This window comes from Watersipora subatra, chromosome 8, assembly GCF_963576615.1.
Source record: "Watersipora subatra chromosome 8, tzWatSuba1.1, whole genome shotgun sequence".
NCBI classification, from domain to species: Eukaryota; Metazoa; Bryozoa; class Gymnolaemata; order Cheilostomatida; family Watersiporidae; genus Watersipora; species Watersipora subatra.
The window spans coordinates 57,743,228-58,031,585 of record NC_088715.1 but is presented as its reverse complement, the minus strand read 5'-3'; the positions used below and the strand labels follow the sequence as shown (position 1 = coordinate 58,031,585).

The following is a 288,358-nucleotide window of genomic DNA, read 5'->3' as shown; positions in this document are numbered from 1 at the left end:
AGTATCTGCCCTTCTGATCAGCTTCTGCTATGCATCTGTGTTGAGTCGAAACCATTTGCCATGAAGACAATCGATCGGTTAGGTGGTTAATTTTAGTGATTTTATAAATCTCAAATTAATTAGTGTCATTGAGTAACATTTTTGTACACATGCTTTATTTGACAGATAGTTTATTTTTAAAAGGCAATGCATATGTTGTGACAAGAATTTTTATTGCTGTTTCCTGAACCTTAATGACTTCCAATGGCCAACCTCCAAAGTAAACAAACGACATTTTACAAATCACTGGTGTAAATAAGTGGGTCAATGTCAGCCATTTGTGCAAAAGTTTTGCCTAAAATATTAGCGTTTTTATATAAATCATTTAACGCTGTGAGTGAAATATCGTACTAGTGCTTTCCCTTGGTTTATCTCAGGTGATCATAGACCTATTAACTATACTATATATATTATCTATTAGTATAGTTGATAGTTAATAGGTCTATGGTTATGGTAAATCTTCAGTAGACAGTAGATGTTTCTTAGGCCTACAGTTTGACCAACTATTACAAACATGCCCAGACACGTGCCTGGAATTATCACTTGGTTTTTCACACCTGTGATAAACTTGCTCAATTCAATGTTATTTTCCATGGTTTTAAAATGATTCATTAAATATGCCTGATGCAAGGATTTTAATTGTCAATTTTCCAAATGCTTTCAGTTGTGACATTCGAAACAAGTTTGGTTGAGTTGATCGGAGTGGGCAAAAACCGAAGAATGCTTCACTTTCATGCCAATCCTTAAACTTGACTGGAACACATTTATTCCTTGTTATTATTTGTGATTAGTTGAAACTCCAAGCTGTTTTTACCTGTCAGAGTTCAAGTACTGTTCATAATAAATTATGTTTGTGTGATTTTGCATAGCTGATGAAATATTTATATATTTTTTGTAAAAGCAAGGATTATATTTTATTGCATGTCAGTGTTTGGTTCGTCTAATAACACAGAAAACTTTAATATACAAGAAATTCAACTGGTGTAACTTTTGATCAGTTTTGAAAAAATGTCAAGTTGAAAACTAAAAGTTAGATACATACCGTAAAACCTTTTGATTGAACGCCGCCTCCAACTGACCACCACTAAAGAGGAAAGGTTGAAAATAGAGCGCAATGGCGTTCAATTAGAGGTTTTACGGTACATTTGACTGGACAAAATGATATATTTGTCAGTATTCATCTGATTTAGGGAAAAGGCTTGCAGTTGATTTACAGCTACAAATATCGGATTAAAAATGAACATACACTAAACTTTAGTAAATATAATATATTAAATTCTAATATAATAAATTCTATCAGATTTTAATTATAGCATCATTTTGTACATATTTTCCTTCTGAGTGTTTTAACAGTGATCAAGTTTTGTTGATTTTAATCTTAAAACATCCTGGCAGTCAAATCACCTCAAACATAAAAAACAATCGCAAATAATAGAAAAATACTGATACTTTCTGATGAATCTACTACAATTTTGTGTAAGTTCAATTTCAAAAAATTTGGAATCACAACTTCAACGTTTTCATATAATCATTCAAAAACTCTTTGTCCCACTTGTAGAGCTGACTTCTACTAGAAATAACATTAAAATGGAAGTTTGCACAAGCTGATAGTGAATGCTCGTTTATACCTAGCTTCTTTAGTGTCTTATAGTAGAATCGAGCAGGTGAGGTCAAATTGTGTAGTTATGTCAGTTATGTTTTGATAACGATAGGAAACAGATTCTAACCAAAAGTTGTACTGCAGTATACAATAATGGGTTCATTTTTAAATCAACTAGCTCATTAGGGGTTGGGGTGGTAAACCTGACATCTTCGCAACACGATGTGTCTATTATAGTTTATGTTTTGGTTAGAGAACCAAACATCTGGTGAACCGTGTTGGAGGATATTGTCCAGTGGTGCTGACACCCTCTCAGTTTTATCTAGTTTTGGTGACTTTTTTCACACACTGACGAGAATGTATAAGATACAGCCGCCAGCGTGTGGTAAAGAAAAAGCCTTTACAGGACTCTTTCTAATTAACTGCGCTGACTTACTTTCGTGACAGACGAGAGGAACAAGCAATTACCTACAGCTAGAGGCTTGGCCTCCCTGTCAGTTAGTTATTTTTTAATTACTTGACTTTTAAAAGTTAATTAAGCAAACAATCTGTTGCTGCTTGACTCGGGGATGAACTGAAGTTTCTGTGAGGCTCACGGGTATCAGCGGCTTCACTCTCGCTGGGTATTTAGGTTGTCCTATTTGCTCAGTTAATTTGTTTGTCGACTCTGTATTGGGTGATTGAAATATCTCACTTCCAGTCTAATCAAAACCTCTTGTTTAATATTAGCTTATTGAGTACTCGGCGGCCATCTTTGTTTTTCTTACTCGTTGACCACCGAGAGGCAGTCTCTCGCATTTACCTGTTTAAACTGCTCAACTTTTCTTGTATTGAAAACTTTTGATGAAGGATATAATGCTTTTATTGTTGGCCTTTGTCAATACTTTTTATTTCCATTGAACCAATTCCTAGCACGCTCATAGCTTGTATGCTTCACATGGTCTTTCTGTTTGTTTGCTTCGGATTAAATATCAGGCATTCCACAGCCAGCTAGCTATATAGTCTTTTTTATACCGAATTCCTTTCATAATTGTTTCATTTCAACCTCATCGATTTCTGCAACCTCAAAGTATAGTCGAGCAATCGCCATGTTTATTTAACGCTCACCAAAATGGATTTATCTTGAAATTTCAATTGCGGTCTCATGGTTTTAAAACGATTTGTAATAATATCCATCTATAGAATGCAGCTTGTATCAGATTTATAGAAATTCAACCAGAGAAAGTATATTTTCTCTCAGAAAATGGTGTTATTCATTCAGAGTGAAATGATCGTGTGTTGACATAACTTCATTCATATTTTCCAATGCTAGTAGGGGATCAATATAGTGCATTAGACGAGTGCGGGAGCCTCGAAGGCTGCGTGCGACTGGCAGCCATTGTTGTGGCTCAAGCGCATCTCATCTCGTATATTGATTAGCGTACAGACTCTTTCATCTTAGTGTTTTTATAAAAAATACGTGTAAAAACTTTGCACAGGTGCTAATTGATTGCGCTGTTCTTACAAGTGGCGTGTGGTCCTATCTCATAGATGCTAATCCCCTTTTTTTCAATGCCAGGCGCTTTCTTTCCACTTGTTTATGAAAAATTTTCCTATGCATTGAGATCTTCAATGATGCAATGTCTAAATTTCTGATTAGTTTTTGATTTTTGAGGTAATCTGACTGCCAGAATGTTTCAAGATTAAAATAAAAATTAAGATAAAGTTAAAACTTGATTGCGGTTAAAATGCTCAGAAGAAAAATATATATGAAATGACATGACTAGTTGTTATCGATGCTATAGTTGATATCGGCTATTGCTTTCAAGTTGAAGCATTACGTATATCAATTCTGTCGGTCTCTTTGCAACTATAGATGTCATAATTGCACTTTCACTTGATCGAATCGTTTAAAGCACAATTAAGTTCTGTCGACTTCAATCTTAAGACATCCTGGCAATCTGATCACTTCAAACATAAAAAACCGCAAATGTTACAAAAATACTTTCTAATAAAATGTACTAAGATTTTGTGCAAGTTCATCATTAGTTAGTTAAGAGCATAGTTAAGAGCATAGTTAAGAGCATAGTTAAGAGCATAGTTAAGAGCATAGTTAAGAGCATAGTTAAGAGCATATTTCAAAAGGAATAACTCATCACTGTTTAAACAAGCAATACAAAGTAGAAATAGCTAGATACAGTTACTCAAGAAAAGAAACAATTGTTAACTCATTTAGTTAGCGATTTTAAACGCTTGCTTGCTGCAGGAGGTTCGTTCCTCGGCTAACAAATGCTTGGAATTTTTGAAGCACACAAAGATAATTTTTAGAAGTTTTCGGTTCGAGTTTATTCCGAAATTGAAACCATCCCACTTTCGCACCTCCTGCTTAGCTGCCGTCCCTCGTAATTTTCTTCGGTGCGCTCATAAATAGTTGCAGGTGTCAGCAAAAAGACAGCGCAACTCCCTAATGTCCCACCAGTCACCACTAACCTTTAATTCCATATCATTTTGATATGAAGATAGGAATTATTGGGATAAGCATTTCACATTGCTGTTTATCTCTGATATGTAGTTACATATGAATGTCAAATTTCGTTTATTTACTTGCCGCAACGTAATCTCTTCTGGATGGCTTCCCCTGCTGTAGCCAGCGTCTTATCAATCAAACAATACTAACCGCAGATCTGATATTTAATTAATAAAGCCACAGGCCTAGGGATACAATTGGTGAGTTGAGTTACTCTCTCTTGTATTCTTTCTTTTCATCTTGAGAAGTTTCGATAGTCGGCAGTCTAGTCCAGTAATTCTTGCTCTAACCATATGTCCTCAATCCCTGTTGATCTCTAGTGAACTTAACCGGGTTAATGCGGTTTATCTTTATAATGCTTCATACGGTGTCACTATTCACAGGATGTAGTTGAAAGCCTAATTGACAAATGTTGGCATTCATCAGGGATACACCTCTGACTGAACTGGCCGATCGCCCAGCCTGTCCTGTATATCTATTATTAAAGATACTCGTGCTCTGACTGTCTAGTGCAGAATCATCTGGTAGAATAAATACCTATATACTATTATTCTAAAGATTTGAAGATGGTAGATTGGCACAGGCGTTAAGGTGTTAGTAGACCAAGATAATTGTTGTGAGCGCAAACTCAGTACGATGGAATGTTTTTACCATCATCCAACAATGGCTTTGGACGGAAGAGCACAACTCTTATTATAGTAAAAATATGCTGTTGCTGCGCTGACTGTTTAGAAGCAAGTCAAATTTTGTGATTTATGTAGCATGCAGAAAATATATTCATGTTAGAAATAGTGACTCATTTTAGCTCGCCGCCATCTAGCTCACGGATACATGGGAAAATAATCATCGTTTTTGCTGTTGTCCTTTAGTCTGTAAGGCAAGCTTTTGATGACCAAGTACCGATTTTGTTCGTAATGTCGATAATCGAACTGGAGTTACAGAAACTACAAGAAATAGTAACTCAATGAAGAGAAAGTTCCAGCGAAGGTGTTTCACCTGGTAGCAAGTAATAACTACAGTAATAATATCTCTATTACATTCTCAGGGTTCTTTCAAAAATTAATAGTGTGCTGCACTGTCGCTGTGTTGCCATGGTAGAGTTAGTGTGCTGCACTGTCGCTGTGTTGCCATGGTAGAGTTAGTGTGCTGCACTGTCGCTATGTTGCCATGGTAGAGTTAGTGTGCTGCACTGTCGCTGTGTTGCCATGGTAGAGTTAGTGTGCTGCACTGTCGCAGTGTTGCCATGGTAGAGTTAGTGTGCTGCACTGTCGCTGTGTTGCCATGGTCGAGTTAGTGTGCTGCACTGTCGCTATGTTGCCATGGTAGAGTTAGTCTGTGTTCCCATGGTAGAGTTAGTCTGTGTTCCCATGGTAGAGTTAGTCTGTGAGTTTACATCAGCAAGATGGAAAAGGCAAAAATGGCAAGTCAACCGAGTTTTATTACTCCCAAATTTCTGTCAAACGGTTTACGCATGTTGCAGATGGAAACGGTACGTGCGAATGATGCGCCAGAAAATGCCACGAACGCTCTTCTATTTTAAACATTTTCCCATTTCAGTCATTCCCATTTCAAAAGTATGACAGGAGTGCGCCGCTATGACCTCTGGCACAGAATTCCTTATCTTTTTAACAAAGCGCCCGCATTAATCCATGAAATGGCGATTGTTCATTGAAACACTTATTGCACGGCAACTCTGCATGCGCACAACACCAAATCTACATCATTCGCAGAATGGAAACATAGCGTGTGTAAGATTTTTCTATATTAATGGTTCAGCAGTAGGTCTGGTAGTCGGGATGCCTCATAAAATTGATTGTACCAGCCTTATTTATAATCTAGATGCAGCCAGAGGACAAGCTGCTAGCGTCCTCCCCAGCCATGCGTATAATAATGCATACTATATTCTCTTATGAGTTTGTATAACTGCCAGTCAAGATTCTAGTAGGGCATACAATGCTGTTGGTTTGTTTAGCTTTGTGTAGAGAATTGGGGATTTGCTGACCTCTCACGGGATCTGGCATTAGTTTTGACTACTCAGTCAGAGGCAATCATGAGTCTATCGATTTCTCCTAGTCGTTGTAGCATTACATACTAGCTGGAATTATGAGAGGAGTTTAGTCTATCAGCCTCTGTGCTCACTGGGCATGTCACCTTTTATTTGCTTTGAAACTTTTCTGAATGGCCATGCGTGTGATTGGGATGGGCATGTAACTTACAAAGCAGTATGGGTGCCTTTTAGAAAGCACTAAAGGCCGTGTTAGCGTTATATAGCCATATTTCGACGTTGTCCTCTCGTCGATTATTCACCGACTATTTGGACAATAAACTGATGGCATCGTTAATGCGATGTGGAAAGCTGGAAACTGTCAAAATTTTCGGATAGTTCCTTAAGCATGACAGCTTGTACAGTCAGCACCGCTTGGGCAATAGTGCTTGGCCATCATGGAATGCTCCATCTGTATTTTCTTTCCTGACAGTTGTTGCGAGACTAATATGTCATAGGTTGCCGTGACCACATTGTATAATAAGAATGCGATACCACGGACAATTCGGTGATGTAACCGCAGATGGGTTTGTGATAGTATGAACAATGTTATTACAGACCATCACGGATGTATTGTGGGATTAACACCAGCGTATATTAGTATAGTGTGAACTAGCCTTCAAAGATGAACTTATGCAAAATTGTAGTAGATTTTATCAGAAATTCTTCTATCATTTGAGACTGTTTTTGATGTTTGAGGTGATCTGCCGGTCAGGATGTTTCAAGATTAAAATTGATAAAACCCGATTAAAATGCACACAAAAAATGTGTGAAATGACGTGACTAGTAGCTATTGTTGCTATTGTTGATATCGGCTATTGCGTTCAAGTTACAGGGTTACGCGTCCCCATTCTGCCAGTCTCTTTACAACTACAGACATCATAATTACTTTCACTTGATCTGAGTGTTCTAACCGTGATCAGGGTTTACCGTTTTTAATCTTGAAACATCCTGGCAATCAGATCATCTCGAATATGCAAAACAATCACAAATGATAGAAATAGACCAATATTTTCTGATAAAATTTATTAAGATTTTGAGCAGGTTCATCTTTCATGAGAAAGCGAATGTCCTTTATGGCAGCTAACAGATGTTTCTCTACCCAGACACCATAAAAGTAACCTAAATCTTTCCTCAGCTATTAGGAGAATTAATACACATTTGTCTCTCAGGTATCATACTGGCATATTTATGACATTTTCATCCGAATAGACAATAGTTTTAGGATGTGATTTTCTTGCTCATCTGGGCTTTATTAAGGCTCTAAAAAGATTTGTACGTATTCTCTCCCAGCCCTGTTATTCTGAGGGCAGTAATAGTTTAACTCCTTTCAGATATCCCTGACATGTTTCAATTCTCAAGTACCCAATATCCATGAAGTGATGATTTTATTTCGTACTTATCAAAAGATGCACTCAACAATTGTATTGCTAATTACTTTAATCTTTTGTCAAAAGAGATAAGACTTATACTTGAACTTTGTAGTGTCAAATTTTCTTAGTATAAATCTATTTGTTTTTTGTGTGTGTTCATGATACCACATGGCAATACCTTTCTTTTTATTTATTTCTGTGGCACCATATGTAAAACATTTTTTCTATAAAAATGATGACGGACTGCCAATAGAAGTATATATATAAAAGAAAGTCTTGATTTCACATCTAATCTTTCTTTCATTGGTTGCAATATATTTGATTGTTATAACCAATTGTGGCCTGTAAACACTATATATATACACCTAAAACTTCCGTTGAGAGACAGATCAGCTGCGGTAAACAGCTGTCAGCAATTTTTTGATGCATGTCCTATTATAGATGATGACAATATTGACAGGTTGCGTGAAATACTCACAATGTTTATTTTACTTTGTTTAGATTATACCAAAACAAAATGAAGTGACACGTTAGTTATGAAATGTTTTTATCACATAGTATATAACGTAAAAGGCGTAGGGTACAAGGAACGTGTCAGTCTTTCAATCAAATGCTCCGCGTGTGGTTCATCGCGGCTATGAGCGATAAACACTCTTGTCTCCAACATTCCAAACTAATAACCACAGAAGGAAGAGGCGCACCATAATCAAGGTATTTTTAAATATAGAGTATCACTCAGGTCTCTTGTGGTCGTGAGGCTGCGGAGGGCCACATGCAGGGCACCCAGTTTGAGGTTTCTTTGAACGCATCTATTAGAAGCTGTGCCTGTTGTTGAACACATCTATTGAATTTTAAGCATTGGCAGGAGTGAAGAGGGTGGCAAATCCTTTATAGATTGTGCCTGCTTTGTTTTTCACACCACTGTGTCAATATCATAAAGTTATAATGGCCTTTTGAATTTGACTACAGCCTGTCTTCGGCTTAGCTCTCAAGCCGTGCTAAACAGTAGGCTCATAGGAAAACTAGCGGGTTCAGGGCAGTTGCGTGTCTGTGACAAGCCTTGCAGGTGGCTTTGAATTTTATCGAGCCATGGGAGGTTGATTGCATAAGAACTTGACAAACGATTTGATTAACGATTGTCAAATATAGGGCAATATATCGAGACAAGATCAAACTTGTCATGTTATAAGCTTGAGTGTTAGTCATTTTATAAACTACACATAAAAATTGAACTGCATTTCACCAAAAAGTAAAAACACATGCTTTGTAATACTAGTCCAAATGAATTAATCTGTCATGGTTCAAAAGGAGTGAGAGTACATCAGGTCATACTATCTCCTCATGTCAGTAATGGCATGGCAGCTTTTCAGCTCACAAAATAGTCCTATCTCAATACTGTAGCTTTCAGTGTAGCCTAACTTTCTTTTCTTTTTGCCGAAATTTGAGCCATGACCTTTGATGTTAGATCTCCAACATGTTTCAAATATTTGCATTGAGAACACATGCAAGTTTGCATCAGATTCTTTAGCGATGTTATTTTACTATAGTACTAGCTGAATGCCCGGCGTTGCACGGGTAATGGAAAAGTTTTATATATATAGACTAGCATGGGTTGTCACACTACTAATCTGTTAACATGATATATTTAAGTTGTAACTTTGGCCAAATATAAAAATTATCACATTAAATAGTATGTATATTAAATAGTGAATTAATTAGCCAATAGTTTTGTCTTTTCATAGTTTTATTCTAAGCTTTATCATAGTATTCACAAATGAAAATGGATATACTAATACTCCAATATGTAAAAATTATATAACCTGTGCTGCTCATTGCAGATTAATTTGTTGTTACAAACATGATTAGTATGGCTCAGCACATACATTTAGAGCATCAGACTTTGTAAATCTTTACTATCGTGAGAGCCGTGTCTATCCATATATTCAAAGTAACGGTTGAAGGTTGGAAAAGGAGTTGCTATGTATGGGATTTGAACCATCAACGATTGGCTTCATCACTCAACACACTACCATCTGGCCCAATCATTTATCTTACATCTTTTAGAATTATTGTGCGCATACTTATTCTCTGCGCTTTATTGACACACATGATGATCTTTAACAGCCCACCGACTACATTGGTACTAGTAGCTATTATATTTCTCAAACGTGTCTAACGTAAACATTGTATGGCTAGAATTGAAAGATAGAAATAATTTTTTCACTATTGTACCACCTCCTGAATTTAGTTGTGCATAACCACACACCAATCTAATCCTGACAAACACCAAACTATTCACAAGTCCATCAAAACTCATATCTACACTACACAAAGGGATCTTTTCTCGCTTATACCGGAGACATCTTTCGTCATGCTGACAAGGGAGACAACGGTTCATATTTACCATCGAGGCAGTTGTTCAGTTTAACATATAGACTTGGTAACATTCAAAAATTATACTGGTTGAGCCGATTAAAGTAACCTTGTCTTGTTTACAAGAGCAACGGGCTACGACGGCTCAACAAAGCTGAGATCAATAACCAACATGACTCAAGGAAGCTTCCAATCCTGCGGCAGCCATTGACAACATGTAATCATAAATGTAGGCATTCAGTTGTCTTTGACTTTGATTAACAATGGTAACAATGTTCAAAGGTTATTTAGTTAGAGTCACTTTCGGCTGCATCTATAACAGAGTCATCCCAGGTTTAGGCCTATAACATATACAGTGCAACCTCGGTTCTCGAACACAATCCATTCCAGAAGGTTGGTCGAAAACCGAGTTGTTCGAGATCTGAAACAGGTTTTCCCATTAGAATTAATATATGTAAGTTTTAATCCGTTCCAACACCCTGAATGTTTACCTTTTTAGTATTTTATACATTATTTTATGCATGAAACTGCACATTAAAATGCTGACCAACACATAAAAAGCAATGTATATCTCAAAAAATGGTAAGCAAAATGGCAAAGACACAAATAACATAAACATAAATGTAACCCAGGCTAATCGTACGTTCGCGTTGTCATAATCTTCCATACGAAAGATTATGCTAACATGAACGTGTAAAAATAAAAAAAGGATAAAGAAAAGAAATATGAATAGGATTTTTTACTCGGCTACAGGATGTTCTTTTCTCTTAAAATATCTATCCAATGACACTTGCTTCTGCCTTCTTTTTAGCACTTTTCGGAAGTGGTTCATGATAGTGTCGTTATAAAGTCATTGATGACTCTGGTGGCTTCAGCTTTATCGGGGTGGTGGAGTTCGACGAAATTCTGTAACTCGGCCCATTTGCTACACATTTGTTTAATCTCGGACAATGCGACAACAGTTGGTCACGGAGATAGCGATCTACACTCGTACGCCGCTCAGCATCCCACCCTCACGTATACACTCACGCGTCGTACCGGCGTTCGAACTCCGATTTTTGTTTGAACTACGAAGCAAGAATTTCTCGAATTTTTTGTTCGGACTGCGAGTCGTTCGAAAACCGAGGTTCCACTGTACTACAATATCACTTGTCTATCACTTGCTATGAACTCTCACTGGCAATTAAGGCTATGAAGAAAAACCACAAATATTTCAGCGAGGCAGCAGTAGCCAGAGGCTGGTTTTCTAAATATAGTAGTTTTATTTTGGGTCAGTACAATTGTTAATTAAAAATGATATGATATTCAACTGATATTTTTATTTGAATCATAAGTTTTTTGCCATAACAAGTCAATGCTACTGTGATTAAAAAGTGTTCTAAATGGACTCGCTATAGCAGAATAAGCCAATGAAACGCAAGTAATTCAAAGTACTTAAAGTTAAAATTCGACCTAGGAGAATCAGTGGTGATGTCAGATAGTTAGCGTCATTGATGTCTACAGTTGCAGTCAGTATCAAGCCTTATCTCTCAGTAATGACCTCAAGTATTTTGGTTCTCCATATGGGGCTGGTGTTGGTTACCATTTCTGGGGAGATAGGTGTCAGCTAAAGGCAGCATTACGGTCAAAAGCTTTTTTGAGGTGAGGCTATTTTAGTGAATGGCCAGTGTTTGCTCTCCGTGTGCGCCATTTGTTTGCTATTCAATATTTCTCTTGCCAGTGAAATACTAGTATCTTGACTATTCAAACTTTGACAATAGACACAAAAGGAGGCTGAATGTCAAGCATGAAAGTTAGACAAACATGGCGTCCAACTGGTCTGAGTGTTTTCAACGGTTGCGTACCGACACATTACCCCTTCAAGTCTCTTAACTATTGTTTCCTGTTTCACTTTGAGATATGTTGTGAGATTACTATTTCCTACTTAATTTATGCTTTTGAATTTCAAGCTTCAGGTAGTTTTGAAGTTCGAGAAGTCTGACAACATACAATTTAGAATTGCTTAAAAGTTAAGGGTGTGAAACGTTTAGTGTTACGGCTCAACGATCCTGTTTCTAGAGAGGTATCTAATTTCTGACTGAAGCAATGAGATAGCTGGCACTGCGACATCAGACTACCAGGTGTTCATGTGTTGACTCTTTGGTGCAGGAGTCCCAGTTTATATTCCTTGTTTGCATATTTTATCACAAACCTGTCTGATAGAGCTTATCTTCCATGGCACCGCTTTAACTAAGCTATTAGTCAGCCACAAATAGTTGGACAGCTCAATGATCTCTTCACACTGAATGGCTATCTCTTCAGTGAACTATTTTATGATGGCGAGCAATGATCTCTTTATACTGAAAGTCTACCTCTTCAGTGAACTCTCACTGATAACTATGAAGCAAAACCACAAATATTTCACCAAGTTTGCAATAGCCAGAGTGCCATAGGATAGGATGATTTACTAGATGTAGTTTTATTTTGGGTCAGTACATTTGCTAGCTGAAAGTTAGGTAATTTTTAGTTGGAATCATATATTTACATGTAATTCATAGGTTCGTTGCAATAGCAGGGCTAAGTTTTTGCGATTAAAAAGTTGTTCTAAATGGACTCGCTACAGCAGAATAAGCCAATAAAACGCAAGTCATGCACAGTACTTCATATTACAAACCAGCCTATAAGAGTTAGTGGTGATGTCTGATTGTTAGTGTAATTGATGTCTGCAATTGCTGTCTGTATCCAGTCTGATGTCTCAGTAATGATCTCTTGCTCAGGAGCTGGGACATAGGCTTGTTTTATTGTTTGTCATTGGCTGAGGTATTCTACTAGCTCCAGTTTTTTAAGACTAACCAAAGCTTTCACAAAGCTTATTCTCAAGCCCACACAGTCTCAAGTGATTGATGAAAAATATTCTGGCAAGCAATAGCGCAGACTTCAGCTCAATTCAATACCCATGAATGATGGTCATTTTCTCAAAAAAAGACTTAAAGTTCTCGCAAGTTACTTAGCGCCTTGCGCTAGCGGTTAACAAAGACCAGAGATGGTATAATGAGAGATGAATTTGCTTATAATATATGGTAATGAGGGGAGGTGAGACGCAATGGATACATGTATTAGTCCTTTTTCAATGACAAGATACACTCGCTGAGGTACATCAAGATATTGAAGATATTATATTACTATCGCTATGAAAAAAAGGTAAACTTTTTCTACACACGAAAAATGAAGTAAATAAAAAAGCCAGAAAAAAAGATAGTTTTTTAATTTACTGATGAGTTTGATAAAAATAAAATATTTTAAGTGTCTTTGACGTCAATCTGAAGCTTAGCTCAGGATTAAATACTGAAATGCAATACCGCTACCACGTTTCTTGCTATATCATTCCTTAACGTAAGATTGGAGCGTGCCTGTAGACAAGAGCAGATGTGTATTTGTTTAACAAACTGGAGATGATGTTAAGCCAAGCGGAGTGTGCGTTTGTTGCCCTAGTATCAACTTATTCTTGTCTCCCGATATCCAGACCTCCACTTATACCCTTCATATTGCTCGGCATCATGCCTCGCCCCTCTACTACAGCCTTTGAGGTCTTCATTCCTGTCACACAGCAAACATCTTCTCACGTTTCATATGTGACGCACCGTAGTTCTGCACCTGTTCTCTTCTACATTTGAGTAGTATTAATGTTGCTGAAGGGGGAGGCGACAAAGGTTGATGCAGGTTGTATGTCACACTTCAGCTCTAACACAGATGGTTTTTTTTAACTGTTTTGCTTTTTAAAGATGAACTTCAAAAAAACTTTAATAAATTTTATCCGAAAGTTTTGTTATTTTTCTATCATTTGCGATTGTTTTTGATGTTTGAGGCGATCCGACTGCCAGGATGTTTCAAGATTAAAACGGACTGAACTTGATTGCGGTTAAAACGCTCAAATCAAGCAAAAGTGCAGTTATGATAGGTTATAGGTGCAAAGAGACAGATGGAATAGAGACGCGTAACGTAGCAACTTAAACGCAATAGCTTATATCAACTATCGCAACGATAGCAATTAGGTAGTGACATCATTTCATATATATTTTTGGTCTGACCGTTTTAAGTTTTGTTGTGTTTATCTGTAAACATCCTGGCAGAGCATCTCAAACATCAAACATAATCTCAAATGATAAAAAAATGCTAATACTTTCTGCTAAAATCTATTAAAGTTTTGTGTCAGCTCATCTTTAATACAGCCTGTGCGAAATCCCGCTCAAGTAAACATGGTTTTTGTAACAAACAACCATTTTTATATTTTCGGATGAGTCAATCTTCGCTAATATTACTAGTGATGTCAATGACCTTTTCGTAGCTAATCAAGGATCATTCTGTCTCTCTAGTCTTTTTATCCTCAGGTTATAAGCTGTTCTGTCAAGCGCAAATTAGTTAGTATTGGCTCAGCTGTAGCAGTCGATATTTGAAGAGTCTGTAACTGAATGATACACGTTATCATTCCATCGGCTGGATAGGCCAATTTATGTCCATTAATTTCATCTAGATTAGCTCCGATTGTCGTTAGGAAAGAATTGATTTCTGAACTTTTATCTGGTTTCAGACTGAGAAAGGAACTGTGCATTGACCTATATGATGGGCTTTAATTACTAGCTGCAATGAAGGTCTACAACAGAGGAATCCCTTGGCGTGCTACCAAGGTAGCATTACTCCTAATATATGTGCAGACCGTCGCAGCAGCCGATGATTGGTTATTTACATCTATGCAATACTCTGGAACCATCAGAGAATGCGATATATTTTGTGATAGGTTATATGTGACTAGTTCGGAACCGATGGGTATACACTTACCTGAACGACCTCGTGTAGCTGCTGTCACCTATAAAATTGCTAGAACTAGTTGGAACCAGTTTCAAGCAGAATCTTTGATCATCGGAGATTTCGCATTTTTATTTGTTCGTACGAAAACGGACGGCACAAGCAAGCTCAACAGAGAAAGGAGGCCCTACTATCAATTAGGCATAGAAGCTACTATAACTTTCCTTGATAATCGGAAGGTATTCACAGCCTCCACCAATGTTGACATCACTGTCTTAGATGTCAATGATGTGCCACCTCTTTTCGCCGAGTTAAGTTATACTATGGAAATAGCTAATACAGCTGACATTTTTTCCACCATCGGTTCTGTCAAGGCAACAGATGCAGACGAAGGGTTTAACGCTGAAATCTACTACTCGTTTGAACAATGGTTAGATGAACTCGCAATACATCCAACGAGTGGTGACATCTACATAACAAGGAATCTCACCCACTTTTCAGGTAGGGATTACGACTCTTCTATAAAACTCTAAACAGCTGTCTGTCAGTAAGATATTCTCTATGTTTCCATGAGGGGATTACTCCGCAAGTGGACGTCATTCTCAAAATGAAAAAAAATGAAAACAGCATTTGAGAATGATGCGCAAGTAAATGCCATTCTATTCCATTTCAAACATTTTCTACATCTCGGTTGCTCCTATTTCGATTTGACAAAACAGAAGTGCGCCGCTATGACCTCGGGGGTAAAAGTTCTTATCTTTTTCAACAAAGCGCCCTCATGAATCCGCAACATGCAAATATCCATTGAAACACTTATCTCGTGGTAACTCGATTGATTGCACAGTCTAATGCAGGTGTTTAAAGCAATTTCCTGAAGATATCAATGTAGGCCTAAATGTTATATTTTTTAATAACAGAACTTCTTCGTATACAAAGCTCGCAGTTTTTTTACATAAAGTAAATTCTTTCAGTTTTGACCAGACCTCAAATCATTCTTCTTGCTAATAGAACAGACAGATAATGAATTTGAGCACCACGGTAAACCTTAATCATGGTATTAAAAGTTGGTATTTTTGTAATCCTCCGTTATAACCACAGATCAAATTTTCAGTTTATCAAAAGGTTGGCTCAAGACAGCCTATCAATCATTTGTAAATATTTGAGATGCTTGGCAAAGCGCTAGGCTTGTCTGAATGATGAGGCGTACAACCATAGAACCGTACAATGGAGCTCGGAGGTTTGCAATACAAGTGTTACGTAGTCTGAAATAAGCTATGTTGTATGCTATGGCAAATTCTGTTGAACCCCAGTACAAGTGTAACTATCACTTTGTAGGAAGAAAACGGTTCACTAACAACGTCATAGCCGCCAATAGAGGTAGCGGGCGTGAATCTACAGTACCAATAACTTTCAACATAGTGCAGAGAAACAGTCATTCTCCAGAGTTTGACCTGATTGAGCGACCTCCAGTGAACGCTTATACTCCTGTCGGGGTGACCATCATGATTATTAAGGTTTGTCTATCTGTACCTTTTGTGGTGCCATGAAGTTAATATCACAGTCATAATTTAGTTCAAATTATGTATTCAAAGTCAATGGTTATAGTGATAGTAAATTGCTCATAATAATGTTGGTTTTATTGTCATTGGTCACTAGCAGCAGACGACTTATAGTTGGCATCTTTTATTTGGTCACTAGCAGCAGAAGACTTATAGTTGGGATCTTGTCGGTGCACAGTAGTGCGGCAGCGACACCGTAGCAAACTTATGTCATTACTGCTAAAATGTAAAGGTCGAATATGTAACGGTGCTGTCTAGAGTGTAATGGTGCTGTCTAGAGTGTAACGGTAAATAATATATCATCATTTCAAAAGATTGATGGATTGTTTATCTGTTGCTTCAATGTTTGTTTCGTCGGCTAACTTCAAAGAATCTTGATACTATTTAGATATCTTGAAATTGAAGGTCAGGTAACTTATCTACATCCTATCATTACAAGCTGCCAGCCATGTTGACCTATTTGATAACAGCTGAGTTATACTAAAATTCTTTAAATAGTTGTGTGTAAACAATATAAATGTCTTGGAGTATTCATGATTAACTCTGACTGACAAGAAAGGTCTGTAGGTAACTTCAGACAGTTACCTGTAGGTAACTTCAGACAGTTACCTGTAGGTAACTTCAGACAGTTACCTGTAGGTAATTTCAGACAGTTACCTGTAGGTAACTTCAGACAGTTACCTGTAGGCAACTTCAGACAGTTACCTGTAGGTAACTTCAGACAGTTACCTGTAGGCAACTTCAGACAGTTACCTGTAGGTAACTTCAGACAGTTACCTGTAGGTAATTTCAGACAGTTACCTGTAGGTAACTTCAGACAGTTACCTGTAGGTAACTTCAGACAGTTACCTGTAGGTAACTTCAGACAGTTACCTGTAGGTAACTTCATACAGTTACCTGTAGGTAACTTCAGACAGTTACCTGTAGGTAACTTCAGACAGTTACCGGTAGGTAATTTCAGACAGTTACCTGTAGGTAACTTCAGACAGTTACCTGTAGGTAATTTCAGACAGTTACCTGTAGGTAACTGTCTGAAGTTACCTACAGGTAACTTCAGACAGTTACCTGTAGGTAACTTCAGACAGTTACCTGTAGGTAATTTCAGACAGTTACCTGTAGGTAACTTCAGACAGTTACCTGTAGGCAACTTCAGACAGTTACCTGTAGGTAACTTCAGACAGTTACCTGTAGGTAATTTCAGACAGTTACCTGTAGGTAACTTCAGACAGTTACCTGTAGGTAACTTCAGACAGTTACCTGTAGGTAACTTCAGACAGTTACCTGTAGGTAACTTCAGACAGTTACCTGTAGGTAACTTCAGACAGTTACCTGTAGGTAACTTCAGACAGTTACCGGTAGGTAATTTCAGACAGTTACCTGTAGGTAACTTCAGACAGTTACCTGTAGGTAATTTCAGACAGTTACCTGTAGGTAACTGTCTGAAGTTACCTACAGGTAACTTCAGACAGTTACCTGTAGGTAACTTCAGACAGTTACCTGTAGGTAATTTCAGACAGTTACCTGTAGGTAACTGTCTGAAGTTACCTACAGGTAACTTCAGACAGTTACCTGTAGGCAACTTCAGACAGTTACCTGTAGGTAACTTCAGACAGTTACCTGTAGGTAACTTCAGACAGTTACCTGTAGGTAACTGTCTGAAGTTACCTACAGGTAACTTCAGACAGTTACCTGTAGGCAACTTCAGACAGTTACCTGTAGGTAACTTCAGACAGTTACCTGTAGGTAATTTCAGACAGTTACCTGTAGGTAACTGTCTGAAGTTACCTACAGGTAACTTCAGACAGTTACCTGTAGGCAACTTCAGACAGTTACCTGTAGGTAACTTCAGACAGTTACCTGTAGGTAACTTCAGACAGTTACCTGTAGGTAACTTCAGACAGTTACCTGTAGGTAACTTCAGACAGTTACCTGTAGGTAACTTCAGACAGTTACCTGTAGGTAACTTCAGACAGTTACCTGTAGGTAACTTCAGGCTTAACGATAAACTTAAACAAAATTTTAGTAGATTTTATCAAAAAGTGCCAGTATTTTTCTACCTTTTGATGTTTGGGGTGATCTGACTGCCAAGATGTTTCAAGATTAAAATCGACAAATCATGATCACGGTTAAAACGCTCAAAAGAAAAACACGCTCGAAGTGATGTGACTAGTCGCTATCATTATTAGTTGATAATCGGCTCTTGCATTCAAGTTGCAGTAATAAACATTTTTATTCTGTGGGTCTCTTTGCAACTATAGACATCATAATCACACTTTCGCTTGATCCGAGCGTTTTAACTGCAATCAAGGTTTATCGATTTTAATTTTGAAACATCTTGACAGTCGGATCACCTCAAATATCAAAAACAATCGTATATGATAGAGAAATAGGCCTACTGATACTTTCGGATAAAATTTCTGCAAGTCCATCCTTAAGGAATGTACTTATGTGAGAACAAGACAGGCAGTATTAGGATAGCTATAAGCTGTCTCATTCCTGCGGAATGTTAGGACTCAATGATATGAAAGATTCTTCTAACACATACCCTAACGCTTAGTGACATCTGTTTATCGGATCAATTCAATGCTGGCAGTTTTATGCAAATGTTCAGCCCAAAATCATCTTTTTTCTGTAAGTTTTATTTAGACATTTGTAAAGTCACCCATCTATTTGGAAATTTAAGTACTTTGTTCACTCATGGTGTAAAACAATTATTTTGTCGCCAAAAAGCAACATAAAAAGACAAAAAGATGTAATAAGTTTAAATTTACTAAGTTTATAATTAGATGGTTTTTATCTCCTCCAGGTGGCAGACAAGGATCCAGGAGAAAATGGTGAGGTCGACTCACTAAATATAATCTCAGCAGTCGGCTCAGAGAGGAGAGATGCGCGCAGCAGTTTTGCTCTTGTAGCCTCCCAAGGAGCTGCCAACCAACCTCGTCTGCTCGAGTATCAGCTGACTGTCGCTGACTCACTGGAGAATCTTGGAAGTCAGGTAGGACTTTTCTAGAGTTGATCAGATAATTGGCGAAGTAACGCTTTAAAAAAAGCTTATCTTCATTATGACAACTGATGTGTGTATTGAGTTGTTATGAGTTGAGTCGATTTAAGTTATGAGTTGATAACTCAACTTAAAATCATAACTTATAATTATACCTTAATAATAATATATAACTTATAATATAACTTTTAATAATACCTTGAGTTGTTGTAAATTGAGTTGATTTAATTTATGAGTTGAAAAAAGATCGTCATGGTCAAAAATCGTCATGTCATACAGTCATGGGAGGACCCCCATAACTGTATATATCTATAAGCATTTGTTTTGGTCTAATTGATTAACTAGAACTCATTGGTTGCGGCTAACTTAAATGAAATCTAAATGATACGATAGTTAGTTTAACGATGATCTATGAACGAATCCAGTAAAACTATTTTTACCATATACCAACCGCGTCTGTGATAAGCAAAAGATTCAGTTATTATAGCCTACAGACATTAAATTGTTTATGAAGATTCTGGGCTGCAACTTATAATGGTGGATTGACACACAGGCTCTTACTCCGTTGTCAATGGGCCTTATCTGACTCGATTATTGAGTACCCTTGCGTGCACCAATCGATTCTCCTTCGATTGTAATGGGTAAACGATTGAAATCGGAACGCCTTTAGAGTATCCCATCACAAAACAGCATACTCATAGAGGTATACAAAGACTATCCTTCACAGGGTAAGCTCTGAATGCCTCTATGAGTATCATAGAGGCACGAGTATGAACCACGTATCATGGCTAACCTTCACAGGGTAGCCATGATATGGTTATCTACTTTGTGGCAGCAGTCATCCACCATATAGTTAACATGTAATCACAGTGTACTACGTGGTAGCTGTTAACTGCATGATCTTTAGGTATCATGTAGTTAATAGTTCATTGAAATGTAGCTCAGTTATCTACAATGTAAGTTTACTCATGTCAAGAAAACAGACCAGAATATTCGTCACTGTCTGCCAAATGAACAATTTATCAGCTTGTATTATCTTTGACACGACTACAATATTATATTCTAGCTAGTAGCTAGGGAGAGAACACAAAGAGACCATTACTGCACCAACCAATCATGAAATGCATAGCCTATATGTGAGCTTTAGATATAAGGTTGGGCTTATGAAGTTGCACCCGCAGTAGCGCATTTTATTCTAAGGTAACGCTTTATTTCAAGCCCTCACATTTTCTTTCAAGTCATGAGCCTTTGTTGTGAGTTTGAGATTTTATTTTAGCTAGTGAGGACTTAAGTACAAAAATATATTATACTAAAGGCTACGTTTGTTAATTTTCTAACGAACAAACATGAACTAACATTGGCAGCCGTCTGGAAGATTAAGAAATTGAGTGTACGCTTCAGTAGAAAAATCGTCTTTCAAAGATGGACTTGCACAAAATGTTAGCCGATTTTGTCAGAATGTATCAGTCTTTTCTACTATTTGCGATTGTTTTTTATGTTTGAGGTGATCAGACTTCCAGGATGGTTGAAGATTAAACTCAACAAAACTTGATCGTAGTTAAGATGCTCAGCTCATGTTAAAATGCAATTAGGATGTCTATAGTTGCAAAATAGCTTGACAGAATACAGACACGTAACGCTGCAACTTGAAAGGAATAGCCGATATCAACTATAGCGGCAATAGCAACAAGTGGTGTCATTTCACACATTTTTCTTCCGATCGCTTTCACCGCGACCAAGTTTTGTTGATTTTAATCTAAAAACCTCCTGGCAGTCGGATCCCCTCCAACATTAAAAACAATCATGATACTTTTCTATCACAAATGATAGAAAAGTATCCATACTTTCTGATAAAATCTACTAAAATGTTGTGTAAGTTTATTTAGAAGCATCTAATAACAGTATTGCCGCTGTTCAGTCTGAATGAATTCTGCTTTGAACCGTGCTAAAGAACTAGTAATGACATCTGACCCTAAACAAGATGGCTGTAGTGATTAGACACATCCTAAGTCCCATATGACTAGCTGTAAGCAAGCATTCACATACTCAACAAGTATTTTAAACCTCAAAACCTATATTATAGCATTTAAAAAAGTTTGAAACTTCAAAAATGAAAACTAAGAAAAGTAATATTTAAAATACGTTTCAGAACTTGAAGAGGGAAAGCTGAATTAAATTAAACTATTATTTCATAATTTCAATTAAGTATTTTATCTGTAGGAATTATGAGTTCATCGCTTCCTGGTTCGTCGTGCGTAACCGTGATGTATTTGTCAGCTTTGTAGTTACACGATTGATAATTACACGGTTAGCTGGCTGCATTTTTATCGCTGTAATAGCCTTCTGATGCTCTGGTGTTGTGGCTCATTACTTTCCATATTGCCATAGCGTATAATAAATATGACTGCCTTATTCCCGGCAGTGGTCTATCAATATTCCATAATATTTCAATCACGAAGGGCTATATTTGTACAAGAGTATTATGTAAGGATACAACCAAACCTCTACACTTGAATTAACTTTTTTCCCTGCTTCTGCTCCACATGTTAAAGCCATGGATAGTAGAGCAAATGTTCGCATGCGAGTGCACTGTAATCTCCTTTACTATAATAAAAGCCGTGACTGTCCTTATGGCTGAAACCATCTTTGAAATAAATAAAAAAAATTTAATGGTACAGAATTTGAACTCACCACTTTCAGCATAATAGGCTGACACTCTAACAACTTCACAAACCAACTGCTCACTAGCATATGTGAATAATGGTACATATGTTTATTGCGCCTGACAATCTCTCACAATACACGAGACTGGCGAGCTATCACTTTATTCAATTTGTCCCGCAACTCACAAGTTCATAACTCCTTGATAAATGCATCATAGGGCAATGTAAGGAGAGATATAACAATTAAATTGCAAAGATAGTTATCAACAAAAGCATTTGTAATTTATCTTAGGGACCGATGTGAGGCGTATTGTTTCAAAAGTGTTGAAGATGTTGTTAGAGAACCTTAACGTAACTTCAGTTTAGAATAACTAAGGATTCCCATAACTTGTCTCATTTTTTTATTTTTCCGTTTTTTAGTTTTGTCGTTAGTCTCTTCTCCTTTACCTAAAGAAGTTTCGAAAAACTTATCTAAGTAAAGAAGAAACTTATCTAGGGGAAGATATAAGAAATCAACTATTAACTACCCGCTACCTTAGTACCATGCAGTTAACGGTTAACAGACTGTGTAGGTACATCGCAATTACTTGTTAACTATATAGTGAATGACCGCTGCCACTAAGTAGATAAGTGTATCATAGCTAAGGCTGCCTTTGGCAAATAAAAAAAGAGATAGTTAATACATTGTAAGTTTCAAGAAATGTACAATGTGTTATTTTGGAAACAACTTCAGGTTTATAGCCAATATTTAGACAAATTTTATGTCGTGTTAAAAAGTTCACATGCTAAATCTATCATGCATAGAGGTTTTACTGTATTATTGGTTTCGGTTTATGTACTTGTCTCCTTATTTTTAGCCTTGTCTAGTTAAATATATATGCAATTATAAATGAGACATTCAAATTTGTATCGCTGACAATTTTGGCTTCCAGGTTAACATAACCTTGCAAGCGCGTGATAAAGGCAACCCTCCTCGATTTGGTGAAGTAATCATACCTTTGAAGATCCGTTTGGAGAGACGTTCGGAAGAGCAAGATGTCGTTGAACTAGATATAGCTGAGGGCCTACCTGCCGGTGAGTGTCATAAACTGACAAGTGAGCTACTAATATCTTTACTGATGTCAAGTGTCACGTTTCCTTGACATCGTAATTTTTTGCCAATACGTTTATTCAACCTATCATTTTCTGTTAACCATATTTGCTTCGTTACATATTTTTACAAGTTTATTGATAAACATACAAGTGAAATTACTGTTCAATAAATTATATGAGTTTAGACATTTAACCAGATAGTTGTATTCCAGTCACAAAACTGTATCTTATTACATTGCTTCTGTAACAGGAACGCCGCTCTATTATGTTAAACCACCAAAGAATGCCAGAGATGTGACATACCGACTTCTTGGTGGAGATCTTCACACCTTCAGTGTTCAATCTTCAAGTGGAGTTCTCTTTCTCCGGAGAGAACTCGATGCAGAGGAGACTTTCCAAGCTATGGTAGAGGTGAGTCATATTTCTATATTTGTTATGTTCTAGGAAGCTAAGCAATGTATGTACGTATGTACATGTACATATGTATAACTTTATATTAGCATTGGTAATCATCAACAAAATTGTGTTTTTCGGCGGAAATCAGGAACTATTGAGTGAGTTGAACAGAGTGTTTTAAAAGTTGGTAATCTTATAGTATTACGGAAGAGTCTGGATAGCAAATTGAAGGTGGTAGTAACATAAAGTTCATAAACTGATACATATGATGGTGGATGTAGTATGTTGGTGTCACGGAATAGAAAACGATGTTTGTCATATGTGTGGAAGGGTAAATACAAATATTCTGGGCATAGTTTATAAAAGATTTTGAAACCTGTAACACAAATGCAAAAGTTGTCTTACGGCAAATTGAAAAGACAATGAGCAGCCTATAATGAAAATGTCCTTCCAGAGTAATCTTTACTCATATGACAATGTTTAGTTTGCTGCGTGACTGCATTTTGCACTTTTAATATAAAATGTACATTATATTATGTTATATTATGTATATAACATTATATAATATAAGCCTAATAGAGTATTTAATATGAATGTGGGCAGAGGTAGAGATTGCACAAAGAATAAGAGTTTGGCTATGAGCAGTTGGAGTGGTTTCACAGCTCCATAATCTTGTAAAATAATTTTATTTTAATATGTATTTAATGTGTAATTTTAATATGTTCAAATTAAAACAAAAATTTTTCAGGGCAGTGCGTTTTTTATAATGTTGATGGCATAGCCAAATATGGAACATAGCAACCGAAATATGTGAATATGTACAAAATGTCTAAAATAAAATGTTTTCAAGCTGTAGGAGAGTTTGCGGTTATCAAACAATTACTAAGTGTACATACAGTGATAGTGAAGGGGCACACCCCATTTGGTGCTGCAATACCATTGTGGAAACAGCTATGTCCCTCTCATTCTGTCGTGATTCAGTGTCGCCGTTTCAAAGCGAAACACCCTTGCGATGTGCCATCTGTGTGCCATGGAAACGGCCTTAGCAACTAACAGCGATTAACTAGTGCCATGTGCATAATGAATAACGCCACAAGTACCAGATTTTTTTTGATCATCCATGGTTGGTTTTGTCCTTGACCTCTTAAAGATACAACCATCACTCTGCAATAGCCCCCTATGGAAACCTGACCAGCTTGTCGCTCCAGTGTAGGGCTTTGGCACTGGTGCACTCAGGTGTCACTATACTATCTCTGTATGGAAACTTAATCTAGGCCTATAGGCCTTGACAGACTGTTGTGTTAGAAATGTCAGCTAATGATTACAAGCTTTCAACTCTCCGAGACTGTCTGTTGAGTATCAATACATGCCAATTTGCTCATTATTGCCAGGTTGGACTGCGATGCAAGATAATTGGCTTTGAAGACAGGTTTGAGTACAGTGTCAAGGTCACTTTTACTGTTAGAGATGAAAATGACAACTTTCCTGTCTTCCATACTTTAGTGCTAGAAAATCGGCTGCCAGAGGACAGTCCTATTGGTGAGTGGCAGGCACCCCATCTAACTAGAGTTTTAGTATAATTCTATTAGGCCATCAGGGTATTAAGACGCGTGAAATGTTTACCAAGTAGCTTGAACGACTCTCACCCGAGGCTCGCGTTTATCGTACAGATTGATTCTATTGTTTGTTAATAGAAGCTGTTTACAATTATGCTTAGAATATCGATTTTAATGCACAACTAATTATGGTATGTGATTAGCTAACTAATCTTTCATGCTAGCAGCTGAATGACTTTTAAATTATGGTACATGGATTTCTGGCTATAGCCAGTTGGATGAGTGGTTTGAGCAGCAAAAATGCCATATAATTAAGATTAACTAGTCCTAAAAATGCAATTTGGTTGACTCCCTACAAATGTGTAGCCATTAATTTGCAATAGTTTTTCATCAGTAATATTCACTGTTGGCAGCATGCTCATACTTTATGGCTCGAAATATGATTGGTTCTTATTTGCCAGAGTTTGTCTTGATTGGCTCTTACTGACTCAGGTTTTTCCTAGTACAACAATGAAATGACTAATAAAAAGTAGGGCTGCGAACTCTTACAAAAATAAAAGTGTATTATTAAATTGTATGAAATAATTAAATTTTTTAATATTTAGTTACATAATGTCTAAATAATTTATTTAAATTATGAGGCTATAACTGAAGCACCTTTAATTTATTTAGTTTAATACACTGAATGAAATAACATTTTGTAATTTTAATACACACTCGTATTTAAATAATTATGAATTCTATGTTTTTATAAACAGATTCTATACTGCTGCAAAACAGTCCATTCTCAAAACCTATATTCAGATAACACTGAAAATTTGTCCTTGAAATGTGGAGAATTATTTTCGCTTTTTATTATTCCCCATAAACCTTTCTATAAAATTAACTTCATTTATTTCTTGTAAAATAATTTTTTTCTGTAGACAGCAGTAGCTGTTGAAGTCTTGTAATATGATCACAAAGTGTCGTAAAAATATAATTCCTTTGTTTTGCGTAGGCCTACTGATATCATTGATATGTGGCTATCGCTAAGTGTCACTGTTAACCAAAAGACTCTTGACTATGAGTAGGCCAGTCACTACATCTTATCTTAGTGGCAAGCTCTCATAAAAACTTATCTGTAGATTATTTCATGTTAGAAGCTAAAGAAAACAATTAGTCATATAACCTTGACATTCACATGTGACTCCAATCAACTATGAAACACAGGAAGTAGAGGTATGTAATTGTAGGTAAATTGGTAACGATTGCCAGTGCCACAGATGAAGATGCGGATGAAAACAGTCATATCACATACTCGATTGCTGGTGACAGAGATGATAAGTTACCTTTCAACATCGACCCTAGGAGTGGCGAGGTAAAGGATATAGACCTTTTTTGATAGGGTGATACCACTGTAAGATCACCAATTTGAGAAAAAATATTGAGTACTTTAGTTTGTGAGACAAAGTCATATCCACCATTATTTTGACATCCGCATTTGCAGATGTTTACGTTAACACCTATATCTTAGTTTTTCTCACAGTCAGCAGTTAAGGGGAAAAGGTAGCCGCCCCACTCTTTAAGCTTAAGAACGGAAAGATCCGTTATGTGAGCTAAGAAGAATGATTGCAATCACTGTTCACCTACATTGCCTAACCTGTTTAGAATTGGTGGCCACTTGGCTAAAAGGCTACTAAAGTCTGAGTGTTTTGACTGATGTTATGACGGATATCAATTTAGCTGTCAGCTACACGTTGATTGGTTGAGGAGTGCACCGTAATCAGTTTTGCTAGATATATTAAGGATTAGCCATTTCTCCAGAAATGCACTCACAAGCTTTTACTTAGCTTTGATGGTTGAAATCTAATCGTTTCAAAGCGCTTCATTCAATATGCAGCTATTTTCTTTTTGAAAGACGGATGATCAACTGATTTTATCATTGAATAATTTCTCAGTTATGTTGCAACATTAGCAATACTTATGTTAAAAATGCCATTTACGGACATTAAAAGAACAATACTCGAGTAACCAACAAGTGGATCAATAAATTACAAGACTCCAGTTGGAGCGTTCAATCTTGAACAAGCACACGAGGTTCTTCCTCATATATTAATCACACGTTTAATATCCTGTAGCAGTTGTCTGATACCTTGTAGTGAAGTTCTTATGAATAGGTAGGTAGTCAGCATCTGCGGAGAGGATAGCTATCCACTCCGTTTCTACTCCACCAAATGCTAACAAACGTAACTCACATACTCGTGCAGATGTTTACCCATTATCCATGTACTACTTGTAGATTCGGCTGACAAGTTCTGTAGACTACGACAAAGGGCCTAGAGTATATCACATACCTGTGCGGGCATCTGACAGCGGTTCCCCATTTCGAAGGGAAACGGAGAAGATTTTCACTGTAGTAGTTGACAATGTGAATGACAACAAGCCGATGTTTGAGTACGACAAATGCGATGTCACTATTTCTCAAGTAAGTTGATACTTATTGCAGAGTTATAGCCTCAGCTGCTTTTAAAATGTCAAGACGTTAGGAATTGTGAAGCGCTTGATACCATCGGTGCCAAGACTAGAGAGATTGTGAAGCACTACTATATGCAGAGTACTGCAAGCAATAGTGAAGCGAGACCTTTTGTCCTTGACATTTTTATCTTTTATCTTAAAGGTCGCACACTTTGAGATCAAAACATTTTGTAGTCAAAATTTTTAAGACAATTCCAATTGACAATGGCTTCATGCTGTTTTAGATTATCATGGTTATTGATTTCAAGTTAGCTCTTGTCTTCTGCAGTGGTTTGAATTGCGTTTACTTAAAACATACTACCTCACAATAATTGAGCATCAAAGAAACTGGAAGATAAAATTATGTTAGAAGTATGTCTCAGTTTTGACGGCGGTGAATTCACAAACATGTATGGTCAATATTTCTTCAGCGCCCTTCAACCTCCCAGAGTTCTTCAAAAATCTTCCTTTTCCATCGCTTCTGCGGCTGATTAGCCTAGTAGAATAGGGTATGAAGGCATAGGAAGAATTGCTTTGTACGTAGGTGTGAAGCGAGGCATGAGGTGAGCAGCTGCTGCCAGAATACTAATTACTGGCTGCTGTCTTTTGAGTCGTTAAGAGTAGGAAATCTGTCTTACATGAGCCTCGCCCTAAACTCCATAGACGCCATCTCCTAATGCTGACATTTCATATTCTCATTTTAGTAAAGCAAGCTTTACAATTTGTTCAAACTTTAAAAGTGGTTATTTAAAATTTTATTTTAGTTTAAAATGAGAACTCTTCTAGGTAAGATGAAAGGTATGAATACATAAATCAATTTGAAATATGTTCGTACAACTTTCCTAAAGGGAACTTGCCAAATACATCATACAATATATTAATTTATAGTATAACTAGAATAGGTTTCATTAAAATCTTTACTATAATAAGAGCAGTGTCCTTCTGAAGCCTTCTTTTGGCGCTGTGAAAAAAGATAGCATCATGCTGGATTTAATCTCATGGAATTCAGCTTACTTGTGTGATGCGGTAACCTCTGTACCAGTCAGCCACCATCAGATATCATGGAATAATTGTGCAGATACTTATTCTCAATGTTTTATCTGCACTCCTTATGATCTCTCACAGTACATAAGACTACTAGGGTACTAGCAAATCATAAAAAGAGATCTATTATGAATGCAACTTTGATTTGTAAATTAAGGTACCACAAGTTTCTGAACCCCAAGGTAGTTCAAGGAGAGTCAGATAATGACTCTCTTTCTCTGGCTTGATATTACGAGTAAAACGTAACCCACTAGATTCATGAAATTATTTTATAGTATGTAATTTAATATACATGTAATTCATTGCAATATAATATGGTACAACTTAAATTAATATAACAAAATAAGCCCTTGGTTGGAATTTTTCGTAGGACATCACAAGAGGGAGTAGGGTTAGCAGAGTGACAGCGCTCGACGTTGATGGAGATTTAGGTGAGATATCATACAGTGTCCAGTGTCAGCAGGTGCCATGCGATTGCATGCTTCAAATAAATGATCGAGATGGCCTCATAACTACCACACGCAATTTGGGCATAGATGTGGGCAAGACAGTCACTTGTCTAATCAGAGGTGAGTTTTTTCAATTTCGATTTTCAATTAAATTAAGAAATATTTCATCAAAATCAGTTAATAATTCTAAGTAAAATTTCACAGCTGGTCATGTGATCGATGCAGTAAACTAGCTAATGTTTCCTATGGTTGCTAGTTTCCGTCACATGGTTGCTAGTTTCCGTCTTATGGTTGCTAGTCTCCGTCACATGATTGCTAGTCTCCGTCACAGGATTGCTTGTCTCCGTCACATGATTGCTAGTCTCCGTCACATGATTGCTAGTCTCCGTCACATGATTGCTAGTCTCCGTCACATGATTACTAGTCTCCGTCACATGATTAATCCGTGAGTTTGCATCATCAGCAAGATATAAACAGCAAAAACGTTCAAATCAAGTGAGTTTTGTTACTCGCATATTTTTGCCGAATGTTTCATGCTTGTGAAAGATGGAAACAATACAAAAAAGTGCTATAGTCCGCAACATGTGAATATCCATTCAAACACTCAATTCTCAATCCACATGATCCACACAATGGAAACACGGTGATCGAGGTCCTAGTTATTTTCTATAGCAGCTATGGCCAAATCTCTTAATCCGGATCAAGAGATCTTGATCCGGATGCCAATCTCTGTAGTTTTTTTGTGGATCTTCCAAGTTGGCTGTCAAAAAATATTTTTTTATTTTCTTAAAAAGTATTTTTTTAAATTTGGTTTAAAAAAGATTTTTGTAAACCTTTCTTAGAACGTTTGTAAATTCTTTGTTTTCAGCAATGAATATTGTGAAAAACAATCATAGTACACGACTCACAAATACTCCTCTTCATAAACTTTAAGAGTCGCTGTAAGTAGCAAGAAATCGCGTTTCGATAGTATAGTGAAGTCAAAGCCTACTCATCATTTTTCTCACTGATATCAGACATATTTATTACAGCACATTCATTCACTGATTTTTAGTCAAACGATGCATATAAACAAAGTTTTTTTAAATCGTATTTGATGCTTTGTTTTAAGGTGTACACAAATAATTGCATGTTTATGTATGGTAAAAAAAATGCCCATCTTTAGCTCGTTGTGGATCTTTAATTTGTCAGATATGGATGTAGCAGATCATGACCAAAAACATTTGGCCATCCCTGTTCTATAGCATACAATTCTTAGCGACTATCTGACAGTTACAGTATATGTCCTTTAAATTTTAGCGTTTGACGGAAGAAATGATGCAGAGCCTGTTGAACTCAGCGTAACCGTTGTTAGCCAGCGAACAGATAGAGTGAACCTCGACTGCACAGAGACTCAGGCTAGAAAAATTTACGAAGATGCTCAAAGGGTAAGGATATAATAATAAAATTTAACATTTTTTCAATAAACAGCCATTTTAATTCAGTCTTAAAATTTATAGGCCTTCTTAGCCTCAGTTTCTTAGATTTGCTGCACTTTGTAGGCTGCAGCTGCAAGCAACCCATCTTCTGAAGAAATCACACTTTTGCCATCTAGCCACTTATCTAATGACCACAGCCCAGTGTTTGACAGAGAATTCACCTCTCAGACCACTGAATACTACTTACCTGAGAGCCTTGCTGTCGGCAGCATTGTTACCCATTTGCTAGCAACGGATGAAGACACTGGCTATGCTGGGTTAATTCAGTATCACATCACCAGGGGCAACTCATTAGGTAATCTATGATTGTTTTAGTGCCAGAACAGTCTACAAACCACCACAAAATGTCGACCAATAGTATCAAGTATTACATATACTGTAGCAGAAGTGATTGTCCCAAATATTCCATACAGAGGCACCAACCATTTAAAATATGACATACACATGTGTCAATCATATGAAATACTAGTTAAATTCCAGCGTTGCACTAGTAATAAAATAATACCTGGTAAGCTAGTATTAATTTTTACTATTATAATAGCCGTGAAGCCAGCCTGACTTTACGCGTAATGACGTTAGGCATAACGTCAAGCTGACTTTGTAAGCGCTGCATAAATACAGTGACATTCTATTAAAGGTGGCATCCAAATAGAGGTTTTACAGTATGTGCCTTTTCTGCCATAGGATGGCAAGGACAGCTTAGTGTATTGGGTTAGATGTCCCGTCTGCAGACCTGGAGGTTCTGAGTTCAAATTCAGTGCAAAGTAGATTTTTCGTTTCTAACACTTTATCGCTATAACTGGACAGATAAACACTGAAACATTTATATATACCAATTGTATACAAATGTTGAGAGATTATTACCATTGTTACAGGAAATACTTGAGTACGCGGCAGCATAGCGCGCGCTACAAAGATGCCGGATGAGATGAAATATTTCTGTCCTTAAATTGGTAGAGATATCTAAAAACAAAATAGAAATAGTAAAAATATTACCAAAATTCTTTTTGGTCAAACAGATCGACCCATAATGGCTACCATTAGCGTTAGGAATAGCAGTCCACATAAGAATTTGTGTACTTAAAGTTTAAGTTATGTTTACGCCACATCAGATTTTTTTAACTTTCTTACTACCGTGAGCCGATGTATCGGCAATCGGGGTAATAGACGAACAGACTGTAAGCCGATGAATTGGCTAATCAATAGAGTTTCATTTTTCTTTTCATTATGAAGTCTATGCATTAGCTAGACCAATCAAATTTTGTTGATCAAATCGAAAATCTTTTTGCTAAGCAATTCCATTTCTAATTATTTTTCAAAACGCAAAAATCGGATCGCTATCATCATGGCAGTAAAAAATTCCCCGGTTCGTTTAATGCAAAGGAAACGTCAGAAATTTTGCGAGAATGGGATTCACTAAACAATTTTACACTTATCTTGTAGAGAATTTTGTTTTGAATAAGATGCATTTTACAATAAAACGATATCTGTTTTGATTCTCGAGATATTGCATAAATACTAGCGGCATATCGATTTTTTGAAAATTCATTTGAATTTATCTGGTCGGAATAGCGAATTTAGCGCAGTAATAGAAGAGTCAATAAGTGTGTCAGCTAGAGATTTGCTAATAAGTAGTCCATATAAAAACTGCTTACATTACAACAGGCATTCTTATTATACCACTGATTAAATTGTAAAGCTTTTCATGCTATCAAATAGTTTGCTAAGCCAATCAGTGTGAGCAGACAAATGGCACAATATCTTGTATGTGAAGAGAATACAGCCTGCAGCAGTTGATACTAGTTTCTGATAGAATACAAAAACAAGTCTTACCAAAAGCTGAACATATGAATCATAATGGGTTACCGACCCCTTGTAGAGGACAAATGGATGAACACAGGTGTCCGCTATCACTTATTGTTCCCACTGAGCATCACCTTCCCTTGTATTGTATTGCTCGACCCCTTTGAAAGCAACCATTACTAATCCCAATCATTACTACCTAGCGGATATAATTACTAGCTGCCTTGGCCTCACGCATGAAAGACAAGTGCCAGAGATTATAGCTGTATTGAAGGCTGTGGTCAGACTGAGAGGTCATATTTGTCCTTCCGGTGCGCTGGAGGCTGGTCAAGATACTACCTTATGATAACGATTGTTAATGTATATTTAATCCAGTATATGAATTGAGGAAATAATGAATTTGTTGGTGAGAGTGCACTTGTAAGCTGGTTAAGCAGATAGTTTTAGCCGTAAATGGTTATCAACTGTGTTCCTTGACAGTGGTGGAAAATGACAATTTTTCTTAACGATGGTAAAAAATTTTGGTTTTCCTTGACGATGCTTTCTTCTCTGCTCAGAAAACTCCATAAATGGATGTTATAAAAAGTATACCAGATTGTTTGCTATGCTGATCGTTACATTATTATTGTGCGATAAGGCTCATGAGCAAAATACCAAATGTGTCATGTAAGAAAAGATTTCCTGAGCTCCCTTCCTAGCAGACACACAACTAGTTGGCCTTTTCATGTAAAAACAGTACAGTGATGCAGGCTGCAGCTCTTTAGCTCTAAAGGCAGTTTTGTCTATTACCACGTTCATTCATCATCATCATTAATAGACTTCATTCTCACATGTCAAAAGAACTGGTGAAAACACGTCATTGTTATAGTGCCATCAAAAACAAACTAAAGTATATTTACTTGTGACATCGCACATATCCAGTCAGAATAGATTGATATCTTTCACCTGACGCGTGGCGTATTATATTTCTCTCTCAAGCCTTGTAAGATATTTTTAATTATTGGTTCGATCAGTGAATTGGTAGTTGCTACAACTTGGAGTGTGAACATTATAGTGATGGTTATGTTTACAGGTCAGTTCGTCATCGACAGCAGCACAGGCGCCCTCATCATCTTCGCTCCTCTCGACAGAGAGAAGGTCGATAGCTATAACCTGACAGTCACGGCTACCGACTGCGGCTCACCGACTCGTCGAAGCGCTTCAATCAATATGTTGTAAGTCGTCTCTTCTTTAATCTAGTGCAGCATCTTAGCCTTCCATCCAACAGCTCCTTCCTGTTTCAATACACTTTGAGTAAAGGAAACTGCAGGCTTGAGCTTTGTGATACGGTATGTGTCACAGTTGCTAGGTAATTATATACACTAGATAGGTTTTTTTTAAAATAATATAAAAGAATGAATTCTATGGGTAGCTAGTTTTATTTAAGGGTCTTGATGAAAAAAATATTAGAGCAGTGATGACTTTCATTAATCAACTTTTTGAAAATGAAAATGTTATCTGATAGCTATATTAGTAACTTATGATACATCTATGAAAAATATCAATTTTATAAGAAGCTACATGTTCTAAGGCTACAGTCAGTATGTAAGTTTAGATTCAGTACCCATGTTTTTCCACCATTATTTAGCAGTCCAATTGATTAATACTAGTACATAAATAAAAAAAATTTATTACTTTATTGGCTATAATTTTAATTCAAAGAGAGATGTTTTCCAAATTGTACCATAGAAGAATCATAAAAAGGTAACAGCTGGTCGATCAAATAATGTATTTAATAATATATCTCTTATTGATAAATTAAGAGAGTAAATAATCGATTTATATTGGAGGTACTATAATTAGACCATACGACAAAAGGAATGTTGAAGAGGAACGGCTGAAAAGGGTCCACATATAATTTATAAGTGCATTTCTAAAATGTCTTTATTTTAATAACATGCTAAAAACCATTGGGTTGTAAAATCTCAACTGAAGAATGAATTTCTATTCATTCATACTACAACTTTATGTCAAACGATTTGTTTAAATGGTGACACACAATATACTGGTTCTTTGCTTTACAGATTGACCGTACTAGACGCAAACGATAACACCCCATCGTTTCTTAGTGATCGATTTGAGGTTGATGTGAGTGAGGCAGCTGAACTGCAGTCACAAGTACTACAAGTCACTGCTCAGGACTTAGACATCGGCAGCAATGGATTAGTATGACTTACTCAAGATATTTCCGTTTTTCCATGGATAACTTATTATTTTATATTTTCATACCTGTTCTGTTTCCACTGATAACTGTTTAGACAGACGTGCGTTAGGAGGTCAGTAGTTGATAGTCACTAGTTGACTGTCTCTAGTCAACAGTTACTAGTTGACAGTTACTAGTTGGCAGTCACTAGTCGACAGTTACTAGTTGGCAGTCACTAGTCGACAGTCACTAGTCGACAGTCACTAGTCGACAGTCACTAGTCGACAGTCACTAGTCGACAGTCACTAGTCGACAGTCACTAGTCGACAGTCACTAGTCGACAGTCACTAGTCCATCGTTACTACCTACATGTAAATGTGTCTATCTGACAGTTACTAGCCTTCATTGTTACCTGCTGTGTAGGCCTACTATTATAGTAATCATTTCCTCAGTGATCAAAAATGGCAAGATTGCTCACAAAATCAACTTGTGGAAACAGCAATTTTAGATGCGGGTATTTAGTTAATAAGGAGAATAACGTAGTTGATCAGTTGAATTATTGGTTATAGATTAAGTTTACACTTGTCACGGACACACCGTACTTTGGAATCGACTCTCAGACTGGTCGCATCACTGTCACCAGTACTCTTGATCGAGAGAGCAAAGACAAGCACATTCTTGAGGTCAAAGCTTCAGATTCTCCAGGTTGGTTTGTTTTGCCTACATTTTATATAAAAAAATGAAATAAAAATTTCAATAAAATTTGTGGAGACCAAAATTTGGAATCTCATTTCTTGTGATAATATGGTTTATTATCAAACTTATCAACAAAAATTTAGTTGCTCAGCATGAAGTTCGAAGTTCAAAGTTCAAAGTATTTTCTCATATTGTTTGTTGTAGTGTCATGTTTAGTCTTAAGCCTAACAAAAAGTCAAATTTAAAGAGGTTTTGACATATATTTATACAATCTTTTTACGGTAAAACCTTCTTCATCTTTTGGTCTACGCAAAAACTAAATCTAGATGCATACTATTTGTATTTAGTATTGTCTGCAAAGTACTAAGAATCTGAAACAAGAAGGAAAAATTGGCTGTTTTGCGATTTTCAGTGCAGGTACAAAAGAGAGACTTTGCATGTGCCGTTTTCATAATAGTTAAACGCGTTTACAAATAAGTAAAATTAGAAATCCAGCAGTGATTACTTTTCTAACTATTGTAATAATGCTTACAATGACAGGCAGTAAGCACCCAATAGACTGGACTTCTTTAGTTCGGGTCCCTTAAAATGAGTTTTTCAGCTAGCTAAGCAAATAGCCGGCTACATAGTTGTAACAGCAATAATACATGCTTACCATTGACCTGTGAATGATTATAAATCATTTCGCAAGAAAGCTTCTACTAATTAAAAATGATTTTTTACTTGACTTGGCAGACAGATTGGAAAGATAGTCTAGCTTGGCTACTTTTACGCCTTCTGAATACCTGAATAAATTACTACGATATGCAACCCTCATTTCATCTGCTGTACTGCGAATCCCTGCCATGAAAGATATCTAGGTATTATAAACAGGATGGCTTATAGTACTATTCTATAACTGTGCGGCTCCATTCACAACGGCTCCGTGGCGCAATGGATAGCGCGTCGGACTTCTAAACGTTAGATGTAATTCGGAGGTTGTGGGTTCGAGTCCCACCGGAGTCGAAATTTTGTAACTGTTTTTTACTAAATAGATTTATAGATGCATGAACATAATGCTAATTAATGTATGTTATTAGTAAAATGTAGTATTTTATTATGGTATCTCTCTTATAGTTGGTGAAGAAGAGGTGAAATTTGCCACAACAACAGTATCCATCTTTATACTTGATGTTAACGACAATGACCCTGTGTTCATGAAACCAGAATTCAAAGTCAGGGTGAGAGAAGACATGCCCATTGGTGCTGTTATCACCAACTTGGTAGCCCACGACGCTGATTTGCCCGCTACTGGTGGAGCTGTTACTTATAAGATTGTCAATGGTTTGTCTTTACACTTATATTCTATTGTGTATGTAGCAATATGTCGTGCCATTTTCTTGTTTGACTCGCTTGATGTATGTACAATTGTGAGCACTTATGTTACGTTATGAGTTAATGCGAGCACAAAGAGAGGGCTTGCCATCAGCCAAGATGATCGGCTTATCCTATTGGAGGATTTAATGAAAATGTTCACCTTTAATGCTTTGTAATGGAATCTCTGATGTCTCACAAATGTGTTGGGTTTCCAGGGCGACGCCATAATAAAGGAGATGCAGGTAGGCTCGGTTTTTCACTGACATACTCATCATTCATGCTAGGTCGGGGTCTTCACATATGTTTGCCTTTCCTGTAGTCTTGTCTTAAGTTTTAAGTCCATCGATGTTTGACCTAACATCAAGGTCCTTTAATCTCCTGGATTGCTCTCCTGAATCTTATTCTATCCGTGTATACTTTAATGCTCACAGAAGCGTATGCCTTTGATGCTTATTTGTTGGGCTTGCATGGAGCTTTTGCTATGTGTCAGCCTGGGCTCTCTGGTGGGTGTAGTTGGTGCATGACTAGGACATATTCTAGCACCGAACGAAGTGGTTTGACTGGTGTCTGTATAACTCTTCACACTTGCATCAACACTGCAAGGCAACGAATACTAACAACATAACTTTCACATATAGTGTTAGGAAGTTAACACTCGGGTTTCAGGTGCAAACAACAGATGCGAGATATGCAAGAATGCTTATAATGAAAGTTGATATTTAGGAAGAGAATTCTAGGGACATGTCAACAAGCTTGCAACAGTTTTTGTTGCTTTATGCCAAAATATATAAATGGTTGCAGCCTTTCTTTGTCAAAAATGTAAAGTCTAAAGTCAGGGTTTAATTGCACTTTTTACTTTTCTGCTAATCATTGCTTTCTAATTTCAGATTTTATCCTGCTATTTTTTTTAATGTTCAGGATTTTATTGGTAATCTGTAACTTTATATATAAAGTAAAGTTATAGTATATGTTGTTTACACTGTAAAGTAAAATGCTCAATGATTGAGTCAACCAGAGCTGTGTATAGAGTTTATTATTATTATATTTATTATTATTTATTATTATTATAGTTTTAAAATCGTTACTATTGTAATGATTATTTATGTAAAATCATTACAGTAGTAATGATTTTAACCTTTAGTTTTTAATAAACTTTATATACATATATTTTGTATTAAATATGTGACTTATATATACATATATGTTATATTAAATATATAACTTAAATGTATGTAGGAATCTTTAAAATGCAGTTTATTTATCTTTTCTCGGCTTCTCAGCTCCAAACGATGAAGGTATATGAATTATGTATTTGAATTATTTAAGATGGCATCTAAACTTAACTTTATCAGTCCTGCCAGAGAAATTCTGTATTGTTGTCACAGTACATTTGTTTGAAAATTAACAAAGTCTTCAAATACAATTTTCATGGTTTGGAACCGCTTAAACAACGTTTCTGCTTCTCTTATCAAACATTTCATGTGCCCCTCAAAGCAGAGTAAATTTGAAGTATTGGGCTTAAAATATCTCAAAATATTCAGCTTTATCAGTTAGTTTAAGAGGTCAGTGAGGTACTAGAAGAGGTTGTGGTAGCTTTAGCTTCCCATCGAGCGGTTCTACTACTCAACAATAGATACCAAACTGTACGCTAAACATGCTAGCTGATACCATGCTGTATTTGGTCTTTTCCAGGAGTAGAGAACGTATTCTTTGTGGACAGGAACACAGGAGTAGTGAAGCTAAGGCAGGAACTTGACTTTGAACAGAAGAGTATATATCGAATGACAGTGAGAGCTAAAGACAATGGTACAGAACCTCGTCGGAGTTACTGCCAGCTTGTTGTAAGATACTAGACTGGTTTAGTATTGTTTCTCATTTTGTATTATTTATTTAAACATATAAATATATATATAAATATATATAACTATATAAATATACATATCAATATTCCGTAAAATCTCTAATTGAACCCCATCTCTATTTGATCGCACCTTTATTTGAACGCCATCTCTATTTGATAACCACTATAGGAGAAGAGTTGAAAAATAGAGCGCCGCTCTCTAATTGAACGTCCCCTTTATTTGACTGTCATTTTGACATTTTGTAATCTTTATGAACCAATAATAGCAAGTATCGATCAGTAAAAAAGTGTCCGCAAAATCGTACTAACAGTAACTCGGGCCACCAATAACAATTAATTCTTTCATTGTTTCTGTTCGTATTCAAGTCTATTTTTTAACTTCAAAGCTCTTACATTATTTCATTTAAACTTTGAAAGCAACAACATAGAAATAATTAAGACCTGTATCAGGCTACTAGTAGTTCCTTGTTTAACGCGTCTTTGGTACTTCGACATATGTGAAAAGCGGTTTGCAGTTATGATGATTTATAAACGACTAGTTTTAGGCTAAAAGTTGTGCTTAGCCGTACAGCTAAAAAATTTTTCTTATTTGTGCGAAATGCGACACGCAAAAGTTTTGCTCTGGCAAAAAATTGTTTGGATGCTAATATCAGCTAGTTCAGCAGTGCAGAAGAAGAGTTGAGGTCAAAAGACATTGTGGAAGATATTAAACAGCCAAAATAACCACAAACAAAAATCAGATATTTATAAATATATTATTTATATAAATTATTAATAAACATAAATTTATAAATATATATTGAAATTTATCATAAGTAGCATCAGCTGAGATCTAGAGCCTGTTGACTGGGCAAACACGAAACTGCCAGTAGCTAACCAAGATAAGTGCTCTAATTCCCTACTAATTTACAGTATATATATACATTAAAAGTTATATAAATAACTATATAAGAAGCTATATAAATATATCTTTATATGTTGATTTAGTTATATAGTTATTTGCATGTATATACATACTGATATATATTTATGTATTTAAATATATATGTGTATATATAACACGCTATGCAGGTCTATATATAGTTATGTATATAGATATTAGCACATATTTATGTATTTAAACATATACTGTATATGAAACACTCTGAAGGTTTAGTAGGGAATAAAAGCTCTGATTTTAATTATATAACCTTTTAGAAAGTTTATTTAGTAATTACGTTTGATGACTTATTTTGTACTTATTTGTCAGGTGGAGGTAATAGACGTGAATGAGAACCGTAACAGGCCAGTATTTGAAAAGTTAGCCTATGAGGGCTCAGTAAGTGAAGGAGTGCCCTTTGGCTCTATGGTCATGCAAGTGAAAGCATCTGACAGCGACACTGCTGTTGCTGATCATACCTTAAGCTACAGCATTCGTAAAGGCAGCGGTCTAGGCAGCTTCACGATTGACAGCGCTGGTACGTTAATCAATACCAAAGTAAGGATAGCATTACTGCTGTAATAGAAGTATGTTACTTACTTCTGTTACATGGAGCACTCGAGATGCCTAGATACCAGATGTTGGGTAAATCACAAACTACGGTACTTATGTTTGTGGTGGTACTTGGCATGGGCATGCTAAAGCCCATGCCATGCATTAGGACTGAGTCTGACAGTTTAGTCTGAGTCTCATGCAAATATCAAAATGCGTAGAATTTTCAACTTTTCATGACGAGTTTAACAGCGAAACTGCCAAGTGTTGATTAGGTATTACAAAGAAAGAATATTCACTTCATGTCTGGATGAATGAATTTCAGTAATTTATTTGATATTTCATCGCTACGTGTAGTTGTTTTAATTGGCCACTCAAACAGATTAGAATGTTTAACAATGTTTAACATTTTGTCCTCACAGTCTAACAGTGGAGCCTATGCTTAGTGCTATATGAATATTCTAAAAAGGAATGCGATTGTTTTTATTCTATGAGTCTGCGCGGCGTTACTTGACTTTTTATTACAAAATTTTATCAGCCAACACAATCGTTGTTGATGATAAGTTTTTATTGAAATTAGCTGTGCGGCATTGCCAAAAACCTGCATTTGTAGCTGCATAACATCAGCTATTGAAAAAATATATTTAGCTGTGCATTAATAAAAAAACACTTCCTTTTCTCAATCGGGACAAGTGAGTTTGCAGCTCGCTCATGTAGCGTTTCTGAAACAAATTCTTTCGTGCGGCCTTCATCTCTCTCTGTGGCATTAACTGTACAGTTTAACATGTGGTAAAACCTGGGCAACAACCAACATAGATCAGCTAAGGGTTTGTTCTTACTATATCTCGTTGTTGACCCTCACAATACTTCAATGGTCGTTGATGATAACAATGTTCACACTATCACAATTCCAAACGCTTTTGCATCAGCAAATACTCCGCGACTTTGTGTTCTCATTTTATTTTTTATTTTTTGTGAAGATACGTCTTTGTTTTCGTGTGCTCGAATCAAATACTAGTCTCACAGCAACTACCACAAACAAAAATAAATAAATCATTCTATTCGCGACTGCGAATTATTAGCGCCAAAATAGTTCACATTGTGCCGGCTGTCGTCAATGCTCGCTGAAATATCGAGAATGTTTGACAGCTGCAAACTTTCCCGATGTATTTGTTGTAGCTTTGTCGAAGCCATCTGTCTCCAGTGCCCATTGTCGATGATGAACGCCAAAAGGGCAACATCGATATACGGGAACGGTATATGGTGTGAACCAGGCTTTAGCAAATAACATCTGATGTTTTCATTAGTTTTCTTAACAATATTATATTAATATTGTATTATATTGCAATGTTACACTCTAGAGATTCTGTTATAAATCGTTTAACTCCATCAGTAAATCTTCAAATCTGCATTTCAGGTTACATAAGAACTGCAGCGACCTTGGACAGAGAGAGCAAATCTTCCTACTGGCTCACAGTCTATGTGCAGGACCACGGGACGGTACCATTGTATAGTTCAGTTGAAGTCTACATCAATGTGACCGATGTGAATGACAATGCACCAGAGGCTACTCAGCCAATCTTCTACTTTTCAGTGCAAGAGAACAGTATACCAGGCTTGCCTGTAGCCGCCATTACGGTATGATATTTAGCTACCCATTAAATGACCTACTTTTGGTGGACTCAATTTTACGTAATTTCTACACAAGATAAATGGTAGTAAAAACTAGATCGGTATTTCAAAAGCACAAATTTCTTTGCATTTGTTGGTAGTGTGGAAATAGTTTTGTTCTAGCCTGAGATATCTTGGGCTTGCTTCACTTTAGTAGTAGGAATTGCCGAAATGGCTGGAAATAATTTTAGTTTTGTTTCATAGAAATTCCAAAATATCTCATGCTTAGTCCAACATTTTAAAAACACGGCTACCAAAGTATGTCGGGTTAGTTAGATTTACTCCTATGCCCCTCAGTTAGTGCAGCTCTTGAGTACCAGATTTAAACTCAAACATTTTACGTCGAATTGTTGGTTCACATATGTTGTATCATTTGTAAAACAGTGAAATCGTTTTTCATTTTTAAAGACATTGTATATAAATGGCTACCCAAGCCTGTTGAATGGGGAGACATCTATGAACAAGAGTAGTGATAATAGCTGGTTGCTGTGTAATTACAAATGTCATGATAACACCAAATTCATAAAAACGGGGCGTCGTCACAGACTTATCAATGAAATTTTTGGAACCTATATTAGCATAATACGGAATGCTCGGCGTTGCACGGGAATTAAAAATCAGCTATTAAACAATTAGAGGTAATGAGAGTTGCCTGCCATTTGCCATTAGCCTGGCACATTGCCAATGGATAATTTGAGTAAGCTTACTAATAAGAGTTAACTACTCGCTCTCACAGTTGAGCACATATAAAATTACTCTACCGCTTTCCATGACGTTGCACAATCATAGAAGGCGGTAGTGTATTTTCACCCATATAGCGACATATACTGCACAAAGTTTCTATCAATATTGCGTAGGTGAATTGGTAAGGCATTTGCCTGGCAAACTGTAGGTTTCGAGATGAAATCTTGTGCAATAAGGACTATTGATTCCACAGTTTAAATAGCTAAAGCTGGACAAACTGAGCTACAAATGGACTTTAAGATTTATATAATTAAATAGATTTGATCAATGGCATTACTAAACAGAAATAATCTGCAATGAAATAAATGCTAGTGTACCATCAACTTAATGGATAAATAGAAACACTGTTTATGAACTTCTAAAGTTCATCAACCTTTCAAATATAAGATGTACTAATCTCATAGTTTCACGGAGCGCATAAATAGATAACTTCCAAAAGCAGATCAATTGTTATAGTGTAGGATATTGTCTAATGGTTGTCTAGTTTCGATGAGCATGTAATGTTTAATCCAAATCTAATGGCTCTTTCTACACCTCCTATTTACAGGCAATAGACAAAGACCTCACTTCTGAAATATCCTACAGTTTTGCCGCTGGAAATAGCCAGGGTTTATTTAACATCGCGTCAAAGTCAGGTAAGTCCAGCTGACCTCCCTCAACTTGTAATATAGCCGTGTTTATTCAGGAAATAGAAATGGACTCATTTTAGATATCATCAGACATATATATCTTGCCTATTGAATTATCATTGGTTAAAACCCCTTGAGGAATGTTGCGCTTGATTTGACACAGGATATCTGAATTAGAGTACCTCGAATAGAGTGAATGAATGGCTCTATTGATGAAATGGAATGGGAGGAAATAAGCTGAAGCCTAAATTGACACCGGTGTAAATATTTCGTAACCTCAATGTTAAACATTATATGATTTCAATAGCCCTTAAAGCTAAGCATTGTATGGTATTAATAACATTAGAAACAAACAGCTCCTAGCAATAGTTCTAGTCACCTGATTATAATAGTATCACTAGCCAGCAACTGCAGACTTTCTCAGTTGTTGTTAGTCTCAGTAACTCGTGACAGCCATTAGTCTCTTTTACTAACAACCTTCACGAGTAGCCCCAGTACCCTACCTTCAGTCATCTCAGTAACTTCAGCCTTTAAGGTGCGTTTACGCCAGCATGATTTCTCGGAGTTGCTCCCTCGCTAATAAAATCGGTTTCGTGAAAAACGAAATGTAGTAGTCAAACGGCTTTGTCCCAATCAATGGCACAAGATTAATAAAATCCTCGCGTTCGTTTGTTTTGGATGGCCGATTTAAAGTCAATCCTAATTAGTACTTACTAATTACTATAATTATTATGCGTACATGTACGTAGTATATAGCAACGGAGTGGCTCTCTTGTGCTTATGTTGTCTAAATGGAATGGATATCGACGTATTTCATTTGTTAAAAACAGTGACTCAGTTTTAGTGGTTTGGCATAAAGCTTCGCTAGTAGCAACTATTACTTCTAATATTTTGGTCTTAACTGAATACCTTTCAATAACAACTTGTCTAAATGTGAATGTATTTGTATTTACCTTTCAAAGTTTGAAATACTGTAGAGCAAGACATGAAAGTTATTATGCCACGTTTCAAGATAAAGACAAACTAGGCCAGCTCTCTCACCTTAATTAAACCATTTGCTTTTCAGGTGATCCTAATGGATACCTGTTTATTCTCTCATTTCGTTTCCTGCATTTCTATCAACTTCATTCATTCATCAATCTAACGCAGAAGTAATTGCCCATTGTTTATTATAAACATACGATTGTTTATTGCCGCTGAAGTTGTAAAGGGCAATCAGGCCCTAACGCTAGACAGGTGTCAACAAGTGCAAGATGATTTATACCGTCTCCATTTATTCCTTGTCATTAGCGGCTGGAGTACAAGGAACAACTTCTTAGATTCAGTGAATGTATATTATATTACATAACGCAGTAGTTTTCTCTTTTCAACGTTTAAGTTCCGTGAAATAATTGTCCTTCTGTGTCCCGGTAAGCCCTGTAATCAACTCTCTCAAGAACAGAGAGTTATGTAAGATTTTAATGTTGTGATTGTTGGTATTCCTGAATGAGCCGAACAGGCTTTACGTAAAGGTATTACCAAATGTCGGAGTTGTCCTCTTGTGCGATTAAGTTCACCGTAAACTGATGGCATCGTCAAGGCAACTTAGATAGATGAGAAAAGTTTGCAGCAGCTAAACCTTTTTGATAATTTGACAAGTATCCACTACGGCCTGCGCAGTGTGTACCACTTCGGCGATTGTGAACGGAGATTACTCCATCTATATTTTCTTTCATGGCAGTCGCTGTGAGCTAGTATTTCATCGTTTCAGCTACTGCAATGTATAATGAAAACACGATACTCCGGATCACTCGCAGATGTAAATGCAGATGGTTTGCGATAGTGTGAACATTGTTACCACAGACGATCACTGAAGTGTTATGTAATTAACACAGACATACGGCAATGTAGTATGAACCAGCCTTTAGCTGTGGAGGAGAGAATTGTAATCAATCAACATTGATGTCAGGGGTTGTTCAGCAGAATTGAGTAAAATAATGTTTGCGCGATTGTTGCTCTCATTTGGGTAATTTATATAACTTCTAATTCAACTGGACTAAACTGCAGCAAAACTCTCCCTAATGCCATAAAACAGGTTTCACTATTGACCAAGTTTGACTATTGAATATTGGGGAAAATACTATATGGGTATTAATATAGTGATAACAATATTTTACTAGCAATATATGAATAATTAGCATTGGCTGACTGCAGAAAACTTTCCTATTCTGATAGGTTGAGTCATTTTTTCCATTTTCAACATACTCGGTAATAGAAGGTAACCATATAAACCCCTTTTGGAAAGATACCGTAGTAGGGTAGGTCGGCAAAATACAAAAACTGAGAATGTCTCCCGTATGACATTTCAGTTGTAAATATTTTCCTTTTGATTTGCTGACGAAAAGGTTCAACATCATCAAAGCCTCTTCTTATTCCTGAGACATGTTTTCATAGCTCGCTTGATGTCTATATGATGAGATAGCAAAATGAATTCTAGATGACTTTCTCTCAGATAAACAAGGGATGATTAAATGAGTAGTTCTAGTATTTCAGCCATGTTATTTCTGTGATAATCATTTCTCCCAAACCATTTATTATAAATGAGTCAGTTTGGCATCCAAACTTGTCAATGATTGATTGTATCAGACTGACCTATTGGCCTCAGCTCTGTTTGACGCTGCCTCTACAAGTTAACAAGTTTGCAACTTGGTTCTTTGACCTTTACGCCTTATTTCTTTTAGAGAATAAACGTGTTTTATGCTATATTTCATCCAACAAAGAAAGTCACGTCATGTTGTCTGTATTTCCTGCCTTGTACACCTATCCACTATGTTTTCATTGTGCGTATGACGCAGATTTGGAGTTGTGCATACTTTGAGCCACTACGCGATAAGCGTTTCAATTTACATTCAAGTATTGTGGATTAACACGAGTGCTTTGTTAAAAAAAAATGTATTCTATGCCAGAGGTCATAGCGGCGCACTCCTAACTTTTCAAGTTGAAATAGGAATGACGGAAACACGGAAAATATTTAATTTGGATAGATGTCATAGCGTTTTCTTACATCTCCTTTGCAACTGGCGTTTCCAGCTTTCGCAAGTTTGAAACGTTCAATAAGTATTTGTGAGTAACAAGGTGCCGGGTTGCAAACTTGCTGATTGAATGCATCATGGGAAGGAAACGTAGTGATTTTAGGGAGGTTAGCAAAACAAATTCGGTCAAGCTGTTTATAAATAGGAGAGTTTGGTATCAGGTGCCCACTTGACTGCATATCAGGTCAATGTAACCTCTGCTCTAATTCATTACTTAAAAAGCTATTCTCCGTTGTTCAAGCTCATTACTGCAGAGCACTACCTCTCAGGTGTCACGGATTAGAGGAGATCTGTGCATGGCTCATTAGCAACCCGCAGTCTTTGCCAGAGTATGACGAAGTAGTCAGCTCACGAAGGGAATAAATATTCATATTTCCTGTCCTGGCTAGTCTAGACTCCATCATTAACGTTTGATCACGCCTGGCGAGCATTTTGCCCTTTCAACGTTTCTTTTCTGCATGTGCGGCATACTCAGCCATTAAAAGAGGTTTTCACATTTGCAGGTCATTAGCTAGAGCTTCACGGTTTTGAAAAATCGCCAGACAATTTGATATCAAAAGGGAATGTTTCGTGTAATATCGCGATATTATTAATTTGTAAAAAAACTGTAAAACATTGTTCATATTTTTGTATATTTTAACTTAAAAAGAAATTGTTTTGTTTTTATGACAATTAGAAATATTTATTTCATGAATGCCCATGTAGAGGGAAGGCCATGGAATGAGCTTATTATATGACTAACAGGCTCGTGTGTTTTGGTTCCAGTATCACTCACTCTGAAAATCGTCAGGTGTGAGATAAATCACCATTATCAATTCAATATTAGCAAAACCATACTGTCTCAGAGTCAAGAAAAAGAATGGCATCAAAGAACATGTTTGTCATAAATACTTTCATCTGGTGTTGTTTGTCTGGTCATTGTTTTTGATGTTTGAGGTGATCTGACTGCCAGGATGTTTCAATATTAAAATCAATAAAACTTGATTGCTGTTAAAACGCTCAGATCAAGTGAAAGTGTGATTATAACGTCTATAGTTGCAACGAGACCGACAGACCAACAACGTTTAATGCTGCGACGATAGCAATTAGGGATGCCATTTAGAACTTATTTTTCCCCTTAGTGTTTCAACGAAGTTTTTGTCGATTTTAATCTTAAAACATCCAGGCCACCAGATTACCTCAAACATCAAAAACAATCTCAAATGATATAAAAATATTGGTACTTTCTGGATCTACTAAAGTTTTTTGTGTAAGTTTATCTTTAAATATTTTCTGGCTGGTAAGACAACTCAATTTTTTGAAATAATTAGGCAAACATGTTCTCCAGAAACAACAGCCAATATTAAATATTAAAAACTACATTTAGTCTAGATAACAACATTGAAATAGCAGTAGTGGAAAAATACTTGGAGGATATTAATATATTGATAACAAAATCTTACTAGCAATATAAGAATAATTATTATATCTGGATAACATTTCACACCTGTCACTTTCCTGCATTGACTTTAAAGCATGACAGTTGTGCTAGTCTTGGCACTATGCCAGCTATTCTGACTAGCAATAGCAAACCGGTTTTATCTTTAAAAATCAACATGTCATACTTAGAAGACAGGACTTATCACTACAGTATTATTTGAGAATGTAATTAGCTTCACATTTCATTTTAGGAACGATACGCACCACACGGCGAACTCTTGACAGGGAGAGCGCTGAAAAGCACATGCTAGAGGTTTGTATTGATGTATTCTGTATATTTGTGTAATTGTGTAATTAGGCTTTTTGATAAGGGAATTAACTTGTCAATCATTATAACAAGTTGGCAGCTTTTGTGTTTGAAGGAATAATCTTCTTTTATTGTATATGTATTATATATGTAATATAATTTATATGTAATAAAATAATGCAGTAATAGTAGTAATTATAGTAATAATGCACACTGGCGTATTATATTATGAATGTAATATAATATCATGTATATATAATATTTATTTTATTTATATATGTACTGTATATACTTGTAGGATTTAATATAAAAATATTTAACATTTTACTTTTATTTCAACTTTAGAGAAGATGTGACAGAGTAAAAGTATGTATTTTGCTAAATCTATTGCAGGACAGGCAACCTTGTTTCTATTAGGAGTCATTTCCTCATGGAATGATTTCTAGTCATTCATCACACTTACCCAGGAATAGCAGCAAAAATCAATAACGAACACACATTATTATCATTATATTTATGTAGGAGACTATTTTCTCAGCTCACTAAAAATCTTATAAGTGATTTTACTGTATCATTTTATTTGAATTTACTTACGTCACTCTTGCGAATGAATAACTGTTTCTCTCTGCTAGTAGCCGCTGCCTATTTTCAGGTGATCATCAGCGACGGAGGGCAGCCTGTGAGCCTATCATCTTCAGTCAAAGTCTGTATTACCATCACAGATGAAAATGACAACACTCCTCTTTTTGAGGCCGGCAGCAGGGAAATAGTGCCGATTCCACGGTATATAAGACCTTTAAAGATAAACTTACCCAAAACTTCAGTAGATTTTATCAGAAAGTATCAGTATTTTTCTATCATTTGTGATTTTTTTGAGACGATCTGACTGCCAGGGTGTTTTAAGATTAAAATTAACAAAACTTGATCATGGTTAAAACACTCAGAAAATATGTGAAATGTCATCACTAATTGCTATCGTTGCGATAGTTGATATCGGCTATTGCGTTCAAGTTGATGCCTTACGTGTATTTATTCTGTCAGTCTCTTTGCAACTATAGATGTCATAATTACACAATCACACTTTTTATTGATCTGAGAGTTTTAACGGTGATGACGTTTTGTTGAGTTTAATATCGAGACACCCTGGCAGTCAGATCCCCTCAAACATAAAAAACAAAAATGATAGAAAAAGACCGATACTTTTTGATGAAATCAACTAAAATTATGTGTAGGTTTATTTTTAACTCTTTATTCTAGATACAAGAGTGTGTATTCTGGTGCCTTTAGATACCATTAGATATCATTTCAAGATCCTACTTTAAAGCAAAATGTGAAGTTTTTATTTGTTCGTTTGGTGACCAATTAGGGACGCATTTGTAGTTCTCACAATATTGAGAAACCACTTCATCGAGTAATAGCTTCCGACATCGACAAGGGTGAGAATGGCAGCATCACGTATAGACTGACGAATAACAGAGACAAGGAACTATGGAGAGTTGATGAGAGAACTGGCGAAATTTTTTTGAAATCTTCTTGGCCAAATAGGAACAAGGTCACAGTTCAGGTGAGTGACCTTGAGTTGACCTCAGTAATACCGTGTTGCTAGCAGGGAAATCTTTCTACAGTGTATCTGACATTTGGTAGCTGTTTTCAAATTTTTAACAGTTTACTGAAATTAATTTCATAAATTTGTGGTTTTACGATAATTAATCTGATATTGTTTAGATCTAAGTCTAGTCTTCATTTGAGTAATTTACAACTAGATTTTTACTACCTTTGATTGACTACATAAGTAACTTCTTAAGGCTATGCTATCTCCTAGAGAGATGTTTGCTGAAACACCCCTCAACCTGTAAATTTTCTTAGATCTAGTTTAACATTTTTAGATAAATGTTGTACCCTGTTGTGTGTAGCGATGGAAACTATTGATAAAGCCCTATCTTTGTTGATATTTGAACTCGGAGCTTCCCAATCACAGCAATCTACACTAGCTTGTAGAAACCACAACACTTTTCTCATAAAAGAAATGTTTTAGGTTGAAATTTTAAGCTTTACATTTTTAACTAAGTTGAAATTTTAAACTTGAAAAATAGCTGCTTAAATCCTCCAATACTCACCATTTTAACCATTAGGGATGTCTTACTCGTTGGTGTTACCAAGTCACCATTAATTTCCTTTTTCAATCGTATTAAATATTATTTGCTGTTCTTTATGTGATATAAAGTGGTGTGCAAAATTGTGGCAACCCCTGCGTTTGTCGTTGATTAATTTATCTTCTCATCTCAACTCTAAGTGCATAAATTTATACACCGTTCATCTTTTTAAAGCTTGAAGTTTTATCTTTTCATCAACTTGAATAAAAAAAGATTTTTACAACAAAGAGTCACAAGCTAAACTGAACTCTGATAACAAAACTCAGAATTAACTTGTCAATCATTACATATCTCAGAAAATTCTGGTCAGACTACAAAGAATGTAAAAATGCACAAATATCTCAAACCACTGCAAAGGTATTTTCAAAGTTTTACAATTTGACAAGCGTCAGGTTTTTGTTGAATGAAAACTATTGAGTTGAAATACATAAAGTTTTAATTGCATATTTGAGCTGCTCACAAATTCTAAATAAAAATGGTATATAGAGCTGTGTAGTTCTGGTGATGTTCAGCACAGCAACCTTAAATGAAACAACACATTAAATACTGTTTAGGGGATTGCCGTTAATTTTGCATACCATGTTATATTGTCGGAAACACATATTTGTCATGTTTCAATATCTAATATACCATAAAACCTCTATTTGAATGCCATGGCGCTCCATTTTTCAATCCTTCTCTTAGGGTGGCGGTCAATTGGAAGTGACGTTCAATTAAAGGTGGTGTTCGATTAGAGGTTTTACGGTAGTTTTATTGCTGTTGAAAAGATATGCAATCACTAAAGTAGTACCCAAGGAATGTTTTTCAAATATCCAAATTTTCAAGCTTCCAAATTTCTAGAAGTCTCCCAAATTATCAAAGATTTAGATCAGTGTGAGAATTTCATAGGAATATTATAAATGTTCACAACAAATTCCATGTTAGTTCCTGTTTTAACAATAATATATTTGAAGATTATGTATGCTGTTTATTGTTTCTATCTCAAAGAACATATGGGTATATATTTGGCTTTGTCGTTTACTAATCTATGGTTTGTCTGTGTGTTCTACAGTTCTCATCGCTATCTTCAGCGTTCTGCTCATAATACTGTTTAATATATACTCGACCTCTCTTCTCTTTGTGTCTTTACTCTAAGTTTTGTGCGATAACATTGCTGAGTATTGTATATGCCTTACTTGTGCGAAACTTTTAACTTCTGTGCATGCGCTCTAAAGACAATTCCTTAACAGCAAGTAAATGCTTAAAACTCATAAACTATTTTAATTAGTACCACAAGTTTTTAATGGTGCAATTATTTGCATCTGCTGTCACTTTGAGAAATTATTTAAATTGTTGTGCTACTATAGCGTAACGCCTATTGCCATATGTGACTTACCTGGGTCTGAGGTCCACCGCATGACCAGCATTCATTACGACATTCATCTGGAAATAGATTTATATCAATATGTATAATATTATGTATAGTATATTTATATTATATATAAACATATAATATTTATGACAAATATATGATAGCTTGTTTACTATTACCTGTATTCTTTTTTATGTAATTAGAAATTTAAAAACGTCATTTTAAAAATATGTATAAATTAAGTGTTCAATGCTTTAAAAATTGTATGAAATATGTTTTATTTATGAAAACAAATAATTTAGCAGTAGACCTCAGCCTATAGTACTAATGAAAGGTAGGTCTTACGCTATAGTATTGTAGACCTCACGCTGTAGTAGCACCAACATTTTTTTTAATTTACCTGCACCGAAATGTGATTTTAATTTGTTTTATGTGATATCTTGTAATAGGTAACAGCCTCGGATGGTGGACGGAACAGCTACAGCAACTCTATTGATGTGCAATTTGAATTTGAAGAGGCAGCCATCTGGTCATCACAGCCACCAGTTATTTCCCCCGCAGAGATATCATATGTTCGCGAATCTGCCGAAGTTTTTGAGCTTGTAAATGTCATGGAAGCGCAAGACCCAGACAGTGAAAAGCTTTGGTACAACATAGTTGGTGGGTCATACATCTTTTAATTGTGTACTTGTCTGGCCATATCCACTAGCATGCTTTTGTCTGGCCATATCCAATAGACATCGCATGCGTGTCCTCACCACAGCCTCATGGTACATTAAAACCATGTTCACTATACCTTACGGTACACTAGAGTCGTGCTGATTATAGTCATGGTATACTGTCAGTCACTTTTGGATTAATTTTCATTAGCATCAATTTCTCAAAGACTATTTAGCTGCTACTGAGTATGCTGTTTTATGTTAGCAAGTCAACCTTGATGTATTAGGAGTTGTCTTTTTCTTTTTCAAGCTTTTTTAATGCCATCTTATCAATCAGTCTCATAGAAAAAAGCTGTTCTTGCCAAGTCAATGAAGCAGCTAGGTTAAGGTCAGTATAACAGAGTCACTGGGTTCAACTTCCTTTTTTGGAGGGATGTTCATGTATCTAGCAATAATTGCTAGTGGGACACTCCAAACAAATATTCTGAAAGCTGTCAAAGGTAATTGATTGAAATAATCACCAGAGAAGTTGCTTTCTCATTGCTTTTCAGACCTGCATGCAAGGCATAAGCAACATGTATGGTGGAAGGCACATCATTATTCACAGCATATTATTGATTATAGATGCTTGTGGTACTCTTAGAATAGCATATGAATATTCTCCAGCACATCTCAAACTTTTAAATGTTTTAGATGGTGAGTACTGGGAAAGTTTTCCCATGTTCTCGATAGACAGATGGAATGGACAAGTAAAGGTTGCAGGCAAGCTAGACTTTGAAAGCAAGTCAGAATACAGGCTGAATGTCTCTGTCACTGATGGCTATAACACTGCATACGGCGAGGTATGTTGACAATAACTTACCAAGTGTAACTTTTTTAAATTGTGTAGAAATCATATTATGGTTAAAAGTTAAAAGCTTTAACATATTTTTTTAGTATTTAAAACTTTATTGTATTCTTGATTTTGATCTTTACGGTTTTTAGAAAGAGAATTTTTATTTTTATAGCAACTTAAATCAAATTTTTGCTGTTGTTTTTTTCGATTGAGGTAATCGAAATTGAAACCGAAGGAAGTCTAGTTTTGCAAATAGTATTTTGGCAAAATATGTCATATATCATATCATATTATGATAGGATGTTGTACATCTGCTGCTTTATATTACGAATTAACAAAAAACTAGCTTTTTCTTGGAAACACAAACATTTTTCGTAGGTTCAATCGTTTACCATGTTTATTTTAGAATTTTATTTGTAGCTGCGAGTGAACCTTATCAATGAAAATGAGTTCCAGCCTCAGTTCCAGCAAAGAAGACGTGAAGTGATCATCAGCGAAAACGTAGCAATCGGCAGTGAGATCGTCACACTGTCAGCGACCGATGGCGACATCACTGACTCGCTCATTTATTTGCTAGATCCCACAACTAATAACAATAGCTTCAATTTATTTGGCATCAATCACATCACGGGTACGTTTGTCAAGGACATAGCATTAGCAAAATTGGCAAAGTTAGCTAGGCTCGCATGAGACCTTTGAGATTTCCAAAAATCACCAGACAGTTCGATATAGCGAATTTGCAATATCGAATCGCAAATCGTTTATTTATAGACAATTCGCGATATATTGTGGTGTTATTATGTAAAAATGACTTGTAAATTGTTGTTGAGTGTTATTTGCCTAGTTCATATTGGTCGCCATGCAAACGTAAAAGATGAAATTGTTTCCAGATATATCAAGCATCCTTTACGGCTGAATGGCAATCATTGTGAACAAGGCTATATAAACGAGATGCTGGGATGTTACTTAACAACTAGAAAATTTAATTACTTAGTATAGTGTTGGTTGTTTTGTTTGGGTCCTATTAAAAATAAACAGTAATGTTAGAATTAATAAAGAGACCAGCCAAGAGATTGTCTTTCCATTTCATCTACAGCTATAGCTAGAATTGTTGGTGATAGATTTGTCAGCTAGAGTTATCTCAGCTCTGCTAAATGCTCTATTAGTAAGATGCTAGTTATAATATGCCGTTAAGCCTTTTTTGGCTCCATATCGCTGGATTTTTAACCCTTTCCCTATAACGAATTTCCTATCAGAGGTGTTCTATTAGAGGTGCCGCTCAAATAGAGGGTGACGCTTTATTTTTTGATTAGCTGGTCAGAATTTTGAGAAGTTTTTGGAGTTTAATCGTTTTACAGGCGGAGTGATGCTAATGTCACATAGATTTTGCACTCTTCCTCGAGCAGAGCAAAATTAATGCCATTGGCGTCAGTATTTTTACTAAACGGTTTTTCATATGCGTCAAAGTATCAGACCGAGTTAAACAAGCAACTATTTTGAGTGAAACTTATGAGACAAATACAATTATTTATTTCAATGGTGTTGCTTTCTAAGTTTTGAGAAAAAACCAAAAAACTAATATTTGTAAAGGTTGGCCAAGTATTTCCTATAGAGAAAATTGACGATCAATGCTGATTTGTTGCAGGTGTTATCTCCACAATGCGTGCATTAGACCATGAAAGAACCAGTCGCCACGAGCTCATTGTGACGGTCAATGACGCCATTCAAAATGGGTTCTCAGATTGTGCAAAAGTTGTGGTGCATGTCAAGGTAAGTCTGTTAATAAACACTTGTTAGTTTGTGTCATGGTATACCTGTCAGAGCATGTTAAGGTATGCCTGTTCGTGCATGTCAAAATACACTTGTTAGAGCATGTGAAGTTACACTTGTTACTGCTTGTCAAGGTACATTTATGTGTATTAATCTGCAATATTCTGGCCTTTGGGTTGCCAACATTAATTCTATATCCAATATAATGTAATTAATAAGTTTATTTCATCAAACTATTTACAGGTTATGCATCACTCACTCTCATAAAGTTCAAAGCATAGTTTTTCAAACATTTTTGGCAACTATCATGCCTTTTGCATATAGATGTGACGGGTTTTTGTTATCATAATCTGTATAGGAAAATCAAAATCCAAATAATAACAAATTTCCAACTGTTTTATGCTTGTGCAGGAAGTTGTTTCTTGATTTTTCATGAAGGCCTAGTAAAATCATTACCGTCTTTTAGGACTACAATGATCATCCTCCAGTGTTCATAACTACACTCATATTAGTGACAGTTTATGAGATGTCTGTGGTGGGTACAGCTGTCACTCAGGTACAGGCTACAGACAGAGATAATGGAGACAATGCGAGAATACAATACTCTCTTCAGTCTGGTGAGTTCTTTACACATAAAATACTTGGGACATGGAGTGGCTGCATATATATTCTTATTTATTAATTTATCATCGCTAGAAACGCGAGTTTTGTAAAAAATAAAGAAAAATCACTCAATACACTATGTGCAAAGTGGATTATAGTATTAGTATACTATATATTAGGTATATTATATGATATAATATAGAACTAATAGTTCTATATTATATTATACTAAATATAAATATATGTATGTAAAAAATATATTATATTATACATATACTATCAATTTTTATGTACGTTATGTACATATAAAAGTTTATGGATGTATGTTATTGTAGTTGGCAGTTCTATTTTTTTACTTGCAATAAGGTTTTTTTAATTTCTGTCAGAAAATTAATAAAAAATCCTGTTAGCATTAATTATTGCAGCAATAATGGTAAAATAATACTAATAGTGAAGACAAAATTTGCCAAGTAGCTTCAAAATTTTGTAAAATACTTGATGACCTGCTAGATTTGCTCAGTGCTTTATTGTTAACATGTCTAGACATCGAGTATTATTCTAAACATACTGACAATATACAAGTACTTTTTTTATCTCATCAGCTGTGTTTTGTTTTATATATTTTGGTATTGTATTATATTTGTATTTGAGTATTATTATTTTGGAGCACTTGCTTCTGCCCTATGCCACTGCACGATGGCTGGCTACAGCTTTTTTATAATTATTTCATGCAGATAACTGCACAAGCAATTGCTCACTTGCAGGTAATACTCACTATTCGCATACACACAGAAGCTGTGTTGTACCATGTCCTTATTATCATCTGTCTCATGTCTATGTCTGTTATCTTGTCTCTTTTTATAGGCCTTATCCTTAGTATTTCGTGTCTATGAGTTTATGAGTCTGTGAGCACACTTAACTAACTTTGACAATGCATACATTCTCTTATCACTTACAAAGTGTACAGTTTTTAATATGATGAAAACAGTAGGAGAACTTCTGTACATTATATATCTATGTGAGAATAAGGAGTAGTACTTTGGTCTACTACTCGCATGAGTTGGAGTAGATTAAAATATTTTAGTGCTTATCATCACCCTGTTCTACCTCTGTGTTGTAATGCTTTGCTCGTAGCAAGCTGCATGGCAGAATCGTCTCAACCTACCGTCTGTATGCTTAGCAGATATGTATAGTTCCTAGTACAAACTGTACAAACTGAACAAACTGTTCAGCTTGGTGATTTTTTGAAAAAATGAATGTACATCATTCGTCTGTTAGCTAACAGTGGTTGACAACTTCTAATACCATGAGTTATGGTGACTACTGCAGGAAACGTCGGTTACACTTTTAACATCGATCCCGAGTTGGGAGTTATATCTCTTGCCAAAACACTGGATCTAGATGTACGGACGGAATACGAGCTAGTGGTCATGGCTAATGACATGGGAAGTCCATCTTTGAGCTCGACGTGTATCGTTCAGGTTGGTAACGTGCGCTAGTCAAATTTTCCACTACTTCTAATAGGATGTGATATTGATTAGGTAGGACAATTCCTAACCCTGTTAACCATCTGAGTTTTCATAGGGTATAGGGTTTTCGTAGGGCATATGAAAACTTCATTTCAATGTATATGTTATGAACAAATTGGATATAACATCTAATATTTGCTTTTAAAATATAATTGCTAGCTGCTTTAACAGTCTTCCACCTAATATCTGTTTTCTCGAAAGATAAAGGTATATTTAAGATGTATTTGATTTTGTTGGCTAGTCGTTGCCCTGTTTTATTTTTTTATCAGAGATGCACTTTGTTGCCAATATTTGAAGGTTTCAGTGGTAGTAGCCGAAGAGAGAGCACCGTCATTCAAGTCTAGTATGGTTTCTGCTGAGCTGCCAGAGAATGAGCCAATAGGAACATTTGTTTTTGCATTAAGTGGAGAGAGCCAATCTACACTGACTTACAGTATAGACAACGAAGGCAGGAACAATTTATATGTATTATTAGGCCTTTTATAAACGGAAAGAAATGAACCCAAATTGTGTGATGGTATGGCAAAATAAATAGTTTCAACCCTATCAAATATACACAGAAATATTTAATCAGATTTTGATGTTTTGCCTTTAGAATGAACTGAATGCTGTACTAAAGTTGATTGGAGACATTCATGTAGCTGTTTGTTTCTGTTCATGGTAATAATTAGGTTCATCTTTTGTAAGCTTGATTTTGCTTGCTGGTTGGGTTCGGGGTGCTTAATAAGATGGACGCTTTTTATTAATATCTGGGTGTAAGCAATGAATTCGAAAAGTATTAATTGTAGCACCTACGCCAGAGCCATTTCAAGAACAAAAATGCAACATCTTAAGAATGTGCAGTTTTATCTGGTTATTTGTTACTTTAGTTTTATGATTTGAAAATAATATATCTAAAATGTCTAAATTCCAAGTTTGTTGGCAACTCCTTGACTTGATCATTTAGTGCTGGTTTTTTCCATAAACATATTTTCTTATTGATCAAATTTCTATCAGTTTTTGCTTGTGTGATGCTTTTGTTAGCAATATTTTAGTCACCTCCATGTATCTGCCTATTAATAGTCAAAGAAGTTTTTACTGTGGCCTTGAATATAATGATACTAATTGACCATCTCATGTTCTGAATTTCTTTTCTTTTCATAGAGGACAGCGCCAAGTTCACAGTTAATCCAAACTCCGGTATTCTGACGAGCAATCAAGTGTTTGATTTTGAGGAGAGGTCATTGTACAATATTTCTCTAACAGCAACTGACATCATTGGCAATCCAGTAGGTTTCGCTCAAATTGCATAGCTTCTACTTGTCTTCTGCATTCCTGCCCTAACATATAAGCAGACTTAACGTTTAAACGCATCAGATATAGAGCTTCGCAATTTTCAAAAATCACCAGACAATAATATCGAATCACGATATATCGTAATTTGCGTATTAAGAGAAAATTTGCCATATATTGTGATGTTGTTGTGTAAAAAAGAGTTGTAAATTTTTGTTAAGATTTATTTGCATATTTTAACTTAAAAAGACTTTGGTATTTGTGATAATTAGAAACATTTATTTCATGAATGCCTGTGTGTGTGGGTGGCCATGGAATGAGCTTGTTATAAGGCTAGAATGCTCATGAGCTTTAGTTGCAGAATCGCTCACTTTGAAAATCATCAGTTGTGAGATAAATCATTATTACATGATTATATCATTTATACAATTGTAGATATCTCTTTAAATGGTGGTGATTTTCAAATTGCTTACCTTCAAAATTGGCATCAAACAATTAAATCACCATACCATGAAGCTCTAATCAACTCTAAGGCTATAATCTAATAACTCTATTAATAACATCTATAAACTCTAATCAACTCTAAGGCAATATATTTTCCAGTATTTGCTCTTTAAGATATTAATACTGCTGTTTTTTGTTTGCTTATTTATATGCTCATCCAAAGCTTGCTATCTGATGACAGGTGTCATTGGCCATTGTCGTTCACATCATAGACAAGAATGACAATCGACCAGAGTTCACTCAAAGGTTATACAAGGGTCACGTAAGTGAAGGATCTCCTGACAATTCTGTCATACTCACGAATGCCTCAGTTCCACTCGTCTTGTCCGCTCACGATAAGGACTCTAACCTAAACGCCCTACTTTTATATTCAATCGTTGAAGCTGAAGCTAGACAATACTTCACGGTCAACCCCAACACGGGTGCCATTCAAACTCTTGTCACCCCTGACAGGGAACTTCAAGAAAAGTTTGAGTTTTCAGTGCAAGTCAGAGATCAAGGTACGTTTTTTAAGACTGAATTATATATCAATTGTATAATCAATATTTACAATTGTATTATGTCATACTATCAAAAATCCAATTAAGATTCTCTCATAAGCTTGATATTTATGGCTTCATTTCACAGATACCCCATCAACTACCAAATTCTGAAAGTTGTTCACCCTTGAAACTCAAAAAGATAGCTGGTCCAATTTTTATTTTTCTTCTAAATAATTTGGAACGTTTGAATCGTCACCTACTCTTATCACTTGTTCCATCTGAAACAAAAATAGATTTTAAAATTAGTTCACTTCATTCTTGTGACTTTAAGTTTAGACTGGCAGAATGATTCATTTTTGACATTTGGTTAATGGTGACTAAGGTTATTGTTCTGTATTCACCAACAGCACCATTTCATGAGACAGGTATACATGTGCCATTTGATTGCATTCGATGGTTTCCCTTCACAGCAACATTTCCCAATAGACCTTGTACATGTAGCCTGTGATTTAAAAGACGCCAATCAGTAGTGATGCACGCCTATCCCTCCCTCAACTGAGGTCTTCACAAATGTGGTTTTGAAAAAAAATGAATGCTGTAACATAAATTGTCAGTTGTTTTCCTGCAATGATGAATTCCAGCCTAGTACGCAACCGCTAGTTCATTGATGTCTCACACAACTAAGCCTCTTTTGCTTTAAACTGCAGCCATATCACGTGAAGATCTCATTGAAGTATCACGCCTATACTGCATGTAAAGCTTGCCCCGAGCCTCTAAGCGTTCGTTTCTGTATAGCATGGCCATTCAGTGTAGAGCTCAATGTTATAGCGAAAGGCTCATCTGTCTTGTATTGCAACTCGTCCTGCTAGCATTCTCTGTGCTGTGCCTTTTCTAGCATTAGACGCATTGTTTAAAGAAGCTCCCTGGTTCGGCATCCATTCAGGTATTGCACTTTTCGTGTGATTGGCAGTCAATTGTTGCGTACTACTTTGGCCTGAAGTGAATCTAACACCTGCTCGTTTGAACTTTGACCTTTTATTATCTCCCTCACTCCATTACACCTCAGCCTGTTTTCAACATAAAGTAACTCTTTTAAGTATGTACTAAGGTAATCTTCAAAGTTCTGGAGTTGCCATTAAAATACTTTATTATGTACTTCATTAAATAAATTGATTTTGTTGCCAATTAAGTAATATAGCTATACATATACACATATATATAATGTATATATTTTAAATATGTATAATGTATATATTTTAAATATATATAATGTATATATTATATATAATGTATATATTTTTATATGTAGTGTATATATTACATATGTAGTGTATATATTTTATATATATAATGTATATGTTTTTATATAAAATGTATATATTTTATATAAAATGTATATATTTTATATATAATGTACATATTTTATATATATTTATATATATAAATTTATATACAATGTATATATCTACATATAATCTATGTATAATACATATCTATATATTATTTATGTATAATATATATGTTGATATATAATTTATATATAATAGATACAGTCTGTTTATATATAATATATATGTATTATATGTGTATATATATATATATATCTTCACTATCATATGCCTGAAGAACGACTATGTGATTTTCAAGCATCTAGGAAGTTTAGTCACATCTATTTTATGGTTCATAGAGTCATTTATAGAATACACTTCATAATAGAGATGAGGGTTTCTAAAGATTGGCTGAGAGGTGTTATGACTCCTAATCATAGAATTATTATTGGTTTTTGTCAGCCCTTAAACATCTGCAAGCGCTGTTTGTTGAAATGTTATTCTGTACATCTTGTAATGTTATAAAAATGCTGATGTTATAGTATTTCTGTGGACAATTTAGGGTGGACATCTTGTAGTAGGGATAGGGTAAGGAATACATGCTTAATAGTAAACAATTCAGGATTGGTGCAGCAAATTCTACATATTACAGGTGAGGAGAGTTTATCTGCAGCTGATCCTGCTAGGGTTATCATCACGATTGATGATATTAACGACACGCCTCCTAGGTTTGACAGGTCTAGCTATCAGGTAAATTCCACCAAGTCTTAGCTATTTTATATATTTGTGCAACTAAATTAAATTAGGTAATTCTGGAGATTTCTGGAACCTTCAGCAGTATCTTTCGGATGATGTCATAACTAAAGGTCTCATGGCACGACTTTAACAAATATAAAAAGACAATGTGTTATTTTTGTACTTCCTTTTTTTAATCTCGAATTTGTTTTAAACCTCTTCTCATATGAAAAGCTACTTTTTAATTCTCAATTAATTTGTAAGGAGCTTGAAAGATGCCATTAGTTAAATAGCTGTCTGCTGCCCGCTAAATATTATAAAGGAGGTTTTCTCTGCGACATATTTATAGCAAACTAATGTTTCTAGATGAAGAATTCAAAAGGTAAAAGGGTAATCTGAGTATCTGTCTTTTGTCTGAAATTGTTGCTGTGATGCTACTCATGTCAATACCATTAGCTAAAATATTGCTGTTGTAAAAACCAAAAGTATCATTAGAGGAAAAAAGAGTTCCTACAAATAATAAAAACTCTATAATTGACTGTTAGAGCAGAGATGAGTGTACAGGGTTACTTAGTAGTATTGGCATTAGTAATTGAAAAAGCGGTATCTTCTGGTTGGTACACAAAGTACATTGGACATACAAACTTTCAATTTGTACTCAGAGTGTTCTGGCTATTTTGATTACAAAATTCATGAAGCGCTAAATTTTATTTTTACCGGTTTTCAGTTTTTAGTCGTTTGAAGGCATAACTTGAAGTGGCATGTTCACTTGACAGGTGACTCTTCTCGTGCCGACCTACTTGGGAGTCATCGTTCACTCAGTTTCAGCCATTGATGATGACCTAAATTCAATCCTTACCTATGAGATCGTCAGCGGAAACACAGACCGAAAGTTTGCTATTGACACCAGCACGGGAGCTGTATACATTCAAGATTCTAAAAACCTTCGTTCAGCTTATAATCTTGGAGTCAAGGCAAGAAACTTTCATTTTTTAACTTGTTTGATTTTACTGCGCACTCATAAATGGTAGATACCTGTGATTTTTATCAGCCAGTTTTTGCTTGTCAGAGTTACAAATAAATTACTGTTTGAACATAACGATTACAACAACACTTGATTTACACGCCGCTATCTTTTACAAGTACCGTATTTGTTGTTTGTTGTTTTAGATTTAATTATCCTAAATATAAGACAAACATTCCAATTATTTTCTTTTAGGTCACAGATGGAGTACACGAAGCCACGTACTTTCTGTCGGTAGCTGTACAAGAAACTTCAAGTGGTGGTCTTGTTTTTTCCAAGTCCATCTATACAGCTGTTGTGTCAGAAAATAAGACATCACCACAACACGTGACAATAGTTCAGCCTATGTATCTCGGTAAGTACATCGCCTAGGTGGAGTTAGGTAAGTGTCTACTTATCGTATATAGGTGTATACTTAGCCTAGGTGGAGTTAGGTAAGTGTCTACTTATCGTATATAGGTGTATACATTGCTATACCTATACTCCTAGGTGGAGTTAGGCTCTATTAGAGACTCAAAAGGAAAGATGTTGTTAAGAGTGGTTGTGGTTGCTTGTTAAGAGTGGTTCACAGTATATGACCATATGTTGGTGTTAATCACACAATACATCCGTGATCGCCTGTAATAACAATGTTCACACTCTCGTAAACCCATCTGTGGTTACATCAGCGAACAGTCCGCGGTATCGCATTCTTATTATACAATGTTGTCGTGGAAACCTATGAAATACTAGTCTCGCAGCAACTGTCATAAAAAAATTATAGACCGAGCAATCCACAACAGCCAATCATCATTGTCGAAGCGGTGCACATTGCATAAGTTGTCGTGGATCCTCGGCGAACTATCGGGAATGTTTGACAGCTGCAAACTTTCTCAACGTATCCGCATTGGCTCGAGGATGCCATCAGTTTACGGTGCGCTTGGACGATGAATAAATGCCGAGAAAACAATGTCGACGTGTGGTGATACACTGTGAATCAGCCTTTAGGGGTAAAGACTGCTAAGTAAAATAAAAATGAAATTATAACAACGCTTTAAACCTCACACTCTTTTTCGTCTTGTCGCCATTTTTGATGCTCATTCACTCGGTTTTATTAAAAGTACTTATGGTAGCTTTGTGTACTTTAAGAGGTTTCAAACCAACCGTTTTGGTATTTTGTAGAGCTAGGTGCACCTGTTACCTTTGAGCTCCTAAACCATCGTGACAAGTTCCAAATAGGTCGGACATCGGGAGTCTTGGAGACGGTGGCTGGTGTTGCATTGGATAGAGAAGCTGAGGACAAGTGAGTGTTTGACATCACACGGTTACGTCTGCTTTATGTTGTCAAGCAAAATTTAGGAAAGACAACTATTGATGCTTATTAATGTCCAATTTAAAAAGCCTTCTTTCACTAGACTCGTATTTAAGGTGAGCGGTATTTACGCGATGTACAACTGCAGCCTATGCATACATTGTAGATCACGAATGGCAAGAAGCTTGTATGCATTACTTCTGTCTCTTGCATTATATTGCGATTTCATGTATCTGAAAAGTGCCCAATATAAAAACTCAACTGTTTTTAGCGATCATGCGTAGTTGTCTTAATGCTTTTTATTTTAAGCTTTTCGCTATTTACTCATTGACCATAAAATCTTATTAGCTTTCTAGTTGCCCATAATCTTTTGCACCCAGGTATGAGGTGATTGTGAGGGTGCAGTTGAGTGACGAGAATGAGTTAACCCAAGTTCCGGTCATAGTCACAGTGTCGGATACCAATGACAACGCCCCATACTTCTTGAAAAGTCATTATTACGCGGCTACTATGGTGACCAGTGAGCGTGGTAAATTTGTTGTAAAGGTAAGTATAGAGACTGGGTAGCAAAGAAGTTAATATCCTGCATATATTTATCTACTAGGTGAATGCTTGGCGTTGCTTGGGTAATAAAAAAGTCTTTGCACAGAAAATTTATCTTTATTTAACTTATACAACATTTACTGTTCTAACTGTTAAACTTCATATCATGAGTAAAGTGTTTTGTTTAATTAAAATAAATTTTAAAAAAAGATAAATTATAAGAAAAAATAAAACAACTGTCAAGGTGTTTGAATGTGAAATAATTAGAAAATAATGGCTAGATAATCTGTTTTGCTAAAATGATTACAACAAAAATTGATTTGATACTGATACAATTAATACGAACTAATAAAACAAAATAAAAATTATAAATATGTTAAATTAATAATAACAATTGTTATTATTACATAGAAGTGTGTGTATAAAAAAGGTTACCGTTGCAGCAAAAGTTATTTATCAAAACTTTGAATACGATGATACTGGTTCTTCTCGATACAAGTATAAACGTAAAAATAGGATATCGAAATTAAACAAATCAGCGAAGCGCACGAAGGTACTTTGTCTGACTGAATGGAGAGAGAATGCAGAGACAAATCCTACTCGAGAGTTTTCATGTGAACAGTTTTTAGTTTTGTAATTTCCAGCGATAGCCCTTTGGAAAAACCGGAATTGAAGTTTGAAATTGTGCCGTTATAGTCACACATTTAAAATTGAAATGGCACATTTGAAAATTACAAATTAAAAAAGTAATGATTATAACTTGAAAAAAACTTTAAAAAAAACAAATGCAAAAAGTAATCTGCATAAAGAAAGCAGATTTTGTTCGTATTTAAAAATTGTGGAACGCAAGGTAAGCGCCAAGAATTAAAGTGCTATAATCAAAATCAAAGAAAGCGTAGTGTAGCTGGAAAAAAGTCTTCTGAGCAAATGAAATAAATTAGGAGTGCAAATAAATGTAAATGTGAAACAAATAGCAGTATGTAAACTACGAAACATGATTTGGTAATTATACAGTTAATACAAACTGCGAAAATCAAATAAAAATCGTTATTTATTTGTAATCAGTGCAACAATCGCCAAATATTTATTTTCAGCAAACTCTTTGTTAATATCGTTTGGCAGAAAACAAATTTGCCCTAGGATGGCGAGGACAAAAAAGCATCGTGTTTTATAGAGTTATGCAGAAAATATTTTATAACAGGGGCATCGGTACCCGTAGGCGCAATGTATATAATAATACCTCATTTAGCATGTGAAATCTGGAAAAGGGTATACAGTATATAGTAAGAGCCTTGGAATCGTGAGCGCCTGCGTAGACTTGTGATTAGATGATTGGATAATTGGTTTGCAAACATCTAGTTACAATCTTCAAAGAGTTCAAATCCAGCACGATGTAAGTTTTTCATTTCAGGATTTTAATAGCTGGACACACCGATTCACAGAATCACAGAAAACACACAAACGCTGCGATTTATATATACATGCATATAGATTAGGTAGCTCAAGCGATCAAGTGATCAATAAATCTTTTTTACTTTTTGCTCGTATTGGTTTGCATAGCTAATATATTAATATGTTAGCAAACAAAGCTACATATTGTTTAAATAGCTAAAAGGCTTAACAAAGATAACAATCATTACCGACAATAGCAACAGCTAATTCTGGTTATTATCAAAGAACATACAAGCTAACTCGAGAATGAAGGGTTTATCGTAGATGATAGAACTACTATATTGTTTTACAATTTCCATCAGACTGAATCGTGATTCCCTTTCGTTATCTAAAGAGAAATACTTTATTCAGATCACTTCAAATATAATCCAATTGTGTTTTCTTGTTAAGCATTTAAAAAACACAAATATTCTGGTTCACCAATTCACTATAGTTGGAACTTCATTTATGAGGTGAAAAAATAACATGTCACCTGCTGTCACTTGTTTTGTACTAGCTCCTCAGGCTTCAAAGGATATCCTATGACCAAGTTTTATTTTTACCGCCTTCATATATTATGTTAAAAGGCTGCTTACAGAATGCTTCAGTGTCTATGTAGGTATTTTCTTATCAGCAACATTTTCATTGTTACGTTGTCATGTTTACTGTTGCTATGGAAATGAAGCTTTCAATATTAGAACTATGTCATGAAGTTTTCTTTTATTGTTTTAGTCTTTTTAAAAGTTCCATCAATAGATAGAAAGATGTTCTACAGGTTTAGGAATGATTCCGTTAGCATTACATGATTGTTGATTAAAGCCGGTCACATGATATTCACAACATTTGCTATAATTTATGGCAGCTTGATGCTCGTGACAATGACGAGGGAGACAACAAGCAGATTCGCTATGAGATTTCAGAAACGAACCAGAATGAATTTAAAATTGGCCGAAAGAATGGAGAGGTAACGGTCAAACGAGATCTTACAGACAACGCTAACAGAGAATACAACTTGATTGTGACAGCTGAGGATCTGGGTATGTCTTATAGATTGGAACCAGCAATTTTCAATAAGTTTTTGTGTGAAGTTTTTTTACAAAAGCATAAATGATTTAGCGTACAGCAATATGGTTCTTGTTAGAGTTTCGCGATATGGTGATTCACTTGGTTGGTGGCGATTTTTATAGTAGACGATTTGAAAATAGGCAAAAAGATTGGCGAAATTGCGATACCATTGGCGAAAAGATATCGCCAATCATATAAACGATATAATCGTGTAATGGCGGTTTATCTCACACCTGACGATTGTCAGAGTGAGTGAAACTGAAACTCAAATGCACGGACCTTTTAGCCTTATAATAAGCTCATTCTATGACCTTTTACACAGACCAGCATTTATGAAGTAAATATTTTTAATTATCACGAACACAAAACAGTTTGTTTAAGTTAAAATATACAAAAAATATTAATTAAAATTGAAAAGCTTTTTACATAATAATAACAATAATGATAATAATAATATCGCGATATATCGCAAACCATCTATTTGCAATATTGAATCGTCTAGTGATTTTTGAAAGTATTGTTGTCACTTGTTATCACTTGTCATATGTCACTTGTTGTGCATCTCTTTCAAATCTATTTATCTACCGCAATGCTATTGTAAATCCCAACCTTAATTCTCTGCAGGTGAGCCACCTCTTTCTACCCAAACCCTTTTGACAATTAAGGTCTACACAGCATCCACACCTAACTTCACGCAGGTGGTCTATGAGTCATCTATTCCTGAAAACATTCCAATCAGCTCAGCCGTAACAACCGTGAGTGCGACGAGTCCTAATGACAACAAAATAATCTACACGATTGTTGATGGAGACCCGAACAGTGAATTCACCGTGCATTTCAGTACAGGTGAGTGGAGAGTGACTGCGGAGGAGTCATTAGATTAGTAGTCTACTAGATACTAACTACTAGCTCTCTGCTGAAATCTGCCAAAACTTTAAATAGAAAAAACTAGATCTTTACTATAGCATGACGTCGAGTGCACTCAGTTTTAATAGAGAATTGTCTTAGAATTGTGTCAAAGCCTTTCTAGTGCCTTTATTTTTGTATCCTTGCAATTCTTTTTACACCTTGATGGTTTAAAAATTAATTTACTAAAATTAAATTGCCTTGCTTTTTAAATGAACACTTTCCTTACTCAGTACTCAACCCAATAGTTAGAAATAATTGTAGTTTTAGTTTTTTTGCATATCTTCAAGAATTTAAGCTTTTGTAGATGTTTATATTGCAAACAAACCCAAGTAGAATTCATAAACATCACAAAACTGTTTGCATGGTAGTAGCTTACTAACATCGCTGACTCGCTTGCTCTCTAAGTCTATTGATGCTGCTGCCAATATCGTTTTATTGCTAATGTTTTCCAGCTATGAACTACAACGGTCCCTGTGAGTATCTTGTTGTCTAATGGTATTCAACGATTTGTAATTATAACCCGGCTCTCTCATGGATGTAGGCTGGGCTCAGAGTCTGTCACAACATTTGATCCAAAATTATTTTGGAAAAACAAAAGGAGAGAAACCATATGAACTGTATAACTGTTGGACTGATCACATATTCTATTTTGAAATGTGACATTCAATGGAAAAATTTCTGTTGAACATCATTTTGTTCACCCAATCAAATTTCAGAATGATTTGTACAAATGGTGTGATGGATTCTTTAGCCCAAATATGTCTGTGCACCTCGACCTGGCAAATGGGGGACCGGGTGAACCTTCCTCTAACTTTTAGTTGATCTGCAAGCAATTTTTAGGCCACTATAGATTTGCTTTTTTAATGCAGTTTCGGTTCTACTCAGTTTCTGTCAACCTGTCATAGGTAGTGCCATTTTGTAGTAAATTATAACAGGTGCCATTCTGTAGCAAGTTATAGCAGATGCATCTCTGTAGCGAGTTATAACAGATGCCAATCTGTAGCAAGTTATAACACGTGCCTTTCTTTGGCAAGTCATAACAGGTGTTATCTTTTGGTGAGCCGTAGCATGTTTCATTCTCTAACGAACCATAGCAGGTGTTGTTGCATAGGGAGTAGTATCACATAGTTAGTTGTAACATTTATCATTCTGTTACAAGTGTTATTCTGCAGCAAGTCATAGCAAGAGTTGTTTTAGGGGTTCACAACGTCTCCAATTGAGCATAAAGTCATAACAGCTAGAAAAATGTCAGTTAATGTATAAAAAGGTATCTTCAATCCACCGTCTTTGGAGATTGGAACCAAGATTAGTTGCTTTAGTAGGTACCTTAGCTTGAACAGGTCTGTTGAAAAATCTTTAAACTGGGGATTACAGATAGCGGGAGTTATTGTGCCCTACCATAACCTATCAACTGTCTTCTTTCCCCTGCACTAGACAACTCTGTGTGAATCCCAAGTAATGGGCACGTATATTTGTGAAATTTCATTCTTGTTACATATGTATGGTATTCATTTTCTAACAGTGCTCGTTGTTAACTCGGTGATATCTGTATCACAGGCTGCTTTCATTAGGCTCACAACCTATATGTAACCGGTTTAGATTCGATTGTAGAGGAAGGTGCAATGCGATTGTCTAAAGTGATGCTTGTTTGTATACTTGGTCATAGGGCTTACTCCGGTTTCTTACGACATTTTCATTATAATTTATTTATAATAATGTAAATATATAATAATAAATAATAATATACAAAAAAATTTATGTTTCGGGCTTGTACATCGATTATGGCTAGTGATTCTGCTCTGCTTCCATGATGATTTATTTCCTGTCTAACGGGTAATTGAACTTCTGCTCTCCTTTGGTATCAGCTACCACAATCGCTACATTTCTCATTACTCCCTACTGAGCCAGCGGGTGACTCTCATAACTTGATGTTATCTCTACTCCTTGTCAGTTAGTTTCATCGCTATATTGTTACACGAGAAGATAACTGCTGATAGAAGTTGATTTTCCTTTCAACTTGTCATATTGTAAAAGGTGTTGATGTAATGTTAAGTTTCATTAATTTTGGACAGCTAATGTCTGTAATTATATATACTTATAATTATATATACTGTCTGTAATTAAATATTAAACTGTTAGACTCTCGTCTAAAGCTGTATAGCATATGTATTCTTATTCATAAGATCAAGTGACACGTTGCCCACTTGGCTTGAGCTTTCTAATCTTTTTAACAAAATGAAAATAATACAAAAATGCAAACCAATTGTAAACTAAACAAAGAAAGTGTAAGAAATCATAAGCATTGGGCTTATGATTATCATCATCCATCTCACCTGGTGCCTTACGGAGACAAGGTCAAGGTAAAATCTTACGAAATAAGCAAAGAAATGTACAGCCATGGCTCAGTTCATTGTGGTGATTGACGTAGGTTGTTGTAACATTAACAACTTCTGATGTATTTTGTCCCTTTTTGTTTTAAAAAACCACTTTGTACAATCGTCACGCCGTAGTCAGAGCATGCAGACAAACTTAGATTTACCTTCTCTTGTAGCGAATATTTTGAAGGCTTTATGTGTGACTGTTAGATGAATACGTAGATCGCGTTGCTCAAAAGTTTTTATTGATGTGATTCTAGTGTCTGTAAGAGACAGAGTCTATAGTTGAGATCATGACCTTGCCTTGCTACATTATTAGGTACCGTTAGAGTGAATGATGATTTAGACTTTGACCTTCAGCCTCTCTACAAACTCAAGGTCAGGGCTGTAGATGTGATTACTGGGGATTGGGCTGATGCTGTAGTGATAGTCAACATACAGGTAAGTATCTTATTGCTCACTTCTCTATTTGTTACATATGAGATTCTCTTAAACATAAACTTACACAAGATTTTAGTAGATTTGTCAGAAAATATCGTTATTTTTTATCATTTGTGATTGTTTTTTTATGTTTGAGGTGATTTGACTGCCAAGATGTTCCGAAGAAAACTGCATGCCAAAATGATGTCACTAGTTGCTATCATTGCTATAGTTGATATCGGCTATCACGCTCAAGTTGCAGCGTTATGCGCCTTTATTCTGTCACTCTCTTTACAGCTATAGACGCCATAATTGTACCTTTGCTTGATCTGAGCGCTTTAACTGCGATCAAACTTTGTAAATTTTAATCTTGCAACTTCCTGCCAGTTAGATCACCTCAAACATCAAAAACAATCACAAATGATAGAAAAATACAAATACTTGCTGATAAAATTTACTAAATTTAAGTAGCACGTTCATCTTTAAATATTCTTGAGGCGTAAATTGAAGTCGTGTTTCATCACGATGACATTCATTTTTCAGATTTGAAAATAGCCTTTTCAAGTTGCTAGCATGTTTCAACTATGTTGGCCTTTTTATGAAAGATATTTTATACTAAAGGTGTTTCCATTGCAGGATGTCAATGATCAGAAACCATATTTTGACAAGCTTGATTACCATGTGCGGGTATCAGAGGCCATCACTGTCGGGTCTCAAGTACTCGCCATCAACGCATCAGACGAGGACCAGGGCATCAACAGTCTCATTCATTACAAGCTTATGCCTATCAGCTTTGACCAACCGGATTATCTCATGTTTGATGTTCAGGTAGGACAACTCCTAATACTGCCAACCATCTACGTTTTCATATAGCACTTGTGAAAACTTCATTTCAATTTGAGTGATATGAACAAATTACATACAACCTCCAACAATTATTCTGAAAATAGCATTGATAGCTGATTTAACAACATTTCATTTAATACCTATTCTCACAATGGTAAAAGGTACTGTAAACACTATAATTATAACAAACCATTTATTTGATTTTAGTGGTGAACGGTGACCCTTTTTTATACTTGTATGGCATAATTTGGAAAATACTTTTGTTTGAAACGGAATTATTGTCCAAAAAATAGTATATATATAAATTGAATTACTATATACTAGAGCTGCACAACGATTATAAAAATTAATCGCGATTAATAATTGGTCTGAGCCAGTTAATCTTCAATTAATCTTAGAATTAATCTAGAAAAACCTGTCTATTTGAAAACAAATATTACAGCTATATATAAATTAATTATATTTGAGACAATTATTGGTAACAGGATTACATGTTATGTACAATGTACCTAAGTTACAATGTAATAACTATTATGAGTATGAAAATAGTCTATGAAAGTCTATAATTAAGCCAGCCAAGAGTTGAGGCAGCACAATTTAACCTATTCACATTATCCGAATGAAGAGATGCCCTCTTCGGACACACAGTAGTAGTAGTTATTGTCTGCGACAGCTGGCGATGATTTCTGAGCGGTAGGATGAAAATTAGTTAAATGATATCTTAATGATGATATGCTATGGTGGTAGGCAAATTCTCTCTGGCATATATTGCACTTCACTTTCTTGTTATGCTTCCAACCGCATATGAAAATGTGCTACCTAGTACGGAGGACATTTTTCTGCTTTTATGTTCCATTGAAGTGTCAATCTTATATTACTATCATTCTAAAGCTGAAATCTGAAAGTGTGATTTTTTTGAAAAATGAAGATACATGTATAATTTACCTTGAAAAGTTTTTAAATATATACAAAAAATGGGCTGTGAAATATTAAATAATACTGAAATCACTTTTGTTGCTATTACCTAGAAACATGCGCAAACAACTAACAACATGGCCGCTTACAACAAAACCAGCACGGCGGGCTCTCGCGTTTTTGTATTGTACATTATATACAAGTTTTATGTTAGTGACTCACCTCATGTTTTCATAGCTGAGTGCAAAATAATTGTGGTTGTCTCTAATTGGCAAAAAAGTGTTGCTTGTCATAGTATTTATTTGTTAGTAAATTCAATGGTAGTAACCTGCTATGTTAATGTTATATTATGGCGGACGCCGGGCCACGAATTTATTTTTTATATTTTATATACTCACATATAATTACTTTTATATATTGCATATTGTGTCTGTTTTTATTATTTGTTTTACTTGCATATAGTTACTCTTATATATATTTTGCACATTGTGGTTGTCTTTATTATGTGTCTTATCGCTAATACTTTGTTAGTTTGGCCGTAATTAAGCCAACGTGTTAGCGAGTCTATTAATCATTTATTCTTTTACGGTTTCTTACCTGGTTCCATTGGACAGTTCGGGGAAAATATATGTATATAGAGAGTGCTCTCGAAAAGAGAGCAGAGTAGTAGCAGTTTACAACTAATGGAAATTGCTTCGGAATAAAACGAACGGAAAACCATACTCACTTCTCTTACAATTTATGCATTTTTATTGGAATCTAGATCGTGCCTGAGTAAGGGCCAGCAAGTTCCTTTACAATATATAAAACAATACAAATGAATCACATCATGATCACCACCTCGGTTGCATTTTATTTGAAGATTAATTGGCTCAACTCAGTTAATCGTGTTTTTGTATTGATTGCCGTTAATCGTTTAATTAACGCGATCATTGTGCAGCTCTACTATATACAGTATTACTATATATAAATTATTATATATTACTATATACAATATACATAAAATATATAGTGTGCGTGTGCAATCATCTAAGCCTCTAAGGTATCAGCTTGAATTTTATCAAGTCTCACATTGGTTATCTGAAAGGGCTCTTTTCCAGGAGACGGGAGGTATAGCTAAGATACATACTGTCACACAACTAGATCATGAGACCAACAGTAAGCTCAACTTCATCCTCGTGGCAACGGATGGAGGAAATCCTCGATTATCAGCCCAAGCTTACATACACATCTCACTGACAGGTAAACCTCTTCTAGGTGCTATGACTACTTCTTATGAAAAATGTGAATAATGGATTTGCTATAAAATAGCTACTATGCTCTTATACAGACCTTAATGACAACGCTCCAGTATTTGAGGAAGATCAATACGATGTGGAAATATCTAACATGGTCACAAAGGGTCAATTTATCTCAATGGTGTCAGCGATAGACGCGGATGAATCTAACGAAGGCACTCTCATGTACAAGTAAGTAAACAACAGCTAGTAACCTGCTTCCCCTTGCTATAGAGCTTAATTTATTGACGTAAACTGTGTCAGCCCAACTGTCAATTTTTTATAATAAAATGTGCCAGATGAATTTATCACATGATTGGTCACATGATAATTTGTTTCCGGTCAGATTTGCTCTGACTTTCTCTAGGATAGCTTACTTGCTATTTATAATGTTATAAATTGTTTTGTTTTAACATGTACTATTTTCATAAATGTGTATAAAATAGGTTTTGTCTGTCCATTAGTTTTGCACAGTATCAAACTTTGCCTTAAAGTTTATGTTAACATATTAACATGGTTACATGTTAACATATTAATGTAACAATGCAAACACAAATACAATATATCAATCTGTTTTTAGCATCGTGCATGGAAATGTCGGCCAAGCATTCACCATCGATGAAAATTCTGGTTCCATTTACGTTTCTCGTTTCCAACAGCCATCAATGTTCATCAGCATGTACACTCTGAATGTGTCAGTCACTGATGGAATATACACTTGCTTTACAAGTCTCACTATCAGGGTGACACCTGCCAACAGGTGGGTGGCCTCATTATCTCTCACCTTATATCAGTTGTCTTGTAATGAATTCAAACCTGAATGGAATGTAATATAGGCAGTATCGAAATATGTATATGTATAAGACTTAACTGTTGTTTGCATTTTATCTGGTATTTTTGTTAATTCTAGCTAAAAGCACCAGACGAAGTGCAAAATTAGATGAACTAGTTCTACTGGTGTAATAATGTCTGAGGAATATTCTGAATATATTTCTAATTAGGCACAGCCCAGAGTTTGAGGCAATCCTTTATAACTTCAAAGTGCTTGAAAACATTGAGGTCGACAGCGTCATAGACCAAGTAGTGGCCACAGATGAAGACGAGGGCGAATTCGGTGTTATTAACTTCTCTATAATTGGAGAGTGGCTGGAGAGCTACTTTGGTATCCATAACACTACAGGTAAGTTACGGAAGGTTTTGAATAATTGTTAGTTTCACATCATTTTTATTCCTTGACATCAACATGCTGCATCCGCCATCATATATTTCAGTTTATGAACTTTCTGTTACCACAACCTTCAATTCAGTATCCTGACTCCTCCACAATACTATTAGATTACTAACTTTTGAAACATGTTTGTTCAACTCACTTAATAATTTCTTGAGTTCTGTTGGTTTATTTTTTTCTATCAGCATTTAATAATAAAACATCATTGTGTTGATGATAAGCAATGTCAATAATGGGTTATACATACACACATCAGTTGATTTTCACTTCTCTGGCGCTGTCACCGATCAGCATTGCTTATAGTCATAACAGCAGCATGAGATTGGTTGGTTTAAAAGACCTCCTGATTGATTGTTTTAAAATTTTATTACTTGAGATAATTTTGATTTGCAGGAGATATAAGTCTTAAACGTACGCTTGACCGAGAAGAACGAGACTACTACATGCTGCCTGTAATGGCCCAAGACTCAGGCGGTAGAACCAAAGTTACTTCAGTCTATGTAGTTGTTGACGATGTCAATGACCATGCTCCTGAATTTGTAGCCACAGGTAGGGGTTCGACAACTAGTTATTCTGTTTGACAGCATTCACTCTCATTTTGTGGCAGCCACTTCTTACTTCCAACACATTATATATACTAGTAGATGCGATCTAAGTAGAACTGCATAAAATCGTGCAAGATTGATTAGCAGTTTCTATCAAGCCTTTTGAATGAGACATCAAGTTTGTTGACATATTTTTAACTGCTACCATTTTATTAAGATACTAGTACACTAGCAGTACCTTGTGGCGTAAGAAATCGTCATATGTAATAAGTATACATACAATCATTCCACAATGTAGCGAGGGGGTTGGGTGGCGCAGTTGGTAGTGTGTCTGGAGGCTAAGCTGAATATCGGAGTTCAATTTCTGTGGGATATGTTTATTACTCTAAGGATGATTTTAGTGACGTTAAAATGAATATAGAATAGATAGAACTCGCATAATGTGAGTACAAGTAATAATTTCACTCATGATTGTTAGTATTCTCACTTAGCTTTAGGTCCTTGTCTACAGACAGACGTGGATTGTATTCTGTGAAACAACTAGTAGCAAAGCACTTTTAGTCAGGGCCAAAGTCTACCCTTCAAATGTATAATGAGCTGATGCTGACCCTACAGAGTTCAATTTATATGTTAAAAGACGAAAATCAACTCGGGTGATTTGCCATATCGGCATCTTACTACTTCAGCGTGTAAACACCATATTGTGCTTTTGTTGCAGGCTACAACGCTGCCGTGCGTGACGATGCAAAATCTGGTAGCAGTGTGCTCGCTGTGACTGCATTCGATCTTGACTCAAACTCAAATGCCGAGTTGTTCTACTCTATGCTGACCGACGATGCACACATTCACAACACTTTCTCCATTAATAACAGAACCGGAGAAATATCACTGAAACGGGACCTGACTAGTGATGGTGGGACACAGGTTTCATTCATAGCGAGCCATGATAGTCGCAGGCCATTGTTCATATGTACTTATAGTGTGTATATGTTGGGTCATTGGCAGCACCATCTTGTAATGCTGGTAAAACTGTTAACTCATAAAAGTACTCATAGATATACTCATAGAAATACTCAGAAATACTCATAAATATACTCATAGATGCACTCACAGATATACTCATAACTATACTCATAGCTATACTCATAGCTATACTCATAGATGTACTCATAGGTGTACTCATAGATATACTCATAGATGTACTAATAGATATGCTCATAGTTATACACATAGATGCTCTCACAGATGTACTTATAGATATACTTATAGATATACTCATAGATATACTCTTAAATATACTCTTAAATATACTCATAGATATACTCATAGATATGATCATAGATATACTTTTTTGCAGAACCTGAGAAAGAGTTCACAATAGTTGTGAAAGCACAGGACTCTGGAAAGATAACCCTGAATTCATCAGTTTCTGTTGATGTTACTGTGACCTCTCTACCCGTCCCTGTCTTTACAAGCAAACAAGTACAGATCTTTGTCAAGGAATCAGAAGAAATCGGTTCAGAGGTTACTAAGGTAATCATAGGCTGTATTTGCTAGTTTTACTAAAACAAAAGGAGATAAACCCTAATAAAAGTACTCAAAACAAATTATGCCGTCAACTACATTCAAGCCATAACTTACCTACTTACTTACCTACTTATCTACCTACTTACCTGCCTGCCTACCTACTTCCTTACCTACCTACCTGCAAGGTAGATAAACAAATTGCAAGCTAGATAGATTCACCATGAAATTCTGACCTTGACAGTAATGAAAAAATGATTATGGAACTGCCTAAATACCTCCGCATACGATTACTTTACGATTTAAAACATTTCTGTTATTCATCATCGATTGATGGTGTAGTACTGTAGTGGATAGTACTCTGGGCCACCAAGCAGCCGTCAATGGGTTGAGCCCTGCTATGGAATGTCAAGAAGGACATCTTGTCTCAAATTACATGTAACATCCAACGACATGTAAATAACAAATAACATATAACAACATAACGTATTGCCATATACGAAGTTGTACAAGTTATAGACTGATGTATAGATAGTCAGGCACACAGCTATTATTATAGTGACACTCATTAAGGAATCAGCTGTGGTGTTAGCACTCTGAACTACCAAGCAGCAGGGTCTGGGGTTCAAGCCCACTACGGGACGTCAAGAACGGGCTTAAATTGTTCTAGTACAAAGGAAGACGACTGTGACAGGTAACTTGAGACAGGCGACAGAAAACCACCTCAGTGCCCTCCCAAGAAAACCCATAAAATATATGATCTAAGTGATTGAAGACGATGGTGGGATGAGAGACCTGCTTACAGCAGATTATTCTTAACTAATAAGCTGTTGTTATTGGTCTTCTAGGTGACAGCCGAGTACAGGGGTGACAGTCAGCTCTCCTACAGGATCAAGTCTGGTAGTAGTGTTAGGACCAACAGACCAAGCTCATTTGTGGTAAACTCTGAGGGTCGTATTTTTACCCAGACATCTCTAGACAGCGAGGTGAGTAGTCTTTATTTGGATTAACTAGTATCTCATTTGTATCAAATGGTAAGTTGTTTATGCAAAGCTCTGGTGGAATCATAAAATAACAGGGTGCTAAAAAGTTGGCGGGCAAAAGGAGAGGTTCTTATTGCTTGAGCAATACAACTAGTATCATCAACAAGTCAATGGGGTGGTAACCAAAGTATTCAATATTGTTAAGTATTTGTATACATTGTTTTCATCGGTGTCATCACATAAGTGAATTGACTTACAGCCGATAGCTACTTTCTTATTTCAAATATTTTTAAAAATAAACATTGTCACTATGCTGCTGTTGTGTTTTGAACAGTACAAACTTGTTTCAACTATTCTTGACTAAGGGCTTCATTATAAACATAGACAACCATTAGCTGCTTTGAATCCTAACTTTGACCTTTTCCTACATTTAATTTTTTGTTTTATTTATATTTTATATTTAACATTATCCTCATTAAAAACAGTACAAACTTATTCCTTGCTTCAAAAATATTTTAATTTAATTGTTTTTGTTCTTTTAATTTTTTTATTTTAGGTTCATCTTTATGAAACGTTCTTATCAAATGAAATTTATGTTTCAATCTACATACACACTAAGTCAGAAGTCTTAGCTAAATGAACCGTCTTTTGTAAAGCCTCAAATGATTCGCCTCACTACAATCTGAACATTGGTGTATAAAAGCACCTGCATCGGCTGTCATAGTTTAACACAGTCCTAGGGAACATGGCTACCATGCGCTTAATCATGTGTCTTTGGTAGCCTGAGTTGAAATATCACATGAACGAGTGTATCATACGTAGAGTATTCTGTTGCAGAACCAGGACGTGCATGAACTACTTGTGGAGGCCTATACCCAGTCAGTACCAGAGCTGGTAGACAGCATGTTGGTAGTTATTTCTCTTATTGGCACCAATGACAATCCACCTAGGTTCACCTCTTCCGTATATACAGTGGGTGTGTCTGAAGACACCCCTATCGGGTCTAGCATCATCCAGGTGAGTTGACCTAAGGCTCTTCATTGCTTAATACCTGCAGGTTTTAGCACTTTCAGTTGCTAGTAGTACTTTTTATTAGATAAAGAACTAGCTGCATTGTCCCTTTAGTTAGTTTGTTAACTCCTTTGGCTAGTTGGCTTCTTTTGAAATACTTCATTAACACAGTAAAAGTTTTGAAGTAGCATTATTGGTTTATTTGCTATATAGATGTTTGTAGAGTTTAAACTTTTATAACTACCACCTAAAAACCACCTAAAAATGTACAAGTGTCACCTTGGCTTAGCTAAACTGATAACTTCTGTGTTTTTAAAACCTTCTGCACTGTCATGAAATTTTTAAATTTAATTAAAATTTTATAAATTTTAATTAAATTTAAAATTTTATAATCTTAAGTTAAAAGAAGGAAGTTGAAGAGGAATTTGCACAAAGGTTAAGTAGATTTTGTCAGAACTTATCAATATATTTCTATCAATTGTGATTGTTTTTGATGTTTGAGATGATCTGACTGCCAGGATGTTTCAAGATTAAAATTGATAAAACTTGATCGCGGTTAAAACCCTCAGATCAAGCAAAAGTGTGATTGCAATGTTTACAGTTGTAAAGAGACCAACATAACAAAGACCCGTAACACTGCAACTTGAACGCATTAGCCGATATCAACTAAGCTATAGTTGAGACATGACTAGTTTGACATGACAGCTGTCAACTAGACATGACATGTCTAGTTGATATCAACTAGTGATGTCATGTCTAGTTGATATCAACTAGTGATGTCATGTCTAGTTGATATCAACTAGTGATGACATGTCTAGTTGATATCAACTAGTGATGTCATGTCTAGTTGATATCAACTAGTGATGTCATGTCTAGTTGATATCAACTAGTGATGTCATGTCTAGTTGATATCAACTAGTGATGTCATGTCTAGTTGATATCAACTAGACATGACATGTCTAGTTGATATCAACTAGTGATGTCATTTTGGAAGTATTCTTTTTCTGAGGGTTTTAACTGCAATCAAGTTTTATTAATTGCAATCTTGAAACATCCTGGCAATCAGATCACCTCATGCAAAAAAACAGTTGCAAAACATAGAAAAATACCCATACTTTCAGATAAAATGTACTAAAATTTAGTATAAGTTTTCTCTTCAAGTGAAATTCAGGTGTGTTTTTCATAGGCACTTGTTCTTTTCCTTTTATTTTCTGATCCTTTGCTTTGTTGTCTCTATGATTATGCATGATAATAGGTGCACATCGACCACGGCAGGGTAAGTACTAGATAGTCATATAACCATAGTTGTGGCAGCTTATAGCTCTTCTACAATTGCTGCCAACTCTAGCAACATTCGATGTTGGAACAGCAATACAAGGGCTGCTGCCATATCTTCTCGCCATCCTAGCTTTACAACTGTCACTTTACCTACAATATTATTGTTAACCATTATTTTCTGCGGCTTTTGAAACACACTGCATAATATTTCTCTAAGCACTGCATCTATGAGTCTGCATTTATAAGTCTATGTATTTTAGTACGAATTATGTTGTTAACACTCCCCTTGCTCTCTGGACTGCCTGTTACGGCTACCACCACCAATGAACTCACGCCTTATCAGTCATGTCTCTACAGCTTTCATCTTTTCATTCCTCCACTGCATCTCTCACCATTGCCTTTTTTGAGTTTTGCTCAACTGATCAGAGAGAATGTTCGAGAAGCCATGTATGTTGTATTCGACCTGATGGTAGTGACAGGAGTATTTTATAGAAGTGTCAATGTTACTGTTGCGGCATTGGTGGGCTGTATCTTTTTTCATAAGTTTCAGAACAAATATGCATGCTATTAAGTTACTATAGGTTGACAAAGCAACTTTATGCTGATTCCATTAAACACATTTTTAAAAGTAGGAAATTGTGTCACATGTTTTTCTATAGCAAAAATTGCAGCTACTCTCAATGATCGATAGGCCATTTTAGCTTTCGATTGCCATCAGTTGACAAAGTGGCCTCTACTGGCTCATTTTAACACATTTTTTAAAAGTGGGAGGATGTGTCACTAGTGTTTTTATAGTCACTCTCAGTTATTTAGTAAGCTGAGTTGTTTGAGCTTTTGTTTACCATCAGTTGCTTAGGTAGCTTTATACTGGTTCCATTAAACACATTTTTTAACGGAAAGGCATGTAAAATCTTCGCTGATCATCCCTTTCAACAATTTTCTCACCAATTAAGGATAATTATATCTGAAGTTATGAGAGCAAGTACGGCCTTAGTCTCAGCCTCCTTGCGTGGAGATGCTGAAATAACTGCATTAAGGCTGTTCAAGACTTTTCAAGATGTCAAAATTTAAATGTAGGTTCCGCAGTTCACCGAAATCATCTAGGATAAAAATAACTATATTCACAAATGTCAAAGTTAAAAGTTAACCATTTGAATGTAGAGAAGAATTTAGCTCAGGTTTTGTTTTGGTATTTTTATTCGAGTTTCAGTAATAGATAGAGAATAATATCAATGGATATGCAAGTGTGTATACTGAAAAAATGAATTCATACGAAGGCCATCGCTCTGACCTACATCAGAGGGGCAGCACTCGTTAGCATACTGTTAGACTATCGGTGAGCTGTTGCAGAGCTATAGTCTCAGTGTCACTGCTAACAATTGCTACCTTAGCATGGAATGATATTCAAGCATTTGTAGTACTTATTTAGGTGTCAGCATTCGATGTTGATCAGGATCACAGTACGAAGATCGTTTACTCCTTTGCCCCCAGATCAAGTTCATATGAGAACTTGTTCATGATCCAAGAGCATCATGGCTGGATCTCGTCGCTTGTTCCCTTAGACCGAGAGACACAAGCCAAGTACGAGTTTTATGTTCAGGCTAGTGATGAGGATGACAGAGGAATTCTTTACTCCGAGGCTAAAGTGGTAGTCAATCTTTTGGATGTTAATGACTGTCCACCAAGGTTCCCTACTTACAGAATCCAAGGTTAGTTTTAGAAGACTGCGTCATTTTTTGACTGTTCAGTCTTGACACTGATGTGTTGCCATTTTTTGGTTAGATTAATTTTGTGCTGACCTTTAGTTTAGCCGTGAATTGCGTGATTTTTATGCATGGTCATGAGTGGCTAGTCTGAACCCTGCCTGCTTTAAGATGCTGTGCTAGTAGGATGCTAGTATAGCCAGGCAGTTTCTACTGTCCGTACCCTCCATGTTATAATTGTCAAGAATATTCATGTATATCTCACAGTGTGTTTGTTTTGTCTTAAACAGAAGGCGTTAGGTACTGGAATCATACTGCAGGTAATTTATATCGCTATGTTTGTACATGTTATGTCTACCTTCGCTGATCATCTGCAATAACTCTTAGGACATACTGATTGAAATGAAGATGATTGAGGGTGTGGTCTAACTGGGTGGCAAACAAATGGGTGTGGTCTAACTGGGTGGCAAACAGATGCTCTAGCTTGTTGAAAAGTTATCACTGCTCTACAGTCTTACACTGATAAAGCATGACTGAAATAAATTACAACTGGTAGCTATAAGATCTGAATAAAAATGGAAACATTTTTGTGCATGGTAGAGGGAGGGACAAAATTAACTACAGTAGAATGGGTGATCTCTTCCGCTCACCTAACGCTCTGACCTGCTGACCTTTGTCACTGACATGACTGAGAAAGAGTTGCTCCAAATGATTTGAGAAGCGCTGATTATGTAATCTTCAGCTAGACTGCAATCAGGAGTTGTTTGACTGCATGAATTCTGAAAGCTCTATACGATCATTAATATTATGACCTTCTGACCTTTTTTAAATTATTATTGATTAACTTGCTTATTCATCAGTTAAGGAAAGATGTTTTTTACTTGTTTCATTCTCCTAGTTGGGTGCTATTCTGTTAGCTTTCAACTCCCATTTAGTGGTGCCAACATGGTTCTAGGTATAATTTTGCTCGCGATGTTGTCTGCGTCTTTGTATTCAGTCTTTTCATGGTTGACTCCATGCTTTTCTATCGATGTGAGCATTTTTCTTTCAAGTTAAAAAATGTAGTAGCCATTAGCTAACAGTTTTAAGAGCTCACGTTGGCTCTTGCTTGTTGGCATTCAATCGCTAGCCAGAGTGGCGTGAAGAGTGGCAGGCAGCATCTAGTAAAAATCTACTAATATGACAATGCCTTAATCACGTTTGCTGACTAAATACCTATCTGGCATGTGTGCTCTGTGTTTGCATGAAGTGCCTGCTGTGATATGCATCTCTAGTTAGCTGAGAATATTTGCTTGCCACTGCATGCTCCCGTCGTAGTGTAGCACCTTGAGCGAGTCAACTTTCTCGTGATTTCTGGTGATATAGCTTGTCATCTATATTAAAATAGCGATTTTGCATTATTTAAATATATTAGATTGGACTTCACTCCAGCATGCGACTGTTCACAACATTGGATAAGTTTTTTTTGCTGTAGAAATTTTCTCATGAGATACCACCTGATCAAAGAGCTCAAATCATTATCATGTTTTTTGTCGATTGATCCAATATGTCAACGCACATCCACAAGGCCTGACTTGCTTTTATCGGCAATGCCCGGTGAAATGAAGTCAAGATGAAATCAAAGTCAAAACTAAAAACTAATCAATTTTTTTTTAATTTTCATTTCGGATAACATTTGTAAAAACCATGAACATTTGAACTCTCAAATTTTTTAACGTTTAAAACTAAAATCATGTGATTCAATGTTTTGATATAATAATCTTTTACCGGTTTATACAGCCGCAGTCAATGAAGATGCACCACTTGGAACTATAGTGGTCACTGTGAGAGCGGTAGATGATGACCTTCCGGAACATTCCACCAACATGTATTACATATCAAAAGGCAATGAACGAGGACACTTTAGGTATGCTCCTATATGAGATAGGGTCTTTGCAATTGCCTTTGACAAATCTGGTGAAAGAGCCGTAATTTGCTATTTATAGAATGGTTTTGATTGGGTTATTGTAAGGATCCACCATTGATTTATAGCACTGTCTGCACTCTGTTTTGATGGCTTCAACTGTTTTCATTAGATTGTAATAATAACGTGTAATAAAAATTCTCTATTCCGTAACACCAACATACTACATCCCCCACTGTATGTTTCAGTTTATGAACTTTGTATGACTACAACCTACAATAGTTATTCACTACCCTGACTCCTCCACAATACTATTAGATTACCTACTTTTAAAACACGTTTGTTCCAATCACTCAATATTTCCTAATTTTCATTTTCTCACATTTGTTTTAGTATGTAACGAAAAACATCATTCTGTTAATGATTACTTATGTCAATAATAAGTTATATGTACATAACATGTGACCAATTTTATCATGGTTACATAATACCTATATGATTATATTCTGTTGAGAACCCTTTTAGTCGATAGTATTATCACCTTTTCATTTGCAGAATAAAACAATCAGGGGAAATCTATGTAAGCAAGTTACTAGATAGAGAGAAGCTCAGTGAGCATCATCTGGAAATATCAGCGACCGACGGCGCCTTTGTTACCACCATATTTGTGCAAATCGCCATCTTGGATGCCAATGATAATGCACCCATCTGTGACAGAGTGAGTATAGTATTGCCCACTCCTGTCTGCGTGTCTGTGTGTCTGTGTGCCAGAGACACAACATACACTCTTGTCTGTGTCTCTCCTGAGTCTATCTAAAAGGTTTATATGAACAGATTCTCAAACAGATTTTTGACTAACTTCACACCAAAAGATAAGGGGAGACAAATCCAAATTAAATTTTAGCAAGAGTCAGGTATTTAAAAAGGATTTGCTTCATAAAACTTACAAAAATATTTTTGTTCGACTTTTCTTAAAAAGTGCAAATAATTATTTGCTTTGCATTAGAAAACTAGTAAACATATGAGTAACTCAATTGAGAAATCAGTTCTAGCTGTTCCTACATCTTCATGTCATGAGTGGTTTAAACTGATACCATTATTTATAGCCAATCTACACCAAAGTTTTGGCAGAAGATGTTGATGTTGGTACAAGAGTTCTGGCAATGAAGGCAGAAGACAAAGACGAACCAGGCAATTCCAATTCTCGGATCACGTTCAGTCTGGATGGTGAAGGAGCTGATGACTTTGCCATTGATTCTATTAGAGGTATGTCTATTCATAGACATAAAAATTTAAACAATGAGCATATCTAAAACCTGAAGTCTTGGTTTGCTTTTATGGATAATGCAAGGTGAAATTCATAGGTTTCAGCTGACACATCATTCAGCAACATCAAAGTTTGGTTTCATTTAAACCAGAGGAGTTTGTTACATGATTGGTGGTTAACTGTGGTTAACTGTTAACTGCTGGTTAACCTCTCACATTGGCATCATTGATGCTTATAAAATCTAAAGATTGAAAACAGCCTTTTTTCGCTGTTTGTCATTATTAAAACCTATTCTTATTACAACATTTGAATAGATGCATACAATGGCCTTGTGGCACTCTTATGTTATAGAGGAGTTGTATTCTCTTTGTTCAGATTTGAACCTGACCTAAGCAAGAGTTGTACTCTCTTCATTCAGAATTGAACCTGACTTGAGCACCATTATCTTTCTGTTATAGCCCTCGCACTTTTCAGATTTTTTGCATCAATTGGTGTCAACCAAACTTGCTACATGTCCAACTACAAAAAACTAATATACAGTGTTTTATTTAAATCACTACCAGGAGACATAAGAGTGCACAAGAGGCTGGATAGGGAGAGGATATCTAGGTACCGTATAACTGGCAAGGCAGCTGATGGCCAAGGGCTATTTTGTGTCAGTGACATTGTCTTTGAGCTGACGGATGTGAATGACAACAATCCAGTGTTTGACCAGTCTATATATACATACACGCTGCCAGAAGATTCCGTAAACAATACCCTTCTCCTCAGAGTGACAGCTACTGACAAAGATACAGGTTAGCAGCCTTGGTAGATGAGTTATTGCTAGAGGGTTTAAATAGCGATTCAAATCCTTTTGAAGTTTGACTCATGAAGCATAGGAAGACTCGCTATTATGAAAAATTTTAAACAAGGCCTATTTGAGTCGATACAGTAGATTAAATATCTGCAAGTCTTTGCTAGACTGTATTCTCTTAGACCCAAGGCTACTTTTAAACCATTCTATAGACGACTATCGTCCTTTGCTAAATTGTTTTTCTTGAATCCAAGGATACCTTTACACTAGTTAATAGATGATTACCATTTTTTGCTAGACTGTAGTCTTTTAGACCCAAAGCTACTTTTAAATTATCCCATAGATGGCTACTGTTCATTGCTAGATTGTATTTCTTAGACCCAAGGCTCAACCAAGAACTCAATTTATTGCAGGTTTAAATCGGAAAGTCAGGTACAGCATGCACTCTGGTGACACGGATATGTTTGCTATTGACCCAAGCAATGGAATTGTGCGGCTTATTAAACCAATTCGAGAAGACAAGGGTGCACAGGCTATTGGCTCTAGTTACTCTGTAGTCATAGCTGCTACTGATGGTGCTGTGTCAGCCAGGACTGGTACAGCCCAACTGAGGGTTCATATCAGCGATGTCAATGATCCACCCGTCTTCCAAAGCTCACTGTGAGTTTCTTGATCTTTTTCTAATTGTGAAATACTGGTTATAAAATCCCTCAAGCAAATAATCTGTTTTGGTGTAGAGAAAATTCAGGCTTCATTTCATAGAAATTATTATATCAATGCTCGCATATCTACTCATATACTGTAGGTAAATGGTCTTGTGGTTTTCAAATCATTGATTTGATTTCTTAGTGATATGTATTTACCTACATATACGTATATATGCTCATGTGCATATATATGTACATGTACATATACATGTACATATATATGTACATGTACATATATATGTACACATATACATGGTATATGTTCATGCACATATATATGTACATGTATATATACATGTATGTACATGCGCATATGTACATATATATGTAATTGTATATTTACGTGTAGCCTTTATGTACATATGTATATGTATATATGTATATGTACGTATACATGTGCATTGCATATACATGTATATGTGTATGTAAAGGTACATATATATATAAATATATATATAAATATATACATAAAAAAAATATATATATATATATATATAAAATTGAGTAAAAATGAAAGTTAAAGTTAAGTTTAAAACAACTTTATTACTAATAGTTTCATATTGCCATGCAATAATCATCATCATATATATATATATATATATGTACATATAAATATACTTGTATGTGTATGTATATATGTACATGTATTGTACAATATATTTTATATGTCATGTACATGTAGATATACATACATATCAATTTAAGTCAATCAAATTGAAGGCTGAAAGTATGTGTCATGTGACCTTGCCAAAGTCAGCAAACCAAAGCATGTCAATTGAGCTTGCATGTATGCAGTTTTAGCAAGCCAACTAACATAAATATATCACAGCTAGACTTGACTCTGACATAAATATGAGCTGCTATATTGCAGGTACAACAAATCAGCGATTGAGACAACGGTGCCTGGCACAGAGCTCTTGCAAGTGAGAGCTGAGTCTTCTGATCAGGGATTGAACAACGTGATCTCCTATCGCATCAGCAATGGGGGAGCCAATGATAGACTTTTCTCTATTGACCCTGACACGGGTTAGTTTAAATCTTAAATGTCAGATACTTGGTGCACATCTGCCTCACTAGTTTATATAGAGACGGATGAAAACTTTAGCTACTATCTGCTAGTGTTTGTTTTCACATGTCTCAACTCTCTATGATACAGTTTCATCTCAACTTACACTCACCTCAACATATGAATATACAATACCTCAACATATGAACATGTAATACCTCAACATATGAATATACAATACCTCAACATATGAATATACAATACCTCAACATATTAATATACAATACCTCAACATACGAATATACAATACCTCAACATATTAATATACAGTACCTCAACACATTAATATACAATACCTCAACATATGAATATACAATACCTCAACATATTAATATACAATACCTCAACATATTAATATAAAATACCTCAACATATGAATATACAATACCTCAACATATGATTATACAATACCTCAACATATTAATATACAATACCTCAACATATTAATATACAATACCTCAACATATGAATATACAATACCTCAACATATGAGTATACAATACCTCAACATATTAATATACAGTACCTCAACATATTAATATAAAATACCTCAACATATGAATATACAATACCTCAACATATGATTATACAATACCTCAACATATTAATATACAATACCTCAACATATTAATATACAATACCTCAACATATGAATATACAATACCTTAACATATGAGTATACAATACCTCAACATATTAATATACAGTACCTCAACATATTAATATACAATACCTCAACATATGAATATACAATACCTCAACATATGAGTATACAATACCTCAACATATTCGTATACAATACCTCAACATATTAATATACAATACCTCAACATATGAATATGCAATATATCAACATATGAATATACAATATATAACTTGACGGAATATTAGTCTTTATCCTCAAAGTAATTTTCATAATGACATGTTTTAAGTTTCTCTCATCGTCGCGGTTCTGTAAGTAGAAGTGAAGAGGCTGGTGAAAATTAAAAGTTAAATATAACAAATAAAAAAATGCATATAAAGTAAGTTAATTTGAACTTTTAAGTTTATCTAGTCTGAACAAAAGTAAATTATGCCAAATATTAAAATCACTGCTTCTATCATTAACAAACCTGCACCTCTCTTCAGATGTCTCGTAGGTGAAGTAACGTTAAAAAGGATTTTTTTATGGATTATTATTTCATTAATTAGTTTTTTCATTTGACTAAGCTTTTTACATTTAGTTTTTTACAAAGTTCAGTACATTTTGGTGCTAAGTGAAGCTACCTAAAATATTTTTATCGTCATGGCGATCTTGTTGACACAGTGTGATCTTATGAAAGTTTTTACACTGAAACGTGACGATTTTAACATATGAAGCGAAATGAACTAACTTTGTATGTCATTGTTTGGCTGTGAATCAGCTGTTGTAATGATTAATAAGTGATAAAAGTCGCTGCAAACATGTTGTTGTAGACACTTTTTTAATTTGTCTGCTTTTACTAATCGTCTTCTCTTGTCACAGGTATGCTTTCCACCAATGGTAGCTTTGACTATGAGATTGTAAAAGAATATGTGCTAAACATAGAAGCGAAGGACAAAGGAGAGCCCCCATTAAGTGACATGTGCATGGTCACTGTTTATATCACCGATGCTAATGATAACAAGCCTACATTCTCTCAAACTATCTACACGGCTAACGTCGGGGAGGATGCCGAGATTGGAGATCATGTAATTCAGGTATTTTGCACCCTTCATACTCTTCAGAATCATGTGAGTTTAGAATGTCTCATTTCCATGCTACTTCTGCCTTACTACACTGATCGCTTTTTCACCTATTTATGAACAGGTTGAAGCGCAAGATTTAGACTCAGGTCCTAATGCTGAGATCTCCTATTCAATAGTGTCAGGAGACGCTCTTGACCAGTTTTTCATCGACACTGAAAAAGGCTATATCAGTGTAGCAGCACCTCTTGACAGGGAAGCTGTAAGTATACTAGTAATCACTACTAATAAAACTAGCAATAAAATTACACATTTAGACTGGCACCTAGCCAAGAAGAGCTGCTGACTTAAGTAATGCTCATGATGACTTATGCTCTCCCGACTCATCTCGAGCTTCCATTTGACAATGGTGATTGTAAAGGTAATATTCAAAAACAAAATGACTCACAATCAAGAGTGTTCATAGAGTGACAGTGTGATACTAGAACACTAGATATTAATTTTCTACAGGTTTGCTAAGCGCTAATAATTTGTAAAAAAAGAAAGAACAAGTATTAATTTGGTTTTTCTTTTTTCATAGAACTTTTCCCAGATATTTTTATTGTATCAAGCTGTGGCTGATCTAGGCACCAAAATACGGTAATTTGGGTGCCTAGTTATACCTGGTATACACTTTACATGACGTGTAATGTGTATACCAGGTGAGAGATATGTTTCATTACAATAAAATTAAATTATAACTTGTTTGCATGGAAAGTTAAAAAGGCTGTACTGCAATGACTTATGGGATAGTAGAAACAGCAGTGTTATAGCTGTTGCACTTTTATTACAGATCGCTAGATATAATATAACTGTGGAGGCAAAAGATAATGGTCAGCCAACAGCCCAAACCTCCCAGGCTATCATCCTCATCTTTATTGGTGACATAAATGACAACCGTCCAACGTTCTCTCAGCTTAATTATACTGGAGAAGTACAGGTAAAGAGGGTGTAGTACAGTAACTAATTGCTTAACAATGTTTGGAAGCTGGTATTTATGTGGTGATTGGATATAATGTCTGGTTCTATGCTCTAATTACACATGGTGAGCAAACAGATTAAGTGGGTTGACATGGTGAGACAGGTCAGGCGTTTTAACATGGTAAGACAAGTTAAGTGGTTTGACATGGCGGGACAGATTAGATGGTTTAACCTTGTGGAACAGGTTAAGTAGATTGGCATGGTGGGTTAGGTGAAGTGGCTTGACATGGTGGGACAGGTTACGTGGGTTGAAATGGTAGAACGGGTTAGAAGGGTTTTCATGGTGTCCTCATTCTATGTCTTAAAACATGGAACATCATCATGCTGCCCTGCTTTAGATTCTTATTAGTGTCTGTGTGGTTTGTTTGGTTGCAATTTCTTTTATTTTTTGCTGTTTATTGGCTGCTTTACATAAATTATCCCTATGAGCAAATTTGCTTTTTTGTGTGATTTTCAGCTGTTGCTATTTAGTGGTAAAACGGCTGATTGCTGCTTCAGTACAGCTTCCAAAGTTTGGCTTGGTGCAAAATAATCGTGTTTTGAAAATCTGTTATCAAACAGCTCATTAAGAAACTTGCCGCTAATGATATGATAATGGATAATCGTACGTACAAAATTGAATCTCATTAAAAACTCTTTTTTCAGCAACATATTTTATTAATATATTTGTTTCTTTTTGCAAATTTTTATTTTTTTGTGAAACTTTCTCAAATAATACTTTAAAATTTTATCGCAGTAATCGCCTTGCTTATAATAAAAAGAAACAACTATTAACAACCGCTATAATGCGTATGGACTGAACCTCGTGCATATAATTATATTCTCTGGAATCACACAATTTCTTTGGCTGCCACCTCAACTCACATCTAACCAAACTATGAAACTGTACCAAGCTGGAGCTTATAACCGTTACATGCTCGCTCGCAGGTGCGCGCAGGTAGTCATTGCTTGCTTGCTTGCAGGTTTATCCCGAAGGTGCTGTCTATCGTAATACTACTTTTCTACTTACTACTACACTGTCTCCGCCCACTTCTGCTCCAGTGATTTCAACCAATCAGAATCCTTCACCCGATGGCACCGCAAAAGTATGCACCGCATTCATTTATAGGCTGCCAAGGGGCAGCTTGATGCTTTGTGGGTCTTGTACATACACAATAGCTGTAGCTTATGATTGAGAACTGGGGTAGGTCATGCTAATTTGGCAGGCTAAGAGCTCAGGCTATAGCCCAGGTTTGGGTAAGGTCTAATCAACACATTTCTTTCTGCTTTCATTGCTTTACTGCTTAGTTCTATGTTTGGTTGGTTTTACTAACAGTTTTATATGGTCAAGATGTTTCTAGCAGTGCTGGCTTTTTCTACCCCATATTTGAACTGCTGCAACATTGTTGTACATAGCATGAGCTTCTAAACAAGTATATGTTGTTAGGAAGGGGATGGTACAGCCAGCAACCCACTGAGACTAGCAGTCACTGACGCTGATGCTCCACACAACAGCGTGCCTTTTAGGTACACAATTCTGAGTGGCGATGACGATAACAAGTTTAGAATAGGGAGTGATGGCCTCCTGCTAGCCCAGGGCATCTTTGATATGAAGCTGAAGAAACATTATCTCCTCCAGGTACAGTAATTCACAAACCAGTAACTTGAAGCAGTTTTATTCTTTCAGTAGACAATTCTAGGTTGTCTAAGGAATGACAAGCATTATGGACTAGCGGAATGCCCGGCGTTGCACGGGTATTAAAACTCAACTTATATATATTCACTAGCTGTACTACCCGGTGTTGCCCGAGTAATGAAAAATTCTTTGGACAGAAAATTTATTTTGATATAACATACTGTATACAACATTAACCATTCTAACTTTTAAACTTCATATCATGAGAAAATATTTTTAAGCAGTTCAAATGAATGAAGAGGAAAAAGAAAACCACGGTAAAGATTTTCAAGCTTTTTCAAAGAACAACAACTTTTACATTTCATATCATGAAAGAAGTTTTTTCTTGAAATAAATTAGGAAGAAAAATAAAACTGAAAATGTGTTTAAATAAAAATGTGATATCATTAGTAAGTAACGGCTAAATATAATCTGTTTAGCTATGAATACAATAAAAAATTATTTAATAAATAAGGTAATAAAAAAGTCTATTTTATTTTTATATACTTACAATTTAGTATAATTAAGTATAACTTATTTTTATTTAACATATAACAACATTTGCCACTCTAACTTTCAAACTACATATCATGAGATAAATGTTTTGTGTAGTTGAAATGCATTAAGAGAGAAAATAAAAACAACTGTAAAGGTTTTCAAACAACTGTAAATTTAAAATTTCATAACATGAAAGAAGTGTTTCGTCGAAATAAATTAGAAGGAAAAATAAAAATTTAAAGGCGTTCAAATGTAAATGCGAACTTATTAGCAAGTAATGGCAAAATATAGTCTATTTTGCTACAATTACAATCCAAAATTATTTGATATACAATTATATGATTTCAGTTTGTTTATTGGTTATATATTGACATGTAGGCTAATATCGTAGGCTATAGGTACTAATCATCATCATAGAAAACTATGATAGCATATATCATATATATATATCATATATATATCATATATATATATATATGACATATTGCCATCATATATATATATGATATATATACATATACATATATATAATATATATATGATATATATATGTTAGCTATATATATGTTAGCTATATATGTTAGCTATACATATATATATATGAATATATATATAGATACACTTGTATATATATATATATACACTTGTATATATATATGTATATATATGTTAGCTATATATGTACATGTTAGCAATTACATAGAGGAAAACATAAGCTATTATGTCATTATAGGTCAAGGTTGAAGATAGCGGTGTACCTTCCCTCTCTTCTACTACCTATGTGAGGCTTGAGGTGCGCGAGGCTATTCTGCACCCACCTGTGGTTGTCTCACCTCGTAATTTCACTGTCGTCGCTTATGAAGGCACATTTCCCGGAGGTATTATCGGATATGTACAGGCTACGGATGCTGACTCAGATAAGCTGAGATATAACTTGGTCTCAGAGCAATTTCGCAGACTATTCAGGTGAGCCTTCTGATTGGCTGATTAGCAGCACTTTAATTTGCATGTGTATCTCTATGAAATATTAATTCCTATGCTATGGAAAGCCTTTATGGCGCCTCAATAAATTATAAATTTAGATTATTAAATTATCATTTTGTCATGAAAAAACAAAGCAGTTGGTTTCTCTTATTCTCCGCTTGACAGCAAAATATTCTTGTTTCCAAATTTTGATTTCCTGTTTAAAATGGATAATAAATCTAAACGTTTTTCTTCTACTCACAACTTTTGTTACGGATTTAAAACTTGGGTTTTTACACTTCCACCTCGTTTGTATTTTTATTTTATGATATTAAGTTAGAGTATCGGAATCTGCCTTTTGGTCAAAGAACAAAAACCATGGCAGTTTTTTTGCAGCCAGTTTTTCTAAGCCATAAAAAGTATTAAACTTGATTTCTTTATATCAAATGAATTGGTTTGCGTAGAGTTTTTTGCCGGTTTGAAAAACTTCAAATTAAAGCTATGGAACAAAAGCTCTAACTTCTACAGCAAAAATTAGTTCAATCAAATCGAGCAGAAAAAATTCCGCAGTGAAAGACTTAAATTCTACCTGTGGAGACGCTAGATTTTCTAATAAGTTTGCCATAATATCATCTCGTAATAACTAGGTACTGTTTATATTGTATTCACTTGTTTATATGCTTTTCCGTTTACCGTCCCAACTAGTTTTATGACAATCTGTTGCTATTTTAATGTTAATGATGTTTGCTTTTATTTTAAAGTCTTAATGCAATGCTAAAGAATTTAAAGGCAGCATCAATCGACCTATCTGTCTGCAGACTGTTAAAGGCAGCATCAATCGTCCTATCTGTCTGCAGACTGTTAAAGGCAGCATCAATCGTCCTATCTGTCTGCAGACTGTTAAAGGCAGCATCAATCGTCCTATCTGTCTGCAGACTGTACAGACGTTGTCATGAAATGAAATGATAGACCTAATGAAACACTAAAGATGTATATCTCTATCTTTTTTCTTTAGCATGGACTCTGCCACAGGCGCTTTTGGTTCCTATTCATTGGATGCTGGCATCTATGTTCTTAATGTTAGTGTGTCAGACAGCCGGTTTGAACGTTTTGGCATCATAGAGGTGAAGGTCGTCACCATAACTGATGAAATGATGACTGATTCTGTAGCCGTCAGAATCGCTCAGATGACAGCCAAGGAGTTTTTATCTCTTCATAGAAGAGCCTTTGAGCAGGCTGTAGTGAGTGTTGGCTCTTCCGAGTTCAGGTTCGTTGTAATTGTCTGCCCTCTTCTAAGGTAGCCATCTTTATTCATCAGCTATAGAGTAGAAGCGGTAGGCAAGAGCCGTAAGATTCTGCTTGCTCATGTAGGCGTGCTCACATCTTGAGTATAACCGAGGATTCAGAATCTTCCGGAAGAAAGAGACGAGCTGGAGATATTGGTGTTACTATACTGATAGCTATTGAAGCAGCCTCAGGCCAGATGGTACCTAAAGAAGAAGTGTCTTCAGCATTGAGAGAGAACGCAGATACTGTGGAGAGTATGCTAGGAGGTGAGTTAGTAAATTTCTATTTTATTATCTAGTGTGCGTTTAGACAACCACTAACAAGTGTACTTAGATAACCACGAGCAAGTGTCTCTAGACAACCATTAGCAAGTTGCTGATCAAAGGCTGACGTTTGTATTTAGCGTAATACAGGGAACTTTATTTTATTTATCACAGAGATTTGCGTGATGCAGTACTTATAGTTCAAACTGACTGCAAACATTCTTATTGAATGAGTTAAAAAACTGAGAGAGAACACAACTACTCAAATATGTCAACATTATAACTAGTTGGGTTATGCTTGGGTTGGGTTAGGTTAGTCACTCAAAACTTCATTGCTAGCAGAATTAAATACTTACTCTAAAATTGCTCTTGGTTCTTAGGCTATGAGGTAAGCCTTCCCGCAGACAACTTTGATTGCTCATCTGCTAAAGAGTGCAATGCAGATGAGAGGTGTGAAGTGCAATACCAGATCACCCAAGACAAGGTCACCATACATGCCGAGAAGCAGAGCTATGTATCACTGTTGGCTCAGCCACTGCCTAGGTGCGTCTGTATGGAGCCAGAGACATGTGCCAATCCGTGCAGCACCAACCCCTGCCCTAGTAATAAGGTTCGTTTAGGTCCTGAGTTGTTGAGTCTAACAGCTGATTGTATTATCCTTTTGAGTTGAAAGAATCAGGTCATTTTGCTGTCTTAAAACTGGCCAACTAGACAATATTTGATGACCTATTAACTTGACCTTAATTTTCATTTCAGGTTTTTTAGGTAAAAGTACATGTACCTTTGGAGTGAGCGTTTTCTTAAATTATGGGTTGTCTTCTCGGAACCTTCTAAATAGTCTAGCATGTTAACTCATTTGCCAGTTTAAGTACATATTGAAGACAATATCAAATGTAAATTTTCTATATATGGACAAACTTGGTCTGCCGCTAGATTGCTTCTTGTTTGATTCAATCAGCAGGAAGTAGGTTGTCTCCCCATCTGAAGGGCCTCTTACCTGCCCTATTCACTATTTGTAGTATTGCGTGGCTAACAATGTTAACTCCCACTCATGCAAGTGTCCGACCGGCACATTTGGCAACGACTGCGAGAGACGTGATGGTACATCTCTGGCTTTTGATGGAAACAGTTACGCTCGTTGGACGCTCGTCAATGATATTAAACAGACATTACAGGTGAAGTTGACTTTTAGGACCAAACAATCAGATGCAGTGCTTATGGATGCCCGAGGTGATCGAGACTATAGCACATTAGAGGTCAGTATTTCAGTCTTAAGAGATCTTTGAATATTATTGGTTGCTCATTTAAGAACTTGAGAGGGGATTGTTATGCTATACTAGTACCTTGGTGGTTCCGTGCTCCGAGAAAAATCATTAGGTGTAACAAGTAACTACACAATTATTCCAAAATAAGGCAAGGTGGCAGTGTGCTTGTATGGTAATCTTAATATCCTAGTTTGATTCTCATGCGATGTAATATTTTTTTTCTAACACTTTTAGCGTGGCACAATTCTTATTATAGTAAAGATTTGTTTTGCAAACAACTCAACATAGCGAACAATATTGTGCATGATGTTGGCAAATCCAAACTTTAAAAAAGGTTTATAACATATGCTTATGCTGCCTAGTGAATGCGTAAAAAAGTGGTTGCCTACCACTTGCCATTAGCCTGGCACATTGCCAATGGCTAATTTGAGTAAGCTACTATATGGAGTGCTAAACTTACTAATAAGAGCTGTGAGAGCAAATTTTAGCGACGTTGTTTAACGCAGAGTGCTATGCGTATTTTAACCAACATTATGACCCATGTCGCCTAAAGAATTTATTTCATCTCGCGTAGCTTAATTGGTTAGGGGTAGAGAACTGGTCAAATTTGAGGCCTGATTGTTGCAACATCCTGCTAACTAGCACTCGATATTGCGGTCACAGCTAGATTATACTACTCAGTTCATGACTTGTTGGCTAACTAGTCATTTCATTCGACAGTCTCATGACTTCCTGTGGTGAATGACCCGATTATATGTTTACAGATAGTACAAGGAAAGCTGCAGTACATGTTTGAGTGCGGTTCTGGACCTGCTGCGGCGGTCACAGATCCATTAATAAATGACGGCAACTGGCACAATGTGTCCCTCGAAAGAAAGGGTAAGTTTTGGAAAGCCTTGAGAAAGTCCAATATCATTTGAGAATATTAAACATTGAACATTGACATTGTTTAATGCCACTATTCAATGTTGACAATGATCAATGCCAACATTGAACATTTTCATTAAACTGTGTAGTAAAATAACAGAAAAGTGCTACAGCACTTCTTCATCTTGTGATAGCAAGAGTTGTGCCCTCATGTTATTCATCGATAGGCGAGTTAAACTTTCTAAGAGTAAGCGGAAGTGAATGAGTAAAGATTTATGCTGCCAATTCAAACCTCTCACAAAGGGAAAAAGCAAATGAGTGAAATAGGTATAGTCTCACAGCCTCACAAGCTCTAAATTATATTTGAAGGAAACTTTGCTCGTTTACTCCTGGATGACACCTACTCATCAGAGGCCCAGAGTGAGAGAGGCACTGAAGAGATCAATTTATTAGACAACAATGTCTACTTTGGCGCTACCGTTGTATCTTTACCTAGCAGTCCAGGTTTGTTTAATGTAATACTGTTATATCTTTACCTAGCTGCCCAGATTTGTTTATTGTAATATTTTTATATCTTTACTTGAGTTTGAAGCTATGATTAAATGGTCGCATTTTAGTTATACCAATTGTAGTAATCTTATGATATAGTCTCTTAAAATCACAAGTTGGCTACAATACGGATCTTCTGCCTGCATTCACGAGTTCAATGCAGATTGTCAACCTAATGCCATTCATGACTACAGTTGTCTTTCCACATTTTTCTCTTGCTTTGCAGATATTATTCAGGGTGGCTTTAAAGGATGCATGAAAAACTTACAAATGGACAGAGTTACCCTTCCCTACATCGGACAAAACAGAGTCGGCCATAGTGCTCTTTTTGAAGGCGTCGGGTTTAATTGTCACGAAGGGTTCTATGGAGAGTGCAGCATCAACCCTTGCCTCAACCATGGAGTCTGCATAGAGCAAACCAATGGAGTTCTATGCAGCTGCAAAGGTAAAGATGATCTTCGCGCATCCGTATCTGGTAACCTCTACAAATATTTGGAGTTTGTTGGCATAACCTAAAGCTTGTTATGCCTAGTTAGCAGTGGAAAGTTTGCTAACACTTCCGCAAAACTGAAGATTACTCTCAGGGCTGCAGATTTGGCTAGAGTCTGCGTGCGACAGCAAAAGGCAGGTGCTATAATCTGCGTGCGACAGCAGGAGGCAGGTGCTTTTGGGCCACGTACATAAGTTCTGTTAACATTGAAAACATAACATAACTATCGCTTTAACAAACTTATTGAAGTTCAATGCGCGTCAAACTAGAGCTTCGCAGTTTTCAAACATCATCAGACTATTTGATTTCATACTGCAAATAGACGATTCGATATTACAAATAGACGATTCCTGATATATCGCGATATTAATATTATGTAAAAAAAATTTATAAATTTTCGTTAACATTTTTTGTATATGTATTGTAACTTGAAAAGAATCCGTTTTGTGTTCGGGATAATTAGAAATTTATGTCATGAATGCCCGTGTGTGTGGCCATGCAATGAGCTTATTATGAGATTAGAAGGCATTTTAGTGCCAGAATCACTCTGAATATCGTCAGGTGTGAAATAAATCATCATTACACAATTACATCGTTTATATGATTGGCGATATCTATATAGATGTATATACATGTATATATAATATATATATATAATTTGGTAATTTTCAAATCGTCTAACTTAAAGATTGCTACCAAACTATTAAAAGGCCATACATATATCGTGATACTCTATTTCAAACCTAGTTTCCAGGTTATCTTTAATGCCCATGCTAGTAGGTGACTTGTTGATTGTCAAAGGCTGCAATTGTTTGCTGCAGGGTATGAGGGTGCCCGTTGCCAACACGACGTAAATGAATGCTTAAGAGATAATCCTTGTGCTTTGAACTCAACCTGCCAGAACACGCCAGGCTCATATATCTGCCATTGTCCGCATGGAAAGGCTGGTCCAACATGTCGTCAGGGGGATGCCTGTCTCAGCAATCCTTGTCCAGACTATGCAAAATGTGTCAACCTTGACTTAGCCTTAGGTCGAGGCGAGTTCATGTGTCAATGTAGCGATAGCTCATCAGAAATTGAATGTAGCACAACAGACCCAGAGGAAGTGGTGAACCCCTTCGGCTCAATAAAGATTATAGCAATAGTTGGTATGTAGAGTTGGCTTTTATCAGACATTTGCTTTTCAATTAACAAAACAAATATACTGACACACAATAAGACAGTGCGAAAAACTTGTAGATCTTGTGCTTAGATTCCCTCTTTCCTTACTAGCGCATAACATAAAAAAGTTCATTTTTCTTGCAGCTGGTGGATGCTTTCTCGTCATAATTATACTACTGGTTGTGATTATAATGCGTTGCGTTGCAAGCAAACGTAGCAAGCAAAGAAAGATGACTGATAGCTCGCATAGCGAACATGAGATGTTCAACATTCCGCCACAGCCCTCGCACGTGTCAACACATCATCGCAGAACCCCGAGTCCACAACCTCCCAGTGTTCCTCCACGACCAGCCAGTTATACTCCCAGGTTAGCTCTATGTTTTCTTTTAAAACGGCAATGTATTGAGGCTAAACATTCAACAGATCCAAACTTTTGGACTGTAATTTCACATATATACGGAGACAACCTAAGAGTTCATAAATTTATGATTTGCTATAATAAGTAAACACGACACCATAGACATCTTGGTGTGTGTATGCTCCATCAATATATACTTAAACCGTTTGCAGTGTCAATGAGTCTGGCGCTAATGGGTATGTTTATACTTCTAGACAAGTTCATTCAATGATCTGCACGCAATTGTGAATAATTTCCTCCTATTAGCTCAGGAGTTTTCTTTTCTCACATTTTTGTATCTCTCATAAAAAGATTTATAGTGGCCACGAATGAATTTAGTCTAGGTCTATAGCTGCAGAGCTATATTGTTATTTTTGTACAATCGTGGCTCATGTCAGCGAATAGCGTGCCAAGTCCTGAACCATACTTCTGTGATCTTGGTGGGACAACTCCTAGCTAAAATTTCAGGCATGCTTTTTTATCATTAACTTGAAAGCTTTTAAGAATACGTCTGTAATTGCCATGTTAGCAGTGCTTTCTTAACATAGACAACATGAGTGATGTTATTTTGTAGTGCACACGACGGAGCAAAGAATTACGGAGACCACAACTTTCAATCCATCTTCTCGCCAGTACGTAGAAATCTGTAAACAAAGATTGTATTTAGACTCATTGTTTTGGCCAAGTTAGACTCATCTTTGTAGATCCATACATAACAACCGATAGCTTGGGGAGGCGTGACATCATCGTGAAAGTAACAGTTACCGAGAAGCAGGCTATCTTCCTTGATTATTAATCAGATGTCAAGTGCATGAAAAGCTGTTAAGCGATTTAACAAGCATCGATAGTGTTTTGCTAAAGAAAATGTAAGGAAAAGCAACGAAATAAAAAAATGTTAGATGCAAACAAAAGTAGCTACTAGATCTGCAGCTAACAACCTCGACAAAAGTTATTAGTGTTAACTAAGAGTGTTAACACTTGCTAACACCAAGTGGTAACAATTCTTGTTAACACTTGGGGTTAACTAAGAAGGTTCTCAGTTTCTAAGATTGCTTTAAACATTGATAACTATGTCCAACATGTTCATGAAATACTGATGACCTCTTGCAGGAGTTCCGAGAAGAGATCGAGCGACCTAATCCACATCGAACGACTTCAACATTCGTTGCTCCTAAGCTCAGTCCGCTGCCTGCTAGTGTCAGCGACACAGACTCCATCAGAAAACCTGGATGGAACTTTGATTACCCTACGAATGAGTATAACTCCGGAAAAGGTGAGCCCACGATAAGTTTCTACAGCAATCTGTCACGCGTAAAGCAATAATTCTATAAATGAGGAGACATCAATAATCAATACTCAGTTGATAACGGGCCATCTTTAACTGCTGTTTACTATACCCAGCATATCACTTCATTGATTTATAGATATTAGTAGGCTTGCCAGTTCTGTGCATCTTTAGAGATCATAATGAGTAACTAGTATCTGCATAACTAATTCATGAAGTGGCAGGGAAGCTGAGTGGGATAGTGGTTAGAGTGCCAGGCCTTAAATCGAAGTACTTGAGTTAGATTCCTGTGTAAGGTAATTTTTTTTACCGCTTTTAGCGTAACTTCAGACGGACACTGGTCTTATTATAGTAAAGTTTAAACAAATCTCACTAAACCAATTTTTTCATAGCTATTGTAGTTTATCTGAAAAAGTCGTATCATAATTTCTCACCTAGTCGTGTTACCCTTGGCATTGTTTTTAATCTGTATTCTTCATCATCAATAGTTTCATTACTCCGCTATTATAGACATGATGTCCTCTGGGAAGGGATCGGACAGACCGTCCCACAAAGCTGTTGTTTCAGCAACTCCTCAATATTTGGCTAAGCAGTCTGGATCAAAGCATGGTTCCAAAGAAAGCTCCAAGCCTCCTTCTATTACTAATGGAAGCTTTGTTAGCCTTCCGCAAGAGGATGAAGGTAATAAAGCTTGATCAGGCAAATAAAATAAAAAAATACTTGAGATATCGGTAAAGTAGCAGCTGTGATGAGTTGAAGCTATTCGTAGATGTAAAGGTAAGGCCACACGAGACAAAATTCTCACGAAATCGGCGAAATTTGGACGAAACGATTCGTACGAATTGACATTTGGACGAATTTGTCCATCGTTGGTTGCGCACGATGAACGAATCCTGAATTGGATGAAACGTCAGAAATTCCTATGAATCGTTGTTTGATTGGTCGGTTGAAAAGGTTAGTTGAATGTTGAAGGTCGTTTTCTTTGGAGCGTGTTTGTACTGAAGCAAATAATTGAAACGGAATCGGCTTTATTTTATCACCGCGTTCTGATTGGCTAGTTGAAAGTTAGTTTCGTACGAATCCGTGGTGGGGAAACTCCGTGTGGCAGGTCAGAAATTTCGTACGAATGGAATTTTCCAGATTAGTTGAAATTACACGATACGTGTGGCCTTACCTTTAGTGGATCGTTCTTCGTTCACATTGGACATTCATTGGTCACTCCATGTCCAAAGTGGACACCTGTGGACTATTCTTTGTCCACATTGGATGTACATAGACCAGTTCAAGCCATCTGTGAACATATATTGGCCATTCCATGTCCAATGTGGACATTCATAGACCAGTTCACGTTCACTTAAATAATTTTAGACCAGCTATAATTTTGTTTTATTATTTCTATCAAGCTATGCATTTACGATTATGAATTTGTAGTTCGCATAGCTCCACATCACCGTAAAAGCTTAGCAACGGCTACGGGGCGTAACTACCGCCCACCTCAGCACATTGTAGCCAAAGGTAATGCATGCTAATAGCCTCCAACACACTGTTATAGCTGCTGTTATAGCCATCATGTTAGTATGGATTTAGTTAGCCGCTCTCACTGATGCAGCCTCTTTTGTTAACGCTTTACTGACACACCGCATTATCTCGGAGATCGCAAGCTGTTAGGCCTTGGGCTATATATATCACAATTGGTGTGCGCATGTCCTGTCTGTTTCCCACATCATCAACCACAATGTCCGCGTCCTCCACGAAATATTTATCCATCAAACCAAAAGATGTTGATGATTTTTGGATGCAGGTCTGAGAGGCTCTGGTAAAATTTGTTTGTAAAATTTGTTTGTAAAATTTATTTCCATTATTAAATGTTTTTATTTCTTTGAGAATGTTGTTTTGTAGTGATTTTAGTTTTAGAAATGAAATTTGTGTGTTGTGGTTTGTTGGGTGACAAATCCTTTCTAGCAGTGGTTGTGAATTATTCATGTAGTTCGTCATAAAGCTACCAATAGTGGGCTTAGTAGTAGACAACTCTTGATACTAATGCACTGGGAACGGCTTTCTAATGCGATTTCTTTCTATCAATAAATTTCCTTCAAAAATAAATTTGACTTGTAATATGTTGGAGACTCGGAGCTTGATGATGACGTAGTTCCAAGCAGCAACCCGTAAAGTATAGCCTCCTGCAAATTTCTTTGAAAATTTAGTCATGTTTTGTACTATTTAGGAAGGCATTCAAAATTAGAAAAAAAAACTGACATAGGCCAAATCCTGTTCCTCCTTGACTGTTTTAAGCTCTCATGCAAACCTTGACATCCGCAACTGAGTAAGGCAGCTTTCCTCTCCAGTGCTAAACACTCACAGACTTCAACCTTCTAACAGCTATCAATCTGCTAAACGTGTGATGAACTGACAGCATGCTGCGTAAATCTACTGAACTATTCTACACACGCTGCCACGCTGCCATGATAGTAAAGAAGAATTGTTTTTATTATCACTATTATACTTATTGTTTATGGTTTTAGGTTATCACTGGGACACGAGTGACTGGGTCACAATGGACGAGGATGACGACCCTAGAAACAGGCAATTAGACAGACACGGCTATCCTGCGGCCCGACTTCTCGTATGTATTTCAACTGAGAAATTTAAAATAGTCGTTTATATACCAATAAACATTGAGAGAAAATAGAACGTGATCATATTTGCTGCAGCTTTAGTATGTAGTCAAATTTGGGCACCTCAAATCTGCTAGCATTCTCTGTAATCGTAGCGACAACATCGACAGATAATTTGTGAGAACTGAATATACATTTCTTCAGCATAAGTTACCTTATACTAACTAAAACGGTTGATTTTACGCGTAGAAATCTAATCTCACAAAAGCACAATTACAGGAGTCAGCTTCTCAGATTACGCAGTATCACTGATGTCATGCAAACAGCCAATAAACTGGATACTGAGTTGAACAAAATTGATTTCAACAAGTTGCAACTCATTCTTAATATTATTTCAACTGTGCCTAAACTCAACATCCTGTATAATCGTGGCTAACTAAACATGCTAGTACTCTGGCAGCCTCATACGCCGTGAGAGATCATCAGGTGTAATAACAATACGTACAATTAATCATATGCCGGTTGATCGGCAGAGGTGATTGAGTATTGATCTCTTAAGCTGGAAGCACAAGTTCGAATCCCATACACGGCAATTCTTTTCTCCCAACCTTCAATGTGGTTTCAGACAGATAGACACGGCTTTTGTAGTAAAGATTGTTTCATCGTTTTGCTTATTCGATCACCTAATCGTAATTCATAAAAAGTTAGTAAGACCACCTTCATGCTAGCACGAGTCACTTAAAATTCTATAGTTTATTTGGATAACTAGTAGAGAAATTTGATGGTGATTTCGGTAATTAACTAATCTACTGATGCCCTGTTTTATTAGGTCAGCTTATAGGCTAGTTTTTATAAGCAGAGTTGGACTATATGGAAGTACATATTCATAGCTGCACTATAGCTTCCATCGCTATATCATGCCTATGAGTGTCAATTCTACAGCAGACTTATCTTGTAGTCTATGTCAGAAGTGGACGACTCAGAATACGTTGGAGACTCGGAGCTCGATGATGATGTAGTTCCAAGCGGCAACCCGCAAAGCATAGCCGCCCTGCAAGCTGAGTACAAGCTAGATTATAATGTTCCAGAAATATATTTGCCAAAAGCAGACCCCAATCACTATCTTCCCAGCCACGGTGAGCCAACCATTCGCAAAATTTACTTGCATCATGACAGAACTGTTGGGCTATGTAATGAGGAAAGGCGTTGTAGCATCATGTTTAAAAGTAACAACTGCTCTGCCTTCCCATTTTGTCTCATACAGTCATACCTCTACATATGAGCTTAATGCGTACGAGGACTGAGCCCGTATGACAACGTTCTCGTATATAAAATCACTAACTACAAACTAATTCGTTCCCACAGTATGAAAAAAACACCTAAAAACAGAATATTTTGATGGATAAACGTGTTTTTAATTGTTGTAACTCGCTACTTACGCTCACAAACTAACAAATATCTATTTAGTGGTTATGGTTTGAAATAAAACGTTACATTACTATGTGCAGTACTGTATGGAGTTCATATCTTCGAGACAAACGTAGCGACTAACGGCAGTGTGAGAAACTTGACTGGTGCACTGGACTTTTTTGGCGAAATGTAACATAAACTTACTTACTAAGCACATACTTGAAGCTAAGTTTTAATCTTTTGCTAGATTTAACTTTATTTCGTCCTAATTTTTTATTATGTGTTCGGTGCTTTTTGTCTCGCTTTCACTATAACTTCTAGCCGATTTCTTAAAACTTTTTTAAATAGATTCGACAAAAAAGACCGGTCGGTGCCATTTTTGAAAACAGCCCTTCGCATAATTAGCCATTTAGCGACCATCGAGAACCAGCTCGTATCTCAAAGGTTTTCCATATCTGAAGACAGGAACTCGCTCAAAATTTTGCTCATCTCGATTTTCTCGTGTGTTGAGCACTTGTGTGTCGAGATCTGACTGTATCTTCCATTTCAATGTTGGACTTGTCCATTGATCATATGATATTTGAGCTCAGACACGCCAATGTTTACAGGGATACACGCAACTCCTTCGGAGAAAAAGTTGAGAGCTGAAGGGCCCCAATCGTCCCTAGCTCGAGTGATAGCGATACCAGCCGTGCCACAGAGAACAGCATCATTAAGTTACTCAACGGAGGAGCTCGACAGGGCAGCTGACGAAGAAAGGCGAACGCTAAAGGGATACACAGATGAAAGTCCGAGAGATTCGGACTCAGATGAAGATATGGAAGGCTTGCTCTCTAAGATCAACAACAAACATTGCTCCTAAATTCAGCAACCAATGACGTTTGCACACCTTGAATCCGAGCCATCTCATTGGACGCCTAAGGATCCAAACCAGTGGTATTTCAATGAGCCACCAGTTTGAAAAATTTCTCATCACATATTCCAATGTGGATACCATTTTACTTTATCTCTAAATTGTATAGTAAATGAGTAAATGCTCTCATGGTTCTCATGCTAAGTTGATATTATTGACAGTTTTTGGTGCTCACAAGTTGAACTAATTTCAATCCCCTTTAGCAATCATCTTGTACAGTGCTATCGGCTATATTATGTAATATATAAATGGACTTTCAATTGTACTATATTTATATCAAGAATAGCAAATGTAGCAGTCCTGTGTTGCTATTTTTGTTATCCTCCATCTCAATAAACATGCATGAAATATTTTCTACGACTTCGATATCATATAACAGTTAAATGAGATAAAGGAGGGTGTGTAATCCGTCTCCTTGTTGGCGGCAAAAAATTGCCAGGTTAGCTGCGGTAATAGCACCTTGCTTAGCCAGCAAATGTTTTAGATGCTAGTGGGTGCAACGCAATCAGCACTGACATCCAAGGAATGATCATGGTCAGAAGCTTGTCTTTGTATCTCCGACTTGACCAGATGCCTCATAAACTTAGTAAAATCTACTCTTGTTCACGAGTAAATCATTCGGTTATCTGATGTATAAATTAACTATGGGTCTTGGTGATTCATAACTGTTTCTGCATCACTTCCTACAAAATAAATAGATGGGATAACTCCAGTTGCTCATATAACCCTGAATGAACAATAAATGATATGCTGCAGTTAACATAAAATAAATTGTCAGAGCACTTAGAAAATGGACCTAAAGACAATATTATATTAAGATAGTAATACAATAAATAGTATTATTTTATTATAGTATAGTTTATAATATGCATTTATATATATATATTACTAGAAGAATGCCCGGCGTTGCACGGGTATTAAAAATCAGCTTATAAACAGTGACAGGTAATGTAGTTGCCTGCCATTTGCCATTAATCTGGCATGTTGCCAACGACTAATTTGAGTAAGCTAGTTAGCTAAGGCTAATCAGAGCCATGGGAGCAAGCATAGAATGATGTTGCACAGTAGCAGAAAGCGTTAGCGTATTTTCACCCGCATAGCGACATATATCGCCTAATGAATCCATTGCCGCGCAAATATCTTAGCTGGTAAGATATTCCCCTAGCGAACGGGAGGTTCTGAGATCAAATCCAGCAGAATACAAGCTTTTAATTCCAAGATTTTAATAGCTCTAGCTGAACAAACTAAAACACACACAGACACGCAAACTTTGAGATTTATATATGATATGTAATATAATATATAAGTTATATATAATATTCATAAAAGTTATATATATATAATACATTTATTAGTTAATGTTTATAGTTTATTGTACTGTATAGCAGGGGCTTGAAACTGCTCACTATTGCAGACATAATATGCCTCTTTTACTAGTTCTTTATGATTTACTTTTCTAACTTTTATAATGAACTGTGATTTTAAGAAGCGCTGCCTAAAAAACAGGATACTCTAAAATAGGCCATGAGACCTTAGCCTACGAACATTAAAGAAAAACAAAGCAGCAAGATTTGTCAAGCAACAGCATCAGGGGAGTTAGAACAAACAGCCACACGCCCACATGGCCTAATCACATGAGTGACGCTGCGCTTTTGTATTATTGCTACCCACTGTTTATTTTAAATCTAAAGATCCACCTCATGTTTCAATTGGCTAAAGCTCTGCGTAAAATATCTGATAATCTGTGATTAGATTTGAGTTGTGACTGCGAGGAATTATTTCGATGTATAAACTAGCTGATAATGCTCAATTGTGCTTCTTATTCAGAGGTTACAAGCAATGATATACAGCCCCCAAGGATAGCCGACGGCTATCATATAGGCGGGGTTTAATAATGGAGCTCTGTTATTGTGCTAGCTCTGGATTGTGCTAGCCTGGGTTTCAGAGCAAACACAACTCTTGCGGGGCGGTCGCGTTGCCTTGTTAGGTTTTGGAAAACACGACTCGCTGTTATCGTTTCATCAGCTCATTCAGTCAGTAAACCCCGCGGTTCACAATAGCAAACGTTGAATTTCTTCAATGTAGGGGTGATACCTAACCAAAATATTAGATCCGTGCAAAATAAAACATTTCCAATTACCTACTTTTAGTAATTTTACAATTTGTAAAGGTCGTAGTATATGCTTAAAGTTGAATATAATTACCCGAACAACGGCATTTTTTTCTAGTTTTTGATTAATATTTTGCCACCCCTAATATAAAATGACAAAGTATTTCATCGTTTTTACATTGTTTTACCTGGCCATTAAGATGTGACAGCAGGCAAAGCGGTGCAGTGTAGTTTTCATACTCAAAATCTAAATGCAAAACCGAATTTGAGCTATTTTACGATTGTGACTATTAATATCACGAATGCTTGTGAATGGCAACTGACTGATCATAACGGTGACAATATTGGGATACTATATTTATTTGACAACAAAATGAATTCAACAGATAAGTAAAACAAACCACTATAGTTCATAATATTTGTAAATTTACAAGGTGCTTTATTCAGCATATTTGTTTGTTCGGGTGCCGTGTTCGGGTTAATCCCAACAGAGCTCCATCATTAAACCCCGCCCATATGAGCGCCATCGGCTATCCTTGGGGGGCTATATATCATTGTTACAAGTGTGTGTCTTTATATGATGGGTTTAGTAGAGTTACTAGGTTATAGATGAACAAGTCTATTTGAACGCTGTTGCACCACGCCATTGCTGTGATAAAAAACCATCTTTAGCGTTCTATTTATCTTATTCTATTGTAATGTCAAGGTCATTGTCAAGGACTATAAATTTATAAAGCATTAACTATCTTGTAGATAAGTCTTTAACACTTGCCTGGGCCAGAGATGATTAGGGATATTATAGTTCCATCTTACATACGCCTGAGTAAACTCGGTCGCGTAGTTTCGCTTTCGTTCTCACTTCTGGTTTATGTACGATTACAAAATTTTGGTTGCTTCATGTGTGATAAATAAATTTTCAGCATAATTCCAAAGTTTCAAGTTGATTGGATGATTAGTCTTCAGATATTGTCAAAATACCGATCGCACTTCTAGTCGACTGAGAAATGCAAAATGGCTGCTGCGGACACACTGATGACGCACAAATGAAAAACTGATTGAAATTTTTGGTGACGAAGGCTGACAAATAGACAAAGCTAGAAAGCTTCTCCTCAGCATGAAAAGCTTTACACTAAAACTGTGTTTTTTTTATTCATAACAAATATACAAACTATCAAACTCGGTGTACATAACAAATATACACACTATCAAACTCGGTGTACATAACAAATATACAAACTATCAAACTCGGTGTACATAACAAATATACACCACACTATCAAACTCGGTGTACATAACAAATATACAAACTATCAAACTCGGTGTACATAACAAATACACACACTATCAAACTCGGTGTACATAACAAATATACAAACTATCAAACTCGGTGTACTGCAATCATTATTTTTCTTCAATACCTCCAAAACATGGCCTTTTTAAACGAATGTGAAAAAAACTATTGACTCTACTTGATTTGTGGTTCTTTCATCGAGTTCTATAAGCTTGCAGCTTCAATATTACGTTCATTTCAAAAACAATGTTGTTACTCCAAGTGCTTTCAGTCAATGGAAAGCTGTTAACACAGTCTTGGGTTAGTGGACCTGTTTGTATATACAAGGTCAGGGTTGAAAGTGTTAACCTTCCCCAGCTCGAAGAGATATAAGAATTTTCAAAGTTGCGAAACTCATAGTCATACCAAAGCTGCTATTGATAATAACGACTGGCTTTTGTAGCAGAATAAAACAAATAAAAGGCTGTTTGAATACACTGCACAATATTTTTGCTATTAGTAGTTTTGTAACCCTTTGCCAAAATCAAAGCAATTGTTGTAGTAAGTTCCATTTTCAAGCCAGACAATTAACTATGAAGTCCGAGCAGCTTCCTTTAACCTTGCTATCAACATAATAGCCTTCTGCTTGGAAGCTGCTAAAGATAAAACCAATATTTAGTTCATGAACTGAACCAGTGAGTCAGCATTACATCAAGTTTCTAACCTTATTGCAATCAACTTTGCTGTCGGTAAAATTTGCTTTTGGTTTTTAGTTTCGTACTCGTGAAATGAGCATTAACTCTCGCGTATATACGGAAAACAGAAAAGTCGGCTACTGTAGTGAACAACAATTCTCATGTAAATACAGAAAACGGAATATTCAGTCGCTGTAGACACCCTTAACAATACTGAATGAATAAATATCAGTGACAAGCCTCGATGACAGGATTCAAAGACAACAAGCACACTACGAACATTTATTTAACTTTTCTAGTAATTCTCAAATATTTTATATTAAATATTGTGGTAGTTTTTATATTATTATGTATTTTGTGCAATGATAGAAAAACTGACTAGTCCAGCAGCTTACATTTTCCAACCAATCAGAGGGACAGAATTTCAACAATCGCAAAACAAAGGAAAATATGCTAATCCCATCAAAGAATCCCGTTTAGCGGAATGCGCTGCCTTGTGTCTCAACTCGTCTCGAATATCAGCTGGCTAAAGTTGCATTCACTTTCAAGTCCAGCAGACATGGACCTTTAGTCCTTAATTCGGTAACGCCGTGAGTAACAGCGTTCTCTTCAGGTTTGGCTGGTGTCGCGCATAGTGCATAAAAATTGCACTCAAATAAGCGTAAATGATAGTTTTATTTTATTTCACACATGCATCTATGGATTTTTACATCGTAACTTTGTTGTGATTATCGCTTTTCTAATTTGCTGATCAATTGACATATATAATGCTAGCTGTGCCTCCCGGCGTTGCCTGGGTATTAAAAATCAGCTTATGAACAATGAGAAGTGATTAGAATTGCCTACCAGTTGGTGTTAGCCTAGCACATTGCCAATGGAAAATGGTATTAAAAATCAGCTTATGAACAATGAGAAGTGATTAGAATTGCCTACTACTTGCTATTAAGCCTGGCACATTGTCAATGGAAAATTCCAGTAATCTTGCTAATAAGCGCTAGGTTTTAATAATGGTACGCCATGACGTTGCGTCAGCGTTGTCCAGCTACAGCCATTTTAATAATAGCTATAGCTGGACACACCGAAGGACAGACTTTCAAATTTATATACATATACATGTAGATATGTAAACGGTCCCCTGCAAATGCTGTCTACACTCGCTGAATAGTTTCAGTGAAGGTTATAGTTGAAGTACATGAACAAACATGTTCTCTCAACTCAGTACATCAGCTGCCATCAGCTGTTACCACAACAAGTGTGATATTAAAACTGGCCTATTGAGTTTTTAGAAAAATCGACTGTCAGCTATTGGCTAGTGTTTAGCCTTAGAAAAAAGCATCGGCTATAAGCCTGTTGCTTACAGAAGGTTAACCAATACAACGACATTTCTTAACACGACACTGACCTTGTTGATGTTTTCTAGTGTTTCTACAAATGTGTCGAGTTGGTTGGAAGTAAGTTCAATGCTGACCTGCCTGGATGTCTCCCCCTGTTGGAGATCCAGTAATACATCCACCACTGGATCTTCTATAGATGATATTTTATCGCTTCCAAGAACTAGCTGTTAAAAAAGGATGGTGTGAAAACGCGATCTCACAGAGGTGTGAACAATGAGTTGAACAAAATGTGAAAGAGCACCTTATCGATCCACTAACAGCCTATTTTAAAGATGGCTGCCTTCAGGTCAGTCAAGAAATAAAATATGGACTACGAAAACTTTGGAATCGAGAGGTTAACCAGCAGACCTGAAGCTGCCAGTCAAAGTCTTTAAGATAAGAACTCTGTTGCCTGCAGACGGCGTTGGCCACTGCACGCCGAATGTCTCCCTCTCTCACCCTCAACACTTCCATAAATGCTCGTGCAGTTACCGAATCACCAAACACGCGTTGGACCTGTAGGAATAGTCAATACCTTGAAATCTATAGAAACGTTGAACTTAAGTCTACAAAGATCATTGCACTCAAGTCTTCAGAGATCACTGCACTTAAATCTACAGAGAGCATTGCACTTTAGCCTAGAGAGATCATTGCACTTAAACCTACAGAGATCATTGTATGAGCTCATGTAAGATAATGCTGGGCTGAAGAACTAACAGATAGAAGGAAAATACCATTAAAAAATAAGAAAAAATCTACAATTTTGTAACCTTCATTGATGTCAAGCACCTCGTCAAAACAAGATACTTTCTGCTAGTTTATGGTACATACATGATACAATACAATACAAGTGTCAGCAGATATCAGCACCAAAAGTAGCATGAATATGACCAAATAGAGTAAAAATAATAAACAAACAACCTAAAAAAATTCTAGAAACCATTAATCACTTTTTGTTATTCAAGTGATTTATATGAATAATCAGACCCACCCCAAACAGTGCCATGCCTTGGCACACTATATTCATCCAACTACAGAAAGGTCTAACAAGGGAAACTTACCAATCAAAGAGTTTGACAAGAGGATTAACCAATCAAGCAGTTTGCCAAAAAAGACTAGCCGATAAACCAGTTTGACAAGAGAGACTAACCAATCAATTAGTTTGACAAAAGAAACCAATCAATCAAGCAGTTTGCCAAAAAAGACTAGCCAATAAATCAGTTTGACAAGATAGACTAGCCAATCAAGCGGTTTGACAAGAGAAACTAACCAATAAAGCAGCTTGCCAAAAGAGACTAGCCAATAAACGCGTTTGACAAGGTAGACCAACGAATCAAGCGGTTTGACAAGAGAAACTAACCAATCAAGCAGTTCTCCAAAAGAGACTAGCCAATCAAGCAGTCTGACAAGAGATATTAACCAATCAAGCAGTTTGTCAAAAGAGATTAGCCAATCAACCAGTTTGACAAGAGACAACGTGTGACAATCAAAACTAGCCAATCAAGCGGTTAGACCTACCTGCTCAGTAACATTGTTAGAGCCACTGCACTTGAGTATCATCTCGGTGCACAAGTCAGTATGTTTTATCCACTCATGGAGGCCCCAATAATCACTGTAATCGGAATAGTTGGGAGCAGGTAATCCAACACCTACGAGACGGTCAACTAGACTGTGAATGACCTAAAAGGTAGAGTAGCGGTGAAAGAATAAAGCTAAGCAACTTCTCACTAACTATAATGAATACTGAAATGGCAAAACAAACACAAACCTTTTCGCTGTTGCTCTTCAATAATTATGTCCCTCTCTTGGGTTTACAGCTCAAAGTCAAAGAACTGCATTCATTTCAAGTTATTAGTAGTGAGATATTGATAATGTGGCACAAACGCTTGTAAAAAGTTAGTCTCTAATTTTATTCTTAGCAAATTTAACATTGATGTTAACATTGTTAAAGCAAAAATGGGGAAGGTAAAGTATGAAATGCATAGAGAGACGTGTTACTTTAGTTTGACATTAGATATTCATGAGAGCAATTATCTCTTATAATTGGTGTTAAATGCACGAACCAAATCCAAAAATCACTTGAAAATATACCTAACCATTACACTATATTATGATTTTATTATAAATATTTTCATCAATTATACATGATTCATTCTGTAAGAAAAGGAGCATACGGTTTACAAACACAATAAATTACAGCTTCCGCATGACTGTAACAATCATTAACTGCAATGTTGTGGCATTTCTCAGTTTTGTTGATCATACATTTTGGATTATACTGTTCAACTTTCAAACTGAGGTTGAAATACAAAGCTGGTTTTTAGAATGCAAATTACAAAAACATTCGGGGAAAAACATATTTCAGTGTTCATATCGTAACAACCGTTGAAAGTCAATAGGATATAACGTTAGAATTATGCGTTTGGTAATCTAGGACGATCCTAGCAAGCGTAGCCTGTCTTGACAAACTGTTGTTTTTGCGGAGTTGTCCCCATCGCGCGGGTGAGCAACACAACAGCTTGTCACAAGACGTACTGCACCTGATGCATCAGCTGCACTTATAGGGAGTTGTTCTCTTCCGTCTATGCGGCTTAGTTGCGATGTTATGTCAGTCGCTCCAATGGTAATCATAACGGATTCAGAGCAAAAACTTATGTAGAAAAAATAAGATTACAGCGTTTAACCAGCGACCAGTCTCTGCGGTAAACTTTAGTAAAACTTGAGAACTTATGCAACAACAGCGACTAAACATGTAGTTATTTGAGCGCTCAGTCAGTTTAATTTCTATTTTTGTATCAGTCAGTTTTATTTGTTCTTATGGATTTTATTTTCAATTCATTTTATTCTTAAGTTTTACTAAAGTTTACAACAGAGTTGTAAGCAACCAACAGTCTTTGGTTAAACGTTGTAATCTTATTTTTTTCTACATAAATTTTTGCGCGAAATAAGTTACGATTGCCAATGGAGCGACCGATATAACATCGCAACTAAGCCGCATAGACGGAAGAGAACAACTCCCTATAAGTGCAGCAGATGCAGTACGTCTTGTGACAAGCTGTTGTGTTGCTCGCCCACGCGACGGGGACAACTCCGCAAAAACAACAGTTTGTCAAGACAGACTATAGCAAGCGTTGACTGAAGGAAGAGTTTCCGTTTTTCATGTTTACAAACAGTTTGTGAAGTTTCTCAATTCCTTCCCGTCTTCAGCACTTTTACAGCCCTTTTATTCGGTTACAGCCAGTCAATTTACTATTCATTATTGCTCTGACAGCATTTTCTATCTCCATAAGGGTCAGTTTTAAATTTAGGTGAGCTTGTCCATTTTTTTCGGTAAATCATGGAGAACGCTATCAGCAACTTCAGAGTGCTGGTTGAGTAATTCACTAAAATGTTTCTTCTATATGTATCTGATTGCACATTTGTCTTTTTGTAAGTTTCCATCTTTGCTCATTACAGGCATGATTATCTGTCATTTAGGTCCATAGAGCTTTCTGATGCCTGCATAACACACTCTCATCATGGATTTGTCCGCTAAGCTCTGAATATCCTCTGCATAGACCTATTAACTATACTAGACTGGGCAATGTCAAGCCACGGTGTCCTACATAAATAGCCACATTCTTCACGACGTAACGTCAACGCTTTGTTCACTTGCAGCTGGTCAGGCAAGTGAGTCATCATTGTTTACATTGAAAGAATGGCAGAGACAGCTTTGTTGCTACATGTAATTTGACATAACTACTAAAGTACACAAGATATTGGTTTAAAATTTTAGATGCAAGGCTTATACACTATGCATTTCCTACCCTGCAAATTTGTAAACATAAAATTGAATATTTCATATCTAAAGTGCCAGTAAAAATGTATATTGATCTATTAAAAAAATATTGCAAAATTATCAATGTTGCCCTATGCTATGGGCTAACATGTCCGATAGCTAGGTGTACAAATTGATTTCAAAGGCATACACACTGGTACATCATACACTGATCGCAGTTGCCATGAACATAAATGTTGGGTCTTAGGTGTTATGCAAACAGCATCAGAAAAATCGTAGAAAACAAACGACAAATTGTACACTTTCCTAGACATATTGTGACAGGCTACACATGACTAAAGACGACCAGTCGGCTCTAGCTTTGATCTAAGATTACTCTTGTTAGCTGCTACCTTTGTAGCCTCATAGTGAATTCTAATTCTGACATGTCTGGATGTGATAGTTTTAATTAACGTTGCGCTGTGACTTGAGCATGGAAATTCCTGATGCAAATTGCTTTGTAAAACCAATAAAAGAGTCTTCGTGACTACCAGCTTGTGTATGTCTGCAGTGATTCCTTGTAAGTTGACACACTGCCATATGATCTGTTCTGAGCCTAGACATATCTTTGTGATGACAGGATGAGGTGTAAACAGACCACCTCCATATTTTACACAAATATCATATGTTAATATTATTATAAAAAGTTTATGTATCAACCGTAAAATAAATTTACCTACATCTCACTGATTTGCTGCAGTATTATTTCAAGCCACTCTGCTATCTGTATATCTGTTCTATACACTAACAATAAGTGAAAGTAGCTAATACCAAAATACATGTACATACCTAAATCATGTACCACAATATGGGCTGTCATGCAGTTTAGCACATGCAGCAAGGCTGCAATGTGTGCCAGATCTCTTGTTTTGTCGAAAATTTGGAGGAATTGGTTGTATTTACCTACCGATGTACCCCACTATGTCCGAGACAGATTTTGACAGATCAATTTCCAGCCGTTTGCTTGATTCCAAATAATCATGGAAGTTATCATCACTTTCTACATGAATTTTTCTTCGTTTAGATGAGAGAAGTAGGGAGCAGGAGCCATCTGAGCTATCACAATCAAGACAGTTAGCACTCGTGCTAGGTGTGATGTCTGTTTTCACTAGTCAAGCTTTCAGTGCAGATTTGAAGCTACAGACATCTGAATTATTGTTGAAACCTCCCTTGGCCCGAATCTTTGAGGGCAGTGTTTCTATATGCTCCTGTCCAAGCTTGTACAGAAGTAGATACTTGGCCTCGCTAAATGTTTGAAAAATTTAATTCCCTATTCCAAGGTACGAGGTACGCTTATGTAGAGGATCGGGAATGATCTCTTCAGATTGCTTGGCGGCTGTTGGCTTTTCATAGCAAAGTGAAGGTTCCAGGACTGGCTCATCTCGGTCTGGTGGAGATGATTTAGATAGTGTTGGTCGGCATAACAGTCAGCTATGCTTTAGTTGAGTCGGTTGTAAATATTTTGGCAGAGAATCAAATACCCTTGGTACAGCAGTAGGCTTTAGTATGGCAGCCATCGTCAGACCAGGAGGTCTGCAGGAGATTACTGCCGAGCGCAGAGTATTTGGAAGGCATCCAGTCCTTACATTTCACGGGGTCTATCCACTTGTTACATATGTCGCGGTGTTTTTCTTCCGATGGAAAGGTGTGGAAACTGAGTTAACTGTCTTTTGCTGGAGTATTAGAACAACCAAATGCACAGCAAAAAATTTTACTCTTGTCCTGCAAAATAATCAGTAAATAATTGCATTCTTATACTCATAATCATATTATGAGTATATTATCATATACTCATAGCTCATATATTCATAATCATATTATGAGTATATTATCATATACTCATAATGAGAATATGATGATATACTATACTATATATATATATGAGTTATGAGTATATTATCATATACTCATAACTCATATATTCATAATCATATTATGAGTATATTATCATATACTCATAATGAGAATATGATGATATACTATATTATATATATATATGAGTTATGAGTATATTATCATATACTCATAACTCATATATTCATAATCTTATTATGAGACCATCATAAAGTAAAAATCTTTTCGTTGGGTTTAACTACACCTCTAAATATAGCACAGCCATCACCATACTCATTTACTAGCCTATGTCCACCTGCCATGGTGATGAAAAACTTCATGAAATGGGCAACACTTCGTCTACTTCGCGGTTGGCACCTCTTTGTGCGAAGCAACTTTTCAAATATTAGGGCCAGCAATGAACTATAAGAAAACATTTTGGAAAAAACTATTATTTGTATGCATCTCTCGGAAAAATCCGCAAGATCTCTTGCTCTTCATATCTAGGTACCTCTCACAACCACACTTGATAACAATTGGAGTAAAATTTACCTTCGAATCATTTCCAGTGCTGGTAGTTGCTCCACTCTCCATGGCTTCCTACTTGAAACTATGGCCTGGACTAGGCAAAGTGAACAAAGCAACAAAGTGAACATAAACCGATTTTCTGATGCTGTTTGCATAACACCTAAGACCCAACATTTATATTCATGGCAGACTGCAATCAGTGTACGATGTACCAGTGTGTATGCCTTTGAAATCAATTTGTACACCTAGCTATCTGACATGTTAGCCCATAGCATAGGGCAACATTGATATTTTTTGAATAGGTCAATATACATTTTTACTGGCACTTTACAAATGAAATATTCTACTTTATGTTTACAAATTTGCAGGGTAGGAAATGCATAGTGTATAAGCTTTGCATCTAAAATTTTAAACCAATATCTTGTGTACTTTAGTAGTTATGTCAAATTACATGTAGCAACAAAGCTGTCTCTGTCATTTTTGCAATGTAAACAATGATGACTCGCTTGCCTGACCAGCTGCAAGTGAACAAAGCGTTGACGTTACGTCGTGAAGAATGTGGCTATTTAAGTAGGACACAATGCTGAGCCGTGATGCATTGGATTGCCCAGTCTAGTATAGTTAATAGGTCTATGATCCTCTGTTTCTTTTTGCCACTTATCCCTCATATTCCTAGTGTGCTACTACACTTATTTGCTTAGCTTATGGCATCATTTTCTCTATGGTTCCTGTTATCATTCCGCCAAGCTGCAAAAACACATCATTTTTAATTGGTTAGTCTTGAGATCTCTTCATTATACTCATGAAACCAAACCTCATGATATCTGTTTACCTTGCACAGAGTCTCATCGCATGTGCTTGTTATTTTCTCTTTTAACTCTGTCCACCAGCTCTCCACATCCTCAGTCTCCTTCATATTTATGTCCTTCAGACACTCAGTCAGTTTTCTACAACATTCTTCCAGTGTCTCCGTGGTGTTTAGATTCACCAGGACATATTTGGCTGTGAAGCTACCTTTGCTGTGTCTGGTCTTGGGCATCAGAGAGGTGACATTGGAACAGATCACTCAGTGATCAGTCCAGCATCTATCTCCTAGTCTAATGGCTTTCATATGTTTACAACTTGCTTGTCCTTCTTCTTAACAATTATATAGTCTATTATGTGGCAGTGCACCTAACAGGGATGGCACTATAATGTTTGCCGGCTGTTCATTTGTTGGAAGGGGGTGTTTGTTGTAAGGGAATACCGAACAGAAATTACGATCTGTATTTATAACATCGCGGGCGGAGGAGATCAAGGACAAAAGAGGAAAGGAGGGGTTTCCGGTTGGAGGAGGACGACTGGAGAAAAGGGAAGACCAGAGGCTATGACGAGAGCGAGATTATTCTGGGCGCGAATCACGAAGGAGGAGCAACAATTGACATACGGATAATCAAGTAAGATCATATAACTTCATATGATCTTACTGATATGAAGATGATCATATGAACACCAGTCCATGTTGCAACCACTTAGTGAGTCATATCAATACATTGCTGTTGCCCACGCCATTCCTCCCGACAGTATTCTTCTATGCGTGTGCGACTGCATACTTCATAGTCTGCATACCAGTTTGTGACTAGAAACTCACGGACATAGCAACCCTGTTTCCACCGTCACTTTTCAATCGTCACAGGTACTTGTTCAGGTGTTGCAAACAAGTAGCTGCAGCAATTGGAAAGTATTCGTTTGCCATTTTCAAATCGCAAACAAGTACTTAGGGATTTGTACTTGTTTGATTGTTACTTGCTGTGCATGGCTTTAATGTGAGAGACAGATGCACATCTGCATCCCACGATTTTGAACTTCTCCTTTATGTTTCAGTCCTAGAACTAGATGACTTAGGGAGACCTAGACAACTGGTGTATGGGTGAGATGCAGTGATTAGCCATTGGCACTTGTAAGAGCTAATCCACCTTTGGCAAGTTTTTTGTTTTAGCTGGGATATCACATATCTTCAATTGTCAAAACATAGTGATATAGATTACCAGTTGAGTCGCCGGTTGTCTGATTTTTTCTGTCAGAGATTGTTCTCCTAGCCTTTGTTTTTGGTCAGAACTTATCCACAAAGTAGTGAGCTGTTGGCATACCTGCCAACTCTCACGCATTGGGCGGGAGACTCACGCAATTGCCCACACCTCACGCATCTCACACCCGTGTCACGCAATTGCCCCTTTTACCCAAGCAAACCTGTTTTTTGCCCCAATCTTCAAGTAGTAATCATATACTTACTACTAGTAAACAATCATGTATAAACATATTTGTGGCATTCTCATCTATCAATAGCCTCCACCTCCACGACATGTAATTTCCATATGGAGTTATATTATCTTTCGCTGTGGTGTTTTTATACGCTATGAAAATTTACCCCATTTATCAAATCCTCGCGTTTTCATTGCCCCCAAAATAGACTCTAACTTCTTTCCCTCTCCAGGGTTGGCAGGTCTAGATGTTGGTGGTTGGCCATTGGCTATGATATAATTTTTCTGCAGTTGCCTACCAGCCCAGAGTAACCACCCACTCTTGTAGACATCTCTCAAGCTACCTCTTTAGGCTTACTCTTGAGGTTGGTCCAGCGCAGCGTCTGGTACCAAACCGAAATTGAGAGACATGGGTTGAGGTACCAAACCAAAATTGAGAGACATGTCTTGAAATGCCACTACCGGCGCTTCAAGACATATGTTGTACCAACTTGCATAGTTGCAATAGGGGAAACAGTCCGAACATCGACAAGTCCGAACCTAGACAAGTCCCAATCTCGACAGAGGTTGGTCCGAACATCGACAAAGGCTGATGCAGTTTTACGATAATATAATCTTCAACAAATAATAAATGTCTTTTTGCAGTTCTATCCTCACTTCAAAAAATAAAAGCTACTCACTGAAGTTTAGATTTCAAATAAAACATTTTGCTAGCATAACAGTCAACCATATTTATGATTGTTACTTGTTTTAGCATTCGTTCTATATTTAGGTTGGGCAAAATATTGTTAGGCCTACATAAGCTGGGGAGTGCTGCATCAAATGGATCACAAGATATTTTTGCGCAAATAAATCTTTTACTTATAAATCGCTCATTTACTATGAAAATAGTAGATGGTAAAATAGTAAAACTGCTGTCGAGATTGGGCCAACCGTTGTCGATATACAAACTCGTCGAGTTTCAAACCAGTCGAGGTTCGGACTATAAACCGCGTGATAAAGGGATGAAATAATTTTTATAAACTAAAAAACAAGTTTATTAGATTTGGCTGAAGAAAATATGCAATTTACGTTTTGTGACTGTATTTGCAGTTGGCTCTGGTTTTGTGATATCAAGTAGGCCTATGTAAGGTCAGGCCAACTATGCGATGCACAATGTATGCTATTGCAGGTTTATAGTCCGAACCTCGACCTCGTAAATTGCATATTTTCTTCAGCCAAATCTAATAAACTTGTTTTTTAGTTTATAAAAATTATTTCATCCCTTTATCACGCTAATGCAAACATCGTCTAAAGTGAACTAAAATAATTAAGGGCAATAATTGTTTTAGCAATAGACTTCGTTCGCACTTAAAATTTTAAAATATGTAATTTAACAAACCTTGATCTCAACCTTTATTGGTGCTTCGCTGGCAGAGTTATTCATCTTTCTTCTAACCTAACGCTACATATACGACTTGCTGAAAATGTATACACCCCGGAAACGGTTACACGGTTATTAAAACCATAAAACTATTCTGACACAAATTTCAATGATCTAGTCGTACAATTACATACGTACTGTACCTTGATTTACACCATGTTTACAAATCTATGAATGTGAATTTCTACTATCTATCTGATAACTCTGCTAATCACGATACTGCTTCGTAAGATCGTCGTTTGTTCAACTTTTCTACGTCTAGGCTCCTTCAGCCTTTTACGTAAACACTCGGTCGTCGATTAAAAGAGAACACAACTCTAAATAAGTGTGTTTGTACATTGTAAAGTTGTTCTAAAATTTAAATAATAAGTAGTTGTTACCTATTTACGTATAGGTAGAGAGCGATATAGTTTAGGAACTGCAGTTTAAAGGAGCCCATTGCTAAAATGTCAAAAAGAAAAAGTGTTGCTCACGAAGGATAGGCTCTATTAAATAATAGTATCATTTTTGTAGGCAGCAGACTGTGCAACCTTGATACTGTGAATTTGTAAATTATATTTTATGAGTTATCTTATGATAGAATTAAAAAACAACGCAGGTACTATGCTTGCATACCAAAAATATTTTGCTCATACACCAGAAATAGTTGATAAGTAGATGACAAGAATCACAAAATGTAAGTCGCTACAAAGCTTTCTAAAAGAATTCACAAATTTTCTAAACCATTTTACATTGTAAAAAGCTGCCTATAGTAAAGCAATCAAAAGAAAACAACTTACTAAAGTGCTTCGCCTTCAAATCAAATACCTTAGCATATTCAACTTTTCAAAGTTCACAAATTAATCATTATTTTTTGCACGCTAATACTTTGAAGATTAATAGCATAATAAAATTTGATTGTAATGCTTGATTGACAGCTAAAAAATGAATAATGCAAAGCTACTTACAAAATATTGTTCAACAGCTTGATTTATTTTAAGTTTATCAAAATGGAAGCAAAAAAACACTAAAAATGCATTGAAAGAAACCATAACCAAATTTTTTTCTACTTAGAAAGTCAAAGCATTTTCTTAGCTATTACACAGTACACATGTGTAGCTATTACATTGTACACACGTGTAGCTATTACACCGTACAGTGTAGATAATCAAGCAATCAAAGAGGAGGCAAATCCCAAAAGTTCTTTTGCACAATGTCTAATGTTTTGACAAATTCTACTTGTAGTTGAGATGTACAGGGCTCATCGTTTTAATTGTTATTTTTATGCCATCTAAAGTGAAGCACTTCAGTGATAAGTGTTTTCAGTGTCTTGCTGCCGTAGGTTAGTGGTGCAAGTGTCTTGCTGCCGTAGGGTGCCAGTGTCTAGCTGCCGTAGGGTGCCAATTGCTTCACAAGTAATGGCAGTGTAATAACAGGAAAGCCAGCATTCAAGCTGATACTAACTGCTATATCACACCACCTATATTTATTTGAATATAGTATGAACGAGCAGACTGGAACAACTCCAAATAGAGTCCTCTTTAATGCACTGTAAAAACATATAGAATCTATAAAATATTAGCCAAGTCATTGAAACAATTTGCTATAGTTTGGTGAATGTTTTTTAAGATGCTTCGGCCAAAACACACTCTATTATGAACTCCAGCAGCAGCCGCTTGTGCACCATGCACTAAAGGGAACTACAAAAATGGCTCATGTTATTAATTTTAAGGAAGTATGTATTGGAAAGCTTTACCCATTCCTTTACCAGTAGAGTAGAAGCCTTAGATACTACCAGATTAAACCAATTTAATTGCTGCAGATGATAAGTTTGGCAGCGGTGAGCTCATGTGCTGCCAAACAACCGTTATTTACAAGCAGACGGAGGTTTGTTGGTAACCAGTAAGTAGATGCAGACACGAAAAACTGCAATCTACAGATTTTCAAGATGGCAGATCTGCAATCCTACAATCTACAAAATTGTACAATCTACAAAATACGATCATTCTACAATCTACAAGATTGTAGTCTACAAGACCTGATCATTCTATAATCTACAAGAATGTAGACCGTAGAACAATCTACTTTGACATAAATCCTATAATCCATATGACTGACAATTTGTTGTATTGACCTCTGGTCAACTCTACATGTGTCCTCTCTATCACTGGGAGTCAGTTGTCATTTGCAGCAGAAATCAGACATCTCGATTTAAAATACGTAGATTTTGTGGTGGAACCTTTTCAAAGCAGCCAATATGAAGAACCCGAAAACAAGCAAGGTGAATTTCTGAAGTACAAATCGTCGAATAACGAAAAGACCAGTCTTTAGGGTTCTTATGAAAAAAAGCTACAACCTCAAAAGCACTGAAAGTAGGATTAGAGGCATTTTTTTGCTAAATTACAAACAAATCGTTTACAACAAAATCCGACTTGTAAATGATAAGTGCTGGTTATCTATTTGTGCCCATGGTAAATAAGATTCAGACTATACAGAATGACACGAAAGTTGATATGAGGTATAGTTATATTTCATAAAACAAACCAGTGTATAGTGGAACACTAAAGGATTGTAGGAAACAACATACTAAATGCCAACATTCCACCATTCAGTAAAATCAGAGGTTATTCCTATTCTCGGTGAGCGTGAATAGCTAAGTAGAGGCCAAAGGCTAGAACACCGTATCGTTAAGTTCACACAATGGTTCAGTCTTGAGGAGAATACTGGCCATGGAATATTTATCATTGAAGGTTCCAACTTGACATTCGCGCAAGACAACGGAGAGCCTTGGAATTAGTCTTCGGTAAATATAGATGTTGCATAGAAACAGAGCTGCTAAAAGTAACTAATTTAAAACTTTGAAAAACTATTGGTATACAGAGAATGCATAGAGGTACCAAATTAGATTTGCTGTGAATTGATAAAAGCAACAATAGTATATCAAATGTCAATTTTAGCGCAAACAATAGAAATGGATGAAATACATGTACTGGCTTCCAAAAAAATTGTCTTCAATGAAAAATGTACACAGAATTATGGTTAAAATATGGAAGGTCTATAATCCGATGTTGGTTTAGCACAAATTTACTATGTAGGTAAGACGGGTTGCTAGTTCCGAAGGCTAACGGGCCCTCCATCTGAACGAGTGAAAAAGAGGAAGAGTTTCTGTAGAAACCAGGCAATAGGTCTTCCGTCAAATACTGATAATGTATACGCATAGCAAAAATATCATGAATAGAAGGAAAATTAAATGGAATCATCAATAGTTAAACGATTTTCATCAATATAATCATCATCATCAACATTAGATTCAGAAATCACATTTTCTTCTCTTTTTTCACTGCTTCCGCTGCTACACGTTTCCACATCAATTTGATCTCTGTCAGCCTTTTGTTCTTCGCTGAGATTGGCAGCATTTTCTTGCTTAATCGATTGCGGCTCAATTTTAAATAAGTCCGTCGTTTCAATTAATGGGCGATGTGAAACTTTAGGTTCATCCTTAATTGTAGGTGGGGGCGGTGAAAGATTACCCACCATTTTGTCATTGCAGTAAAACTGGTCAGGGTGTTTTGGAATGCATGGTGAATAATCCATGGGACCAACAACGGTTGGTACGAGAGGTGGAGGCGGCGATATCCGTCTTCTCGGTGCCAATTCTGGATTGGGCAATGTGTAAGATGGGTGAGGGCGGGCGATGTGATTCCTAGGTTTGGGACATTTCTTAGGAAGCTCCTCCCCGCAGTCTATTTCGATAATGTTTTTAGGAACCTCAGCAAACTGGTAGACAAGCCTCTGGCCATCGACCTTGTTTAAAATCCCGCGAGCATAGTAATACCTGTGTAACAATAACAGTCTATCACCACCTAAACATCAACAACAAGTTTTCTTATCAACTTATTTGTATATGAGACAAGGAGTTGTCAACACCTACTCAATGGAAAAGTGAGGAAAATGAAGAGGCTTTTGATGAAAGAAACAGGCTGTGATATTGATAAAAACATTTAAAAATGGTTTGAGATAGAATTAGGTCATCATGACATAAAACTGCTAGTGTGCCAGCACATTGTACACAAAATTTAAAGCAAGGAAATGCTCCTTCTCAAGGCATGAATGAAATAAGCTTGCTATACATGTAGCTTGCTTGTGGTATTATATGCAAAATAATGAGCCATCAACGAGGAACCTGTTGGATCTTCCTGATAAAGCTTCTAGATTTTCAATAGTTAATGTGTAGGTTTAGCATCCCATATTTTAATAAAGCAAATAGGTAGGGTAGCGGTTTTTTGTGTCAACCAATTTCTCACAGAAACTGAAAACGGAACCGAGAAGTTAACAAATAAGCGAATGAAAAATGATGCCAGCTAGAAAAGTTCCATAGAGCTCGTATGTGCAAAGGTTCGGACAGCTGCAAACAACGATGTCAAGATATATAAGCGAGGACATGTATACCGACCTCAAGGCCCTGCCCATTGTCTCATAGTTCATCTCTGGTTTGCCCTTGTGCTGGCCCCAGAGTCTAGACACAGCTTTTGAGTCCATAAGTTTGAAGATTCCTGTCGTTCTATTGGTCCATTTAATAAACCGTGGGCAGGTGTCTTTATTCTGCAGGAGCTTGAGAAGGAACTCCCAAAGATACGTCGTACCACCTGCAAGGAAAGAAGTTGGACTAGATATGCAAAACACTAAGTTTCCATACAACTATAGGATAGTGACACCTGGGTGCGCCAATGCAGAAGCATTAGGCTGGCCCGACAAGCATATCATGCTTTTATAAGGTGATATATTAGAGCGATGGATAGGCGGCGACTTATATCAAGGTATATGTTTGCATATGAGGCAACAGGAAAGCAAGACCATGAGCACGACCAAGTGCGACGCCATCGGTTTGTAAGGCCATTTCCGTGGCGCAAAGATGGCGCATCTCACGGGTGTCTCGCTTCCAAACAGCAACACTAAATCATTACAGATTGAGTGGGACATGGCTGTTTCCATGATGGCATAGCAGTGCCATATAGGAGTGTGTCGATACACTGTTGCTATATGGAACTTTAGCAGACGTTGAACTAAGTTCACAGATGTGTTTTTATGTTTCCATTCTTATGAAACTGACATAATTCTAAAAGCAGGTCACACTGAACACATGAGAAATAGAAAAGACAAAGTAGAGCCAAAATGTCCTTAACCAAAATTTAATTGTTTTTTCAAAAGATTGATCTTGGTAAAATAAATGGTTACGATATTTTCTAGTTGATACGTGGAATTTTACAAAATTAGACATTTTTAATCCGATCTATGACACCTCTTTCTGCGCATTGATGATGGCATTTAGAAGTCAGCAACAACCATAAATCACTAAGTTTCATGCGTCCACGAATTGTCGGCCATTGATATTGCTTAGCGATGTTACGGCTACCTTTTGGTCAATTTTTCTAAGATTAACTTTCTTGTATTTGTTCAACAGGATCGACCTTTCAAGTTATAATGATCTAATTGCGGTGATCTGAGTTTTGTTGACCTTTGCTGGCGTGATGTTGGTCCATGGTCATATTTATATCAATCTTCTGATGTATTGACTTATTTTCGATCAGATTTGTTTAATCAACAGTAGCTAATTATACACACCCACTCATATCCGACAAACATCAGTGGTAAAACTGATAGCTTATCCCAACTGCTGGACAAACAAAATCGCTACGACTAGGATTAAGGTGTCATGACACGGTTAGGCTCAGGCTATTTATAATACCTTCTTTTCTGCACCGTTTCCCTGGCAACGGTTTATTTACCACGCCAGAGGATCCAACTTCCTCATCTTCATCAAATTCTTCAATCGACTCCCTTGTTTTTCGCTTGCAAGAGAAGTCCTTGGCTCGATCGAAAAGGTCGCGAGGCTCTGTTGTTGACTCTGCAGGAGCCTAGAAAAAATAACACAATGTAGCAAATGCAAATGTGACCCGGATTCGCGCAAATACCATGCCTCACACGCTGCAAAACATGATGGGTGAGCCGGATACTGGTGTAACGTGCAACTGTTTTCAAAGTAGCAGTAAGAGATGAGTGTGAAAGCACTGCAGCTGGAAGCAGCAGAGTGCCGGCTACAAATATTAGTTAAAATCAAAAGTTATGATATCAAAAGAATTCTCTCCCATGCGTAAGCATGGGAGAGAATTTCACCACTTAATACACTCACTGGCTGCACGGAATTTTGTCGTTTTATTAATAGTTCCGGATGGCTGAAGGCTGACAACTACATAGATTATAGATTATATATTATAGATTATATATTATAGATTATAACTGATTAAAGGATAAGATGAAGATGAATCAGGGAAATTGCGGGCAGTTGGAATCAGGCTGAGCCATGAAAAACATGGCCACAGGAAGTAGTTGAATGCTGATTAGAAGCAGATAAGACAAAAAGAAATGTTACGCACGCTGATAAAGTGGGAGGTTTTCAAGGTTATGAAATGTGATTGTTTTTGACGCTAACAAAGCAGGAAATGTGTTATTGTAATACATTGCGTAATTTCGGAATGGAAATTTATGCTAATAATCTCTCGTTACAATAGTTGTCTAACCTTCATCGATATTTTGAGAAACTTCTTTTTGAAATTTTGAAAGAGCAGCAAAGAAGTTGGATTGAAGATAGAGTAGGATTGTTAGAAAGAAGACAGGAACCGTAGACCTGTAACATCTAGACTGTCAATCGTTGTATTCCTCATGTTTCTATTGTGCTGATGATACAGATTTGGAACTGAGCGCACTTTGGAGTTGTGCGCACTTGAGTTACCAGCGATAAATGTTTCAAAGGGCGTTCACATGTTGTGGATTAATGCTAAGGCTGTGTTAAAAAAATTAGTCAATTTACTCCAAAGGTTATAACAGCGCACTCCTGTTCGATTCGCAGCATGCTTTGGAAAAAGGAACGACTGAAGTATGAAAAGCGTTTAAAACGGAATCGCTGTAATGGAATAGTGCCGTTTTCATCTTTCGCAAAGGGGAAACATTCGATGAAAACTTTGAGTAGCAAAACTCGCTTGACTTGTGCATTTCTGGCGTCTCCATCTTCCGGATGATATGAACTTGCGGTATAACTGAATCACCTAAGCATAGTGGTTGACTAGAGCCAGGCATCACCTTCTAAGCAAGACAAATGGAATGCAACTGTTCTGATCTTTATGACTGGGTAAGTGGAAGGTCAGTCTTGCTTGCCATGCCAGATGCTGAAGGCCTCAAAATAAATAGCCATGAGCCAAAGAATGACTAGCTATTACGACCCTAGCGATATGAGGGTATGTGATACCAGCCCCAAGGTGAAACATATTGGTGCCTGCACTAGCTTCAGAAAGCTATATCAGCATGATATATATGCAAGCTACCAAGAAAAAAGAACAACAGTAATGAAGTTTCACTGTAAACATTTGATAAAGCAGGTACGTGCCTGTAGTAGTGTCTGCTGGAACATGGACTTGTAAGCCATGACACGAAATAGCACATTTAACACTATGGAGCAAGTGTTGATTTATCATGGCCCAGAACACAGATGCAAAGTAAGAACTCAGGCTAAGTAAATTCTGAAGTCACTGGACACATTTTGTCTCAATTCAAATTTTACGAATATAACTTCAAGACGTAAGACGCAGTTAAGATTAAGAATACTTCTGTTCTGCGGGAAACTGGGAGTTACCAGTCAAAAAGACTTCAGGATATGAAGTTGTCTTCTACATTTCTCATTCACAGATATAGAACCTTGGCAATCCTTCAAGAGCTGCCAAATTTGATTATAATCCTGCCTATATTCGTAGTTCCTTGCTAAGCTAAATAGTAAAATATGTTAGAGTAATTAGGCTACAGCCCTATATACTCCATGCCATAGACCATCGAGCCATACACCGGTTACATTATGTATCAAAGACGCTAGAAAAACTTTACTGCAATCAAATCTAGCGTCAGCAGGCTTGTCATTTTAGCTACAAACATGCCAAACATTTTAGCTAGATGAACTCGAGCCATGTTTATTCTGAGTTTCGACCTAATAAATGACTGACTAATATATCATGAGGTATCAACACGCAGCCGCAGCCGCTGGAGGCCACCTCCATGCCCTCGCAATCCACATCCTGTTGGCTGCGTGACAAGCGCTTTATCAATTTATGCATACACGGATGGCTGCAACTGCACGGTGCTCGACATGTGCTCGAGTGCAGTGTGTTGCAGATATAGAGCGCCATGCCATTGAATAAACTATGTTAGCCAAACTCTACCAGCTTGTTATGGCACAAGCTGGGCATGCTGCCAGTGCGATGCTGATAAGATGGTATCTCCAGAACAAGGATCGTATTTCTATGCATCGAATGTACACTCTCAGTCACTTATCATAACTTATCAATGAAAGAGATTGTGTACAGATTAAGAGAGTAAAGGAGAGCCACAGTGTAAATAGAAAAATGAAAGACAATGGCATATATTTTACTTGCACAAATGAGAGCAAACTGGTTAAAATCTCTTTGAAAGATTGAGCGGAAGCCTTACACTACTTAGCCCAGTTCTCAGCCCACTGTAAGGAGCGGCTATGGTACAACCGGTAGCTGCCAGCGATTGCTGAGAACCAAAAGGCCGGCAGGAGCTGGTGACACTTTTTCTGCGGTCGGTGGCCACCGGCAAAGTTCGGCGAGTTGAACTTTTTTGCTCACTCCGGTGTGGGATGTAGGACGCCGCCGGTGGTGAAAACCATGCACCGGTGGCCTGTGCACCCAGAATGCATTGGGCGTACGACTTTTGCACACATTCACTACGCTGCGTCGTACCTTTTTCATACTTCTTGTCGGGAGTAAAGGAGTTAATATAACCTTGACCCGGAAACATACTTTATATTTTAACTCCATGCGTAAAAGATTATGTTGTCTAGGAGCAGACAATTCCTTCATTGCGTGATCAGCGCCGGTGCTGTAGGCACTGAGAACGTACAGTCTCCTTGAGTACTACCGATGACCGCCGGCTGTTCAAAGGAGAGTAAGAACTGGGCCTTGTCCAAGTTGCTATTAACATATTTAACTACCAGATCCACGGCCTGAGCCACTAATATATTTTGAGGGTGGCTTGAGAATGTCACAGACGCATTCTCACTATAAATGTTAGTTTTCATGGGCTAATTTACCTTTTATTGTATTTAAGTAAGGTTGTTATTTGTATTATTTTTTACTAATGAAATTCTGGGTTTTCTATAGCCATTATGAACAGAAACGGCACGCGTTGCTAACAATAGTTCCTTATAGATTAAAGACTTTTCTTCTTAATCGAACATCCTATCAATGATAGACTTGCTTGACTCGAACATCCTATCAATGATACGCTTGCTTGACTCGAACATCCTATCAATGATACACTTGCTTGACTCGAACATCCTATCAATGATACACTTGCTTGACTCGAACATCCTATCAATGATACACTTGCTTGACTCGAACTAGATACGGCGGCGATCATAATAATGGGACCGCCATTTTAAGTTCATAATAATCTTTTTCATTTATGGCATAGACTCTCTTCCCCTATAATCTCAGACCATACATATTATACATATTATACATATTATATATATTAAACATATTATACATATTATACATACAGTGAAACTCGGCTAACTCGACCTTCACGAGACCGAGAGAAAGTATTCGAGTTATCAGAGGGTTCAAGTTATAAGAACACTGTCACAAGTGCATGTATTATTGTATTTATAAGTACATATACAAACTATATGTAAATCAAAAGCATTGATCGCTTGTTGCAAGTTAAGGGACCTCTCATGTAATGTTTTAACAATTTTTATCAGAAAGTATAAATATTTTCCTTTTATTACTTGATATTCGTATGTTTGTTTTAGGTGATGTGACTGCCAGGGCGTTTTTAGATTAAAATAAGCAAAACCTGATCGCGGTTAAAACTCTCAGAAAAAAAGACATATTTTTCTTTTGAGCGTTTTAACAAAAACCAGTTTTGCCGATTTTTTGAAGTTTATCTGATTTTTTGCAAACCATTAGAAAAGTCGTTAACGAAAATATTTTGCCGATAGTGGTAATAATGACGTCTAAGAACTACTAAAAGTTGTTGTTTATCTCTATGGCTTGGAATAAAGTGATATTCTAAAGCGATAATAACCGTCTCGGTAGCCGTTGGGAAAAAAAACTGTTCCGAGTTAACGAAGTTAAGGTAGAGTTATCTAAAGCAATTTATTATTGCGTGGGAATGGACCAAACAAATCCGTTCGAGTTAACCATTTGTTCGAGATATCCGAGGGCAAGTTATCCAAGTTTCACTGTTTTTGAAAAGCAAATTTTCTACCAAAAGGTGCACTATAGTAATAAAATGTGATTAAGGCCACCCATTATATCTTATCAGGTCAGTTTAGGTTTATGGTGTCATACTAAATACTAGGATGCTAGAAATACTCTAAAGGAACTTGAAAATATCACCGTTTAACTTTTATAGAGCTATGCTCTAAAATTATGTTAAACTAAATTGCTTTTTCCATAAATTTAAACATTATTTGTTTTGGATTTTTTACCGCTTTATGCTGAAAATGGCATATTCTACCAAAATCAAACTAATAAAGCAAATATCAGTTAGTTTTACATAATATTCTTATCCAGTGCATTCTGAGCTTTCCATTGATGTGCATTTTGTCATAATTCGCATAATACTGACGGAACAATATATGAATTAATAACACAAAATGTGTTCATTATAAATGTTGTCATAAATACGATTACCGCTTGAGCATTTAAGCCGTCATTTCTTGCCAAATGGTACGCGCAGTGCATCTCCAATCTAGCTACACCCCTATTGGTCCACTGGATCCCCAATCTAGCTACACCCCTATTGGTCCACATAAGAAAAATTAAGAATATAAATATATACAACAGAGCACCGCAATGAATAGGTTACCCCACTATGAATTGGCTATGAATTATTTTATGATGGCTGTCGAACCCTTCTGTGCAGGATGCTGCCAACTACTAACGCTTCCATGCTAGGTACTTTGACCTCACCCAGTTATATCTCTTCAGATCAACATTTCCATCATAGCAACTTTTGAACAAATGTCTGAGCCAACACTCGAAATAGTTTTCCATATACGATGTTTGAAGTTTGTTAAAACAACAGTCTAGTGATTAATAGTGACAAGGCTCATGAAAATTAAACATAAAACTTAAAAATAAACAAAGCTAGGTCAGTTTAAAGATTAATCTAATAGTGATTAATCTATTAATCTATTAGATTAATAGATTAATCTAATAGTATATCTATAACAGCGTCTTTGCTTTCATCTTGTAGCGCCTAGTTTTTAAATTTCTGTTCCTCTAAGGTAAACTGACATTATAAAACCTCTTTCCATTGATTGTTCATTTATCAATTTAACCTTTTGAAATATATTTTTGTTTTCAAATTTAAATTTTCAACATACTTTTATAAACTAGTTTTTACCCATTTTGTTGCAGATCTATTATGTTGCAGTCAGCTATTTATGTTGTTGATAAGTATGTTTGAAAAATCTGAAAGAAACCTACTTCCAAAATCTCTAATCGCTAAATGGTAAATTTTCAATGCCACCTGATGCAACTATTAAAGGTTTCTTAAAGTTTTTAGGTTTGTGAAACAAATGAAACCAAATACAGGGCATTCTTTCTGAAATATATTTTCCAAAGGGTGATAGACTTGAACAAAGAAAAGAACATAACTCCGTCAGAAGAGGTTTCAATGTAGAGATACCTGTTAGCATTAGGATGTTTCGTTTTGGATGTGAAAACCTTCCATCATAATAAATTACATTTTATTATTATAAATTACATTTAATGTTGTAGCTTACTGGAATATTAATCAATTGAATAAAATTTTACGAAAACAAAATAGATCAATAATCTGATTGACAAACGTACGTATCTCGCCTTGTGAGTAATTTATAAATTTATAATTTATAAAAATGGCTAAAATACAGATAGTTTATTTGATCAATTCTTACAAAAATAACCGTAATAGTATATTCTTACAACATAACAATATTTTACAATTAACAATCACCTACACTACAATTAGAATCCTTTATAAACTTTTTATCAACTTTTTAAACACAACATTCTAGTTATAGCCACTATTACCAAATAAAATGTTCAAAAAACCCGCAGCAATATTTAATTGGCTTTCAGTAAACACTAGGTTGCCTTGTTATACTATCAGTCGATACCATTACAACGAAATCGTTGAGTATTAAAACATGAATATATAACTACTTTCTTGATTCTGGGAAAACTTTAACAAAAACCAAACGATTGAAATTAGTCCTAGATAGTAAAGAATATTAAAAGAATTGTCTAGCCTACAAATCCTATTGAAAATCCTAAAAAAACATATCCCTCTAAAGCTATGAAACTCTTTTATAAGTTTCTAAGTTTATAATTTCAATAAGGAGGTGAACATCTTAAGTTTATGCCGATTGCGCACAGAGAAACATTTGAGAAATAATTTTTAGTCGATAGAATAGGAAATAAATACATCATTGCGACGTCCTTTTAGACGAAGATGAAAAATTACTGTTTCTAGATTATAATGTAAAAAAGATATAGTTTCGATTGGAATAACTTTATTGATTTAAGCGGGCTTACCTAAACACAACTATCGCCGCAGGGTAAAATGAAAAGACAAGTCCAAATTTTAACTAAAGTTACAAGTGGCATAAAAAGGGTTACGATAGCGTAATATTAATTACAAAAACAAATTCTATTACTATTATTTACGGATTCGATGTCATTCCATCTAATTTTCTTCTTTTCTAATGGTGCACCTGCTAACTTATAATTTTATACCTCAGCCATGCAAACAGATATTTACCTTGATGGTTTGGGAATTACTACTGGATACAGGGTTAGCCATTGCGATCCTCTGAAGACTATCCATAGGTGTGTTACTGTTGCTAGACACGAGGGAAGTAGGTGGTGACAAGAAGTGCTGTGTAGGCAATGGTAGTGAGCTTTGCGTAGAGGAAATGCTGCCGTGCATAGAGTATGGCGGCATAACTCCTAAACATATATGTGTTACCGTTACTTTTTCAGTGACATATTGATAAATATCAGCACATTATATAGAAATTTAATAAAACCAACTTTTTTTGCCAAATAACAGAAAAGTCGGCAATTAGTATGATTGATATCTTAAGAGTGCAAGTATGAGGTATACATATTGTATTCTAAATCTAACGGCATACTCTTGACTAATGCACTAGTTCTACATGTAGTTATGATAGGGTATGTATTGGTATAAGGGAATTGAACTGTAGAGGTCTAGTTGACAGTACATTGCTTGAGACTTTGGTCAATATTTGAAGGTTTTAAGCTACGATAAACAACCGTTTCATCAAATAACAGATAAGTTCGGGAATGTGAAAATGTTTAACCGGATTCATGCGCGAGCCATTTTTAATCGAAGAAATAATTCTTGTATCAACCGCATATCCCTAAAAGAAGTTTGTGAAATACAGTGTTTCTTCGTTTACCGACATTTATGTAAACCAGAACCACTCCCGATAAAGGAAGATTCTCGGAGTCGCCTCAGCTCTATTATAATATCGATGTATACATATATCGATCATAAGCATTTTCCTGTGTTTCCTAGGTTCTTTAAAAGATTTATTTTGAGGGTCAAGGGCATTTAAGAGGCATGACGAAAGATGTCACAAGCACTTAGCGGTTTTACATTTCACAAAACGCAACGGGAACGCAGCGAACAATGAGATGAGACGATTCCTATCACAATGATGCTCGGGGAGGGAGCTCATCGGGTTTATATATTTATACATTTCATGTATTTTAGTGTTTTTAATCTTATTTTTAATTTTGTAATAAATATTTTTATCCTGCAAAACATTGAGGCCTGAAGTAGCCAGGAAAAGCTGTACTATAACGGTAACGTGTAAACTCATTGATCTCTTTTTGCACACGGCCAGTCAGTTGTATTCGTCTCTATATATATATATATATATATATATATATATATCTTTAAATAGATGGGTATGCGCGAAAAAAACTAAAAAAAAAGATATGTTTAAAATCTCTTCGTACCAGAAGTCAGTTCAACCTCCTTCAATTATAAGCATAAGTAGAGGGATGGCCAGCCTACTAAGATGGCTAGAACAAAGGCTACTTTCTAACTAATAAATGACAAGGAAACAGAATCCTCTGCTAGCTAGTTGCTAACATTGTGGTGAACCAGATAATTTGATGATTGTTTGTTATGTTTCCTTTATGATAGAATTAATCAGCTAACAGAATTTTGAATAATGGAAATGACTGACAAGGAAACAATGATTGTTGGAAAAGGAATGCCGGTAGCCAAGGCTACTTCTAGGAGACTCTGAAAGTGTATTCTGCCGAGGCAGACTTTATCAAAGTTGGATGACCAGGTACGATCAGACCAAGGGTTGACTATTAATAAGAAGCTAACAAGATCACAATATACACACTGTGCAATAATTTTACTAATACATACCTGGTACATACCGCTGGTACATACAGCTGATATATACCGCTGGTACATACCGCTGATATATACCGCTGATATATACCGCTGATATATACCGCTGATATATACGGCTGGTATGTACTTCTGATACGTACCACTGGTACTTACCCCTGGTACTTACCCCTGGTACATACCCCTGGTACACACCCCTGGTACATACCGCTGGTACATACCCCTGGTACATACCATTGGTACTTACCACTCGTACTTACTACTAGTACTTACCGCTAGTACTTACCGCTAGTACTTACCACTCGTACTTACAACTGGTACTTACTACTCGTACTTACTACTGGTACTTACTACTGGTACATACCGTTGGTACTTACTACTGGCACTTACTACTAGCACTTACTACTAGCACTTACTACTAGCACTTACTACTGGTACTTACCACTCGTACTTACTACTAGTACTTACCACTAGTACTTACTACTAGTACTTACCACTAGTACTTACCACTAGTACTTACCACTAGTACTTACCACTAGTACTTACTACTGGTACTTACTACTGGTACTTACTACTGTTACTTACTAATTGTACTTACTACTGGTATTTGCAGAAGATGTGCTTATCATACCGTTCCTAGACTTGGCTTCATCTGAGATGGTTTCCAAGTCAGCCACTCCACTGTCAGGACTGTTTGAAACTATCCCACCTGGCAACAGCAAAGAGGTTATCACAAATAACCAACCAAAAATTAGTACTGTAGTACCTTGAGATACAATTGTCCGGACATACAGTTTATTTGAGATGTGACATGAAAATTTCTACCAATTTGGTTCTGACATACTATGAAAAATTTGAGACGCGAATCGACGATCCCCGTGAGTGCTATTAGGGAGCAGTGCCTTTGCTAAGCCTGCTTGGTTGTCACACGTGCTCGCTTAATCATTGCGTTTTGTTTTATTTTGGATTATATAGCCTTATTTTGTTATCAACCATGGGTCTCAAGGCTACAGGGTCTCAAGGCTACAGGGTCTCAAGGCTACAGGGTCTCAAGGCTACAGGGTCTCAAGGCTACAGGGTCTAAAGGCTACAGGGTCTCAAGGCTACAGGGTCTGAAGGATACAGGGTCTCAAGGCTACAGGGTCTCAAAGCTACAGGGTCTCAAGGCTACAGGGTCTCAAGGCTACAGGGTCTCAAGGCTACAGGGTCTCAAGGCTACAGGGTCTCAAGGCTACAGGGTCTCAAGGCAACAGGGTCTCAAGGCTACAGGGTCTCAAGGCTACAGGGTCTCAAGGCTACAGGGTCTCAAAGCTACAGGGTCTCAAGGCTACAGGGTCTCAAGGCTACAGGGTCTCAAGGCTACAGGGTCTCAAGGCTACAGGGTCTGAAGGATACAGGGTCTCAAGGATACAGGGTCTCAAGGCTACAGGGTCTCAAAGCTACAGGGTCTCAAGGCTACAGGGTCTCAAGGCTACAGGGTCTCAAGGCTACAGGGTCTCAAGGCTACAGGGTCTCAAGGCTACAGGGTCTCAAGGCTACAGGGTCTCAAGGCTACAGGGTCTCAAGGCTACAGGGTCTCAAGGCTACAGGGTCTCAAGGCTACAGGGTCTCAAGGCTACAGGGTCTCAAGGCTACAGGGTCTGAAGGATACAGGGTCTCAAGGCTACAGGGTCTCAAGGCTACAGGGTCTCAAAGCTACAGGGTCTCAAGGCTACAGGGTCTCAAGGCTACAGGGTCTCAAGGCTACAGGGTCTCAAGGCTACAGGGTCTCAAGGCTACAGGGTCTCAAGGCTACAGGGTCTCAAGGCTACAGGGTCTCAAGGCTACAGGGTCTCAAGGCTACAGGGTCTCAAGGCTACAGGGTCTCAAGGCTACAGGGTCTCAAGGCTACAGGGTCTCAGAGCTACAGGGTCTCAAGGCTACAGGGTCTCAAGGCGACAGGGTCTCAAGGCGACAGGGTCTCAAGGCGACAGGGTCTCAAGGCGACAGGGTCTCAAGGCGACAGGGTCTCAAGGCGACAGGGTCTCAAGGCGACAGGGTCTCAAGGCGACAGGGTCTCAAGGCGACAGGGTCTCAAGGCGACAGGGTCTCAAGGCGACAGGGTCTCAAGGCGACAGACAAAGGTGGTGAAACGAAAAAACCTAAGAAAATATATCAATGGAGATAAAGATAATGTTATATGAAGATAAGGTTATATGAAGGTGATGAAAGTGATGATTAGCCTAAAGCCTGGTTCCCATATCGATTGCGGGACCCCAGCGGCAATATTGCACAGCAAAACGCTTGCGACGCTAGGCGACTTATGTTCAAATAAAGCTGCATCGCTAATAACAGCATAAAAAATGTTCGCTTGTCATGCCGTTTCAAAAAATGCTGACCTTCACCTGTAAAGTGCATTTTGGGAAGGCTTTGCCTGCCACTCTTCGCGAAATTTGAACAGCGCTAAACTCTTGCGATGACGCAAGAGTTTAGGTGGTGCTTAGCATGTAGGTTCACATTACACTGATAGCCTGATAGCCAGTCACCGGTACTTTGCGGCGTATACGGAAACCAGGCTTGAGTGATGTTTCCAAAACTGGAAAAAAATTGAAAACTCAAAAAAATAGTAGAAATAAGTTTAGAAATGTTTACATTTGTGTTTGTTTATTATTAAGTGTTTGTTTAGCTATTAAGTGAACGTAAATAAAAAGATACAATCTTTCCCTGTCACCCCTCCTCCTCTTCCTCCGGGCCGTGCCTCACCTGTCACTGAGGTAAGCACCGTACAATAAAACCTCTTTTTTACTGATTTTATTGACATTTATCATACATCAATATTATTTTCATCATTGTGTGTTATTACTAGTTTATTTATATACAAATTGCTATACTAAATGTTATTGAACTGCATTTTTGGGGTGGTTTCATATCGTTAGAATACATTAATGCATATTAAATTATTTTACCGTACTTTTCGGACTATAAACCGCACCCCTATATAAGCCGCATCTGCTTTATTTTCCAAAAATAATAATAAAACAATACATAGGCCGCAGAACTCAAGACGGTGCTTTTCACGCGGCAGTAACTTTGCTGTTTAAAACGAAACAGTGCCGTTAGGCACTGTTTCATATTAACCGACACTTTTTAACATAGTGTCTAACGGAACAGTACCGTTAGGCCTTGTTTCGTATTTTCTTTTACCGCTAGAAGGCGCACTAACCGGAGAATCTGGTTAATGCGCCCTAGCGGTGAAAGAAAAAGCCACAGAACAGCCGCACTCTTATATAAGCCACATGGCTCAAATTGTCAGAAAAAGTTAGCGGCTAATAGTCTGAAAAGTACGGTAAATGGAAAAAATTGCTTTGAGATACAATTTTTCGACATACGACGATGGTTATAGAACGAAGGAAATTCGTCGCTCTACTAGTACCGTACTAGTATCTGGTGTGATTGAGCTTGAACCAACACGACCTCATCCGCCGAGCTTTTTAACGACTTCATCCGACAGATATTCTTTTAACATGTCAATAAGCCATTGTTCGAGATACAAATTGGATTGAAACAAACTATCGACACAAACTGGTCAATACATTTGAAGATCGATAAAATTATAGCCATGAACATCGTGCCATGTCATTGTGTAAGCGAACATTGACATAGAATAAATCGATAAAATTAGATTAATACATTTGAAAGATCGGTCCTGTCTAGTAAATATTGCTTATGAACAAAAATTGGCCCTGAAAGATCAATCCTATTGAGCCAGAAAGGAGCCCTAAAGTCGCAAAACGGTAAATATGGTAAATGATTCTGAGACCTAAGAGGCTGAGTTACCTATTGTTGCTATTGGCCATGACAACACGTGCATAGTTAGTACTTCGACATTCATCGACGCATAGAATACTTCGACATTCATTGACGCATAGAATCAATGTTTCCAAGACACGGTAAATCTGCAAGTTTGTCGTCATCCGCAAGATGAAAAAGGCAAAAATCTGTAAGTCAAGTGAGTTTTGTTACTAGCAAATTTTCATCGAATATTTCATGATTGCCAAAGATAGAACCAGCACTTGCGAATGATGCGCAAGGAAGCGCCGTGCAAGCCATTCCGTTTTAAATATTTTCCAGGCTTCATTTCGTTTTTATTTCGATTTGGGAAAAAATTCCAAATGCGGAACTATGACTTCGGGTGTAAAAATCATTATCTTACAACAAAAGCACTCGCGTTGACCCGCTGACAGCCCGCTGACCCGTTGACTCGCATCACGCGAATATCCATTGAAACACCACACGGTAACTCGATATTCTCCAAATCCTCGTCATGGAAACATAGAATGTGAAGCGTCATGGATTAGGTTAAAGAAGATCAATAAAACAAAATATCATGAACTGATACGACAACTTTGCATTTTTGCAAAAATTTTAGAGGATCGATTGAATTTGTATTACGAATATTAGCTGCATATCTTTCGATTCGAGAGCCATAAACTGATAATCAAATGGTCACTGTCCTTGTAAAGGTCAGAAGTACGAGAAATGTTAGGCATCAATACCTGTAATAATCCAACTCCATACCAATGTATTTTTATCGGTTTTGACAGCTATATGAATAATATAATAATAATGATGATAATATGAATAATGTATGTGAGATATACAGTTGTGATAGTAGTAAAGTCTACATCCTTTTACGAAAATCGTTAAAGGGCAGGCGACTTCACCACAATGAGGGGTGGTTTTTTAGTGACATTGCATGTAGGGGCCTAATCGTTTAACACAACTATATGCTAGCAGCTGAAAACAAACTGCAACTCTTGTCGTTAATCTCATGTAGTTATCTACTCGACTAACTAAAGCATTCAATTCATGTTACTGTATCATTTTCTTTAAAGGTTGACTTGCAACAAAATTCACATTACTGTTATTTGATATGAAAAGATTCACCATGTCTTACTCTGTTGTGTTGTAGGTGCAAAATATGTGGAAAGGTGATTACAAGCTCTTAAAAGCTCAAAAACAAACAGAAAATCGCAGCCACACGAGACCGCCGTAGTTTGGATTCCCTTTCCAAAACGGCTCAAATGTGATGTAGTTGTGAGAGATGGTTTCTGTTTACACTTTCTTGCAACCTTATTCGTCGAAATATTTTCACAAATATACTTCACGCATTCAATAAAACTATGACTTTTGTTATTACGCGTCTGTTTTATCGTCATTGTAATGCTGTCACTTTTAGCACTGATATCTTAAAACTTACTGTAAAAAATCGTTAAACTTTTTAACCTTAGCTCAAAGGAGTACATATCATTATCTGATAATCATGACGAGTGTGTTGGTCACCTGTAATAATCGAAAAGTGCTGCAAAAATTATTTGCGAAGTATTGGGTCACATGATCAGAGAACGACTTGACGATTGAATAATGCCGAAACAAAACTGTAAAGTAGCGAGCATCTATATTTGATCCGGGGTCTTCGGTAAAATCCGAAGTGTTTGTCATAAACTAGTAATACGATAGGTTTTATATTGAGCTTTGTATTGGCCTTTCAATTCACGTGAGAACATACGTGACAAGACGATAACCAAATTTCGTGGTTATGTCATCGAAATAAAGAGATTTCAATCTACGGCGCTTTTCATTTTTGAGCTTTTAATAGCTTGTAATCACATTTCCACATATTTTGTACCTACAAGACAACAGAGTAAGACATGGTGAATCTTTTAATACCAAATAACTGTGATGTGAATTTTGTTGCAAGTCAACCTTTAACTGAGGCGAGCTAATATTTGCCATGAAAACAAACTTTATTGCTAACTAGCTAAATACCTGGCATTGCTAGAGTAATAAAAGTATGTAACACTATGGGGGCGCTGTCAGTATTTTGAGAAGCCGTTGCAATGATTTTAAGTCTGTTTCGAGCCACTGTCTAGCAATGTATTATTTTACATTTCAAAGTGATTTTATCAATTATAATATTAATGATAATTAATAAGTAATAACATAAATTATATTATTGCTGTGGTAATTGATTAGAATTTTGTTTTTATAAAACTCGTTTTAATATTACAAAAGCTGATCATGCAGAGTCTCACCAGAAACATGCAACTACATGAAGTATTACGTATGCAGCGGTAAAGATACGCATGATCGGCAGGGCTGGGGGCGAGTCTATAATTTGTTCTAAAATGAATTCAAATATGAAAACGTTATCACTGCATAGTTTGTAGAATTTTTATACCAAGTCCCTTAAGATCATCTTGAAAAAGCTTTATAATCTTTTGACACAATTTACATCGAAGAGATTTTTCTCAAGAAAAATGTAGTTTTACGAACGGATGAAACATTCCCTTATGAAATCAAGATAGAGGTGAAAAATCGCCAGCATCTGGGAATACTCAAAAACTCGACAGCTAATCAGGACATCTATATTCCACTCAGAGAGTCAATATTTCCTTATCATTTGTGACTGCAAAGCACAGAATGCATTTATCTGTGTAGGAATTAACCTTGCAGCTAGATACTATGTGATACTATATCATTAAACATACTATGTGAGAACATAGTATGTTTTTGCTAACATATCAAGTGTATTGAAAAAAGAAAACAAACTTACCAGTAGTAGTTGGGCGCTGATTGTGTGGAACAGGGGCTATAACTGAGGTATGAGCGGCTAAAAAACGTCTAGAAGGAGTTGTGCCTTCGATGGAAAGTAAGGCCTGCGCAGCTTCGGCCCTTCTCGCGTGCTCTTGCTCATCGCCTAGAAAATTGAGACGAGGCATACTAATAAGGAAAACTAAAAACTTTACACATGCATCGCTTAGTCACACTTGTGGTATTATTAGCTAAGAGTAATTTATGACATACAGAAATCTAGCTAAATCTGTAAATTGCCAGCTTTCTTTTATCAATGCTTTCTAGGCACTCTAAGGAAAGCCCCAATGTACATCGCTTCCTGAGTTTACCCAGAGTTCCCTGTCAACAAGCTTGGCAAATGGCCAACATTGGTTCATCCAGGGATTCGACTGGAATTGCCAAGACATGCTTGTCATGCTAAAAGGCATGTGTTCTGGTATTTCAACTTGTTGCTGAGGAAATAGGCCATTCACGCTCGACGAGCTCAGGCTACATCAGGCTACAGATTTGTACATTACACCCATCAGGAACTTGGCTAGTCCTCAAGTTGTTATTGAGGATTTCTGTTGGGTAATACATCACAGCTAACCTTCCTGTGAGGCCATTCACTGCTATGCTTTGCAATACTTGCAAAGCATAGCAGTGAATTGCAGCAAGTGTATTTGCAAATCAAATACACTTGCTGCTGCTCTCGGTGCTTGTATTACCACCGCGGCGCGGGTGAAGTCTCTTGAATTACTGGTACTGGCAATTGCTGGTACTTTCTGCCTTGACTGCCGTGACTAGCCTTGACTGCCTGAACTTACTGCCAATTAGTGGTACTGGCATTACAGCTTTCTACTCTTAGGCCAACCCATTCGGGCAAATATATGACCATCACTAACTTTTAGCTGAGAATTAGTCGGTTTTCTCTAAAACTAAGAGCTCTTGGTAACAAGAGAATGAGAAATGAGTGATGGAAACTATGGATAGGCTCGTACGGCAAGCGAAGGACAAAAGTACAGGTCAAGGCCAGACTGTGGCGAAGTGAGTAGGGTGTTCCAATAGCGCCTAACCGGTAACTAGATAATGAAAGCGTGCATAGCTATTTAGTTCCTTGTTCTCCTTGGAAATCCCAGCGCAACCAGTTCTATGGATACTAGGTCCTACGAGTGATGCGTTAGTCTAGGCCCTCCAGCAGAAGGAATGCGGAAAAGAGGTTCAAGGTCGCGCGCTCGATTGTGGCACTTTTCACCGTGTAACAGTTGAAAGGGAAAGAGATTCTCAGAATCTGGTTAACATATTTTACAGACTCGCTCTGAATGGTTAGTGTCTGCTGCGGCATCTTTAGGACTATTTGTAGGTACAGTCATACCTCGACATACGCTTGAAATGCGTTCCTGGGCTGAGCTCATATGTCAATTCTCTTGTATCTCAAATCAATTGTTTCTATAGAAAACAACTAAATACAAATGAATATGTTCCCAAATAACTAAAAACAGGATATTACCATGGAACAATGTGTTGTTAATCGTTCTAATTCAGTACCTAAGATAACTAAGTTACAAATACCTATCCAGTGTTTATGATCTGGAATAAAATGCAGCATTATTATATGCTGTACTGTATGGAGTTCTTACCTGTATGGAGACAGACGTAGCGACTAATGGCGGTTTTAGAGAGACTTGACAAGTTTGGGCGCTACAGTTTGTGACACTAACATAACACAAACTTTAAACTTAACTTAAATGAATTTAGTTTACTATGCTCACACTTGAAAATAAGTTTTAATCTTAGACAAAACTTAATTTCAATTTGTCATAATTTTTCCTTATTTTTAACATCTTCTGACGGATTGGCTATTTTTGCCTCGCTTTTAGCCAACGTTTTTAAAACTTTGTCCTACTATGACAAAAAGACCAAACGATGTTGTTCTCATAAGCATCCTCTCGTATATTCAGCTACTGATAACTGTCTCGCATGTTCTTATCTCAAACTTGTCTTGTACTTCAAGACAAAAATTTGCTCAGAAATTTCCTTGTATCTCAAATTTCTCGTATGTTGGGGCACTCGTTTGTCGAGGTGTGATTGTACTTACGATTTCCTACACTTGAGATGTACGCAATGGAGGTACATGTGAGACATTCAGATTTCAAATGCGCACCCTTCAGACATGTGGAAGACACAGGATAGTTTTTACCTTGACTACAATAAACAAGGTAGGCCTACACGATTACAAAGGTAGCTACAGGTTCATCGACAGCCGATAAGCGAATGTGTTGATGCATCATAAAATGTCAAGGCTGAAGATCTGTATAAATGTGTGAACATTTTCAGGGTACAATAACCAAACGCTTGCCCAATAACAAGCCCATTTACGTATGATAAAAGTTTTACTCGGATTCATTTGCGGTCATCGACAGAATCATTCCAGTCTCAGCCAACGTATAGAGGACAACTCTAAGATTATGGGTAGAACTGACAAATGTTTTTAGCCACCCCAATGCACAGTAGATATTTTTGTCATACTATCACTCCAGGGTATATCCAGGGCACAATTGGAAAGACTGTTTATTACACTAGAGAGTGATCTGTACTCAAAAGTTGAACAGTTGTATAACAAATTGTCATCTTGCATTTTTTGTAAATGTGATCTAAGATCACATCTCAGATCACATTCTCGGATCACATTATTCTCAGATAACTTTTCTTTAGTTACGTTTATCAAGTTTACTACAAAGCTGCTGCAATTATATAAAAACAGATGGTGAACCCATTGTATGGCAGCATTAGTCATCAGTTAAAGTACTATTCCAATGACATCGAGGTTTAAAAGCTCAAGATTTAGAGGATTTGTGTTCTTTTTCAAACCATTACACAGACTAGGTAAGTTTTTTAGCTATGGAACGAAATAACGAATTATGTTAAATTCTTAGGAAAATGCCTGTTTTCGGGTCAGGGGTTGAACATTTGTTCAAATTTTACATGTTTAAATTGTATATACAATTGTAGGTTGAGGTGATCAGAGGGTGGAAGTTGAGCAGTTTTATTGAAGAACCATTGCAGTTGGATACCAGCATTACTAGTATAAAGTAGTGATGTAATGGTAGCCGGATGACTCGGTAGTTAATTTCAGTGGCTACCGCAAGATGTTTCTCTTATCAGTTCTCAACGCAATAACTTCTATTGTTCTTCAACTGTGAAGACAGCATTTAAAAAGTTGTATTGACTCGATACAGCTGAATCAGATCAGCTGTATCGAGTCAGATAAGTCAGACTCTCCAGGCAGCTTATTTATGATTGAAAATGAGGAACATTTTATTCCAAGGTTTTGGAGCTTTAACTCTTTACCTGCTGCGCTAAATTCGCTAACCTTACCAAACTAATTCAAACAGCTTTTGGAAAATTTTATATTTCGCTAGTATTTATGCATTATCTCGAGAATCAATGCAGATATAGTTGTACTGTTTTACTTTAAAAGCACGCTTCAAGTTATTACATATGGTCATGTTTTACAAAGTCACTTGCTTATGGCAAATACGCAGGAAATACATAATTATTATTATGCTTTTTCCATCTGTTAGCTAAGCAAGAGAAATGTATAAATTCAATACTACGTCTAGAAGCTGAGCGATCAATAGTTAAGACCAGGTATAGACTGCTAAGCATCCACGGCTTCAGCTAATTGGTCAACAAGCTCAATGTGGTACCAGAACTGGGTGATGTGTGATGCTAAAATAAAATGTGTTGCAATTCGACAGAGGTTGAGGAAAAACCGGCAGCTACGAGAGGTACTGTTAGAACGCTTATGTTTTTAACAGTTACCTATGGGTTACCAATAAGTTACAAGGTACCCAAAGGCTACCAAGGGAACACTAACAGGTCGCTAAGGATTACCAAAGAGTTACCAAGTTGCCATCAATGAGTTACTAACAAGGTACCCAAGGGTTACCAATGATTTACTAGTAATGTACCCAATTGTTACTAACGAGTTAGGCTTCCTAACAAAGCAATCAAGGATTACTAAGGAGTTACTAACAAGGTACCTAAGGATTACCAATGAGTTACTAAAAGGGTACTCAAGGACTACTAAAGAGTTACTAACAGGGTACCTAAGGATTACTAATGAGTTACTAACAGGGTACTCAAGGATTACTAATGAGTTACTAACAGGGTATCCAAGGACTACTAATGAATTACCGACAGTTACTGACTGACTCTCTACAAGTTACTAAAGCAGCATCTACAAGTTATCAAAATGTTGACAAAGACTACAACACATTACCTAGCCTTAGTGATGATTTACTAATGATGTATTTATAAGTTACCGACGACCTACAAAATGTACCTAAGTTAGTAATACAGTAGCTAAGGCTATCATATCTATAAACTGATAATTATGGTGAAGTATTCATCTGGGCTTAGATGGAGTTTGCTAGAAGTCAGAAGCTTCGACTAGAGTCAACCATGACTTTTACATCAGCATGGCGTGTTCTGTAAAATGATGAGTCTTTGGTTGCTGCATCATAATATTTTGCCGGGTTTGCACTGGGCGATTGTGTCAGACGTGTTAGACAATTTACAGTTGAAACAACCACCATTGGTCATTGGTTTAACAGCCGGGTGTCAAGGTCTCATCTACTACAATCGTTTTAGCATGATGTAATTTTTATACTCTGGCCGATAAGAGTTATCTAACTTACTATTGCCATATAGAAATAGAGAAAGTCTTTGTGCACTAAGCAAGATTGGAGCGCGTACATAACTGTTATTGGAAAATCTGGTTCACAGGCTTCTATAGGCAATTAGTTTAAGATCATTGAGATTTGCTTAGTTGTAGCTACTAAATCATGTTCAATGGAGGCAATACCAGTCCACGCTATTGCCAGTGCTAGCTCCATTTCCTTATCAGCCGTTAAAAGAGGATGACAGTGATAGATGGATTAGCTCATTGTAGATGACACGCCACGCCCACACCTTAATGGACTAGACACCGCAAGCAAAAATCACCTAGATAGCGGAATGTCAAGCTAGCGCTAACGGCAGCGAGGCTAACAGTTCAGGAAGGGCAAATGTTTATCTTAGCTCCTTCCAACACTTCCCTGACTGTCCCAGCTGTGATTAATTTAGAACTATGTGGATTCATGAAAGCGAAGATGTCCTTGCTATTTCCTCAGTCGCTGTCCCTGAGGTTTCTTTAGTTACAAAGGTCGTCGAGGTCACCTGTCACGATCTGTCATTCCTTAGAAATGAAATGCTCAGCCAGGCTGTGATCGAAAGTTGTGCCATACAAAACGATCGGCTGTGTTTACTGAGCAAACATCAAATACTAAGTGGCACAAGGTTCCTGGAAACTAAATAGAAAGTTGGGACAAGAACAAACATCCTCTTCGGAAATCTGAAGTTAGATGAGAACTGTATTGTTGAAACTTGAAACGGTAGAAAGTTTCAGTAATGCGCTAGGCTATTTATAAAACAATTGAAGTACGTACAGTATATTGTATATCCTAAAGAAACTTTCTTCCAAGACCAAAGAATGCAGTGATATTATAGCCAAAGGATGTAAGCCAAAGTACACTGCAGCGAACAGAGCCAGAAGGTTCTTGTGTTTGGCAATTCAGATGTCAATCTCAATATTCTATCTGTTTATCTGGCTAAGTCTGACATGTTAACTAACATAAGCATGGCAACTAACATAAGCATGGCAACTAACATAAGCATGGCAACTAACCTAAGCATGTTAACTAACCTAAGCATGGCAACTAACCTAAGCATGTTAACTAACATAAGCATGGCAACTAACATAAGCATGTTAACTAACGTAAGCATGGCAACTAACCTAAGCATGTTAACTAATATAAGCATGTTAACTAACATAAGCATGTTAACTAACCTAAGCATGGCAACTAACATAAGCATGTTAACTAACATAAGCATGTTAACTAACATAAGCATGTTAACTAACATAAGCATGTTAACTAACATAAGCATGGCAACTAACCTAAGCATGGCAACTAACCTAAGCATGGCAACTAACCTAAGCATGGCAACTAACCTAAGCATGGCAACTAACCTAAGCATGGCAACTAACCTAAGCATGTTAACTAACCTAAGCATGGCAACTAACATAAGCATGTTAACTAACCTAAGCATGTTAACTAACCTAAGCATGGCAACTAACATAAGCATGGCAACTAACCTAAGCATGTTAACTAACCTAAGCATGGCAACTAACCTAAGCATGTTAACTAACCTAAGCATGTTAACTAACCTAAGCATGTTAACTAACCTAAGCATGTTAACTAACCTAAGCATGTTAACTAACCTAAGCATGTTAACTAACCTAAGCATGTTAACTAACCTAAGCATGTTAACTAACCTAAGCATGTTAACTAACATAAGCATGTTAACTAACATAAGCATGTTAACTAACCTAAGCATGTTAACTAACCTAAGCATGGCAACTACAATATTTGTGAAATTATATGAGTACAATTAAACACAACAAATTTCTGTTATATGGTAAGAGTCAATGAAGTACCACAACGGAGAGTTTTCTGTAACAACCATGGTAGAGCAGCATGAGCCTAAGGTAAAACCAGCCTCACTTGTATTAGTTACCATATTATAATATTATATATATATTATATTACCAAATTCAGAAGTATGTCTCTCCGACGTCTGAGCGAGATCTTATGCTTATTGTTACCACGTTTATCATGTTTTTAAGATAGCTACGGATACAATGGTTTAAAATATTTAGTCAACAGAGTTTATGCAAGCATTTGTTATGACATCCTGCTCTGCTAGTTCAGCTTTCAAAATTGTAATACCAGCTCAGGTCTGCAAGTGATTAGGAACTTGATGACTTATTGAAAACTTGATCAAGCCTGCAGTCGGATACAATGGAGAGTGCAGACACGTCTCTCTTGCATACCACTACCAGTTTGTCTGACAGCGGCTAGAGCCTTACCACTGACAAAGCAAGATCGGCAGACTGGGACTACCTGCTATCACCTTGTATTTGAACCTGACTTGGTTATTATAAGTGATTAAATGTTTCGCTACCGTGGGCCTATCGGCCGTGGGCCTATAGGCCTACCGACCTATCGGCAATCGCGGTAATAGAAATATAGGCTGCCAACGTTCATTCAATGCAGAGGAAGCGTCAGGAACTTTGCGAGAGTGCGATTCACTAAACAATTTTGTGCTCATCTTCTAGAGGATTTTGTTTTGAATAATATGCATTTTACAATAAAACGATATCTGCATTGATTCTCGAGATATTGCATAAATACTAGCAGTATATCGAATTTTCGAAAATCGGTTTAAATTAATTTAGTCAGAATAGCCAATTTAGCGCAGTAGTGAAAGAGTTAAAAGTTAACTGACAGCATTCTAAAATTACATCTAAATGTATTTATAATAACATCCATCGTTTTTTTTGATATCATCACCCTGTTTGCACATGCGCTCGTCCACGAAAAAGCCGCCATCTTTGTAGAAAACGATTGTCATTCTCTTGATTAATAGTATTTTTTGGTGCTTTTTTGATACTAAAATAAAAAATTTTCAAACAAAAGCATTGTTTGCAATAATTAATTGCAGAAGCTTAGTGTTTTTAACGATAAAAGTTGTCCATAAAGATGGCCGACAACGATAGAATGACGTCGCGAAAAAACGAAGGATAATAATGATAATAATAACATTTCATTTCTCGAAAATGCTTTTAATGTTAGAAGAACAGAGGACAAGTTTTAGAGATGAAAACATCTCTGATGCAACGTCCAGGCTGTGACACAAGTAGGTCATATTGCCAACAAAACATATCGTCAGAGTTGACTTCCTATGAATTATAATGTCAACGCCAACAATTGGCCAATGTGTGAACAGAATACTTCTGATGATCGCCATTCTTATACATTTCCCTTAATCTAGTCGCCACGCTAACTTATTACAGTGTCCAAAGTGGCAGATAATTATAATGAAAGGTCGAAGCAGATACCAAAAAATTCTGCGTCGTATTTATAAGTCTCGAATTGATTTTTGAACGCTGGTTATAGAATTATACCAAACGGCTTGTGTTGATCATCTCGTGTAGTGCGTCAGTCAGAAAATATTCCTTTACAAAGATTGTAAATTTAGAAAATTTTCCATAAAAATTACTTATTCTCGGAAGTCATCTGTTTGAAACATCTGCTTTGATAAATAAGCAATTCAAACAAACAAATTTTAAATAACTTAATTTAAAAAACGAGCGATTTTAAGTTGGTAATATAGTGCCGCAGCTATTTCTGGTCGATATTTTGCAAAGATGGCAAAGCATGCTGTCCATTTTCACAAGCTGAAAATGTTGATAAAACCTGGTATTTGGTCGATATTATACAGAAATATTATGCAAACCACAAGATGTAATGTAAGCTACTACCGTTAATGCAATAATAGTTTGTGGTGTCAGTTAACCCTTAGGCGTAATACTGGTTATCACTCTAGGTCATTGGTAATGATCCACTGTAGAAATCATTCAAGATTTAATGAGCCAGGTTGGCAACTTTCTACTTCCATAAAATGCTATAATCTGTGTATTGCTGTAAGAATTGAGGAGTCTTCAACCAAAATGATTAATTGTTGTGAGCGGAAACAGTTAAATGTATAACCAAAAGCGAAAATCTTTAGAAGTAATATTCTTAAGTTACGAAAAAACAATGAAATAAAGAAAATCTAAATGATTCAGAGGGTTTTATTATGAAAATAATATTGACAGCAAAGAGCTAGACCATGTTTATTAGCTGTTGACTGCAACTAGTGAGTGACTGTTGACTGCAACTAGTGAGTGACTGTTGACTGCAACTAGTGAGTGACTGTTGACTGCAACTAGTTTATTAGCTGTTGACTGCAACTAGTGAGTGACTGTTGACTGCAACTAGTGAGTGACATGTGTGGACTATTCGGCAGTGAAAACAACCCCTCTGAACTGCAGATATTTAACTTACATGAAAATGCTAGCCAATTTTGAATATGAACACATTGGATAACGATTCTCTAGGATTGCTATCTGAGAGTAGTATAGTGTAAGTGGAACAATCGCGTGTCTCTTTCTAATTACGCATAATAAACTTTTAGAAAAATTCGTGCAATACAAACCCGCTACAAATATTTCGTAAGGTTTATAAATATTGTCATCTTATATATTTGAGGAGCAATTAATAAACATATTTATACTTTTAAAGATATGTACAATATCACTACAGCGTATGCTTATCCGAAAGCCAGATGCCCTAGTAAGAAGGTGGGAGACAGTACCTACTGACAATTCTATTCAACCTTCGTGAATTGCTAAATACCAAAGCGTCTGACAGTTGACAAGAGAATAAAAGATGAGGCCTGATTTGGAATGTGAAATCCGCAACACGCATCTACAGCATCCACATCCGGTAAGCATGTTATCTCTTATTTTCCTACACGAGTAATAAATGTGAAAATAGACACGTGTTGTAAGCTTAATGTACTTTATCAAGGATCATAGCGCTGATCCCTGTACGCAGTTTTAGAGAAACAATAGTTGTAAATAGTACGTGACTTTGTGTTTTTATTCTGGCAGACAAATAAAAATTACACAATCTAATATTTTAGGATTTCCTACCGCTGCTACTGCGCAATAATCCTATGGCTGCAATAGTGTATTCTTTTCATAAATATGAAGCCTTTGACCAACACACCTGTCGGAAAACATGCCAGAATCTATAAGTAGCTATATACCTATTTAGAATAATAATAAATGAATGGGAATTTCTACAGGAAGTCAGAAACATTGAGGTTCGAAAAGTTTATCCACATTGATATTACATATATAATATGATAAATATATTATTATAAATACAATGTTACTTATATTATAAGTTAAAATAGATGTTTAACATTTTCTCTCTCAGCCAACTTGGGTACCTACTGCCTGACTTACACGTATGTCTCTCGTATTTAGTGAATAGAGACTGTCGGATTATGACCCTGTAAATTTTGTTTTTCATATAAATCTCTTTAAATTTAACTTTTTTAACAAAGTTGTATATGTGACTTGAAATACTTAGTGTTGCTTTTTAGCTTTGGAACAAACTAAAATTAAAAGGTTTTTTTCATATGAATATTTGCTCCAAGATACAACGGTTTTGACACATGAAGTAAATATGAGCACAGATTAACTTCTTATGTCGAGATGCGACCTGTTTACATTGTGTTGTTAGGTCACCTTACATTATGAAACTAGGTCACAGCACATTCAATATGCACACCTGTAGGAAAACATGCTGGAATCTAGAAGTAGCTAATGAAACGCATAGTAGTCACTGCATATGCAATATGCAGTGACATTTGCATGGGTAATCACATGGATATGGATAGACTGGAGATCGACCGTCGTACATTTGTGGTTTGACTACTATACATTCCATAGATGGATGATTAGATGTTTGTGATTGGACTACTATATATTCCATAGATGGATCATAGAACATTTGTGATAGGACTATTATATATTCCATAGATGGATCATTGTGCGTTTGTGATAGGACTACTATGCATTCCATAGATGTGTCACTGTACGTTTGTGGTTGGACTACCATAAATTCCATGGATGTATCACTGTAAGTTTGTGGTTGAACTACTATATATTCCATAGAAGGATTATCGTATATTTGTGATTGGACTATTTTATATTCCACAGATGGATCACTGTATATTAGTCCATCCAGCTCATAATCGTTGCTTTTCTGTCTTTCGAATGATGGTTTTCCTTTACGGCATTCCTTCACGTATTAAATCGCGCAAAAAACTTGAAAGTTTTTATCTTTTTCTTAAGATGTTCGCTCGTTGAGGAATACGTTCTGAACCTACGAAGCATCCTTCAATGCATGAAATGGTAATCCGCAAATAATGCAACTTCTATCAGTAATATCTGGTTGCAGCAGCAGTAAGCCTTCGTATCAATTCAGAGTATAGCAGTCACCAATTTACCATAATTTCAATTAAAAACTCACCATTATTAATCTATTAGATGTAAGCGATCAGGTTTAGGTTTAAATTAATATTACTTTAAAATAATTTTATTAAAGCTAAGTTGAATGAATGGCCATGATTTAATTACCATTTTGTTTGTCAAAGGACTCTATGTAAATGATGTAAGATAGACACTCTTTGAATGATCAGATTTTTTGTAGTTGTACACCTTGACATGTACCAAAGGACAGATGTTTATTATAGAACTCAGGGTGATTAAAAGCAAATTACACTTATACTATTTACAAGCCTTCAAAATTGCACAAAATTACAGAACAAGCATGTTTGAAGGAGACAACAGCGAACAGAGCGGATGAAACAAAGGTTCTAAGGCTACGGCGCCACACCCACAAAAATGGTGTGAGCCTGCAGTCTTTTGCAATGAGTCATGAATATTTGAAATTTAACTTCACCAGACAGGCAGACCAGCTACCTTACAAATATGGTCACACAAATCCCTTGAAATTGTCTGATATGTGATAGTTCTACTAGTCAAATGTCATGCCAAGAGCTCTCCTTACACAGATTAGAGGCAGAGCGCTGGTACGTACTACTGCGCCTTCCAAAACATGACTCGATAAAAACCGCTATTACTATGTTTCCATGACAAAGTTAATTCCCGAGTTTGTCGTCATCCAAAAGTTTCGTAAGTCAAGCGAGTTTCATTACTATAATGTTTTTATTAAATATTTCATGTATGCGAAAGATGGATACGACATTTGCAAATAGTGCGCAAGAAAATGCCGTGCAAGCTATCCCATTTTAAACATTTTCTAGACTTCAGTTGTTTTTATTTTGATTTGAGAAGTTGCAAGTGCGCAACTATGCCCTCTGGCACAGAAGTTCTTATCTTTTTTACAAAGCGCCGTGTTAATCTGCGATATCTGAATGGCTATCGAAATACTTATCACAAGGCAACTTATCACAAGGCAACTTATCACAAGGCAACTTAACGAGTGCACAACTCCGAATCCACGTCATGGAAACATAGTGTATATTCAGTAGATAAAAGCAGCGAGAATACAAATCTGGACAAACTGCAGCGACTGTGCACTTAATGATGCAAGCATAATGTCTACAAAAAGGGCTACAACAACACTCTCGCTTGGTTCTTCCATTCATAAACCAGGAAAAAAACACAAATCTGGAAAATCCAAGGATATTATGGATACTAGGAAGCGCCTATCACGTTCACATAACTGTTTCGTAACACCGAGTAGTCAGAGACTAACTCTTGGAAGGGGTAAGGGAGGGTCCAACAAAAGGTATTAATTACTCTGAGAGGCAGAATCTATTAAACACAATGCGAAGAGGCGGCCCAGCCCACCAGCGTCTGCATACACCTATGGCAGGCGTTTAACACAAACATTTGTCATTTGATTTGAGTCTTTTCAACCTTCCTTTTTCAGATGTAACTGGGAATGATTAGCTAGTAACGCTACTAACCAGTAAACATTTGGCCACGCTGACTGATGAAGCCTTCGTATTCAGCGAGCCGCCAAGTCTTAAGTGGACAAGGCTTATCACATGCTTGCTGTGGTCTTGTGACATTGTTTGAACAAGGACTCTAATTTATACCGCATACGTTATAACAACAATCTAATTTATGAAATGTTAAAAAAGGAACAATGAACTTATCAACCTCGAAATTTAACATATAACTTGTGTAACTGCATTCATACATTTATAAAATTTGCTTCAGTGTGAACGTGGATGCTATCTAAAATAGAGGACATGAATTTATACAGACCACAAAGACTGACTACCCAATCTCAACTTCACATGACATACCCAAACAAAGGGATACGCTGCGTAGCTCTGTTACTATTCATGAACTGGGAGTAGTCGAGGCCGTACCTTCATTTCCTGCATTTATGGTGGCTTGTAATTTCCTTATGCACTTTGATAATGGACCATTTTAATGTCTGGCTGGTGAAATGACAAGACAGAAGAGTTCATTTTTCTTTTGACAGTAGCTACTCGACACCCCAAAGTTGTAATCCCGATCAGGTCAACCAGTTCTCTAGTCCAGAGCTGTGCAAATCATCGGCATGTGAAATGTTAGTAGCAACTAGTCAGTAGAGTATGTCTATACTTTCAACAGTAAATAAGTCTACCAGTAAATGAATGATGTTAAAATTACTGTGTATGTTCACTCGCTAATATAATGTAGTAGAGTACCACGCCAGTAGAACTAAACCAATTCAGGTAGTAATTTATCATGTATCGTTGTTTATCAGATTTTCACAGATCGGGCTTCCGTCAAAATTCCCGCAGAAGCTGATGAATTTTCGTTGTTGATTTACTGTGTTTCAGAATGGATGAAAGGAAACTTGGAATGTTTAATTTAAGTGTAGCATTTATTAATATGGATTTATTCACCAGAGGATGGCGTTTATCAATACGGCTGAAATGTTTATTTTTGTAATGAATCCGCATTCCTCTATCGGCAAACAAGCCCATCTGACATCCACTTTTCGCAATCTTCCTCATTGAATCATGAATCACACGGTAAGAGCATTCTAGCGTGGATAGTCGATAGAGCGATCAAAAACAGGAAACTCAACAGCTGATAATAATGGATATCTGAAGTGAACTTTGGACTATCCTTATACCTACTGCTAGTAAGTCAACATTGCCATCACTGAAGTATGACAGCTTTGGAATCAGTCCAATGGAGCCCATGTGAAACATAGCCTGGTGACCATTACTGATTCTCTTGCTGGAGTGGCCTCACTTTAATACATACATTTCGGTTGTCATGCTATGCCATGCTGTACCACAAATGCATCATTCTGAAATAGTTGAAGGTTCACTTTCATAACTATACATATGAGAAAATTATTAGCGTCTCACGATGCCTCCTGGTATACCATCTATAAAAAGGAGTTTGTAGGGTAGATAAAACAGCTTTCATTCGTAACAGAATAAAATAATAAACCTCATGTCGGTTATTGATTGGAAAAATAAAAACTATGGAAAAGGTTCCTGAAACAGGATAGTCAAAGGAAACAACAAATCTCATTTACAAAGATAAAGTTAGGCCTATAGAGCCCGAAGGATATCAGAATGCGCTGTCTACCTCATGTACTGACAAACTGTACAACTATAGAACGCCAAAACATTAACAATGAATGGCGTGGTCACACAATTGTTTAATCACTTCCGGTTTATTTTTTTTAGGAGGACATATGACCAAGCCGCCTAATATCACTCTCTCACTTCTACAATGATTGGTGTGTTACAATGAAGTATCACACTGTTTCGTGTTACTAATATCATTTTGGTATGGAAAATGGTTAATTATAAACACTGGCCAACTGCAGACTGCAAGCACTTGAATAAAGAAATAAGACACTGTAAACATCCTAGTAATCGCACTGCAGACAAAAATCGGTACACAACCCAAATTTTTGCTTTTGTTGTCAATAAAATGTAGAGGTTTGTTTTTAAAAGAAATGTTTCCATGCTGATTAAAAAAATTTTCAACTGAGTCATGAGCAGTCGATGGGAAAGGGCAAAGCTGATGAGTATAAATTCACGGTTGCTAATGACTGACTGGTTGTAGTTCAACTCTTGACTCCATCATTGCGCTATCAGATCTTACCGATCAGAAATTGGAACAGTATTTGCAATATTCGCGGAGTGCTCTGACAAGATCACATAAGTGAGACCGAGAGTGACACTTTTAGCAGCCTTAGTTCGTTTAATCAGTCCATAGATATCAGTAAGTGACCCGTAAGTCAATGACCCTAGTCGATGCTGATAGATAGGCTTACTGTATACTGGCAATAAAGAATAAACCCACAGCCATTATCTCTGCTCTTCCTGGTGTCTGCAAAGCCCTTCATCTATGAAACACACACAACATTATTTGCTGGTAGGAGGGATTGTAGAGCCGGGGAGACGAGGGGGGACAGTAGTTCTGACAGGCTCCGATCCTCTTGAACGGTGCAAGCGTTTAGAGAGGGCAACTGAGTAGCAGTCTAACACTTTGCCAAACCACAGGCTGCTGTATAGATTAGCTCATAGCAGAGCCGGAATGAAATGCTGTGGGTATTGTACTGTGTAGTTGTGGCCAGCTTGTCAAAGAAGTCGATTGATATATGAAAAATGATAGCCAAGGAAACCTGGAACTCTTAGACAATGCTGTAGTGTTGATGGCTGGCCCTGTTGAGTCAAGCGCGAGACAGGAAGCGCGCATGAACAATGTAGCCCACGACTTGGCAATGGCTATGAATTTGTCCATTTCATAGGGAATGGTCATCGAGAGGCGCACACGATGGCAGCCGTGTATGACGTAAGACCCGTTCCTAAGGCGAAACTTGTTGGGAGAGTACACGGCTCCCGCAGTTGTGAATAGAAACAACACGTCAGGAACTGCGGCTAAGGTCAAATGTTCAGCTCATTCAAAGCGCATAGGTAGTATTTTAGCGTTGATAAAGGAATGAGATCGTTCATACGCCCTAAAGGAAACATTATCTTCCTCTGCACACAAAAGGTGTGTTTACAAAAGAACTATGTCAAAGGTTTTGTTTGAGAAATAATGCAGGCGGCTGCATTCAGACAGCAACAATGGCAGCTTGTTTGCAAAGCTATGAATAACACGAAGCAGTCAATAGCTTGCGTTTAGCTTCACTTGGCGACTAGGAAGCGAGTATTGCGTACAATGCTAGCTTGAATAGAGCTAGTGACGATAACAATGGCTGCTGCTTATGAAACGGCTTATGAGCCTCCTTAAGCAAATCCTAACTAAGATTGCACTCAACCCCACGACTGCCTTCGTTCTCTTTTAAATAAAACTTGGTCATTCGGTGATTTACGTAACACCATCATTAAACTGACCAGCATTCCAGACGATGATACGCTTCACCACCAGAGCGTGATGGAAAGTGAGCTTACCAGCCAGGATCATCCTGGGCCGGTACAGCGATTTCAAGGCAGATACCATTAGGGGAATACATGCGCAATGACCTCTAGGTTTAAGCACATAGTTTTTAATAGAAAAAAGCGATACGGTTGCTAGGTGTGAGTCCTCGCTTTGAAATAACTGACTGGAATAACACCATTTAACTGGTGCTATTTTTAGTAGGGGACAATGTGTGATGCCTAAAGGTATGTCCTTCTACCGGAAAGACCTATAGGCCAATGTGTTTTAGTTAAAACCAAAGATAACCAATACAGACTCTGAAGATGTCTATATAAAAAGTTTCACATGACTGAACTTCTACCCATAATTTGATTTATGTGAAAACTATCTCCTTAGCCTTTGCTGTATATATATAATATTTTAACAAAGCTATGCCCAGAAGATAGAAATGCCACAAAATAGGAAAGCTGTGGATATCAGTTTTAGTTGGATGAGCTGTGTAGCGGGTAGAACAATAACGGTAAGCGCTGAAATTAAGGAGTAAAACGATGATATTTTTGTTTTCGCTGAAAAAATTCATCTTGCCACCGAGAAGGTCAAGCTTCCCACACATGAAAATCCTTTGAAAATGATGATTTTAAAAACGATATTTTACACCCACTCATAAGGTGGTTTTATTTTACAACCACAATCAGGCTTTTGCTAGTTGCGTTGGAATTCCAGTGTGTCACAAAAGGCCAGATTTCCATTAGACTAGGAATGAATGATCCTGCCTATCCATTTATCATCGATGTCTGATTATTGGAGTTGGGCCAAGCTTCATATCAGCTGCAACGCTTCCTAATTCCTAAATGCGTTGTTAGCATACAATGGAAACGGCATTTATCTAGCCAAAGGTCCTGGCTGAGCAACTGCTAGCAATATCCAGTACAGATCTAACTTTCCCACAATTTCTCGAAAATACTCGAAAATTGCTCTAAATACACTTTTCTATGGCGAAGAGCATCTAGTAAAAATTGGATATTACCCATATAACAAAAATACATTTTAGATGCAGCACAAATTTTGGCTTACCTTGTTGGTAACGTTTAATGATCTTTTTCTTATAGCAAGGTTTTGCAGTTATTGATGCATCAACACCAGTATTTGTCAATTGACTAGGTGCTTCAGGTTTAGTCCTTGGAGGAGAGTATGCCTTATAATAATTGATGGAGAACTGCTCCTTCGATTCTTCTGTCTTTGATCCGACACTGGATTTCTTGGTACTCAAGTCTAAAGGAATATCAGATGGTTTGTTCTCTTCCATCCCTGGTGGTTTGGGTGGAGGCGGTTGTGGAACTGTTGGAATGTTATGTGGGCTGACCATTGGTACTGGTACAACCATCTGTGATGCCATCAACATGGGCATAGGCTGAGGCAGTCCAAGGGGGTTGTAGCAGAATACGACCGGCCCAGCACGAGGAACGGTTGCCACAGGGTCAGTTGCCACCTTTGGTGCAGGAACTGCTGGCATCATTGGCATCATTGGTGGCATCATTGTACGCATCTGATGAGGCATCGAGAAAACTGGCATTCCAGGCATTCTGGAGTGATCCATTCCCAATCCAATTACATATGACAAACTTTTAACGATATTATGACTGGCAGTGAATAGTATTTCCAAATCCGACTATGCTATGTCGTTACAACGTCTTCCATGATCCATAATGTAAGTACGCAGCACTTGCGCGACACCTGGTAAGACTAATATTTCCGCAGAATATCCACAATACGGGTGAGTACCTGCTTCAGTATATCGGTTGATAATTCGTTTCCCCTTCCTTTTAGTAGCCGGTAGTGCCACAAGGTAATCCGTAGTGTTCTTGTTTGTAATATTTCAACGCATCCAGTAAAGCGCTGGTCTAAATCACTAATTAGCGTAGCTCAATAAATAATAAGGAAGAAGTATTCAACAACCTACAGGCCGCTCGAACTCCTACTAACAAAAGTGGCTACACGCAAATTTTCAGATTACGAAACGTCTCTTCGAATAATGTCACCTTTTTGCTACGGAAGAAATTTCGCTGTGCGAAGTGCGTAAACGAGTGGAGCTTGCTTCTTCAGTTCTCAACGGTCACAATATTACCGATGATTCAATATTATAGCACTTGAGTGACCGCCAAACAAACATGCTTGCAGATCGTTCTGGAAAAAAACTAAAGCTAATATTATCGCCACCTAATTTTGTGTGTGAGATAGGCGCAGTGAAGCTTAGTAAATCGCAAATTGGCGAACTTGTTTCGCTATGAAAGGACATGAGGTTTGAAGTAGTAAATAAACTGAGTCTTCTGAGAACAGCGCGTATAGCTTTACATGTATACGTTGGCAACAATATAACTCACAGTGAACTAGAACGGGCTTGTTACGCAAGAAAGCCATTATTTTGTCAGACTGAAGGAAAACATTTAGGGTACTTTGGAAAAAAAGTTGCAGAAAACAACGTATCCCAAAAAGTTTCACTGATCATGCCTTCGTTCACATTTTCGAAGTGTTAGTAATCTTTTATTTTGCTGGTAACAAAATAACAAAGAGGCTCTATTTGCAAGATAAAAAAATAACGACAAGTCTCTATTTGCAGGTATATTATTGAATAAAATGGAAAATGTAAATAATTTTGAAATAATTAAAAGTCGAAAAGCCGTTAATCGGGGGGGGGGGGGGGAGGAGAAGGAAACAAAACAAAAAAATGAAGCAAATGCTTTTTTAATTTTATTTTTTCGTTTGTTTTAGCCAATTCAATTTTTACGCATTTGCATAAACTACAGTTTATCCGAAATCGGTTCAATAAAGTACAGTAAGTACATGTATAGGTAATCAGAGTAGGGTCCCTCCCTCTTTTAGAAACTTCGATCGGAATCGTACATTCGTAGCTCAAAAAGTATCTCGACTTCGAATATTTGACATTACGATTCGACTTCCTAGACGGGTTAATTTCGGGACTAGAATCGTTAGATGTATTCCGTATAGCATACCACAGGTCGATTTGAGGCGCTGCTCTATAAATTGAAACAGCAAAATGTCTACATGGCGCATGGCTATTATCAGACTGGCAAATACATATGCAAAGTAGTGCACTAGTAATTCACGAATCACCATAGATGCGATATTCAGCAGTTGATTCACAGATAGATGCAAAAATCTTCTGGTGGGCGGTGGCTGAGGTGAAGTTCACTTCCCTAAATGTATATAAACAACAAGTTTTGAGCACGAATCTACAGCTTCGCTTTATGTCATGTTTTGCAAGTGAAGATTAAAGCCATAGCAACCAGCCAGATGGCCAAGCTGAGAACAGCTCACAGACTTCATACAACAAATACACCCCATATGATATGTATGGTACCACATTCACCACTTGCAAAATAGCATTACGCAAATTGTGTTGAAAGACAATAAAAATTATATAAAGTTTTGTAGTTGATGCTTTGCATATGATTATCTGTTATTCAAAGCTGTATTGTTGATATATAAACTACTGGTCTGCTTTATGACTATTTTCCGTTGAAAATAGATAGGATTCAAGCTACATAATACGAGTTACACCTATTCACTCTTCTACTCTTTTTGTTCTGTACCAACTAAACATGCCACTAAATAATCCAATTGAAATTTAAAAATTCCAAAAATTTAATAAAAATTGAATGAAAAAGTTAATAGTTAACTGATATAGTTTGAACTATTGATAACATAATTTTTACTAAGGATAATATGCCAGCAACATTGCTGCTATAACTGTAGGAGAAAGCAACTCCAAATATGTTAGATATCATCATTGTACATTTTCTCTCATATTTATGGTTTGAGCTCTCTTTACAGAAGGCCAGATATTTTACAGATATATTTATATATCTATGTTATATTCATATATCTATGTTATATTCATATATCTATGTTATATTCATATATCTATGTTATATTCATGTATCTATGTTATATTCATGTATCTATGTTATACTCATACATCTATGTTATATTTATCTATCTATGTTATATTCATATATCTATTTTATATTCATATATCTATGTTATATTCATATATCTATGTTATATTCATATATCTATGTTATATTCATATATCTATGTTATATTCATATATCTATGTTATATTCATATATCTATGTTATATTCATATATCTATGTAATATTCATATATCTGTTATATTCAAATATCTATGTTATATTCATGTATCTATATTATATCCATATATCTGTTATATTCATATATCTATGTTATATCCATATATCTGTTATATTCATATATCTATGTTATATTCCTTAATCTATGTTGTATTCAAAAGGCATTTCATTTTTCTTTCCATAATATTGTACGTGTGAAGGCTTAGACCATTGTCTTTGACTCACCCATAATATTGCATTAATAAAGCCTGATTATCACTTGTTACGGATGTTTTTTGTTCTCAGTTTTATACTCGCGGATTGAGAAGTAGCATATTTATCCATATATAGTTAATTCTTATACTGTAGTAATAAGAATTAACTCAATCACTGGCTATCTCTACGAAGACTTATTACAATGGTACGAATTTTAATACTCAGATGTTGGTTGACCTATGGCTGAAGCGCAACCACTGGCTGGTGTTATTGTTGAATTACGAATATAATTCTAAACTGCAAGAGGATGAAACCATAACGATTTATCACTTAATTTAGTAAATAGCTATAAACCTAATCCATAATGAGCCCAAGTCACATGCTCTGAGCAAACTCAAGTCCAAAAAGAATTATGGGTATTAGGAACGCATGCAAATTAGTATCAATTTCACATTGGAACAGTCTCCCGATAAAGTTATGTCAGACTACAGACTTAATAGACTCAATAGACTTAAAATTTCAACATTTGGTAGCTTTAAAAGAGATACCAAGAATAACTTGTTAAGCCTACATTATTCAATACTGGCGTACTTTTCTAATTTTGGTGAAATGGTGAATATCTCCTTCATTGCCGAGTTACGGCACCTTCTGTAGGCCCAGCACTTTAATTAGCTATAGTGCTACTGTGCATGTGGGCCTCATCATACATTTACCTTAATATGTAGGAAATGGACTTTCATTTGTTTTTTTCACTTAATCAATATTATAACTACATGTATAAGTGTTTTTTGGTAAATGTTATATTTTTACTACTTGATGCAATAAAACACACACATACATATGCAGGCACCCATACATGTGATTTAGATGTTAAACATGTTTTGTAGAGCGTAGATTATTCCGAAAAGAAACTGATAATAGATCTACGACCTCCTTAGATGGCTCAGAAAAACTAGAATGATTTTGACTACCTTAAATCTGCAAATATACAATCCAGTTTGTATGCGATTACACATTTGCATCAACATTTTGGTACTTTTTAGACAACACTGGCGGTTCAAGTAGCGTATTCGAAAGCGCAAAAAAGATTTATCTGATTGGGTGACAGGTAATCAATTGTACAGGTAAAGAGTATTTATTTGAGTTAGTACATGAATAGACTCTATTAGCAATGCTACATGTATGTTGTCAGATGATTTGTTAAATTGAGCCAAAAAATAGATGATAAAAACAAGAACTTTGTTTGTAGGATCGCATACACAGTGACCTGAACTCATTGTTCATAAAGATAGTTTTAGCAAGAGTATAGTAACAAGTAACAACACCTAGTATGATCATCTGGTATGATCATAGTATGATTTCATCTAGTATGATCATTTATGAAACAGTGACACTGGCCCGTAAGGCATTGTGACCACGATACAATCCCAGCAGGTCTGCCGTGCAAGACTGCCGACTAGAATAAGGGAAGCCGTATCCTAAGGGCAATGAACGTATAAATTTAAAATTATTGCACTACTTATAGAACCTAACAAAGGGCAGATGTACTATACTGCTTGTGCACTGCGTGTCACTTGACACAGGCTACCTATTTCTGGCTGCATTTTAAGGAGCATCTAGTGCTTATTTTAGTTACAAGCTTCCTTTCTAACTTCTGATTCTTTGACATTTTTAGAGTTACATGAATACCAACTGTATGTTTGCTAGTAGAAGACTACTCAAGCATGAATAAGACCTAGATGCGGCAAAGGACTTTTTGGGCAGATGTTTTTTTCCCGTGGCAATGTTTGGCGTAGAACTTTATGGCGCATGTTACAAGTTCCGAATTTATTCTTGTTTCCTAGGGAATTACAGCTCAACAAATTTAAGCCAAATTGTAAGAAAAAAATCTGTACATAATGGCAATATTTGTGTATTTGACATACGTAGTCCACTAGATCCTTCAATCAAATTTTGGCAATGTAAATGTAAACATTTTTTTAATACACTTTGAAGAAAAAGGTATTATGGGTGAAGTTTGATGAATAAAATAATTTTTTTGCATTTTCTTGTTATTATCAAAGTGTTGTTTATTTATTGTATACAAGCATAAATAATTTTGTGGGTATAAAAATAACAGTACTAAAAAGACCTAGACCTTTTAGATGACCCAACAGAGAAGTAAAAAAAACATTTTTTTAAACTTATTCACAAAACATAATTTGTGGCTGTTCATGAATTGCGACAATTCAAATCATCACTTATTTAAATTTTAATACTTATCTTACTTTAAAAAAAAATTAACAATCAACCTGTTATTATCTAATATAATAGCAAAAGTGCCACTCATTATGCAAGGAAAAAATATAAATTTAAACACATTAACTGACACCAACAATGACTCCGCTTTTAATAAATCTTATTCGGTAAAATTATTATTTAATCTTTCCTTTTAAAGGTTGACTTGCAACAAAATTCACATTACAGTTATTTGGTATCAAAAGATTCACCATGTCTTACTCTGTTGTGTTGTAAGTGCCAAATATGTGGAAATGTGATTACAAGCTCTTAAAAGCTCAAAAACGAAAAGCCGCCGTAGATTGGAATCCATTTATTTCGATGACGTAGCCACGAAATTTGGTTATCGTTTTGTCACGTATGTTCTCACGTGAATTGAAAGGCCAATAAAAAGCTCAATATAAAACTTATCGTAGCACTAGTTTATGACAAACCCTTCGGGTTTCACCAAAGACCCCGTATCAAATATAGATGCTCGCTACTTTACAGTTTTGTTTCGGCATTATTCAATCGTCAAGTCATAACCTGATCATGTGACCCAATACTTCGCAAATAATTTTTGCAGCATTTTTCGATTATCACAGGTGACCAACAGGCTCGTCATGATTATCAGACGATGATATGTACTCCTTCGAGCTAAGGTTAAAAAGTTTAACGATTTTTTACGGTAAGTTATAAGACATCAGTGCTAAAAGTGACAGCATTACAATGACGATAAAATAGACGCGTAAGAACAATATACATAGTTTTATTGAATGCGTGAAGTATATTTGTGAAAATATTTCGACGAATAAGGTTGCAAGAAAGTAAACAGAAACCATCTCTCACAACTACATCATATTTGAGCCTTTTTGGAAAGGGAATCCAAACTACGGTGGTCTCATGTGACTGCGATTTTCTGTTCGTTTTTGAGCTTTTAAGAGCTTGTAATCACCTTTCCACATATTTTGCACCTACAACACAACAGAGTAAGACATGGTGAATCTTTTCATATCAAATAACGGTAATGTGAATTTTGTTACAAGTCAACCTTTAAAGAAGTCACATTGAAATAATAAACAGTTCCATCACATAACATCTTACATCTGTTATATTCTGCTGGTCACTATATATTAACGAAGTTACATTGAAATAATACATCAGACTAGCTAAATAACATCTTACATCCAATAAATTTTTGCTGGACAATATAAACACAATTATTGAGAATTAAAATGGCAGACATTTGTATTATACTTTGTTGGGAGGTCCTGTAGGAATGATACGCCGGTCTGAAAGCGATGAAGTGTGTTTTACTATACAAAACATTGTTTAAATTCAACAGAACTCGTCTTACGAAGTCAGAATGATCCCTTGTCTTGCCGATGGTCAAGAAAGCGTGACGTATTAGTAAGACAAATTCAACAAGAAAATAATGAATGTTTCTGAATATATTTTCGATCTTATTTATTACATAATGATACATTTAACAGAAACCCTTACAAACATGCTGGGTTCAGGCTAGCTATTATATACACGGAATTGATACCAGTAGTAACAATGCTAATCAATGCAATATCAGATAATCTTGATATTATTTCTGTATTAGTTTAATAAAAAGCTTGAGTTTTTTCATTTCTGAATGTTCTGCAAGCTGCCAACTCAAATGAAAAGCAACTGATAGTTTGCTTCTCGTATCTAAACTTGGCCTATAACAGTTTCACAAAGGAGTCATTTAATTTTGCCATCTTCCTAGTTGACAAATCAACCATCACCGGCACAGTAAAAACAGGAAATACCTTATAGCCAATAATCTATATTGGCCATCGTGATATGGATGGAAGCATGCTCACTGGAGCACATAATATGCACAAGAGTTATCGAACAGAGAACACAGAGACGTACTCCAAGAGCACATGTGTCAGCATGCCATCAAGTTCATAACAGGGAATGATACTTCTATAGGGACATTTTATTGCCTTCTATACTGATCTTCACAGCAGTCATTGCTTTCATCGCTTTCTTTTTGTTGTCCATTTTTTGCTTCTGCTTCTCGTATCTTGTCTTTTTCTTTTTGCTTGAGTTCTACAGAAAAATAATGAGTATGTAGTCAGTAATCGGGCCAGCCGACCCCTGTACGTTTCTCCCCATTATTCTGGGGCTATGAAAGAAAGCTGACTGTGAGATTGTCCGCTCGCCTCTTATGCCTATCATACAAAAAAGAGCTTTAAATCGATTTTGCTTGGAAATGGTGTCACTAGCAGTGATACAAATTTACTAACACTAGGTCCATGCTTTAGAAAATCTGTAACAATAAAACCATGCACTGATTATTACTGTTGCTATACGTCTAGCTTGAGTGAGAGTCAGATTGGCGAAAGTGTGTCACGCAGGAACAGGTATCAGCTGGAACGCTTTTGGAGTGAGTCGACCCAACCAGCTCAAGACCAAATAGACACGCAACAAGCATGCTATGTGAGATGAAAGAGTGTTGTTCTTTAGTTGATAAAGCAATTTTGATGAAGATCCTGTGCCGTTGTGGCTCGTAGTAACAGTCACTGTTTTCATGACGCGGTTAATCCGCAAGTTTGCATCATCAGCAAGATGGAAACGGCAAAAAGCAGCAAGTCAAGCGAGTTTTGTTAATCGCAAACTTTTATTGAATGTTTCATGCTTGCGAAAGATAAAAATGGCATTTGCGAACCATAGGTAAGGAAATTTCGCGCAAGCTATTCCATTTTAAACATTTTTCACGCCTCAGCTATTCCTATTTCGAAAGCGTGCTGCTAAGTGAGATAAGAATGCGTCATTATGACCTCTAGAGTAGAATCCCTTATCTTTTTTAACAAAGCGCCGAGTTACTCCACAACATGCGAAAGTCCATTAAAACACTTCATCACGCAGTAACTGAACTTGTGCACAACTGCAAATCTGCAGCATCCGCTCAATGGAAATATGTGAATCAGAAAGCTGAATTTTCAACTACTAAAGAATAAATGGTTATGTTGTTACAATAGAAAATGAGACAAAGCGTAGCAACCTGCAACATATTTACAAGAAAAGCTCAACCTCATACACATGACTCACTAAAATTTAATAGTGATTCACACAATGAACAATCTTCCTAATTGGTGGCACTGTTAGAGTTGCACTGGTTGGCTCGACCCTAAAGGCTGGTTCACACTATATCGCCGTATCTCGGCGTTGATGCCAAAATACTTCGGTGACGGTCGATGATCACGATGTTCATACTATCACACTATCACATCAGTGACGTAATGTTCTCATTTTTCTTTTTAAATTTTTGCAAAGAAACCTCTTTGTTTTCGCTTGACTGAAATCAAATACTAAGTCCCCCAGCAATGGTCATAAACGGAAATAAATAAATCACGGTAATGGCGACCGCGAATTACCATCGCCGAAACGGTTCACATTTGAAAAGCGGTCGTCAATGCTCGGCGAAAGATCAGTAAAGTTTGACAGCTGCAAACTTTCCCGACGTGTCCGCGTTGCTTCGTCAATACCATCGATTTATGGTTCACATAATCGACGATGAACGCCAAAAGGACAACGCTGACATACGGCAATATAGTGTGAACCAACCTTAAAGATCAATGATGACGAATGTGTCAGGCAAGATCAATAACCATTGAATTGACACAATTTCAATAATCGATCCCGTTATCCAAAAGTTGTTTATAGAACAAAAACAACTTCGACTTATCCATCCGATGGTCGACAAAAACTAGTCTAAATGCCATGAAGCAGCAAACATGATAAATAAAGTTTGAGAAACAAAATAATATTTTGAGGAGATGATAATTTTTTTATATATGATGAAACTAAAATAAAAGACCAAACAAAAAATTCATAATTTGAAAATTTTAAAAGAAGCTTCTGGACACAACAGTTGTTATGTTGGCACTCATCGATGATAGAATGAGACACCATAGAGACAAATTAAAAATAATCATGATTTAAAATGCCAAGGATGTGTCAATAAATGTAATGTTCTTTAAATTTTCCCTATTTAATCTCTTTAGATGGCCGACCTAATTTCGGCCATGGACACTACCTAATCTAGAGTCGGTCTGATAGTGTTTATATAGGAAACAGCGAGCAATCTACTCAGATTTTACTGAATGAAGTTGTAGATAGTAGCATACAGATGATATACCACAGTAACTGTTTTCGTCCCACTTCAGTCTAACAGCCCTTAGCTAATTGAGGGACAATTCTTGGGTTTACTGAGTTATTTTCAGATGGCAACAAGCCAGGGTTCTGACCTTTATATGAAAAAATCATAACTGTGCATCGATAAAATATGTCAAATGTAAAAAATGTAAAATACATCGCAGTTACAACAGATTGATGCCTGAATATCTATGTAGTTGCATTAACAATGCGGTAGCAAGCATATCACAGCCCTGCAGTATAACCGTATTGCGCACTATTACGACTGCGCAATACACAGTGTACATGCAGTACTACTATTTTGTAATGCACAGTAAGCAGTATTGGTGTCGGGGTGGCATTATCGACTGAGCTACCGTGCTGTGTGCAACGCTGGATACATTGGGAGTGTTGTTAGTGCCCATTTCGGAGTGCTAGATGCATTAGGAATTTCTGCATTACGCTTCAATTAAGCCTGGTTCCCATATCAATTGCGAGATTCCGGCGATGATATTGCGCAGCGAAACGCTTGCGACGCTAGGCGGCTTATGTTCACATAAAGCTGCATCGCTAATAACGGCATAAAAATGTTCCCTCGCCATGCCGTTCCGATAATGCTGACCTTCACCTGTACAGTGCATTTTAGGAAGGTTTTGCCTGCGGCTCTTCGTGAAATTTAAACAGCGCTAAAATCTTGTGTTGCCGCCGGGAACTACCGGCGGATAGGTTCACATTTCACCGTTAATAGCCTGCGGTGCTGTCGCCGGTGCTTTGCGACGTATATAGGAACCAGGCACAGCACATTTATGTGAAAACCCATTGCATTATCAAGTATTGAGTTGACTTGGACGAAACCACAACACTATTGCAAGATTAAAATGCTGCTCAGATTTGAGTATGAGTGAGCAAACAAACTGTACACAATGAGCGTGTTGTATATGGTTAAATGAGAACCTATTATGGTTTGAAAGCAAATAGGGGTCGATATCTAGGCCTCGGTTATATGTATGCTTGGAATCAGCTCTACATGAGCACGGCATAGCCGTATGTATGAATTGTTGGGTTTCAGGTAATGCGTGATGGAGGAAATGCACAGTATATCGCAGTGGACAATGTGCAGTAGCAGCGCAGTTGCCGTAGCAATAAATGTCTAGTGGAATTAAAAGTTATAATGCATTGCTAAATTACTGCACACTGCACAAGTGCAGTTTTGATGAGTCGCAACCCAGCAACAAGCCAACTCGTCACGTCCCTTTGGCTGGGTAAAAGCCCGACAAAAACACCCGAAAATCATTTATTTTTCAAAATTCAATAAAATCGATATTTTACGAACATGCATAGCTCAAATCTTAAATTTAGTTCTATGAACAAAATTTTTTGTACATAAACATTCATTTACTTATCTACTACTACAAAAAAATACAACCATGTGCAATTGTCCCTGTATGAAATGCTTGAAAGCATTTATTTCCGTAGAGTCAAACGTTATAACGTAGCCGTGCGAGCTACCATAACGATAGTTTTTCTCTGCATATTCCAGGTATATTAAAAGTCCAAAAAGTTTACATCATTTCCATCATCTGAATTATTTTTATTCTGATCAGACAAAAAACCACTAACGATCGCAGGATCAAATAATCTTTTATTTTATCATTTTGAAAGTCGAGCCGATGTTGACTGGTTTTTCCAACTTTTATTCTTTTCTAAGGAGGCGCGATTTGTTTAGCTTTTAGCACATAGCAACGCCTCTCAGATAATCGTTTCATATTGTAAATCATCGACTAATATATTGTTGATGATATTTAAAACTTACTAGCGTTCATATCCTTTGTTTAACATTACTAGGCGACAGCTTTATAAACGTCTACCGAAATCGACATAAATGTCGTTTCCCCACGCAACCGGTAAACGACATTTTGGTCGTTTCCCCAGCCAAAGGGTTAAGGAACTTACTGGATGATTTGGCCTGTTTGATTTTACTGCTTATGCAAGTGGCTACTAAAGTAAATAGTTACTAATGGTAGTAAAAACAAATCCTTAACACCAAGTCACAGGCTTATAACTGACAGACTAGTGTGGAAATCCTGGCAACGAGAAAATCACCTTTGAAAATGCAGCTTCCGAATCTACGTTGCTTTCAGGTCTAACAACATAGTCTTTATTTGAGGGCCGGGGGACACGCGCCCGATAGATCCAGCCTGGATCTCCAGGTCTTAGGCCTCTTTGTTCTTCTTCTTGCTTTGCTGTGTCTTCAGAACTACAAGCGACAACAAGCTCTGTATATGTCTTCTAAACCAGTTTACGACGCCATTCTGACCTCTATGACTTATACTCTCCTGCACATATTTCTACTTTTCGACTTTACTATTCCTCAGCTCCTGTTCCTCAGTTACGAGCAGAAAGGCAAAAAACTCAACTACAATGACACTGCTTAAAGCTAGCCATCATCGAAGCAAATTTGCAAACTTTTTGGACGAATGTTACAGGCTATTTAAACATGGTCTGTAACTCTTTGAAAGGGTGTTACAGGCTATTTGAACATGGTCTATAACTCTTTGAAAGGGTGTTACAGGCTATTTGAACCCAGGCTATGACTCTTCGAGAATGTTACAGGTGACTTGAACTTGGGCTATATGTCTTCAGAAAAATGTTAGATACTATTTGAACTTGGGCTATATGCATTGAGATATTCTTTTTTGTACAAGTTATCATCTTGTTTGAGGTCAACAACTAAGGCATTTTGCAATTTACATCATCAACTGAAAAATGTTCAAAATGTTATGTTGCTAGAGTTACTTTAAATAGACTGGGGTCCAACTTACAACAAAAATCTCAGAATTGTGCTCATTGTAAACAAGAATACCAAGAAAGACATAATGGTGGTTATTTTCACCTTCTACGTCGACTCTTCAGAGTCTTCATATCCCGTCTTTGTAAATCATCTCTATTTACTGCCTGAAAATTACTCGACTGACCAAAGATCGGACGACTCCACTCATTGATCAGTCTGCCAGCGATGTCTCTATTCGCTCGCAGCTCCTTTGGATGTTTAAACAGGTACATAATGGCCTTGCCGATACCGCTAGACTTAAGCTGGTCTGTGTGTGGGTGGGGTAACTATAAAACACAAAACGTCATGCTTTCAGTAACACTAAATGAATTTTATCTCAAAGGAGCAAATTCCGGCTTCCTTTCTTGTCTCACTCTTCCAAGCTCGAGGGCTACTATTGCCTCACCACATCGTGAATTAATGGGTTTTCCAACCTCATCAATCTGATGAGCAAAATTGGTTATAACTGACAAGTAGAATTTCCAAGCAGGATGGAACTTTCTAGCAAGGTCGAGTCACAACAGCTTACATGAAGCTTTATTCCATTATTTACCTGGCTGCTAAGCCCAATTTAATTAGCTATAGAGACTGCACACTATGAATTTCACTGAGGCTATGTATTTTAGGAAACCATTATAAATTCAATGCGTATCCAAGCATTTAACTACCTGTAACATGACCAGTTTTGTTCTGTCAAAGGAGGGAGTAATGCTATTATCATGAGACAAAAGCCTCTATTCAGAAGGTTTAACATGGAAGTAAGCCGATATTAGTTAAGCAAAAGATAGTCGGTCATTTAGGTTTCCTAGTTTCTCCTTTACTCAGCAAACAAAGGAGAACAGCAACTATTTGCACATTCTAACAGGCAATGCAAACACTGCACCCATGAAACGTGTAAATGAAAACTACGAATGTAGATGACGTATAAAGAAGCAAATAAAGCTATGAGCTAGTATTTACCATATCCTACTCTGTCACACCGGACAATTGTGCTAAACATTTGTTAGACAAAACTTTGAAACTGAGATTCTACTAAAAATGGACTCAATGAGAACCAAACGACCAAAATGTGCTGCATTGAACAATGAGTAACTGGAGGGAATATCAATGCTATATAGCTGTGAAGCTTAGACTGGAATATAAACTCGCTTATTACTGACTGAAACTCACTTGCTTCTTGACTCAATACAGTAGATGCTCCTAAAACGTAAACAATCCATTCATGGAATGTTTATGTTATACGAACAGTAAAATACATGCAAATTGCCTCAATCGTTCCAAGATCTTTTCAAACTCACCCCTTTGATCCTTCAAAAAGGAAAAAGACTTCACTTTTAACTTATTGCATTTATTTATTTTATTATTTTCACTCTTTATTTAATGACTGTACTGTAACTTGAGTATTATTACTTTGTATTAACAACTTTTCTCCTCTTTTTATCACTTTCATGGTCCACGAATGCGATAATTTTATGATGAGTTAAGGAGAACGTACATCTTACGATGAGTTAAGGAGAACGTACATCTTACGATGTCAATTTACATCTACCTTTTCTTTTATTCTAGACAGCAAGGTCTATTTTGCAAAAGAAAACCTATAAAATGTTTATAAGACTAAAACAAAATAAAAACATAATTTTACCATAATAAGAACGGTGTCTATCTGTCCGTTCGTCTATTAGTCAAAAAGGTTCAAGGTTATGATAAAAATATAGCTTTTGATAGTACTTCAACTTGTGACATTAAGATCGGTAAGCAGACACTCTAACACCGAATAATTACCCGTCTACTTATTACCTGCGCTTCATTGACACACCTTACAATTTCTCACAGCGAACTAGACTGCCAGGGCACTAAATATATATAAAAAGAGAAGACCTTAAACGCCGTCTTCTCACAAGTGTGACAAAAGGGAAAGCGATATTTTTAAGGCTAACCATGAGATGCATATTATCCAAATCAAATTTGAGAACTTGCGCTGTCTTCGCACTTTACATTGTATGGAATTTTTTACGCAGTACAAAGCATTAACTTTACATAAATTCTTTATGTTATATGGGGATTGCGTTATAAAAGGTATACGTTATAGAAGCTTCTACTCATCCACTGTACTTCAATACAAGATAGAAATTTTAACGAAGCATGCTTACTTATATCCTAGTAGTCAAAGTAGTACTAGTAATTGTGTACGCGTGAAACAGAATGCATAACTTGAATCCCAAAACGAGTTCAGAGACAAAAGGCTAGGCAGCAGAAGCCAATTCAGCCGATACAGGAGAGCTTGACTGAACACGTATGTTTGGTGTTTACACAGCAACATTCTTGGACTTTCTAATCATAAATCAAAACCTGCTCAGAAAAATGAAAACACAATATGAAGCTGCACAAGAGATATCTGACTTCTTCCCAAGGAAAACCCAGTTTGACAGGGAGGAAGTTGGAGTTTCCAAGCATGTGAAAGTGTGTCATCAAATGCCATATTGTATGCTTAGAAAAACATACACTGAGATACATCATTTGCTTATAAAATTGCTTTTCAGGCTGAAAAGCTGGCAGTTCAAAGTTGGCATGTTTGAAGCATGTGATTTGCATCTGACAGATTAATTACCCATCAGCCAGATAAACTATACAACTGACAACAACTTGCAATGACTTTTCTAACAAACAATGCGACCTTTCGGTGATCACATGTTGATTACCCCACCAGATCTCCCGCCCAGAACTACACCCACCTTATATCAACAGATTTGCTGCCTTGAGCTGCGCTCACTCCCTTATTACAAGGCTCTTTTACACCCACCATGTTTCTGGTTTTCGAATGATGTGGTTTTGGAGTTGTGCACACTTTGAGTTACCGCGCAATAAGTGTTTCAATGTACATTTGCGTGCTGTGGATTAATGTGGCCACATTGTTAAAGGTAGACTTGCAACAAAATTCACATTACAGTTATTTGGTATCAAACAATTCACCATGTCTTACTCTGCTGTGTTGTAAGTGCAAAATATGTGGAAATGTGATTACATTTCCACATATTTTGTGATTATATTTCCACTGCATTTATTTTCACACCACTATATTTTTGCCCTCATCAGAGCTGCGAAATTAAGTTGCAGCGAAAATCTACTCTGTATGCTACTCACAAAACTAAATACTAGCGAAATATAAGTGTCCTAGGGTAAGGCGTATTTGTGATGGCTTCGATTAACTGTTCGTTTTTGAGCATTTAAAAGCGTGTAATCACATTTCCGCATATTTTGCACCTACAACACAACAGAGTAAGGCATGGTAAATTTTTTGATACCAAATAACTGTAATGTGAATTTTGTTGCAAGTCTACCTTTAGAAAAGATAAGGATTTCTACACCAGAGGTCATAGCGATGCATCCGGAACTGATCAAATCAAAATAAGAATGACTGAAGTGAGGAAAATGTTTAAAATAAAATTGCTTGCGCGGGATTTCTTGCGCAACATTCGTAAGCCCCGTTTCCATCTTTTGCAAGCATGAAACATTCAGTAAAACTTTGCAAGTAACGAAACTTGCTTGACTTGCGAGTTTTTGTTTTGTGGATGATGAAAACTTACGAATTAACTGACTCACGGAAACTTACGACTTAACTTACTCATGGAAACTTACGACTTAACTGACTCATGGAAACTTACGAATTAACCGACTCATGGAAACTTACGAACTAACTGACTCATGGAAACTTACGACTTAACTGACTCATGGAAACTTACGAATTAACTGACTCATGGAAACTTACGACTTAACTGACTCATGGAAACTTACGAATTAACTGACTCATGGAAACTTACGAATTAACTGACTCATGGAAACATACCGTGCTGAGGATCTTGAGAAGATTTTGTCTGATTGAGAGATGGGGAAGGGACTTATCTGGAAGGGGGGCCAACCATTCCTGTGTAAGAAACAATGTCTAGTTAGCACAATACAATAAGTAAGGTAAGGACAACTATCATAACTTAAAATTGGACAATAAGCTTTCCTAGCGATTTGATAATTATCGAATATACCACATTGATAATACTGTAGGTATCCACACAACCTTCAAGATATGGCTACACATAGTAATGAACTGCGTGGCTTGTCAATATCAACATATTGTACAAAATTGTAACCAAATGACTTATATAAATGCTGAAACATCATATGCTAACTTTTCCTTCAACAGTTGAACGGCTAGTCTTCACTAACTGATACAGTTATCATTCAACACGCGGTGTGCCTTTCAAATTGTCTTCTGCCTCAACGCAACTACTGAAGACCAAGTGTCAACTTGCAGGAATGAAGAGCCCTGTATACCCTACCTGTTCGTAATATCGCTGGTAAACTATAAACTGAAGCAATATATGAACTGTTACGTTATATGCCAATGACATGTATAAACAAGAAGCTATAAAAACTATAAAATGTAGGTTACAAATGTCTTTCTAATATATAAAAACTAATTTAAAAAGTGTAACTTTAATACATTTGAGGGAGGGAAAGGACATTCTAAAAAATACAGGCCACAGAAAAGCAGCTAATGACCGAATTATAGAGCACCTATGGGAGGACATCAACTAACTTACAGTTAAGGCAGCCAAGACACCGCAGTCCATGAAGGCTGTCTGAAGCTCAGCCCTAAAATGCCATCACAAAGGTTAGCATTACAACTTTATACTATAAAGAGGTCTCTTCGGGCGCCTCAAACAAGCGCCAATCAGTAGGAAAAAGTTATTCCTAGAGAAACATGAGCAAGTTTCATTTATGAGTGACACGGCAATCTATTCGGCGGCATACAAGGAGTTTGGATGGAACCAATTGTGGCTGGCCATAAAATATGGGATGTTGAAAACTGTCAAACAGACTGAAACTGCATTAAAACTTTTGCTGGTTTAAATACCTTCAAATTCAGTATACAGTCAAACATGGATAACTTGTCCACGGATAGCTCGAACACATGGTTAATTCGAACATTTCCTTTGGTCCGTTCCCACGTAATGATAAATTGCTATAGATAACTCGAACTCAACACTGTTAATTCGAACTGTTTTTTTGCCCAACGGCTACCGAAACGGTTGTTATCGCTTTAGAAAATCACTTTATTCAAAGCCATAGAGGTAAACTTCATCTTTTCGTAATTCATAAGCGTCGTTATTACCACCATCGGCAAAATATTTTTTTCAACGACTTTTCTAAAAGTTTGGTGAAAATTGATTTATACTGCGATACGATGAATAGCACGGGCTAGCCAGGTCACGCGCGCAAGGATTTTCGCCACGCACATACAAAACAAAAATCGCATGTTGTTTTGTATGTGCGTGGTGAAAATCTTTGAGTGCGTGACCCGGCTAGCCCGTGATGAATAGTTTTCCGACGTTGATTCTGTGTTGAATCAACGTCGGAATGTTGAATGTTTAAAACGTCTTAAAATTGGTGTAATTAAACGTATACGTTGTCTGAGCTACAAAAAACTATTCATCGTTTGACCTAAACACAGAATACGTGTGTACATTCAATAAGTATCTATTAAAAAAGCGTGAGTGATATAGAATGTACCGTAAAACCTCGTAAAACTTCTAATTGAACTGCCTCGGAGTGTTGCTCTTAACGAATCCCAGATAAAGTAAGGTAATCTGCATAAACTTCAAGAAGAAACGGCAAAATTGATCGTGGGTAAAACCCCAAAAGAAAAAAATGTCTTTTCTTTTGAGCATTTCAACAACGATCAAGTTTTGCCAATGTCAATCTGAAAAACGTCCTGGCAATAACATCACCTCAAACAACAAACCAATCTCAAGTGATAGAAAAATCTCTATACTTTTTCATGAAAACGTTTTAAACTTTACATTAGAAGCATTTAATTTGAAACAAGCCATTTGTGCTTTTGATTTATATTATAGTTTGTATATGTACATGTATCTACTAATAAATAAGTAAATATATGGACTTGTGACAGTGCTCTGATAACTTGAACGCTCTGATAATTCGAACACTTTTGCTCGGTCCCTTGAAGTTCGAGTTATCCATGTTTGACTGTATGTAACAGCTGTGCAACTGCTCCACTTTCCTTGGTCTTGTTGGACACGGGAAGGCGAAGTTGTCTTCTACCCCAAATGCCCAGTTACAAGATTCCAGGTTTTATCACCCATTACTTTATGGTTCTACGTATCTAAACGTCCCTTATGAATGCACAAAATTGTATATCACACTAATGTTGACTTGAGGGCTCCAGCTGTGCAAGCATACAAGCATACGAAGAAGAAAATTTTAATTCTAGGAGCATCTGTATAATACGTTGTACCTCGGGCTGTAAAGCTAATTTGTATATTGCAAAACAAGCCTATCTCTACACTATATAGACTTGCAAGGAAGTCATTGTGTTGTACTACACCGCTTTTGTTCATACACATCTGTGAAACCAATAAAATATTCCAAGAGCAATCTATGGTGAAGTCATTACCAACACTAAAACATCTACGCAATGAAGAAAGAGGGAAAATGTTAAAACTATAAACAATAGAGTCATACTTATTGAGTTGCCTGGTAACTAGAGGCAGCATAGTGAGCTTCCTCGTAGCTGGCTGGTGGTTTTGGTTCAGTACTCGATCCTCCTGCAAAGTTAATGAAAATACACAGAACAGCCAGCAAGCATTAGTCTTTAGTTAACATTGAACCTTTCTAAATTTTGGCTTGTAAATGAGGTTTCAACTTTTCTTGAACACAAATAGGTCATTTCGTTAGCAGATAACAAACAAAACAATTGAGCTGGGATATGTGAAAAATATAGAAATCTAATTAAAATCACAAGCGGATATCTAGTTTTACGTCACGAAGCAAACAATCCCAAGACAATATCATAGCAATGAGTTTACAACGAAATCGAAATAATGCTTTTGATGAGAAGCATTAAAAATTGTTTCATTCAAATGCCATTAATAGTAACAAATAGAAAACCCATTTGTTGGAGCTATCTTTTCAATTCAATGAACATTGAACTAACAACTCCACATACAATTTGTATAAACACCCGCACCCTTTTAACTACATTGCGCATTAAATGTTGAACTCAATTGCTTTAAAATGAACTATTCGCATAAAATTTTACAAGTTAAGATGAATTCAGAAAAATTTATTCCATATTGAATATCATAATTAGGTTGAAAAATTAGGTTGAAAAATTTACTCTATTACACTGAGAGTTATCTCCCCAGTAAAATACCTTGAAACCTGTGGACTACTGTAATATATTTGAGCGGTCATTGACCAACATCGCAAAGCTTTAGCAGCAATTAAACAATATGGAAACAAGACGACTGAACATTAAAAACATCTCCATAAGAATAAACAACAGCTGATAGTAATTGATTGACAAGAGTGAAAGGATAGTTGGTAGAACATGTAAAATACTCCAAATACATTGACAGACGTGAGCAAGTGGTGCTAATATTGCAAAAGAATTTTGTTGTAGAGCAAACAATGACAAAATTTTAGTTTAATATTGTATGACAAAAAATTATTATGAAATTTTTTACACAGTGTAAAACACCATATAAGTGAAAATATATATGGTATATTTTTATACTAAATATGAAAATGTAGTACTAGTAGTGCACTACATTTTCATATATGTAGTACACTGTGTATTATGAAAATACAGGTGCCCTTTTATAATACACATAGAAATTGTATTAAATTTGTGTATGTATGAAGATGAAATTTTATGGAAAATGGTTGAAAATACATAAGCTGACCTAGTTTTTAGTAAGTGTAAGACCTAGTTTTTAGTAAGTTATACATTTTAGTAAGTGTATTAATCAGTACCTTTAAACCTACTCATAGTCAAGCCTACTCCTACATTGTGCATCATTCAGATGAAATGACAATTAAAAATTCTATGGATTACTAGTACATTCCACAGTCGCTCGCAACGTGAGAGATTGGCATGAGTAATCAGTATGTGAATAATTAACTCTTTTGATACCAAATTAATTTCTTTACCGGGACATGATTATGTATTCGATAAAACCTAATATTTGTCAGGAGAGCGTATAAATTGTCATAAATTTTGAACTAAACGGTCTGTAAAAATATTTCGATACCAAATTAATCATCATAAAATGCTACATCAGCTGATGCCATGAAAATTACCCCAAATGCATTGCAGAATGAGAAGGAACACTTTTTCAGCCATTTTCGAAAAGAATGTGAGCAAGGCCGAGTTGGACGATTTATCACTATTATTACAGTTTACGGCATTATTAATACTGATAAATACGAATAATAAACCCCAGTAGTACTATTGTCCAATAACAATCATCCAAAGTTCATAGATCTAAAATGAGCAAAGTTGGTAGCTAGTACGACTGAAGAATTAGTGGCTAGCGCATCTAGCATGACTGATCAATGCTAGCAATATATTGCGATAGAAAATAAAAATTTTTTATAAATGAAACCATGCTCAGGATGGGTTATTAACATAAATTTTCTTGACTCAACGCATGCAGATTGTTGTTTCCTTTCGTCCATGTACAGATACGATAGAGTAAGTTAAGAGGGTGACTACCGACTAATCAGAAACGATTTGCGTTGAAGCCTGCTAAATCTACATCATAAGGCTCTTGGCCATATGGAAATGCTTTGCTGAGCCGTACTAAGCGGCTCGTAAAGCTGAAGAGTCAATGTGTGAAGTTGTAAGGTGCCCGAGTAGTGTTGTGGCAGCGTTATAGCCTATCAATCTGACGCCTAAGTTTGAGTCCCGTGCGAAGTAATCCTGTTTCCTAATGCTCTGAGAGTGGCTTCAAACAAATGCTTCTTATAGTTGCTGGAAGTTTTATATAAATGAATTTGTTTCAATGCAACTTGTAGTTAGTCACCGATGGTAGATATTAAAAAGTTTTTAAGATGTTCACCAACTTAAATGAAATATAGTATATTCTAATGGTAATGTGAACATACGAAGTCATATGAGAACGAGTTATCTTTGTAAGCAAAGTTTTAATGGTATATTGAACGAGTTTGATATGAATGACCCTTCTGACACTTGCTGAATGTTACAAGTGTTCCAAACTAACTCCTGCTTACCTCAGCTGCATCTTTCATTTTTTTGAGCATCTCAACAATGAGGTCATCATTATCATTAATAATATCTACATTTCTTTTCTTTCGTCTTCCGCTCGCTCGTTCTGCCTTTTTCTGCTCCATCATCAGATCGAAATCAGACACTATTCCACCCCTACCAAGCAGAAAACTTCTCATCACACAACTCTAGCAGCCATAACAGGGGTAATATCATATAAAACTTTGACAGACAAAAGATTCTATCATAATATGAAAATATTAATATATACAACCATGATATTAGATAATCAAATCTATTGAAACCAATTTTTTCACAGTATGATCCATGTCATAAACACAAATTGGTTTTAGACTGGCCATATTTTGCCATTAATATGTACTGCTTTTTCTTTTAACAAAGTAGAAAGAACAATGAAAATAGCTGGACTAAGTCTATCGCTGTATCAAACTGCTAATGATCCATAATAGATAATGAATTTACTGATGATACTTTAATAACAATTATGCAGCAGACATCATGGTTTCCACGTGACTGAAGCGAAATTTCATTGGTGAAACTATTAGTAGTGTAGATGTGTGTAGACAGCAAAGATTTACACCATGCATCCGCCAGTTTGTTGGCGTGTAGTCAAACTTTTAGGGAGTCACCATAATAAATAAGAAAAGAAATAGTCCCAGAGACAAACTACAAAGTACGGCAATAATTCAACGGTGTTAGGTATGTACTGGTGATGACGTACCAAAGATGAAATAGCTGCTGCGATGCTATATAACTTTGTTAAACCCGGCTTAAGAGGAGTAACAGCACTGACTTTACATCAAACTCTACTCAGAAGGAGAGAGTAACAACCCTGACTTTATATCAAAATCTACTCAAAAGGTGAGAGCAACAACTCTGACTTTATGTTAAACTCTACTCCAAAAGAAGAGAGCAAATTCCCTGGTTTAGCAAGAGGATGTTCATGCTGATGCTTGTGCATATTTTCAATAACACCAAATCCACTTCGTTAACACGTCAGGTTTATCAACTTTTACCAGCCAAAGACTGCGCCTTTTATGATTATTGCAAACTTCGTTATTATGGCAAAATTTCTTACATCAACAATTTTACTGCTGATCAGTAATTTGTCAATTATCAATTACACATGTTTATCCATCCATGTTGTAACATAAAAAGGTACAGGTTTCCATTTGCAGCATAACCTGGATGAATGAAATATAATAAATTATTGGAAATGGTCAGCTCACAATTAAGATATTTTGCTCACGCTTTAAAAACAATAGAATCGCTGATTATGACCTTTGGCATGTAATTAATAGTTCTATTCAAAAAAATATGATTTCGTAGACAGCATTGCGAAAACATCTGCTGCAAGATTAATTTTGAGTGCAGCCAAATAAGTCGGTGTTCTTAGCTTCAGTTCTAACATACCCTAGGACACTTATGTATTCGCGTCATCTAACTTTCGCATTTTCGTGGAGTCATTCATCTTGCGAAAATTTCATGAGCGAAACTTAACTATCATAACGAACGAGCGAAAACGCGAAATTAAAGAGCTTTGTTCATTGATATCCACAATAAAATCGTCATATCAGAAATGCAGGTAACCTTTTTGTGTGGTTGGGCTCATTGGGCAATTTCTGCTAAACTCATTATAGCTAATACGCCGACTGAGCAGCGTGGCAAAGCAAATTGAGATAACAAGTTCTTTTGGAAAAGCAGGCCTGTATTCCCTGGTTGCAAATTGGGGCAGCTAATGTTAAGCGACTAGTTATGAGCATCTGGGGGTTTGGAGGGGCAGTATCAGCCCCCTCAACAGGTTTCTTTCATGTAAGGCCTCAACTGGGCATCTCACGTAAAGTTTTAAAAGATTTTATCGGAAAGTATAAACATTTTTTCTATTATTTGAGAGTTGTTTGTTTTAGGTGATGTGATTGCTAGGACGATTTTAGAGTAAAATAGGCTAAACTTGACCGCAGTTGAAACGCTAAGAAAAAAATACGTCTTTTGCTTGTGAGCGTTTCAACAAAGATCAATTTTGCCGATTTTATTTTAAGTTCATCCTAAGGTTTCTACGCTTTCGTGGGGCTATTGCCAAGCGGAGGTTTGTTAAAACCTGACCTTTCGCAAACCTTTATAAAAGTCGTTAACAAAAATATTTTGCAGATCATGATAATAATGACGCCCGAGAACTATTAAAAGTTAACGTTTATCTTTATGGCTTGGAATAAAGTAATATTCTACAGCGATAAAAACCGTTCCCGTAGCCATTGGGCAAATAACTGTTCGAGTTAATGATGTTGAGGTCGAGTTATCTAAAGCAGCTTATCATTACGTGGGAATGGACCAAACAAATCCGTTCCAGTTAACCAAGTGTTCATGATAAAATTTTACATTTTATCCGAGGGCGAGTTCTCCGAGTTTGACTATACTTAGCCGCCAAAAATTGCTAAAAAGTTGGGGCGGCTCAGTCGGCCAGCCGCCCCAGGGAATACGGGCCTGTGGAAAAGCCAAGACAAACGAGGCAGATGATGATATTAGTTTAGTCACTGAATTTGTAACTGATGAGGATGAAAGTCTGGTAGGGAAAGTCATAAAATTGAATAATGATTATTGTAGCGATGAATTTTATTACCAACCAAAAACAATAACAACCTTGAGCCATGGCCACCGCATGCTATAAATACTTGAGATATAAAATTGGTGCCACATCAGTCACGGGCGGCAAGGGCAAGGACCTAGACGTCATTGATAGTCCAAGAAACAGATAGCAGCAAGTGATCAAGTTGCATTGTCGATCTCGCCCACGCATTTCTACCCGCGGTTCACAAATACAAACAAGTCCCAAATTGAAAATTTTTTTTACTAGTGAACTGGACCTGAGGAATCCAATTATGTTTGTTCTACTGCATTTATTTTCACATCACTATATTTTCGCACTCATCAGATCCGCGAAATTAAGTTGCAGCAAAATTTTACTCTGTGAGCTACTCACGAAACTAAATACTAGCGAAATATAAGTGTCCTAGGGTATGACTGCCCGTCCTAAGACTGGTAAGTCTCAGCAAACTGATCAACCTAACCGGATTGAACAAAAGACTGCATCCTTGACAATATGAATGACTTTCTTCGTACTAACTTTCCTGTTCTTTCATCTTCGACCTCATCGTCACTGCTCACTTCTGGCGGGACAGCTTCAGTCACCTCCGCTGACTTTATCTCGGCCTCATCGAAACCCTGAAACTCTGCCTCCTCATCGGAAGAGTCACCAAATATATCAGCAATTACATCTCCGTCTCCTTCCTAAATAGATATTTAAACGGCTAGAAAAATATTTGACGTTTCTGTCATCATGACCTATGGATTTAGTGAGAACACACAAAAGAGATTAGCTGGAAGAAACATGATTATATAGAGGAATTAGCAACATCTGACAATTAGAAAGTTCATTTCAACTCCCTGTAGTACTGTAAGTCAAAGCTTAAAGAGTCGATCCCGTCAGATTTTACAAGATTTTATCAGAAAGTGTAAATATTTTTCTATATTGTTTGAGATTTTTTGGTTGTTTTAGGTGATCTGATTGCCAAGTTGTGTCGAGATTAAAATTGGCAAAACATGATTGTGGTTGAAACACTTCCAAGAGTTTTCCAAAAATCATGTCAACAGTTGCACTTCCTACTTGTCCCCCTCGTTATGACATCGGCTCTTGCGCTTTAAATATAGCCTCAGATACATTTCGATTTATGTTTCAAATGTTTAGAAAATTGGTGGTTAAAAATATCCCATCGTTTTCCTCTATATGCTGTGTAAACATATGGGCACTCGATACCAATCAGACGGTATATTAATCATTTATAAACAACATGCAAGATCACAGACGTAATTTTTAAAAAACTTCATCACATTTTTTTAGCGTTTCAACAGTGATCAAGTTTTGCCAATTTAAAACTTGAAACATCCTGACAGTCAGATCACCTGAAACAACAAACAAAATCTCCAACGATAGAAAAATATTTAAATATTTTTACAACATAATTTAAATAAAATCTTTGAAAATGTGACATGTGTGACCCTATAAACATATTTACTGTCCAATGTCTTACGCCAACACACAAAGAAGTTGCTAACCAGCTGTTGAGTGATTGTAGTTAGATTACTTGATGACCAATAGGAAAAAATGTACCACTGGGCAGCGGTCTTTGCATTATTATTATGACCAATATATAGAGATCATGAACTACGCGCTGTTAGCAAGGTCAACAAGAGAAATAAACGAACAGCACGATGTCCGGTGAAATATTGCTCGTCTATTCTTCCTTTGTAGAGTGACAACTCTAGATAGGAATTGGTAAAATTTAAAAAATAATAAATAGTAACAAACCATTGCATAGGTATTGTTAATAAGAATTACTGCTGTAAACATAAAATTTAATGGACAGACATCTAAAGATCTTTGAAAGATTTTTTGTTCTAGTTCCAGATATTGGTAATGAGTGATGCTTGTTTTACGTGCTAAAATTTCAGCCAAAAACTTACCATCAGCCAAGGAATATTCACTTTCAAGAATTCACTTTATTTAGTCACATTAAAACAATTATTGTTAGGAATGTGCTGTAGCCTGCCGCTTTTGTTATTTTGTTGGATTAGTAACAAAACTTGGGATGTAGCGGTGCCTAAAACTCGTAAAGAAGATATTTTAAGGTCATCTTCAGAAATGAATTCAAGTGAGTATTGCTTTTAATATTTGTAGCAACTGTTCGCTGCCTGTCAATAGGAATGATCTTTACGCGCCAAAACAGCCGTAGCTCAAGCTCTTACTTACTCGTCGACGAATCAGAATTGTGCATTAATAAGATGTGATGCTTGTAGTACCCAGACTTGTAAAAGCATAACATGATGCGATCTTACCCAGACAGAATGTGGAGGGGCAAATACTCAAGCTAGAATCAACAGGTTTAACTCTTTCATTGCCAACATAATTTGTTTTAATGGGATAATTAAAAATTCGGTGATATCTAATATTTGACAAACCGCATGTAAATTGTCATAACTTTTGAGCTTCACAGTCTATGAAAAATATTTTGATATTAAATTAATCAGCATAAAATTTTACATTAGCTTATGCCATAAAAAAACTAAAAATCAGTTTCCGAATGAGCTTGGAAAGTTTGCCGACCCTTTTCACTACTATCGCGAGCAAGTTCCAATATCATTAATAACATTGGACGAGTTATCAATAATATTACAGCTTACGACATTATTATTACTGCAGAAAACAAATCATTATCAACAGTAATAGCGTTCTATAAATAATCAATCATCAGAAGTCCATTAATCTAAAATCATTGAAAATGCTGTTTGACATGGCTGTTGTTTGCGGAGAAAAAATTGCGACAAAAACATTATGTACAGCGACACTAAGCTCTGGGTGGCCTGTAAACATATGTTCTATCGGCTCAACACAGGCAGATGATTGTACAAATACAGTAGGCTAACTACAGTAGTTGACTACTCACTAATCAAAAAAGTTTCATAAGAAGCCTACTAAAGCCGTACCATGTGGTTCCTGGCTATATATCAACGATGTCATCAACAATGTTAGGTTACGGGGACTCATGTTACATAATGAGTTAAACAGAGGCTTTAATCGCTGTTAGGATTAGTTATGATAACCTCAGCATATAAACTAATGATAATAAAAACCTTATCCGCAGCTTCCTCAGGAGATTGTGGACTCTCATCTTTATTTCCATCGGATTCTTCTCCGGAGTCATCAGAATCGAGGCTGTAAAATGTACAATCCCATCATATTACAGCCAAACCCATTGAAATCAAAACAGAAGATGAAACACAGCATGTACAGAAAACTGAATCGCCTAAAACAAACATTTAAAATAATTCAGACATTTACCATAAAACATGCTAGCAGCAGTAAGTGTAGCTTAGAGTTATCTCTCCAATATGGCATGAAAAGACAACTTCAGCAATACTCTCATGCTCCTAATTAAATGTATGCTGATATCACGTATTGCCTATAACTCTGCATTTTCCAGGTAAATAAAGAAATTCTCACTGACAAAAACAAGAAGAAACTTTGTTGCTGCTGCAGCCATGGGACGTGTAGCAACGTGGAAATTGTAGCAACGTAGAAAATGTAGCAGCATGGGAAATGTAGCAAAGCACTTGAAGCAAAATATCTTATGTGAATGTGTAAACATTTATGTATGTATTGCTATTGTAGGTTGCTTTTAATATATATTATTAAACAATTTAAGTAAAAAAATTTAATGCAACAATAACTCTTTTAGAGCCTCGCTTCTATATCACCCAATGTCATTGAAGGCTTTATACATAATGAGAAATCTGAGCGTTGCGGTACCTTGGAAAGTCTAAAGATATTAGCTAACAAATAGTGGTAGTAGCTGCTCTGATCAGTTTCAATGGAACACTACGTAAGTTCTACCTGCATCACTTAACCTTGGTATAACTCATGTCTTTATCACATCAACACATATATTTGAAATTTCTAACTAAATTATAATTGCCTCAATATTCCTTTGTAATGGCCTCAGTAATTACAAAAGGCTATTGTTTATGATAAGTGGACTCAGGTATTTCTGTTTGTCTGGGTACAATCTGCAGAATTGTCTGCCTTTGCCCGTCTGTCATCAAGTAACTTATTTAAATTCGTATATCTTTTGACAAACACATCTTTTCGAGCAAATCTTTTTAATAAATGTTAAATATTAAAATATATGTTTAGATGCGAATTGTTGTTAAAGGTTGACTTGCAACAAAATTCACATTACAGTTAATTGTTATCAAAAGATTCACCATGTCTTACTCTGCTGTGTTGTAGGTGCAAAATATGTGGAAATGTGAATACAAGCTCTTAAAAGCTCAAAAACAAACAGTTAATCGCCGCCATCACGAAGACGCCGTAGGTTGGAATCAATTTATTTCTCTGACGTACTCAAACAATTTGGTTATTGTTTTGACATGTGATATTACCACGTGAATTGAAAAGCCAATGAAAGGCTCAATATAAAACTTCTCGTAGCACTAGTTTATGACAAACACTGGGTTTTACTGAAGGGCCCTTACCAAATATAGATGTTCTGCTAGTTTACAGTTTTGTTTCGGCTTGGTCTAATCGCCTAGTTGTAATCTGATCATGTGACCCATGCTTACTGCCAAATAGCGCGAATAATTTCTGCAGCGTTTTTCGACTATCACAGGTGACCAAAAAGCTCCTCATGTTTATCAGAAGATGATATGCTCTTTGCCGAGCTAAGGCTAAAAAACTACACGAATTTTGAGATAGTTTTGAGATATCAGTGCTCAAAGTGACAGCATTACATGATGAAATAGACCCGTGAGGACAATAGCCATGGTTTTATTGAATGCGAGAAGTATATTTGTGAAAATATTCCGACGAATGAGGTTGCATGAAAGTGGAAACAGAAGCCATCTTGTTCAGCTAAATCCCATTTGAGCCGTTTTGGAAAGGGATTCTAATCTACGGCGTTTTCGTGATGGCTGCGATTAACTGTTCGTTTTTGAGCTTTTAAGAGCTTGTAATCACCTTTCCACATATTTTGCACCTACGACACAGCAGAGTAAGACATGGTGAATCTTTTGATACTAAATAACTTAATGTGAATTTTGTAGCGAGTCAACCTTCAAGTATCCAAAATTTTCCCTTGAATAAACAAGAGGAGGGTACTCTAAATCTACACACACTATTATAATACACACTTCAGTAGCAACAGCACACTTCAAGTATTTAGAGTGTCAGTGATAGGTATATAACTCATATAGGTAGTGTCAGTGATAGGTATATAACTCATATAGGTAGTGTCAGTGATAGGTATATAACTCATATAGGTAAAGTGTCAGTGATAGGTATATAACTCATATAGGTAGTGTCAGTGATAGGTACATAACCCATGTGAGTAAGGCACATAGCACCAGAATCTCCAAGATACACTTGGAAATGTAAGTTAATCAGAGAGAATAAACATAAAGAATTAATGGTTTGTACCGTCGTTTTTTCTTGGTAGGGGTGGGTGTCTCATTTTCACTTTCTGAACTGTCTAACCTTTTCCTTCCATGAGTTTCTTCCTCTTCACTGTCAGACGAGTGCACACGTTTGCTTTCCTTCTCTAAGCATTTAGAAAAAAAAATTCAGCAGGACAAACAATGCTTAGAAAGTAACATTACGAACTACTAGCTGTACCACCCGGCATTGTCCGGGTAATAAAAAAGTCTTTGGACAGAAATTTTATTTGTATTTAACATATAACAACACTTGCCATTCTAGCTTTCAAACTATATATCATGAGAGAAGTGTTTTGTGTAATTGAAATAAATTGACAGAAAAAATAAAAACAACTGTAAAGGTTTTCGAACTCTGTCAAACAACTGTAACTTGCAAACTTCATATCATGAGAAAAATGTTTTGTGAAGATCAAATAAATTAAAAAAAATAAAACTACTATAAAAAGGTTCAGATATAAATGTGAAATAATTAGCAAGTAATAGCTAAAGTAGGTCGGTTTTGCTACGATTACAATAAAGGATGATTCGGTAATGATACAATTATTACAAACTGAGAAAACAAAATAAAAATCCTGAATATGTTGAGTTAATAATAACAATTCTTGCATAGAAGTGCGTGTATAACCCTTTCACTACCATCCATGTACAAATTTAGCTATTGGCCCACTGCCAGCCATTTTACCAAAAATTGCCAATTTTGCTTCATGATACGTATACAATTTTTTCACCTTCAAACTCTATCTAGAACACTTTTGTTATATATTTTATTTTGCTAACATATTAACAACTAGTGTTAGGCAAAAAATTCAATGTATCTATACATTGAATATATATCATATATCAATATCATATATAAATACATATCTATACATTGTGCATTGCTAAATCTATGTGAAGCTACGATCGCTAGAACGATCCTCTACAATGTTCTTTACTCTTACAAAACTATTACTTCCATCACCATCAGAATCAGTGCTGCTACTTCAATTATCTGTGGAATCACAAAAGTCTGAATCTGAATTGGCTATGTCATCAACATAAGTAATTATTTGTTTTCTAACTCGGGAGGTACTTAAAAAACTTACACAAAAAATGTTCATTTTCAAGTTGGAAATTCCCAAAGGAAATTTAAAACTGCTTCGTTATTTTAGGCTAATTTTATAGAGAAATCTTCGGACAACACTGTCAATACTATAAAAGTCCTAAAGATCGTTGGTTATGTTGTCAACCAATAATAAAATTAAGTTACTACGCAACTGCTGGGAAAGTCGCAAAAATGTGTCTACGACAGTCGACCATTGAAAACGCATAAATGCATCTACGGCAGTGAAAGGGTTAAAAAAGGTTACTATTCCACCAGAAGATATCCATCCAAACTTTGAATACAACGATACTATTTTCTCTCGATACTGGTACAAATGTAAACATGAGATATCGTACTTTGTCTGACCGAAAGGTGAGAGAATACTTGTCCGCGCCAGAAGAATTGGCAACCCCAGATATAGTAATTGAACGTCATAAAAAAATTTCTTAACAGGGGCGTCATAATGCGTGGCTGCATCGGTAAAATAATCAGCGTGCGCTATAGCTATACCTATAGCCGCAATGCAGACACACGACATACTTAGAGAAATATATATATATATATAGAAATTATGATCTAAAAACCTCAAAGGTGTTCCAACATGCAAGCTTATGACTGCAGTTCTTGTAGATAATTGGTACTCGTTCAAGTAGAAATGTGAATAGTGAAACTTGCTGTGTTCATAATATCACATGCTATTTTAATAATCACAACTCATAATCATCAACCCTGAATCAACATTTGATAGAAGCGATAGAGCTCAATGTCAATAAAGACTAAGAAATCCACTACGGAACAAAACAGAACAAATTGGAAAAGATGAAAGAGTTTGGCAACAAATGGTGAAACTCAAATTATTAACATTGGAAATTTCACACACAGTAGAGACAGAAGGTGTCAGCGACTAAGGGCGACCATCTTACCAGGCACAGCGTTGTCTTCAGTTTTGATTTTTACCTTTACCTCAGATGTATTAGGCCCAGTGTTATTACTTCTCTCATCTTCGCTGCCTTCAAATAAACATAGAAAGTTGACGTGATTTAACTGTAACAAGAGGTGACATATTTGGAAATTGTGCTCACTCTTTCATTCTTTGTACAGGTAAACTTTACACAGACGTAAGCATTCAAACTGCAATCCATGGTTGACCAAGCCAGAACTAATAGACATGTAAAATAGCATGTACCATCTAATCGAGGAGATGATTCTCTCGATTGACTCATTTCTGGACTAGCAGCAGTATCTGGAAAAGACGGAGATTCAGGACCTTCCAAGGAATTTTCAAGAGGAGGAGACTGTGGTCCATCCTGTAGGTCATCAGTTGGTACGCGATTAACTGTAGGAGACTGAGGTGAGCCACCTAGTAAAGGAAATTTTTTTATACTTATTGAAAACTCGGGCAAATGAGATTGTAGAGTTTCATGACATGACAATTTAATAGTTTGGTGGTGATGTTCAAGGTAGTTGATTAGAAAATCACCAGCATTTAAAGAAATATCACTGATCGCATAAACATGTTAGTTATATAATGGTGACTTTCTCCCACCTGACGATTTTGTGAGTGCGCAATACTAGAGCTAAAACACGCGGGCCTCTCAGTCTTATTATAAGCTCATTGCATGGCCTTTCATGCACATGGTCATTCATGACATTTTTCTAATTATCACAAACACAAAACAATTTCTTTCAAATTGTAATATACAAAACAATGCTAACAAAAAATTCAAAGTTCTTTTTTACCTACTAATGATATCACAATATATCGCGAATTGTCTATTTGCAATACTAAATCGAATCGCCTGTGATTTTGGAAATTGTGTAGCTCTAAGAGATGACCTCTTATTTTAAAAGAAATCAAATAAATTTAAAAAAAATCACAGCAACTCAAAGATAGTTTATTCGAAACACCCAGGTCACCTTCAGTTTGGTTAGCATTCTGCATCACAAAGTTACTGTCAAGTTCATCTTGAGTCAGTGTGGGGTTTCCAAGCACTATCGGGCTGTAAGAGTCCCGGCTTCCAGTTTCATCAAGCGTAGGTGTAACACTGCCTGAGGGACTCGCTGAACGTTCATGAGTATCAGAATCTGGACTGGCAGGTTGCTTAGCAACATCATCATTCATTTCGGGGTCTGGACTGGCTGGATCATCAGGTGTTGATGTAGAAGCAGCATTAAGGCTTGTATCGTCATATGAATCCATCTCTAATATATACCTATAGGAGACTACAATATTCATTCAACTATAACTGCTTGTATTAGATCCAATCAACTTTAAAAACATGAGACAAAATCAAGAGACAAGTGAATCTTTGAAACCTTTCAAATCAATCAACTTATATACATATAAGACATTTATATATATATCTGATACGTTTTATATTGAGATACACGTGTATATATATATGCATTATATATACAGTCAAACATGGATAACTTGAACTTCACGGGACCGAGCGAAAGTGTTCGAATTATCAGAGCGTTCAAGTTATCAGAGCATTGTCACAAGTCCACGTATTTACTTATTTATTAGTGGATACATGTACATATACAAACTATACATGTAATATAAATCAATAGCACAAATGGCTTGTTTCAAATTAAATGCTTCTAATGTAAAGTTTAAAACGTTCTTATCAAAAAGTATGGAGATTTTTCTATCACTTAAGATTGGTTCGTTGTTTAAGGTGATGTTATTGCCAGGACGTTTTTTAGATTGACATTGGCAAAACTTGATCGTTGTTGAAATGCTCAAAAGAAACGACATCTTTTTTTTTTGAGCGTTTCACCCACGATCAATTTTGCCGATTTTTCTTGAAGTTTATGCAAAGATTACCTCGCTTTACCTTGCTTCCGAAGGGCGATCGCTAAGCGGATGTTTGGTATAAATCAAATTTCACCAAACCTTTAGAAAAGTCGTTGACAAAAATATTTTGCCGATGGTGGTAATAACGACGCTTATGAATTACGAAAAGTTGAGGTTTACCTCTATGGCTGGGAATAAAGTGATTTTCTAAAGCGATAACAACCGTTTCGGTAGCCGTTGGGCAAAAAACAGTTCGAGTTAACAGTGTTGAGTTCGAGTTATCTATAGCAATGTATCATTACGTGAGAACGGACCAAAGAAACCGTTCGAGTTAACCATGTGTTCGAGCTATCCGTGGGTGAGTTATCCATGTTTGACTGTATTCATATATTACGGTATATATATATATATACCGTAAAACCTCTAACTAAATGCCACCTTTTTGTAAACGCCACCTCTATTTGACCCCCACTATAGGAGAAGGGTTGAAAAATGAAGGGCCACCCTCCAATTGAATGCCACCTCCATTTGAACTCTACTTTGCTAATTAATGATCAAAAGTACCTCCTAACTATTGCTGTTTCAATGGACTTTGAGTTTTGTGAAAAAATATACCTCACATTGATCACAAATCAAACACGTAGTAAACAACTATGGGTCATGCGCACAGAAGCCTACTAGATAGAGAACCTTGCATTCAACTAAAACATACCTACTACATATTTAGCTGCTAAGCTTTCATACAGCACTATAAAAACAAATAAACTTTGACAGATATGTCAAGCTGAGTTGAGAACATCTTACATTATTTCATCAAACTAGCAACTTCAAAGCGCACGATTGATGCTGCTATTTAGCGAACAATAAGTACATAATTAATTATCTTCTCGGCGTAATGTTCTAGCTCCTTTTGGCTCAACTCATTTCGAAATATCTCACTTTTGAAATGCACAGTATCGGGAAGTACCAGTATTCAGAGTTTTAATGGATAGCTACTGTTACAACAGTAACCTTTTTTATACACACACTTCTATGTGCATTACATTAATTCAACATATTCATAATTTTTAGTTTTTTTTCTCATTTCGTAATAATTGTATAAGCATCAAATCATTTTTCATCGTAAACCTTCCAGCAAAACCGCCTATCTAGCCATTACATGCTTTTTATTTTACATTTACCGTAAACATCTTTACAGTTGTTTTACTTTTCTTTTAATTTATTTGAACTGCACAAAACACTTTTCTCATGATATGAAGTTTAAAAGTTAGAATGGTAAATGTTGTACAGTTTAAATAAAAATCAATTTTATGTCCAGACTTTTTTATCACTTGGGCAACACCGGATATTCTGCTAGTATAATTATATGCCAGGTGTTATCATTAATTAAATATAGTTATCTTCCCAAAATTTTGACTAGCTTGTGGAATTATTGAATGACTCCCTCCATTTGAACGCCACCTCCATGTGACCGCCCCTATAGGAGAAGGGTTGAAAAATAAAGCGCATGCGTTTAAATAGACACTTTACGATATATACATAATTTGAAATGTTTTATGTATTCATACTGATCACCAATACCTTACTAGTTTCATTGTTTCTTACCAACTAATAAGCTGTATGCAATAAGCTTGCTTTTAGATGACACAAACATTAACACTTGTTGGATTCTATGATATCTGGAGAACATAGTATTTTACAATACTTATGGAAGACAACTCTAGTATTTGCGACAAAGTTCTTATTTACTCACAAAACAACAGTGGTAACCGAATAATTTTAAGCTTGAAAATCTAAGTATGAGCCAGATTTATTGATGTATATGCAAAAGAACTTTACATAATTGTGAAAATTTAAATTAAAGATGTGGAAGAGTTATAGCATTACTATAAGAAATGTGAGACTCGGAGACTTCTGTAGAAGAGAAGGACCAACAGGCCATTTTTTGGAACCAACTCCCTAAGTCTATTAAAGGCATAGAGAAGGTGGCCAGTTTCAAGAGAAAACTTAGGTTGCATCTTTTAACAGGTGAATAAAATCGTTGACGACAAGCCCAATGCCACGACTAGCTATGCTATTGCGTATTATGGGCTTCATCACTCTTCCAGCTTTGTTCTTTTGCTTGACTAATTTTGTTGATGAAAATAAAACACAAATCAAGACTGTTATAGTAACTTACAATCTAGTGTACTTTCACAGCTGTTTACTTTTTTTTAGAACAGCACTATTCCTAGTTAACCCTAAGTCAATATTACCTATTTATATATATTGATACAATAATAAAAGTATTTGTATCAAAACATTTCTATAAAACCAACTGAGTGACAGAGTTCGTCAATAAATATTGAGAAAATAGGATATTAGACCTATAACAAATTTTATATCTTTTGTAACGTTTAAAAAAGTAGAGTAATTTTTCAAGTCACTTTTCAAAATAGTAGTGGTTTATTATAACAAATTTCAATTAGAGCGTAACAGAACGATGTTGTTATGATAGGTGCAAGACGACGTGTGATGTTGTTCTACTTGAAACTGTCCCACAAAATTATAATAATATTAACTTCAATTCTATCTAACCGGTAAAAATTTTATAAAAATCTTGCAAAGATACTGATAATCGTCTGCCATATCAACAGCGCCTACAGCACGCCTTTAAGCATTCCAATGTTCGTATTGGCCAAAGCTTTAGAACTGACATGACATTCAAGTCTTTCCTGATATGGTCTAATATTGAACTCAAATCAAAATAACGCCAAAACTATTGTAGCAACAGACATTCTGAGGCGTCACACCTTTAACAGTACGCTTCTCCTACTGAGAGGTTTCATCAATGTAATCCTTTAAAAAACAACGTATATGCAAGACAGGTTCTTTGTAAGTGCGAAAAAAACAACATTGAAAAAAATATTAACCATCTACTTTTCCTTCAATTTATATAATATCAAATAATTGGAAATTCATCACAATCTTAATTATTTTGTCACCGACACTACCACAAATTCGACGAGCTTTTACAAACTGTTACTTTTCACAATGGACAGCTAAACGGCCTTACCTAGGTCAAACTGCGTCAATGACCAATCTCTTATCCATTATTACTTGGCCATACTCAGCCAGCCCGTTCCAAATCGTTTTGTATAAAAAATTAGACTATTACTTTCCTAGTCCAAAATATCATCAACGAAAAGCTCGATTTGCGGTGCGCCCCGCAAAATCTTTGGTCGATTTTAGCGACGCAAAAGTCGTCACACCGCGGGAGCCTCCAAAAAGGAAAGGAACTTTTTTCAATCAAGTCAGTAATCCGCACCCGTCATTCTCTTTGGATTTTTTGGATTTTCGTAAGCTGTGTTAGCTAAAATGATTGTTTAGCAACGAATATAATCATATTAACGAGTAAAAATAGTTCGCTAATCGCGAAGAGAACTGTACGCCTACTGACTACTGAGACGCTTTAGATTCAGCTCAAACTAAGCCGATCAACGTAAAAGATCAAAAGAGGAGTAATTTTGTGTTGGCAGTGCATTGCAAGACTATATAACTACACATCTAAACTATTTTTGAGTTTTTGCTTTAAATCTTGATCATTGCAATCCATCCTGTTGTCTCTTCTTGGGCTATCAACTCACTAACATCAATGATATAAACCCCACCTGATGGTTTTATATCATTGCTAACATTATTATTTATTAAAGAATTTTTAAGTAACAGTTTTTTGCCTGATACCTGGAATGCCACAAACGTTGTATCATTTTAGGCAGTTAATTAGCATCAACTGACCAACTTTAGAACTTATAGCTGACATTTTGCTTATCACCAACAAGTTGGTAGTGTTTTAGTAATGATAAGGCAGATGCATTATGCATTCTTATTGCAGCAATGATAAGAAGTCTGTCTTGTTGATTGATGATTCAATCGTTTTGTACCCGTATATCTTCAATCTTCACCACAACAGCCGTGCTTATCGATATGATGTTTATTGTAAACTGCATATGTCTATTAATAATTATAATTCTCCATTACTATCGCTATCTATTTTCTAATATTTTTGCAGGTTTTAAATTAGCTAGGCCATCAATTCCATTGAAGAGTGAGAATATGGGCAAAGGAATGAGCAAGGTGTGTTAACTTTAAACTATAAATCTGTATATTTGCTTAGAGATGAACCACTCTAGGCAAGGTTAGGCTGCAGCAGTTAGTTCCTTCAGCTGCTGCAGCCTATTGTCACTGTTATATTAACATAAAATCAGTTAGAGCCAGAGAAACAATCATTTTGCTTGCCTGTTGAGATGGAAGAAAGTGAAAGTGATACGAAGAAAAGAAGGAACCTGAAATTACTTGAAGTATAGGGCAAGGCCAAGCATCGTGTCACACACAAAGGCAATTTTTTTCTGCCTTCTGCAATCATAATTTTCAGTTATTTAGCAAACAAACATGTTCAGACATGTAGAAACACAAAAGTTTTTATAATGAAATTTTCTTTCATGAAGATATTGGGCATGCAAGTAGGTTTTTCTGGCATGGTGTGTGACGCGCGGGACAATTGATCATCTCTTCTCAAACTTTGCAATTCATTCTGAAATAAATTTTTCTTCTATTTTATAATCAATTTTATAGTGGATTTTATATCCCAGGTGTTTTTTCCTAGCAAATGCAAATTTTTCCTTACCATTCAGGCAAGCAAAAAATAGTTTGTCCCGCGCGTCACAATTTTAGTGCATTTAGTTGCAGCCTGTTCTTTCAAAGCTATCCGAGATAAAAAATTCTCATCTATAATTCGATTTTGGGCTGCTATAGCTTAGCCAAACGCGCCAATTTGCTGAAAATACTGCAAGTTTTAGTTTTATAGGTACCTGGAAGTATTTGTGAGGCGCGGGACATTTTTAATAATATGGTGATGTCTGCCTTTGTTTGGGAGTTCTCTTTGATACCCTGGTATGTGAAAATAATGCTAGATATTCCAAGTCTTAAAAGCCAGTTTCTTCGAGAAAAATAAAGAATTAGAATTATTTTATGTTTTGTAACTCAAAATATGGAGCTTGTTAAGATTACTCTTCTGATACACACACCTAGCGTGCAAATCACGAGGTAATCTTTGAACCAAATGTGTATTTGTAACGTATGGTTACAAAAATTACTTTTCACTCATGCATTGAATTCTCAGTCAGTAGAGAAAGTAGGTTTCCCTCATAAACACTGTAAGAACTTTACAGAACGAGTACGTTTGCTTTTTTCACACTTTTAAACTGGCGTGTGTTTTAATGACTGCCAAACAGCTGTTAACATCATGCCACACTTCCTGTCGGTATGGTAATACTTCCAAAATGACACCATACTAAACATGCCATCTTCCCTGTCAGGCAAGGCTAACAGAATAACACCACGCTCAACATAACGCTCAGCGTCATGCCGTACTTGACGTTACGTTAGATGTCATTTGCTTGCAAGATGCCAAACTCAATGGATCGTAAACGTAAGAGTAGAGAAATTTTCATAGCACAACATGGATTTAAAGCATTCAGGAAACTAGAGAATGAAAGGTAAAATATATTTAATGCCTATTATACATTTCTGAGCAAGTATACACAAGTGCGTAAAACATTTTTTATCAATCACACTACTGGTGGTTTGATAATGTAAGGTGAATCACGAATTTGAGTAAACATTCAACAGGCTTCATGCCATATACATGTATATGCTATGTACATAATATGGTTTAATCTGTATTGCATATTAGTGTACAGTTTTATGATTTTATAGGTGTAGATAGCAGAGAGAGAAAAAAATTTCGCATAGCTCCATCAGATTTAGAAGCAAAGCGTGCTAAGGAAAGAGAGAGAAAGGCCAAATATCGCGCTAAAAAGGCAGAAGCTAATTCAACACCAGGCACAATTGCACCTCTTTCATATTTCCAAGCCGACTGTCTGAAGAACGAGCGAGGAAAAAACTACAGACAGCATTGCCACACTTTCCATGGAGAAAAGCTCTTTTGATTGGTAAATAGCTGTCCATGATGAGCCCGACCAAGCAGGATATTGTCTTCATGCAGTTTGCCAGCCTCAACCAAAAGCGCGGATGAATTTTCAGCCACGGAACAAGCTACTTGAATCAACAGTGGAGAAGATAACATATTTTTACCTGGACAGTAAGATCAGTCAAGAAATGCCAGACCAGAAGGATACCATCAGTGTAAAAGACAAGACTGGTAAGTGTCGAAAACTTCGGAAACACTAAACTACACGTTAAGTGACATCTTTGAGATTTCAACGAGGAATATCTAGATATCAAGGTGGGCCTTGGTAAATTTAAAAAGAGTTGCGCCCAGTAAATTGCAAGCCAGTTTCTAGACATGGTCAAGTTGTCTGTGCTTGCAAATACAGCGAAAATGCGGAGTTAGTGCTACTGGGACTGCGGCAGGCTAGTGTCTGTTCTTTGGAAATGCCTACTACAGTAACTGTCCACCAGCTACTAAAAAGAACTGTGTGTAACATGGAAAATGAATCATGCTGATTTTAAGAAAAAATTGTTTGCTGCATGAAAGTCTGACAATCTTTAGGTTATATATGTTTTATGTTTAAATAAAATAAATGCAATGTATAATAATATTAAATTATTAGTTGGTTTAATACAAATATATTCGCTGTTACAACTACAACTCATGGCAATTGGTGGTCTAACAACTACAAAACATAGAAAAATGCTTAATTTTTCATAATGTTATTTTTGTCCCGCGCGTCACAGTCTCGCGCGTCACAGGTGGTTGTCTTCTTTCAAACCTCAGAGTCATTAAACTTGGGCCTGGAAACAAAATGGTATGTATTCCTAGCAGAAGGACAATAGAGCTTCGAGCTAGTCAAATAATAATGTTATGAGTTCAAAATTTCAGAAGATTTTTCCAATTGATCAAAGAGTAGTTTTTCATGTCAAGTTATGGTCCCGCGCGTCACACCAGCTTCAATGGTTCATAATTTGTTAATGCATTGCATGACAAGGATGAAATCTCATTCAGTGATAGTTTATGTCAAGTGCTTTCTAAAACAGTATGAATGACACCAGAATTTCGCATCTGAGCTGAGAGGTATGCGAGGAAGTGTTCAAATGTCCCGCGCGTCACAATCCTGCCAAAAACGGCCTTACCCTATAGACACTAGTCACAATAATTAAAGGGGAAATATCTTGTTATAAGTTATGTTATCTGGTAATATAAGGTTTGCCTAGTTTAGGTTAGACTAGCTCTCTATTTCTGTTGATGTATCTATGTGTGCATCATCTCTCTCCTGTATCGCCACATCTATAACCACATTTCGGCTATCTTTGTAACAAATATTGCTTCATTTATTTAGTTTGTTACATATAGTTTAGTTGTTTTACATAGCTTTATATGATAAATTTATTTTAAGGCTATATGTAATTACCTAAATATTCTATTCTAAATTTCATGGTTTGTAGAACAAACTGAATGAAATACATGTACAATGAATGTTCATAACAATACTTAATCTAACATACAATGGTTTTCACGTACAACATATTGACTTGTATGTCATATATTGGACTGCATTCAACTTGATTAGGAGTTTTCTCATATTTCGCAGACAACCCTTTATTGTTTTGAGGCACAGATGTTAGGTGTATGGTATATAATTTATATAGAGACAGATTAGAGTATTGAAGTGAGTTATATCTCTCTACCTCCTCAACCCAAGTTTTTCACTTCTTAGTCAGATTTGCCATGTTCTAGAACTCTTTACCTGCAAGCAACAGGTTAGGGTTAAAGTCCCAAAATGGCCTCTGGTGGTGACAGCACTGGGTTCCAGTCTTAAATTGCTTTCTGCAACTGGGCATGTCTCCAGTTGGCAAGGTTCCCTTCTCGCTGGGCTCGGATATGTGTAGCCGAAATTATAGAGACTTTATTTGTACAACATGGCATTAAAACCATGCGTAGCCTCTGCAGACATCATATTCGATCTTGGAAAGATCGGTTCCTAGTCATAGTCAGGTTTAGCACCTCAATTGCTTGTAGAGCTTATGTTGGCTCCAACCACGTGTTTCCATTTACACACTCAGTCTGTTCCCACTTCAGGCTATTCTCAATTTAGCGAAGACCAATTTTACACAGGCATGAGCTTGTTTGATGTAGAGAGCATGGTATATGGTTGAAGGTGTTGGAGGGGCTATATGTCGGTTGCTACGCTGACTTTACAGATGAAGAACAACTGTCTGCAAATAAGATCACACATGTTATATCCGCTGTCAAAATTGCACCTGATATTCAACTTCCAAGCAATATCAGGTAGATTACCCGATACCCATTTTCTTCAGATATTTCAAGTTTGAGGGTTTCTACAGGTAATCACTGATAGCTAGACCTCAAGTTCCAGTTAAACCTCAACTTATGATCAAATTTACATAAAATTTGTCTACATATCACGTAAGATTTGCACAAACGTTGGTCTAGACATGAAGGAATTCCCAACATAATCAATAATATCTGAAACTTCTTAAAAAGTTAGTCATGTAAGGCCAAAAATATGCTGGTGTAGATTCAACATAAGACATAATTTTATAGTAAAATAAAGGTAATTCATATTATATCTAATATTAATTAGAGAAAGTTACACCGGGGTTGTGAAGCATTAGAGCTGCGGTATTGCAGCGCAGTTTGCAGCCATTTTGCAATGCATTGTAACTTCTTAATGGGAAGTAGACATTTATTGCTACAAGTTGTCCACTGCGATATACACTGCATGTACTTCTATGATGTATTTCATGGAACCCAACAATTCATGCATACTACGAATGCGCATTGTTCAAAATTTGAAACTGTATGTGTACTACGACTGCGCATTAGTATGAAGTTGATACTGTGGATCAACTGACTGCTGACTTTCCATGCTTCTGTACTGCATTGTACGAACTTGTCAGATGCTACGTGTAGCAAGCTCATGAACTTGCCCTTTAATTCCTTTATCGTTTTGATGAATTTTTGGTCCTTGTATTGTATTCACACTAACATTATATATCACTAGAAATTCCCCTGACATACAGCCCACGACTAAAGTGATAATGGAAAAAGAAAGGGTACTGATGGTTGAAAAGTGCAATATTAGTAGTCAAATGGCACTGCAGTGCAATAGGAGAACTGCAATGGTAGCTGCAATGGTAGCTGTAATGTACTAGGTGTTATTATGTACAACAAACAGCAATAATGAAAGGAAAAGATTATATGTTTATATCTCTCCCCGCAATAGGAGAAATGCAATATTAGAAGTAAAATGGCAAGCTGCTGTGTAATATACATATATATATATATATATATATATATATATATATATATATATATATATATATATATATATATATATAGCTGGGGGCTGTATATAGCAACCATAGCATTCCAGGTCAAAGCAACTAATATCAAGAGGTTATGATACTTATCTAGATTTCTGTATTTATATCTAAAAACATTATGCTGAATTTAATAATCCAAACAGATTTTAGCTGGTTGTCATAGAAATAGATGTGTATCTATTAGAAAATGTAGGCCTATTACTTAATATTGCAGATATTAAAAACGGCTTGGCAGCACCGCAAAATTGGGCACAGCGGTAGTACCATCAACAAACACTTTAGAAAAGAAATAACAGTAACATATTGCACACCATCGGTCACTATAAACTTCGATCTTGTAAATTCGAATGATTATTCTTATAACTAAATCTTATAAAATCGAATAATTATTCTTACAAATAAATTTTGTAATCAACCTATAAGAATTGTTAGAGAAATATCATCGTCATTTCCTTTACTTTCACTGCTTTGGACATCAGTTGGAATACCAAAGTACTCATTATAAGTATCCAAAATGCCAGAGTCTGGTAGAACCGGCAAAAAGAAACGATTACTTTTCAGTACTTCTACGTTAATTATATATTGTATCGTTAGAAATCGTTAAAATAGAAAAAGAATCTTTAGGAAAATATCATCACTATTTCCTTTACTTTCATTGCTTTGGACATCAGTTGGAATACCAAAGTATTCATTATAAGTGTCCAAAATGTTAGAGTCCAGTAGAATCGGCAAAAAAAACGATTACTTTTCAGTACTTCTAAGTTATTTACAGAAACCTTCGGCAATTGGACAATGTGATAGACTGGTGAAATGTGCACGGTTTTTTCATGAAATGCGCACGACTTAATAGTTCTACTCTCTGTTGCACCGCCTTATCGGCGTTTCGTTGGCCAGTCTTAATTTCGATTAAAATAGGCTTGTCAAGTTTTTATTTCGATTTTAGGCTGAATTAATCTGTCTATTTATGTATAATCCGATCAGATGGGTTAGTTTTAAGATATTGCGGTAACCTTTTAAAGATTTGGTAACATATTTAAATAGGTTTATATGTGTTTTGTATCATTATTATACTTAAACGACTCTACACAAAAATGGTTAAATTTGTTGAAGAGATTTCGGTGCAAGGGTTTGGTCACGGATAATTTTTCAGGAGTTGTGTGCACATATGCATTTATCATAAATCTCCCAAACAATCGTTGTGCTCGTGTTTGGTCGTGGGAAAACCGTAATATATTATCATCTCAACAATATATAGCATGCTCATCCGTGATCAATTTATTTGGCCAATCATATCCAAGTTTGAGCAGCATTCACTTCTAGCAATTGTGTAATGATTGCATCAAAGTCAGCTCATTACTAGATAATGTTGTAAAAAAACTGTCGTGTTTCCTTTACTGCTCCGCCAGAACCAAACCACTTGACTAGATGCCAAGAATATATATTATATAAATATATACAAGAATACAACCAAGTCAAAGTGTGCACATGTATGTGAATCATATGCGGGATATTGCCAGGGATCTCCGCTTTCCTTTGCTCATTTAGGCTCTTTATATATGGCTCCTTGCTGGTTAAGCTCCGCCCCTTCAAGCAACTGGTCGTGGGCAAAGCCGTATAGCTTCACAGAGTCCCATGACCAAAACCGAAAACAAAAACGCTTGTTTCCAAAGCCGATCAACATACTGATCTCTGATAGAATATTCTTACCTCGTTCTCAACATCTCACTTTTTTGCATTTACTTTACGTTTTTACAAAAAATTATTGGTAGTTTCTTGTAGAGAATTTAGTTTTCTTTCAAATGGTGTATAATACAACAATCAATTTCAGAGCGACTGCCAATGGGAGTAATTGTTGCTGGTTAATGTTACGGACTTATATTCCATATTATATACTCCATTATAACTTATATAAAAAAATAGTAGGCGTGGCCTGTTTGTTTGGAAATGAGCTCCCTCCCATATATGCTTCCGTTGGTTGCGGGGACTCCGTGAAACTATACGGTTCTGGGCGTGGGTATGTGACTCGGCTTCAGTAATATAAGCGACAATGTGCATGGCGATTTAGTCTAGCTGATTGTAACCTTGTTCGCCGAGCCGACTTTGTCCTTAATAGCTGGAAGGGTCTAAGTTGTGCCGGTTTGGGTCTTGTTAGCCAAACTGGCTATAGATGTGCCAATTGTACTCAGCCGACTGGTTAGTTTCGATCGCTCGGTGATCGTACACGCAGCTAGTTAGTAAACTCTTAGCCGGAATACTAGGTGCTGATGTTCCGTTGGCTTCCACCAAACTGTGATGAATTCTCTCGCAAAAGTGCTGTGTATGTATGTACAGTGTAATTCGAAGTTCCTACTGCATCTAGCGCTGCGAAATGTGCACTAGCAACACTCCAACTGCTTCCTGCACTGCACATTGTATAGTAGGCGATACCACCACTTGCCAATACTGCTTACTGTGCACTAGATAATAGTTGCACTACTTGTATACTACATAATGTGCAGAAGCCAAATTATGCAATATAGTTATACTACAAGACAGTGAAATGCTTGCTACTGCGCTGATAATACAACTACATAGATATTCTGGCACATATTTAATGCAACTGCATTGCATTTTACATCCGGGCATCATTGAGTACTTATCAATGCCCAGTTTGATTAATCCGCAATGGTCACAACCTCGTATTGCTATCACCAACTCCACCATCGAACCTGCGCTTTTTTAAATTTTCACCTATATTTATTTCTTTTTAAAGTAAAGCAGCAATAAACACTTTTTTTACTGATTTTCGCTTTATTAATTCAGTTTTTTACATAGTTTTATGTAATGCCTTTATTTTAGTTATATATGAAACTACTGTACAAGAATCATTTATCATCTTTTGTTTGCTCCGAAATGAATTAAACTTAGCACAGTGTGCTTTTACAAAAAAATTCACCTAACATTCACTCGGAGTGTAAATTTTTTGATTATCATATATGTGGAGACACACTACATTACCTATCATGCACTCAAAGCCATACCTTGTTTCCTGGAGCACACTGACAGACATATCACATCCAACATGCTTTTGTAGTCAAATCATCTTACCCAGCATATGCTTGCAGTTGTTCATGCTACTTGTCAGTTAAGATATCTCGCTATTTAAGCATACACTTACAGTTGTAACATCACAACATTTTGTAAGATTGTGATATTCAATTTGTTTTTAGTCGTATAGTTATCGATATTAACGATAATACATCCGAGTCGATATCTCCTCATTTCTTGCGATGCATTGAATTCATTCACCGAGCACGTGCGAAGGGTGGATCTGTGCTGGTACATTGCATGGCTGGAGTTTCAAGAAGTGTTACCATTACTGCTGCCTATATACTCGCCATTTCAGATCTGAACTGGAGAGAAGTGCTCTCATGCATTCGAGGTAACATTTGGTTTTATTGTGCTAAAGCTATAGGCCGCTAAATTCCTGTAATCTTCTCTCGTGTACATTGCCTAAGAATTTGTGTAGTTCACTCATGCAAACACACCATAACAAACCTCTATTTGAGTGCCACATCTATTAGACTGCCACCTCTATTACACCACCACCTCTATTAGACCGCCACCTCTGTTAGACCGCCTTTTTCTATGAAACCGCCACTTTGACATGCATTGTTTGACCTTTAAGAGCCTATAATAGAAAATGGTCAATAGAAAATTGTCCGCAAAATGGTACTAATAAGGACTCGCTTACAGCAATAATAATTAATTTTTTCATTTTTGCTGCTGTAGTGGTTAACATGGTTTTAATAATCATCACAACTACATTCTGATTCGAAGTCGCTAAGGTATAAATCCGATTTATTGCATTCAGATTCGTCCATAATGTGGCTTACAACTGGATGAGAAGAGTTGACGCGTTTTCATGAACAACGATAATACTCTTCAGAAACACTGTACGATGTAATCGCAGCCATTGTTACGGCGTATCCAAGTCCTTTTCTAACTCCAAAGCTTCACGTTATCTTCCTTAAACCTTTAAAAGCAACTCTATTGGAATAATTAATAATTGTATCTGTATAACATGTTTCACTTGAACTAGTTCCTTGTATAACTCAGTCTGATACTTTGACGTATATAAAAACACTTTAGTAAAATGTTGAGGTCGACGGCAAAAGGAGAGTACAACATATAGTACTCCATGTTGCTCTTCCCGAAGGATAGTACAAATTATAGGCGACTTTAGCATTGCTACGCTTGTAAAATAATTAATTTTATCGTCCCAAAATTTTGATCGGCTAGTCGAAAAATAAAGCACCACCCACAATTTGAATGTCACCTTTTATAGAACGCCTCTATAAAAAAAGGACTAAAACAATATAGCGCCATGGCGCTCAAATAGAGGTTTTACGGTATGTAGGAACATTGTTGAGACAACTCTCATTGGATAATAGCAACCATATCATGCTGCTGGCATTGTTCATATGTATCCACTGGTTTTTCAAGTCAAAGGAAGAAGCTACTCTATGTATTACAGTAATCCTTCTAATAGACGCCTGCAACTATCGCAACTTCACTGTATTCCGGGTGTCGCGGCTACTCAAGTTTCTCCATTTTTATTTAATAATGATAAGTTATGTTTAAAGTTGAAGTCATTTTCTTGTTTTGAAATGAAAACATTAAAGCGTTAGTACAGTGTATAGAGGTAGAGTATACTTTATTGTCACCATGTGACTTCAGGGCATGTTCTTCATTGACAGTGGACTTCGTTTCGAAACGTATAGCAATATACTGTCAATGTCATCCCTAAGTCATGAATGTAGCAGAGCGCAATCTATTTGATATAAAAGTCACCTAGCAATGAGCTGGTTGATGGTCGTGAGCTTGTAGTTATTTTGTAAAACTTCTCTTATTGTCTCAGTATGATTACATGTTCTTTCATCTTCCCTCCAAATCAATTATTTACAAGTTCTATAGAACTAGAGCTGCACAATGATCGCGTTAATTAAACGATTAACGCCATCAATACAAAAACACGATTAACTGAGTTGAGCCAATTAATCTTCAAATAAAATGCAACCGAGGTGGTTTATGACAAGCAACACTTTTTACCAATTAAATACAACCACAATTATTTTGCACTCAACTATGAAAACACTAAGTGAGTCACTAACATAAAACTTGTTTATACAACAAAATATTGTAAGTGCCGTGTCGATCTAGCCGTAAGCGGCCATGTTAATAGCCATGGTAATAGCAACAACAGCGATTTCAGTATTATTTAATATCATGCAGTCTATTTTTTGTTTATATTTAAAAACATTTTTAAGTAAATTATACATGTATTCTAATTTTTCAAAAAAATCACAATCGTATTTCAGCTTTAGAATAATAGTCAAATAAGATTGACACTTGATAGGAACATAAAAGCAAAAATTGTCCTCCGTACTAGCTGACGGATTTACAGACGTTGGAAGCATAAACAAGAAAGACAAGTGCAATATATGCCAGAAAGAATTTGCCTATCACCACAGCACATCATTAAGATATCATTCAACTAATTCTCATCATACCGCTCAGAATTCATCACCAGCTGTCGCAGACAATAACTACTACCGCTGACTATCGCCACTACTGTCCCCTGTGAGCGGCTATCCTTTAAAGCTGGCAATATTGTATGTTGGAAGAGGGCATCTCTACATTATAATAATGATAATGATAATAATAATCTCTTCATCACTCATAATAATTAATACGTTGTAACTTTTGTGCATTGTACATAACATGTACTCCTGTTAACAAAAATTGTCTCAAATATAAATTATTTATATGTAGCTGTATTATTTGTTTTCGAATATGCAGGTTTTTGCTAGATTAATTCTAAGATTAATCGAATCGAAGATTAACTGGTTCAGACCAGTTATTAATCGCGATTAATTTCTATAATCGTTGTGCGGCTCTATATAGAACGCTTGGTTACTTGCATGCCTTTGTAACAAATGCAAATACAAAATTGGTGGCGTGGCTAAACTATCCCTTGAGATAATGAAATTTTTGGGAATTCACTCTTTGGATTTGGTTTGCTAAATCGTTTCTATAACCAATTCAGTAGTATGTACACCAATAGTATGTACATCAATAGTATGTACACCAATAGTATTTATACCAATAGTATGTACACCAATAGTATGTACACTAATAGTATGTACACCAATAGTTTTTACACCAATAGTATGTACACTAATAGTATGTACACTAATAGTATGTACACTAATGGTATGTACATCAATAGTATGTACGCTAATATTATGTACGCTAATAGAATGTACGCTTACAGTATGCACGTCAATAGTATGTACACCAATAGTATGTACACCAATAGTATTTACATCAACAGTATGTGCGCTAATAGTATGTACACCAATAATATGTACACCAATAGTATGTTCATCAATAATATGCACGCTAATAGTATGTACGCTAATAGTATGTACACTACTAGTATGTACGCTAATAGTATGTACGCTAATAGTATGTACGCTATAGCAATGTTGTCATAATGCAATATCACACGAAGCCATACGTTGTTATAACCATTGACGCGCTTTTTGTTTACTAACAAAAAGCCAACTGGTTATATCGGTGAAGATACATGAACTTTTCATTTGATTGAAAATCTGCAAATTTCGTTGTAGATTAGCTTTTGAACGATTGTACAACACAACTTCAAGCAAACATTGACTTTCCTATGAACAAGGCTATTCTCATTTGCAACAGATATATGTATATGTGAAAGCCACTAGCATAAATTGGAATTATTCATGAAATATTTTAGACAATAATTGTGGCAATTAATTGCCTTGTTCCTATAGTTTGATTTATATTATAAACAAAGTATTTTTTTACGTGATTGCTTTATATAGCAATGGAAATAGCTGTACAAAGGTTGTTCCCATCGCATATTGTTGAGGATTCATAGTAGATTAGAAATATGCTGACAATGTTCAATAACAGTAATGCATAGTTCAGTATGGCCTTATTTTGACATCTAGCCTTAGTCTTTGCCATGCTGAATTATGTATTGTTCTGAGGCTAGGTTGCATTGCTGACTCTTCGGTATTAAATACCGAAGAGTCAGCAATGCAAGATATCAGATATTGCTGATTTTGAATCTGTAAATAACTCAAAAATGTGGTTTTAGCATGATTGTGCATTCTGACTGCCTGGGTCACATTTGTCAATATGACGCATTGTTTAGTAGTGTTGGTGTATAATAACAGCAAATATCCACGTTATGCGTTGGTGATACATTTTGTCGGTGTTTGCAGCAAGACCTTTAATGTTACTCGTTTTAATGAATCCCTTGATTTCTCACGCGCAACTGTTTGAGAAATGTATGGAACACAGGATATTGTCTGGTAACATGTTAATTCATCTGATCGAGAACAAGAATCTCTCTTTTGTGTACCTTCTCTTTCGTACTTTTTCTGTTTATTCGCTTTCAGCTGCCCGCTCAGTAGCCAATCCCAATTTTGGCTTCCAGCACCAGCTGCAGGAGTGGTGCGAGGTCGATAGGCTTGCTTGTCAAGAGTTAGTGAAAGAATGGCCGCCTGTTCCATATTGCGATGCAGAAAGACTTGCACAATTGGTGTGTACAGACAGTCAAACTCATGTTTAATGTTGGACTGTTCTTCCTATATGTTGTTGTTCTTTCTCTCACATCTAACTCCTCAACTGTTCATCTTATTGTTATGTTTTAATTCTCTTATTTTATTATTGATCATTTATCTGCTATTCTCTAGAATATATTTTGAATTTGTTCATAATATTTTGTGTGAACCTTCATGTACACATTTCGGCACACTGAACTCTCATCTGACACCTCTAGGAAAACTCCTGCCCTTTCTGTCAGTATGCGTCTATTCGTTGCCTCAATTTGTCTTGCCTTCCTTGACTTGCCTTCCTTGTCTTGCCTTCCTTGACTTGCCTTCCTTGACTTGCCTTCCTTGACTTGCCTTCCTTGACTTGCCACTTCCTTGTCTTGCCTTCCTTGACTTGCCTTCCTTGACTTGCCTTCCTTGTCTTGCCTTCCTTGACTTGCCTTCCTTGACTTGCCTTCCTTGACTTGCCTTCCTTGACTTGCCACTTCCTTGTCTTGCCTTCCTTGACTTGCCTTCCTTGACTTGCCTTCCTTGTCTTGCCTTCCTTGACTTGCCTTCCTTGTCTTGCCTTCCTTGACTTGCCTTCCTTGACTTGCCTTCCTTGTCTTGCCTTCCTTGACTTGCCTTCCTTGACTTGCCTTCCTTGACTTGCCTTCCTTGACTTGCCACTTCCTTGTCTTGCCTTCCTTGACTTGCCTTCCTTGTCTTGCCTTCCTTGACTTGCCTTCCTTGACTTGCCTTCCTTGACTTGCCTTCCTTGTCTTGCCTTCCTTGTCTTGCCTTCCTTGTCTTGCCTTCCTTGACTTGCCTTCCTTGACTTGCCTTCCTTGACTTGCCTTCCTTGTCTTGCCTTCCTTGTCTTGCCTTCCTTGTCTTGCCTTCCTTGACTTGCCTTCCTTGTCTTGCCTTCCTTGTCTTGCCTTCCTTGACTTGCCTTCCTTGACTTGCCTTCCTTGACTTGCCTTCCTTGTCTTGCCTTCCTTGTCTTGCCTTCCTTGTCTTGCCTTCCTTGACTTGCCTTCCTTGACTTGCCTTCCTTGACTTGCCTTCCTTGTCTTGCCTTCCTTGTCTTGCCTTCCTTGACTTGCCTTCCTTGTCTTGCCTTCCTTGTCTTGCCTTCCTTGACTTGCCACTTCCTTGACTTGCCTTCCTTGACTTGCCTTCCTTGTCTTGCCTTCCTTGACTTGCCTTCCTTGACTTGCCTTCCTTGACTTGCCTTCCTTGACTTGCCACTTCCTTGTCTTGCCTTCCTTGACTTGCCTTCCTTGACTTGCCTTCCTTGTCTTGCCTTCCTTGACTTGCCTTCCTTGTCTTGCCTTCCTTTTCTTGCCTTCCTTGACTTGCCTTCCTTGTCTTGCCTTCCTTGACTTGCCTTCCTTGACTTGCCTTCCTTGACTTGCCTTCCTTGACTTGCCTTCCTTGACTTGCCACTTCCTTGTCTTGCCTTCCTTGACTTGCCTTCCTTGACTTGCCTTCCTTGTCTTGCCTTCCTTGACTTGCCTTCCTTGACTTGCCTTCCTTGACTTGCCTTCCTTGACTTGCCACTTCCTTGTCTTGCCTTCCTTGACTTGCCTTCCTTGACTTGCCTTCCTTGTCTTGCCTTCCTTGACTTGCCTTCCTTGTCTTGCCTTCCTTGACTTGCCTTCCTTGACTTGCCTTCCTTGTCTTGCCTTCCTTGACTTGCCTTCCTTGACTTGCCTTCCTTGACTTGCCTTCCTTGACTTGCCACTTCCTTGTCTTGCCTTCCTTGACTTGCCTTCCTTGTCTTGCCTTCCTTGACTTGCCTTCCTTGACTTGCCTTCCTTGACTTGCCTTCCTTGTCTTGTCTTCCTTGTCTTGCCTTCCTTGTCTTGCCTTCCTTGACTTGCCTTCCTTGACTTGCCTTCCTTGACTTGCCTTCCTTGTCTTGCCTTCCTTGTCTTGCCTTCCTTGTCTTGCCTTCCTTGACTTGCCTTCCTTGTCTTGCCTTCCTTGTCTTGCCTTCCTTGACTTGCCTTCCTTGACTTGCCTTCCTTGACTTGCCTTCCTTGTCTTGCCTTCCTTGTCTTGCCTTCCTTGTCTTGCCTTCCTTGACTTGCCTTCCTTGACTTGCCTTCCTTGACTTGCCTTCCTTGTCTTGCCTTCCTTGTCTTGCCTTCCTTGACTTGCCTTCCTTGTCTTGCCTTCCTTGTCTTGCCTTCCTTGACTTGCCACTTCCTTGACTTGCCTTCCTTGACTTGCCTTCCTTGTCTTGCCTTCCTTGACTTGCCTTCCTTGACTTGCCTTCCTTGACTTGCCTTCCTTGACTTGCCACTTCCTTGTCTTGCCTTCCTTGACTTGCCTTCCTTGACTTGCCTTCCTTGTCTTGCCTTCCTTGACTTGCCTTCCTTGTCTTGCCTTCCTTTTCTTGCCTTCCTTGACTTGCCTTCCTTGTCTTGCCTTCCTTGACTTGCCTTCCTTGACTTGCCTTCCTTGACTTGCCTTCCTTGACTTGCCACTTCCTTGTCTTGCCTTCCTTGACTTGCCTTCCTTGACTTGCCTTCCTTGACTTGCCTTCCTTGACTTGCCTTCCTTGACTTGCCTTCCTTGTCTTGCCTTCCTTGTCTTGCCTTCCTTGTCTTGCCTTCCTTGACTTGCCTTCCTTGACTTGCCTTCCTTGACTTGCCTTCCTTGTCTTGCCTTCCTTGTCTTGCCTTCCTTGTCTTGCCTTCCTTGACTTGCCTTCCTTGTCTTGCCTTCCTTGTCTTGCGTTCCTTGACTTGCCTTCCTTGACTTGCCTTCCTTGACTTGCCTTCCTTGTCTTGCCTTCCTTGTCTTGCCTTCCTTGTCTTGCCTTCCTTGACTTGCCTTCCTTGACTTGCCTTCCTTGACTTGCCTTCCTTGTCTTGCCTTCCTTGTCTTGCCTTCCTTGACTTGCCTTCCTTGTCTTGCCTTCCTTGTCTTGCCTTCCTTGACTTGCCACTTCCTTGACTTGCCTTCCTTGACTTGCCTTCCTTGTCTTGCCTTCCTTGTCTTGCCTTCCTTGTCTTGCCTTCCTTGTCTTGCCTTCCTTGACTTGCCACTTCCTTGACTTGCCACTTCCTTGTGTTGTACAACATGACCATTCTAAATTTTGCCAAATTGCGATCCGGTTGTTAGTTTTTTGATGGCTTAACAATTTGAAGCTTAACCTTGTATATACAAGCAGGTCTCCTGATTCTAGACCATATTAACGACTTTCCATCGACTGTAAAAGCATTTTGAACTGATATCATGAAAATCCAAGTTTGTAGAACTCAATGAAAAAATCAAATAAAATAAATAGTTTTTTTACACTTTCTAAGAAGTTATGTTTTAGAGATAATCAAAGAAAACGATTGCAGTACACTGAGTCTGATAAAATGTGTATGGTTGTTATGAATAGAAAAACCAATAATTTTAGTGTAAAGCTCTTGTTGCTGAGGAGAAGAAGCTTTCTAGCTTTGTGTGATTTTGATCATTAAATCAGTGTATCATTAGAAACTATGTTCCGCCTTCAGGTACTTTTCATTTCACGATCAATTAGAAGTGTCCTCGGTATTGTAGCGATATCTAAAGAACTAACAGGCTAACAGTTCATTCAAACTTCGAAATTATACTAAAAATGTATTACGTGCAAAATTATTAAAATATCATAATCCTACAGAAATGCGCAAAAGAAAGCAAAACTACACAGTCGAGTTTACTTGGGTATAGGATCAGTTGGGAAGACAAATCCCTGAATAATCTCTGGTCCAGGCTTCGGACTGACAACTTCCCACATGTGCTTGCTGTTATTGATCTGCCAAGATTTTCAGAAAATATAAAATTATTTTGAGTTTTCAATGTGATAGCGATGGCTCAAAGGGTCTGCCATTTATTGAACACAAAACAGAGAAGTCGCAACACGTTCAATTCCACACAGGATATACAATTTGACTCGGGACCTGCAGTTCATTTCAACAGAAGAAATTCGATTTTATGCAAGACCTACATACCGACACAATACATACAGTTCAACAAAGAATCTGCAGTTTAACGCAATACATACAATCCATTTGTGCACATCTTTCTTTAGCACACCAGACAACATTATTATGAGTAGTGGAGTAAGTGGACACAGGTAAGAGCAGGTGACATCGGTAACTACAAGACTCAAAAATTTAACCAAAGGCTCCATCAATAGTTAGGTGTCACATCAGTTTTTCCATCTCACTCACTGTGATCTCTTTCTTGGCTGATGTATGTCTCATCTACACCTAATGGCTTTGTCTCCTCTGATAATCCAGTTGCCAATACTTGTACTTGTTTCTTTAAAATATGGTCTTTTTTTAAATATCTCACGACAAAGACATTAAATTAAGACTACTTTTTACTTACGGTTTTATAAACGTATTGATGGTAATAGTTAAACAGTTTCTTGTCCAATATTAAATTCCAACACCGCTTCAAACTGATTTCAACTGTGAAGTCAAGTAGACCATGGAAACTATTTATCATTCACCATGGTTACCAGCCTCTTCTGTTGAGTTCTCTCATTTTTCTAGAACTTGCTTATTAACTATGTATATACTGTAAAAGTGTCACAGTGTACTCGCGATGAGCGCTCAATAAAAATAAATCAATTTCAGAGCTGAAGTATCTCAATTGAATAAAAGAGAACATTTTGGTATTTAAACTATTTATTGCTAACTAGTTTCATGCCTGTTGGCTGGTAGTGGCTATATATAATATGTTGGATATTCAACTGCCTTTTTCTTTACAATATGTGTTTGGAATACATAATAATATAGACTCACTCAGGTAGGGCTGAGCATGTATTTACGACTATGCCTGCATGCACTGATTAGCTTGTTTCTCTTATTTAAGCTGGCCATTTTGGGTGGTGGATGATACCAATTTTTCCTATAAGCAGAGGTTGCATCTTCTGGAACTAATGCTACATGACGATGTTCTCTTTATTAGTTTCCACTTAATAGAATACTGGACATCGCCATTCTTCAGCTGCCAGATGTAACTACTGAGATCTGTTGCTTGCTGATCTTTTGTCGGGGTGTCTGAATGTGGATATATGGCAGTTGTATACAGTATATGGCAGTTTCACGCCAACAAGTATGAAACTGCTTAGTAATAAATGGTCTTAAATATTAAAGTGTTTTCTTTATTTTATTGAGATAATTCACTACGTAGAAACTATGATGACATCGCTTCCAGATAGAGCAATTTTTTGGTTGGGTAGGCTGTCCGGCTTGCATTGTTTTTCATACCTAGTGGATAATCTCTAGAAATGGTTTCTCTAGGAAATCGCAAGCTTCCAGTCTGTTACTGCAGCATCATTTTCATCACTGTCACTTTAGCATCTTTAGTTCACCGGCTGTACTTGTGAGCAAGTATGCTTGGAACTGCTTGTTTCGTCGCATCCCACTCGTTATTACTTGACAGCGGACAAAGTTTGAAAACTGGGTACTCTCTGGTGAAGATGAAGATGCAAAGTTATATCCACTTGCTCCAGGAGCCTACCAAGTCTCTTCAGAATCAGGTGAGTTGTTAGTTTTCTATACGCACACACATCATTTTTCGTTCTATCCTTTTTTTGGATGAATGTACCTTTTTTTGTGCTTCATATGACTAATATGGCAGAATCTTTACTATGTTCATGGTTGAGAATACAGTTTGGTTTCTTATTAACAACAGAATCATGTTAGAGCTTTGCCTTATTTCAGGTTTTCTCCCAAATATGTTAAAAAAATGTAAAAATATCATTTTCCTATCAGAAGACTGCATCACTTGTCACATGAACAATTTATTTGGGCCTAAATATTTGGTCTCTTTTAATTATATAACGCTATTAATTTGTCACATCTTTTACAGCTACTTAACGTGGATGTTAATAGTAGCAGTTAAAAATCCTCCGTCATATCACTTCTGTTGATGGTGTACAATTATTTAGCATTAAAACCTAAACTATGAAATGCTGTTGGTGTGATGGCCAGCCTCAAGCCTAGGCTCTGGCAAAATTGTAAAGTTGGCTCTCCCATAGAAGAGGAGATTCCTTCTGATACGCAAAAGCAAACGAAGGGTGACAAGCGAAGAGAAGCTGTACGCCAAGTGGTCAGAAATGTCAAACAACAGGCTGGCGCATCTTTGGCAAGTTGTGCAGAAAGTCAGACGAGTTCAAAATTGTCTGAATTGGAGGTAATTAATTATCTACCGTCTTTTCCTAGAGCCAATGAGAAACAAGTGATATCACTGGATGCATATCTGCCACGTTAAAACTGCAGTTATCAAACTTTTGACCAAAATGTTTAGCTGCAAATAATGAAAATGTAGCAACTTTTGTGAGATGAAATTAAAATAACTAATGCTTTGCCATTTGCGACCAAACTACTACGCAACAGTTTTAATGCGTTCAAAATCAATCATTTTTGCCACTAATGAACATGTCGTAACGGCTTAATACATGGACTTTGAAAGGAGTTGTATGCCCAGATTATATGAGCTGAGAAAAAGGAGGCAACATCCAATTGCAGTTGAACAAAGAAAAACTGAAAATTTATAGCGGAGTAGAAGCGATTACTGAAGTAAATACTTTTTTCCACCCCACCTAAATTTGTTACTGAGATGGGTTAATATGTCTGGTCAGAGGTTGATATTATTAATCTAGTATATTACTATTTTTAAAAAGCTAGTCATAGAAGTTAACAAGTACCTCTCCCAACTTCATGATTGTCAAAAGGATTTTGGCTTGAACCATCATGAAACTATAGCATCCAATCATGCATATTTTGTAGAAATCGAAAACATGTGATCAGAAAATGATGAGAGCGGTCTTTTCAGAACCTTCATGTGCAGCACATGCTAGTAATAAGGGTACCATGAGAGAGACATCTACACCAGCCAGTAGTCAGGTACCAGGTTATCAGTATGTACGATCAGCAGAGGACCTCGTAGAAGGAAAGAACCTGGACACTTCTTGAATGCATTATAGCTGGAAGGTGAAGCAAGAGGTTTACCACCGTAAGCCAGTTGTGAGGCTTATTTTTTGAGTTGAACACATATCACGATGAAATTTTAAAAACAGGTCTACCTATGCATTCGGAAATGTTCCTTTTACGGTATATCATCATATATCTGTTCAGCCTTAAATTGATACGCACTGCGGCACATCAAGGTATGGAGCTGAGATGCGGCTACACACTAATCTTTTTATAGCAACGATTTGTTGAGATTTTAAAATAAAGTGGTCCACGGACAGTTTTGGTGTCCAGTTTTGTCCAATTATTATAGTTAAATCCATTCCACTTTGCTCAATACACCAAATGACAACTTCACAATTGCATTCTTTAAACTCTTAAGTAGTAGCAGCTTTCAAAAGTCTGATATGGTATGCAAATATTTTTATTTATCTTCCAGCTGTTAATACATGCATTTTAATCCTCTCACTACTTTTGAATCCTTAGCAGAAAGGTGCATCATGTCGATTGCTAGGATAAGACTTTCATTATTCACACGCATAGATGTCTCTACAGCTGCCTCTGTGACTGCTGCTCATGTTTGGCGGAAAGTTTTTTGCATGGATCACTGTAGATGCTACGAGCTTCTATCAATAAATTATCTTAAAGGTTGACTTGCAACAAAATTCACATTACAGTTATTTGATATGAAAAGATTCACCATGTCTTACTCTGCTGTGTTGTAAGTGCAAAATATGTGGGAATGTGATTACAAGCACTTAAAAACGAACAGTTAATCGCAGCCACACGAGACCACCGTAGTTTAGATTCTCTTTCCAAAACGGCTCAAATGTGATGTAGCTGTGTTAGATGAATTCTGTTTACACTGTCATGCAACCGTATTCGTCGAAATATTTCACAAATATACCTCACGCATTCAATAAAACCATGTCTACTGTTCTTAAACATCTATTTTACCGTCTGTTTAATGCTGTCACTTTTAGCAGTGCTATCTTATAACTTACCGTAAAAATTCATTTAATTTTTTAGCCTTAGCTTGAAGGCGTACATATCATTGTCTGATAATCATGACGAGCCTGTTGGTCATTTGTGATAATCGAAAAGTGCTGCAGAAATTATTTGCGAAGTATTGGGTCACATGATCAGATTACGACTTGCCGATTAGACCAAACCGAAACAAAACTGTAAAGTAGTGAGCATCTATATTTGATACGGGGTCTTCGGTAAACTCAAAGTGTTTGTCATAAACTAGTGCTACGATAAGTTTTATATTTAGCTTTTTATTGCCTTTTCAATTCACGGGAGAACATCACGTGACAAGACGATAACCAAATTTCATGACTATTTCAGAAATAGATTCCAATCTATGGCGGCTTTTCGTTTTTGAACTTTTAAGAGCTTGTAATCACATTTCCACATATGTGGCACCTACAACACAACAGAGTAAGACATGGTGAATCTTTTGATACCACATAACTGTAATGTGAATTTGGTTGCAAGTCAACCTTTAAAACTAAAGTAATTGTTGAACGAAGAAAATTTTAGCCGACAGGATGATTATCAGCGTGAGAAGTGCATTGTGTATGTACTTTATTTATAATATATAATATTACATATATATATACTCTATAGATTGAATAAGCCTCATATTCCCTAACAAAATTTCACAACGAAAAATTAAAATCGACAAATCAGTTTTAGCTGTATCAGTGCAAGCATTATTTTAGTATTTAGGACAAGGGTACAAAGGTGCAATAGCATGTAAGGTTCATAGTCGCTGAGTCACAGCAGGTTGCTCAATTGGTAACAATGATTTTTATTATGTTAAAAAAATGACAAAGCATAAAATTGATGTGAAAACATAATCGATGTAAACTACACGATCTAAAAAAAGAGAAAGATAACCCTTGGTAATGCTGGCTCCACATGGTGAAGATTTGTCATCACCATCAAAGAGGGTCATACTTGAGCATTAGGCGTAGAATAAGTGGCACATGGAAAGACGCAATTTACAATAGCTTGATTGTATTCTAGTAGTTTCCATTAGCCGGTCAGTGTATTTTTATATAAGTGGTGGGAACAAATCCTTCATCGCCATTTGGTTTTCTAATTTTTGTCCATCCATCACCATTGTCTTTGTCAACTATGGAAAGCTCTTCATCAAGCAACATGCTCAAAGCACCTTCGGTAGTCGCTGTGAAGATATACGGCAACTTTGACCAACTGACATGCTTTCCAAAGATGAAACTTTTTTGATGATACAAAATATTCTTCAAATGATGAAAAGGCACAACAGTTGACAAACAATGTCTAAAAGCAGGTATATTTGTAGCTAGCGTTAATCGTAACAATTTTTTCCGACCTTAACATAATCACATGACTATATTAGTGGTAATTTTTTACGCCCCTTCTGATAAAGTAATTTTAAGAATCGCCTCAGTCTTATAAAAGCAAATTCGGTCTCAAAGCTTGTCTGTACTTTGGTTTGTTCGGCTATAGCTATTAAAATATAGGAATGAAGAATCCGCATCGCAAAGATTTGATCTCGGAACCTCCTGTTTGCCAGGCTAATATCTTACCGATTAAGCTACCCGAGATTGGGCATTATATATCATTGGGCAATATATGTCACCATGTGAGTGAAAATATGCATGCCGGTCTCCATTAAGTCTGGTTCCCATATCGATTGCGAGACTCTGGCGGTAACTTGCGCAGCAAAACTCTTGCGACGCTAGGCTCGACGGCATCTGTTCACATAAAAGCTGCATCGCTAAACATACCGTAATTTTCGAACTATAAACCGCACTCCTATATAAGCCGCATCTGCTTTATTTTCCAAAAACGATAATAAAACAATAAATAGGCCGCACCTTTGTATAGGCCGCAGAACTCAGCATGGTACTTTTTACCGCGGCAGCAACATTCCTGTTTAAAACGGCACTGTTTCGTATTAACCGACGCTTTTTAACCTAACGCCTAATGGAACAGTACCGTTAGGCATTGTTTCGTTTTTTTTTTCATCGCTAAAGGCGCACTAACCGGAGATTCTGGTTAATGCGCCCTAGCGGTCAAAGAAAAAGCAACAGAATAGACGCACCCTTATATAAGCCGCATGGCTCAAATCAGGAAAAAGTAGCGACTAATAGTCCGAAAAGTACGGTAATTGCGTAATCAAATAAAATGTTCGCTCGCCATGCCGTTTCTATAATGGTGACTTTCACCCGTACAGTGCATTTCGGGAACATTTCGCCTGCGGGCTTTTGAAATTTGAACAGCACTAAACTTTTGCGTTGCCGCTGGCAACTACCGGCGGTACCCGACGCGCAGGTTCCCATTTCGCCGCTAATAGCCTGCGGCGCTGTCGCCGGTGCTTTGCGACATATATGGGAACCAGGCTTTATTTATGCCTGCTGTCACAGCTCCTATTAGTAAGTTTACTAGCTTGCTCAAATTAGCCATCGGCAATGTGCTAGGCTAATGGCAAGTGGTAGGCCACTACATTACCTGCCACTGTTTATAACCTGTTTTTAATACCGAAGGAACGCCGGGCATTCGCTAGTATTTCCATAAAATCAAATACTCCAAGTCATTTAATTGTCTAGCTCAGAATTTTCATAAAAAGCAAGCATTGATTATTTTCTTAGCTATATTGTTTATGCATAAGTTTGTTATGTAAAGCAACTTGTAAAAGCAAATGCTCAAAAAATTTTAATTGCTGTATAATTGAATACATTTTCATGTTTTGGGACACATAATAGCTGTTTATAGCTGACTGATTTTGAATCATGGAAATCGACAACATTGAAAAATATTAACTAAAATAGAAAAAATAAGTAGCTTACCATGAAAAATCAGTCGTTCGGTTTTAGAGTACAACTCTTTTTGTCCCACCTCACATTTGTTTTTGTAAACGTTTATTTTCACCAAAATAGTAACGATAATGTTTGAAATATAGGAGTAACGGGGATAGTTAACCTATCTCCACTGCAAATAAACTAAACAGAAATGTTAACCAAACTAAAACATCGGGCATCGTTTATTGTTTCCTGGTGACACATAAATTGTCTCCAATACTGTCAGCCTGATTGTATTGCTTGCGCTATCTAAAATTAGCTCTTGGGGATCTCGAAAAACTTGGCTACCATCAGCTAGAGTAAATTTGGCTGCTTGATAGATTGAGAGATCTATCAAGCATGTGAAATGACTTGCGAACGGAATTGTTGGCACAATATGGTATGTAGACCACAACTTATATACGCACCATCAAATGGGTATAGTGCAGTTGCTGTTCCAATAGGAGCCGATGGCTCGTCATCAAACTCATCGTCAAAACTATCGACACTGTTAACCCTGCAACAGAGGTAAGCTCAAGATTACGGGAAAAATAATGTATCTTCGATTCTCAACTTGTAGAACTTACCAGTTTACACTTTGGTCTCCGGTTTTGAGCTCCCATTTCATGTAAGTAAAGCTGAGACGAACATTCTTGTATTATAACCAATTTTGGGAACATGCATTTCTCAATAATGAGCACGCAAAAACCATGCTTAGAAAAACAAACTCGACAACCATGTATGTAGCAGCAAGTAATTCAAACATTTCTGTACCATCATTAAAATCAAATATGCAATACAAGCTGTCATATAGCCGTTGCACTACCAATCATAGATGCACAATATACACGTAAACACGCAGCAGTAAGAGTGGCACTAGCTACTATAAGCAGAAATGATAGAAATGAGATTAGTGATGTCAGAGCAATAGACCCAAGTACAATTTCCGTTGTATTCATAGATCACCATTAAATATCCTTGTTCAGTGAATTATACACGGTGTTAATAAGAGAATTTAAATGAGACGTGAGAAGAGGCTTCAAGAGAAGGAAAGATAGTTCAGAAAATCACTCAGGCAATTACCGCGCATAGTCAAGGGCGTGCAACTCATCGTCATAATAGCCACTATGGTGAGCACTTAGGTGACTTTGCACTGAGTATGTAGAGCTACAACACAACAGCTATATATGTAGGCTCTGATGCCGGGTTGATCGAGGTTGCAGAGAGAAACCTAACAATTGTCAAATGACAAATATTTAACTTTCGTAAGGTTTCGTGGCAAGCATTGATCTCATCTGGTCAACCCTACTGACTGTTGAAGCAGCTGGAATATAAATGTAGAAGTATTGGGGCTGATCATTATTGGTTTAATTATTATTGTTTAGGATTATCATCCTATTTGATTGAAGAAACCAATGTATTGCTGCATGAATATATATATATATATATATATTGCATGAATATATATATATATATATATATATAGCTGGTACATGTTTATTCCATAATTACCAAACAAACCTTTACTGAAATCACAAAAGGAATGACATGTAATCTAATATACGCATCAAGTAAAAACTTTCTATGCTGATGAGAGGCCAAGAAGGCAAAATGGACATATGCTTAGCACATCTGCTAAATTTTGACATTTTGCAAGCGCTCCCTCTTGGCAGATCTTCTATTAGGGTCTTTAGACCCTGTTATGTGTACAAACAGCTATTACTATCAGATTTATTCATCTATTTGTAAATGATAATTACTACTATGCAGAACAACACTAAATTTCTGGCTCACAAAGACTTGACGCGAATATAATGTTTACACTTACATTGTTGACCTGTTGGGAGTCTGGCCAGAGACGCTGTTTGGAGTCTGGCCAGAGACGTTGTTTGGAGTATTGCCATTTACTACAACAAGAATAACAGACCATATTTTCAACAATGACTTCCGCAAGCGTGGTAGAGATGAGTTAGTAAACGCTCTCCAAAAAACAAGTGCCTCAAGTTCTAAACCTGTCTTCACACCCTTCATCCAAAGGGAAAAAATTTTTCCCGAAGTGCATTCATAAAAATTAACACACAGAAGAAACATACTTGGAGTGGAGATGTCAGCTGAGTGTGTACTGTGATGGGATCCGATTGATTGCCGCCTAACCATATTAGGTGTTCCTCCGCTGCCACTAGCAGTCGCCAGGTAGCCCTGAAGGTGGTAGAGACTGCATTTATGATGTACATACAACAGGTACATACAACATGTGCATACAACACGTACATAAATGTGCATACAACGTGTGCATACAACATGTACATACAACATGTGCATACAACACGTACATACAACATGTGCGTACAGTTGGTTCTTCAATATTGATCTCTCATAAAAGAGGATCCTTGCAAACGTTGATACTTAGCCGATTTGAAAAGGGGAAGTGTTTTAAGCAATGGATTTGATAATATGCGCTGTGACAGCAGGTGGTAATGACCCTTTAGCAATTCTACATGCATAGACCATGTGAGATTTCCTCCTCTCGTGTTGCCATGACATTGAACACAAATCCCTTAAATACCTTAATACTATACACATACACTATACACATACACTATACACATACACTATACACACATACACTATACACATACACTATACACATACACTATACACACATGCACTATACACATATACACATACACTATACACACATACACTATACACACATACACTATACACATCATGTCCTCGAATTGTACCATACCTCATATTTTGCCATCTCTGCTTCAAGATTATCCATCTTTATTTTGTTATCATCAAGCTGACTGTTGACTGAGTTAGCATCACCTAACTTGGGGTTGCCTCTATATACGTCTTGCATCTTAACGAGACCCTCCCTTCAACAAAAGAAGGCTGGACATCAATAATTAAAACACAGCAACCGTAGGGAAAACACTGGCGTAAGTGATATCGACATTAAATGTTTGTAAAATATAAATTTCTAAAGGAACACCAATAAACCCAATAAGGTGTGAAATAAGCTGGAGTTGTAATGATTTGGCCGATTGCGTTCTTTACGCATTCATCTTACTGACTTATTGACTTGAGACTTCTACAAGTATCATCAGAAAAAATGATGCATCTTTGTTGAATCGTGAATCCGTGTTTTGGATGAATTTTGTTGTTTTTTCATATTGAGAAAACAACAAAATGCATCCAAAACATGGATTCACGATATTTTATGTTTTTACCACAAGGTAAGTGGAAAACATCATTTTGAATGAGCTACTGATTGCATACCAAGTCTCATATCAGCTCACCTAACCCTTTTTATCAATTGACAACATTGAAAATCTTTAGATACTGAAACAATATTAACTTATCTCATGAGGTATTAATGACAATTTCAATCTCGGTAAATTTTTGTCATTCGCCAAACGAAACTAATATACCTTAATAAAATACATTACTGGCTTAAACTACAAAGAAATTGAACCGCCCGTAATCTATGCAGACTGTGTTTTGGCAATGCAGTACAATGCTTATCGCACATGGCAACAATGCAGGTGCTTGGTGTTTGCTACAACTTTGCAATAAACAAATTCAGCCAAATTGTTTTGAAATTCTAACAAATATAATAAAAATGACACCAAAAAACTTGGTGGAATTTCTGTAAACTTGGAGAAACAAACCAATTTTCTATTTGCCACCAAAACTAACTTCAAATTTACCTCCCACAATGCGTCTTTATATAATGCATTTATGAAATACCGACATTGCAAAAACAATCCTGTTTTCATCCCTCTACCATCTTTGTTTGAGGAACAGCTAAGCATACTCGATTAAACAATTAAAAAATATTGACCAGGTTTATGCTTGGCTGACTTTAAAAACATTTAGAAATAAAAGCAACATAGGATAACTTGTAATTATTGTGACTCAATACAGATTATCGCTCAATATATGAATGGTTATATTTGGGACATAACATTAATAGGATGCCGTATGGTAATGCTGCGATGACACTTTCGGTTATGATTAAATACACAACAATGTTAAAACTGAGCTACAACATACTTCAGCCTCTAAAAACTTTCTAATTTGAACAAGTGATAAAGTCCTTTAAACGGTTCAAGAACTTGCAATTTGAATGAAATGGTATGCCTAAAAGAGGTAATTTGCATTTTTTGGATCATCGAGCCTCATGCTCCACAGTCAACCATAGCCGGCTGAATAAAAGCAGTATTTCAGTTGATTAACCGATTTAGGTAGCCTAAATTGGTTAATCAGGTAGCCTAAAAAAATATTAACTGTCCTAAATTTTATTCTATAGTTCCACAAATGGATTCATTCATAATTGGGATATCTCAAAGCTAGAACAAGTTCGAAATACATTGACTATAATGCTGAGCTTGTGTACAGGTAAACATCACTGGCAGCGAGCCGTGGTATGCTTACGGAGTAGGGTTCACAGAAAATGTACTTATTGGCCTTGAAGTCAGACATAGTGAAATCAACCAAGGAATTAACAATCAGTCCATAAATAAAGTAGACGCTCCTACAACGTAAATAATCCGTTCCAGGAAAGTATATGTTATAGAGCATTAACTTTACACGAACAGTAAAATACATGTAAATTGTCTAATCCGTTCTAAGATCTTTCCAAACTCACCCCTTTGGCCATACAAAAAGAAAAAACTAGACTTAGCTTTTTAATTTGTGGGCTGTACCGTAACCGCAGTATTATTGATTTGCATTGACAACTTTTCTCCTTTTTTCTGATCAATTTCACTGGTTTTATAGACTATGATTGCAATAAGTTTACGATAAGTTGATGGGAAGCGCACATCTTCGACATTCGTTTACAATGATTTGGTTATCTTTTCTACGCAGCAAAGCCTATCTTGCAAAATAAAACTAATAACAAATATTTTAGATGTCTACAAAAAAGCAAAACAAAAAAATATTTTTACTATAAAAAGAATAGTACTACCTGTTCTTCGTCTATCTGTATCCAGGGATCAAGGCTAGGATAAAAGATAACTTTCGACGATACTCCAACTCGTCACATTCAGATTGGTGGACCGACGTTGTAACGCCTGCACCAATCGATTGCCTTCAAGTATTTTTGAATGATTGCGCAGCTACCTTATTCTCCGTTTTGCCAACACATCTGATGATCTATTACGAAAAATTAGAATGCAACGGAAGTTGTATACGTAATAGAGATAATGCTATACGCACGTCGTTTTTTCTCTCGTAAGTGCGGCGAGATAGGCTACCATTCAAATCGAATTTGAGAACTCGCCCTGACTTGACACTTTACGTCATAAGGAATCTTTTACGTAATACGAAGCAACAACTTCATATAAATTATTTACGTTATCCGGAATTTACGTTATAGGAGGTATACTTCATAGGAATGTATTCCGTATTGGTATGCCAAGGAAACTGCATAAGTATAAGTGGGTCTCAATGTGATAGAGGAAGCAGTAAATATTAACAACAATAATGTTATTTCCGGAAATGGTAGAGGAACTGCAAAATATGGATGGACCTGTACTAGCAACTACATGTCACACCTGTATCCTGTATACAGGTGTGACATGTATACAATGAATATAAATACCAGCCAGTTACAAGAACAGCTACATTGGAGTGGGTACATTAGAAGAAGAGTTGGTAATGATACCACTCAGCTATGTCTGGAGTATTGGGCAAATTTTACAATACCTGGAGATTGACCTCATTGAGGTGACCCGATATATGCATGATTATCTCAGCATTAAAACACTGACATCAGAAAGATAGAAATATAAATCAGCGGTCAATGTATAACTGCTGTGGTTGACAATGGTTTTTGCCTTCTTACGAAAAGACTACTAACGGCTTATTATATATGTGTTGTCCATAAACAAGGTTTCATGATTAACGGTGAGAAGCTTGAAGCACATATACTGAATATGGCTGATAGCTTATTCTACACATACTTTATTCCTGAATAAGACAAAGATCTTAATCATTGGTGTTACCTACCACAAATATGCATGGGCTGTATCATTGTCACATATAACTTAACACAGTCAAATGCACTGACTTACACAGCATCACATATCCCTCACTATTATAGGTTAACATGTATGAGCAGCTCCGAATAGTCCTTCACCGTAGTTGTCAAGTTTGCTAGCAGATTACTAATAGCTGACGAGAGTTGTATTTCTTTGTGACATTGTCATGCGATACTTTGGTCTTATTTGTCTTCAGCCAAGTGATATGCGCTTTAGTATAATAATTTTAACTTCATAAGAGCCACGGTTAGGTCAGTTAGTACATGTTTGCCTCATGTCAAAATATTAATTTTGAAGTCTCTCACAGCCAGTATTCTGGGAGATCTAACGGAGATCTAACACCAACTCAACATTCATAAAATTCAAATCATTGTAAGCCTTTTAGAATCAAACGTTTGTGTACATGCAATCCCAGGTTAGTAGTTCTCACTAGTAGTTCCCACTCACCTCTCTGCACGCTCCTTCGTGATCTGATGCTTCAGGTGTTTAATCTTTTCTTTGAGTTGTTTCTTCTGCTGTTGCGGAGGGAGATGACCGAAGTCCTCCCTCTCAGGCTCCTGGTTCTAGAATACATCCGACACAAACTTACTAGTAGAACAATACAATCAGTGAGGACTTGTGACCACATGAGATAATCACGGGCATGAATAAAATTATGAGTGTTTGGTTTGAGTATTCCAAAGCAAATATGTCAATTTCTAGAAAAGAAAGTTGTTGTATTCTTATGAATACATGCAGACACCATCTACTATACATGAATAAAAACCAAATATAAAACAGTATAAGAATTACTTTGATAATTCTAATAGTAAAATATCATACTTGCCAAGTATATTTGCAGATTTTTTATACAAGAAAATTAATACCTTCAAATGCTTGAAAACAGCTTAAACCACAATTTGTTATTATTAAATATGGAATAAAATCACAATTCATGCATTGTTAAAATAAGCTACATCTTGACTAGGAGTCGTCTCACCATGCACTAATACACTATTAGTCAGCGACCATGATTGTCGTATAACAAGATGAATATAATTAACATACATTTCCAATATGAGGCAAAACACTGATACTTCAGGTAATATTATGTGTCTTAGAACATCAACCATATAATCATTGTGACCTGTCGTGATTAACAAGTTGCAACAGAATGAGGAGTATGGCCAAGCTAACTGGTCCTAACTTTTTACACCCTATGCAAAGAAAACCAATGTGACAAGTGAGGGCTGCATAGCCATTGGATCTCAAGCCAGCTAGACAGCAAAAAGTGTCTTGAAAAAGAGTACAATGTGGAGACAATCCTTATAGCTATTGTGTCTGGGTCAAACAAATTGAATACCAATATTTTTGCCAGTAGTACTGACTGACATGCAGGGACATAGCACTGTAAAGGTATGCGAGGAGCCTGCGATCCAAGACTGCTTGTAAACATCACATGTACTTGGTAATAACATGCAACATTCCATGGAGCTATTTAAAGAAACTAGTTTAGTCTATGCATTATAGCTATTATTGCTATTTCATGGCAAGTCAGAAAAACACTGAAGACCAGTGGTGACCCAAAGCAGCAGCAAAAACCAGCGCACCGAACATTATTTCAAAAGGTTGGATAGGCTTGAAGCCAAGCAATAGTGAGCGAAGGTGGCAAAGTGTGAGACCGTAAGATGATGGATCTGAACTAGGAGGCTTACCCGAGGGTTAAAGCGCTTTAATGATTCTCCCTACAGTCAGAGAAAAGCCAACTCACTTCAAGAAATAATAACAAAATAGGAACTTGTTCCTGAAAATGCTGTTCATTCAAGTGTCAGAGTGTACCGTTGAAAGAACTAAAATAATTGGTCAATAATGTACAGAGGGATTGAGCGAGGCAAAGCCGAGCACCAGTCAAATACTTAGCAAGACAACTCCAAAATAACGAACGTTGTTGTAAATTCAGACTTTCATGCGGTCTCCTAACTGTAACTCACACTCGACAGACCGGTGCCATGCCACCATTGATCTCCACAAGCGGACTACCACTAAAGGATCAGAGTTCAATATGCGTAAACCAAAGCACTTTCATTAGCAAAAGCGAAACCACCTGCAATCGAGTGGGAAGTGTTTCACTTTTAGATCTACCAATGTAAGTCTTTTTGCCCTGTAACAAAAGATGCATTACAAGGTGTGTTAGTAGTGCCTGCTAAGGTACACCGCTTCTTCAACCGGAGGCCAATTCTAGAGGTAGAAAACAAGGCCAAGTTTTAGCACTGATATGAAGATCCTTACTAGAAATAAAAATAAATACAAGCATATAATTTTTAAAACTTGAAATGGCTACGAATAAATTTAACAAAATAATGATTAAAACTAGGGATTTGTAGTAAAGGTCAGATGCATTTTGTTACTAATCTGGCCTATAGCCCTTTTTTCCTTAAACGCAACCAAACGCAGCAAAGCAATAGCTATATGACATGGAAACTGCGTTTAGGTCAGGTTGTGACTCGGAGAGCCTAAAGGTGAAAACACACTAGGAGATATTTAGAGCGATATCGCGCTGCGTGGCGCTAATCTGCGCTAGAACTCACTCAGCGTGCTCATGCAGAGCACAACTTTATCGCTGGCGAGATGCATTTCGATTGGTTGGTTTTTACCAGAATGCAATTTTATGGCGGTTAATTATTTCTTATCGATGTTCACCAACATATAGCAGCGACAATTGGCTATTTTGTTACGATTAAAGCATCTTCAGAACGAACACTGAATTGTTCATAAATTTAATAATAGCACTCCCAGTCCTGCACACCATAACAAACAAGCACTCCCAGTCCTGCACACCATAACAAACAAGCACTCCCAGTCCTGCACACCATAACAAACAAGCACTCCCAGTCCTGCACACCATAACAAACAAACACTCCCAGTCCTGCACACCATAACAAACAAGCACTCCCAGTCCTGCACACCATAACAAACAAGCACTCCCAGTCCTGCACACCATAACAAACAAGCACTCCCAGTCCTGCACACCATAACAAACAAGCACTCCCAGTCCTGCACACCATAACAAACAAGCACTCCCAGTCCTGCACACCATAACAAACAAGCACTCCCAGTCCTGCACACCATAACAAACAAGCACTCCCAGTCCTGCACACCATAACAAACAAGCACTCCCAGTCCTGCACACCATAACAAACAAAAATTACAAAAAATCCGAGTTGAAAACCAACATTTGGAGTCAATAGTTGCGCAGGTTGACCATCTTGAGAGTGGTAAATATTTAATATATTAAATATAAAAAACAATTACAAATAAAATATGTACAAAAATCGTAAAAATATTAGTTAAAAATACAATAATCGTTTTTTCTTATGTCTTCTTGTAGTGTAGGCAGCAGGGGCGGATCTACTGTGGTGCATATGGTGCAAATGCACCACCATAAATATGGCAAAAAAAATTTAAAACAAAATTTTTTAAATCTATCAAGAATTGAGTAAATTACAATTCATTTCACTGAGAACTTGCTTTGGGAGGAAATGAACAAAAACGGCCTAGTAGAGCTCGTTGTAACGAACCAGTTTTAATAACATTGACCTGAATTTGTTTAGCTTAAACAAATGAGAATGGTCCTAATAAACATCCCCAATTGAGCAACAACTTTTTCGAAAGAAGTACTACAAGCAACTTTAAAAGCAAAATGTCTCAAAAGAAAGGTCAAGAACGAACTTTGGATCATTTCTTTCGACGACAAAACAACAATTCAAAAAAGTATGCCCTAATATGTCTGTTTTATAATAGCATCGTTATGTAGCTAATACTACGAAACATTTTTTATGGCAGTTTGCAGAAATGATGGCTAATTTCTGCACAGCCAAACCAAATGGCTGTTGAGGTTTGGTGATTGATTTTGTCTTGATTTCACTTTATTGCACAAATGTTTGTTAACTTTCTGTTTACATGTAATCTTGATATACATAGTATAAAGAATATTATAAATCACTAACTTAATCATATCTAATGTCAATTTTTACCTCTAAAATTGTTGTTTGCTGCAAATAAATGATTACACTTTTTTGGGCTCAAACACACCTCTCCTTCATTCTAAGATTCCTAAATTTCAAAAAGTTCCGCTAGCGCGGGGCCAGGTAAGGGGGTCGCCCCGCGCACCCCCTCCCACTCTAGATATATTACACAAATTTTGCACCACACACTTTTTTCCTAGATCCGCCCCTGGGCAGTGTACAATCCATGAAAGTGAGATAGGTTTAATAACAAATGCGGAAGTTGTTTAAGTTGTTGCTTAGACGGCGCCATATTGACTTACATAAATTTATTAAGAACTCCGAAGAAACTTATGATACGGAATTTTATTGGCAGTTTGCGAGCGTGCCCATTATATCTTTTGCTAGTGAACCGCTCAAGTGTGTTTATGCACACGTCAGCGATATCGCCACCCTCCTCATGACGCTCGTGATAAAATCGCCTAGTGTGTTTGGACCTTAAGTGTTCACATGAGAACACTGTCAGAATATAGCCCCCTCAGTGATACTTCAATGGTGGATAAAACAGTATTCCATGCAGGAGTTGTGGTTAGTGCCGAAAGAAAACAACTTCAACGTCCAATAAAAGAGTAAATGGTAAAATACTATGGCTACAATATAGAAGCTAAATACCGTATATACTCAACAGTCGCATTTCTGGGTGACGATTTTATGGTCAAATTTTTGAGGCTGACTTACACATGATTAACATTTATGGACATGTTGCTATCGGGTTAAATAAAGTGGTGTGAAAATAAAAAGAAACCTCTGTTATATCATAAGCATAAGTTATGGCTTTTTATACACACCATGGTATAAAAAGCCATAACAAACGCTAACTAAAACACAAACAACGATGTTTCTTCATATAAATGTTTAAATAACTTCAGAGAATTACCGGTATCAAATGTCGGGGAAAAGATAGCATGTATTACCAGTAAACAAGCTTAACATTGCAAGCTAAATCATAAAATGGCAGCCACTATTTTGTGCTGCACTGCTACGTGCCAGTTTTAAATTTAACAAGTAATATAATATATTTGAGGAAGTGTTCAGCAAAATTTTATAACTCTAAAAACTTATATTGCAAACTGTTAAGTAGATGTTTGTGCATTTACAATGTACATGGACCGCGTATACATGCGATCGATGTAAACATGAGTATATGCGGTAATAATTAATACAATATCAAGTGTACTGGTTGTAACAATGGAAACAGTTACCCGCAGTAGAGTTGGAATCTAAAACACAGACTTGTGAGTTACTAGCTACTAGTATAATCTCATAACTCTGTTACTATCTACTAGGATAATCTCATAACTCTGTTACTAGCTACTAGTATAGTCTCATAACTCTGTTACTAACTACTAGTATAATCTCATAACTCTGTTACTAGCTACTAGTATAATCTCATAGCTCTGTTACTAGCTACTAGTATAATACCATAGCTCTGTTACTAGCTACTAGTATAATCTCATAACTCTCTTACTAGCTATGAGTATTACTATTAAAGTTACTAGCTCATGATATCCTTTGGCATCAAAAGCGAGAAAGCATTTGCTATAACTCTTTGGACTAGTTGTGAATGTTGGCACTCGCTAAAAAGCACTGCAGCTAATCCAGAAATCATAACATTGTTGAGTAGCCTTATTTTAGTAAAGAGGCAACGGATTTAAAGAGAGTGTGACAATGAGCGGCTGGATGGAGTGACGGCAGCTTAACATATGATACTGCAGCCATGCAATGAAATAAAGAACTCTGAATTTTCCAACCCTAAGAACGACAAACTGCAGTATCATGGGTGATTGATGTAGCGCAGAAGCTAACAAGTAGTTACAAAATTCAATATTTACCCAATTGATTGTTGAGGACTAGAATAAATAAAAATATACTACACAGTGAATAAAACAGAGTATTCATGAGAAGATAATTAAAGACATCTTAAAATATTATGGGCAAGGACTGCAAAAAAGGAATCTCATGCAAAACAAAGAAGTAACGCCACACACTACCATGTATTGGCAACTTAGTAAGTTTCACAACCACAAAGCATGCTTGCTTTCTTCGCAGAGTGTGTTTATTTGACGAAACAAAAGACCAGCATCTTCCATCAAACGGATAGGCACAGAGCATGTATATAGCAACAAAAGATTGTGAAATAACTTATCCAGAGCACAGTTACAATTCCTTAGGATCTGAACTTATTTACCACTTGTTTCCCTCTGACTATTTGAGGTATGAAAAGAAAAATCAATACTATGATTCGCAAGTTTAATTACAAAAGATTACTTGTAATAAAAGTACATCGAGAAATGACGCAGAAAAAAATATATAAATTTCTCATAAAACTTAAACAAGAGCTCAACAAAGAGCATGGCAGCCATGTAAGCAGAACAAGGAGACACACAAGGAAAACAACATTGATAGCAAGATAGGTAACACTGCAGCAACACTTGACACATACAACCACGGGTTCAGGCAGACTCAATAGCTTTGGTATTACCGAACCAACAGACAACATGCAACTACACTAGAAAACTAAACCGATACTCCGATGTAGGAATGATTTTACCTTGCCGATACGAAAACTTGATGTCTAAAGTTAAGCAATATCTACATTAACATTTGTGATAGCGAGATGACAATAGCTGTCGACCATATTACAAAAATTCTAACCCCTATTTGAAAATGGTGTTGAAATCCCAGCCATTAGCCTGCCTGCACACCCTCCAGACTCATAGATATGCCCTGTCACAGCAACACCTGCTGACCCGAGGAACTATTCGAGCTGAGGAAGCAGTCACAGACAGCCTTAATTAAAGTGCTTTAAAGGTTGACTAGCAACAAAATTCACATTACAGTTATTTGGTATCAAAAGATTCACCATGTCTTACTCTGTTGGGTTGTAGGTGCAAAATATGTGGAAATGTGATTGATTACAAGCTATTAAAAGCTCAAAAACGAAAAGCCGCCGTAGATTGGAATCTCTTTATTTCGATGACATAGCCACGAAATTTGGTTATCGTCTTGTAACGTATGTTCTCACGTGAATTTAAAAGCCAATACAAAACTCAATATAAAACTTATCGTAGTACTAGTTTATAACAAACACTTCGGGTTTTACCGAAGACCCCGTATCAAATATAGATGCTCGCTACTTTACAGTTTTGTTTCGGCATTATTCAATCGTCAAGTCGTAATCTGATCACGTGACCCAATACTTCGCAAATAATTTTTGCAGCACTTTTCGATTATCACAGGTGACCAACAGGCTCGTCATGATTATCAGACAATGATATGTACTCCTTCGAGCTAAGGTTAAAAAGTTTAACGATGTTTTACGGTAAGTTATAAGATATCAGTGCTAAAAGTGACAGCATTACGATGACGATAAAATAGACGCGTAAGAACAATAGACATAGTTTTATTGAATGCGTGAAGTATATTTGTGAAAATATTTTGACGAATAAGGTTGCAAGAAAGTGTAAACAGAAACCATCTCTCACAACTACATCACATTTGAGCCGTTTTGGAAAGGGAATCCAAACTACGGCGGTCTCGTGTGGCTGCGATTTTCTGTTCGTTTTTGAGCTTTTAAGAGCTTGTAATAACCTTTCCACATATTTTGCACCTGCAACACAACAGAGTTAGACATGGTGAATCTTTTCATATCAAATAACGGTAATGTGAATTTTGTTGCAAGTCAACCTTTAAGAGTCCCTACACATAGGGGTGTATGCAATGACATAGGGCTCGAGTTCAAATCCGGCATCCCTTAAAAATGTAGAGCAATTTGTACGGTAGGTTATTGTCTTGATAATGGTAGATGAGGGTATTTTATTGACAGTAGGTAAGTGCATGCAATTCAATGCATCATGAAAGGTCAACCGGTTGATATGCGATAAATGCATTTGGTTTATACTAATAATCTTTCTTATGTTATCCTCCCATTGATGGAGTATTTATCGCCATGTCGATCACATGTCGTAGAAAGTAATATGCGGAGGATCACACCAAAGCTTGGGCCTCAACAAATGTCTAACACACTTTTGTTGGACAACAATTTTTTTTCGATATTTCATTACGCTTACTCTTCTGAGATATGCATGGGAAATCCAAAAGCACTCCTAGCCATCTGTTGAAAAACTAACAAAAAGACCCCATATTGTAGAATCACTTTTTTTTCTTCTTCAAATCTTTATCATAGTAAGAACAGTGTTTATTAGGCTGTCTGAAGCCGCACTAAAAGTGTTAGGAAAAAGATTGCCTCAAACAGGAATTGAACCTAGAGAATCAGATTCAAGGGCAAGTACACTACCACAACACCACTCAGTCACCTTACCACTTCAAGGGATAATTCTGCATATAATGATTACTCACGACAATCTCTCGCAGGGCATGAGCCTGGTAAGCGTACTAGTACCAATAATTTTGGCTATACCCGATAGAAACCGATAGCGGCAATAACCCATCGAATACAATTATCTAGGCAAATGTCCCATTGCACATTGTTCATGTGAAACAATCCGTTAGATCGTGTTATACAACAATCTTCAAGATGTAATCACTAAGTGTTAGCCATTTCAATCGTTAGCATCTTTGTAAATGGCTAAAATCTATGTGCGTATTTGAACCAAATTTACACAAGCTCTATGGTCTCAACAAGTTATTTGATGACGTATGCATATTGCTGAACGCTATTCTTTACACCACAGTAATACAAGTGCATAAATGCTTCAGCCAACCACAGTCTATTCTCGTAATAACAAGTACTTTAACCACTTTGTTGTAGACCTAAAACCATCGTCACGGCGATGTGTTTACATACTTCCTTAACTGACTAAGTGGTCGAGGATATATTTTAGTTGTGTTATGGTTATTTCAACTTTTACTTTTGTATCTAAAATGTATTGAAAAAGTTCTTCGCTATAGGAAATATATTTTTTTACATATCGTTCTTTGTCCTATTTACAACAAGAGACCGTTACAAAACAAGTAACCAACATGGCAATATTGTGACTTCACGGGTCCTATGCAATAAATGACATACAGCGGATCAACCAGACGAGAGACAAAATATGTCATCCAATGCAAGCCAAGACAACAATCACTAGTAAATTAGCAACTCTCTAACTTCCACACAACCATCTCCACTCACCCTGGCTCCTCCAAAAATTTTTCCAAGACCTGATCGCTCTTTTTTACTTTTGCCCCCCTTTGTGGTACCAGCTGCTTTGATAGGCTCCGATTTCTCTCGGCTCAGCTGAAAGTAAAGCAGCGGTTATATGTATTACCATCGATATTGGCTGGAAGAGGGCGAAACTGCACCAGATGGGCCATGGAGGTGAATGACTGCGCACTGTATTGGTTGTAGCATTTATTGAGAGAGTAAAGGGTAACAATAAATGTATTACAACTTTAAGAGAATTAAGGATTACATGGAGTGTAAAGAAGAATTAAGAGACAAGGCACCCTGACACAGTATAAAAAATGGACTCCAGTTACAGTATCCTGTTGCGGTTTTTGAACCCTACTATGTGAAACACAAAGTTTTTCCGGTCCCTCGTTACAGAATTTTCCTTGCCATATGATATCAACAAAAATGTCTCTCGAAGTTCAAATTTGGTGGTCGGCGTGCTGCATACATCATAGTCACGAAGATGCCGATATACTATTCGTCGAAATTCCTTCCACAGCGCCTAAAAGAAATACAATGTTCTCTCTCTCTTAGCTCAGCATTCTTTGTGTTTCGTAAAGGCTTGATCTTGCATGGGTGAAACGATATCAAATTTCTAGTTTTAGTGTCTTTTACAAAACTTTAATTTTGTCACAGCTTAAAAATTTACCCCCTATCAGTTCCCGGCTTCATTTTCACTACAACTTTTAGCCGACCTCATTAAAACATTTTTCAACCTAATTCGACAAGAAAGCCTGAACAACGTTGTTTTCGAAAGTGGCCTCTCGCATGCTTGACTATTTAATGGCCATCGAAAGAAAAAATGAAATTTTATTTACTGTACCTTTGGAGTGACGTGAGCTTGAACATGTAGTGGGTAGAGCAGAGAATAGGTAAAAAACGTATTAACTCTTTTACTACCGCATTAAATTCTGACCAAATGATTATTCTGCCAAAATTAATTCATGCAGATTTTCGAAAAATCGACATACCGCTAGTATTTAAGCAATATCTCGAGAATCAAAACAGATATCGTTTTACTGTAAAATGCATATTATTCAGAACAAAATTCTCTACAAGATAAGTATAAAATTGTTTAATGAATCACATTCTTGCAAAATTTCTGACAATTCCTTTGCATTGATTGAACGCGGTGTGTTTCTTACAGCATGACGTTACCGTTTTAAAAAAATAATTAGAAATGGAAAAACTGAGCCAAAAGATATCTATTGGTTGACAACAAGGTTGTTTCATTAGAAACAAAATTTAATTGGTCTAGCTAATGTGTGGGCTTTGAAAAGAAAAGTGAAACCCTATTGATAAGCTGATACATCGGCTTACGGTAGCGAAAGAGTTAGTGCTAATTATGTTACTTGAAAACAAATTTAATATGTAATAAAGTGAATTTTTGTTACCAGGTTAAGGGAAGTTGTTTGATTCCTGACCCTCTGTTCGAAGGGATCGCAACTCCAACTTTGCTACTGGTTTTAACTCATTCGCACCTGACTAATTTCTAGGTGATTAGCCCCAGATACCGCTCATTTTTCAGAAAGTTGCCGTAATTCAAATTACTACTACAGGAGACAGGCTTGAGATAATTTACTCATTCAAGTTTCACAAAAACCAGCCAAGTCTCTTCTTTCAAATTATATCACATTTATATAGACAACTCATATCCCTTTCATGTAGATCCGTGCCTCAAAGAAGATAGTTTCAAAAAATTTCCAACTTTTAAAAAATTGTCATTTGCTGAAACAAAGTTAGATTTGCACCATAAAAATTACAAAATATACAAAGTTTGACTAAAATTACTTATTTATTACATACAATACATAGTTATGAATATTAGTTATACATATGCAGATAGTCATGAACATCATGAAACTCTAATTTCGAACTTTTCCTCGCGAGTATCATCCTTCAAACAAAAGACTAGCAAATCTATATGCCAATATAACACAAATAAAACGTCATGAAAATGTTTCAAATAATAAAAATATGTTCAATAACTCTGTTGTTGACTTTTCAGACTTCATAGACAGCTCTAAGAATCAATATGACCCTATCGAAACTGAATAATAACGTTAGTCTGACTACGGTTGGCAGCCTGAAAAGTGCATTTTTATTCGAGCATAACGATTCAAATTGGCAAAATTAAAAGTTAATAAAAACTTTGAAACATTAAAAATAATGTTTTAATTTGATTTATGCAGTCTTTCAATGTCTTACCACTTCTGAATCTGCATATTTACTTCTAAGGTTAAAAAAAATGATCGCGAATGATAAAATTTCAAGTCGGCACGATGATTTCAGGTTTTGGTAGATATAGAGATGGGTGTACTAATTGGGTTATAACTTTTGCCAGAGACATCATTGAGGCATATTTTAAAGTTTGTCTGATTGGCCAGAAATATTTCTTTCTAACTAATCAAAAATATTCCTTTATAATTTAAAAATAAGGATGCAAGGAGTTGGTAAATTTCAGACACGAGTTAACTCGCGTTGGGTGCCTAGCGACATTACAAATATGCGAGTTAACTCGCGCCTGGGTGCGAATGAGTTAAAGGGAAAATATTACTACTTTTCACACAAGGAATGCTGAACTGAGAGAAATCTATTGTCATATCTCTTTCAGGCGTTGTGAGAATATTTTCAGTGAACAGCATATCAGAATTTTTGTTACTTCAACGTAATAAGCACACCGACTGCCGAATTTGAAGTTCGAGCAAAAATTTGTTGAATTCATATGGCGAAATGGATTTGTATGGTGAGAAGGAAAATCTATATTGTTCTACTTCATAAGGCAAAAAATCATATAACAGGGACATCGTAAACCGAGGACGCACTGTATATTGGATTGTACCAGATAGGCTGGTGTGTTGTTTGGTATAGAGACCCCACCTTGCTGTTGGAGCCAACCGACTGGGCATCTTCATTGCTCAAGTCCTCAAAGGCAATGTCCTCTGGAGGAAAGAATCCCGATTTGAATTTGTCTATAACTTTACGCGAGTCCTACGAACAGACAATTCATTTTTAGCATTACCAAAAGCACTGACCTGAGAGCAAACCATCAGACAAACGTGCTATGAAGATGAGTTACAAAATCCCTCGACTGCCTTTCTATGCAGTAATTAGTGCATATAAATAAAATATTGACATATACATTATATAATAGAAAATACAGATAAACAAACCTTATCAGTATATAATTGAGAGCACAATACCAAGAAAATCAAGATAGCAATATCTATTCTAAACATGGGCAATATTAAAGAGTGTAGAACTGTCAGAACCTAATCATTTTCTGTAAACAATATTTAGTAGGAGAAAGTGTAAAAAGTAACTAGATGCACATGAGGGTTTGTAGAATCTTTTAAACACCTTCATCATTGTCTATATTTATACCTGCTTCTTACATGCATCTAAAAGGGCTAACACTAGATTTAAAATGAGTTCCTGTTTTTTGCCATCTATTCCCCTTCTCATTTGTATAGCTTCTGTCTACATGATAGCATCAACCATCTATTCCGCATTCATTGTTTATAGCTTGAAATACTTGATAACTTGAGATACTTAGATAACTTGAGATACATTGATAACTTGAGATACTTAGTTAACATGAACTGGCTGGCACTGAAAAGCTTTTGCTGGTTGTTCTCAACATTGGTTCGCTATACTAAAACTCTATGCTATATTTTTCATCACTCAGTGTCTAGCTTGTGTTATCATCACTTACCATTATTACAGCTAACTGAGCGTACCACATAAAAAAACCTGAGGACTAGACATTCTGTTTGTAGCAGATGCCCCTGCATTCACAGTAGCATACTCCTAAGTGATTAATATACTACTTGCCTATAGTTAAACAGCCTTTTATACCATTAGATATTTTATATAAGTGGCTCAGGCAGTGATTTCCAACCTTGTATTTCGTGTAACTAGTTGAGATAACCAAACTACCCATCACAGCAATCGCTAATCAAGTTTACTTTCAATTTAATCATGTTTTACTATAAGCAGTTTAATTTAGAATCAGGACTTATATGAGGATGTTATACTTAATGCTGCCACATTGCAAATACCACCATTGCAGAAGCGTGCCATGATCAATATTACTAGTCAGTGACGCTGTGTTCACACAACATAATTTTAAGCCTCATCATACAGCACTGTAATCGCCGAATGTGTGAAGGTAAATTTACTTCCATTCTACGGTATCATCTCCTGCGCATAATATTTAACCATCACCGTATCAGTGGTATTATCGGTCACTTCGTTAAAACTTTCAAACAACTCACCTACTATATATTACATACTATATATTACAGCTTTGTGAGATCTCTGGCTATAAATAAAACTACTGGATGCATACCAAGTTATAGTAAAAGTGTCCATGGTCCCCCGTCTCTTGGGGACATACAAATATACCCACCTCCCCATGGTCTATCTTTTCACTGGCAGCGCTGATGCCATCAAGGCAAGTATTTACTATAGGTTGTATTCTCTTCTCTTCATTAGACATATTCTTTACGCTCTGTTGTAATTTCATTATCCGTCCTTCATCCATCTCTTGTAATGACTGCAACAGATGAACACATGTTACCATCAACCAAGCAAAGGAAAAAACCCGGTTAGATAAACGTGCCAGTCTTGGATAATTGACATGATACTTCATTTTTATTAAAATGTTAGCGATGGTAATTGCACAAATGTCTTACTACAAACGCTAGACTCACTAATAAAGTCAAAAACTTAAAAATAGGTCAAATCCTGCTGGTTGAGAAAAATATGACTTCAACAATAGCACAGACGACTTTACATTATGAAGGGTGATACTCTTCAGCTGTCTCAATCAATTGCATTGTTTGAAAGAAAACAGACAGCAAATATATGTCCGAATGTGCAACTGAGTTGTTAGCAACTCACACAAATGAGGTATGAGGAAACGACTCCTAAATATGATGAACTGAGAATAGAGTGATGAACTGAGAATAGAGTGATGAGCTGAGAATAGAGTGATGAACCGAGAATAGAGTGATGAACCGAGAATAGAGTGATGAACTGAGAATAGAGTGATGAACCGAGAATAGAGTGATGAACCGAGAATAGAGTGATGAACCGAGAATGGAGTGAACCGAGAATAGAGTGATGAACTGAGAATGGAGTGATGAACTGAGAATAGAGTGAACTGAGAATGGAGTGATGAACTGAGAATGGAGTGATGAACTGAGAATAGAGTGATGAACTGAGAATGGAGCACTGTACTAAGAAATCCATTATAAATAGCTAATGCATCTCTTGAATGAATTACATCTATTGAATGAAGCTTAGATTATTAGTGAGGCAGGTGAACTCCTTATGAGATAAGTATGACATCGTTATTTTACTTTACGACTGACAGATGATATCTCTTTCGACTGACAGATGATATCTCTTTCGAGCAGTCACAATGCTAAGAGATAAGCGATAGTATGTAAATACCTATTGGCCATCGGTCAGTGACTCCTAAGCTTAACTTTTAAGGCTTTTATGCAACAAATAGCAAACAAACGATCATAAAAGCCTGCTCACATTGTAATACAATAAAATATGCAGAAGATATGCTTTAAAAGTTTAAATCCTGCAAGTGTGAACTGAACAAACTTTTCACTGTTTCAGTGTTTAAACCAGATGTCCTTCAAATAGAACAAACTAGATTTCCATATCCCTCATCTTATACAAGTAAACTTTTGTTTTAATCTTCTACCCGTGTCATATTTAATCAAAATCTAAAAGTTGAAATGTTGATTGATACTTCGATCAATTTAGTAAAACCATAGCAAACGACTTCCTCAACTTAAAATCTCAAAAAGCAGATGTGATCACTTAAATTACATTGAACAGCTTCGAAATGCGAGTTAGCAAAAAGGAAGTAAGACTCCCCTAGGGTACATGACACACACGCTCTCATTTTATCTACCTGAAACACTTGGGGAAGATGCTTGTTATAATAGTCTCTCTGGTGGCTGTTGGTCTGCTCCAGAGCCTGGGCGTAGCCTGCCTTACAGTCGCTGCAGAACTGGGCCTTTTGGTAGGCGACACTCTTGGCCCTATCTACCTCAGCCCTTGAAAGGTTCATGTTATTGTCAGCATTCCGGTATGCCTCCTCAGCCCGCACCTGGTCGTCATATGCCCTTACATACTTCCTCTTTGCCTGTAAGTCATATAAAAATAAAGGTAGGTAACAGAGAAATATGTACCGCAGCAATATGAAACAAACATAAGTTAGAGGAAGCGTCTTCAGACGCTTATTATAGAAAATTTTCACAAATTATAGACAGCCCCTTAGAAAGCAGAAGTAGCCGTGGCCTAAAGGGATTAGGATGAGTCAGCTTAACAGGGAATTGATAAGATCAGGCACGACAGTAGACCCTATGTACTCTGTTTCTACGGGCAGATTTCGCTTCGCAAAGGTCAGACATCGTTAGTTCACAGGTAAAAATGGATGCCAATCAGATGATGCATAGCAATTCATTGCATGCAAGAGTCAGACCCCTACTACTTTACACAGAAAGATAAAGCTTTGAGACGATAGGTAGAAGAGTATTTCAAATGTAAGCCACATGGTCTAAGCATTTCAATGACTATATATTCTCCTACACACACCTTTTCTGGTAATGCATATCATAAATATATCAGCTCAACCCTTGCCATACTGATCCCAATAATATCTGGTTAAGAGTCTGCGCTCAACGAACTGATCCCAACGCAGCCCGACAGAGTCGTTTTTTGACAGACCTTTTTAAAATCCTTTTAATTGTTTATTAATTTGTATTGAAATTTGTCTTCTTTATTAATTCTGGCAAAACAATTATCTAGCCTAACAATCACTGTTTAAATAAAGAATTAGAATTCAAACTTCATGGCCCTCATTTGCTAAGGTTCAGGAGTTGTTTCAGAAAGAATATTACCATTTCAAGTCGAATATCGACAGATTGGAGTGAAGTAGAAAGAATATTACCATTTCAAGTCGAATATCGACAGAGTGGAGTGAAGTAGAAAGAATATTACCATTTCAAGTCGAATATCGACAGAGTGGAGTGAAGTAGAAAGAATATTACCATTTCAAGTCGAATATCGACAGAGTGGAGTGAAGTCGTTAGAAAATGATATTTCAGGCTTTAGGAGTCAAATACTTTAACAACTTTAAACAAAAGTGAAAAACTAGAATTCCTAGATTATTATTATTCCACAAAGATTAGGCTTTACAACAGCTTTGTAATAGGCCTACTATTACATCATTGAAACTACACAGATGTTATACAAATGACATCATTAAAAACAATTAGTAAAATAATCTATAATTCTATATGCTATATCGCCATGTCATAAAAATGATTTGCATATAAAATCAAGGAAAAGAGATAAGGGCCATTTTTAACGCTGTCGGCGCGTTTTGCAGAGTGTTAGTACTAAAGCTATTGCTAGTGCTAGGGTTATTGCTAGCGCTAGGGTTATTGCTATTGCTAGGGTTATTGCTATTGCTAGGGTTATTGCTAGCGCTAGGGTTATGGCTAGTGCTATTGCTAGTACTAGCATTTTACAATGCCTCAAATTTTACCTCTCATATGCTTCAGCCATTTTATAACCGAATATTTACACTAAATTTTTACCCAACTAAATAATTTTATGTATAAGAAAAATTTATATGATGCCACTAATTGTAATAAACATGCGGTGCATATACAATTATTGCCACATAGAACACCTGCAACTTAATGCGCCAAGAGACGATAAACCGTCATTCTCAGCATGAACGACTTGCTTCATGTGAGAAAGAAAAGTGATGGTTATGAGGAAGTTTGGTCGACATCCACCCGCTATTTTTAGCCAGTATTTTGATTGAACGAATGGGTTTCCAAGAGTCGGACAAATAACGGTGACGGTTCAGCACACTCAACACCCAAGATTGCCACTTGAAGAAGCCCAAGTGCTTCTGTCGGCTTGCTTAGAATCTAAGCATTACCCGCACCAAGTTTCGTAGCTATAGGCTCATTGAGATTTGTTAGTTGGTGTATCTCAATCATTCCTGGCAGCAATGCTCAATGCCAGCACTACTATCACCCTGGATACTTAGCCTATATTCAGAGACTGGATACTGAAATTATTAGTCATAACAATCTATTGTTTTGGAATGATGTCAATACATTAGCTGAATATCTTTGAAATGAAAATTGAAGAGTAGGTAAGCCTGTTGACTAGTCCGTCTTTGCTAATACGGAATCTATTCTCAGGCTAACAGGAAAGAATGCAATGCAATAGTCAAGATATAGATGGCAGCTGATAAGGCAATATCTGATAAGGCTACCTGCCTTCATTTAGCTCATGACCGTGGGATATACAACCACACAGCTAGATTCATGTTTACTAAGCGAAACTCAAGTTGGAGTTGAATGCTTTTGTCACTATGAAGAGGTCATTGATAGCCAACTATTAGGAGAGGCCTGCGAATGAGATTTCCTGTGCAACTGTTTTGGTACACAAACCTTTGTCCATTTTAAAACAAAGTGTCTCAAAATACCATTAATGTACAAATACAAAGGACAATCCCAAATGGATATTTACGCAAAGAATTATGCTGGTGCATGATTACTCCACAAGGAACTGCTGATTTGGTAACAGTATTGTAAAGGAATTTGATGACTCGCTCATGTATTTGATTGTCTTCAGTGGTTAGTTTTATATGCCATCCAATGCCTCATAGCCTGGTATCTGCTTCTATAACACCTCGTACTAGTGTCAGCCCCTCCCTCCTACTACCCGCTCATTTCCTTACCCCACCTTTATATTAATATTTGGTTCCAACTCACATTATCTAGAATTCTCATTTGAGATGCTAGTTGATTCTCCAACTGTTTGGCCTTTTCTATGTGCTTCTTCCGTTCCGCCTTCAGCTCAGAGGCGAGTTTGTTCATTTCCTACATGATAAGTTGTTGATGTCAGACCAGAACATGCAAATTATGTCAATTGTCCAATAGCGGTACAATGTTGAGATTGACAGAAACATTTTGCAGAATATTTACTATAATAAGAGCCGTGTCTGTTCGAAGTGGCGCTAAGAAGTTAGGAAAAACACTTGCACTACATGGGAATAGAACCCAAATTTTTGGAATCAAAGACAAGCATGCTACCACTTCACTACCCAATAGCACATGCCGTGTCCACTGAAAGCAGGTGTGTGACTTTTAGTGACTGACATGTGCCAACAGATGACAACAAAGTGTATATACTATGATTACTGAGTCTTAAGTTGTAGTTATAACTTACAGCTACAGGGCATTAACAACATATATATTGTAGCTCAGCCCTAGCAAATTGCATGCATATGTACCTATATACAGATTTATTGAGTAAGTATTGTAAATAATTATATTTAATGTCAATTGAATGTATATTGCTACTAAAATAGGCCTATAATACGGGTTCGAATGTACTGCTAGTAAGTAAGTAATGTACACTGTAAGTTATGGAAGATTATTTGCCTTTATTTAATGAGCCATATATAGCACTTAAATTCATATAGAGCAGAGCATGGCCATACCAAATTGATAAGAGTCATTCAAAGATTTGGTGTAACTATCCAAGCCATAATCTATGTGTAAATCTCAGTGTTTGTCTGTCATTCATCTGTCCAGTTATCGCGATAAAGTTATAGCAACAGAAAATCATTTTCGTACTAGAATTGAACTCGCAACATTTAAATCACAAGTCTACTAACAAGCGCAAGCAACCACAAGGCTTAGCCATTCTTATCACTCCCAACGCTCTTACCACGTACTGTACGTATGTCCTTTTTGCAATTGCACACACTAAATGTGCACTTTTTATTATTAATTAATATTGCCTTTTGCATTTGTAATTTTTTTAAACTAACTTTTTTACCATTACCTATTATTTTAATTTGTAATTTCAAATGTTCGGTTTCAATTTCAAATGTGTCGTTACATTCTTATTTCCAGTTTCGGTGAATCTGTAAAAGCTAAATGCTTTTTACGTGGAAAATTGTATTATCTGGAGTAGAAATTGCCTCGACATTCTTTCTCTGTTCGGTCAGACAAAGTATCAGACAAAGAAAGTCCAATATCTGATTCTTACGTCTGTACCAACATTGAGAGGTACCCATATCGCCGATCAAAACGATATAACGAGCTTCTGTTGCAAAAGTAACCTTTTTTATATACACACTTCTATGTACTCATTGTTTATTTTGTCTCTTAATTTATTTGAACTGCACAAAAACACTTTTCTCATGATATGAAGTTTAAAAATTAGAATAGTAAATGTCGTATATATTAAAGAGAAAGTTTTTTCTGAAACAACAATGTCTGTTTTGCCAGATAAGGTTTCCAACTAGTATGGAGATTGGATGAACAAAAGGTAAACAAAGGTTATTAGCTGAATGCCTAAGTAAAATAATGAGCCAGTTGGTGATCGCTAAATGGCAAGGAGTCGCCTGCTCTTACTTACATCCCAAATACTGGCTCGTAGCTGTTCGGCGAGTAATTCATGCTGCCCCGCAACATCACCAACCTCCTTTAGGGTGTCATGAAATGATTGGACATGAGTAAATCTATAACAGACCTTGTCAAATCACCACAGACGCCAACAACTACAATTCTTATGTTATGCATAGACAAGTTATGCACAGATCTGCATACATACATCGCCCAGTTGCTTGGCCAATTTGATGCATAGCATATGAAGAATCTGGAAGTCATCTGCTAATACATGTATATATTTAAAATAGACCAAGTAGTCAAGCCTGTCAACACAAAGATAATCTGTTCAAATATGTCCTTTAAATGTTAAACCCCTGTACGTTGAAGCAACTACTTTCATAATAATACACAATGTTTGGTTTATTTTGCTCTCACGTTAAAAAAAAACATAGTATTCATCTAACAATATGTTAGAAACTAAATGCAAAATCCCCAAATACCCCGTAAAAACTAAGTTAGAGTAATAAGAGGTTAACTTTTATTAGATAGAGATGTCAACAAAAGTGCATGCTCGACAATGTCAGAGTTCAGTGGTGAACTGAGTGATAAAAATACAGGTTTAACTTACAATAGATTTACATCATAAACCTCTATTTGAACGCCATCTCTATTTGAGCGCGCCACTATAGAAAAAGGGTTGCAAAATAGAGTACCACCCTTTAATTGAAGGCCGCCTCCATTTGACCGCCACTTTGACATTCTTGATCTTTACGAACTCATAAGTGATCAATAAAAACATGTCCACAAAATGGCACGAATAATGACTTGTTTACATCAATAACAATTCTTTCGTTATCACTATTCGTATCAATGAGTGTAATGAGCTTTTATGCAAAATTGTTAAATATAGTTATAAAATAAAAATAAGCCTTCAAATTTAGAATAAAATAAAAAATTGAAAGATCCAACAAATTACAACACAGGCTATAAGATCATCATTGGTTAATTGCAAGCAATAGATATTAACTAAGATATATTACTCAGCATACCAACGCATATTAATTTGGAGATCTACGATGAGTTGGAAGTAAGTTGACGAATTTTTTGCATTTAAAAGGGTTAATGTTACTCCGCCCGAAAGAGAGTGTAAAATATAGGCGACATACACTTCGTCTGTAAAACGATTTAATTTATCTTCCCCAAATTCTGACAAGATATTTAAAGAATACAACGCTACCCTCTATTTAAATGTCACCTCTAATTACATGTAAAGGCCATTATAAGGGGCAGATTGAAAAATAAAGAGCCATGTCGTGCAAATCAACTTGGCTTTTACGATTTTTACACGTTATTGTAATTCCTATCATTTTGTTTACTTTCTCATATAGCTTCAGTTGAAATATGAGCTCTAAAAAACTTGACTAGATCAGTAGTGAGGCCTTCCCTTTTCTTTGCAGGGCTTTTCCACCACTCATTGTTTGCTCCTAATTCACAAACTAATTGTATGAATGACATGCACACATTTGCGATTTTTCGAGTCCCTGGAAACAATAAGTTGAGGATTACAAAAATTCTTACCCTGTCTCAAACATGCAACTTTTAGAAGAGTTAACAAATAAACGATGCTAAGCATGACACTTACGGACTGTCTTCCTTCCTTTTCGGTAAATAATTCTTAGTGAGCTTTCTGTAACAAGACAATATTTGTCATACGACCGGTCGGCGACTTGATCAGAGACATGGTGATATATAGCGTAAATACATGCAACATTTAATGAATAACTTTAGAAATACAGTGATATTTTCCTACTTGTGCCACACTTTATCAGAGCATTATAAAATTTATAAATTTTATATCTATTGCAAGGACACGAGGGAGGTGGGGCAATATGAATCCGACAACAGTTCGTACAAATGATGAGACCGGCTATTAGCCTACGAACATTGCGCAACTCAACTTATTTCATAAAGGTGAAGGCCATTCAAAAGAATCATTTTGATTGCCAATCCAGCCGCAACATTTTATTATAATTGAAAAGATGAAGGAGTGAGCCAATTGAACGTATGTTTTCAAGTAAAGCTACAGGGGTAAACCAAACATTTGAAGTAAGGATATATTTTCCTGTGCAACAGACTCACAACTCTAAAACTACATAATAGTCTTCTGAATGTAAAAAGTGGAAGTGACCCTACTTCGCTGTTTTCCAATTTTTTCGCATTCAGTGATGGTCTATAAGCGAAGTAAGTGCATGATCACTGTAGGAACAAGAGGTGATCCGAGAATGAGAGTTATGATGAAATATAGCAAACATCGAAGTTTTATAAGCTGTAACAGGACACTTACCGTAGCGACGATGCATAATCAGACTCTACCTTAGCTCTGTCCTTGACAAAGTGTGCATATCGTTCGCAGAACTCGATACCTTTTAGTGTGTGATCTGTTACTTTGTCAAACTGATCCTACAAAATATAGGCTGATCTTAAAATGAGGACAAAGCACAGAAAAGATGTTAGCTTTAAAAGATAGTTTGTGCTGTTCACAATATGGACAAACCCTTTAAAATGTTGTTCATGGAATACTTTAAAATGTGGTGCTGGTCAATCAGAAAGTCGAAAAGCATTCAAACAAATGGTTTAACACTAAATTTGGAGGCTCATGGGAACTAGTCCAAAATGTCCTGGTGGTATCTATTAGCTGTTGTGCAACTTCCTTATGAGACTAACAGCATCCATGTAGGTAAATGCTGATTCTTCTCCAAAAGATAGCATTGGCGGTGATTAGAATAACTTATTGAAAAAATTACGGGTTTGAAAGTTTTAAGCATACAAATTCAAAGCATATCACATTGGTAAAGAACAAAAATATTGATGAATGTAACACATTTTAACCACACTGACCAACACACAATGAATAGGTTTCCATGCTTTGAATGGATTCTGAATTACCTCTACTCTGAATGTAACGGTAAAATCCGAACGAATTCAACACCATTTCGTTTCAAAAATTAGTGCGAATGCATTCGCAGTGAGACTACGATTCGATGTCACAGAAACTTTCACTGCAGATGGAATCAAATCAATAGTACTCACGTAAAGGTTGACTTGCAACAAAATTCACATTACAGTTATTTGGTATCAAAAGATTCATCATGTCTTACTCTGCTGTGTTGTAGGTGCAAAATATGTGGAAATGTGATTACAAGCTCTTAAAAGCTCAAAAACGAACAATTGATCGCAGCCATCACGAAACCCCCGTAGATCGGAATCAATTTATTTTTCTGATGTATTCATTACATTTGGTTATTGTTTTGTCATGTGATGTTTTCACGTAAATTAAAAGGCCAATAAAAAGCTCAATATAAAACTTCTCGTAGCACTAGTTTATGACAAACATTTCGGGTTTTACCGAAGACCCCGTATCAAATATAGATGCTCGCTACTTTACAGTTTTGTTTCAGCTTGGTCTAGTTGTAATCTGATCATGTGACCCATACTTCACGAATAATTTCTGCAACATTTTTCGATTATCACAGGTGACCAACAGGCTCGTCATTTTTAACATATAATGATATGTACTCCTTCAAGCTAAAGTTAAAAAATTAAACGAATTTTTGTGGTAGGTTATAAGATATCAGTGCTGAAAGTGACAGCATTACAATGACGATAAAATAGACGCGTAAGAACAATAGACATGGTTTTCTCTTTCCAAAACGGCTCAAACTTGATGTAGTTGTGAAAGATGGTTTCTGTTTACACTTTCATGCAACCTTCTTCGTCGAAATATTTTCACAAATATACTTCACGCATTCAATAAAACTGTGTCTATTGTTCTTACGCGTCTGTTTTATCATCATCGTAATGCTGTCACTTTTAGCAGTGATATCTTATAACTTAACGTAAAAATTCGTTTAATTTTTAGCCTTAGCTTGAAGGAGTACATATCATTGTCTGATAATCATGACGAGCCTGTTGGTCACCTGTGATAATCGAAAAATGCTGCAAAAATTATTTGCGAAGTATTGGGTCACATGATCAGATTACGATTTGCCGATTTGACCAGGCCGAAACAAAACTGTAAAGTAGCGAGCATCTATATTTGATACGGAGTCTTCGGTAAAACCCGAAATGTTTGTCATAAACTAGTACTACGATAAGTTTTATATTGAGCTTTGTATTGGCCTTTCAATTCATGTGAGAACATACGTGATAAAACGATAACCAAATTTCGTGGTTACGTCATCGAAATAAAGAGATTCCAGTCTACAGCGGCTTTTCGTTTTTGAGCTTTTAAGAGCTTGTAATCACATTTCCACATATTTGGCACTTACAACACAACAGAGTAAGACATGGTTAATATTTTGATACCAAATAACTGTAATGTGAATTTTGTTGCAAGTCAACCTTTAAGCTCTTCCTAGTGGAGATGAAAAAATTCAGCGTAATGCATCGCACTACCACACGGGTATATTCTAACTACTATTGCCAAAGATAGGTTGTTCATACGACAATGATAAGATAATTTCTTTTTATTTATTTGATTGCCTATTTCATTGAATAACTGAACCTACTGATTGTCCAGATTCTTACTGCGCTGGTGCCGGCCTCTTCCTAGACTTAAAACTAGCATAGAAAAAACTTTTTTTTACTAAAAGCAGTTGTTGTTCATGCGACCTTAGAAGTACTAACTGTATAGCAACTAGTGCATTCTGTTGTTGTTTTGTAAGAGTATTAATATTATTAGTAATAAAGAAAATTCTGATCAGGTATCCTGGCTGAGTTAAATCAACAAATGTACGAGGCGTGAATTGAAAAGTGACCGTGACCTTAGAGCGAGTTTGCTTCAAGTTCTGTTTAAGTTCTCTGCTCAAGTTTTGTTTTGAATAGTACATCACCAGTCTTGGAAAAATCGACAAAGCGCAACTCCGAATCATTGAAACGGTCGGGTGGGAATTCATCGACAGAGGTGAACTCGATGCATGGAAACCGAGTGATACACACACATACCGATTATACTTATCAGTTAAATATAGTTTTAAAGAATAGCAAACATCTTAATGATTCCCATCTCCCTTTAGCAATGTCAAAATAAAAAGGTTTTTGCAAGCTTTGAACATGCTACATCATTTCTTCAACGCTGTTGCTTGTGACGGAAAATGTATATTTTTCAACACAATGATGGAAATAGTTGAATAATAAAAACACTTCAATTTGTTTGCCACCTTTTTTTCGGTTTATGTTTATAAACAAATAATGGAAAAATGAAGTGCAAAATAAATAGTTAGTAGAGAATACAATAGAAACATAGTCTCAATCACAATCACCCTTGGAAAACACATAATTGAGTTTGTAACACATGCATTGCACAACGAAATAGTGGCATTCCAAAAGAGTGTAAATGAGCCACCGTCCATGATAAAAATTGGATTGATACAAGGTAGGGGGCAGGGAAACACCGGTAAAAATATATCCATGAACTGACATCGAACCGGCAAGGATTGATAAAGAATTGCGTTAATGCAACTTGAAGGATTGATTCTAATAAAAAATAGTGCTCGCAAAAGGAAGCACACCAAGTAGTTGTAGCATTTGAAGCGATACATATAGCGAAAATTTTTGTGTATATTCCAAAATATATTTCCAATAATGAACGATACACTAGAACAAGATCGTAAAATAAAATCGTACCATTTTTGAAGTAGGCCGTAGTCGCATGGCCATTATAGGTATTATTTTAATAGTTGTCAACACGTAGTCAACCCCGGTGATTATAAGCACAGAATGGTCGATTTTGTAGTGTCATGGAGAACTGACGAATGTCTCATGATGTTACATTTTTGCAACATGGATCAAATTTTGAGCATGGACAGTAGCTATCTATAATAAACCTAAATTAGCACACAATATGCTAACATGGTGTGGTAACAAACCTACGATGAATAGATGGTCTAAAGAATCGAAAACAGGCATGCAGTTAGGACGGCATACATGTATGTGGGAACTCTGTACTATTTAATAAGAACTAGTTGTTCAGCAACTGATTACATGGAAATGAAAGTGAAGCAACAAGTCAACAAGGTTATTTGGAACATTGACAGGGTAATAGCATTGTGTGGTCAAATAATGACCTTTGTTTGACATTTTTATGATGGAATCCTTCATAGACTCCTCTCATTGTACTCCATTAGTGAAATGACTAATGAATAGCTTTATTGATTAACTAGGATTTACAAGCCTAGTAGTATTGGTGTAAGTAGAGGCTAAGCGTTAGCTCTATATCCTATGAATGAATCAGGAGTGACGAGATAGACATAAGGACATAAATGAATCAAACATGATAACCGAGCCTTGACTATACATTTAGCATGGGACAAGACCAAAAACAGCAAAACAATGATGAGACTACGTAGTACTTGCCAGTTGAACAGGCAGGTTGCTTTAGCAGATGCTAACTTTCAAATATTTAACAGGTCGTAGTAAATTATGAACTCATTTTCGTGTTCTGAAACTTGGGGGGGTCATGATAAAATAATAACATTCAGCTTTTGGTAAGGAATAGTACTAATTAACAAACAGCTACAAGAGAAAATATTGATGGGGTGATCACAGCTTGTTCCCAAAGCTATGACAACTGTGACGCGGTATAAAGACATTATCACATGAAAGGGAGAAATGTTATACAAGCTCGTGAGTGTTGGGGCTAGAATAGAAAAATTTAGAGACAGTTACATTTTTAAATCACCTTTTTTAAAACGATCTGGTTTTCATTCTAAAAGCAGAATCATTGACAGCCAGCGAGCTGACAACAACAACACAGCAAGAAAAATCATCAAGTACTGTCGAATATACACAAATCTGCTGCACATCAGCAGTTGCTTGAATTGCCAAGAAAAGCAGGAGACAACGCCTAAACCATGAATAAAATATTAGTATTTTTTTTCAAAACACAAGTGTGAAACAGGTAAAAGAGCATGAACACCTTGTAGGAAAGTCAGCTGAGGCACACATAATATGGCACCAACAGACAAGATCGTAGAAGATCTATGTAATTACTCTAGGATGCATGCAGCTGGCAAGAATTAACAGTGCAGGCAAACTAATTAACTCACTTGGAGATTGTGTTACAAGTCTTCATACACTACGTAAGTAGCAGACAAGCTGATAAATATGTTATAGCAGCTGCTACACTAACCAGAAAGTCTGAACGGACGTAAACTTCCGCTACACACTGACTTGGATGCAGTTCGAGGTAATAAAACACGGGATGATCGGAAATTTTGCGAAACACTCTTTCATTTGGAAAACATTTCCTTATACCCCGATAAAACAACAGTAACAAGCTAACCAAATTCCTTTAATACAAGCCGCAAAGTATTAATATTTTACAAAGATAAAATTAAGTGGTGTCTTTTTAATAACTTCTCTACCATTAAGTAAAAACCACAACAGTAGCGCTGAGTTTTATTTTAATGCAGCATACTAAACCTATAGAAAGGTTGATCAAAACCAATATTTGAGTTGACAAGTAATGAACTTTTCTGATAAAAAAACCTAAACCAAATGCCAGTATGATAAAACACTCACCACACACCACTGACAACCAAAATAAAATGACATCATCAAAACACCTTAGCGTTGATATCTGTTTGTTATTATGTATGCAAAATTTATTATCCCACCATTTTGAAAATGGACTTTGCTCAGCAATATTGATTTTTCCCATTTTTGAGACTGTTAGAGGATCATATTGCGCTTCTATGAAGTTATATGGTAAATTCTAACTAAAGCCTGGGATCTGTAAGTTTCTGGTCTTAGTTTTTAGCTACCAATATTATGTAAAACAATAAGATACATAAATATCTTATAGAAATACATATATCTATACATAAATAAATATAGAAATATAAAACAATTGTTTTTCAATGAAAAATTTGAAAAAAAAAAAACAATTTTATACAAAAACTACATAAAAAATAATGCATTTCTTGCTGTTTCAGACTGTTTAAGCTTATTTGTTAATTCAGATGGAATAAATATAGTGGTTGAATGTCCTATATTGGTATGAGACTACAGCATCTCCATAATCTTGTTGACATAAGTATATATTATACTTGTTTGATGACTGAATGACTGAAATATGATGGATCATTCTTACCAGGGAAAATGTTACTCCTAGAAAATTAATGAGCCAGGAATTTTAAACCAGCTATAAAAGCAGGCACATGCCTCCTAAACAGATAGAGAATATTGCTAGCACATAATAACTCGTTTAGTTGCATTCTGGTATTGCGAATGTATGTGAATTGCCCCCAGAGTAACCTCAAGTATGTGTTATCCTCTTTACAATGTCAACAGCAAACATAAGTCAATCGCCAGACAGATGCTTGTAGCTATACTCACAAATATTTTCAGCCACAGAGCAAGATGTCTATGGATGAAAGCAACTAGGGCAAGTGGTCAATTAAACAGCTGGCATGTCATCAATGATGTATAAATCAAACTCACATAGCGCTATCTGTCTGTGACTACTAACCATGTTTATGGTGTATGTTACGAGTTTGCCCAGGCTTTTACTAATTCCACTTTTAAAAAAGGCGTGACTAATTCATTATTTTAAATACCCTGCGAAGTTTAAAAAGTGATATACGTAGCTGCAAACAACAAGGTAAATTTTGAAGAAACGGAAGTTGAAAAAAAGAAGTTTCATGTCAACCAAATGCAGATCAAAACAGAATTCGATATGGAGATGCTTTTGTTAAAGTCTGAGCACATAGCGGAACACTTTTAAAAATAGCAATAGTTCTATGGTAATTACAATCATTCAATTTGCACAAAATTTTAGAACCATTTAAGCTGAACAGCATCTAAATTTCAGGATGCAGACATGATCAAACGCTTATAACACTAGCGTTGTTGATGATACCTACCTACACAGGCACAAAAGTAATGGTGATGTCTTCAATAAACTAACGGTTCAATGAATTTAGAGAAATATTTAGAGTGTCTAATGAGAAATTGTGTGTAAATTTCTTAACTATTCTATGGCGTGTTTACGTAACGTTGGTTGACCAGAATGAGCAAATAAAAAGACCAGAATACAAAAGATTGAAACATGCTTTCTAAACTTCTTTTGGTAGAAACCAATAATTTCTATATGACCTCTATATGACCTCTATATAACCTCTGCAAAAGTGTGTTTAACTATGTTCAAATCTAAATTTATTTTTCCACAGGTATTGGTCGATATGCGTTACTTAACAATAGTAGACATGGTTCTATAGAACAAACAAAACTGCATCCAATTTAATTATGCATTCAACTGCTAGTGACACAGACAAGAGAATGACACTCTCGCGACTTAATTCATGGGACAATAAAAACTGTCTGAATAAGAAAAGATAAGATGTAATGATTGTTTATGGCAATTGTGATCGGCTGTTTATACTAGCGCATTAACAAATACTTGGACTAGACAATGCATTATTCGCGTTATAGTTCTATTTTGTAAACTTTGTGCGCCTGTGTTATCACTGAAAGTAAGCAAGTTCCGTCGATCTGATGGCGATGAAAATGTACGAATGGTACACTTCTGATGGGCAGATTAAGCATTTGTCATGACATATTGGCTATAAGAAATATCACAAGCAAATATAGGAAAAGCATGCAAATTCTATACCTCCAAACTGAGGAGATACAATCAAGCAGAGCAAACTAGCAAAAATAAATGCCAAATGAAATGTGACAGTCTTAGCTACGCTGTGAGTAGTGACAAAATGATTGTATCTCTTAATTTTGGAGGTATAGAATTTGCACGCTTTTCTTTTATTTGCTAGTAATATTTCCTATAGCCAACATGTATCATAGAAAATGCTTAATCTGCCCATCAGAAGTGTACCATTGGTACATCTTTGCATTTGAACAACATTGATCGATGGAACTTGCTTACTCTCAGGGATTATACAGGCACACAGAGTTTACAAAATAGAGCTATTACGCGAAGTAAATTATGATACGAGACTTCACAAGCTTGAAGTTATCTTCTTCATGTCACCTTCAATGACAGGTGACCAAAATAATAACTACTCCATTAACGACTAGCAAACAAGTTCAATGAAAAATTTAGCATACATTGAATGTGATTGTTACAAATCAAGAATTTGGTTATCATAGTCTACAAACAGTTTCTGAAAGCAATCTGAGAACTGTGTTTATTACATTTGCCGAATGTTTATAATAACCATGAAAGGTAGCTTAGCAAACAATTAGCTTCTTGTTTTGCACACGTTTTTCTCAGTTTAGTCTCTAGAATGCCGATCGATGGAAATGGGTAGATTATTCGTAGTACTGACCTAATTAGCCAAGTGTGAAGGCTAAATTATTTCAATGTCAGCTGTTTACACAGCTTTAATGCAAGAGATTTTCTACTAGTTGTAGTAAGTGGATTCAACGCTAATGCAAACAATTTCTCATGTGAAGGAAGTTTCTGTCTAATGGCGGAAGCAACAAAATAACAGCCAAACCGAATGACTAACAAATCAATTGAAATGGAAGATAAGCATTGAGATACACTGAATTAGAACAGGAGCACAACAATTTGATCAAATCAATCGCAACGTAACGAAGAACGTGTTTATAAATATTTATAGAATTTGAACACCTTGTAAGAGAAATATGGCATCATAGAAGCTAGCAATTGGCTAGATTCTATGATGCTCAACTTAAGTAAAGATGGGTTTACATTTGGCAACTGATATGCGATTTTACAATCCATGCTTATCAGAGAATTTTGCAGCAAGTGGAGAGTCGAGTCGCTGTAATCAAGTGGCCAAAAGCAGATCTGTGCTCAGTTACACCATCTACACATTTACATATTAGGAATACTAAATGACCAGTTTCAATAGTGCGTCCTAAAGTATATTTAAAGTTTTTGAATATGATAGGCCACAAATCATCTCTTTATTATCTTTGGCTACTTTATATTGAATTCTATTTGCAGCTAGCAAAAAGAAATAAATTATTTATGTAAACAAGTAAATCACAAGCCAAATTTTATTTGACATTCTTTCACAATGTTTTGATGGCAAAAGTTGAATTTTGTTGAATGAAGTTTCATGTTTGATTACAAGTAAACATAGGCCTACTCAGACAGACTCACAACTTCCTATAAATAAAAAACTTTGCCAAGTATAACATTAACAAATATCACCAATATAATTGTAAATATGCTTTATCAAGTCTTCCTTCATAGTCAAGAGAGTAACAAACATACCTTACTAATTGCATGCTAAAACAATTGCTAAAACAACAACGTGCTTATGCTTCTTAGCAAAAATAGCCCTAAAATGTTAAAGCACGCCATATTTGGGGAATGTAGTTGCTGGTCGTTTGAGAGTGATTATAGCGTATAGCTACGAATACAATGCATCAACTCAAAAAAAGTACTAGTCAGACCGACCAACTAATTAAAACCAGAATATTATAGGCCGCAATTATGATAACCATTGTTAAAATGATATGGTTATGTAAGACGGGACCTGACATTATTATGGGGAGTTACCTAAAAAATTATCCTTTTAGAACCATCGTGAAGGTACAATTTTAACTTAATTACACAGATTCTGCTATATTGCTACGCTCAAAAATATTAGTCAAGTTTGCAAGTTAAGCATCATCATATATTTTAATCGGAAGATTTTAAAAAGACAAATCAAACATTTGACGACAGACTCCCTTTCAAACATAACTATCAATTCAATCTGAACTACATGAAATATCATTGTTACTTTGCTGTCCTAACCCAAAGCTTAATTGTGATGATTACGTTTGATGACTAATCATTCGGTATAAAAGTATCTCAGTCAGCATCTAACGTTTTACGTTTCAAAATGGTTCACTTACGTAAACAATAAAAGGTAATTGGATACTATTAATTACTCTTACTTACCCAAAGATCAGTACCCCAGTTCATAACTCCAATCTATAACTACGTAACATAAGCAAAATGGTCCTAAAATTAAAAAAAATTAAATATACAATAACGTATCGATAAAACTGGGGCAAGGCGCTCAACGCTCTATTCCTGCTACGGAAGCTCTACAAGCGCAGATTGAACGAGGTTTGACGAGACTTCGTAAGGACCGCAGCGAGCAAAGTTTAGCATTATTATTGGGCGAACAGTCTGTTGCTGTGACAACGTTTAGACATGGACGAGCAGCTCCAATCTCTAAATAGTTAAAAGCTGCTAAGACGTTCATATATTAAACTTCTTCTGCAGTACATCATGTCAAAGGTGCAATTTGAAACATTTGAGTCTGAAGATACCGAGTTTTCAAACACAGCTGCTAAACTAGTAAATGATGCTATAAATGATGCTATTCGCCAGCTGGAGAAGACCTTTGCAGAGGAATTCGGATTTACATTAGCAGATCCAGCATCTGTAAAAGAGCAACTCGAAGATAGATTGAATGATATTGACAGGTCTACAACACCATTGTTGGTAAACACAAATCAACCAACACAAAACATACAAAACATTCAATGGATGACTATTGACCAGTTTGGAAAAGAAGTTGCAGAGTCAATGATAGACGAGTTCATTAGGACTGTAAGTTGGTATACTGATCTAACTGTATTTATGCTTTGTTTTAAACTAAACTACTTAATTGTGTAATTACTTAACTTTAAGACAATACGCATAATATTATTTTAGACGTGGAAGTATGAAAAAAGCTGGCTATACTGTGTCGACTACCTTGGAGAAAAAGAAGAAAAGTATGACATGCGATACAATTTTAGAGTACGTTGGAGCATCCCAACACGACGAAAGCCTATACCTCGAGCCACAGCTTCTGTGTATTTTACATTTTCAGTTTCAAAGATCAAACCCGGAGTGAGTAAATGTTCAATATGTTAGTTGCAAAAGTAGCATAATCAACTCATATTTAAAAAAAACTGTAAAAAATATTATGTCACACAAACTATTAAATTATAACTATATGTGAACTTATAAACACATGTCAAAAGAACTTTTTTTACAATTTAAAAATGCCAAGTTTCTTTGCAAATAGCAGAAAAAAGACACAATGATATAAATGATAATGCTTTATCATAAACAATTAGTCCCATACTGAATAGCATACACCTTGACGGCAAAGGTTTGCTGTCTCATTTTTAGATAACTCTTTGTCTGAATAAAGTGCTGCTAAAGATGCGTCAGCAAATGACTAGTATAACTGCGGCTAATAATTGGCAACTACTAATGTGTGAAACTTTTTTCTGATTATTTATGTTTATATTACAGAGTTATCCTGTGGATGTCTTTTATGTTTTTGAAACCAACCAACTTGTGCACAGGTAAACATCTACATCTATATCTTAGACATCTTATTGTATAACTTCTATAAGTCTACTTGTAGTGATGATAGTTGGTGACAAACTTTTAGCTACAACTTGCGATTTCAGTAAAAGTATGCTGTGCTAAAAGAATTTGATAGTCTAAGATCGGTTGTACAATTTACAGATTGACGGTTGTGCAGTATGTAAATAAATAAATAGCTATAAATAACTACTGGTTTAAATACATATTATATTTAACTTTAAACAATTTAAAGTAATCTGTTATGCTCTAGTAGTCCAGCTGCTAAGGTATGAAAGATGGGTCGGTCTTTGATTCTTGAAAAGGCCACAAGTGGTAGCAAAAAGTGCATCTGAACTTAAATATCTTCTCTCTCAACAGAGTTAATAAGTCTGCTGTGGCTACCTAATCTAAAATGAAACTGCTAATAGATAAACAAAAGTTGTAAATAACTTAGTCAATCTTTTCAAGCCTTTTTCACTTACTTTTGAGCAAAGCTCATACTGTTTTAGCTGCTTTTTGGGAAAAAACTACATGGTCTGTTTTACCTTTGCGTTATTCAATGTAAGTTGATCGTGATTAATAAATTCCTGAATTTTTTAGACCAGGCAAATCGATATTTAGAGAAAAATGGCTCAAAGACATCATCGAGAGCAAAATACAACTCTACGAGACAATGGCATTCTAAAGGAAAACTGTTTTACTCGCTTATCTGGTCTATTCATTAGGCTGTTCCCCTAACTGAGCTGGTCTACTCACTGGCTGGTCTACACAGTGGCTGGTCCCCTCATGGAGCCGGCCCACTTATTAAGCTAGTTCACTCAGTCGGCTGGCTTTCTTATTGACCTGATCTACTCACTGGCTGGTAAACTCACTGAGCTGGTTTGTTTTCTGAGCTGGTCTTTTTCTTGTACTGGTCCTCTCAAAAGGCTGGTCTACTCACTGGCTAGTTTGGCTACTGAGTTGAGCCACTCATAGGGCTGGTCTACCCGCTGTGATGGTTTGCCCACCGTGGTGGTTTACTTGCAGACCTAGTCCATTCAGCATTTTGTTTCAAAGAGAGATAATTTACTAGAAATTTCAGTAATACCCTCAAATATAGATCATCCTAGATATATGCCAATGATGTTTGCATGAACTCTTTGTATATTTAACTACTTGATGTTTGCATACGAATTCATGAACCAATCATATGCTGCCATATATAAGGTAAAGCTTGCAGTATTAACCTCTATTTTTAAATAACTAACGATGACAATAAAATATGCATTGAAGTCACCAACAAGTTTTAAAACTGCAAAAGCATTTTAACCATCTCTCGCTGTAAAACTATGAAAACTTGTTTAAGTGATACTACAGTAGCCAAATTGGAACAATAGTTTTATGAGACTAGCTGGTCCTAAGGCTAGCTGGTACTGCAACTAGCAGATACTGAATAGAGGCCCACTGGAGTGAGGAAAATAAAAAAGCTAAGAAAGTACAAGTATGTGTATTATTCAACTGAGGAAGTGGAAGCAATGGAAACTGAAGGAGACAGTAGGCCTATATATTTTGTGTTGTATTGACACAAAGAGCATAGGATAGTTTGGAGTTGCCACATAGAATAACTGGAAATATGAAACCGTGATCGGATAAAAAGAAGAGGAAATGCGGATGAAAAGGTAATAACCAGGTAGCATAGCAAATAGAATATATACAAATTTGGTGAAAAAGTTGAAGTTGAAATTTGTCACAGATGAACTGGTAGGATCGAACGTTTTTCACCCTGAGATTAGTCTGTTAAGCTCCTATGTCAATTTGTCAGAAGCTGACTGCTGATTGTTGTAATACTGCCAATACAATCATGATAATAAAAACTAACAAGCACCATTCTGAGACAAATAACTATTGGTAATAAATTTGTGTATCGCATATTATGAACATAGTAGTAGAAAATCTCACATATACATATATTCTATATCAGTGGTTCTTATCCTGGATTTGATCGAGCTTTGGGAGTCCGGTGAGTCAGTCTCAAAGATCCAATGGAGGCCTTTCAAGGGCAGCAGAAATTTTTAAGCAACACTTATTTGCTAGGTCATGTTTTTATTAAAATGTATGTAATTTGTTGTTAGTTTATACATTGTATTGGTCTTGTTTTTTGAACACAGTGGTGTTAATGTGTAGGTCCGTTCGTGTGCCAGTAAAACATATACCTTCACAAATATGAAAAATTATATTTTATTGTTCAAAGCATACTGGTGGTGGTCAGTACATCCAACGTGGTTAAAAAATCATTTCTATATACATATATCCATTATAGTCTGTGTAATATTTTCTAGGTTCGGTATATTGGATTAGAAAACGACAGTTATTATTTTCTAGATAATATAATCCAAATCTTCTTCGAAATACCAAACAGTTTCTCATATTAGTAGCACAAGAATAGATTCAGAGATCTCACTGGGAATATTTTTAGTACCACAAATGATATGTACAAACAGCAATAACTTGAATGACAGAGCAGACGACAAGATGATCGATACGCTGGTGATTGATAAGAGGGTGATTCAAATTGCGTTGGATTTAGCAATCATTCACAAACACATTACATTACGCCATAGCTTCTGACTCCTTTCTGTCCCATTTTCTATACAATAGTTCCTTTACGGTTCATTGCCTATTTAGCGGACTTTCTAACCATTAGAACAATTGTATAAACAATGCAATCAGTATCAGTGCAGGAGATAAATATTTGACATCTCATCACTGCAAGTTCAGAAGATCTAATGCAAACAATTGCAGAGCTAATGATATTATCAACTTCAGCTATCTAGACAAAGCTGTCTAACAAGTTAACGAACAACGCTGTCAAAAAGGTACTACCAAGTACTAGGTGATGACTGGTAGGACGTCCTTGACACTGCGTGTCACTGGATATGACAGGTGAGAAATCATGCCCTTCACACACAAAATAAACTAGAAAATTTTAAATTGACTGTTTCACAGTTCAAATATTTGTTTACAGGCAAAAATGTTTCATCACACAATTTTGCAAATTAGGTTTAACATTGAACATTAAAAGTTTTGATGCAAAATAAGATTATTTTATAGAAAGTAAAAATAGCACCAAGCAGCATGACAACACTGTACTAAACGTGCAACTACTAAACATGATGCCGAGATACAAAACACAAAAGAGAGGATTGGACAACAAGCATCAGAACGTAAGGCCTCATTGATGAGCGGCCGACCAATGAATGACTTTCTAAGTGAGAGAATATTAGACAGAAACAGTAAATAGACTACCAGTCAGTAGTTAGTAACAAAAACGATATATCTGATTATCTAATGGCAGCTTCAACATTTGCTCTAATCAAAATATGACTGTTCTGAAGAGATCAATGGATAAAATAGAGAAGGGCAGTTAAAAATAAGAGCCCAAAGCTGAAGGTATCGTAAGTTGCAGATGAGTTGGGCCGCCGTATTTCATCTATATATCGCTCTAAGGCCTTCACCCTGGGATACCTTGTGTCTAATCGAGCACAGCCCATAAACCTAAATAATAAATTATCTTTATATATACAATATAAACCAAACATCTGTAAATAAATTGTCTTATTTTTAATCACTAACATCAATGTGGAATATTCTTCTCATGCTAAAAGTTGATTGCGGTAAAGACAACTCCAAATATTGTAAAAGATTGTGACAACAATTGTAGCTTTCTATATTAAAAAAATGAAACATGTGGAGGAATAAACAACAATACATTTCCAAATATGTAATGTAACAGAAGGCCTAAAACTTTTCTGTTGGTAGTGCAATTTGTAATATTCTTGTGATGTCAAAGGTTGATCATATTACAGTACAGGCACTACAAATATTGTAAAGATTTTGAAGCAAAATTTTTAAATTTTGGAAGAACAAGCAATAATATATTTTGAATTATTTTCTGCAGTGAAAGGACTTGAAACATCTCAGTGTAAAGTGAGAGATAACAGCAAAGTTTTCTGACTTATGCTAGCCTGATTAGATCATGACAAGACCTTGTACGTTATTTAAAGAGATGTTCGGAATATACCGCAACCTTAATTTACAGTACGAGCGGATTAACATGTAAACCATCTACCAATTGATGGAAAGTGTGAGCAAGTGTTTGACTCTGCGCCTAAGTAACTTTCAAGATCAGATGTTTAGAATTTCACAAAAGATTTAAGTTTGAAAGTAGAAAAAATCGTAAAATTAAAAAAACGAACACAAAACTAATAGAAAATATAGAAGCCAACTTAGTGTAAACCTGTCTAAGTTTTAATCACCGCTTTATGGTGATAAAAGCCTACTCTTCCATTCAGATGTTCCTGAGGTAGAGGAACAATTAATTGAGTATCTTAGTGTTTTAAAAGTTATATATTATGCATTTATAATACAGTAGACGCTTCTACTACGTAAATAATCCATTCCAAGAACTTATACATTATAGAGATTTTACGTTATAAGAACAGTAAAATACATGTAATTTGCTTAATCCGTTCTAAGATCTTTCCAAACTCACACATTTGGCCATACAAAAAGGAAAAACTAGACTTGGCTTTCTAATTCGTGGGCTGTACCGTAACTGCAGTACTATTGGTTTACATCAACAACTTTTTTCCTTTTGCCGATCAACTCCACTGGTTTTGTAGACCATGATTGCGGTAATTTTACGATAAGTTGATGACAAGCGCAAATTTTCGACGTTCATTTACAGCAATTAGCTTGTTTTTTTTAAACAGCAGTCTATTCTGCAAAATAAAACACGACGACAAAAAACAAAATTTTACTATAAGAGGAACGGTTCTAACTGTTCGTCGTCTATCTGTATCCACGGGTCAAGGTTAAGATAAAAGATAACTTTGGACGATACTCCAACTCATGACATTCAGATTGGTCGATCCCGATGCTGTAACACCTGCACCAATCGATCGCCTTCAAGTATTTATGAACAATTGCGCAGCTACCCTATTCTTGGTTTTGTCAACCCATCTGACGATCTATCACGACGAACAAGAATGTCACAGATGTTATATATATACTAGATATAACGCTATACAAACCTAATTTTTTTATAAGTGCGAAAAGATTCAAATCCATTCAATACCATTCAAATCGAATTTGAGAATTCGCTCTGACTTGACAGTTTACGTTACATGGAATTTTTTATGTAGTATGAAGCAAAAACTGCACATAAATTGTTTACGTTATCTGGAATTTACGTTATAGGAGGTATACGTTATAGGAACGTCTAATGTATGGCTAGTTGCTTTAATCATTATGATAGGTTTTGAGCTGTGTAACGAATGAAACAAAATACATTGTTTCCTTGTAAAAAAAACTTGCTGCAGTATTTTAATATTTCAAGCGGGTCTCAGAATGAATCAACTCTACGTTGAAGTTTTATCGAACTCGCTATACTAACGCCAAGAATTACATGTAGTTTTTCTACAAACCTTTCTTCATCCAAGCAGCCTAGCTCATTACGCTCCAGCTCAAAGGGATTTCGATTCCTGAACTGGTATGGACTCGCGCACTTCATGCCCTTTATGATGTCTAGACTGATGTTTGCAGTCAACTCAATCATCCATTGGATGTTACAGTCACACCTGAACGGACTTAACGTCCAATCAACTGATTTCACACAGTCAAGGCCCTCAAGCGCCTCACAAGTCAGCGTGCTGATGCTCGTGCTCTTCATTTTAATGCTGCCAACTTTACCGAGTCCGACAAACGCGTAGGGCAAAATATCTCGAAGTTTTGAGCTGTGGAAGTTTATGGTCGTGATATTTTCCACGCCGAAAAATGAATATTCCTCAAGCTTACGTATCTCGCTGTGTGTGAATGATATCAGACCGATGTGCTTGAGGCCCTTGAGCGAGTAAGATTTTAGCCTCTCCGTTTTGATCTGATTGAAGACAAGCTGGTTAATTAAAGTGACGTTCTCAAAGGCATTTATTTGTATGTCATAGAGAGTGTTGCCAGTCAAGTCAAAGACTCCGACATTAAAGAGTCCATAGAATGCTTGACTCTCTATCGTAAATATCTCGCTTCTCTCAAGACTGAGTTCATCTAAATTTTTGAGGCCCAAAAATGCATGCTTCTTTATAGTTCTGATGGAGTTTTCTAAAAATGTAAAAAACAAACGATACTTGAGACAAACAGCAGCGGATATAGTTTAGAATAATAGAACATTTATGATGATGACTTTTCAATCAGTAAGAAGGTTTGTCGAGGGAGGTGTGACAGGAGCTATGTCAATGCATTTTGGGGGAAAGGTTACGAAGCAGGAGCAGACAATTTGATCTTAATAGTTGTATTAACGAATAATTGTTTAGCATACTTGCGCACAAGCGGAAGTGCAGGTAAATGACAAATGTGGTGTAATATAGTAATAGATATGCTAAAGGCTATCTACTCTTGAAAAAGGGATCTTCATGTATAGGGTAACACATTATTATGACCTTTATTGTACTGATGGTTTTTTATAGAGCTTTTTAAAAATGGCCCACTATTTTTCATAAAATAAATTTTGCTATCAATATCATGGGCAGGTTGTTACCGAATCAATTTTTTCAGGCATGCATAGCTAAGGAACTTGAGTTTACTATGCAACTAATAACATATCACAATAGTAGTAACATATCACAATAGTAGTAAAACATTTTAGTTTATTTAATATAATATTTTTAGCTTGTTTGTCAAACTTTTTTAAATATTACAAACAAATCTCCCATTTTAGCAGCTGGAAATATGCAAACCCAGTTTCAACTTGTACTACATTTTCTTATATTCTTATATCAAGCGTTGCCTCGACAGCAATAGAAAGGCGTAATTGACATCAAAGGATAAATTAAGGGAGGGAAATCTTAAATTTGTTTGAAAATAAGTTGCAACAACAAAAAGTTGCTACATTATAAAGTTTGTAAAATTTTGATGCTAAGCCTTAAAATAAGTCATTCATCCTTATAGACCAGGCACCCTCTCAGCTGTCTGACACATAAAAGTCTTGCACCAGAACTGGTTAGCTTTATGTTTAACAGCAGAAAACAAATGGATACAATAAAGTATGATTACAATGCCTAATGCTTAATATTTTAATAAAAAAGGATACAAAAATGTACGATTAAAGCAAATAACGCTGAGAAAAAGTGATTAAGCTTATTCCTGTATAATCAGACAGTAAATCCAGCGCAATCACAGGTGCTGGAGTGGCCTACCTCGTAACCTGATTGTCTTGATATGATGGAGGCCCAAGAAGGCGAGCTGCTCTATGGAGGTTATTCCGCAGTCACAACATGAGTAGACCCGCAGGTCAGGAGCGAACTGTCCCAGACGATAGCTAAAAGACACCATCACTCCATTAGATTATCAGAGATTTCAAAACAAATTCAAGTTCTAACAAAAGAATTTTAACATTTTTGCTTCAAACGCCGACCAAAAGTCGAGAACTAACACCGCTGATATAAACAGCAAAACTCGACAATGCAATTAGGTTGCCAACTGATTCTTTCACTTCCCTCCCCTCTGCCGTCATCGTCAGCGGTCAACCGCTGTAAGCAGATTAGGTTTATTGTTGTTTATGAAATACTGACTGTATTTTGTTTTTTACTTGGTGTATTATTTGATTTTCATCTGTTATTACAATTATAACACCCTATTTATGATATATTATTATTATAACACCAGCTATTTCTACACTTGGTTATTTTTTACAAAAATCTGATGAAACAAGTCTGGGATACATGTTGTTAAGGATATGATGCATATAGCGCGTTTGCCAGCCTAGCCATCTACTTGTATATTAAGAAAGTATTTGTGAGAAATTTAGTTTGCTTCATATGGTATTGCTCTCTTAAAATACGATTTATTGCACATAATAATGCATACATGCTTTAAACAGTCAATTCTTAATTTTGGAATGGATTAAAATTATTTACACTATTGGTAATAAAAAGCATTGTTTTAAAATTCGAACATGTTGCTGCTTTTTAAACAGCCTTCCAAAACGAATTTTGGTCGAAATCCAATGGAAGTCGCATTTAATTGTTGAGAAGTTATTTCCTCTTCAAAAGAGCAAACAACATACAATTTTCAATATATGCCACTGTCTTTTGACCTCAGTACCATTTCAAGCAAATATTTACACAAACTTGTAATTTGCAACTTCACATTAGCAGATAAGCCTGTAGATTTGCACATGGAGTCATAACTTCTGCTTGTCACTGACATAAACCATTTCATCTTTTAATAATCCAAAATACGCCAAACGATACCCTGGAAGGAATAAAAACTAAAAACAGCAACAGCTGTTATTATTTTTGACAACCAGGCTATCCAATTTTAATGTTGACATTTAGAGCCAATTTCTAATCATACAGATATGACATCATATCCAATTACTTGCATCAACTGAATCTTTCTGCAACTGCAAAGCTGGGTGTAAGTACACTAGTTGATAATCTGCTACTAGCTGTCGAACGATTTTTGTGACTGACAATTTGTTTTGTGAAGAATGCATCGACTTATCGACACCGCTGGTTGATATTGTGTACAACTACGTTTGTCATTCTTATTGCGAGAAAATTAAATTTTTGTTGATCTGCTCTGATTGGTTGTTACAACTAAACAATTGATTGCAAATAGAATAAGCTTAAAACGCAGTTCGGTTGATTTCTCAGAACATCTCTAGCTGAAAAAAATTGACGTTTTTAAAATTTATAGCTCGATCAAAGTATAGCACATGCTGCTGAAGTCAGAGAAAGTTAATGTGATTGGTTTTTTTCCGAATCACTACTGATAGCTCACACCAACTACGATTATTTGTAGCCGTTCTCTCTTACTTGCATACCTTTGAATAGTAGTGTTTGCTCTGGTTCCATCTAGTAGCAACTCTTGTGTGTTGGAGGAAGTCGAAACAGGCCATGTTGCTAACCAGGAACATTTTATTCTGAGACCAGTTCCTCTGACTGTCTACAAAATATACAAACATCATGAAAATCGAGATGCAACAAGCTTAGTGAGGACAGTCGGTCACCTATGCTAGAAGTTAGACCAATGCAATGTAATGAAAAGTGTTATTATTAGTGCTGTTATTGAAAGTATAACTGCTTCGAGATAAACAAATTTTAATACAGAAACTTCACGTTTTTACGTGTCTTGGCTACAAAGAGATGAAGCTGCATTCATTATTAAAATTTCCAAACAACTATAAAATATGCAACTCAACAATTTGATATTTTAGGAGTTGTCTTTTATCTCCATCATGTGGAAAGATAAATCTTATAGGTGCCTGACTATACACGCCTCGTATGCAACAAATGTGCTCTGAGAACTCCGCTTATCAGGGTCAATCATCAATACATAAAAGCAATGCTCTTGATGGCCTTACAAAGGAGTGATACTTTCACAAGTAAACCAAAAGGTAAGCTAGATGAGTGCAAACAGATGTGGCCATTGCTCTGCGTTTATAACTTGACAAGAAAGAGATCAAGTCAAGTGAGGTTAACCTTCTAGATCATGCCTACCATGCCCTCAGTTTGTTATAAGACTTCAAATGAAATCTCAACTAGAGTTTGCTGAGTTGACTGTTAGTAATAAACAAGTGTTGTTATGAGGCTACCATAAAACCATGATGATACACTGACAAATTGACCTCAATTACAAGAGTGAATATTGGCTGTTGCGGCATCCAAACCTGAGCAATGAAATCAATATCAAAGGCTAAGTTGTCAGCATGGATGAATCACCTGCAGGAATAATGATCACAATACTGCCTGTTGGCATCGTAATACCTACCAGGACAACACACTAGACCATATTAACATGCTCGTCTGCATGCGTGCACTCGATAGAAATGCTAATCAGGGCCGCACAGCTGCTAAAGTGTTTTTTTTCCTTCTGGAACAGGAATCTTTTGTATTTCATGTAGAAACAATGAGCCAGTCTAATTACTTTTATGCAGCTATTGATTTAGCAAATAGCTTTGTGAGAAAGCGTGTCTTACACTGACGGGACACTTCAAATAACTCCGATTCATGTTAATCTAATGGCTGACGTGTGACTCTATTATAACAGTGTATGATATACACGCGAGATCTACATACAACCGACTGTCTTCTAAAGTCAGGTCTTATGGTTATAAAAGTCGCTGTTGAGTCAATGATTGGCAGCCTTCAAGTTAGGAGAATGAGTTTAAACAATGTGATATCATTAATTATTTATTAACCGTGAAATGAAGCGCAGAGAAAATGCATAAAGGGAGTGCAGCTAGGCTGAGTGATAGAATGAGACATGAATAAGTTACCTACGGGAAGATCTGTTACGAATGGAGTTGATAATCGCTGTTTCTATGATGTGGTTAATCCACAAGTCTGTATCATCAACAAGATGGAAATAGCAAAAATTTACAAATCAATCGAGTTTTGTTGCTCGCAAACTTTTACTGAATGTTTCATGGTTGCGAAATATGGAAACTGCACTTGCGAATGATGCGCAAGAAAATGCCGAGCAAGCTATTCTATTTTAAACATTTTCCATACTTTAGTCGTTCTTATTTCGATTCGAGCAGTTCCAAATACATTGCTATGACCTCTGGCGTAGAAAGCCTTATCTTTTTCTAACAAAGATTGGGTGTTAATCCACAACCTGCAAAGGTCCAATGAAACACTTATTGCATTTTAATTCAGCGTGCGCACAACTCCAAATGCTCATCATGGAAATATAGTTAATGCTATCGATGTAGTAAATGTCTCACTACAGAAGGCAGGTCATGACTTGTTATATTTTCACTATAAATTCTGGTGTTTATGGCTTAACAAAGGATAGGCAGAGGATAATTCTAAAAAAAATGCTAGAAATGCTCAATATTTACACTGAGATATCCTGACACAGTTATATGTCCTAAATAGATATAACATACTTTCAGAGTCAAATAGCACAGCAATATTAATGTTAAAAAGGATGATTGCATCATCACAATAGATTTATTAAAATGACACAAAATGTATTCTATATTTAATAACTGCTAGAATGTGTTTAAATATTAGATCTAAATATGTTAAGAACAGTTTTTTGTAAATGTTAATAACACATTTTGTTAATAACAGATTTCATTGGTAATGTTATGACTAAGATTAGCATCCGGAACAAAACGTGTCAAAATTTAAATGTTTTCAGAAAACTTACTCTGTTTATAATGTCAATAATGGTTACCAAGGATACAAAGAAATAGACTTGGCAAAATTTCAAAGAAATCACTCTATAGAAACATGTAATGATTGTAATGACTGTTTCACGCCTTAATGCTAGCCTATGATCCTAAGCACAACTGAATGGCTGACACATGAGTCCAAGTTTCTGCTTTTATCGGCTAGTGGAATGATTATTCAGGAATGAAAATTTTACTATAATGATGAGCTTACACTGAATTTGAGTAAATTTTATCAGAAAGCATCAGTATTTTTCTTTCACTTACCAGTGTTTTTGATTTTTTACGTGATCTGACTGTCAGGATGTTTGAAGATTAAAATCGACAAAAATGTTAAAACCAAGCGAAAGTGCGATTATGACGTGTATAGTGCAAAGAGATCGACAGAATAAAAGCTAATTCTAGAACGCAAAAAAGTTACCAAACTAAGGGGACCGGTAGGCTTATACACGGGATAGGCTTATACTCAGGGACATGTGGTAGTTCTATGTGTTCTGTGATTGTCGATGAAATGTTTTTTGTTTTATTTGTAGCCAGTTGGCTCTTCTAGTAAAAACGCTCTTTGTTTTGACAGATTGACATAAAACTTGGCATACAATTTACCTGATTTCATGTAACATGTAAATCATTCTAATTTTTTGTGTTAGCTGATCAAAATGAATATGACACATCTAGCAGTAAAAAAGAATCAATGCTAAAAAGGCTTTAAAAAAAGTAATGAAATAATGCTAATAAATGAGACAGTAATCTGATACCAGGCACTCGGTTTGTTCAAACTATAACGTTTATGTGACCTTTATGTGACCTATGCTGTACCGCTCTACGTAAAATACTGTGATACTATTTACAGATATATGGTTATCATGTTATTTTAATAGTCTAAAACTGTAAAGCAATCGAAGACAGAGACTTCAATAAAGAAAATGATGTGGATGAATAAAGTTTCATTATGCATTTCGGTCAAGAAAAGGTTGCTAATATCTACATAAGAGCCATGTACTGCAGGGCAAAGTTGACTGGTAAATGGTGTGTGTACGCGCAAGTGTTAGACCATGTTAAGGCTATGAGTTTCCACATTTTTAGCTGATTCCAGCCAAACTTCATACATATCCTCTGTGCCTTCCCCAGTTGCTAAAATATTTGATGACAAAGCTCCATCTGGTTCTTGACCAGCCTTTTAAACACCCACCTGTAGGCAATCTGATTAAAAATAGATGTGAAAATGATCCCAGACATGACCCGCATCACTGCTGTCAATAAAATAAATAAGACCAAAAAATTGGCCTTAAAAACCATGACACAGGGCATCCCCAAGTTACGGTGTCCCAGTTCTACATGTGGTTTTTTCGCCTTACGATGTGGAACACAATGTTTTTTTCATCCCCTCCATATGGCATTTCTTTTGCCATACAACATCACCAAAAATGTTTCTGGAAATTCAAAATTGGCGGTCGTCGATCAGCAGAATACATCGGAATAACAAAGATGCCGATATGCTATTTGCCAAAATCCCTCCCACAACACCTAAAACAGCTACGATACTCTCTCTCAGCATTATTCGTTATAAGTTATGGTGAAACGGAAACGGGTAATAAAGATTAAGACAGTGACAGAATTAAAGTTTAGTGAAATACATACTAAAGCTTAGCATTAAGTGTGTGTTTAGTAAGTTAAATTCCTTTAAGTTAAATTTAAAGTTTATGTTATACGTCTGTCTCAAAGGTAAGAGCTCCACATGGTACGTACTGCACACAGTACATTGTAATGTTACATTTTCTTGCTGATAATAACTACTAAATACACTAAGGTTATTGTAGGTAACTACAGTTACTAAAGTTATATATACTATTTTGTTATTAATCCCACGACCACACGCGCGGAGCGGAAATGTGGGAGTTTTTATGATAAATGCATGTGCACACAACTTACGAAAATTATCCATCAACAATGAGACGAACCCTCGTCAAGAAATTTCATCAAAAAATTTAAGCATCGGAATTTAAAGTCGTTAAAGTATAATAACGATACAAAATACATTTAAACCTATTTAAATATGTTACCAAGTCTTTGTAAACCTACGATAATATCTTAAAACTTACCCATCTGATTGGATTATACACAAATAGACAGATTAATTTGAACGAAAATTGCCACAAAAAGCTTGAAAAGCTCGGTTTAACAAAAGTTAAGACCGAAAATTGAAACGCCAATAAAGCCGTGCGACCGATTGTAGAACTATTTAGCAGTGCGCATTTCACGAGAAAACCGTGCTCATTTCATCAGTCTATGGCATTTTTTACTTGCAATAGAATTTATTCGAAGGTTTCTGTAATAAACGTAGACCGTTTGAGGCGTAGACCGATTTACAGGTACGAAATTGTGGTACACAGTATATCAGCCTGTGTTTTTTGTCCAATCACCGAAGGTTTCATTATTTGAAACGTTAGCCGAAATTCTTTACAACTTATGTACAAGCTAGGGCCGAACTACAATGCCCCTTCATGATGAGAACATTTTTTATTTTGCTAGTTTTATACGCGTGAATGCTCTTATTCGCTTTCTGTTAAAGATCGCTTATCAAAACCATTCTACATTCAACGCAACCAACTTTCAAACTGCGTATAGTACACAGTAGCTTGCCATTTTACATCTAATTTTGCATTTCAGAGTTATAATAAACATATTTCTTTATTGCTGTTGAATTACATACATTACAGTAGATTAGGCCTACAGCTTTATAACACTTTTATAACAGCTTTTATTTTGCTGCAGTTTGCAGAAATCTTCGAGACGCATGAACGCTCATAGGTTTTCTATTATTGCTGTATTACTATATTAACAATATTGGTTATTTTAATAATATCAGTGCATTTTACTTATAATAATGGCCAACATTGCATTTCTCCTATTGCAAGGGAGAGATATAAACGTGTAATATTTTCCTTTCATTGTTGTTGTTTGTCATGACCAAACACTTTTTAAATAAATTTTCTAAAAACCTATATAAATACCACAATTTCTCGATATTGCTACCTATTACGTTTTGAAATGTAAACAAAATTGTGTATTGTTTTTCTATTATTACTATATTAATAAAATTGATTATTCTAAGAATATCAGTGCATTTTACTTCTAATATTGGCCAATATTGCATTTCTCCTATTGCAGGGGGAAAATATAAACATCTTTTCCATTCATTATTGCTTATTGTTGTATATAATAACACCCACACCCAGTACATTACAGCTACCATTGCAGTTATCCTATTGCACTGCAGAGCCATTTGATTGCTAATATTGCATTTCTCAACCATCAGCACCCTTTATTTTTTTGCCAATATCTCTGGCCATCTCTTTGGTCGTGGGCTGTATGACAGTGGAATTTTTAGTTTCTAATATGTACAGTACGTACCTATACAAAACCTTGATGTTTTCTTTTACCAAGGGGCGTTTGCATTAAATAATTACTATGGGTTTCTATACCCCTCTCTTCGACATTTTCGCCTTACGATGCCAACACTGTAACGAATTAATGTCGTAAGGTGAGGGTCCACTCTAATAAATAAAACCAAAAGGGCTGCTTTCACACTGCTACTTTTTGATCTAGTCATCAATCTTAATAGATGTCAATATTTGGAAATCTCTCAAAATACTTTCAATAGAATCATGTTCAAAACTAATATTTCATTTTGATTCTGCGTTATTTCAAACCACCTACGCTTTTATCTAGCAAAGCATCTGCAGTAGCAAAGCATCCTACAGCATAAAAACATTCTACAATAGATTTACAAAAATTGTTTTTATAACTTTTCAGATTAACCTATCAACTGTGAGTTCCGAACCTGTGAACAGCATTCGAAGGAGAAAAATCTTGACTTTTTTTCAAACCCCGATTGGTTTCAGAACTGAGGTGTTCAACAACTGAAGCTTCACTGTAAACATTCGGTACTTGATTCAAGTCCAAGAAGTTGTGCCCACCAACAAAATTGTCAATTGTTAGGTGGGTGTTCAGAAGCAACTCACTCAGAAGGTACTTCCTGTGACATCATCAACAGGAAATGTGATTATATGACACGCTTAATAATCTACAAACTATTATTAGCTTATAAATAACATGTCATGCTCTCAGCTACACTCTTAGTTCTCCCAAGTGAATTCCTTTCACAAACAGACTTGCCAAAGGGAGAGGTCAGTGAACAAAGTTACATACATTGGGCAGTGAGATGATAACTGCATGGCGCTGTTCCAGCTAAAGGCCTTGCTGGTGGCAGATGTTGGATGTGCCTATTAGACTCGTATACTATGACCACTCATCACATTATTGGCTTGTTAAATCAAACAAAAACATGTGAATAGAATGGCAGCAAAAAGCAAACTCTGCCTTTACAAGTTGGAAATTCATTATTGATGCCGTAAACAAAATTGATTTTAAAAACACTTTTTTACACATTTTAGCAGATTTATAAGAAACGGATCAGATTAACTAACAGATCAAATTATAAAAACTGTCGTGAAAGTCAAAGAGGGTTAATAAACAGAATTTTTTGGATAAAGATAGATATTTCAAAATGGGTTTGAACCAAAAACTGATCTACCTGTAAAAACAGCAATACAACCTTTCTAAAATTCAGTTTAGAGAAATTTATACCAGTTATAATAACATTACTTTTACTGGCTTTTGTAATTCTCCTTGCTTCCAGCCATACATCAGTAAATATTCATACTAAATGAGATTTATTCTAATAAAGTTTGAGATTAAAACTAGAAACTCGCATTTTCTCACAATGAATTCTCCACATATTTCACAGCAGCCTACATAAGGATACAAGCATTGATAGGTACCTGCTGTCCATCCTCTTTTCGCTTTACTGCTTTACCACATTAGCCAACTATAAACTGTTTTACGTAGTTTACTGAGTAATGTGGATTTTAATTAAATTTGATGCATGCCCCATTTATCTAATAGCCCATGCTTAAAATCTAGCCTTAACTTATCAATCATAATGATTAATGTTTTCAGTTGAAGTTCGACCTTTGAACTTATAAATTCTTGACTATGTCAACCAGATGATTCAGTATTCAACTTCTTGTCAAAACCAGATTAAATTCCTTCCACGCATAGAGCCAACGCTGACTCACGGACTCGCGTCCTTCAGTATTTGTGTAACAAAAGGTGTATCGTGTTACCACGACGGATTGATCTGCCAGTTTGCGTCATCCGCTAGATGAAACAAGCAAAAATCCGCAAATCAAGCGAGTTTTGTTAGTTGCAAAGTTTCACCGAATGTTTTGTTGGCTAAAAATACGCAAGAAATTACCGCCTAAGCTATTCTGTTTAAAACATTATCCACACTTTAGTCATTCTAATGTTGTAGTAATAGCTCCGAAGCCGTCGCTTTGACCTCTGGTGTAGAAATACTTAACTTTGTTAACAAAGCGCGCGCATTAGTTCGCAACCTGTGAATGTCTACTGAAACTGTCTGTCTTATCGCATGGCAATTCAATGTGCACACAACTGCAAACCCACAACATCCGCAAAATGAAAATGCAGTGTGTGTGTGAGGGCCCTTGTTGTTCCCAAGAATTAACCTTTTTTATCATCCCTCTTCAACTACTGATGTCATAGACACTAGATTTCCATGATCTAATATTTCACCTGCTTTATAACTCTTGTCATCGGAATAGTCACATGACTCTTTAAGGTTGAGAACTCATTCTAGTGTCGACCCAATCGAGTGACAATATGCACAAAGAAAAAACCTAGAGGCCTAAAACAAATGTATAATTGTTTCAGGTAAAACATAGATGGATGGACAGTGAATGGGAAATAACGATTATATGCTTGTGAGTTGATATGTAACACATTCAGGGTGCTGTCAGTTGGTGAGCGCAAACGATGGGATGCAAACAGAGGCTCTGGTTGAGCGAAACTTAATCATATAAAATCTATAATCAACACCAATTGGTGAGATTGGAGAAAAGCTTCTTGGAATTGAATTACTCTCTAATTACAGCTGGAGAGGATAGTATCAGGCACTATGGAGCACTTTGTGCAAAACCTAGTGAGCGTGATGATACTATGCAGAAAGATTAGCAACGAGGAAATGTTGTTATGGTATTACGTCTGGTAAGAGGTAGTGAAAGATACTTCGTCACCTATTCAACCTTCTTGGTAGGCACTCCAAAATCACAAGTATTGTCATTAATAGGAAAATGCCAACAGCTACTTTGTACTGGGGCTAGTGTCAATATTCACATCGCATATGGCATGTATGAGTCTATAGAGACACCCCGCTAACCATGTCAACCCGGAGGGACTGGTGGCCACGCTGTGGCTAAAAACGCCTTCATCGTGTATAGTTGCCCAGCATATGACGCACTGGCAGAACATCGTTGCAATGCAGGGACATCCTTTGATAGAAATACTGGATTGACATTTGGGTGGAGTTGAAAGAAAATTGCACAACCACAATAAACAGACAGTTTTGGACAATTACATTTACAGAAATAAAATCCCAGTAGCCGTTATTGAATATTAAAAGCACATGTTGATTGATAAACACAACTGGAAAGCCTTTGCTGGACACAACGGAATGAATAAGGGGCCAAAACCTGGCTCCTTACATGAGCAATTTTTCATCGATTGACAATTGCTGCCTTTAATCAGCAATAACATGTAGAGTAAAATTATTATGCTGCCTCATGCTAAGGGTTGTATAATGACTCCTGTATAATTATGTATTTTGGAACAAAACGTGATGCAAACTATGGCACACGCAGTAAATATTTATGGCTCAATTGAACACATTCTAATAAACATTGTGTGCGCTTTATAACTGCCATAGATGAGACACCACACCCTATGGCAATAGCTGAAACACCACTTCTGGTAGTAATAGATGACATACTACATTATGTTGCAATAGATGAAATACGCATCTTGTGGCAATAGATAACACATCCCTTTTTGCGCCAAATTGGCAAAAACAGTGTGAGTGATTCACCTAAGAGGTTATATATCATGGTTATCCAACATATCCTGCCAACAATTCAATTAACGGAACCCATAAACAAAGGGACTCATGTCCTTATAATATTGAGACTTGTAACAATATAACCAGAGAAAATCACCAGTCATGGTACTTATCCTGAATAACAACTATATGGAGGGAACAATGCGATTTTTAGAAGCTTCTAAACAACAAATTGGGAATCACAGTAACGAGATATGTTGGATTTTAAATGAGAAGGTAACAGGGAACATTGTCCGTAGAATGTTATATTTTCTGACATGTTGCTCAGCAGTAGGTGCACAGACAGTGGTAAGTACGCATACATTAGCTTAGAATGGCTTCTCTGTCTTTTCATCAGTAGTGACAAAATTTCTGGTATGTTCTCAACTCTTGCAAACAAGTCTAACTTTTACATGAAATTGATATTGTTATTATTAATATTTTTCTTTATATAGGCTACCTGATATATGGGAGTGACAGATGGCTTTACAGTTACACCTGATGTATGGGGATGACAGATGTCTGAGAAATCCCAATAATCAATGTTTTAAGATGTACCATGTTTACTTAGTAGGTTCTGCTAGTAACTGTTGAGTCGCACTTTGACTTATTGTGGTAATTAGTGGCCTATGCTCTGACCACAAAATTTTTATACGCTTGCCATTAGTGACTACATGCAGAAGATGCCAATCAGTAACAAAGAGTTGATCAGTTTTGTAGGAGAGTGCAGTTTGTTATGACCTATCAGAGACAAGGCCCAGGAGTATGAGATGCAGTAGGAGTAGATTGCTCTGAGCTTCTGAGACTAGATGTTAGCACTGGTCAGCCTCAATGCATATTTGCTGTTCATGACAACTGCAAAATATTTGTAACTGCAATTTGCTATATCATAATTTAGGATGGTTTACTGTTAGAACGATTTTCAAGTTTAAAACAACATGAAATGTATTGTTTGCTGTGACAATTTGGAGCCTGCTCATTTAGTTTGGCTTGAGCGGCAAACAATGCATATGCCAGATGGTGTGGCAGCGAAAGTATTCAAACATGGCAGGTGGGAATTGAAACTCAATTTGCCTGTATGTTTTGAGACATACACTATGTTTGCATGATGTGCATGATGCAGAATTGGAGTTGTGCGCATGTTGAGTTACTGTGTGAGAACTGTTTCAATGGACATTCACATTACTGCCAGTGCTTTGTTAAAAAAAGGTAAGGAATTCTACGCCATAGGTCAGTAATTAGTGATGCAGCCTTGTAAGCTTAGCAGCAGTCAGAGCATTAGAGCTGTCCAAATCAAAACAGAAACGACTGAAGGGTTGAAATGTTTAAAATGGAACAGGTTGCACGTCATTTTCTTGTGCGGCATTTGCAAGTGCCGTGTCCATCATTTGCAAGCATGACACATTTAATAAAGATTTGTGAGTAACAAAACTCGTTTGGTTTGATTCTTGCCATTTCTATTTTATGGATAACAAAAAACCGCATCATGGAAACATTGTGTATGGTGCAAACATTTATCCAATCTAACCAAAATTGATCTAACTTCTATCAGATGGTTTGGTAAAACGTGTTGTGATTTTCGTCAACTGGTCCATGACCTTCATAAGATAGACTTTTAGTATAACCAGTGACATCAATCCATATGCTGAAAAAACAACTGTGATAGTCATGTGTCAAGGCCAGCTCAAAAATAGTTGACTGTCTCAAGTGTCCCCGAACTGCCTACCCTATATCCATTGCTTTGCGGCGTTATAGCGACTTTTGAACACAATCGAACCGACTTTCAGTGTCGACCAATTTCTACGAGCACGTCAAAGAAGGCAGCAACTATAGATGACTCCGTCACGTGTGTCCACAAATTGCCGGCCATAGATATTGCTTAGCGATGTTATGACTACTTTTAGGTAGATTTTTCCAAATCAACTTTCTTCTATGAGCAATATTTTCTCAACAGGATTGATCTTTCAAGTCGTATCAATCTAATTGAACCGATTCGATTTTTGTTGGTCTTTGCTGGCGCAATACTCATACCGATCTTCTAGTGTATCGACTTTTTGTAGATAAAATTTGTGCCATGAATTAGAAAACATTAACTGTTGATATTTTTTGGAATAGCCATGGTACTTATCTTGTCTAAACATGCTTAGTGAATATGGCTAGTCACTAATAACTACAGACTCCATATCAAACGCAGACATTCTATAAATTAGCTTATTGAAAATATATCCGGGATGGTTAGTTGCTCTAAATTGTCAGTTATAATGCAGATAACTGCTGGTTTGATCCAGCGGTTGGTACAACTGTAATGATAATAGACCTACATAGCCAAGTTTTGTAAAAGGAAGCCATTAGTAAAACCGTCGATTAAAAACTCCGAGGTTATGAACTCTTTGAATACTGATTAAGCGATCCAAATAAAATAAAACATAACTTATCATCTAGGACTCAAGTAAATTACAATACATTCTGAAACCTATTCACTGAGTATTGAACCTTCGTCACAGCGAATTATGAAATACCTGTCTAGATGGGTGCTGGTTACACTTCATTCGTCATTGCACAACCAGTCAACAGCAACAAGAACTAGGGCACGGATAATATGATAAATTATTTGTCTTTTATTTTCAAGATGTAGCAATGATGATTTCTGATTATAAATGTAAATATCAGAGACAAATGTGACTTCTTGGCAGCCTAGAGAACAGCGAAGTGTGGGAAGCATTATATATATATGTATATATATATATAGTGCGGCATCTGATTACGATGAAACTGATATACACTTTTTTTCCCCTACGATGTAGAACACAATGATTTTTCTTCCTCTCCATACAAAATATTTTTTGCCAGACGATATCAACAAAAATGTCACCCGAAACTCAAAGTTTGCTGTCGGTGTGCTGAATACGTCGGAATAACAAATACGGCAATATGCAATTCGCCGAAACTCCGCACACACCGCTTGAAAGCAATATGATGTTCGACTTCTCTCAGTTCGGCATTATTCGTTATTAGTTATTGCGAAAACGAAACACAAAGGTAATAAAATTTTAGCTGATGAAAATGTTGAAGTTCGGTGAAATAGCTAAAAATACATCTAAAACTTAGCTTTAAGTATGTGTTCGGTACGCTAAAATCATTCAAGTTAAATTCAACGTTCATGGTATACGTCTGCCTTGAAAGTAAGAACTCCTACGGTATGTACTTCACATAGTATATTGTAAGTTACATTTTATTGCAAATCATAAAAACTAAACACAATAAAGTTACTGTAGGTAACTTTAGTTACTAAGGTTAACATATTATTTGTTACTAACTTTAATATTTACAGAACATATATATCAAATTTTGACCCATTTCCACCAGGGGGTGTTTGCAGTAGATATTTACTCTTTGTTTCTATGCTCCTCTATACAAAATTTTCATCTTATGATGCCATCACTGAAATTAAAAAACTATGAAAAAAATGAAACTACTGTAATTTATATTAAATAGATATGGTGACTAAAGCGTTAAAGGAGAAAGAGATCCTAATGAAGAGTGAACCAAACAAGAAACACTGCTGTAGGCGGATAAAATCATAGACTTTCTAAATCCTTTGGCTAGGAGCCACATTTAAAGTTTGAACTAAGAACATGAGTAAAATAATGAAGTAACAATGAAAGTAAACACATCTAAGCATATCCAATTATATTTAAGTAAATATTGAATGTCTGTAATGAGCTGGCTGCTGTAGGGCGGCACCTTGCTGTAGCCTTGCCCTTCGGAAATCTATAAACCTTTCAAAGGTGGGTATTGTATCCAGGAGCGCCTGCCCTGCTGAGGTAGTCTGGAACATTACCCAGGCGTTGGCATATAGTTTGTCCAGGGCATCTGTGCAGTTTCTCCACACATGGCATAGCGAAAAATATGCTATGGCAGTAGATGATGGCATTTTCCAGATTTATTTCAAATGTTCCAATTACAATCAATTCAAAAACTGATAATTTGAACAAAAAAAATTGAAAACTCGAAATATCTGTGCCTGCCTAACACGAGATGGCGGTAAAGGCTTGTGGTTGTGAAAATCTTGCATGACTGCTACCAGCCCCTTTCAAGGACATGAGGAGACAGCCATGGCTCCTATCAGCCAACTAGTGAAACAGATAACTCTTTAAGCAGAGGTCCATGACTGAGTGAGTAACAGTTATTCACATCAGTAACTGAGTATCACTCTGCTACTGGTCAGTCTTGCTCCATACAATTAGATACCATAGCACTGCAGGACATATGTGCTAGGCTAATATATACGCAGCTGGATAAACAGTCTTACAGAGGCTAAGATACCTAACTGGAGTTGAACAGCAGCTAATTCTAACTCAACCAACTCTTTCTCACAAGGTGCCGATAGGTTTAGTAAAAAAATTACTGAAACCATCAATCGTATCAAAACAAAATCCAACTTGAAGATAAACTTACATAAAGCCTAAGTAGATTCCATCAGAAAGTGTCAGTATATTTCTATCATTTGCAATTGTTTTTGAAGTTTGAAGTCATCTGACTGCCAGGATGTTTTGAGATTAAAACGGACAAAACTTGATTGCGTTTAAAATGCTCAGATTCACGCAAAAGTCCGATTATGACATTCATATTGCACTTCGGCAAGGAGACACCGACAGAATAGAGAAGAGAAAGGCTGCAACTTGAATGCAATACCTGATATCAATAACGAGAGAGACAGGAAGTGGTGCAACCAGTGATGTAATTTTGACGGTTTTTTCTGAGCGTTTAAACCGCGATCAAGTTTTGTCGACTTAAATATGGAAACATCATGGCAGTCAGATCACCTCAAACATAAAAAACAAGCGCAAATGATATAAAAACACTGATGAGCTCTGTTAAAATCTACTAAAATTTTGTGTACGTTCATCATTAAGATGGTCAACGAGCCAATTCTGTATCTGGTAGTCCGTTTGACAGATGGGTGGGAATGAGAGCATAACTATAACCGTAACTACGCAGTGTCGGTGTAACAAACCAAATAAATATGGATATTAGCAGCACAAAGATACCAGACAGTCTTCCTGGTAATGAGTGAATGCACTCATATTTGTGGAAGGACCACGATGTCATGAGTAATACATGACCGCAGTGAACACCTTATGACCTCAGTTTTAGTATAACAGCTGGTTTGATAGTGGTGACAAAGTAAACAAAACTTAGTGTTTTTCAGGGTACTAGCATCAGGGATGGTAACACGCTTCCCCCAGAAAACTACCCAAGTAGCTATGATACAAATGTTCAACATTAGAGACATTTTCTCGCAGTCATGATATATCTTTTGGTTCAACCAAAATAGCCTATGTGTTGAAATAAATTTGCATAAAATTGATCTTTTGACGTCATAAATTATACAAAGTGTTACAAATTATACTAATGGCTGTGGATCTTAAATGTGACACATAATTATGTTGCAGCAACACTGCAACGAAATGGCTTTGTCAAGCTTCAAGTGCACTAAGAATAGCACCGGGTTCCCATATCGGCTGCGAGACCCCAGCTGTAACCTCAAGCAGCAAAAAACTTGCTGCACTAAGCTCAGCAGTTTACATTCAAAAAGCTGCGTCCCTGATTGTCATATAGAAATGGTCACTCGCCAAGCCGTTTAAAAATTGCTGACAGTGCATCCTCAAAAACCTGTACCGTGCATTTCGAGAAAGTTGTTGCCTGTGGTCCTTTGCGAAAGTTGAACAGCGCTTATCGCTTGCGTTGACCGCTGGCATCTACCGGCAGTACTCAGCGCGTAAGTTCCCAATTCACCCCAGGCGGCTTGGGGACCTTGCCTGCAGTATGTATGCGTATATAGGAAGCAAGTATAAGGTTCATAGCTGTGAAGGTGTCATAAAGCGCACCCCACATTCATCTGGTCTAAAGATATAGAGACGGTTTATTCCAACACACTTTTATTCTGCATGTAAACACAAGCCTGTTAAACCGAATATCTTGGTGTTCTCACAGGTAGGTGGCTGGTACAAACTGCTGCAGCGTGCTTGAAGATTAACTGACACAAAATTTTAGTAGATTTAATCAGAAAAAAAGCTCGGAAGAAAATTACATGTGAAATGACATCATTAGTTGTTATCGTTGCTATAGTTGATATAGGCTATTGCTTTCAAGTTGCAGCGCTACAAGTCCCTATTTTGTTTGTCTCTTTGCAACTATAGCCATCATAATCACACTTTCACTTGATTTGAGTGCTTTAACAGCGATCAAGTTTTGTAGATTTTAATCTTGAAACATCCTGGCAGTCAGACCCCCTCACACATCGAAATCAATCACACATGATAGAACAATACAGGCACTTACTGATAGAATCTTGTAAAATTTCAGATGTAAGTTCATTTTTAAGGACCCTCAGTTTCCAACCAGAGTCTACTGATCTACTCAACGCTTCGTCATACTCTCAGTATTTGTAGGAAGGAAAGGGTGAACATGAAGCATAGATAAGGAGACAGTGACATCAATGATCCGGCTTGTCTTTTATGATTGTGACACACTTACGAAACTCCCAGCATTAATATCACGTCCTTTGGCAATAGCTCATCACAGTCACAGGGCAGACTGAAGGGAGACAATAGACTTACTAGGTCTACCAGCAAATACTATTATTCAAGTTGCCCAGCATGAAATTAGCGAAATCTGTTGACTCTCTGACTCATCAAAATTGATCTGATGCTGAGGATCTTTATTACCGCTGACCACAAAGGAAGCCTGAGAGTCAGCCATGGCTGGTGAGAACAAGGGGACGCGAGGAAAAATGCAGCCAAGACCATGCTATATGTGACGTTGCTGCTTCGAGAATGAGCATACCATAAGAAAAATCCTTCATTGCTTATTTCAAAGATGTTATCATGCTTGGCATGGCATCAGGCGTCGAGACGCAATTGCTGTTGCTTTAATGTACATTCCTTGGTATAGTGAAACATATGGCCCCAGACTATTTTGCAACACCTGTAGCAAAACCGCTATACCGGGATGGAAAGATATACATACGCTGACTGCAAGTGGCCATTTAACAGAGTCTGTCTGAATAGTAAGAAAGAGGTGATTGTTTTATTAGTGTATGCTAGACTCATCTGGGAGCGCTAAAAGTATACAAATTACTTTGCAGTTTATAACAATTGGATTTCCCAGAAGACTGGTCTATTGTTTCCTTCAGGAATCCAACTTACAGCCCGGTAGCTAATACATACTATTTGCATATTGTTAATAACACAGCGCCTCAATGCTTATGCATAAGTGAACATCTTCATTTAAGTTGTGAAAGAACAACTACTCTTTCTCATAATTATCTCCATATTTCATCTTTTCTCAAGCTACGACACTCATGCATCTTCGTGTGCTGGTGAGAGTTCAACGCCATGTTTTCACGATATCAATGATGCAGATTTAGAACTAGCGCGTGTTGGGTTATCATGCGATGTTTCAATGGATGTTTGCATGTTGCGAATTACCGCTAAATATTAAAAAGGATGAGGAATTTCACACCGGAGCTCATAGAGATGGCTATACACTTTCGAAATGGGAATGACAGAAGTGTGGAAAATGTTCAAAATGGAATAGTTTGCTCGGTATTTTCTTGCGCATAATTCACAAGTGCTATCTCATCTTTTGCAAGCATGAAACGATCAATAAAAACATGGAGTAACTACACTCGGTTGACTTGCAGGTTTTCGTCATTCACGTCTTCCAGATGACGCAAACTTGTGAATTAATGGCGTCATGGAGGCAGTACGAGTCATGTCCATGTTTCAAAGCAAAGCTGAACCCTCTTGCTATCCCGTATAGATTTGAGAGATGGAATATTAGATTTATATCCAAGATGAGATAATTTATTGGTTTTTGCTTCTGGAAGGCCGGTAAGAACAGTAATTAAATAAGATTACAACTAGGCGCCAGCGGACAGAGAATGCTTGTCAGTCTTCAATCATGTAATACGTAACAAAGTATAGCCTTATTCTGGCTTGGGAGTCAGATTACAGGGTGAGTGGACTAGTCACCCGAGACAATGGTATGTCATTATGATTGAATGGCAAAATAATTACGATCGAATGTACTCCCCAATAAATATATTTATACTGTTGCCAGATTTTTTGATATTTGAGTCAGGAAAGACTGTTAAATGATAAGTCCAAAATAGGCGTGTTATATAAGTTATGGACAGACTGACATACATCAAGTAGGCAGCTGTTTGAATCGAAGAAGCTTTGCTCTACTTTTTACAATACAAACCGAACTAATGACCAATAGGATATACTTAAGAAACATTGAATTGAACTTTTTGCTCATTTATCTGGTTGCTAGTACATGAAGCGAGCATGGAGGGTGGTCATATTTTACCACATGTATAAAAAATAACCGTGAGAGTAAGCCAGACACTCGCTATGTTTTATATCTATATCAAGCAAGTTTTGTCACTCGCACATTTATATCGAATAGTTCATGTTGCAAAAGATGGAAACGGCTATGCATTTTCCATTTTAAACATTTTCTCCTACACCTTTGTCGTTCCTATTTTGGAAGCATGCTGTTAAGCGACACAGGACTGCGCCACTATTGACCTTTGGCGTACAATTCCTTATCATGTTTAACAAAGCGCTCGCGTTAATCCGCAACACGTAGATGTCCTTTAAAACACTTCTCAGACCTTAAGTTACTAAGGTCATTAATGGAAACAGCGATAGCTGACAGGAAATACATATAACGCAGAGGTTTCACCTAACAATTCCCAGCTCGACGAGTCACATGACTAATTGGCTGCCAAGATCATCAATACTGAATGTATGACTCACAAGCGAGGCCCTAGACACCACATGACTTTATTAGCCAATCAGATCTTCGTGCTTTTACAAGAGCGCGACGGCTCAATGTTGACAATTAAACAATGGAGCTCGAGTTTCAGCAGCCGAAAGAGAGTTGCCACTTGAATGATATCTTCAGTCATTGTTTACACTGAGACACTTTCAATAGGAAAACAACACCCGAAGATTGGCTGACATAACTGTTCAAACAATGATGGCATGCAGTGCGTTGTTTCAGCAGCGTGCTTATTTAAAATCACACACTTGTGTTTGTTTTTTGTTCCAAGCATCTTATTTGATGGATGTAGCATCAATCTATCAGTGCACCTTGACAACCTCAATGAATGTAAGACCTTTATAGAAAAACCAAAGTAAATCATCCTATTTCTCCAGTGCTCTGAAACAAAAGAAGTCACTCATGTTTTTAATAAATATGGCTACTGTCTTCCAATACCAACGGAAAGTGTCTCCCTGGAAACCGCATGAGCAATAATTGCTGAGTAAGGAATTAATTAAAATTAATTGTTCATTTATTGTTAGCCGAGTGGTTCACTCTGTACTAGATGGTGAGATAAAAGCAGGTGACTAGGAGTCCAGCACCTCCTCTACTCAAAGGGTGTTGTATGTATGTTGTATGTACTCTGACATACAGATAGTCTGTAGAAATATCAAGGCCTCCCTAAAGCCATGTCATGACCACGATGTTCCTTTGAAGTGTCATAGGATAACATCTGCTGGTGTGATGAAGGCTTTAGAAATGTGCAGCTTAAAACAGATTGCACAACTGTTGTATTCCTTGAGGATACTGTACAATACCGAGTGATTGAGGCTTGTAGCAAGCTATCCTGAGTAGACAGGCATACAAGGCCTACTATCCCTACCCCTTTTGTTTTACATGAGACATTTTATTTCGTCTTTAAACGACTCTGTTGTTCCCAAGGGATCGATGGAGTTAACGGATTGATGGTCAAAGCATAATCAGAGGATTTTTAATATGACTGTCACCTACCAGACAGCAAACAAACATACAATTATCAATGTTTAGATAACGGTTAGTTAAGGTTTTGCTTTGTACTGGGATTTGGTGCAGCTGACGACACCCTAATGCGTTGACTGGTTGTATTTACATAAACTCTCTCTCTCTTCTTATGATCTGGTTCTCCAGAGATACGATGAGTTGATATTTAAATTTCTGGTCTTGTAAGCCTTTACTACCTACTTGTACATTTAGTAAAAGGCAGATAGTGACAGACAACATAGTTACATGTTGTCTGTCATAATTTTGCACAATCCTCAAGGTGAGAATGCAGATGGTAGGTCCTAACCAGCGCTTAAATATAATTTGGATTGGGCAATAGCTATGGAGAGAATGTTTAGCAGTAATGAAATAAAAAACATCAAAGTTGCTCTACAGTCTGCATCTGTTAACTATTACAAACAACCCTGATCTACTAAATTGTCATACCATGTTAGTATATTCCTATCATCAAAGTGTCGCCCATCAATAACTGAGATTATATTATAATTAGTGAAGCCCCATGGTGTTGCACTTTCATGGCTTGAACTGTAGATTAACTAGAAGCACATGTAATGCTAAATAATAATTATGCCCATTCATGCTGATAATGACTAACATTTACTGGCACTTACCTCACAGCTGCACGATTCCCTTCCGAACCTAGTTTCTGGTGTTGGCCAATGTTCTGGACAAGTTGTATCTTGTAATGCAAGTATCACAGCCGGAAGCAGTAGAAAAATAAAAGCTATCATCGTTAGTTTACAAGATACGAGCGCATTCCCTTCTCACTTATCTATTGCCTAGTTACAAAATGCTGTCGGCGTTTTAGCCATCTGCAGTTAGAACATAATCACGCGCGATCCTCCTCAAGAGCAATAATCAATTTGTCCTATGCATGCCTGAACGTTAATTGGTTGCTTGTAGTTTACGTTACAGAACTAGGGGCGTGGCTTTAACACAAGCTCGCTCATGCAAGCAAGCAGTGGTTGACAAATCCAATTATGCATTATAACGGTACTTGCAGGCCAAAAGCAAAACGATGAGATGAATAAAAATGTTCGATGATCAAAAACTGGTAGTATAGTTTAGTGCCTCTAGGCTAATGGTGGGAGAAAC

At 36.5% G+C, this 288,358-nt stretch overlaps 8 protein-coding genes and 1 non-coding gene across 19 annotated transcripts; 4 read left to right on the top strand and 5 right to left on the bottom strand.

The window, feature by feature from the left end:
- Positions 1 to 14,557: 14,557 nt before the first annotated feature.
- LOC137402779 (protocadherin Fat 1-like) lies at positions 14,558 to 105,677 on the top strand. Its single transcript, XM_068089285.1, has 80 exons — positions 14,558 to 15,218; positions 16,053 to 16,231; positions 19,083 to 19,271; positions 22,873 to 23,014; positions 23,283 to 23,458; positions 24,856 to 24,967; positions 26,217 to 26,341; positions 27,263 to 27,448; positions 28,892 to 29,090; positions 30,270 to 30,397; positions 30,512 to 30,743; positions 33,324 to 33,465; positions 34,315 to 34,456; positions 35,003 to 35,138; positions 36,246 to 36,452; positions 38,178 to 38,326; positions 39,596 to 39,803; positions 41,235 to 41,455; positions 42,780 to 42,867; positions 47,603 to 47,664; positions 48,311 to 48,441; positions 49,039 to 49,222; positions 51,612 to 51,822; positions 52,515 to 52,663; positions 53,077 to 53,287; positions 54,302 to 54,426; positions 54,893 to 55,043; positions 56,359 to 56,510; positions 56,856 to 57,006; positions 57,702 to 57,826; positions 58,516 to 58,834; positions 59,224 to 59,241; positions 60,797 to 60,894; positions 61,656 to 61,853; positions 62,099 to 62,258; positions 63,065 to 63,185; positions 63,575 to 63,740; positions 66,031 to 66,205; positions 66,858 to 67,079; positions 69,837 to 69,958; positions 70,574 to 70,765; positions 72,799 to 72,940; positions 73,029 to 73,167; positions 73,556 to 73,735; positions 73,977 to 74,155; positions 74,597 to 74,752; positions 75,467 to 75,661; positions 76,106 to 76,281; positions 77,121 to 77,258; positions 78,093 to 78,272; positions 80,974 to 81,253; positions 81,538 to 81,567; positions 83,027 to 83,153; positions 83,706 to 83,868; positions 84,257 to 84,416; positions 84,981 to 85,214; positions 85,627 to 85,873; positions 86,792 to 86,946; positions 88,491 to 88,705; positions 88,815 to 88,952; positions 89,523 to 89,669; positions 90,673 to 90,795; positions 91,137 to 91,328; positions 92,596 to 92,828; positions 93,841 to 94,092; positions 94,197 to 94,378; positions 94,756 to 94,985; positions 95,395 to 95,631; positions 96,405 to 96,519; positions 96,877 to 97,011; positions 97,283 to 97,501; positions 98,368 to 98,694; positions 98,852 to 99,074; positions 99,679 to 99,736; positions 100,215 to 100,377; positions 100,900 to 101,070; positions 101,821 to 101,904; positions 102,912 to 103,012; positions 103,963 to 104,140; positions 105,023 to 105,677. Exons 1-80 carry the CDS (start codon positions 14,558 to 14,560, stop codon positions 105,274 to 105,276), a joined length of 13,923 nt encoding a protein of 4,640 aa, XP_067945386.1. The 3' UTR covers positions 105,277 to 105,677.
- Trnar-ucu (transfer RNA arginine (anticodon UCU)) lies at positions 36,049 to 36,134 on the top strand. Its single transcript is given in 2 exon segments — positions 36,049 to 36,085; positions 36,099 to 36,134. It is a non-coding gene; the product is annotated as a tRNA-Arg (tRNA).
- On the bottom strand, positions 105,308 to 120,674 carry LOC137401451 (COMM domain-containing protein 8-like). Of its 2 annotated transcripts, XM_068087799.1 has the most exons (6): positions 120,575 to 120,595; positions 116,978 to 117,047; positions 112,294 to 112,455; positions 111,145 to 111,291; positions 110,805 to 110,960; positions 105,308 to 106,010 (listed from the first exon to the last, which is right to left on the bottom strand). In XM_068087799.1, exons 2-6 carry the CDS (start codon positions 117,017 to 117,019, stop codon positions 105,987 to 105,989), a joined length of 531 nt encoding a protein of 176 aa, XP_067943900.1. In that variant the 5' UTR covers positions 117,020 to 117,047; positions 120,575 to 120,595; the 3' UTR covers positions 105,308 to 105,986. The 2 variants fall into 2 exon arrangements, with proteins under 2 accessions (XP_067943900.1, XP_067943899.1); XM_068087798.1 differs by lacking the exon at positions 116,978 to 117,047 and having other exon boundaries at positions 105,311 to 106,010; positions 120,575 to 120,674.
- A 2,437-nt stretch (positions 120,675 to 123,111) lies between these two features.
- On the bottom strand, positions 123,112 to 159,731 carry LOC137401552 (uncharacterized). Its single transcript, XM_068087969.1, has 7 exons — positions 158,709 to 159,731; positions 141,714 to 141,857; positions 135,717 to 135,827; positions 133,481 to 133,668; positions 126,342 to 126,510; positions 125,049 to 125,241; positions 123,112 to 124,430 (listed from the first exon to the last, which is right to left on the bottom strand). The coding sequence occupies exons 1-7, from the start codon at positions 159,229 to 159,231 to the stop codon at positions 123,842 to 123,844; spliced, it is 1,917 nt and encodes a 638-aa protein (XP_067944070.1). The 5' UTR covers positions 159,232 to 159,731; the 3' UTR covers positions 123,112 to 123,841.
- Positions 159,732 to 165,705: 5,974 nt separating this feature from the next.
- LOC137401599 (protein IWS1 homolog) lies at positions 165,706 to 195,275 on the bottom strand. Its single transcript, XM_068088027.1, has 14 exons — positions 195,090 to 195,275; positions 191,412 to 191,717; positions 190,681 to 190,854; positions 190,418 to 190,504; positions 188,394 to 188,514; positions 186,053 to 186,134; positions 183,489 to 183,652; positions 180,352 to 180,502; positions 177,799 to 177,881; positions 175,857 to 175,908; positions 175,106 to 175,183; positions 171,325 to 171,548; positions 170,535 to 170,688; positions 165,706 to 166,343 (listed from the first exon to the last, which is right to left on the bottom strand). Exons 2-14 carry the CDS (start codon positions 191,692 to 191,694, stop codon positions 166,218 to 166,220), a joined length of 1,779 nt encoding a protein of 592 aa, XP_067944128.1. The 5' UTR covers positions 191,695 to 191,717; positions 195,090 to 195,275; the 3' UTR covers positions 165,706 to 166,217.
- Positions 195,276 to 195,581: 306 nt separating this feature from the next.
- On the top strand, positions 195,582 to 216,668 carry LOC137401636 (dual specificity protein phosphatase 22-like). Of its 2 annotated transcripts, none has more exons than XM_068088085.1 (8): positions 195,582 to 195,797; positions 196,349 to 196,413; positions 200,457 to 200,587; positions 204,855 to 205,066; positions 209,130 to 209,272; positions 214,704 to 214,800; positions 215,305 to 215,456; positions 216,053 to 216,668. In XM_068088085.1, the coding sequence occupies exons 2-8, from the start codon at positions 196,393 to 196,395 to the stop codon at positions 216,236 to 216,238; spliced, it is 942 nt and encodes a 313-aa protein (XP_067944186.1). In that variant the 5' UTR covers positions 195,582 to 195,797; positions 196,349 to 196,392; the 3' UTR covers positions 216,239 to 216,668. The 2 variants fall into 2 exon arrangements, with proteins under 2 accessions (XP_067944186.1, XP_067944185.1); XM_068088084.1 differs by having other exon boundaries at positions 215,302 to 215,456.
- A 1,140-nt stretch (positions 216,669 to 217,808) lies between these two features.
- Positions 217,809 to 257,886, bottom strand: LOC137402150 (formin-binding protein 1-like). 9 transcript variants are annotated; one of them, XM_068088628.1, is made up of 18 exons: positions 257,742 to 257,886; positions 248,145 to 248,260; positions 247,443 to 247,487; positions 245,829 to 245,931; positions 244,172 to 244,279; positions 241,282 to 241,515; positions 239,755 to 239,901; positions 238,224 to 238,334; positions 235,305 to 235,409; positions 232,000 to 232,017; positions 228,208 to 228,264; positions 227,819 to 227,848; positions 226,572 to 226,687; positions 222,821 to 222,953; positions 222,162 to 222,267; positions 221,897 to 221,975; positions 220,497 to 220,585; positions 217,809 to 218,429 (listed from the first exon to the last, which is right to left on the bottom strand). In XM_068088628.1, the coding sequence occupies exons 1-18, from the start codon at positions 257,763 to 257,765 to the stop codon at positions 218,287 to 218,289; spliced, it is 1,764 nt and encodes a 587-aa protein (XP_067944729.1). In that variant the 5' UTR covers positions 257,766 to 257,886; the 3' UTR covers positions 217,809 to 218,286. The 9 variants fall into 9 exon arrangements, with proteins under 9 accessions (XP_067944729.1, XP_067944724.1, XP_067944722.1 ...); XM_068088623.1 differs by lacking the exons at positions 228,208 to 228,264; positions 232,000 to 232,017 and adding an exon at positions 232,719 to 232,742; XM_068088621.1 differs by lacking the exon at positions 227,819 to 227,848.
- A 118-nt stretch (positions 257,887 to 258,004) lies between these two features.
- LOC137401716 (A-kinase anchor protein 14-like) lies at positions 258,005 to 260,376 on the top strand. The gene is made up of 4 exons (XM_068088174.1): positions 258,005 to 258,401; positions 258,507 to 258,686; positions 259,098 to 259,150; positions 259,755 to 260,376. The coding sequence occupies exons 1-4, from the start codon at positions 258,078 to 258,080 to the stop codon at positions 259,837 to 259,839; spliced, it is 642 nt and encodes a 213-aa protein (XP_067944275.1). The 5' UTR covers positions 258,005 to 258,077; the 3' UTR covers positions 259,840 to 260,376.
- A 1,741-nt stretch (positions 260,377 to 262,117) lies between these two features.
- LOC137401584 (leucine-rich repeats and immunoglobulin-like domains protein 3) lies at positions 262,118 to 288,111 on the bottom strand. The gene is made up of 5 exons (XM_068088013.1): positions 287,875 to 288,111; positions 268,015 to 268,136; positions 266,384 to 266,505; positions 264,620 to 265,289; positions 262,118 to 262,688 (listed from the first exon to the last, which is right to left on the bottom strand). Exons 1-5 carry the CDS (start codon positions 287,992 to 287,994, stop codon positions 262,532 to 262,534), a joined length of 1,191 nt encoding a protein of 396 aa, XP_067944114.1. The 5' UTR covers positions 287,995 to 288,111; the 3' UTR covers positions 262,118 to 262,531.
- Between the last annotated feature and the right edge of the window lie 247 nt (positions 288,112 to 288,358).

Coding starts and splice junctions, on each gene's coding strand:
- LOC137402779 (XM_068089285.1), top strand. CDS start 14,558: ATGAAGGTCTACAACAGAGGAATCCCTTGGCGTGCTACCAAGGTAGCA. Junction 15,219..16,052: donor GAATCTCACCCACTTTTCAG/GTAGGGATTACG, acceptor ATCACTTTGTAG/GAAGAAAACGGTTCACTAAC. Junction 33,466..34,314: donor AGCGCTTCAATCAATATGTT/GTAAGTCGTCTC, acceptor TTTGCTTTACAG/ATTGACCGTACTAGACGCAA.
- LOC137401451 (XM_068087798.1), bottom strand. CDS start 120,619: ATGAATAACTCTGCCAGCGAAGCACCAATAAAGGTTGAGATCAAG. Junction 111,292..112,293: donor CTAACAATGTTACTGAGCAG/GTAGGTCTAACC, acceptor CTATTCCTACAG/GTCCAACGCGTGTTTGGTGA. Junction 110,961..111,144: donor ACTTTGACTGGCAGCTTCAG/GTCTGCTGGTTA, acceptor CTTTTTTAACAG/CTAGTTCTTGGAAGCGATAA.
- LOC137401552 (XM_068087969.1), bottom strand. CDS start 159,231: ATGGATCACTCCAGAATGCCTGGAATGCCAGTTTTCTCGATGCCTCAT. Junction 126,511..133,480: donor GTAATTCCCAAACCATCAAG/GTAAATATCTGT, acceptor TATTTTTTCTAG/GCTCCTGCAGAGTCAACAAC. Junction 124,431..125,048: donor ACAATGGGCAGGGCCTTGAG/GTCGGTATACAT, acceptor ATTGTTACACAG/GTATTACTATGCTCGCGGGA.
- LOC137401599 (XM_068088027.1), bottom strand. CDS start 191,694: ATGGATTCATATGACGATACAAGCCTTAATGCTGCTTCTACATCAACA. Junction 183,653..186,052: donor CTGAGGAAGCTGCGGATAAG/GTTTTTATTATC, acceptor ATATCTATTTAG/GAAGGAGACGGAGATGTAAT. Junction 171,549..175,105: donor TTCTCAAGATCCTCAGCACG/GTATGTTTCCAT, acceptor TGTGTTTTATAG/TTACCCCACCCACACACAGA.
- LOC137401636 (XM_068088084.1), top strand. CDS start 196,393: ATGGGCAAAGGAATGAGCAAG. Junction 209,273..214,703: donor CAGAAAGACTTGCACAATTG/GTGTGTACAGAC, acceptor ATTACTTGACAG/CGGACAAAGTTTGAAAACTG. Junction 215,457..216,052: donor CAAAATTGTCTGAATTGGAG/GTAATTAATTAT, acceptor CATATTTTGTAG/AAATCGAAAACATGTGATCA.
- LOC137402150 (XM_068088628.1), bottom strand. CDS start 257,765: ATGAACTGGGGTACTGATCTTTGG. Junction 244,280..245,828: donor TACGAGCCAGTATTTGGGAT/GTAAGTAAGAGC, acceptor CTTATCATGTAG/GAAATGAACAAACTCGCCTC. Junction 222,268..222,820: donor CAGAGATGGCAAAATATGAG/GTATGGTACAAT, acceptor TACCACCTTCAG/GGCTACCTGGCGACTGCTAG.
- LOC137401716 (XM_068088174.1), top strand. CDS start 258,078: ATGTCAAAGGTGCAATTTGAAACATTTGAGTCTGAAGATACCGAGTTT. Junction 258,687..259,097: donor TTTCAAAGATCAAACCCGGA/GTGAGTAAATGT, acceptor TTTATATTACAG/AGTTATCCTGTGGATGTCTT. Junction 259,151..259,754: donor ACCAACCAACTTGTGCACAG/GTAAACATCTAC, acceptor TGAATTTTTTAG/ACCAGGCAAATCGATATTTA.
- LOC137401584 (XM_068088013.1), bottom strand. CDS start 287,994: ATGATAGCTTTTATTTTTCTACTGCTTCCGGCTGTGATACTTGCATTA. Junction 268,137..287,874: donor GGGAATCGTGCAGCTGTGAG/GTAAGTGCCAGT, acceptor TATATTTTGTAG/ACAGTCAGAGGAACTGGTCT. Junction 262,689..264,619: donor GGCTGCTTGGATGAAGAAAG/GTTTGTAGAAAA, acceptor TTTATTATTTAG/GTTTATGGGCTGTGCTCGAT.